We start from the raw sequence: 227,500 nt of genomic DNA, 5'->3' as shown, positions 1-227,500 counted from the left end.
GCAGTGTTGGATGTAACTAGTTACTAAGTAATTAGTTACTCTAATTTAATTACTTTTCCCTTGAAAAAGTAAAGTAAGGTAAAGTAAAGAACAAGAACAGTTACTTCTTATGTAATTGAACTTAATACTATAGACTGTAGAACATTTATACACAATACAGTAGTGGATTTAACGTCTAACCTTAAAATGCATGCGTTTTATGTACCCTTCTCACTTTAAATACTTTGGTGAGTTACTAAGAATATTGGTAACACTTTACTGTCCAGTTCTCACTATTAACTAGTTGGTTATTAGCATGAATATTACTGGGATATTGGCTGTTTATTATTACTTTAAAAAGCACATATTAATGTTTTATTCTGCAAGACCTAAAAATCCTTAACCCTACCCAATTATTAAACTTAACAACTACTTTACTAAGTATTAATGAGCAGTAATTAGGAGTGTTTTGAGGCATAGTTAATAATTAGTTAATAGTGAGAATTGGATTCTAATCTAAAGCGTGTCTAGAATAATTTATGTAGTAACTTGAAAGAATTAAAAGAACCGTTTCATGTCTATCCTTGCATCAATAACTTGTCGAGGTTGATATAGGATTTAGAAAGTAACAAGTAATAAGTAATTAAATACTTTTTGGAGAGAGTAATTTGTACAGTAGTCGAATTACACTGTTGAAGATGTAATTAGCTAAGTAGTAATTAATTACTTTTTTAGTGTAACTTACCCAACACTGATTACATGTTGTATTTTTTGGACCAGTTTTAAAGTTTTATTAAATTTTTGTTCCTGAAATCCATTGTTCTGCTGGGATCAGAATAATACAGTTTTTTTTTTTTTGATCAAAAATCTTACTAAAACAAACCGAGGGTTTAATCCAGATCAAAACCAAGACTGGATTTTGTGATCTAATCTGAATTCAGAACCCTTTTTTCTTTTGAACAACCCATTTTCAAGATTTGATCCAATCCAGATTACTTTTGATCAACTGATCTTTAAGAGTGAACCAGCGGCCCGAGTCTCCTCACAGAAGAAACCAGATCATCTCCACGACACAGAAGGACAGCCTTCAGCTCTCTCCGTAATGACGGAAGTTATCGAGCGTTTCTCCTCAAATGAAAGACATCTGTCACGGATCGAGGGTCTTTCCTCTCTAAAGCAGCGTAATATCAATAATTTTAACTTCAGCACATAATAAACCTGCGGCTCGGACACAAATCAGCCCACACACCCGCACTGATATTTCACTACTGCAAGGAATCGATTTTGCAATATGGGGGTCTATCAAAGGAAAATCTAGATGGTGAATCTCTGCGATTTGCAGATGATTCTGTTGTTTCAGGCTCTTGACCAGAGAAATAGAAAAAAGAAAAAGAAAAGCTTTGGTCTGAAGACTGAGATGCCCTCAAAAGCTCTGACAAGAAGAACAGAAGCAGGAGAGCGATGGTTTCTCTCAGTAGATGACGCTTGGCCTCTTTTCCACTGAAACGGTGCCAAGGCTTGACCGGAGGATCTCTCAGAACCGGCCCATGATTCCACCAACTGATGCATAAAATACATAACCTGCACACAGAGAAACACCTCACATGTTCTCAGAGCAAACAAAAGTGATCTTAAAATATAATATAATATAATATATTTACATTTAGCAGACGCTTTTATCTAAAGCGATTTATGGAAGCAATCAAAATCAACAAAAAAGCAATGATGCACAAGTGCTATAACAAGTCTCGGTTAGCTTAACACAGTACACGAAGCAAGTTTTTAAAAAAATTATATAATACATTTTTAAAAACCCCAGATAGAATAGAAAAAGAATGGAGCAAGCTAGTGTTAGAGGCCTTTTTTGCTTTTGTTAATTGCATAATAAATAAAAAGAAAACAGATAGAATACAAAAAGATTAGAAAAGCTAGTGTTAGTTTATATATATAATTTATTTTTGCCAATATTTTTTAGGGTGACAGATATTTGATTCTATTACATATATATATTTTTTTAATTATTTTTAATATATAATTATAATTATGTACATTTCATTATTATATATTAATATAATATATAGATTTATTATTGGAATTTTTGGCAATTGTATTAGACAGCAGAGACTAATAGAAATTAATAATTTGTAATAATAAATATTGCATATATATATATATATATATATATATATATATATATTAATTTAATAATATGTACTAAGTAGTACGTAGGTATATTGTTAATAATATACTAATATAGATACATATATTTAAAGATTAATTATTTGCATTTTTGGCATTTGTACGAGACAACAGAGACTACTATCAATAATTAAATTTTTAAAATTATATATTTTAATGTCAATAGTTATTAATTCATATTTGACATTTTTGCCTTTGCTTTGTATAGAACAGCAGAAGCTTCATTATTATATTTTAATAATAATTAATGTAATACTAAATTATACATATGCATATATTTAAAGATTAATTTTTGGCATTTTTAATATTATAAGATTTCCTTAAAATAATATTAAAAATAATGACATATATTTATAATAATATAGTATTTATATAGATTATTATATATTTTAATATCCACATTGTTATAAAAATATTTATATTTTCATATTTATTTTGAATGCATACAGTAGAGACTGACAGGAAGCCATGTGGGAGAGAGAGGAACACAGTTATGAGCATGATACGATCAGATGGTTTGCTGTATATTGTTATTGTGTTTGTCTGTGTGCTTCTGCATCAGAACAGACCTGAGGCTCAGTTTTGTCGGGAGCAGAATAGCTCGTCTGATCAAACCAGAAGAGCTGCATAAAACTACAGCAGAGAGGAAAAGAGAAGAGAAGAGAAGAGAGGAGCACAGGAATATTAGTAATTGTTGGTCTGATTGTGCTGCAGGCTGTTGTTTGGCGTCAGCGAGGCCCGTCACGACCGAAGCCACAAACACAGCATCACTCAGAGAGAAAGAGAGACGCAAAGAGACGAATAATTCAGTTTGTAATGACTTCTCCGCACAACACCTTCATGTAATTCCATTATGGATTTTGCCATAAAGTGATAAATTCATTATTCGGGTGGACAGTAAAAAGCAGCAATAACATCCTCTAATATGCACATTATTCACGGCGTTACTCCGAGAGCTGATTTCTGCTGCTCTCCTCTTTCATTTATGAAGCTCTTTCTCAGGCTGTGATGGGAACGGGATGCATTGTTCTAAAAACTGAATTAGCAACGGCGTCCCGTCACTTTAGCGCTGCGGCTAATGTGAACTCGAGGCGCGGAGGCTTTTTGCCATCATCTGTTTAAAAGGCTTTTTTTCTGAAAGACATCGGCTCAGGTTTATGACATTGACACACGTGTGAAAATCAAGAGCTGCTTCCATGCAATCGCTGTAGGATCATATGTCTGGAATCAGATTCGCAAAGTTTCCAGAGCTTCCAACTCTGAATCTGGTTGACAAACAGGTCAAATTTACTGTAAATATGATTTATATTACTGCATATCCTTCAGCATTAAATATTGCATATTATTTTACTAGATAATAATCAGATAATTTTAATATTTTCTGAAAAAAAAGGAGTGGTGCAAAACTCACTGCAAGGAAGGTGTTTGTCAAGTTGTTGCTATGAATTTGTCAACATGTTGCTATGCAGTTGTCAACGGGTTGTTATGTGGTTGTCAGGGTGTTGTGTGGTTGTCAAAGAGATGCTATGTGGTTTTCAAGGTGTTTCTATGCTGTTTTCAGGGTGCTGCTATGCGGTTGGCAGGGTGTCGTTGCTGTGCGGTTGGTGGGGTGTTGCTATGCGGTTGTTAAGGTTTTTCTGTGTGGTTGTCAGTGTGTTGCTGTGTGGTTTTCAAGATGTTGCTATGCAGTTGGGCAGGGTGTTGTTGCTGTGCGGTTGGCAGGCAGGGTGTTGCTATGTGGATGTCAAGATATTGCTATGCAGTTGTCAGGGTGTTGTTATGTTGGTGTCAGGGTGTTGCTATACGGTTGTTAAGGTTTTTCTGTGTGGTTGTCAGTGAGTTGCTATGCAGCTGTCAAGGTGTTGCTGTGCTTTTCCCAGGGTGCAACGCGGTTGTCATGGTGCTGCTATGTGGTTTTCAAAACTAGGGTTAGGGTTAGAATTTAGAACCATGTGTGGGTGTCAAGGTGTTGCTATCCAGTTGTCAAGGTGTTGCTGTGCTGTTTTCAGGATGTTGCTGCTATACGGCTGTCAAGGTGTTGCTATGTGGTTTTCAAGGTTAGGGTTAGAGTTTAGAACCATGTGTGGGTGTCAAGGTGTTGCTATCCTGTTGTCAAAGGTGTTGCTGCACGGTTGTTAGGGTGTTGCTGTGCGGTTGTCAGGGTGTTGCAATCCTGTTGTCAAGGTGTTGCTGTGCGGTCACCAGGGTGTTGCGATGCTGTTGTCAAGGTGTTACTGCGTGGTTGTCAGGGTGTTGCTGTGTGGTCGTCAGGGTGTTGCAATGCTGTTGTCAGGGTGTTGCTGTGTGGTCGCCAGGGTGTTGCAATGCTGTTGTCAAGGTGTTGCTGTGCGGTCACCAGGGTGTTGCGATGCTGTTGTCAAGGTGTTACTGCATGGTTGTCAGGGTGTTGCTGTGCAGTCATCAGGGTGTTGTGATGCTGTTGTCAAGGTGTTCAAATTGAGAAACACTGATGACTGTTAAAGGCTGTGAGGCTGAAGGGTGGCTGTAAAGAGTTTTGCTTTGATTGAACAGTGTGTCTGTAACAGGAAGTGATATTTTGCATCTAGTGCCATTCAGACGTGATTGTGTCAGTAGTGTCTGTTGAGGCTGTGACTCTCAGAACTGTTGCGTGTGGTGTTCCGGTTCAGGACGGTGACTGACAGACTCACACTGATCAGAATCACAGATGGCTTTAGTTCTTCATGCGAGCGTTCACAGCTGCAGACGAGCCGCCCGCTGCTTCACGTCCCCGTTCCTCCGTCTGTCTCCTCCAGAGCCTGAATTACAAATAATTCATTAACAATTTCATTCTTTAGAAAAACATCTTTTTATGCAAATAGATCAGATGTGGTGTTCTGTGAGTTTTAAATCAGAGTCTGACACACACTGGACTTTTGTTGTATAAACTTATCATCTCTTTTTCCTCTTGCTTACCTTCACAAATGAATCTGTAGAACAAGCTCTCCAACACACATCACACACGTTTCTAATCTGTTCAAACATTTATAGCGGCGTTGTGTGAAGTCTAATGTTAACACACATATAGCTGCTTTAAGATTGATGGAGGTGATGTGTGTGAGGTCGTCTGATGTTTGAGATCTCGCAGGTGTGCAACAGGTGTGCACATCCTCAACCGCTGATATCTGATGGAAACATTGATTTTGTTTTGCTAAAGATATAGAAGAGAAATTACCACTAGATTTCATTTATAAATACATTCTGTTTGGTCTTTCTCATGAAGTTTTCTCCTTATTTGCCTTCGGAGAACTTTTTTTTGGAGATAAAAAAACAACTTTTTTTCCAGATTCCAGATTTTCAAATAGTTGCATCTCAGCCAAATATTGTCCGATTGATTTATTCAGCTTTCAGATGATGTATAAATCTCAATTTTGTAAAATTGACACTTAAGACTGGTTTTGTGGTCCAGTGTCACAAATGTCAGTGTTGGGGAGTAACTAGTTACATGTTATGTAATTTAATTAAAAAATAAATGGGTTACACTTTATTTTAAGGTGTCCGTGTTACAGTGTAATCATACATTTATGATTACACTCAAGTACTGAGTAATATTAATGAACTACATGTACTTACTATATGTAACGTGTAACAAGGACACCGTAATATAAAGTGTTACCAATAAATGCAACTGTAATCTGTTACAGTTACTGAGAAAAAATGTGTTATTAAATTACCATTACTTTTGGAAATGTTAATGATTATAAATCTGAATACTTTTGTATTAATATTTACTATTACTTGTTATGATTTTAAGTCTGTACTTAACCTCAGAAAGATCTCAAAGTAAAAGAGGTCTAAAGTCTGATTTTGTGGTGGCTGTGCTTTAAAATTAAATTATTATAATCTGCTATAATCTAGATTCTGAAAGTCTGACGGTAATCAGAGCGCTACTGTAAGGTTAACCCTGCCTGCTTTAAATGTTTCAAAATGATTAGCAGTTGAAAACATTCATTAGAAATTTAGAAAAGTAGTCAAAAAACACTGACAGCTGTTGAAATGTTCCTTTATGCATTCATGCATATTCTCAATAAACCAATTCATGATTAATACATGAATAAACTAAATGTTTTCCCACAGTTCTGATCTGGAAATACTTCAAATTTATTACAATGCCTTTTAGTCAGTTTAATCAACTCAATAATTTTCACAGTAAATGATGTTTCTTCTCATGTCTCTAAAATGAGTTTCCTTCTCGCTTCAAAAGTGTGTTTCCTGAATACACCACAAAAATTATTTTTCAACGTTGAAAATAAAACAAATATTATTGGAGTAGGTTTGACTAGAAAATAATTTGGTTTTCCCACTTTCATGTTTAGTTCAATGAGTTTACTAGCCATTTTCTGACTGAAAATAGTTTTCACACCAATTTCTTTCAATGTAGTTTGACTCTTCACAACCGTATCAAATATCACCCGTAATTCTTTGTTTTGTTTTTACATTTGTTTCTATAGTGCTTTATACAGTGCAGATTGTTTCAAATCAGCTTCACAAAAATAAACAGGAAAATAACAGTGTTAATGATGTACAAATATTCAATAAATTCCATTTCAGCTGTAAAGCAGCTCTTAAAGAAGATCAGTGTCATGATTCAGCTCAATCTCTCATCTAACAGCGTCACACAGTTAAATATTATTGAATAGTCTTCAAGAATCAGCTAAAAACACATCTTTATTTGACCCTCTAACTCTAGCACTCTCTATTCTAATTCTATTCTTTAAAAAAAAAACTTGCCCCTTTTACACTGTAAAAAAAAAAAAAAAAGTTGAGCGAACTTAAAAAAATTATTTTTACCAGCTTCAGCAGATTTTTGAGTTTTTGTGGGAGATTCTCAAATTTTTGTTGTATAAACTTAAAACGACAAGTTGAGAAAACTAAAAAATCTGCTGAAGCTGGTTGCCTTAAAATTGTCTAAAAATTGCCTAAAAAGTTGGCTCAACTTTTTTTTTTTTAGTGTAGACTTGCACTCTATTCATTTACTAACTGCTTGTTTTCTTAAAATACAACAACACTAGCTTCTCTGTTCTTTTTGTATTCTATCTATTTGTTTTCTTTTTATTTATTATACAATCAAAAACAAACAAAAAAAGGCCTCTAACAATAGCTTGCTCTATTCTTTTTCTATTTTATCTGTTTTCTTTTTATTTATTATATAATTTAAAAAATATTTTTCCTACATTTACTGCATTAAGCTAACTGAGACTTGTCATAGCACTTGCATATTTTTTTGCATATCTCTTTTGTTGATTTTGATTGCTTCTATTGTCCTCTTTTGTAAGTCGCTTTGGATAAAAGCGTCTGCTAAATGACTAAATGTAAATGTAATGTAAATGAATATTAGTTGTCTTTTAAGAGGACATGTGAAGATATAAATGATGGATACTTTGAATATCATGACACATAATTCAGACTGGAACAGTGTACACATAAACACTGGACATCATTAAGCATGAGCTTTAATTTCAGAGTAAGATGAGTTAAAAAAAAGTGTTAAAAGTTTTACTGATTCAGCTGCCAAACATCGTCTCATTACACGCGTGTGAATCACATCTCAACAGGTGCTCAGATTCATCAGTGAGAGAACATGTGAACACGTGTGTGTGTGTGTGTGTGTGTGTGTGTCAGACCCAAAGCATCAAAGCAGGAGGAACAGAAATTAAACGCGCTATTCTTCAGTCTGCGTAAAAAAGACAATCAATTCCTCACAAATGTCATTTCTTCACGTCTTGCACCGCCTTCATTTCAAGCATCTTTAACAATGGAAACCCGCAGCTCGATATTCACATGACGAGACGCTCCAGTTCAGCTTGCAATTCTTGTCTTTTCAGAAAAGAGGGAAAACTACAGGGAATAATTAACAGAAAAATACAAATTCTGTCATTTACTGTCCTGTGTGATTTTCTGCTCCCTCCATGATCGGGGTCTGCTGGTTCACAACAAGAGGTCTGTAATATCTGGAGACAGATATGCATTATTATCATTCATATTCATCTCTATAACAGTCTATATATATATATAATTCTTTTCACAATCAACAGATCCATACTAATTCTAAGCAGTTTGAATTAAACGATAAATATGATTATTTAAATAAAATCAATGGATGAAAATAATTAATAATAAACTATTCCATGATTTGTGTGTGTGTGTGTGTGTGTGTGGAGAAATATAGCTTGTTTCATTTATGCGTTTGTTTCAGTGTTATTTAAGTATCACTGAGATCCTATTATAGTTTTTGTTAATATTTTACATTTAATTGAATTTTTATATTTCTCATTTAAGCATTTGTTTTCATTTTAGTCATTTTTAATTTAAGTTTTAGTAATTGTGTTTTTGTCATTTTAGTTACAGTAGTTTTGTTAGTTTTTAGGTAGCTTTGGTTGTTTTAAATGTCTGTATAATTTTTATGAATTTCATTTAAATTTGAGTTATTTTAGTACATCAAGATAACCTAAATAAAAATGAGAAATGTTGCCTTGTGAACCAGCTGAAGTAAAATAAGTTTCAGTTAACATTTATTTTATGGCAAGTAATGAAAATGTTTAGGTTTTAGTTTTAGTTTTACACACAAACAGCAGAAACACACACCAAATCTGCAAAACCATACACTGATTATCAGCCTTTGACTCAGTTTTCAATTTCATAAAACACTTTTTGCGAAACACAACACATAATTAACACACAAAAATCTAATATTAAGGCAAAGGTGTTTGCAAATGTTTGCTTTTGAGATGTTTGTGATATTTTGAATGCAGTGCTTCATTTTGCAAGAGATGCGAGGCATTTTGCATTTTGTGTGCAATTCTTGGATTTGTGTGTAAAGTTTTGAAAAAAAGAGACAAAGTTTTGAAAATGTGTGAAAGCAGCTGAAAAAACCTGTAACCACTGTAAAAAGTGAAAGTTGACTTAACTTAAAAAATTCAATTCAATTAACTTATTTTTTTAATTATCATTTACTTAAAAATTTTAAGGCAACGGGTTTCCTCAATTTTTTTAAGTTAAGTCAACATCACTTTTACAGTGTATGATAATCCTAATGTCATTATTTTAACACTGTGTGATTCAAACGGATGTAAATTTTACATGCAATTTAAATAAATAAATCTCAAGTTTAGGCCTAAATATTGTTTGGGGTGCTCAGTTGGTCTTTTTGTTGTTGTCGAGTCTCCTAAACTCTAAATATCATGTGAGAATCCCGCCAGCACTGATGATAGTGTGTTTTTAGGATCACCTGTAATGAAGTATAAATCACCGCTTTTAATGTCATCAGAGTCTGACAGGGCTGTTTCAGAGCGGCTGACATCAGATTATGGGTTATGGGTTGACTCGAAGCTTTTTACTGTCAGTCTGTCGGTGTGTGATTATTCCCCGAGGTCAAAGGTCAAAGCTCAGGGCAGACTGTTAGTTGGCAGAGACTCTGAAACGTGCCAGAAGACGCCAGACGCCTCGTCCTTCTGTTACAAAGACCTTCCAATGACATTAACTGAAGACATGCAAACTTCAATATACTGGCACAGCAAAACAGTCCATTTAGAGAGCTGGATATTCTTCAATACTATATACCCAGGTGAAAAACAAGCACACTTCCGTAATGCACTTAAAGTGCTCTATTTTCACGCACTAATTTTGAACTTAATATACTAAAAATGACCCTTTAGTACTTCTTAAAGTCAACTTAAGGTCATCTAAGTGTACTCAACTGTGCTATTTTGAGACACCATGAATATGAACTAAAATGCACTTATCTTTGTATTTAAAAAATGTACACTTGAGTGTGCTAGTGTATGAAAGATGGTACTACAAGTGGTAACTAAATACATTTTTTAAATACAAAGATAGTATGTTAAAAGTGCATTTTAGTTCATATTCATGGTGTCTCAAAATAGCACAGTTGAGTAAAAAATGACCTAAAGGGTCATTTTTAGTATATTAAGTACAAAATTAGTGCACGAAATTAGAGCACTTTAAGTGCATTAAGGAAGTGTGCTTGTTTTTTACCTTTTAATCTCACTGAGACTAGATATAATATAAATACATCATTCATTCACTAGGTTTTCGTTTATATTTTGAATTAGCTTTTATTTTTAGAATTTCTGCTTTCATTTTATTTTTAAAGTTTTAGTAATTTAGTTTTTTGTGCAATTTTATTACTTTTTTAATACATCTCTCTCTCTATATATATATATTAAATGAATTTGAGTTATTTTGGTATATCATGTTAAACTAAATGAAAATGAGTAATTGTAATTTTAGTATACTAAACTGGTATACTTAAAGTCTGCTAAATTAAACTAATTTTGTACTTAATGCACTTTAATTGTGCAGAAGTAGTGCTGAAGTCCAATTAGAGATATATTAGTATATTTGAATAATGTGGAACTGTACTTCAGATACACTTTAAATATTTAGCATTTAAAGACCGATATTATTCAAAGATCATACAATCCTCATCAGAAAGTGACATTAAAACACATTTTAGACTTAATATTAGGAAAAGTGCATTGTGCACAAGTAGTACGCCAAATAAAGTTTAATTATAATTTTTATATCAGTAAGTCTCGAGTTATCTGTCAGTAAATATGCTAATAGATTTGAACTATACTTAGTTTGAAATAAATGTATTTTAAATATATGTGACCCTGGAGCACAAAAGCAGTCATAAGCAACACAGGTATATTTATAGCAATAGCCAATATATGGGTCAAGATTATAAATTTTTCTTTTATGCCAAAAATCATTAGGATATTAAGTAAAGATCATGTTCCATGAAGATATTTGTAAATTTCCTACTGTAAATATATTAAAACTTAATTTTTGATTAGTAATATGCATTGCTAAGAACTTCATTTGGACAACTTTAAAGGTGATTTTCTCAATATTTAGATTTTTTTGCACCCTCAGATTCCAGATTTTAAAAATATCATACATCAATGCAAAGCTTATTTATTCAGCTTTCACATGATGTATTAATCTCAATTAAAAAATTGAGCCTTATGACTGGTTTTGTGGTCCAGGGTCACATATAACTTTTTGTTTTACTAGGGGTCTGTCTGTCAGATGATACTGTGTCGTCACTGGGTTAGTGGTCAGTTGATTGGATCACAACTGACCCTCTCACACAACTAACAGTCCACACTTGTTCTCACTTTTAGCCACATTTACTGTTCACTGTCGCTGTGTTGTGGAAGATGAAGATGTTCAGAACGATGTACCAGCAGGCGAGGAAACATCCCGGGGTGAGTTTAACCTCATCTGACATTTACTCCTGACCTTCAGCATCACAATTCCTCCATCAGTAAAAAACGAGAAACCCTTAAATGACTGCAGCGTCACGCTCTCTATTGTGATTCTGCGTTGTAGTAGTTTGTTTTTCTGAGAACAGGTGAGGTTTGTGAAGAGCTTTTATTGACGTTCCATTTAATGTTTATTATAAACACATCTCAAAATGAGTGTCACAGACATTGTTTGCTGAAACAATAGCTCTATTACTGACAATGAGCGTGTGATGACCCAGATTCATGTCGTTTGTTTGGCAGGTTACCAAAACCAAATGAATGGCTGTTACGCAAACACCACCGAACCGTGTTAAACTGCCAGTGTGTTTAACAGTAACAGATATTAAAAGTGATTTTGTAGTATTATGTCTGTATCTTTTACAGGCCTCTGCATCTTCAGCTTATTCTTTCTTTCAGAGGCCTGTAAATAATATGATGTGAAGGGGTTTTCTTTAATGAGCAAAAAAAAAAAAAAACAACAACAACAAACAAAAAACCCCTGCAAAATTAAAAAACAAAACAAAACATATATATATATATATATATATAAGCTTTATTTATTTATTTATTTGTTTGTTTGTTTGTTTGCTTGCTTGCATAAATGCCACAAAATTTTGCTGGATGTAAACTAGTGTGTAACTTTAGGATGTTTAGATATTTTACTGGAAACAGGACAAACATACAGATTGAGAAAGTAATTTTTGCAGTCTTTATTTTAACATTTAGATTTATGGAAATTTGTTCCTGCCACAGAAAATAAATAAATAAATAAAAAGTTTTTGCTACTTTTTCTCTCTCAATTATGACTTTTCAGTATTACAAGATATAAATAAGTCAGAATTCTGATATATTAGTCAGAATTGCAAGGTGCTAACAAGCAATTGTTTGTAACTCAATTGTGAGATTAAAAGTTGTAATTACCTTTTTTATTTTTTTAATCTGTGGTGGACGGAACACACACACGCACACACACGCGTGCACACACACACACACACACACACACACACACACACACACACACACACACATGCACACGCACACACACACACACACATGCACACACACACACACACACACACACACACACACACACACACACACACACACACAAAACAGAATTGCAAGATGTAAACTCACAGTTACAGTCACAGAAATAAAGTCACAGTTGTGAGATATAAACATATAATTAGGAGAAAGTCCATCAGGATTCTGGGTTTATATACTGCACTTTGAATCTTTTCAAAGAGTTTATATCATGCAGTTCCAAAAAAAAGTCAGAAATGTGAGAAAAGTCAAAAATGCAAGATGTAAACTTGAGAAAATAAAAAGTCAGACTCACAAGATATAAAGTTGGAATGGCAAGAGATTGCATCTCGCAATTATGAGTTTTAAAAAAATAAAATTGTTTATTTTTAATTCTGTAGCAGAACCAGGCTTCTAGATTCCATCTACTTTCATAGCAAAGACTCTCTCTTTCTGTGAGCGTACAGTAGGCTGTATTTGACTAAAGGATAGAAAACTCTTAGTTCAGCGGCTGCTGTATAAAGTCTATAATGTCTCTGAGTTGTTGCAGGTCAGGAGCAGATGTTGCAGCAGATGCTGTTAAAGCTGTCTATCTCTCTCTCTCTCGGCCATCACACAGGTGTTACAGTCACTAACTAAGTGTGACTTCACAAATACATAAGAAAGTTGTCGTTTTCCTCACTCAAAAGTGTGATCGCTGAATATGACACTCATGAGAAGAGCAGAGGAGCAAAGCAGATGTGTTCATATTATCACCTTTGCTCATATCCTCAGAGAAAAACACCTGAAATCATCAAAAAATATTATCATTTTAAATAAAGCGCTCAGCAGGAGGGTAAAGAAGGTAATTGTGATAAACAAAAAAGTGCAAAACAATGCAAACAAATTACAGAGAAAATTATTTTCAATCAATGTTCCCATTTATTCATACACTGTATTAAAAGACTGCAGCGCTGTGAAGACTAAAACTAAAAAAGGTCATTTATAAAAAAACAAAACAAGCAAAAACTAATTAAAAATCAAAATATAAACTATAAAGAATAAATAATTCAGTTACACTTTATTTTAAAGAGTCCTAGTTACAGTGTAATTATATAATTACATACTAAACTTAGAAATAGCCCTAATATAAGAAATATTGGATTTTCTTTTTTTTTTAGGAAAAATTTAGTTTTTTTGTCATTACATTGTTTAGAGCATATATATATATATATATATACTGTATATATTTCATTCATATGTTATGCTATGACTCCAAAAAAACAAACAAACAAACAAAAAAAAACAGACATGACCAATACATTTTTAGGTTTCAGGATTTTTTTTTATACCAAACTTTGTATAAAGATTATTCTGAACTGTTGTAACAGAATGATTTGATATACCATTTTTCTTTAAGCAAAATATGTGTGAAATATTTCATAAAGGGTTTTCCCATTATATACAATGTATCCATAAACTGTATCTAATTTGCATATTAATGTGTTTTTGGGGCAACGTAATGAAAAAAGAAGTATAATAATGGGAGAAATAATTGACAAGATTTTCATAATAATATATAATATTTCACAGGAATATTGAAATATATTTTCTATCCCTATTCATTTGTTGTGTCCCCCAGAATGCATAATAAACATTCTTTTAGTGCCGGTGTCCTCAACTGAGGACATGCATGACAATGTCCTGTTTCGTAACAGAAAGTCATATTTTGAGATGTTGATTTATGACAGTTTAAAATTTAGTCAAATTTAAATGACAATTACAAAATATTATCATATTTCCATAAGAGTGTTACATTTGATCACTACATTAATGAAGAAGTCCATGAAGAGACGGTGAAACATCCATATTTGGTCTCTCTGAAGAGCCCTGAATGTGCTCTTTACAGGACATCCAGACTAAAAACTGTGGCATGTTGTCACAGATCCACCCACCACATCATCCACACCAACCACCTACACCCGCTCACAGTCACCTGATTACTGATTACCACCTGATTCCACTTACCTGAGCACTATATCTACATATATATATATATATACATACATATGACTATACACACACACACACACACACAGGCTACATACATGCATGTACTGTACATGCGCACACACACACAAACATATACATACATATGATTATACACACACACAGGCTACATACATACATATGCATACATATACTGTACAGACAGATAGATAGATAGATAGATAGAGCCCACACACACCCCTATTCAGATTGACGGATCGGTTATAACTACAGATGTTTCTGTGTCTGTAAATGCATCTCTCTCACTGACTACATCGTCCCGATCAGATTCAAAATGGTCAAAGCATGATCTACATAGGCTATGATCTATATATGATCTACATTTTCTCTGATCCTTCCATGTATGCCGATCGTCTTCTATTCGCACCCTAAAGACCCGGAAGTCCCGTAACTCATTCAGGACATGCGCTAGGGCTTTCCTTACCGTAATACACCTAGAACACGGATTGCCGTAAAAACTCGTCAATGGCGGGGAAGCGTTGTCTCTTAATTGACGAGATATCTCGTCAATGGCGTTGAAAGAGTTCGAGGATTGTTACCACTTATCCTGTGTTTGTCCCTCAGTCCAGATGTGACAGAAGACCAACCCCCACCCCCCCAAAAAAGGAAATTGTCAAACAGAGCAAAACTATCATGGAGGCTCAAGATCCCACTCCACCGGATCCGTTCGCCGAGCTGGTTCGTACCGTCCGTGAATCTCTTCAACCACCTCCTGTCATACCCTCTACATCTGTATGTCCCATGGCCAAACCTGCGATCTACTCCGGTGAGGCGGCCGCCTGCAGTGGCTTCCTGCTCCAGTGTTCCTTGTATTTTGAGTTCCAGCCTCACCAGTTTGTGAACGATCGGGCGAAGATCACCTTCATCATGTCACTGCTGTCTGGAAGAGCGTTGCAGTGGGCTGAAGCTCTCTGGAATTCGCACAGCCCGATAGTGCGATCCCTGGATGCTTTTATCGACCACTTCCGTGAGGTTTTTAGTCACTCTACTTCTGCCATCTCAGTGCACGACGAGCTCTTCCAGCTACGGCAAGCCGATATGTCCGTTCACAATTACACTGTCCGATTCCGCACTCTGGCAGCGAGCAGTGGATGGAACGAAACTGCTCTATTAGCAGCATTCTGACGGGGTCTCGAGCCATCCATCCAACAACAGATGTCGATAATAGATGATACTGTGGGACTAGAAAGTTTCCTACAGAAGTCACTGCACATTTCCCAACATCTCAATGCTTGCCGCACCGAAAATACCTCTGCCACTGCCTCACCGGGAAATACTCCACCAACACCTGAACCTATGCAACTGGGTCGTTATCATCTGTCGTCGGAGGAACGTGCTCACCGAATCTCCCAAGACCTCTGCATGTACTGTGGGTCTAAGGATCACTCTCTGCCTTCCTGCCCAGCTCGCCCCACACGCTCAGCGGTGAGTACGGTCCATCTCCACCCTGATGTCTCTGATATCCCTCATGGTAATGCTCTAATAATATACCTAAACCGATCTTTTCCAGTCAAAATCCTAATTGACTCCGGTGCCTCGGGAAACTTCATCTCCTCTATCAGTCTCCACCAAATCCAGCTCCCTCGACTCCGTGGCAACACCTCGTATCAAATTTCCACGATTCAAGGCAAACCGCTGAGGAAGGGGTTAGTGCGTCACCACACTCCGGAGGTCACTCTCCGCATTGGCAACAAATCTCTTTCCTGATTCTGGAGGAGGCCATTGTGGACGTGGTCCTAGGACGGCCCTGGCTCTCCAAACACCATCCAGACCTGCACTGGAACTCTGGAGAGATCCTTCGGTGGAGTAGTTCCTGTCTCAAGAAGTGCCTGACAGGCCTCCCGGTTCCTAACCAGACCATTTCCTCCATCACGCTCTGCTCCACGACTCTCGAGAGCCCCGTATCCCATAAGTCCATCCAGATTCCCTCAGCTTACCAAACCTACCCGGACGTATTCAGCAAGGTCGCAGCGACACATCTTCTACCTCATAGGTCAAGGGACTGCGCGATTGACCTGCTGCCTGGGGCCAAACTACCGAAGGGACGTGTCTATCCCCTTTCGATCCCGGAGCGCGCTGCCATGGAGGAGTACGTCAAGGAGGCGTTACAACAGGGGTTCATCTGTCCCTCAGCTTCACCCGCGGCAGAGCGCTCAACTCCCAAACCTTCAAGTTCGCCTATCCACTCCCACCAGTACCTGCTTCCTTAGAATAACTCCGTGGAGCCCGGCTCTTCACTAAACTCTATGTCCGCAGCGCCTATAATTTGATCCGCATTCGTAAGGGAGATGAATGGAAGACGGCCTTTATAACACCCACCGGGCACTATGAATACCGGGTTATGCCGTATGGCCTTTCAAACTCACCATCCATCTTCCAAAACTTCATGAATGAAATCTACCGGGACATGCTTAATCGATTTGTACTCATCTACATAGATGACATCCTCATTTACTCACCCAATCTCGAAGAACATCAAAGACATGTCTCCCAGGTACTCCAGCGCCTCCGTCAACATCACCTGAATCTCAAACTTGAGAAATGCGAGTTTCACCAGACCACAATTCACTTTCTGGGTTACATCATAGACGCTGAGGGAGTGCAGATGGATCCTACCAAAGTGGACGCCGTAAGAAATTGGCCGCTTCCAACCACCATTAAAGAGCTACAAAGATTTCTGGGGTTTGCGAACTTCTATCGTCGCTTCATCGCCCATTACAGTCACCTTTCGGCTCCCCTGACCTCTCTCCTCCAATGCCCTATCCCGCCTTCACCAACCTGATCCATCACCTGAGAACCCTGAACCCATTCTCTCACCCACTGTGTTCGCATGTCCTATTGTATGGAAGGTGAATGATCAAATCCGTGCTGCCACTCTGACAGAACCCGCTCCGCCGGGAGGTCCAGAAGGGAAGCAGTACGTACCTACCACCTTACGTCTCACCCTGCTGGACTCCATCCACATGTCTCCGGGATCAGGTCACCCAGGCAGCCAACGAACCCTCTCGCTTCTCCGGAACAGATACTGGTGGCCCAGCATGGCCCAAGATGTCGCCCGTTACGTCAAGAGCTGTTCGGTCTGTGCCATCACATCCACTCCACGCCGCTTACCGGTCGTCGTGGATAGATTCTCGAAGGCCTGCAAACTAATCCCTCTACGTGGGTTACCCACTGCCTTAGGGACCGCCAAAGCCCTCTTCCAACAGGTCTTTCGAAACTTTGGTCTCCCCTGAAGATATCGTTTCGGATAGAGGGCCTCAATTCATCTCCCGGGTCTGGCATGGCTTCTTCCGCCTGCTAGGAGTGTCTGTCAGCCTTTCCTCAGGTTATCACCCTCAAACCAATGACCAGACCGAACACAGAATCCAGGAGATCGGGCGTTATCGCCGCACTTACTGCCACCGACACCAAGACAGCTGGAGCCAGTATCTGCTCTGGGCCGAGTACGCACAGAACTCGGGCTTACACAATTTCAGTGCGTACTCTGGTTTCAACCGCCACTCTTTTCCTGGACTGGAGAGCCCTCAGAAGTCCCGGCGGTTCCGTGAGAGCGAGAGGGTGTGGGACTCAGCACATGTCCATCTCCAGCGGGCAGTACGGAGACATAAAGACTATGCTGATGCCCATCGTACCACCACACCCGTGTACCAACCAGGTGACCGAGTCTGGCTCTCCACTCGGGATATTCATCTCCGTCTGCCCTGCAGGAAGCTGAGTCCCCGTTACGTAGGTCCATTCCCGGTAACAAGGAGAATCAATGAAGTCACTTACGAACTGCAGCTTCCAGATACCTACCGTATCTCACCGACCTTCCATGTGTCCCTATTAAAACCGTTCACTAATCCCATTCTCCCTCCTTCCACAGAGCCCGAGGTACCACCTCCTCCCGAAGCCAATCCCAACGAGACCATCTACAGAGTCAAAGAGATCCTAGACTCCCGACGGCGGGGTGGCCGACTCCAGTATTTGGTAGATTGGGAGGGGTTTGGCCCTGAGGAAAGGTCATGGGTGGACAGAGAGGATGTTCTGGATCCATCCCTTCTCTCCGACTTTCATCTGTCACACCCGATCGCCCTGCTCCCAGAGGACGTGGTCGTCCTCGCTGTCGGTCCAGGAGACGCCCGTGGGGGAGGGGGTACTGTCACAGATCCACCCACCACACCAACCACCTACACCCGCTCACAGTCACCTGATTACCACCTGATTCCACTTACCTGAGCACTATATCTAGACACTCACCTCAATCCCTCTTCGGTTGGTCTCGAGGTTACACGCCTTACTCACACCACTACCTACCTTCTGGATTGCTGGAACACTCTGCCTCATACCTCCTGCCAAGATCACCTAAAGGAGGACCAAGATAAGATTGATTATTCCTCAGTTTGAAGAGCTTGTGTTATGTGGTCTTTTGAACCCTTTGTGGGAGTGCTATTTCAGTTTGGAATTATTAAAGAGGATTGTTACCACTTATCCTGTGTTTGTCCCTCAGTCCAGACGTGACATGTATAGTTTCAGAGAAATTCACTAAAATATAATGTCCTCATATGAGGACGCAGGGTCTCAGGAGGTTAAGGTGTCCTTGTTACAGTGTAATTATACATTTAAGTATTTATTAACTACTTGTACTTACTATAGGGTTAGAATTAAAGCTAGTTGCTTGTAACTGTTCATAATTTACTCTAATTACTAAAGTAAGTATGTAACATAACAAGGACATTGTAAAATAATAATGCTGCTCTATTATTGAGTAAATGTTGATGTGCAACTTCATCATAATCATCATCATCTACAGAGAGCTTATAACTGCAGGTGTGTATCAGACAAACACTAAAAAACATCACGAGCATCAAATGACCGCAGAACGCCCGTCAGGATCGAGTCGAGCTGAGAGATGAGAGAGGAACCAAAGCAAACACATGTTGCGCTCGGCTTACGACGCTTAAACATATTTGATAAGCTAATTTGAATATCTCCCAGTAACCCCTGGGGGATTATGCAAATCACTGTTACAGGAGGCAGTTTTGACAACATAAGGCTAAGTCTGTGTCTGCCTGTCTCTCACTTTCTCAAACGCAGAAAAAATGTGGCGATTCTGGCATCCAAATTGATGCTTCGCATTTCCTCTTTTAATATGTATTTCTATTCTAATCCCTGTCATCATTTACACACACACACACTGAAGTCTCCTGGTAGGATGTCAGTGTGTGTGTGTGTGTGTGTGATCCTGTCACTCAGTCTGATCGGCAGTGGAGTGAGTGTCTCACACACACACACGCACAGTAGTAGTAGTGTGTGTCTTTGTCCGCTCAACCCAGATTGACACACACAGTGTCTCTCCATGCATATAAAAGAGAGTGTGTGTGTGTTTGTTCATTTAGACCTGAAACCTACTTGACGCAAGTACATGAACACACACACTTCTAACTGCACAAGCTTTATTTCACACGTCGTTGCGTTCTGAAACGTGTCAGACTGCACTGGTAACACGTCTCCTGCACTTTCCTCCCTCTTTCAGCTCAATGATGAAGCAGCAGTACTTGCTGAGTAAGTTAAAGTTACTTAAACCAGATGAGTCATTAATCAGATATTTACATTTATGCATTTGGCAGACACCTTTATCTAAAGCCAACTTACATAGCTTTTTTTTCAGTTCATGCATTCTCTGGGAATTGAACCCATGACTTTGGCGTTGCATGCACCAAGCTCTACTGTTTGAGGAATGCTACAGGAAAGCTAGATCTACATGCATGCATTTGGAAGAAACTTTTATCTTTTATTACACTGCATTCGAGTTGTGCTATTTATCAGTTCATGCTTTCACTGGGAATCGAACCCATGACTTGTATACACAATGTTCTACTGTTTGAGCAATGCAACTAGAAAGCTATATCTACATGTATGCATTTTGCAGACTCTTTTATCGACTTACATTGCATAATACAGTTTATCAGTTGCATTCACTGGGAATCAAACCCATGACCTTGACATTGCTAGTGGGGTTTTTAACTCTTCAAGGAATGTTACAGGAAAGTTATATATCTACATTTACATTTATTCATTTAGCAGACAATTCTGTCCGAAGCCACACACATTGCATTCAAGGTTCAGAAATGCATTCCCTGGGAATTGAACCCATGCTCTATTATTTGAGGAACGCTACAGGAAAGCTAGATATCTGCATTTATGCATTTGGCTGACTCTTTTATCGACTTACATTGCGTTCAATTTATACAGTTTATCAGTTCATGCATTCCCTGGGAATCGAACCCATGACTTTGGCGTTGCATGCACTACGCTCTACTGTTTGAGGAATGCTACTAGAAAGCTATATATCTACATTTATGCATTTGGCAGGCCCTTAAATCAACTTACATTGCATTGCATTTAAGGTAAACATGTTATCAGCTCATGCATTCTCTGGGAATCGAACCTAGGACCTTGCCATTGCAAGCACAGTGTTTTATAGGAATATAGATCTATCTACTGTAGCTATAAACATGTTGACAGTGCAATTAATTTTTAGGTTTAGGGTATAGCATTACTGTTGCTCAAAAAGTGGATCATGGCACGTGCAACACCAATATCATGGGTTCGAATCCCAGAGAAAGAATGAACTGTTAACTTGTACACCTTGAACGCAATGCAAATCTCTTTGCATAAAAGCGTCAGTGTAAATGTTGTTGAGATGTTGCTGCACGATTGTTTATATTGTTAAAAATGTAAGCTATATTATCTCCCAGCTCTGCTAAATGTGGCTATAAGGCCTGAAGACATTAAGATGATATAAAAAGTAACAATGTTTTTCTGTAAATCTGCTTCAACAGTGTATTTTGAAAAGCGCTATACAAATAATAAATCTGACTTGAGTAACACACTTACGCTGATGACTGGTGATCGTCTTGTGCTCTTTCAGCTCATCCCTCAGTTCCTCTTCATGTCTGCGGGAGTGAGCGGAGCTTTTCTCTATCTGATCCGACTGGCTCGTGGACCTTACGTCAGGTGAGATGAGACCAGATCAGACCAGCAGAGAATCACTGAGACGGACAAAAACACCCAGAAAATCATCATTTTATAACACAGTGCTCATGTTATTGAGCACTGACTGTACAATATGGCATAACACTAATAAAATACACACACTTAAGCGATAGTTCACACGAAAATCATTCTGCCATCATTTACTCACCCTCATGCTATTACAAACTTGTTTTCCTATTGGAAGATGTTCCAAAAATAAAAAGTCAGAGTATTTGAATGTTTGTGCTCCTCACTACTAAACCTAAACCTAAAAACCACAAGACAATCAGTCACATGATATCATATTTTGATATTTTTGTGTGCTGCTACTTTAACATTGTAACAGTGCAGTGTAACATGTAACGTGCGCTGGTGAAACACAGACTGTGTTATATTCACACGTGTTACAGACAACACGTTTTTTCTTCACATGTGACATGTGAATGTATTTTTGTTGGACTGAAATATATGGAGGCCAAAATATAATTTTAAATACTTTTATAAATTTATATTTTTTAAATATAATTTAAAAAATCAAAAATTCAAAAAAGAAAAAGAAAAAAGACCACAAATATATTGGTAGAAAATATATTTATATAAATATATTTTGAAACATATCTTGACAAATATTTTTTACCCATTTTTTTTTTTGTATATTTTGATATAATTTTGTATATATAAAAAAAATACACACACGCACATATACATACGTACATATACATACATACATACACACACACACACACACACACACACACACATATATACATATATATATATACATATATATATATATACACATATATATACACACACACACACACACACACACACATATATATATATACACATATATATATATATATATATACACACACACACACACACACACACACACACTATACAACAAGAACAAAAAAAAACCTCCCACACATATAGCTGTATGGGGTTAAACATGATTATTTTAAAAATAAGTTCAAATAATGTAAATGATTGGCTTCAACAAAAGCATAGATAATTAACAATCTTGGAGCTCACAACATGCAGGTCTGTCTTTGATGATTTTTAAGTTACTGTTAAACATCAATTTCTGTATATGGAGAAAATGCACGAACCAGACTGTTTACTGCACAAAAGAATATTTTATACTGATTACTATTAATAAATGTCACAATTTATTGAACATTGAAGGCACACTGCTGTTTTCATGATTTAAAAATGCCACTTGAGGCTGTTCATTAGTGATTTTGCCACAGTAATGGGGCTAAGAACACTTCTAACCCGTGGTAAAATCATAACCATGTGTTTGTTTAGTTTGCTGTGTGTTCATTCTTCTCTGTGAGAAACAAACTTTGCTTAATGAACGTTGGGAGGTTGCCAAATAACTGGCCTCCGTCACCTCCACCTGATAATTACCCTCCTTTACCGCCGCTCCTCCTCCTTCCACTGCTCTGTTTTCACTCGCTCTCTCTTTCTCTCCGGTCTGGCCTTACCCTCATTCTGTCAGCTGGGACAGGAAGAATAACCCTGAACCGTGGAACAATCTCGGCCCGACCTATCAGTACAAGGTAAACAGCCCAGCGACTGCTCTGTGATCAGCTGCAGACTGACAGCGCAGACAGATCCATCACAGACCCGTCACCCCCGCTGTTCCCGGATCAGCCCAGATTCATCTGTCGCATGCGTGACAGGAGCTGCATGCTTGCAAACACGTTTGAGCAAACAGTACGATTGGAGGGTTTCGAAAATGGCGACTATTTAAAGTACCCCTATTATGGGTAATGAAAGATTCATATTTTGGTTTTGGGAGTCCCCAACAACAGCTTGACATGCATGCAAGGTCAAAAAACACTTTCATTGTCTTATAATATGCATTTATTTTTACCTTACTTGCTCAATGTCTCCCAAACGATTCGCTCAACGATTCATTTTTCCAAACCCCTCCTTTGCGTGACGCTAATCTGCAGTGATTGGTCTCATTTTCATCTCATCTAGCCAGTAATGCCTGATAAAGCAGTGTTTGTGAGCGCAGTGCTGCTTTGTGTACAGCGTTACCGAGGAGCGTTAAATTTTTTACTTTTTAAAAGTGGCACCTAGTGGCAAAGAATGAATTTGCATTTTCATTCAAACCAACACGAAAAGACCAACAAGTGGGCAGCAATATGCTAATGTTTCATGTTGATGTCAACATAAAACAGCTTGGGATTCGTTTTAAAAAACGACTCGTTTCAATGATTCAGAGTCGACTCTTTCTTTTGAGAGACAATAACCTTATACACGGTGCACTTTCAGATTTAAAACTTGGCAGGATGTTTTCATTCACTGCATGAAAACTCATTTTCAAAAAGCCATAATAGGGGCACTTTAAAGGGGTTGTAAATGGAGTCAAATGGAATCAAAATGCTTGTGATATTTACACATATGACAGGTTACTCTACAATAAAAACATATGCAAGTTTCAGAACCCTGCCATAATTTGTATGCCTACACATACAAAAGAAGCATGTTCAAAATTGCTGTGTTAACATGGACAAACAGACAAAATTTTTGTGTTCTGTTTAAAGACCCTTTGGCCTTCCATATCTATCAATCATAAGTCAGTATGGAAGGTGGACAGGGTCAAAAGTCTTTAAAAGGAACACATGAAATTTGACTGTCAACATGCACTGTTTGTCCACGTTAATGAGAAAACAAGGACAGCAACAAATAAAATTGCTATTTTTTTTAGACTATATTTATATATGTGACAATGTTATGTTGGTATATACATATACCATTAATGTGGATGAACAGGGCATCCACAAATTCAATGTGTTCCGTTTAAAGACTTTTGGCCCTGTTGGCCTTCCATATCAATCAATTAAAATATCCAAACTGCTTTTGGATAAAGATGTTGAGTAAAGCTATCAAACTCCAACTGAACCTTCGAAAACTCTGCATATCCTTCCTAAAGATTCCAGCATTAGAAATGCATGGCTGAAGTTTAATTTTAATGATGTGCCTGAGAGACTGAAAGATAACGTTTCCATTTGTTCTTCACATTTGACAACACTGTCTTCTGAATTATTCCAAACATGCTGCCGGTTTTTCACAATATCTTTTATTGAAAGATTCAGCAGTGCCAAAGATTTTGTCCTCGGAGGAAACACAGGCAATACATTTATTTTTAATCCTACAGTGTGTTTGTAATAAACTGCCAAATTAAACTATTAAGACTTAAAGCGCATCATTGTTTGAGTGTTGCTATTAAAATCAGTACAAAGCTGGACATTAGAATCACAACAGATTATGATAAATTTCTTCAACTAAGCATAAAAGTTGCAACCAAAATAAATGTTTAACCGCTGGCAAATGAATGAGAAACAATGTTTTCTCGCGAACTTACTTAATGCTGCAGCTTACGCATCTTTTGTAATATGACAAGCAATAACAATACTTTTAAAACTATATACCAAAAATGAAGCAAAAGTAATTCCCATGCTGAAACAGACTTTGAGCTCAAACATATATGGCTCTATCACAGCGCTTGCCATTGAGTATAAAAACACATGGCATGATGTAAAAAAAAGGGCGTGGCTATGTGTGATGAAGTCAGCCAATCACAGCAGTGGGCGTTTACTTCTGTTTTTACCCATTTAAATGGAGTGTCTTTTACATAGAGCAAAAATAAAGATGGAAAATGGCCATTTTTCACGATCCTCTTTAAGGATGCATTTCTAGATGTCTCAAGCAAAAGACAGCGTTCGTTCACGTCTAAAGGAAGAAATAATTCATATCGCAGTGGGAGAATGTTTTGTTCTCATTTGGAACATCTTGATCAACTCCAACGATTAATGAAAGTATTAACAAAAGCAGATGGAGAAAATAAGAGTTTCCTCTCCTTCTTCCGGGAAGTTTGCGTTCAGGCTCATGAAAGGTCACAGCTCGACATGTTTGATTCTCAACAGGAGCCAAAGGTCAGAAATCAAGAATCCAGTGGCGTCTCAACGTTAATCATAATGTGAGAAACAGAAGCAGAGAGAGAGAGAGAGAGAGAGAGAGAGAGAGATCAATGAGAATATGAGAATAAAATAACAGAGGCTGAAGAATGTGTCTCCTGTCACGCATACACAGCAGAAACATGCTTTCTGTCACATAAAAGCTGACGCTCCGAGACCTTTTCACAAAAAACACGAATGCAGGAATTGTGCATCAAAATTGTGGGGTTTTTAGCTGTTTTCTGTCCAGCAGGTGAAAATGGTGCATCTGATCACTGAGGAACGGCAAACTCACCTTAAAGGGGTCATCGGATGCAAAATTCACTTTTACATGTTGTTTGAACATAAATGTGACTCTGGAGCACAGAAGCAGTCATAAGCAGCAGGTATATTTGTAGCAATAGCAAACAATACATTGTATGGGTCAAAATGATCCATTTTTCTTTTATGCCAAAAATCATTAGGATATTAAGTAAAGATCATGTTCTATGAAGATATTTTGTAAATTTCGTACCGTAAATATATCAAAACGTAATTGTTGATTAGTAATATGTATTGCTAAGAACTTTATTTGGACAACTTTAAAGGTGATTTTCTCAATATTTTTTTGCACCCTCAGATTTTCAAATAGTTGTATCTCAGCCAAATATTGTCCGATCCTAACAAACCATACATCAATGGAAAGCTTATTTATACATTTATTTTATTTATTATACTCAATTTCGAAAAACTGACCCTTATGACTGGTCTAAATGTGTGTTGGCAGTGTGTGTACACATCCACCCTAATGATAAAAATCCACCCAGTGCTTTTTATTTATTTTTAATTTTTTTAAATCCCCATAAATCATAAGCAGTGTCTCAGATCAAGCCATTCTCAGATTCTTGGCAGAGTGATGTAATTCTGCACATGCCCCTCCCACGATTGTTGATTGACACTAGCGTTTAACCTAAGCCCCGCCCTGAGTGATCTGTAAACAGTCCACCATTGGTCGGACACTGGAGCAGATGTAGACAAGAATGTCTCCTAAGTGATTGATGTGTTTTGTTGTTGGATGTAATAATGAACATAGCAGTCATCATTTACTCCTGACATCTGAGTCGTTGAAGATGCAGTGGATCACGTTTGTTTTTGAAGGGAATGTGCAAATCCTTCGTGATCCAGCTTCACCTACAGAACCAGCGAGTATAAGGGTTTTTTAGGAATCTTTGCAAATCGCCTTTCCTAAAAACGTGCTAGTTAGCAAGTTCCACGACTAATGCGGTTAAATTTAACAGAAAACTGCTCACCTCACGGAAGAGAGGGGCGGGGTCAGCAGAGCTCATTAGCATTTAAAGGGACATGCACCGAAACGGCTTGCTGTGAACAGAGCTGTTTTTGACAGGGTAAAAAGGGTGTTTTTTACACTACCATTGAGAAATTTTAAGCAAAGTATGTTATAGACTTTCCATTAAGACCCTAAGGAATCAAATCAACTTGTGGAAAATGGGCATCTCCTGACCCCTTAAAAAGCACCCTCAACTTCTTAACATCACAATTGATCAGTAAACATGCACATGCATTGACAAGATGCAAATATTCTGGATTTATTTCCTTTATTAAATCAGTTCACAAACCCTAAAAGTCTCAAATCCACTTCTCTAAAAAAAACCTAAACACCGAGCCGGATCACGTAATGAGGGCCAGCAGAACCTGTCAGACAGTCTGTGTGTGTGTGCTCTTGTTTGTATGCATGTTGTTTTGTCTTTTATGATATTCTGATGATCTTAATTTACGCTAACTACATTTAAATGTATTCTCTCGCTCTCTCTGCACAGTTGGTGGCCGTCACCACAGACTATGAGACTCTGAAGAAGGAAGGACCTGACTTTTAAAAGACCTCAGCGGAACTGCAGGCGTGCACACACACACACACACACACACACACACACACACACACACACTTTACTAAATGCTGTCTCCCTGGATGCTCCTGCTGCCACTGCAAACAAATGATATCAGTTATGTTAATAGCTAGGAACACACACACACACACACACACACAAATACATATTTTTATTTGACATTTTATTTTCACAAGTTATTTAAAACATTGAAGTAGACATTTAATTGGAGACATTAAAAAAAAAAAAAAAAAAGTATATACACATTTAAAAAAAAAAAATAAGGGTCAAATACGGACATGTCTACATCAAATTACAAAAGTGATTTTATATACAAAGAAAGCTTATTAAATGGCAGTTATTATAAGTGTCTTCTTCAATGTTTCAAATAACTAGTGTCAAAATATGGATGAAATAATGTTCCATCATCATTCAGCATTACAGATCTATTAATGTTCAAATGAAAGACCATACTTATTCTGACCTGTAAAAGAATAAGTGATCATGCTAAACTCTATTTTAAATAATTAAATCTTCCTGCTGTCAAATAGGTAAAAACTAGTGGTTTAAAGGATTGAGGCAAAGATTTCAAATGACAATTAATTAGTAAAAATGAATTGTTAGTCACTTTTTCTCATTCTAAACTTTGACATGTTATATATATATATATATATATAGATAGATAGATTGGAGTGGGTGTTTTCTGTAAATTATGTTAAAGATGTATGATAGCCATTATTTTTTGCTCAGAAAAAGTAAAAATTAAACAGGACACATTCTAATGTAAAGACATATATCCCTTAAAACTTAGTTGATGATCATAAAAATACATGGCACACAAAAAAAAAAAAAAAAAATCAAATAGCCCATTTCTACTAGATGATTTCATACCAACACTAGCGTGAATTAAATTTATAATTGACTGTCTTTTAACTCGCATAAATTGTTTGACTGATCTCGCTGTAAGGCATTCTGGGATTGTCTTCTCTAGCCAGAAGAAGAGTACTTTTGGAATATTTGTTTTCTGATGTCTTTATGTCCTGCTTCGTGAAAAGGTCTGTGAATAAAGATATATTCATGCAAACCCCAACACAAGAAAGATGTTTTTTTAAGCCATGAAGGAACCGTTCATTTCTGTTTATTTCTTCAGTAGTAAAAACAAAAGACACACAAAAACACCATAAAATATGGTCCATATGACTTATATGCCATATTCCAAAACGTATAAAGTCACACGATAGATTTGTGTGAGAAACAAAGCCGAATTTACTATGAAAATCGCATCTGTATGCATTCACATATGACGTGTGCCGATGCATCGCGATTTGATTCTCAACTGATCTCACAAAATGTTCATTTCTGGCTGAACTCTTCTCTAAAATAGCATGAGAATGGAATGTGTTTGTGACACGCGTCCCAGTTTGAGTCTTTATTTGTTTGGGAACACAAACGTTCGCCGTCTTTGTCCAGCCATCGAAAACCAAATTCCTGCAGCCCTTTAGAAAAGCCTGTAAGTTTGTTGTGGGCATATTTGTGGGACATTAGGAGGCAGAATTGTGTGCATAGTGAGAATAATGCATGCTATCTAGCAGCAATCACTCCTGTCCTCTGCACAGCTGGGTACCGACACACATCCAGTGCTTCAATAAAGGAGACGCTCCTCGTCTCTCTGCGTTCTCACACACACACACACACACTCTCTCTCTGCTCACCTGCGGCGTGTGTGTGCTGCTTCTGTCAGACCTCCAGCACATGCTGACAGGTAATCAGGCAGGTTGAAGAAGCGCATCAGGCATAATCACACACACACACACACACACACACACACGGGCTGTCATTACCTAAGCGGAAGGCGCGGCGACCCGTCATGATTGCATTGCCTCCATTTGTTATTCTTTGTATCGCTATTCATCTGCAGGCCGAAGGCAATCTACACACACAGTGAGCATGAGACAGCGAAACACCTCAGACCGTCCCACAATACAAGCACAGATAACTACAACAGCAACAATCACAGAAATAAACAAATACATATATGATGTTATGCATATTCTGCTCTGATATACACATGAGCTGAAACGACTATCTATGAAGACTTCAGATGAAAAACCTCCAAGTCTGTCTGAGATTTTTGTATTTTTTATTTAAATGAGCATTTTTATCTGGCTCCTATGTTTAGGTTCAGCACTTTCACTTATAGTCAGTTATTGAATGCCTTTCACAGAAGCCTGATAAAAATGCTCATTTAAAAGAAAATTCTCAGATGGACTTGAGAGGTTTTTGCATCTGAGGTCTTATATACATATATACATACATATACATATATACATATATACATATATATATATACACACACACACACACACACACACACATACACTGTATATATGTATATGTAAAATATATATTTTAAGATGCTCAACTTATATTTATTGCTAAATAATTTATCAATTTGAAAGCTTTATATTTTAACTATGTCTTTTTGTTGCATATCAACAGTGTTGGGTATGTTTGTATATTTTTAGATGTTTGTTTTTAAAGAAAAAATATCTAGGAACCAGAGACGCCAATTAGCTTGTGTTTTGATCTCTAGTGTTTGTGCTGAAATTGTGGCTGTTGTCCCTTTACAATTACAAGTCAAAGTCGAGCATCTTGATGAATTCTGGACCATGTAAGGATGTAGTGAATTAATGTGTGCCATTAACAATTATTCAGTTATCAATTGCAGACAAACTTATGAAAAAAGTCATTTCAAACATTATTTAACTTGCCTGCATTCACCTGTAACTGTGATTGTAATAGCAGCATGAAATCCAATCAATGAAGATGTACAGTCAAAAATAGATGAACATATTTAGAAACTCTGAAATAAAGGAAACTCGCAGTCAGTTTAAAAAAAATAATAACACCGAACAATAATGATTCAGTGAACATTCACTCACCAGCGGTTTTCTTCAGTCAATCACATCATGAGATATTCAGCAGAATGTTCAAGTGACTCTTTTTGCAACGAAATCATTGTCTATGACACTGTTACAGTGTTTTTGTCTGACATATGTTTCATTCTTCATTCAGTGGTGTTCTACAGGGTTCTGTTTAATAAGACTGGGTAGATAACTTACTTACCAATACTGATTACAAATTACATGAAAATTGTAGTTAGGACTATAGTTTGGATTACGCATTAGGTCAGACTACTTTTTGGATTACTTTTAGATTAACTGACAGAGAACAGTGAAGATGCAAATACGCTGTTAAAATATTGTTATATTTTGGATTCAAAGACACATTAATAATCAGTAGATATATAATTCTCAAAATTAAAACTAATTTGAACACACTGATGCAGTCAGTTTGGCACGCATACATGGATATAATGTTTTTAAAACACACTACAATGCAAAGATTCATGTCATTTATAAAGACAAAGTCCAGGTTAAATCACACATTGAGTGTTAATTGAAATAGTAATTAAAATGTGTTGATTTTCTGTAACTGTAGCTGAGAAGTGGAAGGCATGTGCAATTACACAAAAACTGCTGGAAGACCGTCCAAATGTATATAAAAGTGGTAGATTCATTTAGAAAGAACAATTTTGAAGAAACAAAGAGAATTGAGGTGAGTCAATAAATGATGAATAATTTACTGCCATTCCCAGGTGAAAAAAAAGTGCACTTCCATAATGTACTTAAAGCGCTCTATTTTCACGCACTAATTTTGAGATCATCTTAAGAAGAATCATTTTTAGTATATTAAGGACAAAATTAGTGCGTGAAAATAGAGCACTTTAAGTACGTTATGGAGATGCACCTTTATTTTAACCTGGGTAGTGTGAAATGTAATCATGTAATCCATACATATTAACTGTAATCTGTGCGCATTTAAAATGTAATGTAATTACAAGTACATATTTTTTGAAATCTGATTACATAATCCAGATCAGTTACTACCCAGCTCTGAAGACAATACATCTTGAAGCAGCGCAATATGTCAGTTCTGTCCTCCAGCTGCATCACACACACACGTTTGAGTGTTTTGAGTGTGTGTGTGTGTGAGAGGTGAGAACAGCTCCTCGAGCTGCTGGTCACAGCTGAGACTTCAGTGTGAAAATCTGCTGTGTCTGTGTGTGTGTGTGTGTGTGTGTGTGTGTTCAGTGTCTCGGCTCAGGTGTAAACAAACAAAAATGTTTGCTGGGAGTCAAGCGTACACAGAAAATACACTTCAAACATGAGCACTGAGGAAAACCCTCCAGTATCTCGAAAAAAAAAACACACTTGAGTAAAAGCAAAGATGTTCCACATTTAATTTTAAATGATACTAAAAGTAAACTGTCCATTAGCTTTAGATACAAACTGAAGAACTCAAAAGGAGATTTTCATATTAAAGTAGTTCAAGTGCAAACCTTATAAATGAAGCAGCAGTGTAATCACACCTGAAACTCACTGACACACAGCAGCTGCCAAACTGAAACCGGTTACCGGAAAACATCAAACATTCAAAATCCATCAGAAGCTCATTTTAAAGTTTGACATTTGAACGTAGGTGTTTAGAGACATAGAATGAAAATCGTATCCTGCAAAATATGATTATTTATAGTTTCACATTTCCGAATTAATTTCCCGCAATTCTGAATTCTTGTCCCGCAAACCTGAGTTCATATCCCACAATTCCGAGTTTATATCTCACACTTCCGAGCTCATATCCCACAATCCTGAGTTCATATCTCGCAATTCTGAATTCGCATCCTGCAATTCTGAGTTCATATCCCACAATTCCGAGTTCATATCCCACAATCCCGAGTTCATATCCCACAATTCTGAGTTCATATCCCACAATTCCGAGTTCATATCCCACAATCCCGAGTTCATATCCCACAATCCCGAGTTCATATCCCACAATTCCGAGTTTATATCTCACACTTCCGAGCTCATATCCCACAATCCTGAGTTCATATCTCGCAATTCTGAATTCGCATCCTGCAATTCTGAGTTCATATCTCGCAATTCTGAATTCGCATCCTGCAATTCTGAGTTCATATCCCACAATTCCGAGTTCATATCCCACAATCCCGAGTTCATATCCCACAATCCTGAGTTCATATCTCGCAATTCTGAATTCGCATCCTGCAATTCTGAGTTCATATCCCACAATTCCGAGTTCATATCCCACAATCCCGAGTTCATATCCCACAATCCCGAGTTCATATCTCGCAAACCTGAGGTCATATCCCACAATTCGAGTTTATATCTCACACTTCCGAGCTCATATCCCACAATCCCAAATTCATATCTCGCAATTCTGAGTTCATATCCCACAATTCCGAGTTCATATCCCACAATCCTGAGTTCATATCTCGCAATTCTGAATTCGCATCCTGCAATTCTGAGTTCATATCCCACAATCCCGAGTTCATATCCCACAATCCCGAGTTCATATCCCACAATCCCGAGTTCATATCCCACAATCCCGAGTTCATATCCCACAATCCCGAGTTCATATCTCGCAATTCTGAATTCACATCCTGCAATTCTGAGTTAATTTCTTGCAATTCCGAGTTCATATTTTGCAATTCTGAGTTCATATCCCGCGATTCCGAGTTCATATCCCATAATTCCGAGTTCATATCCCACAATTCTGAATTCACATCCTGCAATCCTTGGTTCATATCTCGCAATTCTGAGTTCATATCCCGCAATCCTGAATTCATATCTTGCAATTCCAAATTCATATCCCGCTATTCAGAGTACAGAACAGGCTTCCACACTATAAAAATAAGGTGACTTGACTTAGGCCTATTTGTGTAACTACAGAAATGCTGTTCAATGACTGTGTGTGTGTGTGTGTGTGTGTGTGTGTGTGTGTGTGTGAGGTTCTGCTCTTCATCGCGTCTCCTCAGGATCTGTCAGGCTCTTAATTGATGTGTGAAGCTTCTTCCTCTCTCACAACCCTCCTCCTCGTCTCTCCGCGGGACTGTTATTGCTCTATAAGAGACACTTACACTTTATTATGGGATAATTACGGCACATTAGCCATTGTTTGGAGTTTAAATGGGACTCTAAAACGCCACTTAAGCCATCGACTCCGTAACACCACATCACGGTCCTGCAGGGCTTTAATTATGACACGCGTTCAAACGCCGACGTGCCACTCCAAATAAACGAGCGCAATTAATTGCGGCCGCTGTCGTTAATCCGTCCCTCGCTGAACACCGCTGATTTATTGTCAAATTAACGGCTGTCTGTGCCTGCAGGAGGAGGAGAGAGATTCCCAATCATGTCAGCTCATTCCTGAGATCCCGACACAAACACACACCGACACGGACAAACGATGCGAGCGACTTCTGAACCCACGACACAAACACACCGGGATTCACTCGTCACGAGCTGCTTCAGCGTCCGCTGGGATTTACTCTGACACACACACACACACACACACACACACACAGAGAGAGAAAACACTGACATCTCACTGAAAAACTCACATCCCACCCAAATAACCGAGACATTATATTCTAAAATAAATAAAAATGACCCTTTTTATGGTCATTAAGACTTTTTGCCACGGTGTATAAATATTCTACATAAATAAGTTACTTTTATTCACATCACAGCAATTAATTGGGGGTAAAAATGGGTATAAAGTGTGTACTAAGAGATTGTGTGTGAAATCCGTATTATGGTCAACTAAAACTAAAATAAATACCATTAAAAAAAAAATGGTCATTGCTTGAAATAAAAGAAAAAATTAAATTTCTCAAACTATATATATATATATATATATATATATATATAAAGTATTTTATTTCAGCTGCTAAGGTAATGTTTTTCATTTTAGGTTAAAATGCTGAGGAAAAAAAAAACTATTGAATTATACACACAATTTATTTTTTCTCTCTCGAAGTTGTAAATAAATCAAAGATTATTGGAGTGTTTTTCGCAAATCCATTTAATTTTTTAACTTCAAAATATCATGTAATTATTTGTGACATTTACTAGCAATGTTTGAGTGAAAATTGTTTTTACAATATTTTTTTGTGTACTAAACTAAAATAAATAGATACTATAAACTATTTTAACTATAATAAATAGATTTGATCAGATTTAATAAATACTATGTAGACATATTAAAAAAGTAAACTAAAAATCAATTAAAATCTATTTAATAAACAGATTTTAGTAAATTAATACATTTAATAAAAACTACATAGACATTGAAGAACAAACTAAAAAAAAAAAAGAAAAACAACAAAATGACAAACTAACTAAAGTGTAAGTGAAGACAGAAAATATAAAAAGAAAATCAAAATAACTACACTGAATAAAAAATTGTGTAGAAACAATTTTCACTAATAAATTGCTAGAAAGTTTCAGCAAATAACATTGAATTAAACATGAAATTTTGAAGTAGAAAGATGAAATAGTATTTTCTTGAAAACATACTCCAATAAACCAATAATAATTTTTAACACTAAAATAACACTGGTTGAAATAGGTTTAAAACATCAGTAAACGTACATTAATAAAAATATAACTTCTTATTAGCGTTTCTTGTCATTTTGGGCTTTGATTTGACCTGGAAAGACTCTCCACAGATGCTGCGTTTTAACACTCACTTTAATCCATTGATTAGCAGCATCTCTTTCAGTCTGTCATATTACGCCAAGATGTATTTTTAAATGCACGTTCCTGAATAATCCTCTGACTCAAAACACATTATTCCTCTGAAGACGACGGGCCAGAACGACTGCTGTGATCAGAACGCAGCCGATCGATCATCTCCACCCACAGCACACACACTTGCACAGAAAAAAAAGAGCAGCAAAAAGAGTTGCATTTTCCTACAGCATCATTTTATTGGGATTAGACGTTTTTAGAAAATCATTTGTAAAGATCTGTCCATTTAAAAAGAATCATTTTGTGATAAAAAGGTGTTTTGTCAGGCAAGAATGACGGTGGAGGATTGCAGACGTGTGCAACGTGAAGAAGAGGCTCAAAGTGTTTATCGACATCAGCGTGTTTGCTCACAATCACAGCGCTCAGTAAACGCTCAGAAAGATGAGAAACGACCTATACAAACTCCAACAACAGTTACAGTCTTTACACACACTACTGTACATTTACAAAACAGCTTCGATTATCAAAGGCGGAGAACAACTCAAACTACTCACTCAAGTAGAAAAACGGAAAATGAGAATCAGAGTCTGTAAACATTTAGCATCATTAGTCTGTTAGAAACGTTTGTTCGTCACTCCAAATGGAAGATAAAGACATGAGTCGAGTCCTGAATGTCATAAAGGATCATACATGAGGAATAAATCCCCCACAGAAGGGGAAAACGCTTCTAATGTCACAAAGCATCCAGCGTGTTTGGTTCTTCCTCGTTGTAAACGTTTGTGTTAGTATCTATTAGGGCTGGGAAATTAAATGATTTAGCATCGATTAGCGTGGATTCTGAGCTTAGTTTTGAGCAGCAGGTGGCGCTGCATGCTACAGCCGTACTCTGCTCGTTTCCAAATCCTTACACACAACCTAAAATAATCGTTTATAAGATTCGAAAAGGTTGAAGCGAATCACAAGGGTGTTCACGTTAATCTGGCGTCATAAAAGCATTCTGAGCCGAGGTGAGATTACAGACTCAGCCGAACACACAAGTGCTCTTCAGCGCTCTTCTTCATCAGCGTTTGAGCAGAGCGCCATCTGCTGTTAAAATATAACCATTCCACGAATCGATTCCGCATCGATTTATTATCGCAGCCCTAGTTTCTACACTACCGCTCAAAAGTTTGGGATCAGTAAGTCTCTTCTGCTCATCGAGGCTGTATTTATTCGATCAAAAATACAGAAAAAATAGTAATATTGTGAAATCTTATTGCAATTTCTAATATTCGTTTCCTATTTTAATATACTTTAAAATAGAATTTATTTCTGTGATGCAGTGCTGTATTTTCAGCATCATTACTCCAGTCTTCAGCGTCACATGATCCTTCAGAAATCATTCTAATATGCTGATTTATTATCAGTGTTGTGCTGCTTCATATTGTTTTTTGGAACATGTGATACTTTTTTCTTTGATTCTTTGATGAATACAAAATTAAAAAGAGCAGCAATTGTTCAAAATAGAAATCTTTTCTAACAATATAAGTCTTTACTATGACTTTTTAGGCATCCCTCCTGAATAAAAGTATTAATTTCTTAAAAAATTTACCCCAAACTTGAATAGCATTGTGTATTGTAACACAGCATTTCTTTTTAAAAGAAATGCTGTACTTTTTAACTTTTTATTAATCAGAGAATCCTAAAAAAATCAAATAAAAAAAAAAAAATCAAAAAGGTCCCAAAAAAAATATGAAGTATTTGAACAATATGAACAACGGTTTACAACATTGATTATAAATCAGCATATCAGAATGATTTCTGAAGGATCATGTGACGCTGAAGACTGGAGTAATGATGCTGAAAATTCAGCGCTGCATCACAGAAATAAATTCTATTTTAAAGTATATTAAAATAGAAAACTGTTATTTTAAATTGCATTAATATTTCACAAAATAACATTTTTTTCTGTATTTTTGATCAAATAGATGCAGCCTTGATGAGCAGAAGAAACTTCTTTAAAAATCTTGCTGATCCCAAACTGAGCGGCAGTGTATGTGCACTACTGGTCGTTTTAAGACTTTTAGTTCCAGTAAATGATTAATAATGTAGTGATTGATCGTAAAGCTAAACAAAAAAAAGAAAAAGAAATCGCGCGCGTGTGTTCGCAGGGCTAACGGACGATCTGCTGCTTTAATGGTCGTGGAATCCAGGCATGGGGAACGGACGAGCGAAAGCTTCGACGCGACGCCGCAGATCAGCGATTCGAGACGCCGTCTCCGAGTCCTCCAGCAGGAAACTCTTGAAGTCTGACAGCTTTTCTGAAGGGAAACAAAGAAAAACACAGCATGAGGAGAAAGAACAACATTAAAGCTGCGATAATGTTAATGTTCTGCATTTATTTGATCAAAAATACAGTCAAAATCGTGAAATATTATTACGGTCAACGATTAATCGCATCCAAAATAAAAGTGCTGTGTATATATTTATTATGTATATATGAATACAAAACACATGCATGTACATATTTAAGAAAAATATGTTATTTTGTACTGAGCAATACATAAGTATATCTGACATTTTTAATAATTATGAAAAACTATTATTACTGTATGGCTAAAACTGTATTAATCATCAAATAACAACACATGATATGCAATAACAACAATATTGTTGATATAAAACATGATGTATAATAACAGCCCATGACTGCGCAGAAACACACGTAATCAGATCTCTGAGTCTGTACTCACTGGTCTTCTTCTTGACGTCCAGAGCGATCTTGATGCCCTGATCGATGAAATCCACCACCTGCTGGAAGTCAGACTCCTTGAACTGACGAGACGTGAGAGCAGGGGATCCTGGGAAACCAGAGGAGCAGAGTTACAGCAGCAGTGTGTGTGTGTGTGTGTGTGTGTGTGTGTGTGTGTGTGAGTGTGAGTGTGTGTGTGTGTGAGTGTGTGTGAGAGAGAGTGAGTGTGTGTGTGTGTGTGTGTGTGTGTGTGTGTGAGAGAGTGAGTGAGTGAGGTGTGTGTGTGTGTGTGTGTGTGTGTGTGTGTGAGTGAGTGAGTGAGTGAGTGAGTGAGTGAGTGAGTGTGTGAGTGAGTGTGTGTGTGTGTGTGTGTGTGAGAGTGAGTGAGAGTGTGTGAGAGTGTGTGCGAGTGTGTGAGTGAGTGAGTGAGTGAGTGAGTGAGTGAAAGTGTGTGCGAGTGTGTGAGTGAGTGTGTGAGAGAGTGTGTGAGAGAGTGAGTGAGAGAGTGAGAGTGAGTGAGTGAGAGAGTGAGAGAGTGAGTGAGAGTGTGTGAGTGAGTGTGTGTGTGTGTGTGTGTGTGTGTGTGAGAGAGTGAGTGTGTGACTGAGTGTGTGAGTGTGTGAGAGTGTGTGAGAGAGTGTGTGTGTGTGTGTGCATATGAGTCTCACCGAGTCTCAGGCCGCCGGGGGTCAGTGCGCTCTTGTCTCCAGGGCAGGTGTTCTTGTTGGCTGTGATGGACACCAGCTCCAGAACTCTCTCGGCCCGCGCTCCGTCCATCCCCTGCGGCCTCAGATCCACCAGAACCAGATGATTATCGGTTCCTCCTGAACAAACACACAACACTGATCTTCACTCAAACGAGTCCGTCTGCATGAAGATCAACGGACACTTCGTTCCCTGATATTACAGCTTATGATTATGAGGCTATCAACATGAACAACCCATTCTACTGCCATATTATACAGAACGAGGTCTGAATTCTGAGTTTACATTTCGCCATTCTAAATTTAACTCACATTTATGACTTTTTTTCTCGCAATTGACCTTTTCTGACTTTTTTGTTTCCAAATAGTGAGAAAGTGTCATTAATTTTTTTTTTATTTGTTTATTCAGTTTTAATTCTTACATAATTTCTTTAGAATAAAGTTGTTGATGAAAACTCAAATTAAGAGCAGAAACATGAATGAATCCTGATCACAGACTGTAATGATGCATTTCCACAGTTATTAACATTGTAAATCTATCCAAATATTTTCATAGAAAAAAAATTAAATGTACATTTATAACTAGAATTTATGTCAGTGTTATTTTTATATCTTTGAGATACTATTATAGTTTTCCTTAATATTTTGAATTAGATATTTTTATATTTGCTTTCATGTTAATTTTAGTTAACATTTAGTCATTTTTATTAGTTTTAGTTGTTTTTAAATATGTCTTAGTGCTGTCAAATGATTAAATCGCATCCAAAATAAAAGTTTGTTTACATAATATATATGTGTGTGTGTACTGTGTTTATTTATTATGTATATATAAATACCCACACATTCAGTATATATTTTGAAAATATTTAAATGCATATACATTTATATTATTATATATAAATATAAAATTTTTCTTAAATATATACATGCATGTGTTTGTATTTATATATACACACATAATAAATATACACAGTACACACACATTATGTAAACAAAAACTTTTATTTTTGATGCGATTAATCGCGATTAATAGTTTGAAAGCACTAGTCTATATAGGTTTTATTAATTTTTAGTTTCAGTTTTAGTAATTTTATTACATCTACATCAAGTTAAACTGATGATAGCTGAAATAATTTTTATACATTTTAAAATTTATGGTAACACCTTACAATAAGGTTAATATTAAGTCCAACATTTATTAATCAAAATCAAAAGCTGTATCTGTTAACATCAGTTACGCCTAATGCACTGTGAAATAACACGAACAGTTTTATTAACTAACATTAACAAAGGTTAATAAATGCTGTAAAAATATATTTTTTCATTGTTACTTCATGTTAGTTAATGCATTATCTAATGTTAACAAATGAGACATCATTGTAAAGTGTTGCCAAATTTATTTAACGTAACAAAAATTGTTTTCTTTTTTCTTTCATGGTTTTAGTTTTAGTTAACTATAATAACCCTGCTTTGCGTTACATTATCTTTGCATTGAAAACTAGTTTCTAAATCTTTCTCTCTTCTGACCAGCATCTCTCTGTTTTTTCAGTCATAGAAATACTATCATGAATCATAAATTATATTTACACTTTACATTAAGAGGTTTATCCAACCAATCAAACTTCTGCTTCTAAGAACCCCAGAAATGTGCAAACGGTCCCAGAGTGAGTTTTGCTATCGTCTGCATCATAATCATTCCCTCCTGATCCAGGTGAGACTGAGTCATAAACTGATCTGCATCTGCTTTATTAGACACGATAAGAACAGAACAGAAGCACAACAACAACAACATGAAGCGTGTCCGGCGTGCAGACGTTTAATTAGTTCTGCATATGAGGAAAAACCTTCACTGAAGGGCCGTTTGCACCCAATCAATAATATCCAGCGCACAAAAACATCATTAAAAGTGTTTCAGTGCGATTAAATCATCAAGACTTCAGACGAAGAGACAAACATTCGTTCCGCTGCTGCTTTCTTCAATAAAAGTGATTTGGATTCACCTCGAAGTGGCTGATGGGACATGAGAGCCTTTCTGTACAACTATAATGAAGAAATTAGCAGCATAATAAACATCACAAACTATTATTAAACTGAGGAACAGACGGAATAAATGAACTCCTTTGCTTCAGGCGGAAGAACGGAGTAACGCTGCACTGCAAAAAATGATTTTGTCTTGTTTTCTAGAAAAAAATTAAATGTACATTTATAACTAGAATTTATGTCAGTGTTATTTTTATATCTTTGAGATACTATTATAGTTTTCCTTAATATTTTGAATTAGATATTTTTATATTTGCTTTCATGTTAATTTTTAGTTAACATTTAGTCATTTTATTAGTTTTAGTTGTTTTAAATATGTCTTAGTGCTGTCAAATGATTAAATCGCATCCAAAATAAAAGTTTGTTTACATAATATATATGTGTGTGTACTGTGTTTATTTATTATGTATATATAAATACCCACACATTCAGTATATATTTTGAAAATATTTAAATGCATATACATTTATATTATTATATATAAATATAAAATTTTTCTTAAATATATACATGCATGTGTTTGTATTTATATATACACACATAATAAATATACACAGTACACACACATTATGTAAACAAAAACTTTTATTTTTGATGCGATTAATCGCGATTAATAGTTTGAAAGCACTAGTCTATATAGGTTTTATTAATTTTTAGTTTCAGTTTTAGTAATTTTATTACATCTACATCAAGTTAAACTGATGATAGCTGAAATAATTTTTATACATTTTAAAATTTATGGTAACACCTTACAATAAGGTTAATATTAAGTCCAACATTTATTAATCAAAATCAAAAGCTGTATCTGTTAACATCAGTTACGCCTAATGCACTGTGAAATAACACGAACAGTTTTATTAACTAACATTAACAAAGGTTAATAAATGCTGTAAAAATATATTTTTCATTGTTACTTCATGTTAGTTAATGCATTATCTAATGTTAACAAATGAGACATCATTGTAAAGTGTTGCCAAATTTATTTAACGTAACAAAAATTGTTTTCTTTTTTCTTTCATGGTTTTAGTTTTAGTTAACTATAATAACCCTGCTTTGCGTTACATTATCTTTGCATTGAAAACTAGTTTCTAAATCTTTCTCTCTTCTGACCAGCATCTCTCTGTTTTTTCAGTCATAGAAATACTATCATGAATCATAAAGAGGTTTATCCAACCAATCAAACTTCTGCTTCTAAGAACCCCAGAAATGTGCAAACGGTCCCAGAGTGAGTTTTGCTATCGTCTGCATCATAATCATTCCCTCCTGATCCAGGTGAGACTGAGTCATAAACTGATCTGCATCTGCTTTATTAGACACGATAAGAACAGAACAGAAGCACAACAACAACAACATGAAGCGTGTCCGGCGTGCAGACGTTTAATTAGTTCTGCATATGAGGAAAAACCTTCACTGAAGGGCCGTTTGCACCCAATCAATAATATCCAGCGCACAAAAACATCATTAAAAGTGTTTCAGTGCGATTAAATCATCAAGACTTCAGACGAAGAGACAAACATTCGTTCCGCTGCTGCTTTCTTCAATAAAAGTGATTTGGATTCACCTCGAAGTGGCTGATGGGACATGAGAGCCTTTCTGTACAACTATAATGAAGAAATTAGCAGCATAATAAACATCACAAACTATTATTAAACTGAGGAACAGACGGAATAAATGAACTCCTTTGCTTCAGGCGGAAGAACGGAGTAACGCTGCACTGCAAAAAATGATTTTGTCTTGTTTTCTAGCATAAATATCTAAACATTCTTGAATCGAGATGCATTTATTTTTACAAGTAAAATGATTTAAGATATCTATAATATCTTGTTTTCTGAAAAAGAAAACAAGCAAAAATATCATCTTTGAATTAAGATTATTTTTCTTACCCCATTAGCAGATATTTTTGCTCGTTTTCAGAAAACAAGACATAACATTAAGTCATTTTACTTGTAAAAATAAATGCATCTTGATTCAAGAATGTTTAGATATTTATGCTAGAAAACAAGACAAAAATACTAAGGAAGAAAATCATTTTTTGCAGCAAGTCAGTTTCTCTATTTAAACAATTTTATGTGAGAGTGAAGAACTTGATCAATTTTACTTCAGCAATAAACAATACTTATTTTAATATTCATTTAAATGTGTGTGTTTTCTCCTCGCGGTCAAACAAAGTCATCTCTGAGTCTGCGTCACACACAGTGTTTTACATCAAAGTAGAAACACAAAACCGTCTTAAAATAGTGAACGAAAACAGGACTTCTGCAAGTCTCACCAAGACAAATGTAAGATTTGAAGAGACCTAAAGTAGACTGTTTAAGCAATAAATTGAAGTGAAAATACTTTAATATGTTCTCTAAACACTGCAAAAAATGCTTTTCTTACTTAGATTTTTTTGTCTTGTTTTTAGCCAAAATTTCAAAACAGAAAACTAAATTATTTTGCTTACCCCGTTGGCAGATTATTTAGCTTGTTTCAAGTAAAAACTCACTTAATTTTGACATGTTTGTTTCTGAAAACAAGACAATAATTTTTACTTATCTAGAAAATCCTCGATTTAATAATGTTTTGATATTTTGGCTGAAAACAAGACAAAAAAATCTAAGTAAGAAAAGCATTTTTTTGCAGTGAATGTAAATGTCTAGTGAGCAAAATGAGTTGTATTAGAAACACTTCAATGTTTGAAAATACAACTTCCAATAACTTTTTAATTCATTTTGAAAAATAAATAGCTTGAATAGCTCTGCTAGATTACTGAAATAAATGTTTCTGTTCCTTCTGATGACACTGCAAAAAAAAAAAAAAAAAAAAAAAAGTAGTAATTGTTCCTCAGTATTTCTGTCTTGTTTTCCAGCTAAAATGACTGAAGATTCTTAAATCAAGATACTGGAGAGAAAAAAAAAAAAAAAAAGACTTATGAAGTCTTGTTTTATAATACATCGAAGAAAATGAAGTGAGTTTATAATTGAAACAAGAACGGAGTCAGAAAAATCTACTTAATTCAAAGAGAAAATACGTTTTCATTCCTCATTGACAAATATTTGATCTTGTTTTAAGAAAAACTCACTTCATTTTGACCAATTTGTTAGACTTCATATCTACATTTTGCATTTAAATTAAATGCATCTTGATTCAAGAATGTTTAGATATTTATGCTAGAAAACAAGACAAAAATACTAAGGAAGAAAATCATTTTTGCAGCAAGTCAGTTTCTCTATTTAAACAATTTTATGTGAGAGTGAAGAACTTGATCAATTTTACTTCAGCAATAAACAATACTTATTTTAATATTCATTTAAATGTGTGTGTTTTCTCCTCGCGGTCAAACAAAGTCATCTCTGAGTCTGCGTCACACACAGTGTTTTACATCAAAGTAGAAACACAAAACCGTCTTAAAATAGTGAACGAAAACAGGACTTCTGCAAGTCTCACCAAGACAAATGTAAGATTTGAAGAGACCTAAAGTAGACTGTTTAAGCAATAAATTGAAGTGAAAATACTTTAATATGTTCTCTAAACACTGCAAAAAATGCTTTTCTTACTTAGATTTTTTTTGTCTTGTTTTTAGCCAAAATTTCAAAACAGAAAACTAAATTACGTTGGCAGATTATTTAGCTTGTTTCAAGTAAAAACTCACTTAATTTTGACATGTTTGTTTCTGAAAACAAGACAATAATTTTTACTTATCTAGAAAATCCTCGATTTAATAATGTTTTGATATTTTGGCTGAAAACAAGACAAAAAAATCTAAGTAAGAAAAGCATTTTTTTGCAGTGAATGTAAATGTCTAGTGAGCAAAATGAGTTGTATTAGAAACACTTCAATGTTTGAAAATACAACTTCCAATAACTTTTTAATTCATTTTGAAAAATAAATAGCTTGAATAGCTCTGCTAGATTACTGAAATAAATGTTTCTGTTCCTTCTGATGACACTGCAAAAAAAAAAAAAAAAAAAAATTGTAGTAATTGTTCCTCAGTATTTCGGTCTTGTTTTCCAGCTAAAATGACTGAAGATTCTTAAATCAAGATACTGGAGAGAAAAAAAAAAAAAAAAAGACTTATGAAGTCTTGTTTTATAATACATCGAAGAAAATGAAGTGAGTTTATAATTGAAACAAGAACGGAGTCAGAAAAATCTACTTAATTCAAAGAGAAAATACGTTTTCATTCCTCATTGACAAATATTTGATCTTGTTTTAAGAAAAACTCACTTCATTTTGACCAATTTGTTAGACTTCATATCTACATTTTGCATTTAAATTGAACGCGTTTTGATTTAAGGATGTTTAGATATTTGTATTGGACAACAAAAATACTGAGGAAGAGATTCATTTTTTGCAGTTCATGCAACATTAAATATCATAACTATTTTCAGACGTTCTGCTCTCATTTAAGACCTTTTTAGGCTTTAATATGCTGAAGGGTGAATTAAGACCCACAGAAACCCTGAAAAACATCCTTTAAATGTTTTTAAATGCACTAATGGTTCACCACAAACCTTGCAACTCGTTTTAATGTCATCTGGGTTGTATTTCCTTCTGTTCTTGTTTTTAAGGATGTCTGCATGATTATATGAAAGGATGATATTTAAAGAAGCACCAGAGATCCAGTTAGTAGATCTTCATGCGTCTGAAGGTTTTTCAAGCGTCAGTGTGTTATGAAGATGTTTTCTACCGCTTCAATCCACACAACAAACACTGAATCATTAACACTGTTGATACACTACAATCACCTGATTTAGTTGATTATCATTCGTACACTGCAAAAAAAAGGCTTACCTTACCTAGTATTTTTGTCTTGTTTCTGAAAAAAAATGAAGTAAAAAAAACAACTTGCACTCTATTCATTTACTAACTGCTTGTTTTCTTTAAAAAAAAAAAAAAAAAAAAAAAAACCCTTGAGACTTGTCATAGCACTTGCATATTATTGCTCTTTTGTTGATTTTGATTGCTTCTATTGTCCTCATTTGTAAGATTAATTTGCTAAATGACTAACGTTTCTAGTCAAAATATAAAAAAATTCTTAAATTAAGATGCATTTACTTGTTGAGCGAAATGACACATTAAGTCTTGTTTCCAGGGGAAGAAAACTAAGTGCATTTTGCACTAAAATTCTCTTGTTTTAAGAATATTTCAGTTACCCCACTGGCAGATAATTTTACTTGTTTTAAGCAAAATGCACTTAATTTAGTTTTCTTCTCCTAGAAACAAGACTCGATATCTAATGTCGTTTTGCTTAACAAGTAAATGCATTTTAGTTTAAGAATTTTTAGATATTTTGACTAGAAACAAGACAAAAATACTAAGGAAGATAAGCCTTTTTTTTTTTTTTTTTTTGCAGTGTAGAGGTTTGAGTGCAGCACACAATGAGAAAACTGAGGAAAACTAACTTCATCTTCCAAGAGAATCCAGTGGCATCGTCTCAGTCCCAGACGAACACGTTCTGCTCACCTGAAGAGAAAACCTACAGCGCAGAAACAGAGAGAAACCCACCAGAGACCAGCGTGTAGCCCTTCTCCAGCAGAGCATCGGCCATGGCCTTTGAGTTCTTCAGAACCTGAGTGATGTATTCACGAAACATGGGCGTCATGGCCTGAAGACAGACAGAATGAAGAGCTATCAATTATCAAAAATCATAAATGAGCTCCCAAGTGCACCAGCCATTGTTCAGGAGAAGATGAGAGAGAATAGGTAATGATTCACAGAGAGAGAAGCTCCAGGACTCTGCAGGATATTAATTCAACGTATTTATATATACAGGTGCATCTCAATAAATTAGAATGTCGTGGAAAAGTTCATTTATTTCAGTAATTCAACTCAGATTGTGAAACTCGTGTATTAAATAAATTCAATGCACACAGACTGAAGTAGTTTAAGTCTTTGGTTCTTTTAATTGTGATGATTTTGGCTCACATTTAACAAAAACCCACCAATTCACTCTCAACAAATTAGAATACTTCATAAGACCAATAAAAAAAACATTTTTAGTGAATTGTTGGCCTTCTGGAAAGTATGTTCATTTACTGTATATGTAATCAATACTTGGTAGGGGCTCCTTTTGCTTTAATTACTGCCTCAATTCAGCGTGGCATGGAGGTGATCAGTCTGTGGCACTGCTGAGGTGGTCTGGAAGCCCAGGTTTCTTTGACAGTGGCCTTCAGCTCATCTGCATTGTTGGGTCTCTTGTTTCTCATTTTCCTCTTGACAATACCTCATAGATTCTCTCAGCAATTGTTATACATGTGTTTTTACTAGCTTTAATTAATTATTGTGATATGATATACGCTGGCGTTATATCGGCCATTAATTCAGTGTATGAACCATAAACGGAGTGAATCAATGCAGAAAGTAATGATTGACCGATATATTGACAAGACAAAGTCATGGCCAAAAATATCGGCACCCTTGGTAAATATGATCAAAGAAGGCTGTGAAAATTAATCTGCATTGTTAATCCTTTTGATCTTTTATTTAAAAAAAATATTCACAAAAATCTAACCTTTCATTGGATAATAAGAATTTAAAATGGGGGGGAAATATCATTATGAAATAAATGTTTTTCTCTAATACACATTGGCCACAATTAACGGCACCCTTTTATTCAATAGTTTTTGAAACCTCCATTTGTCAGTTTAACAGCTCTAAATGTTCTCCTGTAATGTCTGATGAGGTTAGAGACACCTGACAAGAGATCAGAGACCATTCCTTCATCCAGAATCACTCCAGACCCTTTAGATTCACAGCTTCTTCTCTTCAGGTCACTCATGTTCTACAGGGTTCAGGTCAGAGGACTGGAATGGCCAGCAGAAGCTTGGTTTTGTGCTCAGTGACCCATTTTTGTGTTGTGTAGTTTCATCTGATCATAGAAGCCAGTCCCATCTGAAGTTCCAGTCGTGTCTGATAACTGAATATGATGGAGTTTGTTTTTGGATGAGCGAGGAGAATTTTTCTTGAAACCCTCCCGAACAACATGTGCTGATGTAGCTGCTGTTTGACCATTTTTTTTTTAAGGTTTTCTGACCCGAGACTCAACTATTTTCTGCAATTCTCCAGCTGTGGTCCTCGGAGAGTCTTTAGCCGCTCAAACTCTCCTCCTCACCGTGCATTAGGACGATATAGACACACGTCCTCTTCCAGGCAGTTTCCTAACATTTTATGTTGATTGTAAATTCTTAATTATTGCCCTGATGCTGTAGATGGGAATTTTCACTGCTCCAGCTCTTTTCTTAAAGCCACTTCACTAATTTGTGAAGCTTTGGGCTTTGTTTGTCCTCCTATTTATATTTCTGTGAAACAGGAAGCCATAGCTGGATAATTATATGTTCATAATCACCCTGGAGTGCTCAAAATTGTGAATATGAATGGGAATATACTTCAGAGATATTTTACTCATAAGAATTTCTAGGGGTGCCAATAATTGTGTCCAACATGTATTTGAGAAAAACATTTATTTCATAATGATATTTCCCCCCATTTTTAAATTCTTATCTAATGAAAGGTTAGATTGTTGTGAATTTTTTAAATAAAAGATCAAAAGGATTAACAATGCAGATTAATTTTCACAGCCGCCTTTGATCATATTTACCAAGGGTGCCAATATTTTTGGCCATGACTGTATATCAGCTGATATTTGGCATTTTTTAATTATTTGGAAAAAATACTATAACAACATTGAAAAATAAATAACTTTTCTTATTTAAATAAATCATTTTTTTCATGCTTACTCATTTTCAAATTATATAATTTACATAAACATAACATTGTTCATAAATATATACATGCATGTGTTTGTATTTATATATACATAAATATACACAGTACACACTTATATATTATGTAAACAAAAACTTTTATTTTGGACGCGATTATTCGCAATTAATCATTTGAGAGTACTATAATTTAGTAAATATTCTGTAAAATAAATATACATTTAATTTCAGCAATCACTATGCCTGTGTGTTTAAATTAAATAGTGTGACATCATATATATCAGTTTAATATCTGCCACCCTGCTCTCTATGATATCAGCATGTGTGTTAGGCACTAGTAGAAAGACTAATAATCTGGAAGCAAAGCAGTACCTGTTTGAGAGCCACAGCGACGCCGGCGATGGCGTGATTGTGCGGGCCGCCTTGAAGCGAAGGGAACACAGAGAAGTTGACCTTATCCTCCAGGTCGTACATGACCTCTTTGCCCTTCTTATCCACCGAGCGAATGCCCTTACGATAGAAGATAAGCCCCGCCCTGAGGGAGGAGCCAGACCAGAGGAGGAGGAGAAACGGTTAATGACGGAAATCACCAGAAAAACAGCTTTACTCTAGTATGCAGTATGTGCACTGTGTATTATGTTCTGCATGCATGCAACATCCAGATCATCTACTACATTTTCTAAAAATGTGCATATTGCATGGGATCCCACAATGCAATGTGCTAAAACTGACCTTCAGCTACTGTACCTTAATTTGCTGTGATTTTTTTTAATGAGTTTTTTTAGTGCTGTCAAATGATTAATCGCATCCAAAATAAAAGTTTTTGTTTATGTAATATGTGTACTGTTTATATTTATTATGTATATATAAATACACACATGCATGTATATATTTAAGAAAAAAGTGTTATGTTCATATATTAAAAATATTTATATATAATATAAATCATATAAATATACACATGTAAACATAAAAAAAAATATATGCATGCATGTGTTTGTACTTATATATACACATAATAAATATGCACAGCATACACACACATATTATGTACACAAAAACGTTTATTTTGGATGCGATTAATCGCGATTAATCGTTTGACAGCACTAGTTTTTTTTTTTTCATTTGATCAGACCGCCAACGTTATGACATTTTTAATACAAAACTGGATATAAAAAACAAAAACAAACAAAACCACCATTTTATTTATTTTAATGTCGCCATTTGACAGTGTAACAATTTAACAACTTACTTACAATATTACTGTAACTTACTGCAAGTTTTGTTAAGCTACCAGTCAAAAGTTTCGGGGCAGTAAGCTTTTTAATGCTTTTTTAAAAATCTGCTTTTGTTCACCAAGGCTGCATTTATTTAATCAAAAATACACTAAAAATGTGAAATATTATTACAGTAACTCTTTTCTATGTGAATATCTGAATTTTCAGCATCATTACTCCAGTCTTCAGTGTTACATGATCCTTCAGAAATCATTCTAATATGCTGATTTGCTGCTCAACAAACATTTCTGATTATTAGCAATATTCAAAAAAGTTCAATATTTTTGTGGAAACCGTGATACATTTTATTTTTCAAGATTCACAGATGAATAGAAAGTTCAAAAGAACAGCATTTATTTGAAACAGAATAAATGTCTTTACTGTCACTTTTAATCAATTTAATGCATCCTTAATGAATAAAAGTATTAATTTCTTTCAAAGAATGAATCGTTTGTGCACTGAACGCTGGCGGTACACGAGTACTCAGTGTTGGGGAGTGACTCGTTACATGTAACGGAATTACGTAATTTAATTACAAAATAAATGTAACTGCAATTTGTTACAGTTACTGAGAAAAAGTGTAATTAAATTACAGTTACTTATGAAAATGTTAGATAAAAATAAAAAAAGGGGTTACATCTAAATATGATCACACACATACAGATTTGATTGTTTTCTTTTCTGAATTGCATTGACTGCTCTAATATATGAGACACCAACTTATTATAGGACACATGCTTATTCGATAACCGTTTTATTTTCTATTTGGGTTTATGTATATGCTTTATTTTTTAAAGATTAACTGTTTTTTTCCAAAGCATTGTTTGCATTTGTTTCCTGTCATAGCTATGCAAAGATAATAGCTATTAAACTACAGCATCTTGTTATGATTTTAAATCTGTATTTAACCTCAGAATGATCTCAAAGTAAAAAGAGGTGCTAAAGTCTGATTTTGTGGTGTCTGTGCTTTAAAATAAAAATGTTATACACTTAAATCAAGTGATGAAGGATTCTGAAAGTCCGAAACACAACACACAGTTCTATGTGACACACAGGAATTAATATTATGGCAAAGGTGTTTGCAAATGTTTGCTTTTGAGACGTGTTTGTGATATTTTGAACGCAGTGCTTCATTTTGCAAGAGATGTGAGGCATTTTGCATTTTGTGTGCAATTCTTGGATTTGTGTGCAAAGTTCTGAAAAAAAGAGGCAAAGTTTTGAAAATGTGTGAAAGCAGCTGAAAAAAACTGTAGCAGTTAAAAACATTTGTTAGAAATGTAGAAAGTAATCAAATGTAATCAGTTACATTACAGTTACATGAAGTAACTGAAATAGCTACACTACTCATTACATTGTAAATAGGGTAACTCGTAATCTGTAACCCATTACATTTCCAAAGTAACCTTTTGCTAGTTCTGTAACCTTCGGCTTTGAGAAATCGATCACAGAAGTGTACCTGGATCCTCGCAGTGATTTGTGGGTGGTTGTGGTGACGAGGTCGGCGTGTTGGAACGGCGAGGGAACGGCTTTGCCTGCCACCAGACCGCTGATGTGAGCCATGTCCGCCAGCATATACGCATTCAGCTCGGTGCACAGCTGCCCAGAGACAGACGAGAGTCAGAAAGAGCTCAGAGTGGATTATGAAAGCGTTTAGAAGCTGAGATCCGCGGCGCTCGCAGCAAACATCACAATCAAAGCGTTCCTGTTATCGGCCCATCGGAGAGTGACCTGATGAGATCCGCGCGCTTCTCCGGGGAACGAGACCCAGATACCGCAGGCGCTTCGCTAACACTTCTGAGCATGACGCCACGCTCTCGGGGGAAACATAATCTCCAGCTGATTATACACTGATAATGTTATGCTCACTGATACTCTTAATCTGTCGTGGAGTGTGTGTGTGTGTGTGTGTGAGTGAGTATGAGTATGTGTGTGTGAGTGAGTATGTGTGTGTGTTTGTGTGAGTATGAGTATGTGTGTGTGAGTGAGTATGTGTGAGAGTGTTTGTTTGTTCAAGGGTGTGAGTGAGAGTGTGTGTGTGTGTGTGTGTGTGAGTGAGAGAGAGTGTGTGTGTGAGTATGTGTGTGTGTGTGTGTGTGTCAGTGAGTGTTTGTTCAAGGGTGTGAGTGAGAGTGTGTGTGTGTGTGTGTGTGAGTGAGTGAGAGAGTGTGTGTGTGTGTGTGTGTGTGTGTGAGAGAGTGAGTGAGTGTGTGTGAGTGAGAGAGTGTGTGTGAGTGAGTGAGTTTGTTCAAGGTGTGAGTGCGTGGGTGCGTGAATGTGTATGTCTGAGTGTGTGTGTGTGTTTAAATTTTTGTGTGTGTGAGAGAGAGAGTGTTTGTTTAAGAGTGTGTGTGTGTGTGTGTGTGTGTGTGTGTGTGTGTGTGTGAGTGAGTGAGTGAGTGAGTGAGTGAGAGAGAGAGAGAGAGTGAGTGTTTGTTTAAGAGTGTGTGTGTGTGTGTGTGAGTGAGTGAGTGAGTGAGTGAGTGAGTGAGTGAGTGAGTGAGTATGTTTAAGAGTGTGTGTGTGTGTGTGTGTGTACATTTGAGAGTGTGCGCGCACGCCGCTGACCTTGTGTTTATCTTGCCATAAAATCAGGTCACAGTGAATTTGATCAACAAACATGAAACACACAATCTCAGCCTGCAGCAGAAAACCTGAAGCACCGCACAAAATACGAGGAAAGAAGCTCTCAGAGATACACACACCAGCTCTGCTCGAATCCTACTGAGTGCCCTACATAAGCAGCACATGACAAAGTGAATAATGCATGCATTTCATTTTGGGAGGCATGATGTTTGAACTTTCACATGCTGTCTATATAGGGCACTCACTAGGAATCAGAGTCATCATGAACTGAGTGAGAGCTCAATGGGATTATGGGTACTTGACTGTCCATCAAACATGTTTAAACATCATTTTGTCAGCATTAATGAGAACAATCATTATTCTTACTGCTGTTTGTGTGTGTGTGTGAGAAAGGAGATGTGATTAAAAGCTGACAGTGACACTGCAGTGAGTGTGTGTGTGTGTGTTCACTGTACTGTGAGCAGAAAGCGTCAGGAGTGAGTGTGTTTGTCGTCTCTGAGGCGTCAGGCTCGAGCAGTTAAACACAAAAGTGTCAGAGAGACAGACGAGTGTGTGTGAATAAAGAGAGCAGTCGAGACGGCAAAAAGAAACTCAGAGAGAAAAATTTTCAATGTTTTTATCTTAATGTACGTTTGCACTGTTTTCATTTTGCATAGTTTTAAAAGCAAATGCTTTATCAAAGTAAAAACACTTTAATACTTAAAACTTTAAAACCAAAAAACAAACAACCCCCCTAAAATCTAATTTAGCTTAGATTAGATACAATAAATGAACTTGTTGGACCGTAGAGGAAGTCTTTTAAATATAGTCATAGAATAAACTCTTAATTAAATATGATCTTTATTTTCTTTAAAGCAATATTTTACCCAAAAATTAAGATTTGCTGTAAATGTGTTCACCCTCAGGTCACCCACGATCAGGATGAGTGTGTTTCTTCATCAGGTTTGTAGAAATGTGTCTCTGCATCAGTGTCTCAGCAATGGATGCTCTGCAGTGAATGGGTGCCGTCAGAATGAGAGTCTGATAAAAACATCACAATAATCCACAGCACTCCAGTCCATCAGTTAACATCTGGAGAAGACAAAACCTTTAAAGTTTAGAGATGTTTTGGACTGTTTTGTCTTGTAAACGCTGCTTGATCTGCAGATTTCTCTCCTGATTCAGACCAGAACACTTTTTCACTCGAGGAAGAGTTATTATGGATTATGGACTTGGACTTGAATGCTGGATGTGTTTCAGCTTTTGTCTTCTCCAGATGTTAACTGATGGACTGGAGTGCTGTGGATTATTGTGATGTTTTTATCAGCTGTTTGGACTCTTATCCTGACGGCACCCATTCACTTTGCTGAGACACTGATGCAGAGACACATTTCTACAAATCTGACGAAGAAACAAACTCATCCTGATCTCAGATGAACTGAGAGTGATTTTTTTTGGGTGAACTGTTCCTTTAATTTAATGCTTTAACTACATCAATTAAAATTAGCAAAATTATTAATCATTCCAATAAAAACAATGGAATAATCTGAAATGAAAGGGAGGTGGATTCAGACCTTCTTGATGCGGCTGTAGTCGATGAGGCGAGCGTAAGCGCTGGTGCCGGCGATGATGAGTTTGGGTCGGAAGAGTCGCGCCGTCAACTCCAGCTGATCATAGTCTATCAGACCAGATTTAGGCTGAGAGAGAGAGAGAGAGAGAGAGAGAGAGAGAGAGAGAGAGAGAGAGAGAGAGAGAGAGAGAGAGAGAGAGAGAGAGAGAGAGAGAGAGAGAGAGAGAAAGAGAGAGAGAAAGAGAGAGAGAAAGAGAGAGAGAGAAAGAGAGAGAGAGAGACTGTTAGTCATTAAGGTGTTTACAACAGAACATTTCTGCATTCAGAAACAGCTGGAACACAGAGTCTCAACACATCTTTAACATTCAGATTTATCATCAACAATTTTTCCCATCCAATTGAATCAATAAATAAATGAATAAATATTTTTAAAATAAAAAATTAAAACTTTTGGGGGAGGGGATAAAAAATAATAAATAAATACACAAATTAGTTAAATAAAAACAGTAATAAATAAACAAGGATAACAAAATACACACACACACACACACACACACACGCACGCATGCACACTCGCACACAAAATAAATAGATATAAAAACATTTCCCCCTAAAAACTAGGGTTCTTGAGTTGATGCAAAGCTAATTATTAATGGAGTCATTAAAATGTAAAAAATAATTCTAAAATAAAAACAAATCAAAATAAAACAACACAACACATAAAATACTTTATTTTTCTGCATGTCATGTGACCATTAACTAATTAAAACTAATTAACTATGAACTAATTAAAAATAAAAAGGTAATACATAAAACTATAAAATAAAGAAAATGCTACAAATAAAAAATAAATAAAAACAAAACATCTAAATAAATAAATCAATGATTTATAACAACTTTCTTTTCTTTAAGACAAGTGTTAAAAAAAAAAAAAGTGTAAGTGTGTGTGTCTGTCTGAGGGCCGCCTGTCGATTTCCTATTATCTCTCCCATAGAGAAGACTGACCACTCATCCATCACACACACACACACACACACACACACACACACACCGGTTGACTCTTTATTAGGCTTTTAATATTTAGTGTCACTATGGCTAGTTCTAAAGCCAGAGGAGGGTCAGGTGTGATGTGAACTTACGTTGAGTTTGTAGGGCATCGACTCGAAGTAGATGGAGGTGGCCGAGATGCGCTTGACGTCAGACATGTATCCGTGAGTGAGACTGACGGAGACACAGGGTTCATTACACGGGCGAGAGAGGCAGAGACTGAATGAGAGAGAGAGAGGGTCACTCACTGTCCGCCGTCGGGAAGGTCCAGACCCATGATGCGCTCGTGAGGGTTCAGGACGGCCGTGTAAGCAGCGAAGTTCGCCGGAGATCCGGAGTACGGCTGAACATTGACACCCCACAGAGACGGGTCGAGGTCAAACGCTTCCAGCGCTCTCCTCTGACACAAGAGCTCGATCTGATCCACCACCTCCGCACCGCCGTAATACCTGCACACACACACACACACACACACACAAAAATAAACTAAAATAAAAATAAAGAACTGCATCAGACTACTGTGATCCAATCAACTTACCAACCATCAGTCTCTTAACCAGCAAAAATAGATAAATAAATAAATTAAAAAAAATAAAAATAATACATACAATAAAGTAGTTAAAATATAAAAACAAATGAGTTATAAGAAATAAATGAAATTATAAAAATAACAATAAATACAAATAGAAATAATACATAGACAAATTAAATAGAAATAAAGTAGTGAACAAAAATATAAAAAAAACAAATAAACTATAAATAAGTAACATAAAATGATAAAAATAACAAACATAAAAATAAATAAAAGATTAATTAAAAAACTAAATGTAATGATTGAACAAAGGAATACATACATAAATAAAATAAATAAAATAAATGAAATAGATCAATTAAAAACAAAAATGTAAATACATAATTATAAAAAGTACAAATAAAACTAAACAAAAATGAACAAAATAATAAATGAATGAATGAATAAATACATAAATAAATAAATAAAGATTTGAAAGATAAATTCTTTTCTTGATGAAAATCCTTTAAAAAATGTGTAAAACATTTGTTTTGGTTCCTGAAAATCTAAATCTTAATCTTCAATCCTCAATCAGGATTCATGATGGTTTCATATAAAAATCACTTCATTTCCAGCAAAAACTGAAGCATGAGGTGCATAATTTTTGGTTCCCAAAAGAACCTTTCAGTGAACGGTTCCTAAAAGAACCATTTGGAAGAACACTTAAAAAAAATCTAAAAAACCTGTTTTGACGATAAAGAACCTTTTGTTTAAAGGATGGTTCAATGGATGTTCAAGGTCCTTCATAGAAGCATTGATGCTAATAAAGAACCTTTATTTTAAAGAGTGTACAGATTCTTCAGCTGGATTTAAAAGTAACTAAAATCCATGGTGTTTTTAAATGTATTTTAAATAAATTAATACACACAAAAAAAAAAAAACACACACAGACCTTTTTCCTGGGTATCCTTCAGAGTATTTGTTGTTAAGACATGAACCCTGAGCCTCGAGAGCCGCACGACTGCAGAAGTTCTGTTGAGAGACACACACACACACACACACACACGTCTCAGGTGTGTTGGTTCCTCACACATCTTTATCATTCATAATCAATCCATTCCAGTTTCTGAATAATTTAGCAGTTTGAATAAATTAAGTGAGTCAGTGATTCAATGACTCATTCATAAAGAGTCACTTGCTTCATTCCTGAATGAATAAGCTGTCTAAATGAATCAAGTGAGTCAATGATTCAGTGACTCATTAATAAAGACAGTCACTTACTCAGTTTCTGAACGATTTAACAGTTTGAAAAAATCTAGTGAGTCAACGACTCATTCATAAAGAAGCACTTGCTTAGTTTCTCAATGAATCAGCCATTTGAACGACTCGAGTGAGTCAGTGTTTCAATGACTCATTCATAAAGACAGTCACTTGCTTCATTTCTGAATAATTCAGCCATTTGAATAAATCGAGTGAGTTAGAGATTCAATGATTCATTAATAAAGACTTCACTTTGAATGAATCAGCCATTTGAGTAAATTAGATGAATGAATGATTCAACGACTCACTCATTAGGACAGTGACTCAACGCCACCTACTGGCCTTCTAAGACTTTTTAAATGATCCTTTTAGGCGGTGATTTCTCAGCCAAAATTGATGTGCGATTAATTTGTGATTAACTCATTAACTAATAAAAAAAAGCACAACAAAAGCACAAACAATTACTAATTTCTAAAACTTAATATGAAATTAAAATGGAAACTGAAAATATAAAATAAACACTAAAAAGTTGTAAATAAATACTACGATAATATATATAAATAATACTAAAACAATAGTGAATGCAACTAATGTAGTTAATATAATGCAGCACAACTATAGCCTTATTTAAGGAAGACAAACACTTATAAAACACCATATAAACTAAAAAGAGCTGTTGATGTCGGAGGCAGAATTAGTAATTTGGTGAAAATTCATTTATTATTTGGTAAAAGCTTGTTAAATTAGATAGATATCGACAAGGATGGGTTGTATGACGCCTCGTCCTCAATAACCATGAATAAATCTACACAGAATAAAATAAAAAGTAACTCAGACTAGGTTAAAATGCACATTAACTTGCAGCGACGATAAACATGGTTTGATTTGAAAACAATGTGCATAGTCAAGTATTGCTTAATGCATAAATAGCACTAATAGTTTGATTTTAAGGCCATTTTTGGGCGATAAATATTTTTGGCACTGTGTTGAAGCAAAACCAGCACTACATAATGTCTACAATGCACAAATGAATTAATGAATGTGATTAATCTGTAGGGCTGCCCTCGACTAAGGATTTTTCTGGTCGACTAGTAGTCTAAGCATTAGTCGACTAATCGCGCGTTCATTAATAAACCATTTAAATCATTATTATAAGCCTTTAATTGCCTACATAGCCTAATAAGCGCTCAAGCACACGCATAAAGCTTGCCACAGTGCACCGGCAAAAGTAATGATTAAGAATATGTCAGGGAAAAACAGTAAGGAGACATCATTAACATATTAATAATTTGATAAACTAGTGCTTTCTTTGTTTTCGGTTTAAGAAATGAAGTCTGCGACACTGACCCATCATCTCCGCAAAGCCTGTATGCATTTTTCATACGGATTACATAATCTGAGAATATCTGTCTTCCATTTGAATTGGTTCATTTGAAAGTAGACATTTCACTTTCTATAGATATATTTTTCATGTCTGTAAGGCAAAGATATACACGGAGTTTCGCACTCAAGTTCACGGAGACCGAGACGGCAGAAAACGCATCATGTTTGCCTTCATTATTTTACAAAAGCACAATGCTTTGTTGTTATTGTGAGTGCACACAAATAATCGTAGAGTCTTTACAGATTTGAAAGATGTATTACTCTTATCTGTATGACCAAAAATGAGGGAGTATTTTAAGAGCAAGTGAGCGCACCGGCACCTGCATCTGTCCTGCAGCAAGCGTGCAGCTCCACACTCCACACAAACACTTGAATAGCGCACATTTCTCTAGGATAACATTAGATTGAGCTGCCATGTAAAGTTGCTAATGCTTACATATTTCATATGACAAGTCATATTTGAGGTCGATGAATGATAGGCGAGCGTTTGGATGTCCTGCCCCATGTACTGTATTACCACAGACTAGAAGGGCTGTCAAATTGGCTGAAAAACTAAATTCGAACTTTGTACTAAAATATGTTTCAATTATATTCTAATTTAAAAGGCATAATTTCTGTTAGGGGGGGAAAAAAGCTTTTGGCTTCTCTCCTGATGCCACAAGAGGGCGCAGAGCAAAATATTACTAATCCACGTTTCTTCAAAGCAATAATAAAACAAGACTATCTTTGAAAAAAGTTCATAATGTTTAAAATAATGTTTATAAACCATATATAATTAATTAAGTTGCTTAAACAATTAGAAACAAAACAGAATCATGTATGTATAGTTTAATACAAAGGACTGAAAACCAATCACAAAGAGTACTTTTTTAATTTAAAAACGAGATGCAGTGGGATGGGAAAAACACAAAGTCTCGAGACATGTTTTTTTAAAAGTTGAACTTACATTAATTTTACATGGGTTTCTAAACATGCGGCGCTCTTGTGCGAGACGCGAGTGCAACGGTGATAGATGTCTCTATAGAAAATGTGATAAATATGCATTCTGTGTGAACGGCTTGGTTTCAGTTTTGCCGTAAACAGCATCTTCTCTGCATTGATGCTCTCTTTTTCTGCATTATTTTTAACCAACAACGCAGCATCTAGTGGGTTCAACTGGATAGACTAAAAAAAAAAAAAAATATTAAAATGCCACGACACCTACATCGTCATCGCATCTCGTGTGCCACTGATAACGCACACCTAAAATTCAATGTGGATTCTTATTTTAAATATAAACATTTTTTGACAGCACTACAGACTAGCAGTTAACTATCTGTTAGTTACGGACTGCGTGACTTCAAATGTGAATTTTTAAAAAACATTTTCTGAGACTAATACAATTTTGGTTGACCAAGCCTCTTCTGGTCGACTAACGATTAGTTGACTATTAGAGGGCAGCCCCATTAATCTGAAAGTGGTGTGGAGTCTCACCTCGGAGGCGATGAGCTCCAGTCCTCGGCACTGTCTGTCCTTCTCCTTCTGCAGAAGCTCCCACATCTCAGGGTCGTCTTGAGACAGACTCTCCTGTCCCGTCCACGAGCGCTCGTCATCAGAGAACGCCGCCGCTGAATGCTGAGATCTGACGGTGGCCGAAACACGGCACACCGGCTGAAACACACACACACACGTTTGTTTCTGTGAATTGTGGGGACTTTCCATAGACTTCCCACAGACCCGAGTTACCGTCTTCAGTTCAGTAGACAGCGCACAAATGCTGAACGTAAACGCCGCTGATTATGTTCTGGGGTACTCTCCAAAATGGTGGAAGATGGTAACTCGGGGAGAAGAAAATTCCGGTTGAACCCCTGATGTCACATGGACTATTTTAACGATGACCTTGCTATGTTTCTGAGCCTTGATCGTGTTAGGATCCTTGCAGTCTATGGAGGGTCAGAGAGCTCTCAGAGTTCATCAAAAATATTTATTTGTGTTCCGAAGATGAACGAAGGTCTTACAGGTTTGGAACGACAGAGGGCGAGTAATTAATGACAGTATTTTCATTTTTGGGTGAACTATCCCTTTAAGTAAACGGCTCACTTTACGAATGGGCCTTTGAATCATTGATTCACTCGATTTGTTCAAAACGTGGATTCATTCAGAAACTAAACACCGCTGCGTAGCTCAGAGATGCACAACAATTCTTCTGTATAGGTAATATTTTTGTTGGCAAAACTGAACAAAAACAGACAATATTGTGTTTAAAATATAAAACAATATTAACTTTTTATTTACTGAACTGTTGTATAAAATCATTTGCACTCGTTATAATAATAGTGCTCTCAAACAATTAATCACGATTAATCGTATCCTAAAAATAAAAGTTTGTTTACATAATATATGTGTGTATACTGTGTATATTTATTATTTATATATGAATACACACACAGTATATATTTTGAAAATATATGTATATACATTTATATTCTTATATTATATATAAATATATTTAATATATAAACATAACATTTTTCTTAAATATATACATGCATGTGTTTGTATTTATTTATACATAATATACACAGTATACACACATTATGTAAACAAAAAACTTATTTTGGATGCAATTAATCGTTTGACAGCACTTATATACATATAAAATTTATAAATATTTTAAATATTTTATTGAAACATTTGCTTCTTCATTAGAGTTTAAATGTGCATCATACTTTATATTAAATATTTGTTAAATATTATTAAATATAATTTTTTTATATAATATAATATAATTAGATGCATATATGAACCATTACTATAAAGAAAGCAAATATTTCGGTAGCATAAAATATTTTATAGCTCTTTGGATTAATATATTATGTAAGAGCAGTATGATTCATATGGATTTATGATGGTGCATTAATAAGCACAATATAAATATATCCTCATGAAGCACAGATCCGATGCATGAAGGCGTGTAAACAGGATCTTGATTGTGAACTTGAGGTTTTAAGATGCAGCATCACGACTGACAAAAACATGAAATATAGAGAGCGACTGAGGCCAGAATATCTGACACACAGACAGAAACAGAGTGAAATGAATTCTACAGTTGTACAGTGTGTGTGTAACGGGCCGTTGGTGAGATACAATAATCAGCATGACGCTTTAATTCTGCTCCAATCAGCAACTCTTAACAGAAACTTTACAGCTGAGTGGAAATTCAGCATAACTGCTTATCTAATCTCTCTAACACACACACACACACACACACACACACTAAGGGTTTATGCGTGTCGTTTCTTTCTTCGCTGCTTCATGCTTGACAAATTTCAAGCGTACTCACTTTCTGAACTTACAGATCCTCCTCTGCATTCAAGAACAAAAAACACCAAAAGTACCATGGTATTACTATGTTTTTGTACATGCACTAAGCTAGTGCCACAGTATTTTTTGAAGTCCATGGGAAAAAGCATGTAAATGTCTGGACGTGGAGTAATGAGCCGTCAGCTGCTCATTCTCACACAATCCCTCTGAAACGGCTTTTTTTTTTTAAAAGAGTTATCAACTGATTCAACACCATCCCGCTGACAACACGACTACATATCACATAAACAAACTAATAAATACATGATTATGCATAGAGCAGATACTTTTATCCAAAGCCACATACAAATGAGGAACATCACATGCAATTCTTTAAAGTCAGCAATTCACAGTACACAAGGCCAGATTATTAGAAAGTAAAATAAATATTTATTTACATATATATACACGTACATACATATAATTTAAATACTTATTTTTTATTTATATTCTTTGAATATTAAATAAGTATATAAGGAAATAAGTAAAAAATTAAGCAAATAAATAAGTACATAAGAAGTATATAATTAAACAAATAAATAAATACACTTATGGAATAATTAAATGTGAATAATAAGTACACAATGAAACCGTTAAATTAATAAGTAAATAAATGATTAAATAATTAAGAAATAAGTATAAAATTGAGTAAAAAATTTTAAGTAAAAATGAAATTATTAATTAAATAAGTAAATAAGTACATAAGGAAATAAACAAAATAATTAAGTGAATAATAATATAAGTATATAATGAAATGGTTAAATAATAAATAATCAAATTAATAATCAAATAATTAATAAGTACACAAATAACAAAGTTAAATCAAATGAAAATTATGATTTTTATAATGCGAGAAGAAAGAGTATGCGTGACATATGATTAACATTTGTGTGTTTTAATGACTTTATTATTATAACTTCAGAGCAACAGTAAAGAATGAAGCTGTCTAAACCTTTGAGTGTCCCATGGTAAAACCGCCTCACATCATTACTGTAGCATGGTGGATTTTCATTATTGATATTATTTAATACTGTCTTTATTGCTCCTCTCACTTTGACCTCTGATCCCGGATTCATCTGAACTGTCGCACTGAACCGAACGCTTCATAATTAACAGTAATAACGCTAATGGAGGCCCTCACAGGGCCCTGACGAATCGCTCACTTAAAATCTGTTATTAAAAAACAATTAGCTCAGCGATGCCGGCGCATTCGTCTGAAAGACGGACTCCAGCATCACAGCAAACGTCCGTCTGTCATTCGGTGCGACTGCAGGGCGTAACGGCCCCCAGGGGTCCCATCAACTAATGACTGCGACACAATCACCAGAAAGAGTTTGAGCGTTAAAACCTGAGCCGATTCTGAGACGCTTGCATGTTCCCATCAGCCCCTCGGACTGAACACACAGATGTTAATTGCATTATGTAGTGAATGCCTTGTTATTGCAAACACGTAGAACGATGTCCTGTTGTATTTCAGGCTCAATTTCCTCTAAACACAAACACACGGTTTGGAGTGAAAGCGTGAACTGATCACACACACCCCTTCAGTGCAATGCAAGCTGCTTTGTATAAGCGTCTGCAAAATGCATTAATGCAAACAGTTAAATAAGTAAAAAATTAAATAAATTAAAAATGTAATTGGGTCATTCAGTGTCAAATCAAACCAAATTTTAAAAAAATTCCCCGGCTCAAATTTTTGATTTTGCTAATATTTTTTCTGAAGAAAGATAAACATGTATAGTGATGAAACAGCACTTTTCAAGTTTTCTCTCCAAAGTTTGCAGGTGCGCAAACTTTAGAAAAATAATATTTATGGCACTCAGACAGGTATGTTCAAAGCAGTTATTTTAACAGAAGTAAAAAAAGATACATCTCTAGTTTCAACATTATTTGTTCTTCAGACATTCCTCTTTAAAAGGAAATTTTTGCAAATTGACCCACATTTAGTTTTTGACCACTGAAAATGTGTACATTTTATCAATTTATTCCTGGAGCCATATTGAAATTCCAGTATCTCTGGAACTGAACCATATAGGGTCTTAAAATGAACATACCAAAAGGACAGTTTGTTAAGACCCAACATCTAAAAGGGCATTAAGATATCTTTAATACTTCTTGAGTTACAGGCATGCAAACTTTGGAGAAAAAACATGAAAAGTGCTGTTTCCCCATTTTGGAATGGTCACCATTGGCACATAATGCAACGAAGATTGCTAGTGTCAACATATTTTACAAACAGACCTACTAATCTCCGTGTAAAAATAACATTGTGATGCTACCATCTTTCTGAAGTCATTTTTACCCTCCTGTAATTTGGCTCTGAATCTCAGGTGAAAATTGCCATTTAGACCCCCCTCTACAAAACAGTGGATTACTCCGTAAATATTCATCCACGACATTTAATATTTTGGCTTTCATCACTATACATGTTTAGATACATGCTTTAGATACATGCTTCAGAAAAAAATATTAGCAAAATCAAAAATTTGAGCCGGGGACCTCTGGTTGAGTTGACACGGAATGACCCAATTAATAAGTAAATAATTCAACAAATAAATAAGTAAATAAATATAAAATAATGAAATAAAGAAATAATTAATAAACAAGTACACAATGAAACAGTTCAATAAGTAAATAAATAACTAATCAAATTAATAAGTAAATAATATATATACGGGTCATTGACGCATAAGGATTTTCGACAGGGCAATTTTAAAATACAAAAAATAATAATATTTACTGTACTTTTCAAACATTAAGACTGTTGTGTACACAAATTCATATTAAAATTAGTTTTTTTTCCCATCTAGATTAATTGGCCATAGCCTTAAATGTCATGTGGTGCAACCATGATTTATATTCAAATTAAATAATTTCCTTAACATGCTTAACATTTTTAAAAAATGTTCTCAGTAATTAAAGTGTCTAGAAAAAGTATTTGCATTTAATTTGAGTTTTTGTAAATAATGATGTTATTTTTGTTCTATAATTTCAGAGTAGCCTTCTTAAATGTAGTTAACAGACTTATTTTTCTTGCAAATTGAATAAAACTGATAAAAATGCTTTAAAAATACCATTCACTTAAGCATACTGTAGCAGTGATTCATATTTCAACCACAGAAATTAGATATTTTATTTTTATTTTAATACAGCTATTGCTATTATTGGTCGCACCACATGATGAGTGGTCGCCCCAAATGACAAAAATACCTTATATCATTAAAAATCTATTTAAAGAGACGTGTGAAAAGTGCAGCACGTGGCATTAACTGCAGGCATTTCTTTAGCCCCAGTTATTTCTGTACTTTGCCCAATATTGGCTGCTCACTTGACACTTTCACTGAGAGTTTGATTAACAGGCAGTCTCACATATTATAACGCCGAAAAACAAACTAGACAGGAGAGTAAATTAACGTTGGTGGACTTGAACTTGAAAAATGGTGTGTATTGACATCTTTACATGGTTGAAACAAGATACCTTCTGATGTTCATTCATGTTTATTTCATGACTAGTAAAGATGACGAGATGATTGGTTCATATGTCGCTTGAACTGAGGCGCTACAGCGATCTGTCACGACATGTTAAGAGCTTTGTTTCATACTAAAAGTAACCAGCTCTGTCTTGTCTGTCAGTGTCCTCTTTGCTCCGTGATGTATTTTTCAATGCGTGAGAACATGATGTGTGGCCGAAAAAGTGCCATGGTTTGTCAGACGTAGCAACAGTAACTAAGGGGGGGTGGGTCTTTGCAAAAGGTCAATTTAGAGTAGGGGGAGGTTGCTGGCTCAGGTTCTGAGATGACAACATGAACATGTTTCTTATAGTAGAAAATGACATCTGGAGTTTGTGCAAGACTGCAGGGTCAGAACTAACATGCTGCCTATGGTGAGTGTTTATTTTACTTTGCTTGGCAGTATAATCTGGTAGAATAGATTAAAATAGTTATTAATAAATAAATAATAAATGACTAATAAATACCTTATTACCAAAACTAAAATTACATGCTCTGAATTATTATTATTTATTTTTATTTTTTTGCAGTTTTTCTCATGTTGTACAAAGATTAAACAAACAGTCTGAAATTAACCAAATTGCACAAAAATATATTCCAAATTATACTAAAAGTATTTTATGTATATAAACATCAACTGAATATAAAAGCAAAAAAAAAAAAAAAAAACTACCAATCTGGGACATATATCTATAATGGAAAACACTCTGCAGTGGTCGCACCACATATATTCAAATTTAATCAAACTTTACAAGCACATAATTTGTCACCTAAACAAAACAAGCTAGCTTCCCTCAAAAGGTCACTATGAAATTTATAATTAAAATAAGTAATTGCAGAAATAAAACTTATTATTCATTATTTTTTTGAGGTCATACCACATGATATTCAAATGTGGTAACTACATACCAGCCATTAAAAAGATAATTTTTTTCCAAATTTGAAAGAGACTTACAAACCTGCCTTATACCAATTTGCCAAGGACCCATGGAAGCATATGATGCAAAGTCTTATCTTTGAATGGATTTCAACATAAAAGTCCCAAAATGGTAGTTTCTTGATGGTCGCACCACATGATATTTCATAAAATGGAAATCATCGGACAAAGTTTGTTTGTATATTATGACGGAAATATAAATACAAATGCTTTGCAATTTTATACAGTATTACAAAACACTTTGGAAATTATGCCAAATAGTGCAGAAAATTAATCTGAATACATTTAGGGTAATTTCAAAGATGTTTACAAAAAAAAAAAAGTTATGGCTGGACGGTTGCACCACATGATATTTTGACACTTTGAATAACAGAAAAAGTACAAATAACTAATCTTTTTTGAAAAGTTAAAGTGAGTTGGATGGGAGAGGCCCTTCATATATATGGCATCTTTTTTATGCATTTGAACCAATTTTAACTGAGAAAATGCAATCGGACAGAAAACTTAGGAGTCACGTCATTGACCCATTATAAATATGTACATAATTAACAAACAAATAAGTAAATAAAATATGGAAATAAATAATTAAATAATGAATAAACAGGTATATAATGAAACAATTAAATAAGTAAACAAGTAAAAATAATTAATTAATAAATAAGTACAAAATGAAACCGCAAATAAATTAGTAAAACATTAGGGAAATAATGAAATTAATCATTAAATAAATAAGTGCATAATTAAACAAATAAATAAATGAGTAAACAATGGAAATAATTAATAAGTATGTATATAATGGAACTTAACGCAAAACATTAGCTAAATAATCAAATCAATAAGCAAATAATTAACTAACTAACTAAGTGCAAGATTGAACAAATAAGTAAATAAATAAAATAAATAATTCATAAGTACATAAGGAAATGGTTGAATAAGTACACAAATTAGTAAAAAATTAAGTCAATAAACAATGAAAATAATAAAGAAGTGAATAATTAATAAATAAGTACATAATTAAATATTAGACTCGGCTTGCTCTAAACACTAACACAGAGTTTGCTGTCTGCTGGCTCTGATTACCAGGGAAAGCATGAACTAATCACACACACACAGTTAATGCAGTGTAGGTCACAAAAACGCCTGACAAATGCATGAATGTAATGAACAGAGTGCAAGACTTCTGTTAGTGTGTTCACCCGTCTCTCTAGGCCACACACACACACACACACACACACACACACACACACACACACACGGGCAGTGTCCTTCACTGTCGCTGCTGCAGGGACACAGACGTGTACGTGTGTGTGTGTGTGTGTGTGTGTGTGTGTGTGTCCCAGGAGTCACTGCAGTGGCCGAGAACCACCCACTTAGACAGGAAGAGACCATCTGACTGACATGTGACGTGACAAACCACTGATCATCATCACACACTCATTCTGAAATAGACATAACAGAGAATAATCATAACTCTACAATAACAGAAGTGGAAGTCTGGGAGTGATGTACTGATCAAAATGTGACACTTAAATATGTTCAAAGACTTTGAAATTAATGCTTTCTAAAAGAAATGAATGCTTTTATTCATCAAGGACACATTAAAGTGATGAAAAGTGACAGTAAAGACATTTATGTTACAAAAGACTTCTGTTTCAAATAAATGCTGTTCTTTTGAACTTTCTGTTCATCTGTGAATACTAAAAAATAAAATGTGCCACGGTTTGAAAACAGCCCAGCTGTGTTCAACATTGATAATAATCAGAAATGTTTGTTGAGCAGCAAATCAGCATATTAGAATGATTTCTGAAGATCATGTGACACTGAAGACTGCAGTAATGATGCTGAAAATACAGCTGCGCATCACAGAAATAAATTACAGTTTAATCGATATTGACAAAAAAAAAATGATATTTTAAACTAATAATATTTCACAATTTTTACTTTATTTTTTAATTAAATAAATGCAGCCATGGTGAGCAGAAGAGATTTCATTAAACACATTAATAAATCTTAATTATTTAAAACTTAAACTTAAAAATGGTTATAAAGCAGCTTTTAAAATCAACACTTTCTCTTATACATTCATATATATTTCATCTGAAATTGTCATGCTGCAATAAAATAAGTTAATAGAACACAATATTTGTCAACCAGCAAAATGCTTCTTGATTCCATAAAAAACAAATATTCGGCACTTTATAATTTTATTATTATAACACACTGAGAGAGAAAACAGGATGAAACAACAAATAAATGAAACAAGGGTCAGATCTGAACTATTTTGGGAGCCACAGATGACAGATCACACTCTCTCTCTCTCTCTCACACACACACACACACACACACACACACACACAAACAACTCTGTATAGCTATCTTTGTGAGGACATACATTGACACAATGCGATCTCCAGCTCCTGACCCTAACCTTCAGAACTAAGTGCCTCACCCAAACCCTCACCCTAAACCTACCCTTTACCCAATTATAACCTGACCCCTAAAACCAAGTCTTGACCCTCAAACAGGCCTTTAAAGGGGTCCCAGAAAGTGAGGACCGGCCAAAATGTCCTCACTTTACAAGATTGTCCTCACTCCGATGGTCTAAAACTCAAACCGGCCCTCACAAAGATAGCTGTACAAGTGCACACACACACACACACACACACACACACACACACTCTCTCTCTCACACACACACACACACACACTCTCTCTCTCTCTCACACACAGCTGATGGATGTATTGTTTCATCATCTCAGATGTCGTCTGCTCATATCTGCTTTTGCAGTTTAGAAAAAAAGAAAGAAAACATTTCATTTTGCTGATTATTTCTGTTACTTCCTTTCTCTTCAGAGCAAAGAGTCAATTTTACAGATGACTGCTGTCCATCACGCCGGCGCTAGACAACAATCAGCAGAGTAGCGCGGGGTCAGGAACATCGCTCGGATGACACGACTAATGGACGAGCCGCCGCCGCAAATTGCCGTCCGATTGGGCGCAGAATGACACGGGCGTCAGGAGGAGCGAGTGTGAGCGCCGGGCCAAAGGGAGTGACACCAACAATCAGGAGTGTGGAGAGCCAATTTCCCCGAGCGGCCCGCGACATTATGGCACTAATCCAGAGAGACGGAGCACGTCTGCACTTCACCGGTGCATGATGGGCAGTAGACCTGTCGCAATAATCACTATATCGACTTATCGCACAATATGTGACCCTGTACCACAAAACCAGTCATAAGGGTCAATTTTGTGAAATTGAGATTTATGCAAGATCTGAAAGCTGAATAAATGATCTTTCCGTTGATGTATGGTTTGTTAGGATCGGACAATATTTGGCTGAGATACAACTATTTGAAAATCTGGAATCTGAGGGTGCAAAAAAATCTAAATATTGAGAAAATCACCTTTAAAGTTGTTCAAAGGCTAAGTAGGGATTGTATTTTTCAGCAATACCATGCACCCTTAATTTACATAGAAAAGAAGACCAGGGAAAAATCTGTAGATGGAAAAATCTCCACACAAGTGCATTTGTGCATTTTTCTACTTGTTACTTTAAACATTTTCTAACAAAAAGTGCATTTACTTTTTATTCACGTTTTTACGGTATCTAATATTTTGATACTTAATTTCCATGATCTAAATATTCTTAAAAATTAAAAGTTGGAAGTGTGTAGGCCTTCTTGCGTTATTATGCCGTTACATTATGATTATATGTTCAGTGGCATAAAATGGTCTTTAAAATGACAATAATATCACTTATCGCAATTATTTCTGGGGCAATATATCACACAACAAAAAGTTGTTATCATGACAGGTCTACTGGGAAGGTTACTTTGGTTACTGTAACCTATGTAATTACAAGTTACACTGTACCAAATGACGGTAAAAGACTGTAAAAATGCTACAGTAAAAAACCTATTCATTGGTAAATGGTAAATTCCCCTACTATATACGGTGAAAACCTGTATCTGTATGTGTACAAACACATCTCTTCCATCTTTATCTGACCCTCTAATTCTAGCACTCTCTATTCTAATTCTATTCTCTTTTTAGACTTGCATTCTATTCATTTACTAACTGCTTGTTTTCTATTAAAAAAACAACTAACACTAGATTTGTTATCCTTTTTGGATTCTATTTGTTTTCTTTTTATTTATTATACAATTAATGAAAAAGCAAAAATTCTATCAGTTTCTATTCTATCAGTTTCCTTTTTATTTATTATATAATTAAGAAAAACCGTGCTACGTGTACTGTGTTAAGCTAACTGAGACTTGTTATAGACTTGCTTCCATTGTCCTCATTTGTAAGTCGCTTTGGATAAAAGTGTCTGTTAAATAACTCAATGTAAATGTAAATATTGGACATTACATGTACTTTTACAGTAGTATCCCGTTTTTGGAAGAGGTACAGATTTCGGTACTTCCATAGGTTGCTATATTAACATTATATCAGTTAACAAAATTACTGTATTTAAATGTAAATTTAAGTTAAATCTGTAAAACCTAAAATGTTGCTACCGTATTTTTTACAGTAAAAATTCTGGCAACCACAGCTGCTGTTTTTTTGTACTGTAAATTAAATTTTTTTCAGTGTACCCTATCTAAAATGTAATAAGTAATGTAACTATTTCAATTTAATCATTTTAAAACATGTAAAGCAGGGTTAATCTTAACAGCAGTACTCAACACTGATTACTGTCATTTTCGAAATCCTTCATCACTTGAATTAAGATTATAATAATTAAATTTTAAAGCACAGCCACCACAAAATCAGACTTACTTTGAGATCATTCTGAGGTTAAATACAGATTTAAAACCACAACAAGAAATAGTTTAATAGCTATGATATTTCTGAAATCATATTTTTATGACAGGAAGCACAGGCATCCAACAATGCCTTGGAAAAAAAGAGTTAATTAAAAATAAATAAATAAATAAAGCATATACATAAACCCAAACAGGAAATAAAACAGTTATGGAATAAGCATGTGTCCTAAACTCCTGAAACATTGGTGTCTCATATTTTAAAGCAGTCAATGCAATTAATGAAATAAATCAATTAAATATGTGAGGGTGTGTGAAAAAAATTAATATCGTTAACATTTTCATAAGTAACTAATTTAATTACAATTACTTTTATTTTGTAATTAGATTATGCAATTTAGTAACATGTAACTAGTGACTCCCCAACACTGATGATGGGACACTTCTGCGCTCGTCGAGGTGAAAGAGCGGGAAACTTTGCGCCATACGCTGGAATATTTCACTATGAGAAAGCAATTTAATATGTATCTAGATTAAGGCGCCGGCGCTGGATTTGAGAGTCGAGATCTGCCAGTGAACCCCGGAAAGCTTCAAACCGGGACTCTAGTGGCTAAAAATAGAGATGAAAGTATTAAAAATATATCCTGATCAATTATTAAGCATGCCTGAATATATAGGCGACAATCTGAATATGAAAATAAGCTTCAGATATGAGAGCCGGTCGCTCAATCATCTGTGTGTGTCGCTTTTATTGTAACTTCAGACTGAGAATCAAGAAGAGGTTCACTGTCCATTTGTTAAAACCTGCTGGAACTAAATGATTCTCATGGATCTTCAGAACACTTGAAATACTGTGATTGTTTCCTGAATCTACAGCAAAATAAAACTGTGTTTCAGTGAGTTTTCTGTGTGATCTGACTGTGATGGAAGATTAAGACTGGACACAAAAACATTAAACACGTCTCTCTATCGTGTTTTTATCGCAAGCAAAAAGCACACAGCGTGAGCAGCGCAGTCTGATTCACACATGACTCTTCAGAATGAATCAGTTAACTCATGAGTTTGAATCAGCTCAGTGAATCATTCAGAGTGATTCTTGACTCAAAGAATCTCAGTCACATCCATCTCCAAATAAGGGTTAGATTAGGTTAAGTGTTAGGATTCATATTCCAGAGTTATTATTTTTAAATAAAATTAAAACCATATTAAATAAAAAAAATTTTGTAACTTGAAATAGTTTTAACCGAAATAAAAATGTAAACTTTTATTTTCACTAGTTGCCAAGGTATTTTTTATTTAGTTTAACTTGATGTACTAAAAAAAAATAAACTATCAAAAAAAAAAAAAAAATACTACAGTACATAAATATATATATTAAAACATTAAAAAAAAAACTAAAAATACACCATACATGGGCATTTTTTGTATTCTTTGTAATGGCATTTTTTCTAACTTTATTAAAAGCACGTCATATGTCAAATTAAAAAATATAAATATTTATAAGCTTTTCCAAAATTTCTAATAAAAGAATAAGAACAGAATTAGTTTCCACTACAAAGGTCGCACAGACGAACATAAAAGTGCCATGTAGGTAAATTTACAGACATTTACAGAGGTGGCATGGATGTATTAAATTCATAATGTTTTGAGATTAATGTTTTAAATATACAATTTTCAATATAGAACTATTGCTCGATTTAAGTGATTTAAATAACTGAAATGATACAAAAACTGCCAGCAGGTGGCAGTAAGTCACTGATTTTAATCGCTGAATCATTCATTCAATTGATTCATTATAATCAACAAAGCTCTCTGCAGCCTCTTTGTTTTGATTGTGTTGTGTTTAAAACACAGTGGTTGCCTCTAATTTCAAAAGGAGCACAGACAAAGCCTTAGTTTGTTTATATGAGATTTCTTTCATTTGTGTTGATTGGGGTTTGTTTTAAAATTTCAATTTAGTTTTGTTGTTTGACATTTATATTTTACAAGAAATGTGCAGCATTTTGTCTGACAATTAATAAACGGACACCTTTTCATTTCTAAGTTTTTCCTTTTCTTTTGAGAAAATCATATGAAAAATATTTCAAAACCGATTTAGCCTCAACTAGCTGAAAGAACTGTTGCTAATAAATAGAACAAAGACTTGAGACGTGACTTGGACCTCAGAGACTTGTGAACATGTCTGCAACAATGCAAAAATATGCAAGCAGAAATCTTTGACGCTCCCCTGAGTGCAAACACAAATGCAACTGAAATGGTCGCACTATAGAGCCCTGCTGCACCTCCATAGTATTTCTGTAAGCTTACTGGATAGCCAACACAAAGGAACACACCAGTCAAAACCTAAACCCACTGCATCAGATGACTGCTTGACTAGTCTCACATCACTTTTTCAACCCATCTGAATAAACCAGAGTGCAGGGGTCTGTTACCATAGTAACTCACCAGCACATGGAAAGCATGCACAACTACACAATAAAGACGACGAGCCGCTGATCCGAGAGCAGTGTGAGACAGTTCCAGACCAGAAGACACAAACTGAACCAGTTCTGATGATGTGCATCACATACATGTGCTTTAAAGCCTTCAAAAACCACTTCTTTGACTTCCTGTGATCAACTGAATTCTTCACCTGCAGGAATGAGAGGTGTGGACTCAAAGCTCGCGTCTGATTGGCTGTTCAGAACATGAGCTTTGGCATATTATGTAAAACAACAGCAGGTTAATTATTGAGTGGTTGGTTACCGCTGCTTATGAAAGACAACTGATAAGATCAAACCCCAATAAATGAAAGTGTGACCCTTCATAAACCTGCGCTGCGTTCAGAACAAGCCGGAATAATTTAAAAAACACCACTATTTCTGTCCTGTTTGGCAGTAACAACAAAACAATGTTTAAACATCCTTAAAACAAGTTACATTTACTCAAGAAGCAAAGCTGTGTAAAGATATGACAGTTTTCAGAGAATATAGCCTACTACGTTTGTTTTTACACTATTCTTTTTACTTGTTTAAAATAGCTTTTTATTTTTAATAGCTACCGTTTTAAGCAACACACCCTTTAACATCACAACAGTTTGTTTATATGCTTATTTATATGCTGTTAAAAGAGATGTTATAATGAAAAAAAAAAAAAAAAGAAATGAAATAACACCATCAGATTCACAGCAGAGTTTTGTTGCAATAAATTATTTATAAAAAAAAATAACCCAAAACAACTTGTGCTGCATTAAATATTTTTATTTTATTGGTTCATGCAGTTCTTAGGAACATGCCAGTACCAACAAAAGAGGTTTAAACTTCCTTAAAATGATTTATACTTAAGAAAAAGTGTGTATGGCTAGTTTTAAGAGAATACTAACCATTTATTCTCACTCCTTTGTTTTCTAACTCAGGTTTAAAAATTGATTTTTTCAACATTTTTAGTAAAGCATTTTGGTAATGTTATGCTTAAAAGCAAGAATTTATAAAAAAAAAAAAAATGTTTACTGGAAAACAAGACAAAAGATCGATAAAGAAAAGGATTCTTTGGTGCAACAACACTTGAACAATCAATATCATACACTTCAGACCTCGATTGTAAAACCCTTTCTACAGAACGGGAGCAGCTACTAACTAATGCCCTTCACTAAATCAAGTTAATTCAGTCATCAGATCACAGACAAAAGATGCATTTGTTTCATATTCAGAAGCACGTTTAACTCATTCCCTCAACAGCAAAAGCATGAAAGCACGTGAATCACAGACGTAATGAGAGACATGCGACTGACGAACCACACACACTTTAACGTGCTACTACGGTATCAGACGGGAATACCATGGTACTCTGTTGCCAGAGGTTTATTAACAAACAATCTACTGTAGTTTAATAAAAGCATGCCGTCACGCATCAAAACAGCAACTCTGAGGTGAATAGCGTCTGTTTAACAGCTTGCAAATGTTAAAACTTTGAAAAATAAAAATGAGCAGGTTTAATCAGTATTATTAGCTGACTGTAAGAGTCAGGGTTATTGTGCTGAACTTTGCACTGAAACACACAAACTCAGCAGAAAAGATCAAACACATTCAGATGCAAAAGACTGTTTATTTCACAATACAGACTTCTGTCTTGCAATTATGAAAAATCTCTCAGAATTGCAAAATATAAATTCAGAATTTCTTTCTTTCTTGCAAATTCATTTTTTCCCCTTTTTGTTCCATCTGATAAATCAAACAAAGAGTTAACAGCGACTTTTTCACTCACAATTCTGACTTTTTTCTCAGAATTAAGAGTTTAGCTGCATCTTGCAATTGTTTTTTCTTCATTTTGTTCCATCTGATAATCAAACATAAAGAGTTAACAGCGACTTTTTTTTATCTCACATTTCTGTTTAAATCTCACGATTCTGAAAAGAACTGAAAAAAAGCAATAAAGTAGCAATTATCTTTTCAAAAAAAAAAAAAAAAAAAAAATTCCAATGGCAGAAACAGGCTTCCATAGATATCAGATGTAAAAACATAGGTTAAAGCATGCAATTTAGTAAATAAAGCACTGCATGCAGATGTGTTAAAATGCATGTGTGTGAGTGTGAGAGGAATCATGCAGAAACACCTCACGAGCGGTTGCATCATCTAACCAGTATAACCAGACTAGTTAACACAGATCTGCTGAAGCACCAAACACTGAAGACATCTCAGAGCTGACAGCTCACAAATCCAAACATTCAAAACTGTCAAAGGTTGTCATGCAACTGGAAAGTTGTAGTTTGTTAAACTTCTGCTGGACTACAAAACTACAGAGACGCTTTTAAACATCAGTTCTTTTAAAAAGCAAGAACACCTGATGTAGAGACTATAATCACGCAGACTCAGATCAGACTCTCGTGCCACGTCAATCGCGACTCAATAACACACTCATGCATGTAACATCTGCATCGACACAAAACGCTTCTGATGCATATTTTATCATGCATGCACACTGATGAATGTTATCGCTGTTTTGATGTGATCAAGCGATCATGACGCGAGCTCTTCGTTCGCTTTCGCGTTATTATGCGCTATACTGCGGCCACGCGTGTATAAACTCACCCTGATTAGTTGCCTCAATGTCAGTGTTAACATGGTAAAGCGACCCAACTTCTCCGGTTCCAGAAGGTTTTTGCGTTCGCACGTTTTTCGTCCGTCGCCTAAATGACAGCAGCGGATTGACGATAAGCGCGAGTGCTCATGGGAAATGTAGTCCTGTCACAGAAGCGGCAGCTGCGCAGTCGACGCTGGCCTACAAACTGACGTCATGACTTACATAAAGCCTGGGAAATGAAGTGTTGCTTACATCTCATTTTATCTGTCATTTTATGCTTTTCAGAAAAACTAGAGCTGATTGGATTAGATTTTATGATTTGAAAGAATTTATTTCAGTATCACTGAGATACTATTAGGCCTATATATATATATATATATATATATTTTTTTTTTATAAATATTTAATTAATTAATTAATTATTATTATTTTAATTATAATTATTATTTTAATTATAGACCAATAATTATTTAATTCTCTCAGAGAGAAATTTACAGTAAATTGTGGAAATGAATGTTTGCAATTGCAGTACGTCATTGCATCATGGCATTAATTAAATATAGTACAGTTTTTTATTTCAAAATTGTAAATAAAACAGATTTTTAAATGATACACCTTTTTTTCCCCCAGTGTAATTGCATTTATTTACATATGTGTTCATAGTAATATATAAGCTATCACAAGTTTAACATGAGAAGAGGAGAGATCGTAATGATGAACTATCATATATAAATATATAGTCACTTTTGTTTTTATCTTTAATTTTGCTACTGAAATGTTCTTATTTCAAAATAATCTCACAGGAAAAAATACCCCAAAAATCCCACTCCATGAACACAAACACAACACATACTTACCGTAAATAACAGTCAGCAATTAACAGTGCTTCTAAAAGAGCTCAGATGTCACTCGACGACCCTGATTGTGTAGAAAATGCACTTTTTACACTATGCACAATAATTTACCATGGTAAAGTGACCTTACAACAGAAGAAGTGTCAGCACATTTCTTAAAGCATCATCATCATAATCATAAATCACTTGATAATAACAGCAGGTCAGACCGGTTAGATTTAATTATTTATTTGTGATACATTATTTACACACAATTTTCCCCATGTATGCTATACACATCATCAAGCAAGACTTTATCATATCTCTGATATTCACAGACTGATCGGTGTCCAAAAATAAAGAAAGACGCTTCCTTTTGGTGCTTGACTTTAAAAACAAGAAAAGGAGAATAAAACGGGAATCATTTCATCTGTGTGTCTCTTCAAGCTTTATTCAGAGCTAGTAAATAGATAAGCTATGTCTTTAATTTCATTATATATATATATATATATAAAGGTAATTCATACGGGGGGTGGATAACATTCTGTTAAATACATTCATTTGGATCTGTTCGTTATTTCCTGCAGGTTTTTGCTCAGTGTTTTGAACATTAAACCTGGTTTTCCATCTATAACGACTCAAATAGTCTGGTTTTCCTCAAAGCTTTGGAGCTTCTGCTGATGAATCTGCACATCTTCAAAATAAAGGTTCTTTATTGGAATCAATGGCTTCATGAAGAGCCTTTAACATCAATGTTCTTTATAGTGGAAAAAGCTTCTTTAAATCATCTTCAAACTAAGAACCGATCACTTAAAAGAACCAAAAATGGTTCTTTACTCCTAAAAATAAAGGTTCGTTATTGGCATTGATGGTTTCATGAAGAACCTTTAACATGCATGAAAGCTTTCTATTTTTTTAATGCTCTTCAATCTAAGAAAAATTGGTTGTTTTAAGATCTGATCGGGTTCTTCGAGGAACCAAAAACGGTTCTTTACTGTTAAAAATAAAGGTTCTTTATTGGAATCAATGGCTCCATTAATGCCTTTAACATCCATGTTCTTTGTAGCTTCCTTAAATCATTAAAAAAAAAAAGAAATGTTCGCTGAAAGCTTCTTTGAGGAACCAAAAATTGTTTTTCTAAGGCATTGCTGCAAAAAAAACCTTTTGGAACCTTTATTTTTACGAGTTTAAGGGAAAAATCTTACAGGTTTTGCTTCACTTCTCAAATTTACCCAGATTTTGTTAATCATAATCATATTTTGTGTATGCATCTTGAAGTCAAAACTAAATCATGTTCCTGAACGATTCATCGTTGCACGTCATTCTAAAGAAAATAAACGTTTGTCATCATCACCTTCCTTCTTGACTGACATCAAAAATCTATATTTTTCATCCATTCAATATTTTCATCATCATCCAAGCTAGTGAAGTCCGATCTGAACTACCGGCCTCGAGTTCGTGAAACCCTGATCAGACCATTAGAGACCAGATCTGAGCTGGTTTTTGTCTCCATTCTGAAAGACATAAGCAGGATCAGTAGAAAAACGACACGTTCCCTGTCAGTCGACGGACGAAAACGGACCAAAGCATAAAGAAACCAATTTTAAGAGCTGAAGGGATTCGGGCGGTTCTTTCTAGATGTGACCCTGGACCACAAAACCAGTCATACGGGTCAGTTTTCTGAAATTGAGATTTATGCATCATCTGAAAGATGAATAAATAAGCTTTCAATTGATTTGTTAGAAAATAACAATATTTGTCTGAGATGCAACTATTTGAAAATCTGGAATCTGAGGGTGCAAAAAAATCTAAATATTGAGAAAATCACCTTTAAAGTTGTTCAAATGAAGTTCTTAGCAATGCATATTACTAATCATATATGATAGGATAGGGTAGGAAATTTACTAAATATCTTCATGGAACGTGATCTTTACTTACAGTTTTTTTTTTTAACTGCTTGCACACATTTTCAAAACTTTGCCTGTTTTTTTTTTCTTTTTCAAAACATTACACACAAATCCAAGAATTGAAATGTAAAATGCCTTTAAATCTCTTGCACTGCATTCAAAATATCACAAACACATCTCAAAAGCAAACATTTGCATATTAAATAATATGAATTCCTGTGTGTTGTGTTTCGCAAAAAGTGTTTTATGAAATTGAAAACTGAGTCAAAGGCTGATAATCAGTGTCTGGTTTTGCAGATTTGGTGTGTGTTTCTGCTGTTTGAGTGACATCTTTCAGAAACTGTGTGACAAAGAAAGATTCTGTGTGTAAGCAGTTGAAAAAAACTGTAATATCCTAATGATTTTTGGCATAAAACAAAAATGGATAATTTTGAGCCATACAATGTATTGTTGGCTATTGCTACAAATAAACATGTGCTACACTGTAAAAAATAAATCTGTAAAATAACAGAAAAAATACTGGCAGCTCATTACACACGACATTATCCACACTGTAAAAAAAAAAATTAATTGAATTTACTAAATTTTGTTTAAGGTAAGTGTTTGCAATCAATTTATTTGAGCTACATTTAAATAAACAAATTTAGTTGACTAACTTTCAGCATTTTTTAAAATTTTTATTAAATGCAGCTAAAATAAATTGTTTGCAACCACTTAACTTAAAAAAAATTGTATCATTTTTTTCAGTGCATTACTGTAATTTTACGGACATTTCTGTTAACTCATGCAATGAAGTGTAAAATTCAAAATACTGGTAAAACACCTGTAAAAAATAAATACGGAAAAATTCCTTCAAATTATACAGTGCCCTATTTTTACACTGCAAAAAATGCTTTTCTTACTTAGATTTTTTTTTGTCTTGTTTCCAGCCAAAATATCTAAAAATTAAATTAAGAAGGATTTTCTAGACAAGTAAAAATTATTGTCGTTTTCAGAAAAAAAAAAAACATGTCAAGTTTTGCTTGAAACAAGCAAAATAATCTGCCAATGGGGTAAAATAATAATAAAATAATCTTGTTTTCTGTTTGAAATAAGATTATAATGCTTGTTCTAAGCAACAAGATAAAAAATCTAAGTAAGAAAAGCATTTTTTGCAGTGTATATACTTATGACTGGTTTTGTGCTCCAGCTACACTCTTAAAAATAAAGGTGCTTGAAAGGTTCTTCACAGCGATGCCACAGAAGAACCAATTTTGGTTCCACAAAGAACCATTCAGTCTAAGAACCATCTCTTTATAATCTGAAGAACCTTCCTTCACCGCACAGAACCAGAAACAGAAAGGTTTTTCAGATGTTTAGACAAAAGTTAAGACAAAAATGGCATCGTGAAGCGCCTTTATTTTTAAGAGCGAGGGTCACATATACAAATAAAACGTAGATGGAAAATGCCTCCTCATCCGAAATACGGATGTTCGCTCTGAAAGTTGTAGTCCGGACAGACCTTCTGCACCAGCTTGTAGTCGATGCTAAAGAAGGAGATGAAGATGCAGATGACTTTGAAGGGTTTAGCGCAGAGCCAGGACGAATGCGACTGGGTGTTTTCAGTGAAGCAGGTCTGGGATGGATCGTAAAGGCAGGGTTTGGGCTTCTTCGAGCGATCCGTCTTCTCGTATTCGACGCGACAGTTGAAGGTTTTGACTTCTTTGGGGTCGATGGTGGACTGATGCGGCTGGTGGATCTGGATCTCCGATTGAAGCGGGTTCTGGAGAACCTCGAACTCCACGATTTTGGACGGAGGAACGATGCTCACCGAAACATTCCCGAGACTGGAGGAGTTGTGGCGGAAGTAGACTGTAAACGTCCCGTTGACGTGGTCCACGATCTTCCCCGTCACCAGAAGACTAAACTTGAGCGTCTTGACGTTGAAGTAGAAGTCGCCCCAGCCGAAGATCTTCTTGGTCTTCATGGAGGTTTTGAGGGAGGGTTTGCGTTTGGGACGGTAGCCCGTCTGGTCCAGGAGCTGAGACTGGTTTCGCACCCATTCGTAGGGGTTCTGGAAGCTGAAGATGGGCGGTTTGGGCTTCGTTGGTGTGTGGTCCAGGGTGGAGAATATCCTGGAGGTCTGGTAGGGAGGTTTAACGCCGCCTGACGGAGCGGGAACGCCGTATGGGAGGCTCTTGAAGACTGAGCCGGATTGTCCTTGCTCCAGGTAATCCAGAGATTTGCCCACCTGTTTCTCCAAGCCATGCACCTGCACACACACACACACACACACACACACACACACACACAGAGAGAGAGAGAGATGTCAGAATTAAAAAACAAACAAAAAAAACACACACAAACATTTGATTTAATTAGGACTGTAATTCAGCATCATTCAATATTTTGTTAAATATTAAACTTTTAAATATTTAAAAGAACACTGAAAAAATATTTAATTATATTTAAACATTCCAATATTTAAATAATTAAATATTTGTTAAAAACTATTAAAATAAACAAATATTTATTTGCAAATATGATAATTAGGACTCATTCAGCTTCATTAGATTTTTAGTTAAATAAAAATATATTTAAAAAAAAAACATGTTTTTTAAAAACGTCTTTAAAAATAATCAGTGCAATTCTTAGTTATTTTACAATTCTGTCTTTTTCTTGCAATTCTGACTTTTTTCTTGCGATACTGAATTTTTCCTTGTGATTCTGAGTTTATATCTCACAATTCTGACTTTTTTCTCACAATTCTGACTTTTTCTCACAATTCTGACTTTTTTCTCACAATTCTGACTTTTTTCTCTTGCGATTCTGAATTTTTTTCTTGCAATTGCAAAATTAAATCTAACACTACAGACTTTTCTTCTAATCGGTGCAAAATTTGAATTTGAAAAAAGAAATATGGTAAAAGTGATGACTGTAAGACTTGATTCAATTTTAGTTAAATAAATAGATTTACATTTACATATCTATATGTAATAATACTAAAAAAATAAAAATACATTTACATTTAGTCATTTATGGAGACACACATGGAGACGTCTGCATTTAAACAAAAACAAACACAAACATTTGATTTAATTAGGACTGTAATTCAGCATCATTCGATATTTTGTTAAATATGACACTTTTAAATATTTAAAAGAAAATAAATGTAAAAAAATTATATTTAAACATTTCAATATTTAAATAATTAAATATTTGTTAAAAAATTGTTTAAAATGATTTTAAAATGGGTAAATGTGATAATTAGGATGCATTCAGCTTCATTTGAGTTTTTAAAAATATATATTTAAACATTTAATTATAATAAATATTTTTAAAAAGTCTTTAAAAATAACCAATGCAAATATTTGAATTTGAAAAAAGAAATATGATAATTGTAAGACTACGTATCTATATTTAACACTAAAAATTACATAAAATATACAAATATTTAATTATATTTAAATATTTAAATACTATAATTCAATATTCTTTAAAAGTCTTTAAAAATAACAAACACAAACATCTGACTTTAAAATAAGAAATATGATGATGATCGCAAGACTAATTAAGCTTGATTTGATTTTCAGTCTAAAAGACATTTAAATATCTAAATATAATACTTAAAACATAAAAATAACTATAACATATTTAATTACATTTAAACATTTCAAAACGTTAAGACAGTAATTAAATATAAAAATCTCTTTAAAAATAACAAACACAAATACTTGACTTTAGTCAGACATTTAAATATATAAATATAATACTTTAAGATGAAACAATAATTATAAATATATTTAATTATATTTAAAATTTATAACAATATTTCATTATATTTAAACATTTAACATATAATAATTAAATATCTGACACATTTTTAAAGTCTTTAAAATGAAAAACAAACATACAGTATGTCTAAGAAATATGATAAAGATGACAACTGTAGTCAGGTTGAGTGCAGTGCATTGTGGGATACAGTGTTCTGGTGGACATTTTCAGCATCCGAACATTTCCTCATGGATAAGATTAAACCATGTGCTACAGTTTTGTTTTATAAGTCTAATATAAATATTTTTCCAAATAACATACAAAAAATATAATGCAATCTTATGGAAAAACACGAATCAATAATAAATCAGCAGTGCATTGATTCTGTGATGTGATTAGTCCTGATGGATTCAATATTAATTGCTGAAGACAGAAACACAGAATAATTAAACACCCAAAACACAATTGGATTTTGCACATGTACTATTAGAGTGAAGAAATGATTATCAATGACTCAAGAAAAGCACATTTACTGTAATCAGCGTGAACACCGGATCAATAACACAAATCTAGAGCGTTCTACAGAGAGCCAATCATTCTAGAGCAATGTTCATAATTCATATGCTGTCTCTCGCCCATCTCTCCGGGACATTTCTATTTTTACAGCTCATTTCATGTTGTTGTCGCTGCTCTATTTACAGTGAAGTGAGCTGCAGATCTGTTCTCGTGTCACTTCTGCTCTGTTCGCTTCTCGTCTTCAGTCCGAGTGTGTGATTATTAATAAAGACTGATTGACTGGAAACATAGACACTTCTACGCTTAAATATCTGACGTCATTCTGTTCTCATCATCAGACACACAGTGGCACATACTAGAAAACAATCAAGAACAGGTCAGGAAAACCTGTGCGCACACACACACACACACACACACACACACACACACACACACACACACACACAGACACAGACACAGACACAGACACAGACACAGACACACACACTCACACACACACACACGCACACACACTCACACACACTCACACACACACACACACACACACAGGAGACTACAGGCATTTTTAGATAAAAAAAACACCATTTAGTATGTTTTTTAAGCCTTTTGAATTACGGGGACATAGGCAGCGTCCTCATAAACCACCTTCACGTTGTAATACCTCTGTCATACCCATGTTATTATACACATTTTGTCCCCGTAAACCACAAAAACCAGTACACACACACACACACACACACACACACACACACACACACTCAATAAACACAGAATAAAAAATGCCATGGAATAAAAAAAATGGTAAGTGTGACTTTTTATCTTCTATTTTTGTTTGTTTCTTATGATTCTGACATTTAATCTTGCAATTCTTAGTTATTTTACAATTCTTTTTTCTTGCAATTCTGACTTTTCTCACAATTTTGACTTTTTCTTGTGATTGTAAATTTATATCACACAATTCTGGCCTTTTTCTTGCAATTCTTAGTTATCTTGTGATTCTTTTTTCTTGCAATTCTGACTTTTTTCTTGCAATTTTGACTATCTCTCAATTCTTAGTTATCTTACAATTGTTTTTTCTTGCAATTCTGTCTTTTTTTCTTGCAATACTTATTTATCTTATCTTGCAAATTCTTTTTTCTTGCAATTCTGACTTTTCTCACAATTCACTTTTTTTTTTTTATCACAATTCTGACTTTTTTCTCTTGCGATTCTGAATTTTTTCTTGCAATTGCAAGATTAAATCTCACACTACAGACTTTTCTTCTCAGAATTGCGAGTTTATATCATGCAATTCAGAGTTTGTATCTTGCATGATTGCAAAAAAAATTATATTTACCTTTTATATATACACTTTTTAAATTCTGTGGCAGAAACACGCGTCCATACTCCTCACTGAAAGGAGCAATCATGCACATCAGTGACAGCAAACATCTTTGGCTCTTGTGTGATTTGTAGCAAAATATCATCACATGGCGAGTTTGAATATGTGCATATGAACTACAGCAGACTGTGAGAGATCTTAAATGAAGACTTCAATGAACAGCTTCAGTGATCGGGTCAAAAGAGCAGCAGAGAATAAACATCCCATCCCACACGAGCCGCTCTCGTCTTCATCTGATTCCCATCCGCATCGGCTCTGGAGACACAAACGTCCATACGCTCGCTCATCAGTCTCCAGCAGCTGAACACAAACGCATGTCGCCGTTTGTTACAACATTAATCAGTGTGGCTGCTAATGTATTCAATCAGTAAATTAATTTAGCTGCGCGTGTCTGCGGGATCGAACCGATCAGAGCCATTGATTAAAGCGCTATAAGTGAGGGAATATCGATCAGTGACAGTACAGATTAAAAAAAGAGCTGATGACGGATGCGTATCGAGCAGATCCTGACTGGAAGTGTGTTTGAACAGTCGTTTCTCACAACTTTCACCGCAGCTGTAATGCAGATTATTATCTCAGAAATGAAACACGAGCAATGAACATGGAAAATCATGGTAACATACGGACTGAAAGATGGGAATAACCGTAAATAAACAAGAGGCCTTCAACTAACAAGTTAAAATTGTATTTTATTGTTCAAATCAGGGCTGCTATAGTTAACTGAAATTAAATTTTTTTTTTAAATAAAATAAAATATAAAAACTTAAACTTAATTTTTAGCTAGCTATGCAACATTTCTATAACTAAAACTGAAATAAAAATTAATAAAATCATATATATTAAAAAAAACAAAAAACTGACAAAAGTGCTAAAACTTTAACTAAAATTAACATGAAACCAGAATATATCAAAATAAAATCTTTAAAATAACAAAAACTATAATAGTATCTCAATTTTACAATATTTTAATTTTATATCCATCCATATTTTTATCTTTGGTCACAACAGAATGTATTTTCACCATGAACTTAACCCAAAAATGTTTAATATTTTAAATAATATTTAAAATAAATTAGTAATTATTTTAAATGTTTTATTTAGTACTTTAATAAGTACTCAAGAACTTAAATAAAAATAATAAAAAATATAATAATATAGATATAATAAAATAAATTACAGTTTTTCTCGATTTTCCACATCATCACTTGTGCACATCATAAAAAGTTTCTCATTCTTTTGATCAAGTTGTGATTGCTTTGGTTCATTCATGCAACTGATTCTGTACATCTGTCTGCGGTTTCCTACATTATCAGCTGCTATTGTCATGTTGCTCAAGATGTATTATACAGTAGTCAAAACCTCAAGTCATTAGTTCATCGTACAAGTCATTACTGTAAATGCAAAATGGTTGATCTAGTTGTCATAAACTGTCAAGCATATTTTCTACACATTTCTATTAGACTTTAATCAATTAGGCATGAATTTTTCAAGTGATTCTTGACTTTCACTAATGAAGAGAATATAGATCAATGACAAACCAGTTCTCTGAAAGAGCTCAAAGAAACATCTCATCAACCTTCAATTGGAAAAAACATATATAGACAGAGCAAATTCCGACAGTGGACTTTCTCATTTTTATTTTCGCACATATTTCTCTTTTCTATTTCACAATGACGTTGAACTTATCTCATCAGTGTGTAAAACTGTGTCGTAGTGTGTGTTTTTGAGGGTTTGTGTGTCATGTCTGAGAGCAAAGTTTGTTTTTTCAGCAAGATTGAGTTGTTTTGAGTGGAGAGCTTCATTTTGACCTGAATATAGGAAGTTTGGGGAATTGAGTTAGAAGTTATGGATCCACAAAAAAAATGTGTTTAAGCAATCGAGAAAAACTGTAATGTCATTTTAGTTTTCTGTTTAATTTGAAACCTGATAGACACAAACAAAAAGATCTGATTATTCATAACAAATGAAAAACAACATTTGTCTCAAAGCATTATGAATAAATGTAAACAGTTAAACTACAACACTGTTCAAAAATGTGGGGTCTTTTATTTAGCAAGGACACATTATATTGTCAGTAAAGACATTTATAATGTTACAGTAGATTTCTGTTTCAAATAAATGCTGTTCTTTTGAACTTTCTATTCATCTGTGAATCCTGAAAAATGAAATGCATCACGGTTTCCACAAAAATATTGAACTGTTTTCAACATTGATAATAATCAGAAATGTTTCTCGAGCAGCAAATCAGCATATTAGAATGATTTCTGAAGATCATGTGACGCTGAAGACTGCAGTAATGATGCTGAAAATACAGCTGCGCATCACAGAAATAAATTACATTTTAACAGATATTCACTTAGAAAACAGCTGTTTTAAATTCTAATAATATTTCACAATTTTTACTGTATCTTTGATCAAATAAATGCAGCCTTGGAGAGCAGAACAGACTTCTTTCAGAAACATTAAAAAATCTTAACGACCCCAAACTTTTAAACAGTACAGTAAATCGCTTCCATTTCAATTAATAAACCCGTAAAGCACTTGTTTTAAGCTCATATACCGTAATTTCTACATTCACACACACTGTAAAAAGTGATAAGTTGACTTAACTTAAAATAATTGAGTAAACCCGTTGCCTTAAAATTTTTAAGTAAATTATAATAAAAAAATTAATTTAAGTGAATTGTCAAGTTCAAAAAAAAAAGATAATTTACTTAATAATTTTAAGGCAATGGATTTCCTCAATTTTTTTTTAAGTTAAGTCAACTAATCACTTTTTACAGTGCACTGTACATACAGTCAAACAGCATATGGTCAGCATCTGCACGTCTCGCTGCATCAGCACCATCTGCTCTGCCGCCTCACCCTCTCTGACCTTTGACCTCTGTGATAGACGCCCTCGGGTCACCCTCACACTGACCGAGCCCAATGCCCATCAATGATGATTTCACATCACGGACCATTGATTTCACTGCTGTCACACAAATGGCAAGTTTATGCCGCACAAGATTAAATATGAGCTTTAAAACACGACCGACGGATTGAATCTGAGGAAACTTCACAGACACAACAGGTCTTAAAGAGACAGTACATCAGTTCACAGACACACAAAAAAACACTGCAAAGTCATTCCTTAAGAGTTAAAAAGAGTCCGATCCTCATAGAGTTGCTGTTAAAACAGGAGGAAATATATCATATAATACATCATGTCAGCTTTCTTGGCTATTTAAAAACTTTCATCAGGATTTTAAAGTTTGCTTTAGATAAAAACTCATTCAGGGATTCAGGGTTTACTCTGTTTGAAGGGTGTTTGCAGAGTAATATAATTAAACCAGCACAATTTTATAAAACACTCTTTTTGTCTGGGGTTGATGACATACAAATATAGTAACAATTTTACAACTATATTAATATTAATCAGTGCTGTCAAATGATTAATTGCGATTAATTGCATCCAAAATAAAAGTTTTTGTTTACATAATATGTGTGTGTGCTGTGTATATTTATTATGTACTGTATATATAAACAAGCACACATGCATGTATATATTTCAGAAAAATATTTTATGTTTATATATTAAATACATTTATGTATAATATAAATATAAATATATAAATACATGTAAATATTTTCAAAATATATACTGCATGTGTGTGTATTTATAAATATACACAGCACACACACACACATATATTATGTAAACAAAAACTTGTATTTTGGATGCGATTAATCGCGATTAATTGCTTGACAGCACTATTATTAATGTTCTTTTTTTAGTGTAGAAATAATGCCTATGTTGGTAATTGCATTTATTTTTCTTGTATAATGAAGAAAATTAGATTACATTTATGCATTTAGCAGGCGATTTCATCCAAAGCGAGGAACAAAAGCAATTCATCATAAAGCTAACAATATTTGTAACATAAAAACTCTCTCATCATTTACTCACTTTCCTCTGATTACAAAACCAGTGTGACTATTTCTTTAAGAAACACAAAAGAAGATGCATCTGTAAGTTCACAGTAACTTGTTTTCCTACAAAAAACACCATAAAAGTAACATAAATGCAGTTCATACGACACATACTCTACACACTACATGCTCAAAACATAACAAATCTACGTTTTTACATTCACATTTGGCTAGGGGTCCAAAAACGTGCACGAGACGAACCTTAATGACGTGCATCCTGAACATTTCTATAGAAATGCCTTTCATTTGATCTTTAAAAGCTTTACGTGTGCGCAGAAGAGATTTGACGATTTTCAGCAAATCAAAATGTGCATCTATTTCTCACACAAAGCTTCATATGACCTCAGAAGAGCTGAAACACAATGCATGCACTATTTAAAAAAAAAAAAAAAAACTTCCAGAATATTCATTTGTTTTAATACAGTACATTGTGCCCTATTCATTTACAGTGTGAGTCATTTGGACGACTACTATTATACTTTAATGTAGAGCTAGGTGATATTGACAAAAATATGATCATAATATTTTTTCCATATCATATCTGATCTATATTTATCACAACATTCATTTAGCATTAATGTGGAAGGAAATGCTTTCCACGTTTGTTAGACCTTCAGAATAATTGTTCATGATTAAACTCCAGAGAGTAAAAAAACTGTAAAAAATAAAATAAAATCAGTTTGACTTTTGCCTAAATTATGCGTTTTCCATTTAACCTTTTCCACATTTGAATCGAATATGGTTTTAAAGTGCCCCTATTATGGGCTATGAAAGTTCATATTTTGGTTTTAGGAGTCCCCAACAACAGGTTGACATGTATGCAAGGTTTTTTTTTTCTTATAATATGCATTTATTTTTAGCTTATTTGCTCAACGACTCCCAAACGATTCGCTCAACGATTCATTTTTCCAAACCCCTCCTTTGCGTGACGCTAATCTGCGGTGATTGGTCGATTTCATTTAAAGCAGTGTTTGTGAGCGCAGTGCTGCATTGTGTGGGAGAAACAGCTATTTTTAACGCTCCAAAACGCTCCACCTAGTGGCAAAGAATGAATTTGCATTTTCATTCAGACCAACATGAAAATCAAGTTTTCCCAGGTCTGCGCGCGCAACAAGTGGGTGGGCAATATGCTAATGTTTAATGCTAAAGCGGCTTGGGATTCGTTTTTAAAAACGACTCGTTTCAATGATTCAGAGTTGACTCTTTCTTCAGAGACAATAACTTTATACATGGTGCACTTTCAGATTTAAAACTTTGCAGGATGTTTTCATTCACTTAGAGCTGTGTTACACACTGCATGAAAGGTACTTTTCAAAAATCCATAATAGGGGCACTTTAATGATAATTAAAATATGAAACGGTAATAGCCTACTAACCGCGGGGAATTTTATCATGATTTATCGTCAAACCGGTAATCGTTCCATCCATAAGTATGATATGAAAGTCTAGTAAGGGCTGTAATTGTTATTTTTGGTTGTCAGTGTAGCGGCTCGTGAGATGTGGGCCGTGGATTCAGTCATAATGAGGTTAACTCGCTCTTGCCCTTCATGTTTGGCCAGCTCAGCACAGATCCTCCAGCTGTTCCTCCTGCGGAAGAAATGATGAAACACTCGGCTGGAGTTTGAGGAGTTCAGCTCTGAAATAAGAGCAGGACGTTCAGTTCCTCCACACTCTTCACTGTCAGCATTATCACCGGCAAAGCAGTGCTAAAACACACCGAAAAAACCTCCGAGAACACAGAGGCTGGACTTTTCTGGGTAAAAATGTCTTTATGTTTGGCTTAAAATGACCACCAAACTGACAAACTAAGAAGATTACAGTCCAGAAACCTCCTGTTTCACCCAAAACTCAAGGAAAGAAATAAAAGATTTTGGTTACACTTTACAATACAGTCCCATTAGTTAATGCCAAAAAATACATTTGTTACAGTATTTATTAAACAAAATCATATTTATCTCCTCCAGATTTCTAATGTGAAAATATAAATGCTATTTACTTATACCTCATGTTATACTGCTTTATTAATGCTGGTTTAAATAATAAAAATACACTGATAATAAAATTAACAATAAAAAAAACGAATGTAAAATTTGGGTGAAAACTTTACATTATTTTGCAAAAAAAAAAAATCTGAATCATGCAAAAATTCATCCTCTTTCAGCAAGATATTATTACTATTTTTTTTTCGACATACATTTGCAAGATTCATTCAATAATGCAAGATAATAAACCATAAAAAAATATTACAGTAGTGAGAATCAGCACTGACCAAAAAAAAACAAAAAACAAATAAGTAAATAAATAAAAAATAAAAAACATGCATTAAATGTACATGCATTAGAGTAATGAGAATTTGGTTAAAAATTGTGTTCACTTAAAAAAAAAAAGAAAAAAAAAAGAATCATGCAAAAATGGGCTTCATTCTCTACCAGCAAAATATTATTTCTTATTTTTATGTAGATTTTGTGCAGAAATGTCACGACTTGGACATGCTGTTGTGAGAGTCACCCAATTATTGTTATTAAAAACATAATAATTTACTACAGTATAGTGAGAATCGGCATTGATAATAAAAAAACATATAAAAAATCTGATGCATCAGAGTAATAAGTATTTATGTAAAAAATGTGACATTATTTTGCAAAAAATCTTTACACATTGTGTAAAAACAGCAAAATATCATTTCTTCTTTTTTAAATTTAGATTTCATGCAGAAATGTGACCTGGACCTCTCATTGTGAGATTCACCCAAATATGCACGATATTAAAAAAGCTGAATTTCAGTCCTGAAAGCAGTTTGGAGGACAGATCAGACGCGGGCGTGAGTTCATAACGCGCTGCAGACGAGCTCAAGGAGGTTGTTAGCAGCATTTCAATTTGAGTGATACATTTACAAGTCTGCAGACAGCAATATCAAGTGGAAAGCTGCTGTCGATTACAACAGCTGGCACCAAAATACAGCATTTTCTCCTGATGTATAACAGGCTCAGGCTTTCCTTCTTCTTTATGCGCCATCTCTGCACCGAGGAGGAATAATAACCCGTCGAGTCGAACGGAAGATGGAGTAATCCAGCCAGACGAACTGTGTATACATATGTATGTCTCTGGGAATTTAATATAAAGAAAATTTGATTACGGTGGCTTGAGATCGTGAGCGGTGGAGGGAAATGGCTTTATTGGTGCAGCGAGAGCAGAAGGAAAGGCTGCTTCGGAGTTCCAGGGCCATTAATAACCACTAACTTCATTTGAGACACTATGAGCAAAAAGCATCTTAAGAAAGTCTTTATGAGCGGCTGGAAGAGGCAGCGGAGCCGGAAACGAGGCGTCGGATCAACCCACCACAATTAAGATGACTCTTCATCGCTCTTCATCGATCCGCATCGCACCGCATCTTCAGATTGCCACTGTAACGACTGGCACTCGTTGGTGTCCACTCGTTAGAGTCCGGCCCACACTGACCGTCCCATAGGACCGATGGGAATATGAGTAACGCCACAGGCTTCTCTCTTCATCTCTAATTGGAGTTTTATTTCATGCAATCAATTTGTTTCTGTCTCAGATGCTGATGCATTGATCCTCTGTCATCACACACACACACGCACAAATGCATGTTTGTTTCTGTGACTTGTGGGGACTTTCCATAGACTTCTATTACTTTTATACTGACCAAACAATATTTTCTATCCTCTAACCCTAAACCTACCCCTTACAGAAACCTGTTTGCATTCTTACACTTTCAGATAAACATCATTTACTATTTTTAATATTTTTTTTCCCCTCATGGGGACCACAGGCCGGTCCCCACAATGTCAAAAATTTCAGGTTTTACTATCCTTGTGAGGACATTTGGACACACACACACACACACACACACACACACATGAATATTCTGATGATCACAGTGATCACATGTTCACATATGCACAAATATAAAACAAACATGAGTAAAGTTACACTAGCAGTCAAAAGTTTGGAATCATTAAGTTTTTTTTAATGTTTTTGAAAGCAGTCTCTTCTGTTCACCAAGGCTGCATTTATTGGTCAAAAGTACAGTAAAAATTGTGAAATATTATTACCATTTAAAATAAGTGATTTCTACATGAATGTATAGCAAACTGTAAATTATTTCTGTGATCAAAGCTGTATTTTCAGCATCGTTACTCCAGTCTTCAGTGTGATCATCAGAAATCATTCGAATCAGTGTTATTTTAGTATAAATGAGAGACTATTTTAAATCAGGTTGTTATTTTTCTGTAATTGTTTCTGTTCTGTTAACATTTTAGTCATTTTGGTAATTTTTATTTCAGTTTTAGTTTTAGTTATTTTGGTACATCAAATTAAAATAAATAAAATATCTGAAAGAAAACATTTTATCTTTTATTTTGTTTCAGCTATAACATCTATTTTATTTCAAGTAAGTTTTTTTTTTTTTTTTTGATTAATAATAACCCTGATTCTAATATACTGATTTGCTGCTTAAGAAACATTTCTGATTATTATCAATGTTGAAAACAGTCGTGCTGCACAATATTTTTGTGGAAACTGTGATATATTTTATTTTTCATGATTCACAGATGAATAGAAAGTTCAAAAGAACAGCATTTATTTCAAATAGAAATCATTTATAGGCTGATAAAAGTCTTTACAGTCACTTTTGATCAATTTAATGCATCCTTGATGAATAAAAATCTTAATTTTTTTTCGAAATCTTACTTACCCCAAACTTTTGAATGGTGAAGTATCACAGTTTCCACAAAAATATTGTGCAGCACGACTGTTTTCAACATTAATAATAATCAGAAATGTTTCTTGAGCAGCAAATCAGCATATTAGAATGATTTCTGAAGATCATGTGACGCTGAAGACTGCAGTAATGATGCTGAAAATACAGCTTTGATCGCAGAAATAAATTACAGTTTAACACATATTCACATAGAAAACAGTTATTTTAAGTTCTAATAATATTTAAATTTTTTTTACTGTATTTGTAATCAAATAAATGCAGCCTTGGTGAGGCCTCTTTCAAAAACATTAAAATGCATAATGAATCCAAACTTCATTTATTCAGGGCAGTGGTGAGTTTAACCTTCTTGTGATTACAGTGTTTAAAGCACCACAGTTTTCACATCTCGCTTCCACTGACAGAGAAATAGTTTGAGAACTCTATATTTTGACAATAATCTCGTAAGAAACTTTTGCCTTCTTTTCCTTTAAAATGAAAATGACATTTAATTATGAGACGAGAAATACAGCCCAGAGGAAAAGAGATAAACCGCTGGGAAGAGAGAGAGAGAGAGAGACGGATTATCATGGAAAGAGAGAGAGTGAGTGAGTTATAAAGTATCAGAGACGAGAGAAATGGAGCCGAGACTGATAACACAGAAATAAAACGTGGAGGAAAAGAAAGTGAGAGACTGAATTACCACAACAGAAGAAGAAGATGATCTTATTAGTGAAAGAAAGAGAAAGTTGAAGGAAGAGTTCAGCCAGGAATGGAGATTCGCTCATCATTTACTCAACGTTTAGCAGAATGTTCAAGCTGCGCTGATGCATTTAATGCTTCAAAAATGACCAGAAATATCATGCAATATATTTAAAATCTTCTGAAATGCACTATTATGGAGCTCGACAGTCACTGATTTCATTGTAAGCTTCAGTGACAACATTGTTTTTAAATTAATCCAGTGATTATAACATTATTTAAAGGCTAAAAAACATTTCTTTAAATGTTTATTTTCGCCTAAAACATAACATTATTTGAATGTTCGTTATAAAGTCCACATAATAATAACATTATTTAAAGGTTACAAAAATGTTTCTTAGAACGTTCATCAAATACAAAAACATCAGAAGGACGTTGTGAGTGTTTTCTCTCAACGTTATAAGAAGGTATATCAAATATTAATAAAGTTGTAAGAGCATTCCATAAATATTACTTTAAGAACGTTTTGTCCTAACATTTATATAACTTATAAAAAACGTTGTGAGAAGGTTCCCTGTTAGCTGCTGATCCTCTGCTGTGTCGTGTTGAGATAGAAACTCAAATGCTGTAAATGATGACAGATCGTTCATATACGGGTCACTATTGCTGCGAGAGGCGAAGATGAGAGTGTGTGTGTGTGTGTGTGTGTGTGTGTGTGTGTGTGTGTGTGTGTGTGTGGTAAATGAGTTCAGGTGTAAAGCGCTTTCTGATTATTGACTCTGAAAGTGAAGAATCTCATTAAAAGCAGACGCACTCGTTGCAGCTCTTGTCATAACAGGAGGATAAAGAGACAAACAGCCGCGAACGCTGCTTTAATCACACTAGCTGTGTAAAGATCCTGTCAAAACCGCTGTTTTCTACACACCCAATCAACTCAGTCAAGCTGATCGAATCAAGAGGAGAATCAACATTCATCTCCAACTGAAACAGAGCTAGAAAAGAGCAGATACACATCCATACGTCCTCCATCTCTATATTGTTAAACATCGAAATCCTGTCATCATTTAGTTTTTCCAAAACCTGTATGAACTTCTTTCGTCTGTTGAACACAAAGCACTTGCTGGTCCCCATTGACTCCCATTATATTATTATTTTTCATTACTTTGGAAGTCAATGGCTACCTGTTAATTGTTTTATTGCCAGAAACAGCCAAGATTGATTTATAAAGCAAAACAGCAGACGCTGTACCAAAATGCTGTACAATAAAGAAAATACAGTAACTATGAAAATAAACAACAGTTGAATTAAGAGATACTAACTAACAAACTAATACATAAATACATACCTATATATCTACATGCATGAATAAAATATTAGTAACATTAATACAAAAATAGTATGCAATAAAATAGTATTCAAATAATAATGGTAAAATATACTATAACGTCCAATATCTTATTTTGCAGCTATTTTCTGTAAATGTGCTAGACTTTCAATTTATTAGCTGCAATATGTGCATAATTAGAAGAATAATAAAATGGCAAAGAATAAAAATATTTGCACCACCAAAACAGTGCGATTGGGATAAAAAATTAAATAAAATCATAGTGTTATTTTGGTATCACTGAGAGATACTATGATAGTTTTTGTTAATATTTTAAATTAGATTTTATTGATCTTTAATTCAGCTTTAGTTTTAGTCATTTTAGTGCATCCAGTTAAACTAAATGAATAAAGAAGAAGAAATGTTTCTTTGGCACCTAGCTAAAATAAAATACATTTGTTTAATATATATATTTGATTTCATTTCATTTATTTTAAGTCTTTTTTTAAAGTCTTAGTTAACCATATTACAAATACCAGTCTGCATTATCAAGCAGCATAACGGACTGTTTTTGTACAGAAAATAACAAAATGTTACAAATGGCTGCACTGCGATTGCATTAAAAATAAGGTGGACAATTCTCTCAGTATTCCTGCGGTAAAGACATACTGTATGATTGCTGAACTTCATCAGCCAAATGTTTTATATTAACACACACAAGTTTCATTCAGCTGAACTGTTAAAATAAGCCGCAGGATCACACACACACACACACACACACACACACACACTTGACTTCACTGCACGAGACACACGAGTCTAACCTCTCATTATGTGTGTGTGACAGCAGCTCAGCAGCAGAGCTCTCTGACCTACACCTGTTCATGATGATCCTCTCAACCACAGACCACCGCAGACCAGCACATACAGCACAGACCAGCACAGACCAGCACAGACCAACACAGACCAACACAGACCAGCACAGACCAACACAGACCAGCACAGACCAGCACAGACCAGCACAGACCAGTGCAGATCAACACAGACAGCACAGACCAACACAGACCACCGCAGACCAGCACAGACCAACACAGACCACCGCAGACCAGCACAGACCAACACAGACCACCGCAGACCAGCACAGACCAACACAGACAGCACAGACCAACACAGACCAGCACAGACCAACACAGACCAACACAGACAGCACAGACCAACACAGACCACCGCAGACCAGCACAGACCAACACAGACCACCGCAGACCAGCACAGACCAACACAGACCACCGCCTCGTCTCCACACGCCTCGACTTTCACTCTCTGAACAAGGTCCATCATTAACAGACGCAATGTCCGTATACAAACATAGGCTACTGTATCAAATAATCAATTCAAGTCTCAAGACAAACTGTTACCAATAAGTTCAAATCAATATCTGTCATAGAACTCATATTTATTGCAATAATGTGACCCAGAACAGCCTCAAACACAGTGTCAGTGATATATACTGGATGCAAGCGTTCTTTCACAGTGGCACAAGTGTTGAAATGTTACACTCAGAGTTAAACTTTGACCCCGTTTGTAGCTAACCTTTAAAACACCGTCAATAATTATTAGACAATCACACGATGTGAGTCTCAGGATGAAAACTAACATTAACTACAACAATAAGTCATATTTGTTACAGTTTTTATTCATTTTTATTAATAAAAATACAACTGTTCATTGTTAGTTCAAGTTTGCTCAGGTTCTTTTTCTAATGTTAACAGATTTTTTTATTTTGACTTTAATAATGTTTTATTCAATTTTAACATTAACTTTAATAAATGTTTCAAGAAGGATGTTTTTTTTTAGTTCATGTTAACTAATGTAGTTAACTAATATTACTAAATTGAGTTTTATTTGAACAAGTATGCCCTCAAAGTTATTTGTTCAAACAAAATTTAATAAAATGAACAGCCATCAAAGCAGACTGGAGTTCTGCTAATCAGAAAAATGTAAAATCTAAATGAACAGCACTGTAAAAAATTAAGGCAACTTTTGAGTTTTCTCAAGTTTTTGTTGCATAAACTAAATACAAGAAGTTCAACAAAAATCTCCTCAAACTGGTTGTATTAAACTTTTAAGTTTTCTCAACTTTTGATTTTTTACAGTGTGCTTTTCATACTTTAGCAACACCAAATCAACCTAAATGCATTAATTTATACATACAAATGTTTTCAGATCTCTTTATAAAAAATAAACTTTGTAAGTGAGATTATTCTAGGATTCTAAAAACATGCCTTTTTAAAATTCTACTTCCTGAAATTTGAATTTCGAAGCTGCATCCTGTTTGCCGCCTCAATTTAAATTCACTTTAAACTGAATTGGAATTGAAAGTCATTCTGAGTTCAGCTGTAAACGACAGCAGCGTATCGTTACACGAGCGTGAAAACAAAAGACAGAAGAGAGACAGATCCTGTAAAACCAGACTCTATCTGCAACACTGTTCACGGAGGTCAATGCAGCACTCGTGGTGCGTTAAAGATTTCATGGCTTCAAACATTATGAACCCAAAAAAGCTCATTTTATTGGTAGGATCAGATTTTTATCCGGAATACAGATTTGGTTCAGCGTGACTCTCTGCATGCAAACCGGGGGAAACGGAGCCGGAGGGCCGTAATTACCACAGCCTACAGGTGAAGTTAAGAAACAGTGACATCATTCACGTCAGGGACGCCCGGGGTCCCACGGCATGATGGGTAACCGGATGAAAGCAATTCATTTTTATCTTGGCTCAGTCATGGCTAAAGAGATTATTTATTACTCATGAAGTATAACGGTCCGGAGGCTTTCTGTCGGGGGTATCGGAGAATTCATAAAAATAAACTGAACGTCACCGAAACGCTTCGAGACGGACTAAAATAACACAGAACTTCAGACGTGCTTAGATCTGAAGAGAAGATCATCACAGCCACAGGAGAAACACAGCTTCACTTTAACATCTCGACCGATGAGACCGTTTCGTCTGATTTTGGTTTTCATGACACACTAGTGTTGTGTGCAGATCAGAGCTGAACTGAGAATGACTTTTTCAATTTGAAGTGAATTTGAATTGAGGCGGGAAAAAAGGTGCAGATTAGCAAAAGTAGTAAAGCAAAAGGTTTTGGTTTTAGACCAGTCTTGCCAATATTTTATTTTTATGAAAAGACATCTGAAAACTGTGTGTTGGACAGAGTAGTAACTGATTGCATGTGATCTAGATTAGATTAGTAACAGATAACAATCTGTAAGTAATCTACAGCATTGGTGTCGGACATGCACTGTCTAAAATTAATTTATCTTAGACAGCAATAAGACTAAATGGAGAACAGAGACGTGAAACTGATCACAGTATGCAAGTTTCAGAAGAGATCACAAAGCTGTTTAGATCTGAAACCATCAAAATCTTAACATGACCTCAAACAATTCTCATCAAATGATCTGAGTTGCTATCCTAAGTCATTTATACTCTAAATGACAATTATTGACTTATTATTTCTCCTGAGGACTATTAGATTCATCTGAGACAACAGACAAAAGCTGAAGTTCAGAGCAAGAGGAAAGTGAAGGAAAGTCTGGTCTCTCTGCGACCTTTCCTGCAGCTGTATTGATTTCCTAAATGGCAAAGATTCCATAGGAAAGTTTACATGGTTCAATTCGATATACAACAGATCTTAATTAGAGCATAACGTTTGAGAAAAGAGATATGTGTATTGACACAGATAGAGGGAACAGAATAACAGTGAAACCACAAGAGAAGAGACAGAGATTTAAGCAATATCACACTCGTAATCTCGCTGCTGTTTTGACTCAGACCGACAGTTCAATAAACAAGATGTTCGTATGAAGGAACTTACATTTTAGACACGATATTCCCAGTCTGACCCGCCAACGATAATACAGCAGTTCCACACAAAGCCACATGAGAATTAACAGCTGCGAGTTACAGAGAAACACACAGTAGCACGTTTACTTCCTGAATAAATCATTATTGTGAATGAATCGTTCAAATGAATGATTCGATGACTCACTCATAAAGACTTCTGAATGAATCAGTGTTTTGAACAAATCATTCGAATGAATGATTCAATGACTTATCTCTTGTTTTGTTCTTGAATAAATCAGTGTTTCTGAATGAATTGGTTGAGTGAATGATTCAATGACTCAGTGAATGAATCAGTGTTTTGAACAAGTCATATGAAAGAATGATTCAGTAATTGACTCATCTCTTGTTTTGTTCCCAAATAAATCCATGTTTTGAACAAATTAGTTGAGTGAATGATTCAATGACTCACTCCTAGAGACTTCTGAATGAATCAGTGTTTTGAACAAATCATACGAAAGAATGATTCAATAACTCACTCGTCTCTTGTTTTGTTTCCTGAATAAATCCATGTTTTGAACAAATTAGTTGAGTGAATGATTCAATGACTCACTCATAGAGACTTATGAATAAATCCATGTTTTGAACAAATTAGTTGAGTGAATGATTCAATGACTCACTCCTAGAGACTTCTGAATGAATCAGTGTTTTGAACAAATCATACGAAAGAATGATTCAATAACTGACTCATCTCTTGTTTTGTTTCCTGAATAAATCCATGTTTTGAACAAATTAGTTGAGTGAATGATTCAATGACTCACTCATAAAGACTTCTGAATGAATCAGTGTTTTGAACAAATCATTCGAATGAATGATTCAATGACTTATCTCTTGTTTTGTTCTTGAATAAATCAGTGTTTCTGAATGAATTGGTTGAGTGAATGATTCAATGACTCAGTGAATGAATCAGTGTTTTGAACAAATCATATGAAAGAATGATTCAATAACTCACTCGTCTGAATACATTTTTCTGAATAAATCCATGTTTTGAACAAATTAGTTGAGTGAATGAGTCAATGACTCACTCATAGAGACTTACGAATGAATCAGTGTTTTGAACAAATCATACGAAAGAATGATTCAATAACGCACTCGTCTCGTCTCTTGTTTTGTTTCCTAAATAAATCCATGTTTTGAACAAATTAGTTGAGTGAATGATTCAATGACTCACTCCCCATCAACTTCGGTCAGAAATCTTGGTGTAATCTTTGATGACCAGCTGACCTTCAAAGACCACATTGCAAAGACTGCTCGATCTTGCAGGTTTGCACTACACAACATCAGAAAGATCAGGCCCTTTCTGACGGAGCATGCTGCACAACTTCTTGTCCAGGCCCTTGTCATTTCTAGGCTGGACTACTGCAATGCTCTTCTGGCTGGACTTCCATCAAACACAGTCAAACCTCTACAAATGATTCAGAATGCGGCGGCACGACTGGTCTTCAAGGAACCCAAAAGAGCCCATGTTACACCTCTCTTTATCTCATTGCACTGGCTACCAATCGCAGCTCGCATCAAGTTCAAGACACTGATGCTTGCTCATAGAACAACCACAGGCTCAGCACCCGCCTACATGCACTCTCTATTAACAAACTACATCCCCTCCAGAAGTCTGAGATCTGCTAGTGAGCGACGCCTCGTGGTACCATCACAAAGAGGCTCAAAATCACTCTCCAGAACATTCTCGTTCACCATTCCTGGCTGGTGGAATGATCTTCCCACCCATATTCGGAGAGCTGGATCCCTGTCAATCTTCAAGCAACAGCTGAAAACTCATCTCTTTCGACACTACTTGACTTCAACCTACACATAAAAAAACAAAAAAAAAAAAAAAAAAAATCTTTCTCCTTACTTATTCCTTCCCTTGCTAGCTTGTACTTATTTAAACAATGCCTGAGACTTGGTGTTACAAGCACTTCCTTTGTCGAATTGCCTCTTCAAGATGAATCGCTTCATGTGTTCCCCAAATTGTAAGTCGCTTTGGATAAAAGCGTCTGCAAAATGACTAAATGTAAATGTCCTAGAGTCTTCTGAATGAATCAGTGTTTTGAACAAATCATACGAAAGAATGATTCAATAACTCACTAATCTCTTGTTTTGTTTCCTGAATAAATCCATGTTTTGAACAAATTAGTTGAGTGAATGATTCAATGACATCTCTTGTTTTGTTCTTGAATAAATCAGTGTTTCTGAATGAACTGGTCGAGTGAATGGTTCAGTGACTCGCTCATAAAGAGTTCTAAATGAATCTGTATTTTGAACAAATCAGTTGAATTATTGATTCGATGACTCATTCATCCCTTGTTTTGTTCCTGAAAAAAATAAAATAAAATAAAATTTCAGAACATATCAGTCCACACATAAAGACGGTCACTTGTTGCTGTAACTATTCAACCTGCCACTGGAAAACCAGAAGCACTCAAATAGCCTAGATATTACATAATATTTGTACACTTAAGTCACACATAAATATATATGCATATGATGTATATAGACTTAAGTCACATAAAAAATGTCTTGAATGTCATTATATCAAAATATCGTATGCGGATTGTGCTTATTTATTTTAACAATAGACATAAATGTAGTCAGAATTGCATTCACACATTTATATGACTGAGTAATGTGTCTGAAGATTTGAAACCAGAGCAATGGTTAAATGCAATTTCCCTTCATAATTTACTGAAACTCTGAAAGTGATTTTTAGCAATAAGCACAATGAAGCACAGTCTTTTCTTCTGGAACCAGAACAAGACTGAAATCTTGCAGACTGCGAGAACTTCGAGTGATCTTAGAATAGCTTTAGCTGGACCAATTTCATTCTTAGCATATGAGCTGGTTTGGAAACTCAGAATTAGATTTAGGAGCTAATAAACAGGTGCACATATCGACAGAGTGAAGTGAGATAATGTGATCTGCGTCTGATTTCCTGTTAACCGCATAGAGAGTCCATAAAGACATCTGCTGAAATACGATCAAGACGCAGAAGAGCTTCACCTTCAAGCTGTTTGTTAGCTAATGCCAAAGGCATCGCTAAAGATGCATTAGATCTGAAATCTGCTCTTACACCTTCTCACATCATAATGGACACGGTTTAGAAGAACCTGATCCCAGACCAGCTATTTATCAGTCTGAAATATGTGACAGCTTTGATCTGTGGCTCCATGAAGGGCTGGGTTAAACATCAGATCATTAAACCAACCAATCAGTTTAGTACTGTATAGAAAAGCTACTCTATGTTCTTCAAAATAAAGGTTTTAAAAGTGAGTTTTACAAAGAAGAACCATTTTTGTTTCCTCAAAGTACCTTTCAGTGATCAGTTCTTAAGAACCACTTTTTCTTAGTTTGAGGAACATTTAAAAAATCTAAATAACCCTTTTCCACTATATATATATATGTGTGTGTGTGTGAAGAGTTTATTTGCAAAAACAGATAACTCCGTTTTTAAAAAAAATTTTTTTTATCATGTTATCATGTTTTTATTGAGTTAGTTAATTGGAATGCACAATGAAAAAACATGATTTTTGAAAATTGTTAAATTGTTATATAAAGTGTTATTGGCATCAGTGGTTACATGAAGAAACTTTAACATCCATGGAACCACTAAAGGTTCTTTATAGTGGAATAAAAGTTATTAAAATGTTCTTAACACTTAGAAAAATATGGAAATAGATCACTGAAAATGGTTCACTGCAAAAAACCCTTTTGGAGACCCTATTTTAAAGACAAAGTAGAAAGATTCAAGTTCTAAAACATGGACAGAAAGACCTGCTGTGCTTTCATCTTGTCTTATATTATAGTGTTAACAGTACAAGAAGATTTGGTGGTTTCTAGGGTGTTGTTCCAAGGCAAAAGTGACTATGTTTGTCTGTTTCAGTATCTATGAGTTGCTTCCTAATGAAAGCTCAAATGACTGATTGCAAGCTCAAAATGAATTTGAATACAGGTGATGTGAGGACTGACACTGTGCTCTAATTAGGTAAAGTTTTGGTGTAAAATGCTGCTAATTAAGTGCAATTTTGTGTCTGAGATTTGAAAATAACACATCTGTTTGAGTGTGACTGGATGAAACACTGACGGGAAAGCAGGAAAGAGAAGAACTGTGTTGTTTATGTCATCGCCTGGTGCTTAAGCTTTGGAGGAGAGCTCTATTTCAGGCTTGATTCGCCTCTCTGGCCCTGAAGGACTCGACAGATAATGCACATTCTCCTCACAGCGCCCCGGAGAATACACCGCCCCGTTACCGACCACCAGGACTGAGAACTTCACGGGCCATAGATCACCGGCACACGCGCACATCCCACAGGAGGAGAGCGAACCATCACACCGACAAAACCCACAGCGATCCATCATTCAGAGAGAGCCAAGAAAGACAGAGAGAGATAGAGAGCCACAGAAAAGAGCGAGAGAAAATCATAACAAAGCGAGCAGTAGCTGGGAGTCACAGCGACCCGAGTGACGCGACAAGACTAGAAAAACACACAGAACTGCAGAGATGCTTAACAAACCAAGATGTGTTCATACTAGCTATGTTTCCATTAAAATTGTGAACAAGTATTTATTTACAAAGTAATATCAGAATTTGAAGATACAATGAACACATAAAAAGCAAGTCATTCATTTTCATTTACACCATGAACATGAGTACATTTTTTTATTGTTTATAAAAGTTGATTGAAAAGTATACAAGATGCATGCAAGATTAAATATATATATATAAATCGTTGCAAAGCAGATTTACAGAAAATTTTAAGTTTCTACATTATATTTAGGAGAAGGTTATTAGTGGCAGTGGTGTATAAAGTACCTGAAAGCCATACTTGAGTAAAAGTACAGATATCTTACCAGAAAATGACTTTGGTAGAAGTTGAAGTCACCATTTAGAATATTACGTGAGTAAAAGTCTTAAAGTATGTGATATTTATTGTACTTAAGTATGAAAAGTTTTTTTTTTTTTTTAAATCTTAAATGTACTTAAGTATTGAAAGTAAAAGTACAAGTAAATGCAAAATGGAAAAGAAGCAAACAAATATAGGCTATATATAAAATGTTCATACACAGCTTGAGTAGCAAGATTGTGTTCAGTCTTAACTCTTTTTGCCATTTTGTATTTTTGGGTATGAATACGAAGCACTTCATCCGGTACTTAGTGTCTTTCATTCCAACATAAGAAAACATTTCTGGAATCTGCATCTGAAATAGCATTTAGATGTATTTACACAGTTAAATGTGTCTCAGACATGGATGCATTTAAACTGCAGTTACAGATGCATAAATAGGCCTAATGTTTTGTTTTTAACATAAAACGTTGAATACTGATATTTGAAATAATTTAAGACATGAAAAAAATAGTTGAAATGTGAAATTAAAACCGCCAGTAGGTGGCAGCAAGTGACTGTTAATGAGTGAGTCATTGAGATTCAACCGATTCATTCAAACGGCTGATTCATTCAGGAACAAAGCATTTGACTCTGTTAATGAGTGAATCACTGAATCATTTTTTAGCAACCGATTCGTTCAAAAAGCTGATTCATTCCGTTGCTCAGAGACGCAAAACAGTGCTGTGATCTTTGTTTGGAAATATTTTCGTTGGTAAAATTGAGCAAAAACAAGCAATGTTATGTCTAAAATGTAAGTCACCTATTGCTTTACTGAACTTGTATAAAATGATTATTAAATGTGTTATCATGCTGATATCTGCAGAAAAACGGTACTCTTTGTGTGATATAGATTAAGTTAACTATATTAAATTATATAAAAAGCATACAGAAGCTTTTTACCGTCTACAATTTAGAATGCCTGGAAGTTTGAGTTATAGCCTACTCGATAATGTCAGATCGCACATCATTATAACAACACTTACCATATTATCTCCCCAGACTCGACTTGAGTGGAAAATGAATTATCTGCGGTATTATTATTACGTCATTACATTACACTGCTGATTAGTGGTGACTATGGCAGAATATACAGCAAAAAAATCATGCAGCTAGTTAAAAATTACATGTAATCCAGATGGTGAACACTATTAACTGAAATGATTATATGTTGATGTTGATTAAAATTCAAGACATTGAGGCAAAAATGCTCCTGTATGAGTTTTTGTCTCATGTTTATATCATGACCCTGGACCACAAAACCAGTCATAAAGGTCAATTTTTTGAAGTTGAGAATTATACATCATCTGAAAGCTGAATATATAAACTTTCCATTGATGTGGATCGAACAATATTTGGCTGAGATACAACTTTTTGAAAATCTGGAATCTGAGGGTGCAAAAAATAAATCTAAATCTCCTTTAAAGTTGTTCAAATGAAATTCTTAGCAATGCATATTACTAATCAAAAATGAAGTTTTGGTATATTTACGGTAGGAAATTTACTAAATATCTTCATGGAACATGATCTTTACTTAATATCCTAATGATTTTTGGCATAAAAGAAAAATTGATCATTTTGAGCCATACAATGTATTGTTGTCTATTGCTACAAATATAGCTGTGCTGTTATGACTGCTTCTGTGCTCCAGAGTCACATATGATAAGCGATATCGCTCACGTTCCTGCACCTCCTAATCATGAACACTAAAAAAAACAGCTTTTGTCTTTGAAAGCGCAGTGACTTCCAGGAATGACGCGGCCTCGTGAACGTGCACGCCTCCTCTTTGCATGCGGGACGCCGGGCGATGCATCAAAAGATGACAGCTCCCCCATTCCTCTTGAAATAAGATTGCTGGGCGGAGAGAGTCCAGGCTGGGCCGTAACTTTAATCATTCATCTAAACAAGAGCTGCGCTAGCGCGAGTCCGCAGGAATCAGAAGTGACGGCGCTCCGGCGCGCTCCTCATTTGTAAACGTGTAAACATACATTTGAGTCAGATTGCTGCCGGGTTCCCGAGCCCTCCGCAGATTTATGTATTGAGTGAGTTTTAAAATTCAGACGGGTGGCGGGGTGAGAGCGAGAAGTATCCCGTCTTTAAGATGAGCGACACTAAGTGACAGTGATTGATGCCCTCTCCACTCCCGCTGCGAGACAAATCAACAGAAAATATACCGAATAAAAAAGGAATATAGCAAACGCAGTCAGCAGGAGCGCGGGAGCGCAGAGACACATCTACATAATGAAAAGAGGAGGGGAGTAAAACACACCCGAGGGAAACATCGAGGAGCGGAGGCTTGGAGGATGACAAACACAGACGGAGAGCGGCGGAGGCCTGTCGTGTGAGGCGGCTTTCATCCGCGTTCATTAGTCTGACGGATCCGGAGAGCTTACTGATTAGTGCTGGGCAACGATTAATCGCGATTAATCACATCCAAAATAAGTTGTCTGATAACTTTACCTAAAATGTGTAATGTAGCTAATGGAATACGTTACTACAGTTACACACATTTTCAAAACTTTACACACAAATCCAAGAATCTGAGAAAAGAAAAATGAAGGGACGAGGTGAAAGGTCATTTGTTGCTGATGAAATATAAAGCACTATAGTTGAGCATGTTCTTCTGCATGGAATGATCATGAGGAAAGCTGCCTGCAGGATCATCTACTCACACATTACAGTTACAGTACATAGCAGCAGTACTTCAGATGAGAGGACTTGTACTGTAAATACTGTACCACACAGCCTCAAACTCGGAACTGTTGAATTGATTTGTAGCAAAGTACTTCTTATATGTATTTGTGCAGAACTGAGAGTCGACTGTCGAGGGGAGGCAGAGAAAGTCTTTTCTCAGAAGACTAAGAAACTGTTATAAAACAACAAATAACGTTATTACCAATACTGTAATGCAACTTGGCAGAGGATGCTGAATTTATTTACTTATTTATTTATGTACAGTAACTGATAATACATTCCAATGTGTGTTTACTGTATATTCAGTTGTTTGGTTTTTGTACTTTTCTCTTCTAGTGCTTTTCATCTACTGTAGGATCACTTTACAGTAGTGTAATGAAAGTGAACTTTTCTTAAAGTTTATTGGTGGATTTCACTGTATCTGCAGCGCTCTATTTATGCTGCATACTGTAACAGTCATTGCAGGATTCTTGTTACATAGTTTTCAGTCAAAGGCTGATAATTAGTGTCTGGTTTTGCAGATTTGGTGTGTGTTTCTGCTGTTTGAGTGACATCTTTCAGAAATTGTGTAACAAGTAAAGATTTTGTGTGGAAGCAGTTGAAAAAAACTGTAAGTACAATTTTCGTCATGTAATTTGTAGTGCTGGGCAACGATTAATCGCATCCAAAACAAAAGTTTTTGTGCACATAATATATGTGTGTGTACTGTGTATAATTATTATGTATATATAAATACACACATACAGTATATATCTTGAAAATATGTACATTTATATATTTAAATTCATATGATTTACACACACACACACACACACGTTTGTTTTTGTGAAAAGTGGGGACTCTCCATAGGCGTAATGGTTTTTATACTGTACTTACTGTATGTGATATTGTCCTACACCAACCCTACACCTAAACCTACCCCTTACAGGAGACTTTCTGCATTTTTACTTTATCAAAAAAAAACTATTCTGTATGATTTATAAGCCTTTTGAAAAATGGAGACATGGGGTAATGTCCTCATAAGTCACCTTCTCCTTGTTATACCTGTCATACCCATGTCATTATACAAATTTGTGTCCTCGTATGTCACAAAAACGCACACACACTCTCACACACACACTTGTTTGCATGTTCCAGGACAGCTATAAGCCCGCGGAGTGAACTTGTCAATATATCTTGATGAATGACGCAGGGGTACGTAAACAAGTGAACTCTGAGCAATAAGAGGACAGCTTTACTCACATGTGACTTGCATGAACAAAATTTGGTACGCTTTGCAATGTTGCCTTGTGAAAGCAAACTGAACCAAGAAGAAAATGCAACATTGTAACAAATTAAGTCCATGTTTCAGAACAAAGCAAATGATCTACAGGTCTGAAAACACCCTTAGATTACGTTTGACCTAACTCCTTGGTTTAAATAGGACAATCTTGTACCATTTTTCCAATTTCCCACCCGAAACATTCACTGCCAAAAGAACGTGATAGAATTCTGTTGCCATGTCAACCGAGGTTGATAAGGACCGATTTTACCTCCTTATAACACAATAGTGATTTCTTATTTATTAATTACAAAAAGGAATCAATTTGCCAGACAAGAGAACAACACAGCTGGAAAATGGATGGCCAAAAAAAAAAAAAAAAAAATTAGCAAATATGATAAAACATATTTCTAACCAAACAGTGTGTCAAATATCCTTAGTGAGTGGGTGAATGGGGTCCAATGTCGTTTGTGTCCCAACATTCTACGAAATATCTTCTTTTGTGTTTCATGCAGATGAAAGAAAGTAAGGTTTGGAACAGACTTATGATAAAATGTTCATTTTTAATGTAGACACACAATCATTGGAACTAAACATTGGATTATTTTGCAACAACATATGAGTTTGGAATGACATGAGCTTCATTTTAGATGATTTTAGATGATGTGTGACTTTCTCAGAAAGCAGATATTTTGAGAAATATCTCAGGGTTTTTTGTTCATACAGTGGAAGTCAATGGAGTCCAGTGTTGTTTTGTTCCCAACATTCTTCAAAATATCTTCTTTTGTGTTCTCTACAGAAGAAAGAAATGTTTGGAACAACAAGATAACCAAATGTTCATTTTTGGGTGGACTGTCCCTTTAAAAGAGCAAAACAGTGGACTATTTCACAACAACATGGAACGGCAAGCTTCATTTTTAGATGTTTGTGATTCTGAAAAGTGTTTTAAAGGAGCCAAACATCCAAAAGTGAAACACTGTTTATGATATTTAACCTCATTCCTTCTGTAGCCTTTGCAAGACAAGCAACTTGGACATTTTATTCCAAAACATTGCAGAATGAATGATGAGATGTGCTAAAAATGACAAAAATGAGTCAAAATGACAGAATTCTTATGCAATGATACATTTCAAGTTTGGATGTTGTTAGCAGACAAATGAAATAAAGAGTGAGAAAATGTTTTAAAGGGATAAATGTCAATTCTGTCATCATTTGCTCACCCTCGTGTCATTGTAAAACTTTCTCAGACGGAAAGTATTGTTAGAAATGTCTCAGTATTTTTGTCCGTACAATGAAGTTCAGTGGGATGCAATGCTGTTTGGTTCCCAACATTCTTCAAATGTGTTTTCTGCAGAACAAAGAAAGCCATGCATGTTTGGAACAAAATGACAAAATTTTAATATTTGGTTAAACTGCACTGTAAAAAAATAAAATAAAATAATAAAAAAGTTTTTCGAGAAAATAAAATGTTTTACGTTTTACAAGAATACTATTTCAGTCGGTCTACTTCTAAATTTTCCATTTAATTCAACGTTACTCGCAATTTTCTTGTAATTAATTGTGAAATTTACTGGCAATTTCTGAGTGAAAGTTGTTTCAAAACTTTTTTCCCCTCCAGTTTACTCCTTTAAATGTGCAAAACATCCAAAAGTGAAAGACTGTCTGTGACCTTTAACCTCATTCCTCTCTCGTGTTCAGGTCACGCTGCTGTTGCTGCATATTAATATGAAATTCAGATTCGTGTTTTGTGTTTGTGAGTTGATATTGTGCTGAACACACTGATGCAGCATCACTGAAATAACTGGAGCGCTGCAGCAGTGTGTGTGTGTGAGAGAGTGTGTGTGTGTGAGATTGTGTGTGTGTGTGTGTGTGTGTGTGTGTTCCTATCAGCAGGGTCGTTCTCTAACTGAGCTCTCGCTCCTCCTCCAAACTCCAGCGGTTGGAAAAAGCAAAACTAGGAAACACAATTTCACTCCAGACAAAGAATCAATAGTCATCTGAAAAGCATTAATCAAAACGCCTCTCCATCGGCGAGCACTTTCCAAGAATATTCATGCTTTCATTACTACAAACTTCCCGGCTCGAGCTGCTGCTGATTTGTGGATGTGAACCTTCTTCAAGGACGAAGCGCTCAGACCCCTGACCGAGCGAAGCACACACACCATCTGCTATCAGCGCACAGTTCTGCTGATCACCAGCACACGGAGAGATGAAGATGATGCTGCGCTCCTCGTCTGGAGACAGATACTCAGAGATGCTTCTCCAGGGCTGAAATGCAGATCGCTGATTGGTGTGGAAAACCTGAATCAGATCTGAACTGGAGTCCATGTGTGTGTTATCAGTCTGAAACTGAAGCTGTGCTGAAATATACATAGCGTGGATTTGTGCATGCAAAAAACTCTTGTTTCCATCCAGATGACCACAACATTCTGGCGTTATTATTTTCTCACGATCACAAGGGTATGCTGGGTATGCATTGCATATATAATGTAAATAAAAAAATAAAAAAATACATATAGTACATACACCTATATAATAATAAAAAAACATCAGTGTGTGTATTTATATATACATAACAAATATACACAGTACACAATCATATATTATGTAAACAAAAACTTTTATTTTGGATGCGATTAATCGTTTGACAGCACTAATACTAATATAGTTTTTTTTGTAATATTTTAAATTAGTTTTTATTTTTATATTCATATTATTCACAATATTTTATATACTTTTTACATATCTACATATATATGCATAACATACTTTACTTTGTTATTTTAGTATAAATTGATAATTGCGATACTAGTTTTAAGTACTATTTTTAATTATCAATCAATCAAACTTTTATTGCAGACTGAAGGTCCAAATTTTAAAAACAACAGGACAACATATACAACCCATAACATCTATCACACACAATAAAGATTAGTTTTTATTTTTGTATTTTTCATTTTAATTGTAGTTGAAGTTTTAGTAATTTTTTGTTTTTGTCATTTTTGTTATTTATTTTATTATTATATCATTCCATCATTATTTTGTCTATGTCTTTTTAGTTTTATTCATTTAAAATAAAACAGTTTTATTAATTAGCATTTTCAAGTGAAACTAAATTAAAATGACTAGCTGACTATAAATTAATTTTAAGTTTTATATTGATATTTTATTTATTTAGTTAATATTTATTTCACTTAACTGAATTTTTAAAAAAATTGTTTCAGTTTTAATTAACTAATAATCCTGGCATATATGACCCTGGACCACAAAGCCAGTCACATAAGGGTCAATTTTTGGAATTTGAGATTTATACATCATGCATTATGCATTATACATTATACATTAAGCTGTATAAATAATCTTTCCATTGATGTATGGTTTGTTAGGATCGGACAATATTTGGTTGAGATGCAACTATTTGAAAATCTGGAATCTGAGGGTGCAAAAAAATCTAAATATTGAGAAAATCGCCTTTAAAGTTGTTCAAATGAAGTTCTTAGCAATGCATATTAAGTTTTTATATATTTACAGTAGGAAATGTACAAAATACCTTCATGGAACATGATCTTAATATCCTAATGATTTTTGGCATAAAAGAAAAAAGGATAATTTTGACCCATACAATGTATTGTTGGCTATTGCTACAAATATAGCTGTGCTGCTTATGACTGCTTTTGTGCTGCAGGGTCACATATATAAAAAAAATGAAAAAGTTGGTTTTAATGCTTTATATAATGTATCTGTTTGAGGAATAGCAAAGAGTTTTCCCAGTAGAAACAGTTTCTGCTCAGTGAAAAGAATAATGTGTGTGTGTGTGTGTGTGTGTGTGCTGGTGCCAGATGGGCGTTTGCTCGGGTCACCTGACCCGTGGGATGGGATGGCAGGGTTTCTGACAGCTGGCAGAACTAGCAACACAAAAACACCTCAAACCCTCAAACAAACACGGCCAAACTCACCCGCTGCTTTCCAATGAGCCTCGGCATTATTCAGTGTGTAAAAAACGTGACGAGTCGCATCTGCGGCTCACTTACTGATGAAATAGTCCGACAGAGCCTGGAGAAGCACCTAATGGATTCCTGATACGAGACGCCTCACATCCACTGATTACAGAGCCGCAGGACGCTACTGCCAATTCTGAGCGATAAAGAGAGAACCAGTGTTTGCAGTGACCTGGACAAATAAAGCCGCTGGAGGAGGACGGCAATGAACGATGAGGGCTTTCTGAGTGACCTCTCGCAGCACAAACACAGCAAATTAAGAATGAGCGATGAGGACGCGCCACTGAAGGACAATCCTGGATCAACACCAGTCTGTTTAAAACAATTAAACTACCAGAAACTACTGTGAGACTGAACTGCATTTCCCATCATTCTCTGTGATGCACTTACGCTTCTAATCCTCATCTTTTCTATGCATTTTGTCGCTCTTACATTAAAATCTCCCTCTGTTTATTGATAAATGAAAAGGAGGGAAAGCAATATGAAATTGCATTCATCTGTCCATGTTTTTCCTGAGCAAAAATCACTTGTGCTAGATGCACATACATAATACATCAGTTCCTGTAGCTCAAAGTGTAGATCATGGTGCTTGCAACAGCGAGGTCATGGGTTCAATTCCCAGAACTGATTAACATGCATAGCACTGAATGCAATGGTAAGTTGCTTTAGATAAAAATATCAGATTTTTCTTTGCATTCAGAGCAACAGTTACAATGAGGATCTCAATTAAGAGTTTCAGTATTAAATATGATTTCAGCAGCTAGATTTACACAAAATCCACCATAAGACAAATGAAAGAGGTAATAGTTAAAAAACAACTAGAGCCATAAACATTTTTGTACCTTGAAATAAAATCAGTTACTGAAATTTAAAAAAAAAAATTGTATTATTAAACAATTATATATATATATATATATATATATATATATATATATATATATATATATATATATATATATATATATATATATATTTTTTTTTTTTTTTTTTTACTTTTCTAAAATAACACTGGAACAGAATCCAACCATATACAGTAATAACTCACAAAAACAGTAACATTATATTATATTATGTAGTAAATATATAAAAATGTGCAGATTCTCTCAAAAACTAAACAAAACAAAAACTGGCAAATTGGTTAATTTACGCTCATGCAATAAAACAGTTGAGTTTCTCCGCGCTGCAGACATTAGTCTCGACTGTGCGTCTGCGACACAATGAACACAAGGCTGAACAGCAGATGTGCTGCAAACAGCTAGTTAGCGGTGAGCGCTGGTTAAGAGTTTGATGGGTCTGAGACGAGACGAGAGCTTTTATTCTCTATCAATGAGTCGTTTCTTGTTCTTCTCGTCCTGATATCCTCTTCTCATCCATTAGCGCTGAATTCAACAAGGCCTGCGCTGAGAGCAGTATTCGATCTGAAACTCGTCTGCCGCTCAATTCTCAATGTTCCTCTGCAGTGAAATGTTTATCTGAGTCATTCAGCTAATTATAAAGAATGAAAATGAGCTGATGCTTCAGCGTTCATTAAGACAAACGGACCAATAGTCTTCATAAACACTGACTAAAGAGACGAGAACATGAGGAACGAAGACTGATGAAGAGGATAATCACATGACACAAACCTTCATCTGTCAATCATATTTTAGTATCACTAACATACTATTAAAGATTTTGATAATATTTAGAATTAGATTTTATTTTCATACTTTGTTTTCATTTTAATTTTAGTTCAAGTCATTTTGTTTTTAGTTATTTAGTTTTTCTTTCTTTAAATGTTTATATAGTTTTTTCAAGTTAACTAAAATATTTTTAAATAATAAAATATTTATTATTTTAATATACATTTTAAAGTGTTTGTTATTTTAATATTGATATGAAAAGATATGGTTTTGGTTTTAGTTAACTATAATAACCCTGATATATTATAGTTTTTATTGAATTACTTTTTATTTTTATATTTTTCATTTTCAGTTGAATTTTAGTTAAAGTTTTTTAGATATATATCTATATATAAATATGTCTGTAGTTTTTTCTTTTTTTTTAGTTTGGTTTTATTTTTAGTAATTTAGTACAAATGTTGTCTTGGTAACTAGATAAAAGTTTATTATTATTATTATTATTTAATGATTTAATTTCAGTTTACTATAATAACACTACAGTTCTGCTCTGATTTTTAGCTGTTTGAATGAAATCTGCCTGAAAATAAGATCATTTTTAATTTTTTGAACAATCATTTCATTTCAGAAGCTCTTCAGTTATCAATGATATTGGCAGCAATGATAGAATTAAATTAAATCTCCAATAACAAAACCAAATCACACAAACAATACAGACATTAGTGATCTGGTGACTGCTGGAGAAACGTCAGAGCAGATGGTTAAGTGTGTGTGTGTGTGTGTGAGTGTGTGTGTGTGTGTGTGTGTGTGTGTGTGTGTGTATTGTACAGGATCTGTCACTGCTAACAAGCTGTGAAGCATTAAAGCAGGACAGGTCAACATCAGGACCGGTTCACACACTCACTCACACACACACACACACACACACACACACACACACACACCCCCCGGTTCTGCACTCCTTCTACCTTCATGAACTTTTACAAAGTCGAAAGAAAGAATACAAGAATGAAGGAAGGAAGGAAAGAGAGCAGATCTTCTTCAGTCAGTGATGAATTCTGGGCCAAAGTCAAAGACAAACCACACATTCATTCTGACTGGGGCGGATTTCCCACAATGCACTGCGGCAGACCGCTGACCTTCAGGAGACACACAAGCATCATTTCTCTGCTCATATTTACACATCACCCATGAACAGAAACATTCTCGGAAACATTTTCATAGACTGTAAACCTGCATCAATCAATGAACTACAATGTACATTAATAAAACTTCATTATCAATATTATCTCATGCATCTAGTTTCAAGATTCAATTGTTTGTATCATTATGATTATGATCAAACACACACTCTCTGATTCATTTGAGTGAGTCAGTTCATTCACAGGCAGCTCATTTGAATAACAAAATGATTCATTTGAATCTTCACATCACTTCCTGGAAGAAAAAATGCAGCATTGTTGTCTTTTTTAAAATAAATAAATCCTCAAACGCTGCTGTTCAGTTTTATTAATGAGTGTGCTGCTTGTTTTATTGGTTTAGTGTGCATTTCTGTGCTGTATTAAACGTGATGCTGTCGCTGTAATTGAGATGCCAGATGAACCATGCTGTTTTTAACTGAATTAAATAATCTGATCTACTGAATACATCTGAAAACAGTCAGCAGTAATATACAGTAAGATTCATTTTAATGCAATTGTAAGTTAAAATGTAAGCATTTCTCTGAGGACAAAACTGGAAGAATCAGTGACAGCCAAGTTCATTCACTTTCTGAAAGAAGTCTCATCTGCCTCTTCGAAACTGCATTAATTTGATCAAAAATACAGTAAAAATTCTCAAATATTATTACAATGTAAAATAACTGTTTTCTATGTGAATATCTGTTAAACTGTAATTTATTTCTGTGATGCGCAGCTGTATTTTCAGCATCATTACTGCAGTCTTCAGCGTCACATGATCTTCAGAAATCATAATAATATGCTGATTTGCTGCTCAACAAACATTTCTGATTATTATCAATGTTGAAAACAGTTGTGCTGCTCAATATTTTTGTGGAAACTGTGATGCATTTTATTTTTCATGATTAGATTTTTTTTTTTTTATTAGATCATGTGACACTGAAGACTGGAGTAATGATGCTGAAAATTCTACTTTGATCACAGAAATAAATTACATTTCAACAGATATTCACATAGAAAACAGCTGTTTTAAATTGTAATAATATTTCACAATTTTTACTGTATTTTTGATCAAACTATTTGGGTCAACTCTAGTACCTGCATGAAAACAGGCATTGTGTTTTATGTTCTGTTGGCTGGAGCAGGAATTATACACACATCATATAAAATATATTCTTCATTTTTCTGACAAGCAGGAGCTTTCATATGAACGGTCTCAGGTCATTTGTTTTCTAAAAGCTCTCGATCAATGACTGAAACATCTCTGTCCTCACAAACACTGCAGACGGATGGAAACTCTGATGTAATGCCTCCATTATCACAATCATTCGCTCTGTTCTAGATGTTAAACATCAGAAGATACTCACACCAAAACACACTTTAAACATAGACATGTGACTACTAGTTACTACAATACTCAAACTCTTTGAAAAGGAGTTTTGGATTTAGGAAACATTCGCATTAAGACCAGAAATGTTCATTAAGAAAATAAAGAACATTTTTATTAATCAAGGGCATGTTAAATTGATTGTGAATAATCGTAAATGTTACAAAAGATTTCTATTTCAAATAAATGCTGTTCTTTTGAACTTTCTATTCATCTGTGAATCCTGAAAAATAAAATGCATCACGGTTTCCATTAAAATATGAAGCAGCGAAATTGTTTGATAAAAATATATGCAGATAAAATGACTATTTAAGACCATTGGGCACTAATAAATACACTTTTACATTTAAAATTAATGAAATATTCTGCCAGTAAAGCAGGGTTTTTACAGTGAACTAAAACTAAAAAAACTAAACTAAACTAAAACTAACCTAAAAAACAAATTGTTAAAGACATTTTCTCATTTTTATTTATTTTAACTTGATGCGCTAAAATAACTAAAACTACTGCAATAAAAATTACTAAAAAGTATATAGGCAAATAAAAAATAAAATAAAAAAATCAACCAAAACACAAAAAATGGCTAAAAATTTAACAAAATTTTTAATGCTGTCAAACGATTAATCGCGATTAATCACATTCAAAATAAAAGTTTTTTACATAATATATGTGTGCATACTGTGTATATCTATTATGTATACATACTGTAAATACACACACATACAGTATATATTTTGAAAATATTTACATGTATATATTTATATTCATATAATTTATATATACATAATAAATATACACAATACGTATATATATATATATATATATATATATATTATACAAACAAATAACTTTTATTTTGGATGCGATTAATCACGATTAATCATTTAACAGCACTAAACATTTAATGAAAATGGAAAATATAAAAATAAATTCAAAATATTAATTAAACCCACATTAGTATCTCAGCTCTACTTAAACATCACTGATCTGCTTTTAAAGCATGTATGAATGTTGCTGCATTACATTACATGTATTTAATCATGAACAGAGCATTATATTGCTCAAACGCTGCTCTTTAATTGCTCTGGAGACTTAATACTCCTAACTTTCCCTAAATGAGGTGCGTTGTTTCTCTGCTCTCGTGTGCATCGGCTCTAATCCAGATGCAGATTAGACAGCAGAAAGTTCAAGTATAGATTCTGGGGCAAAATTTCATTTCTGTCGCTCGTCTCGGTCTCTGATTTATGAAAGCATGCACATTTCTCTCATCTCTCTCTCTCTCTCTCTCTCTCATGGCCCTGTGATCAATATGCTTCACCTGCGAGTGAATCTGCAATAATAAAAGCATTACGGGAGTGGGAAAATAACAGGGAATCTTATTAAAAGCGTGTGTGTGTGTGTGTGTGTGTGTGTGTGTGTGTGAGACAGACGGATCTCAGGACAGATGGTTGAGGTACATCAGCTTAGCATTCACTTTGCCTCCCGTGCCGTATATATATTTCATACTCTGTCTTTTATATTCCGGCGGCTGAGACCCAACACCACACTCATCTTTATTTCATTTTGGGATGTTTTTAATTTTGCCTGAGATTATTATTTTTCTCCTCCTCTCTCTCCGTCTGTATGTCTGTGTTTCTCTAAAGATCAGGGTTCACATGAGGGCTGTTCACCATTGCATTGCATTTGATTCACAAGCTTGTGATTCGATTCAATTTCAGTTTGATTCAGTGTTGATTCATTTGGATTCACAGGCAATCAGCTTCAGCGAATCAATTTTATTCAAGGATAAAATCTCTCTCAACTAATGCTGTAAACTACGGCTATAAAACCTGTCAGTCAACAAATATTTAAATTGCACATAAGACTGTTTCATAAAAATATGAAAAAATATAATAATAGTAAAATATAAAATTTATAACAACTTTTCAATGATATAATTATGTTTCTACTCTGGATTGTTGTTGGAATATAAACATGTAAACAGTGGATTTCATAACTTGTTTTCATGACTGATTTATTCAAACATACATTAAATATTGAGGAACAAGTTCAGTAAAATAGAATGAATATGTAATAAAGCTCATGTATTTTTCAAAATCGATATTTTGAACCCAGCTCCAGGTGTGTCTTCATTTATCATAACAGTTCTGATATCTGCACACATGCTCATTATTATGTCTGTAAACAGCAGCAATAACATACATGTGAAACACACGAGGGTTCATGACACGGTTCAGAAAGACATACAGCACGCTGCTGATTCATTTATAAACTAAGAGTATTGAAACATTACACTTTATTTCACAGTAAATGATCCAAACTGTTGTGTGCTGTACTGTCACATGATCTCATCATCTCAGCCCAGGTTATTATAAAACTGAAACCATACACAACATTTTTTCTAGTTGCCAAAGTTGCTCATTTGCATTTAGTTTAACTTGATGCATGAAAATAGCAAAAAAAAAAAAAACGTAAATAATAACAACAACAACAAAAGAATAAAAACTATATATATATATATATATATATATATACATACATACATACATACATACATATTTTAAAATAATAAATATAAAATAAAAATGACAAAAACAAAAATTACTACAACTTTAACTAAAATTAAAATGAAAATAGAAATTTCAAAATATTCAAAACACTATAATTACACTTGTGTTTATCAGGATTTTTATAGTCAACCAAAACTAAAATCCTAAAAAGTTTTGTATTCATATATATATATATATATATATATATATATATATATATATATATATATATATATATTAGTTAATATTTTTATTTAAATTATGAAAGCTTTTTATTATTTTAGTATATATATATATATAGATAGATAGATAGATAGATAGATAGATAGATAGATAGATAGATAGATAGATAGATAGATATTAGTTAATATTTTTATTTAAATTATGAAAACTTTTTATGATTTTATGATTTTTAGTGTATATATAAAAAAAAATTCAGCTAGTTGCCAAAGCGACATTTTTCATTTAGTTTAACATGATGTACTAAAATAGCTAAAAATAAAAATAAAATAAAAATGCAAATTAATATTTAAAAATATATATACTGATAATAAAAAAGGCGCAAACACAACAACTAAATGACTAAAACGTTAACTTAAAATGAAAAATACAAAAGTGTGTGGCATCCAGTTATTTTCTTATAAATTAAGTGCTATTATGCAATTTTAATTCAATTTAAGTAAAAAAAAAATGTCTGAACTTCCACCAGTTTGATGACACAACAAATCAGAAAAAGGTGTTTTTGCAAATGTAAGGTCACTGCAGCTCATCTGCGGAGTCTGGACAGAAAACTCATATTCTGTGCACAACAGATGCTGCTGTAAACTACAGAGTCCCGATGCTTTATTGCACAGATTCTCTGAGGATGGACTATAACTTCCGGCCCTCCAGATCTCTGTTTACTCATTTGTTTTTAACTCCCTTGTTCTTAGACCTTCTAGAAGTTCTCTAATTAGCGTAAGGCTTTAATCGTTCCCTCTGGATCTACAGCCTTTAAATAATGTTCCTATTACCAAACCTCTGCGTTCCTCTCAACGCAGCGGCTCAGTGAACTACTGAACGCTCAAACATAACCAACATCTCTCATTTACATTCATGAAACGGCACATTTCTATGTTTTTAGATCTCAGTCTGAACACTCGCAGGGAATGAATGAATCTCTCCATGCAGACAGCGTCAGATGAAACACACTCTCTGGTTTAATAACGTTGTTTAACAGCGCCGCTGACGTCTCTCTTCTGTCATCAGCGCTGGAACATGATAATCTGAGATTATGCATGTTCACACACTGATTACACTGACACGCAGCGTTTCTAGGGATTTCACCAATAACTCAATCAACCGAAACATTCATTCTTCTGCTGGAAAACACAAATACTGATTTATGTCACATGTACCAACAATCACAGAACAATCCCAACATGTGTGCATCTGCTGCAGGGTTATCACAGTCAGACAAAACTAAAACTGTGTGCATTTCTGTTCAAATTAAATTAAATTAGTGCTGTCAAACGATTAATCGCAAAGTTTTTGTTTATGTAATATATGTGTGTGTGCTGTGTATATTTATTATGTATATAAAAATACACACACATGCATGCATATATTTAGAAAATATTTACATGCATGTACATATTTATATTGCTATAATTTATATTATATATAAATATATTTACTTAATATTTTTAATATTATTTATGTATAAATATAATTCCCCCCCTAAGATATATACATGCATGTGTGTGTATTTATATATACATAATAAATATACAAAGTACACACATATATATATATTATGTAAATAACTTTTATTTTGGATGCGATTAATCGCGATTAATCGTTTGACAGCGCTAAATAAAATATAAAAATAAATAAACTTTTTTAAAATTTTAGCTAGTTGCCAATGCGGAATTTAGTTTAACTTGACTTACGAAAGTAACTAAAAGAAAGGTTTAAATAAAAATGAATAAAAACTACATAGGCACATTTACAAAAAAAAAAAAAAAAAAACTGTAGCAAAAAAAAGCCAAAATTTCTCATTTTCATTCAGTTTAACTTGATTTACTAAAATAACTAAAAGCAAAACTGAAAAATTATAAAAAAACAAAAAACAAAACAAAAAAACTGACAAAATTGCACAAAAAAACTAAAACTAAATTAAAATTGAAATGAAAACTGAAAATATAAAAATAAAATGAATAAAATCTATATTAGCATCTCAGTTCTATTAAAATGACGCTGATCTGCACTGAAACATGTTGCTGCACTACATTACACTCATAATCGTTAATTCTCTTTAATTATATATTGCTCTTTAATTGCTCAGAAGACTTAATGCTGTTCTCAGTTACGTTTTGTGTAACTATCAACATTTCTCAGATGTTTCTAAAATGATTTAAAAGTAATAAAAACCGATTCAAATCACCCAGTAAGAGTTTAGAGCTGTAAAATGAACATGGATGATTTGATGAGAAATGTCCGAGCTCATATCAATATCTCTGAGATATGAGCAGAGTTTGAGACGTTGTTGAGATCTCGTGAATGAGAGGACACATGAGAGATTTACTGGAGCTAAATCTATATTTGCTCTCTATTAATTCTAGCTGCTGCTTTAAAGCATTAATGATGTATTTCCTGCAGGATGAGCCTCATATATTTTAAATCAGAAATACATCACAATATTTACTGCATCATATAATGTAATATTTTCATTGAAAATATTGAGTTCACTCTGCAGGTATTGATAATTATTGAGTAAAATGATGAGGTTTCAGTTATTTATGATTAAAAAAAAATCAAAGAATCATCCTAAAATACACTGAGCCAGCAAAGTGTGTGTGTTTCTCTGCGTGTGTCAGTGTTATTTTAGTGTAACTGAGATATTATTATAATTGTATTAATATTTTGAATTCATTTTTATTTTTATATTTTCAGTTTTCATTCTAATTTTAGTTAAAGATTTAGTAATTTGTGTTTTTTGTCCGTTTTATTAGTTTTAGTTTTTTGTAAATAGTTTTTATTTGCCTAGTTTTTATTAATTTTATTTCAATTTTAGCTTTAGTTGTTTCAGTAAATCACGTTAAACTTAATGAAAAATACTACTATAGTAAAATAGCTCAAATAAAATGTTCTAAATAAAAGTTCATTAGTTTTATGTGTTTTATATGTTTTGTATTTTAGTTTTATTTCAGTTAACATTTATTTTATTTGTTTATTTGTTTTACCATTAAATTTTATTTCAGTGAACATTTATTTTATTTGATTAGTTTATTTTATTTGATATTTTAAATTAGATTTCAGTTCACATTTCTTATTTTATTAGTTTGTCTTTTATATTTTAATTTTATTTCAGTTAACATTTATTGTTTTATTAGTTTATTTGTTTTATATTTAAATTTAATTTCAGTTAAAATTGATTGTTTTATTAGTTTAGTTCTTTTATATTTTAATTTTATTTCAGTTAACATTTATTGTTTTATTAGTTTATTTGCTTTATATTTTAATTTTAAGTGAACACTTATAGTTTTATTAGTTTATTTGTTTTGTATTTTAATTGTATTTCAGTTAACATTTCTTGTTTTATTAGTTTATTTGCTTTATAATTAAATTTTATTTCAGTTAACATTTATTTTATTAATTTATTTTGTATTTTAATTTGATTTCAGTTAACATTTTATTATTCTATTTGTTTTATATTTTAATTTGATTTCAGTTAACATTTATTGTTTTATTAGTTTATTTGTTTTATATTTTAATTTTATTTCAGTTAATATTTATTTTATTAATTTTTTTGTATTTTAATTTGATTTCAGTTAACATTTTATTATTCTATGTTTTATATTTTAATTTGATTTCAGTTAACATTTATTTTATTAATTTATTTTGTATTTTAATTTGATTTCAGTTAACATTTTATTATTTTATTATTTTATTTGTTTTATATTTTAATTTGATTTCAGTTAACATTTATTGTTCTGTTAGTTTATTAGTATTATTTTTAAATTTGATTTCAGTTAACATTTATTTTATTAATTTTTTTGTATTTTAATTTGATTTCAGTTAACATTTTATTATTCTATGTTTTATATTTTAATTTCATTTCAGTTAACATTTATTTTATTAATTTATTTTGTATTTTAATTTGATTTCAGTTAACATTTATTATTTTATTATTTTATTTGTTTTATATTTTAATTTTATTTCAGTTAACATTTATTGTTCTATTAGTTTATTAGTTTTATTTTTAAATTTTATTGCAGTTAACATTTATTTTATTTCAAGTCTGAAAATACCTAATTAAAAGTAGCTATAATATGCAGCAGAAGTGAATGCTGACGGTCTGCTGTAATGCTGTGTTGGCGAGGCTCGTGCTGAGTGAGTCGCTGGTGAAAGGTTAGGCTGGTTTATGGTTGTCATGATGCCATCAGGCTGTCAGATACTGAAGCGCCGTGAACATGCGTGTTCCTCAGGGACAGCAGAACATATGGAGATCCGTCACAGCAGCAGCGGCTAAACGCCTCTCACACACCAAACCAACATCAACACACACACAGCGCAAACAGCAGCTATAAGAGTCTGTGAGATTATGATGGAGACCTCTGTCCTTCTGCAGGAGAAATCTGCGCATCTTCAGAAATCTGCAGAAGTCAGCGAGAGCTATGTATGTTTGCGCATACAAGGAATCCAAGCTTCCAGTACACAGAGAAAACAGCAACACAGACAATAAAAATAAGATACAAATACACATATGTAAATATAAATAAACAAAAAAAGAAGTTTTTTTTAAGGTAAGTGGTTGCAATCAATTTATTTTAGCTGCATTTAAATAAACAAATGTACTGTAGTTGACTAACTTTCAACATTTTTATTTTTATTTTTTATTTAAATGCAGCTAAAATAAATTGTTTGCAACCACTTACCTTAAATTTTTTTTTTTAGTATAATTTGTTTCAGTGTACAGGTGTGCCATAGACAGAATATAATAGGAATAGAATAGAATAATATATAGGGATGTTTTAGTTGAATAGAGTACAATAAAGAAATGATGCTATTTTTTTAAGGTAAGTGTTTGCAAACAATTTACTTTAGCTACATTTAAATAAGAAAAATGCTGATAGTTAGTCAACTAAATCTGTTTAATTAAATGTAGCTAAAATAAACTGATTGCAACCACTTACCTTAAAAAAAATAGTAAATTCAATGAATTATTTTATTTTATTTACTTTTTCAGTGTAAAAAGTTTTTATTTTGATTTAAAGTGAACTAAAATGTATTTTTAGCTGTGAAATAGTGTCTCAGTCTATGTTACATTCACAATATATTACTAATAATATAAATAATACTACTATTAGTATTACTGTAATACAACTGCAATGTAAAATACACGTAAATGCAAAATTTACTGAAAATTACAGTACTTTTGTTTTAATTTCTTAAGCTTTAATGTTGTTGTAAACTTCAGTTTCTGTCAAAACAGGTTTATAAACGCGTCTCATTACAAATGGGAAATTAAAAAAACTATATGGACATAAGCGTCTGCTAAATGCAGAAATCTAAATGAATCTTCGGACAATTAACAGAAATGTTATCAGGTTTATCAATAATCAATTGATTTCTGTTGGTTTTCTGTGTTTATTTTTCAAACTAACTATTCAAGAACAGCATTTATTCGAAACATTATAAATTATAAACATTATAAATGTATTTACTGTCACTTTTGATCAATTTAATGTGTCCTTGATGAATAAAAGTATAAGGCAGCACAACTTTTTCTGTAAAATTGTGTAAAATATTTACATAATTCGTACATTTGACAGACATTTTCATCAGTTTTCCTGCCGTTAATTTATATTAATTATATCCACTTTCGAGCAATACATCTTTGCTAAATAAAAAATATAAAGTATCGACTTTTTAATGTAAAACATTTACATATTTGTTCAATTTAATGCATCTTTGCTGAATAAAAATATAAAGCATCACAATTTTTTATAAAATTGTGTAAAATATTTACATATTTGCTCAATTTAATGCATCTTTGATGAATAAAAATATAAAGCATCAACTTTTTGTAAAATAGTATAAAATATTTACATATTTGATCAATTTAATGCATCTTTGATGAATAAAAATATAAAGCATCAACTTTTGTAAAATAGTATAAAATATTTACATATTTGATCAATTTAATGCATCTTTGCTGAATAAAAATATAAAGCATCACAACTTTTTGTAAAATAGTATAAAATATTTACATATTTGATCAATTTAATGCATCTTTGCTGAATAAAAATATAAAGCATCACAATTTTTATAAAATTGTGTAAAATATTACATATTTGCTCAATTTAATGCATCTTTGATGAATAAAAATATAAAGCATCAACTTTTTGTAAAATAGTATAAAATATTTACATATTTGATCAATTTAATGCATCTTTGCTGAATAAAAATATAAAGCATCACAATTTTTGTAAAATAGTATAAAATATTTACATATTTGATCAATTTAATGCATCTTTGCTGAATAAAAATATAAAGCATCACAATTTTTATAAAATTGTGTAAAATATTACATATTTGCTCAATTTAATGCATCTTTGATGAATAAAAATATAAAGCATCACAATTTTTGTAAAATAGTATAAAATATTTACATATTTGATCAATTTAATGCATCTTTGCTGAATAAAAATATAAAGCATCACAACTTTTTATAAAATTGTGTAAAATATTTACATATTTGATCAATTTAATGCATCTTTGATGAATAAAAATATAAAGCATCAACTTTTTGTAAAATAGTATAAAATATTTACATATTTGATCAATTTAATGCATCTTTGCTGAATAAAAATATAAAGCATCACAATTTTTATAAAATTGTGTAAAATATTTACATATTTGATCAATTTAATGTGTCCTTGATGAATAAAAATATAAAGCATCAACTTTTTGTAAAATAGTATAAAATATTTACATATTTGTTCAATTTAATGCATCTTTGCTGAATAAAAATATAAAGCATCAACTTTTTGTAAAATAGTATAAAATATTTACATAATTCGTACATTTGACAGACATTTTCATCAGTTTTCCTGCCGTTAATTTATATTAATTATATCCACTTTCGAGCAATACATCTTTGCTAAATAAAAATATAAAGTATCGACTTTTTAATGTAAAATATTTACATATTTGTTCAATTTAATGCATCTTTGCTGAATAAAAATATAAAGCATCACAATTTTTATAAAATTGTGTAAAATATTTACATATTTGATCAATTTAATGCATCTTTGATGAATAAAAATATAAAGCATCAACTTTTTGTAAAATAGTATAAAATATTTACATATTTGATCAATTTAATGCATCTTTGATGAATAAAAATATAAAGCATCAACTTTTTGTAAAATAGTATAAAATATTTACATATTTGATCAATTTAATGCATCTTTGCTGAATAAAAATATAAAGCATCACAATTTTTTATAAAATTGTGTAAAATATTTACATATTTGATCAATTTAATGCATCTTTGCTGAATAAAAATATAAAGCATCACAATTTTTTATAAAATTGTGTAAAATATTTACATATTTGCTCAATTTAATGCATCTTTGATGAATAAAAATATAAAGCATCAACTTTTTGTAAAATAGTATAAAATATTTACATATTTGATCAATTTAATGCATCTTTGCTGAATAAAAATATAAAGCATCACAACTTTTTGTAAAATAGTATAAAATATTTACATATTTGATCAATTTAATGCATCTTTGATGAATAAAAATATAAAGCATCAACTTTTTGTAAAATAGTATAAAATATTTACATATTTGATCAATTTAATGCATCTTTGCTGAATAAAAATATAAAGCATCACAATTTTTTATAAAATTGTGTAAAATATTACATATTTGCTCAATTTAATGCATCTTTGATGAATAAAAATATAAAGCATCAACTTTTTGTAAAATAGTATAAAATATTTACATATTTGATCAATTTAATGCATCTTTGATGAATAAAAATATAAAGCAGCACAACTTTTTGTGTAAATTGTGTAAAATTTTTAAATCATTCATTCATTTGGCAGATACTTTAATCAATCTTCTTGCCATTAATTAATATTAATTATATTCACATTATATGATCCACTCCACAATCAATCCGCACAATGAAACACAACATTATTTACGCAACACTCTGTCCTTGTGGTCCTTGTGTGTTTGTTAAATACTTAAATACTTCAGATAATTAAATGACATTCAGTGACCAATGAGAGTTCTCCGTTTAACACATTTGACCATGTTTACCACAGATTATCCTCCAAACCAGAGCAGAAAAGAGAAATTAAGTGTCTTAAAATGACAGAAATGAAGCACACAAAGTGTCCGTGTGGAAGTAGAGCGCTTGAGACGCGTCACAATGCGAGACGTCCGGAGCGTTTCTGTCTCTCTGGGTGAAGTTGGACACAGTTAAAGGAGTCTGATGCTGCCTTCAGTCTAATTAAGAACAACCCAAGCTGAGCATCTATATTATTCAACACTTCAGGCTGCTGTCTGCCGTCCAAGAACAGCCACCGAAGACCTCCAAACACACACACACACACAGAGCTTCATGCCCAAACACTCACACAAACTTCAGGCCGTAAGACACGGAATCCGTCTCGCATTTATTATTCCGACATGGGCTCCATTTTAATCAGGGGCCGCAGCGAGGCCCGAGGAACGGAGGAGACGCTTCAAAGACGGAGGAGGAAGAGGAAGAGAGACGGGGTGAAGGGAGGATGCTGAGGAGGAAGATGATGGAGATACGAAAAGAGCAGATTCTCCTGGGAAAATCACATCTGGAGATATATAGGATTTGCACTCAGTGAGTATTTTACAGTCAACATCAAACAACATATTTAGAGCAAAACGAGTCAAATGTGAGTGTTTTCTTATGCTGAACTATATGACAAAAAATGTGCAGACAATATATGACTATTTTGTCCATTTTCTGGAAAATTAAAACCTGTCATTTTTTAAATGCACGCACTACCGGTTGAAATTTTAAAATAATTAAGATTTTTTTTAAAGAAGTCTATAATTTATCTGCTTTTATTTGATCAAAAATACAGTAAAAATTATGTGAATACACATCTGTGCGAATATACACTGCTGCTCAAAGTTTGGGATCAGTATGATTTTTAATGTTTTTTAAGGAAGTTTCTTCTGCTCATCAAGGCTGCATCTATTTGATCAAAAATACAGAAAAAAACTGTTATTTTGTGAAATATTATTGCAATTTAAAATAACAGTTTTCTATTTTAATATACTTTAAAATATAATTTATTTCTGTGATGAATTTTCAGCGTCACGATTTATAATCAATGCTGGAAACCGTTGTGCTGCTTCATATTTTTTTGGGACCTGTGATATTTATATATATATTTTTTAGGATTCTGTGATTAATAAAAAGTTAAAAAGAACAGCATTTATTAAAAAAAAAGAAAATAAATGTTGTGTTACAATATACAATGCTATTCAAAAGTCTGGTAATTTTTTCTCTTTTTTTTTTTTGTAAGAAATTAATATTTTTATTCAGGAGGGATGTGTTAAATGAATAAAAAGTCATAGTAAAGATTTATATTGTTAGAAAAGATTTCTATTTTGAACAAATGCTGTTCTTTTTAACTTTGTTTTCATCAAAGAATCAAAGAAAAAAGTATCACATGTTCCAAAAAAACAATATGAAGCAGCGCAACAGTTTCAACACTCATAATAAATCAGAATATTATTATGATTTCTGAAGATCATGTGACACTGAAGACTGCAGTAATGATGCTGAAAATACAGCTGCGCATCACAGAAATAAATGACAGTTTACCAGATATTCACACAGACAACAGCTATTTTAAATTGCAATAATATTTCACAATTTTTACTGTATTTTTGATCAAATAAATGCAGCTCTGCTACTCTCAAATAAGAGCAGAAGAGAGACTTAGTGTCTATCATAGATGAGACAAAACTACAGACAAAATCTGACGTCATGACGTCCTTAAAAGACAAAATGAAACGAATGTGAGTGTTTTTCTTCCTTTTTGACCCGAGTAACCTTTAATATTCCCTGAAAAGGAAAAATCTGCCAGTATGCAGCAGACGTCCAGCTTCACCGAACAAAACTCAAGACGAGACGCCAATTCCATCTCAAATGACACAATGTCAACACTTCTTTTCTTGTGTTCCATTTTATTCATCCTTCTTTCAAATTATAATTTGATTCGGGTGGTACAAGGGCTTTGATATTAAAATTTTTAATAAAAGCCCTGATACTCGTGTACGTCGGCAGGATTTGGGGCCGATTTTCATCCTTCTATTTGTCATTATTATTATACTTCTTTTTTTGTCCAGAGGCACTGCCTACACAGATCATTATTTCAGAAAAAAGACTATTGCCTTTTTTCCCCTCACCCTCTCTCCAATAAATTCAATGCGTGTCTAAATTAATGCATTACAAGCCATGGGAGAGATATTAAAAAAATGATAAAAACTAATCCTTGATGTTGAGCCGGTGCGGCGCTCTGACCCTGGTGTTATAGTGCTGAACATCGCTCGGATTACTCCATAATATTTCATTACATGCACAAAATCCACAGTCATATATCAGCGCAGGTGTATCGTTATTAATCACTGAGGTCCGCTGGAGCTCTACGACTGCAAACAAGGGCGACACGCTCGCATTTAAAACACATACAGATCACACAAACACCAGGAGAGGTCGGAGATACAGACAGACGATGAAATCTGTGCCATAACACAGGACAAAAGAGCAGATTCTCCTGAGAAAACATCTGGAAATATACAATTCACACTCAGTGAACAGAACTCATTCACTGCAGAAATATGGCATGAAACAAGAGTAAAATGTGTGTGTTTTCTTAGGCATAACTCGCCACATTTTCAGTATGGACAAATATTTATGGACAATATGAGTTATGAATAATTTTGTCTATTATCTGGAAACTGTACATTTTGAATGCACATAATGATCGAACTTTTAAAAAAAATGTTTTTGTCTCTTCTGCTCACTGAAAATGCAGTAAAAATTGTGAAATATTATTTAAATTTAATTTAAAATAGCTGTTTTCTATGTGAATATGTGTTAAACTGTAATTTATTTTTTTCAGCATCATTACTGCAGTCTTCAGAGTCACATGATCTTCAGAAATCATTCTAATATGCTGATTTGCCGCTTATTTATGATTATATTGCATAGTGCATGAATGCACATTTAAAATTTGTGCACGCTTGTGGACAATATGAGTCATTAATAATTTTGTCTATTTTCTGGAAAAAGAAAAACCATTTTAAAAACATGTTGTACATTTTAAATGCATGCACTGTACCAGTCAAAAGTTTGGAAGTTTTTTATTGTTTTTGAAAGAAGTCTCACCAAGGCTGCATTTATTTGATCAAAAGTACAGTAAAAATTGTGAAATATTATTACAATGTAAAACAGCTGTTTTCTATGTGAATATGTGTTAAACTGTAATTTATTTCTGTGATGCGCAGCTGTATTTTCAGCATCATTACTGCAGTCTTCAGTGTCACATGATCTTCAGAAATCATTCTAATATGCTGATTTGCTGTTTAATTATGATCATATTGCTTTCTGCGTGTATGCAGGCTGCTGAAGGGGAATCCGCTCGTCCTTCTGTTGACGGCTCGCTGTTTAACGCAGTTTTGGCTCTCTGTCAAACTCTTGGACAAGGACGCATGCATGCAGTTCAGCGCGTCCCTGCTGATGTGAACTATTTTCCTGCTTGCGAGAGTGTGTGCGTGTATGTGTGTGTGTGTGTGTTTAAAAAGGAAAACACATTGATGCCAATCCGCCGTATCTCTGATGACTTGCTAACTAGGGCAGCGATGCAATCTTAATTTAAACTGACCATCAGATCATCTCCATCTCTGCCACCACCTTTCTCTTTCACTTTCTCACTCATCACACGCTTCAGCAAAGACTCACAGGATCACTGTCATGTTTGAAAAAACATTTTTTAAAAGTTCGATCATTATGTTAAATTTAAATCTGTATGACTACACACACACACACACGTTTGTTTTGTGAATTGTAGACTCTCCATAGGTGTAATGGTTTTTATACTGTACAAACTGTATTTTCTATCGCCCTACACCTAAACCTACCCCTTACAGGAAACTTTCTGCATTTTTACTTTCTCAAAAAAAAAAAAAGTATGATTTATAAGCGTTTTTTCTCAATATTTAGATTTTTTTGCACCCTCAGATTCCAGATTTTCAAATAGTTGCATCTCAAGCCAAATATTGTCCGATCCTAACAAACCATACATCAATTTCGAAAAATTGACCCTTATGACTGGTTTTGTGGTCCAGGGTCACACACACACACACACACACACACATATATATATAGATATGATTCCAAAAAAAAAAAAATTAAAATGAACATTCAATATAAGCTCAATATAACTGCAGTAAACCTTTAGTTAGCAATATATGTAATACGCATATTAACTTTATCAGGAAGAGGACAAAGACACCATCACCGCACTGCTATGTGAATATTTGTGCTTCTAAAATAAAGCAAAAAAACATGAAAAATATCATCTTAATGTTGTTTGGCCCAATTTCAACCTCAACACAGACTCTACGCTGGAAAACACATAAAACTATAGCATCACTTTCTATATTGATCTTGTGAAAAACACGTGAAATAACACTTCAACATCTACTTTACTGAGCCTCTAAGTGTTTTCAGCTAACCAGTCTGAACCTGGACTGACCATCTCATCTCTCATCTCTCTCTGTCGTTTTCACGCTCGTCGCACGTCTTCGGACGCATCTATCTACACCTTCTTCTTGGTCGGTGGCCAATCGTCGTCTCACCTCACCTCCGTTCCTCTTTCTTTCTCCCAGTAGCTTCATTATCACATGCAAAGCAGACACAAAGAGCGGAGCGAGCGTCTCAAACGCAGAGCTGCTGCAGTCAAAGCTCTCGTCTCGTCTGTAATTGTGCAGTAATGGGAGGCTTTGTCCTGCTTTATACATCTTGTAACCGTCTTGACAAGACGCCACCTGCTAACAGAGAACGCCTTCGCCTTTTGTTTCTTCACTTCACAGGCTGCTCGTGATAAAACTATAATATAATATCCATAATACAGTCTGTAGATATTCATTTATATTTATATTCACATTTATCTATTTGCTATGATTGTTTTTTATTTTTTATTAAAGGCAGATTTATAGTTAACTAAAAGTATTATATATATATTATATATTTTTATTTTATTTTATTTAATTTTTTTTTTTGAATGTTAACTGAAATAAAAAATATTAAAAAAATTGAAACTAATTTTATTTTAGCTGGTTTCCAAGGCAGCATTTCTTATTTTCATTTAGCTTAACTTGATGTTCTAAAATAAAAAAAAATGATAAAAAACTATATAGTCAGATTTAAACACAAAAAATATAAAAAAGTCTCAAAATAAAATCTAATTTAAAATATTAACAAAAACTACAGTATCTCAATGCAACTAAAATAAAACTGAAATAATAAAAACTTTTTTGTTAACAGAAATAAAATTAAAATATTCATTGAAAAACACAAATGGAAATTAAAAATGTTACTTTGGCAACTAACTGAAATTAGTTTAAGTTGAAGCACTAAATTAACAGAAAATAAACTGGAAAAATGGAATTAAATAAATAGTTGTTAAACCTAAATAGTAATATATATATATATATATATATATATATATATATATACTCTTATTTTGACCATGCATTCATTGTTAAAAAGTAGATTAATATGTCAAATACAAAAAAGGAACAAAACTCTTACACCAAATTAACAAAGAATATTTAAACATTTCATGCATATTCAATAAAATAATAAACCAACAAATTACAATAAAATTGTAATTTAACTATAAAACTTCAACTTTAACTACGTCTTCAACAAACCACTTCTGACCGATGCAAACGAATGAGTGAATCAGAGCTGTGAACCGATTCACTGAAATTAATCAAATGTCCCAAATCTAATGCTGTAAATGGCACTAAAGTAAAAAATCTTGACACGTTTAATATCCAATAGCCAAAAAGCATTCAAAATCTGTGCAATATTCACAATGCATATGAATTGCATTATTTTATTGTCATTCTGATGAGAATGAAGTCCAGAAGTCCTTCAGATTCAGAGCCACAGTGACTCATTTAACAGCCCAATCAATTAACTCAAATAATTTGATTCACTTGAAACATTCAGGTTTAAAAAATATATATACTGTATATATATTTTATTATATATTCTAAAATGTATTTTATATTATTACCTCTTACTGTTACATCATTATACTATAATACTAATTATAAAATAATAAATATATTTTAATATATACATAAAATATTTATTATTTTGTATGTGTGTATGTATATATATATATATATATATAGTTGTTGTTTAATTTAAATCATCTCATTGAAATTAAGCTGTGATAAAATGTTCAAAAATTCAGCTGAATTAGCTCATTTTAATACATTCAAGTCAAAATAAAAAATAAATCTAGCAACTCTATGTAATATTAGTTATTGTGTTTACAGCTTTATTTTATGAAGTACAATGAACTTTCAGTAATACTTCAGTCAGGGTTATTACAGTTAACTAAAACTGAAACTAATATTAAAACCATTAACAAATTGTTAATAAAATAAATGTTAACTCAAATAAAATAAAATATTTAAACAAAAAAATCACTAGTTTCCAAGGAAACATTTCTCATTTTACTTTAGATTAACTTACTAAAATAACTAAAAGTAAAACTGAAATAAAAAAGGCCTACCAAGAAATTACAAAAACACAACAAAATTACTAAAACTTTAAGTAAAATTAAAACGAAAAAAATTAAAACTGATTTAAAATATTATTAAACCCATAATAGTATCTCAGTGATTCTAAAATAACCGTGATTTGAGTGAAATTATCATTTCAGTTACACTGAAAAAAATGATTAATTGAATTTACTAATTTTTTAAGGTAAGTGGTTGCAATCAATTTATTTTAGCTATATTTAAATAAACAAATTTACATGACTAACTTTCAACATTTTTTTTCTTAATTTAAATGTAGCTAAAATAAATTGTTTGCAAACACTTTCCTTAAAAAATTTAGTATGATTTTTTTTTCAGTTAGTAAATGTCACACTGTAGTTTAACTTCTATCTTAACGCTTCCAGAACACAGCAGCATCTGATGCACAGTTCATTAGTAGGCTTGGAGAGCGGCTGGGAATATTTCCAGATTGATTCCCATTTAGACACAATCATCTATTAGCATCTCCTCCTCTTTGTCTGGAAGATGTAAAGCATAAGAGGCTTGAGCCAGCAACCCAACAACCCAACACAACAGGATCATCCGTTTGCCGTGACCTTTGACCTGAACACACACGCACACACACACACACGGTGCAAGACCATCCACAGCTGTGTTCAAAATAATCTGACCGCTGCATGCTGGGAAATCTGGCAGGACGATCCAGAGCAGAAGAGCAGAGGAGCTGCTTTACACTAGTGATGTGTACAGAATAAAAATGTGACCCTGGACTACACAACCAGTCATAAGGGTCAATTTTTTAAAATTGAGATTTATGCATCATCTGAAAGATTAATAAATCATGGTTTGTTATGATAGGACAATATTTGGCTGAGATACAGCTATTTGAAAATCTGAGGGTGCAAAAAAATTTTAATATTGAGAAAATCACCTTTAAAGTTGTTCAAATGAAGTTCTTAGCAATGCATATTACTAATCAAAAAAGTTTCCTACCATAAATATATAAAAACTTGATTATTGAAGTAATATGCATTGCTAAAAACTTAATTTGGACAACTTTAAAGGCGATTTTCTCAATATTTAGCTTTTTTTGCACCTTCAAGTTTCCAGATTTTCAAATAGTTGTATTCAGATTTCAGGTGATGTAAAAATCTCAATTTCAAAAAACTGACCCTCATGACTGGTTTTGTGGTCCAGCGTCACATATTTCAGTCGTTCTGCTCGATATATATCAGCACCGGTCACTGCAAAACCCCTAGCGGTCAACAACTAACTAATTCGACAGAAATCCAAAATATTCCCTCAAATATCGGCACAAGATCCCGGTTTGGAGCGGTTCCTGTGAAGAAAGCATCCTGGAGCTGGACCCGGCCGAGTCTGGTGAGAGCCAGCCCTTCACAGGCGTCTGCTGGACTCGACTCAGAGCGTCCTGGCGCTCTCCAGAAGGTCTGATGTCGAGCCCAGCGAGCGCCGGGGGAGATCTGATCCAGCTCTGTGAAGAACACGCATCTGTTCATCGCCAACGCCTCGATCGGGTCGCTAGCGAGCGTCATATATACATTCAAACTTCTAAACTTACATATACTCAAACAACTTCTGTAGAAGCCCAGAAAGCTCGGATGCATGACTCGGATAAAGTCTGCAATTAATTGATTACTAATTCTGGCCAAATTTACATGCATAAATGTACATTTTCAAAGAAAATTCCTTCTTTTTTTATTTTCAAGAAAGTTATTGAATTGAACATTTGAATTGCATTCGTCAGTATATTTGTCTTTGCATTTATAAATGTTATTTTATCTTCCATAATAATAATAATACTTAAAATACCTGTATATTTGTAAATACTTATTGTTATTGAAAGTTATTGAATTGAATGTTTGAATTGCATTTGTCAGTATTTGTCTTTGTATTTCTAAATGTTATTTTATCTTCCATAATAACAATAATAATAATATTTAAAATACCTGCATAGTTGTAAATATTTATTGTTGTTTAAAGTTATTGAATTGAATGTTTGAACTGCATTTCTAAATGTTATTTCATCTTATATAATAATAATAAAAATAATAATTAATATACCTGTATAGTTGTAAAGATATTGTTCTAAAAAATATTTATTGCACAAATTTTGTAGTAATTTTTTCTGTATAATAAATAACTTCTAATAACTGATTCAGTTTGAGTTCTGCTTAATATAATTAGTTATTTCAGTAATAATTGAATGAAATGAACTTTAATTTCACTGTTGGGTTTTCAATCGATCAACATGTCTACAGCACATTTAAGAACATGACATTTAATTTCTAGCTTCTAACACATTCAGAGCAGCTGAGTTTCGTCATCATTACCGGCAACGAGTCACACAACATTTAGTTCGGAGTCTATTTACGGTTTTGTTGTAACGGTGGAGAGTTAAGGAGACGTAAGCAGAGGTGAGGAGATCTGGAGCCGTTCCTGGAGAGACAGCGTCTGCTTTTCTTGTTCTGCTCCTCGTCATCCGTCACGCTGATGAATAAAGCGCTCGCTGAGAAAGACCTTGGGCAGACGCTGCTGTAAACGCAGCCATCATTATTCATTTCTGTATTTTTAACTCAAACTCACATCTTTAAAAAATGTTTCACCGAGAGCTGCCATTTATATCACTTGTCTTGCTTTTATTTATTGATGAAAGATGTGCGATAAATAATGTAATGAACACAAGGAATCACAGCTACGCTTGTTACTCTGGGCCTTCGCCGCAGCTGAAGTGATGTAGACGAACCGTGCTTAAAATCTCACAGAAATATATATTTAAAACGTCTGTGCGATCAAATCATGAGTACTAACCAGCTGTGACAGCATAAAAGAACAAGACTCTTCTGAACGCTTATGCTTCTCAAATAAAGCAACAAACAGCATATTTATAATCAGGCAAAACTCATCTCCACCTATTTTCATCAACACATACAGTCTGAAGCAAAGCATGCTGGGAACCAGAAATCTGCTGCCCAAATTCAGTTCATGCTGTCAAAAAGACAAATCCATTAATTGCATCTTTCACAAATGTAAATGCATTTCACACAATTGCGATAACACGGTTATGAATTGTGCTGCATTAGCTCATTTTAATTACATTTAATTAATTAAAAAGTGCTCCTTTTGTCATCAGTTTGAAGAAATTATTATCCATTTGTGTTATTTTAGGTTGACTTTTTTAAAAACTTTATTAAAAAAAAATATATATATATTTAAAAGTCTGTATAAGCCAAAAAGAAAAAAATGCATGACTCTGCAATTCTTATTTTAAGTTTACAATTAATTTACTACTAATTCTGGCCAAATTTACATGCATAAATGTAAATTACTTTTTTTATTTTCAAGAAAAATATTGATGTATGTTTGAATTACATTTGTCATCAGTATATTTGTATACTTATCTTTCTAAATGTTATTTTATCTTGCATAATAATAATAATAATATCAACAATAATAATTACTAGTAATTTTTTCTCAAAATATTTATTGTACACATTTTCTAGTAAATTATTCTTATAATAAATGACTTAAAATCAGTAGAAATAACAGAAATTCTGCTGAAGTTCTGCTTAATATAATTTGTTATTTCAGTAAAAATGGAATGAAATTAACTTCTTACATTTAGTAAATTTCGCTGTTGGGTTTTCAATCAATCAATATGTCTACAGCACATTTAAAAACATCAACGTTTGGTTTATGGTGTAGTTTAACTTCTAGCTTCTAACACATTCAAAGCAGCCGAGTTTCGTCATCATTACCTGCAACGAGTCACACAACATTTAGTTTGGAGTCTATTTGTAATACACAAGATTGGCTCCGCCCACAGTCAGCTCTCATTGGTCCAGAATCCTGTTCCACTGACCATATATAGAACACAACAGTGACTGTGAACCACAGCGTTTGACGTCATCGCGTCAACAAACACTGTATAGTTGTAAATATTCAATGTTTTTCAATTGTATAAATTTTGTTATATTTTATTCTTATAATAAACGGCTTAAAATAACTAGTTTCATATTACATCAAATATATGAATTTATTCATGAAAGAATTTAAGCGTACAGTCTTGTATTTGAAATAAGTGGTAACATGCCACTGTCACTGTTGTGCTCTACGACACATTAGTCATTGGCTTTCAGCTTGGACAGATGAATCTAGTCGTGTCGCGCCTGGTTAGGACACGGTTTAAGTGAGACAAATCCACTGCCTCGTCAATATGAAAACCACAGCGCAGGGCTTCCCCAATAATTCACTTTAATTGCAGCCTTCAGTCAACGGAGAGCCATTTATTAACTGTATTCATTAACCTCAAGACACTGACAATCAGCTGACACATCATCATTATAGGGACAAAACATACCACTGACAGATGCTTTAAAATCAATTTCCAACAATGCATCACTGTTTTTAATAAATGCATGTTAAAATGCACACATATGCATATGCAAAATCATGCCACATGATATCTTTAGCATGCATTAACCACATATCTATGATCATCACATCGCATAATCTAATAACACTCAGATTCAATCACCTGTCAATCAGAGCGACAAACCGGGGCAAATATAAAGCCTGCATATGAAAAACATTAAGCACTGCTCTTTAATAGCAACACAATATCCTCTTATCATATCAATCATCAAAGATGAGACATGAAATTCAGAAATAAAGGCACCACTCTGGCTGGAGTCAGTAATACGATTGCTTTTATCATTAATATGATGGATTACACAAGTAAGCGGGTGGGGTTTGAAGGAGAGGGTGAGAAGAACCTCCTGCTGCTGCAACTTTTTTTTTTTTGAATACAGCTTTGTAAATTGGATCCATTTATTAGGAGCGGATAAGACAGCATTCATTTCACAACGCACTAACACACCGTTCCGCTGAGCACACTTATGACATGTGATGGGCCCGGAAAACCAGCTTAAAATACGTGCAATTTCATACGCACAAGTTGCATTGTGGGAACAAACATCAAGAGATGGGCTTAAGAGCAAACCGCTGTAGATCTCAGCCTCTCGACGTGCGCTGCCATAAAAATGTAGGCTAAAGTAAAATATGCTTTAATAATCATTCCACTTATAAAGCGTGAGGTATGGATCTTTGATGCCTAAAAATGAGTCATATTAAAAAATGAGATTATATTGAACAAATGTGGAGAAGAGAATAGAGACATTAATAAAGCGGAGCCGTGCAAGCATAAAAGATTCGACTGTGATACATGACTGCGATTTACTGTTGGGTCATTATGACATGATCACATTTAGAGGGAAGTAATGGGATCATCAATAAGATGCTGCGTGCTTTATATAAAAAAAAAAGCACTCGCACAACCCCAAAACTTGTCTTTTTTCTCTGTTATTTGTTCTTAAAATACACTTGAGTGTGTGTTAAGCAGCTGAATGTGCATTTGATTCCTCAGTGAATAAGTGATGGTTTGAAGAAAAGCGATGATGGACCAGATCATAAACAGGAAAGATAAAAATGCTTTTTAAGTCTCCAGACAAGCTGCAAGTTGCCAGAAAGACTCGTTTTTGTTCACATCTGATGATGAAACTTCATCATAAAATGTTTTATTTCAGGTAAGCCATCAGAAAGCTGTTTTGCTGTCACATTAATGCTCCTCTCTAAAACCTGATGTTACTATCAGTAGCAGGATTTTGTCGTTTCTAAACAGCTGCAAGGAAACTGTTCTCTTAAACATGATGCATAAATGTGAAAATAAAATTCTGTATTCTTCACATCAGGCCGCTGCAAGGCCAGCGTGAAGTGAAGATGAGGGTCAGCGTCTGCCAGCGATATGGGTGTAACTGCTCACATAGATGCCTGTTTATGAGAGACTCTCATATATACTACACTCAGTGTGAACAGACATAATTCTGCATGAGTATAATCAGAGAAATTATATTTTAATTGAATTGTTAAGTAGCATTTTCCAATATGTGCATATGGTATCAATTTAAAATTGCTTCCAAGAGACAGATGCACATCCCAACACCTCTAGCTCTATTTTCTCTAACACACACACACACACACACACAGAGAGAGAGAGAGACAGACACAGACACACACACACACACACATGCATGCACTTTAGATACAGAACGTGAACACATATGTGACTCTGCAGCACAAAAGCAGTCATAAGCAGCACAGGTATATTTGTAGCAATAGCCAACAATACATTACGTGGATCAAAATTATCCATTTTTATTTTATGCCAAAAAATAATTCGAATATTAAGCTTTTTTAACTATTTTTTAAACTTAATTTCTGATTAGTAATATGCATTCCTAAGAACTTAATTTGGGCAACTTTAAAGGTGATTTTCTCAATATTTAGATTTTTTTGCACCCTCAGATTTTCAAATAGTTGTATCTCAGCCAAATATTGTCCGATCCTAACAAACCACCCATCAATGGAAAGCTCATTTATTCTGCTTTCAGATGAATCTCAGTTCACAAAATTAACCCTTATGACTGGTTTTGTGCTCCAGGGTCACATATGTGATACTAGATTTAAATATTTAAAACGCTATGTGAACTTACATCCTCATAATATTAAAAGTAACTTTTAAGAGCATTTCAGCTTTTCGAGCTCACCGCCTGAAATCACACTGTGATTTTTCTGCTTTATGGTTATTTTTTTGTTTTTTAAAGAACAGCGCAAAAACAATCACTTCACGCGCAAGTCGGCTACTTTAACAAGTTCTGATTTGGAACGCAGCCCACAATGATCTGCAAGTTCGCGCTCGTTTCATTGGAGCGCGTTCAGCACGCCGTTATTTGTGTCACATTTCCAGATGCTAAACTCACAGAAACGTGCTTCATACCTTTCTCAGAATCCATTGGATGAACAGCAGAACGCTCCAGCAGAGCAGCCTCATCGTTCGCGAACACTAGTCCCGCTGAGCAAACATAAACCGGACACAAATCACCAAGCAGAAAACATCCGAGAGGAACGAACTCTTGTAACTGACTGCGGGAATAAACCAGTGCTCTCGGAGTTATTAAGGCAGCCAAGGAGGTTCAGCTCTTGAAGTCCTTGTCATTAGTGAAGCGCACATCCATTCGCGCGTTTACGGAGGTGAAAAGTTGGCGTGGGAACGGTGCAAACTTGTGCTGTCAGCTGGCGTTCTCGCCTAATGCCCTCATTACCGCGCCCGTTTGGTGTTTAAAAAAGAAACTGTGTTGCGTTCTCTCTCACTCCGAAGCGCACGCTCAGTGTAGACTTTGCGTCTCTCTCTCTTTCTCGCGCGCGCGCTGAACGTGCGAACATCGATTTTAAACGCCAACAGGTCAAACACGCTCCAGCGCGTCTTTTACGCGCACAGAACGGTGCCAAAAGTTGGCGCACCTACTTCTTATATTCCAAATTAATTTTGCATTCACTAAAAGTTTTCTAGAGTTATTCATCCACACATATACGGTTGTGCTAATACAGACGAGATTCTTCAGAGACGCATAACTTGGCAAGAAAGCGAAATATACAAATAGCATGAAAGAGATGAACAAATCTTCCCAAAGGCGATTTTAATTTTGAATGGCTTTAAAGTGCATCTACTCTCACAGCTGCTCGCTGTGTTAAAATATGAAACGTGCAATCTGTGCCGACAGCGCGAGACATAATTCCGTTCGGAATAAATGCTTTTTTTTTTTTTTTTGTCAATTCAACATATTTTATATAGCATCGCTTACGCGCGCACACACACACACACACACACACACAAGGAAGGAAAGAGAGAGAGAAGGAGATGTGAATAAGAGGCGAGCGGATCTTACTGGCAATTTTTGAGACTACATGTCAGCAGAATGCATAATGCAGGGAATAAAGGCGAGGAAATGTTTAGCAACGAACACTAACGCCTCAAAGTTTACGTCCATCATCGCACCTCTGATTGATCTGCAGATGGAGACCAGTGAAGCCCTTCATCGCCCCCTTGCGAATGACTGACGGAAAACATCTAATGTACACTTGCAATTAAACCACCGACTGACTGTTATGCATTTATATTTACATTACATTTACATTTAGTCATTTAGCAGACGCGTTTATCTAAAGCAGCTTGTGCACAATGGAAGCAATCAAAATCAGCAAAAGAGCAATGATATGCAAGTGCTACAACAAGTCTCAGTTATGTAACGCAGTACACAAGTTTTTTTAATTATATAGTAAATAAAAAGAAAACATAGAATAGAAAAAGAATAGAGCAAGCTAGAGGCCCTCTTTTTTTGCTTTTTGTTAATTGTATAATAAATAAAAAGAAAACAGATAGAATAGAAAAAGAATAGAGAAGCTAGTGTTTTTTTTTTTTAAGAATAGAATTAGAATACAGAGTGCTAGAGTGTTATGCATAATAATTGTGAGATAAAATGATTAATCGAACCGAACGACCTTAAAAACTCAAAGGACAAAATGTAAAAGCAAAGCCTACTACTGACAAGAAGACTAAAAATGTGACTGAAAACCGTCCAAACAACACACCCTGCTGAAAAACAAACAAACAATAGAAAGCATCACATAATTTGCAATGGTTTTACTGGTTTTAATGGAAACAGTAATGTACTGTCTCTACTGGTAATCGGTCACCATGGGACGTGTCCCAAAGCACACTACACAGAAAACCATTTTTAAATGGTTTTAATGTTTAAAAGTTGGTTTGTAATGGTATTTGTAGTGGAAACCATTAGAATTTCTGTGATGGTTTCTATTGTTTTTTTCAGCAGCGTTAAACGACAGAATGGCGGGTTATACATAATTGAGAAAGAAAATGATTAATCGAACCGAACGACCTTAAAAACTCAAAGGACAACATGTAAATATGCAACCTACAGCCTCACTACCGCCGAGAACACAGAAAAGGTGACTGAAAATGCTCCAAACAACACACTTTCAGAATTCTACCACATTTTCTAAGTAAATTGCCTTCATGGATACATATTTTTGGACCATCGAAATAAATGCTCCGCTGGTTTCGTTTCCATTGTGATCCCGCGGCTCGTGCAGTATTGAAGCTGGCAGGTGATTTTGGCGGGCTGCTAAAGCGCGCGCTTTCTATTTCTCAGAGAACCGCGCAAATGAATGAACACGGGCGGGAAAAATGAGCGCAATTTTCTCACGTATCCACTCATCTTTCCACTTCGCCCTCTGCAAATCAACGCACTCATTCTGGAACGACAAGAGGAGAGAGTTCGCCTCTATCACACGGTGTGTATGTGTACTAATGGACAAATTTAACACAAATACTGAAGAGCAGATCGTTTCTGACACAAAAGATCGCGCGTACAATCTACGTCATGCAAAACAATTGTGTGCGCATTTGTTTTATATACCTTTTAGCCAACAATAGAATAACTGTCAAGGAAATAAACATACACTTTTTAATTATAGTTTGTCATCATATCCATCTTTTTCCTAACGAGCCTACTGCGTTTTAAATTATGGGAGGCACTTCCGGTTTGGACGGAAGACTGCAACAAATGTAATATTGTGTTACAATTACAAATAATCCTTATCCGTCATTTTGACTGATTGGGCTGTACATTTTCATTAATTTTCTATTTTCGGAAGTCGAGAGAATAACATTAAGTTTGGTATATTAATGTGACGTCATATAACGATATAGCTCTTTTCAGCCCACTGCATTATTTTCCTTCTGATTATGTTTCCTTTGTATTCCGCTGTAAGTAAATGAAAAAACAACATATACTGTGCATTTGTGGTCTGCTCTCCCGATTTAATTTACTTTATAAAACATAAATAATGGAATTCAATTTATTGTTCTCCCCAAATCCTCATGTCTATTTCCAGGTTTGTTTTCACACGGATGCTGTAAAATGTAATTGTTGCGAAATATAGACATACACAGTTGTGCTCATACATTTACATGCCCCTTGCAGCATATGCAAAATGTTAATAATTTTAACAAAATAAGAGGGATCATGAAAATTGCATGTTTATATACTCTCCACAAGACAAAATTATAACTGAATTTATAAAAATGACCCCGTTCAAAAGTTTACATACCCTTGAATCTTAATACTGTGTGTTGTTTCCTGGATGATCCACGACTGTCTTTCTGTGTCGTGATAGTTGTTCATGAGTCCCTCGTTGGTCCTGAGCAGTTCTGCCTGCTGTTCTTCAGAAAAATCCCCCAGCTCCTGCACATTCTTTGGTTTTCCAACATTTTCTACATATTTGAACCCTTTCCAACAGTGACTGTATGATTTTGAGATCCATTTTTTCACATGGAGGACAATTGCGGGACTCATACATAACTATTATATAAGGTGGAAACATTTACTGATGCTCAAGAAGGCAACACAATGCATTAAGAGCTGGGGGTGTAACCTTTTTGAATTGGATGATCAGGGTAAATTGTACTTATTTTGTCTTCTGGAAAACATTTAAGTATTTATGTAGCTTCTTAAGTGCAGTACCAAATGAAAAAATATGATCTGTAAACAAAATAAGAAAAATGTACACATCATCATCCTGTTCAAAAGTTTACACCCCCCTGGCTCTTAATGCATTGTGTTGCCTTCTTGAGGAGTTATTCATTCATGGTATGTTGAAAGTAATTTGTTAATGCTTTTACACTTTTAAATTTCCTTGTAATGTTCGATGGTTGAAGGGTAAGTAAAATAATGTCACCTCATTGCACCCCAGTGCTTATTATTGCGTTCATAGAGCGAACCTTTTTCTGATTGTATACAGTGTAAACGGAAGTTACTCCCATAATTTGTGCAAAGCGTCATGAGGCGTAGGAAAAAGGTGGATACTGCTATTTGACTAGTATTTGCAAAAATCTTATTTTCTCCTTTGCACAGTGGCAGTCCAAGTGTGTACAAGTCAATGTGTTTACACTAAAACATCTGAAGGAGCTTTAAGATCACAAAGTACAGTTAAGATAAACCTTTAAATTGAATTCTTCCTGAGATTGTTCATCCATGCACTGTTCATTTACATAAGCAATGCACAAACATTACCATACAGTAACTTTGCTAAAGCAACACAGCCTCAAGATATAAACAAACAATAATGCAGCAAGCATAAAAGTGCATTTAATTGAACAACTGAACATCTATGCATGCATTGACTTATTTACCATTAGTACAGTGCTGAAGGTGCTTAGATTCTGTTGTTTGTTAATAGAAAATCACATAGTGGTAAAGATTCTTTGTTTAGACTTCCACTGTCGCCAGCAGAGAGAAAGCCACAAACAGTAAATCACAATGACAAAGCTAAATTGCTAATTACATCAGCACAATTTAAGAACAGAACGAGCCAGATTCACTTTAGAAGAACACAAATCATAGAGAGAGAGAGAGTACAGTGTGCTTAAAATGTACGGACGACCTGTCAGATATCAGAGTTTGCAAGGTTTTTCCATATATAACTCGCTGAGAACTTTACAAAAAGTCAGTATTTTGGTTTGCTAGCGTTGTGAAGGAAATGCAAACAAAAACAGTGTAACTGGAGTCTTATAGGCAAATGCTCAATATACCGTAAGTGAAATAAAACGAATGGTTTTGTGATTCGCTGGCTGCTCAGATTTGATGAGAAACTTACATTAGCATTTTGCTGACCTTTAACTTATGATAATATAAACTATCAGCATTATCGATTAGAAAAGAGAACAACACTGCAAGTTGTTGGGCAGTTCATTTCATTTGTTTGCAGAAAAAAAAAAAGTTTAATATTAAAGGACGTTCCTGTTTTCACTTTCCTCTGGGCTTTTATTGGAAAAAACGTCGAGTTTAGAAACATGTAATCAAGAGTATTTGTTGGGAGCTGATATTTAGGTAAGATATTTTCACCTTTTACAAACATTTTGAGGTAAAAGTAGCGGTATTTCAAAATATAAAAGAAATGAGACAAATTACAAAAGGCTTCATTTCTTAATCAGATCAAAAACAGAGCACTAAATACAGCACTGTAAAAATGAACTTTTTGCACTGACTCAGTTAAGCTGTATTTACAGTACTTAGAATATTAAATATTTTCAACTTGACAAATGTAAAGTTATTTGAATTTATAATAAGTTTAGTTAGAATAACTTTATAAAAGTAGGGTGAAAGTGCTTTAAGTTTTCAGGACCAAAGTTCACTGTAAAATTATGTTTAATTTTACATTTTTAATTTTAATTTTTTTTTTTAAATTTTACATTTAATTTTGTAGAAATGGGAATGCAAAAAGTCAATGTCAACTAAAACATGACTGAAACATTTGAAATAAAATAATTATTTACAATTGAGATAAAATTATTTGTTTGGTTGAATTAAGAAAATTTGCCAAACTAGGTTAAATGAACAAAATTTGGTATTGAAAACTTAAAGTAAGTCAAGGTGAAAATACTTAATGTGTAAATGCAACTGTCAAAATGTTAAAATGCAAAGTCAAAAATTTAAGTAAATTTAATTATTATTTTATTTAGTATTATTACTATTATTTATTTTACAGTGAGATGTAGATGACTGAAAAAATTATTCATTGAATTTACTAAAATTTTTTAAGGTAAGTGATTGCAATCAGTTTATTTTAGCTACATTTAAATAAATACATTTAATTGACTAACCTTCAACATTATTATTATTATTTTTTAAATGTAGCTAAAATAAATAGTTTGCAACCACTTTCCTTAAAAAAAATTAGCATTATTTTTTTTCATTGATTAGATCACAAAACATTTTTGTGATCTAATCACTCAAACTTCACTCAGAAGTGGTCAATAAAACACATGGCAACATCCTATTTATAGTGAACTGTAAAGAAAACAACCATCCGATTGAAGAATCTGTAAAAGCCCAAACACATACATGCAGAAGACATCACAGAACACCTTTACTAGCTCTGTTGTAAAGTCTGGAGAGAACAGTGATGCATGTATAAGCATATATATATATATACTGTATGTATGTGCTTGTGTTTGCTGGAATGTGTGTCTCCAGGCTCAGCAACATTTCCATGATGAGGTGACACAGGCCACACATCTCTAATGAGAGCTTTTGTTTGTGTAAAACCCTCATTTCCCCCGCTGGGTGTGTGTGTGTGTGTGTGTGTGTGTGCATCCTGCAACGGCCGACTAATATGATTGGAGAGCCTGTCGTATAGTTGTGTTTATTCAGATGGATACTGCGGTGCGCATTACTGCAGGACTGGGATGTTTAGAGGAATTATGATTATATCTTTGTCATTTTAATGCGATTCAGTGCGATATTTCACTGGCTGAGAGACAGACATGTAATGGGTGTCAGGTAGAAGTAGAGGAATGAGATTATATTATATCGCGCTGACAGGAGAGAGAAGTGATTTCTGCACAATTTTTTTCTCATTAATCGGTGATACTTCCATGTGTTTCAGAGCGAATCTTCAAGAAAAAGAGATTCACAGACTGGAGACTTATAGCAGGTAGACTACGACCTCATGGATCCTTGGGCAATGGAATGCAATTTCTATGCAAAAACACATGCATACTGTATGCGCACACACACACACACACATAAATGTGTTCAGAGATTTGATGTAACCACTCATATTTTAAAATATATGTATGCATACATAATGTAAATAAATAATTATAAAAAATAAAATTAAATCATATAATATTTAAATTATATATATTATAAAAACACACATATATAATTTTGTTAATTATTCAAATATTTAATTATTTATATATTTAATTTAATTTTATTAATTGTATTTTATTTTTAAAAAATCTTGAATTATGCCATGGTCTGTCTGAATACTGGATTCTGATTGGCTGGCAGGTGTTGATTAAATTCGTTGAACAGCAGGTAGTTCCAGGTCAGTTTAATCACGTTCTATATTAATGCGCTTCTATAAACATTGGTAACCATAGTAACATACAGTTACAGTTAAATATAGTAATACAGACGAAAATAACAGTCATTTTTATCGTTCCAGTCAAATATTGCAGCGCAAATATTATTAACATCTTTAATATGTGAATGCTGGCAAATAATCATGGCATAAACGGGATAATCAACGGCTAGCTGTGCATTAAACGATTTGAATGCACTCCGCTGCGCGTCGGGTGGTTCTTCACCTCCACGTCCTGCATTCAAATCGTTTAATGCACAGCTAGCCGTTGATTATCCCTTTCATATAATATAATAATACACAAAATAATAAAACAAAGAAACATAATGCAAAAAAACAGTCAAAACAAGGCAAAGCATACACACATATATATATATATATATACATACACACACACACACACACACACACACAAGCAGTTAGGCAAAATCTTTATATATATATATCTATATATATATATATATATATGTGACCCTGGATGACAAAACCAGTCTTAAGTGTCAGTTTTTCGAAATTGAGATTTATGCATCATCTGAGAGCTGAATAAATCATCTTTCCATTGATGTAAAGTTTTGATATATTTACGGTAGGAAATTTACAAAATATCTTCATGGAACATGATCTTAATATCCTAATGATTTTTGGCATAAAAGAAAAATCGATAATTTTGACCCATACAATGTATTTTTGGCTATTGCTGCAAATATACCCCAGCGACTTAAGACTGGTTTTGTGGTCCAGGGTCACATATTATACATCTTTTATATTTCATATTATATATTAAGTTAAAACACACACACACACACACACACACACACATATATACTGTATATATTTACATATATTAGTGCTGTCAAACGATTAATTGCATTGTTATGTTTACATTATGTTTATGTTTACATAATATATGTGTGTACTTTGTATATTTATTAAGTATATATAAATACACACATACAGTATATATATAGAAAATATTTACATGTATTTATTTTTCATATATAAACATAACATATTTCTCTGAAATATATAAATGCATGTGTGTGAATGTATACTGTATATACATAAATATACACAGCACACACATATATTATGTAAACAAAATTTGTTATTTTGGATGTGATTAATCGTGATTAATCGTTTGTGTGTGTGTATGTATATATATATATATATATAAGGGTTTTGTGTAGCGTTTAGTTGTTTTTGGTTACAGAATAATGTCATAGTTTTCTGTTTTATTATATAATACAATTGAATTAATGTGCCGTCACAGGTGTTTGAATATCGGCTATTTTAGCACCTTTGAATGTCTCATCCAATCAGAATTCAGAGTCAAAAACTCAGTTCTATACCATATGAATTTGATGGTTTTGATTTTTTTTTGTTTATAATGTGAAGCTATTTTAGTTTAAATGAACTTTTTCCACTGAATTATACAATTAGCGTGAGATAAAAAGATTCATAAGATGACAGTGATATCAGACGAGCGTGTGTCATGAGGTTTTTGACCGCGCTCGAGGCTCTCTTGTTCCTGTGCCGGATTCACAGCACAGTATTTTTAAGTAACTACAGTTATAAATGACCAAAAATAATCTGGCAGCTCAGCGGTACGCTGGCCTGTCAGACCTCCACTCCTCCCCATCTGTCTTGGCTTCCCCCCCACCTCATTAGGATTCATATCCCAGAAAGGTGACTCTTCCAGCGGGCACGGTGACAGCCGGGTTCAGACGCCTGCAGGCAGAAACAGTGACAGGTAACAGCCAGCTCTCTGGGGGGCGAGCGAGGCAGAGAGAGAGAGAGAGAGAGAGAGATGAGCAGGATCATCAAGTCAAAGATGCTTCCTATATAGATAGCAGGCGTGCTGATATTACCACCAGAGACCGTCTGGATATAGTACAAAATATTATTGCATTGTTTTTTAACCTGGTGCAATCTAGAATTTTAATCGATTTTTGCTACTATAAATGTATTGATGATGTGCTTGCTTTTGAAAATACTTGATGCTGTAATGATGGGTTAGTGCATAATTTTTTTTACACTTTATTGATTTGTAACGAGCTGCAGCTTGATACTTGTTACTTGAGTGTAAGTGTAAGTAGGGGCATTTTTGTAAATAAAAGTTTTGGGTGTTTTCATGAAACATTTTCTATGGAAAGTTTTGTCTTGGGTGCTAAATATGTGAAGAAAAAATTTTATGATTGTCAATTACTGAATTTTATCTTGGGTCAAGCTAAATTAGTAGCAAAAACAAGATTGATCAGAAGTTGGACAGAATGTTGTTGTTTTGATTGAATTCAATTTCTACAAGATGATCATTTTTCTTTTGAACTGAAGTGGTGTAGTAAAGGAGCTTTGTGCTCTGTTTTTGAAGGTGAATCACCGTTTACACACTTTTTGTGATTATATTTTATGTGATTTTATATTTTGTGTATTAGTTTTTTGTCCATTTGTAATAAAGAGCTATTCAAATTCTCTCTCTCTGTGTGTGTCTCTCAATTAAATTAAATTAAATTCAGCTTTATTGGCATGACTGTGTAACATTCCACAATGTTGCCATAGCAATAAATATATTATACAAACATACTGCTGAATAAAAAAGGAGGAAAAATGTGACCCTCTCTGTGAAATCAGGACTAAAGTCTCAAAATCTAAATATGAGATAGCAATCAACCATTGATTTCACTGTGATATCGACATGGTCTTACTCAGTAAATATTAAAGATATCAATGTTACATTTTCACAGACTGTTCTCTACCGTATGATTTTATGTAAAAAACAGTATCAAAAAATGACTTGGGTTTTCACTGCAGGGTCACAAATAAACAATTTCTTATCACATTGAAGAAGAAGAAGAAGAAGAAAAAAAGGACAAAGTAAATACAGAGAGCAATTGTATGGAAAAGAGGGATCAGATTTGTCCCTCATTTGATGGCAGGAGGACACACACTGCGCTGCCGGGCGGATACACTTTTCTTTCTCTCCCAAAATATACAAGAGTTTCTCTCTGTCTCTCTCTCTCTCTCTGTCTCTCTCTGTCTCTCTCTCTGTCTCTCTCTCTCTCTGTGTCTCTCTCTCTCTCTGTCTCTCTCTCTCTCTCTGTCTCTCTCTCTCTCCCTGTGGAGAGCTTCCCCATCATCTCCAGCGAATCTCAGTTGGACACTTGACTTGTGCTCCTCGCGCCGCCGTCTCATCCCTGACTCCACACGAGGCCAAAAACACAGTCACAAACACAGGTTTACAACCGCAGACATAAATTGACACAGAATACAGGTTAGGCAGAGCGACACACACACACACACACACACACACAGAGGAGACCTGGAGTCTCGACACTGATTGTAACCTTTGTAAAAGTTTAATGCAGCGGGTGCCGGAGTGTTCTGGATTCTCTCGGGAAGAAGCCAACAGTCCTGCTCCCTCTGTGGACGTTAGTCAGGTCAGACACTACATGTGCTTTGACATTAATGAATGTGAACGCTATTTCTCAATGTGGAATTACGCTATTTTTTGTAAATGTGTGAGACTTCATTCATTAGCTTCTACTGGTAAATAATTAAGAGTAAGAGTAATTGCAGTAAAACTATTGTGTTTATAATTATATAAATAAAATATATTGTTAATATACTATACATTATAAATTACATATTTGATATATATATATATATATATATATACACTGCTGCTCAAAAGTTTGGGATCAGTAAGATTTTTTGTGTTTTTTAAGGGAGTCTCTTCTGCTCATCGAGGCTGTATTTATTCGATCAAAAAAAAAAAAAAAGTAATATTGTGAAATCTTATTGCAATTTCTAATATTGGTTTCTTATTTTAATATACTGACGCAGCGCTGTATTTTCAGCATCATTACTCCAGTCTTCAGTGTCACATGATCCTTCAGAAATCATAATAATATTCTGATTTATTATGAGTGTTGAAACTGTTGCGCTGCTTCATATTGTTTTTTGGAACATGTGATACTTTTTTCTTTGATTCTTTGATGAATACAAAGTTTAAAACAGCAGCATTTGTTCAAAATAGAAATCTTTTCTAACAATATAAGTCTTTACTATGACTTTTTATTCATTTAACACATCCCTCCTGAATAAAAATATTAATTTCTTACAAAAAAAAAGAAAAGAAAGAAAAATGTACTGACCCCAAACTTTTGAATAGCATTGCATATTGTAACACAAAAATGTTTTTTTTAAAATAAATGCTGTTCTTTTTAACTTTTTATTAATCAGAGAATCCTAAAATAAATATCACAGGTCCCAAAAAAATATGAAGCAGCACAACGGTTTCCAACATTGATTATAAATCAGCATATTAGAATGATTTCTGAAGATCATGTGACACTGAAGACTGCAGTAATGATTCTGAAAATACAGCTGCGCATCACAGAAATAAATTACATTTTAAAGTATATTAAAATAGAAAACTATTATTGTAAATTGCAATAATATTTCACAAAATAACAGTTTTTTTCTGTATTTTTGATCAAATAGATGCAACCTTGATGAGCAGAAGAAACTTCTTTAAAAAAACATTAAAAATCTTACTGATCCCAAACTTTTGAGCGGCAGTATATATATATATATATACAGTCAGGTCCATATATATTTGGACACAAGCACAACTTGTATTATTTTAGCTGTTGACCAAAACATATTCAAGTTACAGTTATGTAATGAATATGGGCTTAAAGTGCACACTCTGATCTTTAATTTGATTGTATTCTCATTAAAAACTAGAAAAATAAAGTGCAGTAACCTGTAAAAATATTTGCACTAAAAACATTGTGTACACTGTAAAAAGTGATAAGTTCACTTAACTTAAAAAAATTGAGGAAACCTGTTGCCTTTTTAAGTAAATGATAATTAAAAAGTTAATTGAATTGTCAAGTTCACTTAACTTTTAAAAATAATTATTATGTACTTAAAAATTTTAAGGCAACAGGTTTCCTCAATTTTTTTAAGTTAAGTGAACTTATCACTTTGCAAAGCTGCATTAGAATAACGGCACAAAACAAACACCGGTTTTCAGTATTAAACAGCATTGCAGTACAGATAGAATAACTGAAAGTCTTGCACATTAAGGTTAAAAATGCCTGCGCCTGCTATTACTTAAAAAATACAGATAGATATATGGATGAAAAACCTGGAAAACGCTGATTGTGAAAATGAGATGTCACCTCAAAACCGAACAGACTTTCTGTCCCTCATCGCCTCACTTTCATTCATGTCAAATTAAATCTGTCATCTAGCACTGGACCTCCTGTGTCTGCCGTACAGATAAAATACTAGTGGTTTTTAACCTCCAGAAATCCTCTCACACACTTCTGCTCACCGACGGCCAGAATCTGCGAGAACTCACAGCTCCTTACTCACCATCACGACATCTTTCCCATTCAAAGTCAGACTATTAGCTCCACAAAAGTACAAAAAAGCATCATGACAGCATCCAGACTTAATGACTTCAAGTGATGCATGCGAGAAACAGATCTAAATTTATTGCATTAGTCAATTAAAACATCCTCCTCTGCTGCAGCTACAAAAATGACAAAAGAAGTATCAAAACAATATCCCATGATGCTACTGTATTTAATGTACAGAAAACTCAACTGCTTAATTATTATTTCATCACAAAAAAATTAACTATATTATCATCCAGCTCTGATCTGTTATATGCAACAGTAAGGCATGAAGATATTAAGATATTATAAACATTAACATCATAAGCTGCTTTGAAACAACATTCTTAAAAATAAAGGCTCCAAAAAGGTTTTAGTTTTATTTATTTATTTACTTATTTATTTTGCAGTGATGCCAAAGAAGAACCATTTTTGGTTCCTAAAAGAACATTTTAGTGATCAGTTTTCAAAAGAACAATGGTTTTGTAGTGCAGAATATTTTAATAATTTAAAAAGGCTTTTTTCCATTATAAAGAACCTTTGATGCAATGGAAACTGTTGTTAAAGGTTCTTCATGGAATCATCAATGCCAATAAACAACCTTTATTTTTAAGTTTTAAGAATTAAGAATGTGAACAGTTCTTAAAGGAACCGTTTTTGTTTTACAATTTTTTACAATTTTTATATACAGTAATAACAAAAATGAAACAAATGTATGATTTTTTGATTATTAGTATGGTTGAATTGGATCATTGAAGGTCAGAAGCAAAGACACTGGTTAATAAAATAGGATTAAATACATACAGTAAATGATATTTGTCTTATTTAACATATTTAATTATTGCAGGTTTGTATAATATTCTGAGTTTGCATTTGACTGTTTTTATTGATTTTGAGGAACACCGAATCTGTTTTTGTGCAGGTGAGATGAGTACACATGTTCATATATGTGTCTCTGCAGCACAAAAGCAGTCATAAGCAGCACAGCTATATTTGTAGCAATAGCCAACAATACATTGTATGGCTCAAAATTATACATTTTTCTTTTATGCCAAAAATCATTAGGATATTAAGTAAAGATCATGTCCCATGAAGATATTTTGTAAATTTCTTACCGTAAATAAATCAAAACTTCATTTTTGATTAGTAATATGCATTGCTAAGAACTTCATTTGAACAACTTTAAAGGTGATTTTCTCAATATTTAGATTTTTTTGCACCCTCAGATTCCAGATTTTCAAATAGTTGCATCTCAGACAAATATTGTCCGATCCTAACAAACCATACATCAGATTCAGTATTCTTCAAAATCAATAAAAACAGCAAACTCGGAATATTATACAAACCTGCAATAATTAAATATGTTAAATAAGACAAATATCATTTATGTATTTAATCCCATTTTATTAACCGGTGTCTTTACTACTGACCTCCAATGATCCAATTCAACCACACTAATAATCAAAAATGCGCACACACACACACACACACACACACACACACACACTATGCCTCTGCACTCACTTTCTCTCAACATGGCAACACAAGAGCTGTCAGTCAATACATGAGAAACACAGTAACTGGAGTTACTTATTTGAAAAAGTAACTCAGATATTTCCTTCTAAATTGAAAAGGTAATGCATTACTTTACTAGTTACTTAAAAAAGTAATCTGATTACGTAACTCGCGTTACTTGTAAAGCATTACCCTCAACACTGGTAGGTACAGACCCTGCTTAGTCATCAAGTGAACAGTCTTAATAACAGAGCTCCGGCAGGCAGGCCGTCCTCGACTCTCACACCCGCTTGATTAGTGAGAACAACCCCACCGAGTGACCGCTGCTGACCACCACTCATTATTCACAGAGAAACCAGGGTCACCGGTCCGGCGTGAGGAGACGAGCCTCTGATGAGCGACACGGGACATTACAGTTCATTATTCTCCACTCATTCACAGAAGTACGGATGGTAATGAACGACTTCCGCCGTGAACTTCACAAAGTCTCAGATTAACAACTAAACAACTAACCACTGTCCACACCAGAGGACAAAAAGCAGGCAGAAAGCACAAACTGCACAGAATATATATATACACATATATGTATTTTTTCATGATTTTCACACCCTGAGAGGAGCTGGAGACATCAGCTGGCAGGAGCAATTAAAATGTGAAACTGTGGAGAAACTCGTTAATTACACCGACTGAGTGTTGTAGAGGGAAGACAGAAAGCCCACGTGTGTTTTTATGCTGAAAACATGTTACAATTGCTTGCATGTTGGATATACTGCTCATTTGACATCTAATATTGCACAGTGTAAAGCCTAGAGAAGAGAAAGAAACACAAATTAGATTGTTAAAATATAAATGATTTCTGCTAGAATGAGAAGTAATGGACAGCACGGATACTCATATAACAATAGTTCACCACAAAATGAAAATTCATAGATTATTTGCCATATATCTTTATATGTAAACTGCTGTTTTGTCATCAAACCTGACCTGAGGCATCAGTTGTATTATTAGGAATTAATTTATAGTTAATAATGAAATATGTTAAATTTGGGTTAGTTCCTCAGAAAATAGAGTCACGATGGTCATTTAATTTATTCATTCACTTCTGTCTCAATGTGAGCTATTTTTAACATCTTCATGCTCTTTAATGTATCTCAAAGAAGTCTATTCTGCTCTCCAAGGCTGCATTTATTTAATCAAAAATACATCAAAAATTGTGAAACATTATTGCAATTTAAAACAGCTGTTTTCTATGTGAATATCTGTTAAACTGTAATTTATTTCTGTGATGCGCAGCTGTATTTTCAGCATCATTACTGCAGTCTTCAGTGTCACATGATCTTCAGAAATCATTCTAATATGCTGATTTGCTGCTCGAGAAACATTTCTGATTATTATCAATGTTGAAAACAGTCGTGCTGCACAATATTTTTGTGGAAACCGTCATACATTTCATTTTTCAGGTTCACAGATGAATAAAAAGTTTAAAAGAACAGCAAGTATAGAATAAAAGTATTAATTTCTTTAAAAAAATATTTCTGACCCCAAATATTTGAACAAATTTGATATGTATTGGATTGGGTTGCAATATTAGGGTTAATACTGAGGGTTGACTTGACAAACAGCACTTATTAGTAAAGATGTGAAATAAGTGGGTTATAATAAACTTGATTAAAATGGCAGGGGTTTATCATCTCTGTGTATGTGTGTGTGTACTGGTTTTTGTGGTTTATGGGGACAAAATTTGTATAATAACAGTATTACAATTTGAAGGTGGTTTATGAGGACACTGTCTATGTCCCCGTAACTCAAAAGGCTTAAAAAACATACTAAATGGTGTTTTTTTGAAAATCTAAAAATGCCTGTAGTCTCCTGTAAGGGGTAGGTTTAGGTGTAGGGTTGGTGTAGGACAATAGCACATACAGTAAGTACAGTATAAAAACCATTACGCCTATGGAGAGTCCCCACAAGGATAGCAAACCAGACATGCGTGAGTGTGTGTGTGTGTGTGTGTACAAAGTATGAATGATGATGAAGTGTGTGAGGGCTTTTATAATAATCAGCGGTGAAGGCAGGAGGAGACGCTTTAACCGAAATGTTTCCTAACGAGCTCCCTGGCTGTTTGACACACACACACACACTCACACGCACACACACACACTCACACACACACACACACACTCACACACACACACACACTCACTCACTCACACACACACACACACACACACACACACACACACACACACACACACACACACACACACACGTGTTTGTTTTTGTGAAAAGTGGGGACTCTCCATAGGTGTAATGGTTTTTATACTGTACTTACTGTATGTGCTATTGTCCTACACCAACCCTACACCTAAACCTACCCCTTACAGGAGACTGTGCATTTCAACTTTCCCCAAAACTCACTCTGAGTGATTTATAAGCGTTTTGAAAAGTGGGGACATGGAGTAATGTCCTGAAAAATCACCTTCTCCTTGTAATACCTGACATACCCTTGTCATTATACACATCTATGTCCTGATTTGTCACAAAAACATGCACACACACACACACACACACACACACACACACACACACACACAGAGGCTGTGTTCCAAACCCTAAAGAGCTGCACATATGGGCTGTATTTTAAGGCATCACTCTTGAAACTAAGGCTGTTCCTGAAGGTAGGCTACATAACAATATGCTGCCTTTTAGGAAACCAGACATATTTTCTTTCTGTAATGTGTAGAAAGATTCAGATCAGCCATTTATGAAGTTCCAGGTTCAGTTTCAGGACGCTCCCTTAGAAGACAGCTGCCTATACAGACACACATTTTGTATTTTATTTTATTTATTTTATTTTATTTTATTTTATTTTATTTTATTTTATTTTATTTATTTTATTTTATTTTATTTTATTTTATTTTATTTTATTTTATTTTATTTTATTTTATTTTATTTTATTTTATTTTATTTTATTTTATTTTATTTTATTTTATTTTATTTTATTTATTTTTTATTTTTATTTTTATTTTTATTTTATTTTATTTTATTTTATTTTATTTTATTTTATTTTATTTTATTTTGGGCTATAAGTGACCTGGTTTTGTGAGAATCACCCAGACAGACGTCAGATTTTCATCCATCGTAGCCAGATTTGTTTTTCAAATCACTACACGTGCACATATTTTCTGATTTCTCCTCATGCAACTGTAAACACACACATTTGTGTCTCATTTGCTCGGGTCTGTCTCATTAGTCTCATTTCTCTGTCGTCCCACACTTAATTCTGAACTTCATTCTTTCCCTGCATCCCTTTCTCAATCTTTCCCTTGATTTCCTCCACCTTATTTCCGCTGGGATGGAATTCTGCTCCATCACACATCATTAGGCTTCCAGGATGCAGTGTGTGTGAGTGTGTGAGTGTGTGTGTGAGGGATGTGACTAGTGCTGTCTGCCGTAGTAAAGGTGTATAATGAATAAAAGATGGGTCGGTTCTTGACTGACTGACATATGGTAAAACTACTGCAGACTAGTCCTATAGCATGACAGCAGGCGATTTACAGGCCTACCGTCCATCATTAAGTACAGAGGTGTGTGTTCACACACACACACACACACACACACACACACACGCTCCCCGGCGCTGTCTTGAGCTGCTGTCTTGAATTCTAGAAACTCTGTCTTACATCCTGCAATCCTGGACTGAAGGAGGAAATGATGCGTGTGAAGCTTCATAAGCTCCTGTGTGCTTCTCAAAAAACACACGTCATGCGATCATGTGACTTTTTCTTTTTAACTGGACGTGAAACAACATTCACAACCCATTTTACTTCTGTAAGATTTCACGTTTCCACGTCAAACAGGATTCCCAGACTGGTTTGTGAGCTGATGAAAAGCTAATTAATTAATTGAAAATTATTATAATAATGTTATTTAATAATAAAAATAATTTAATGTATTTTTATAATGTTAAATAATTAAAAAAAACTATTATTGTTATAATAATTATTAATAAAATATTAATAAGTAATTTAAAAATGAAAAACAATCAATATAAATAAAACTTACTAAAAAGATAAAATATTTTATTTGTTAAGCTGCATGTGACCATTCACCAATATTAGACAAAATCCATAAAAAATGTGAAAGGGCATTAAAATATTAAAATACTAATCTTAATATGATTTAATAATATAAATACTGTATAATAGTAAATATTAATATAATAAATGCTACTAGTATAATTTAATAGATCTATATTAAAGGTGAATTTCTAATATAGAAATGATATATTAAAATATATATTCAACAGAAAATTAAATATTCTTTAATTATATAAATAATTTAATATATCTATATAATGTAATTAGTGTACATAATAAATATACACAGTACACATACATATATTATGTAAACAAAAACTTTTATTTTGGATGTATGACAGCGCTAAATATAATATATAATAAATATTATATATAAATGATGTTTTTTTAAATAATGTTTGCAAAAAAGTTATCCACTTGGACTGTGAAAATACCTACTGAAAATTCAAAGTATTGATTCATTTTCTCTCTTGTTACATTTGTATATATATAATATACTACAAAAAATGATTTTGAAAAAGTTTGTGAATCCCTGAACTAGATAGATGTGAGCCAGGAGGGGTTTTATTCATGAGCAACTGATTATATGGTGAAAGTGTGTGGAAATGACAGCTGATGCAGAGAATACAGTCAGTTTGAAGTCATGTTTACTTGAAAGGGCTCCTGCGGTGATTTATTACCAGTGTTTGTATTGTTGTGGGCGTTTCTGATCCTACTCTCTTATTGGTCATTGCTGCATCTCATTACTGCTCTTTTGCATAAAGCAAAACTTTTTTCAGCATTTACAATAATTTGATAAAATGCCTGATTCAGGCCTCTTTTAGCTGTGGATCGCTGTCAGTGTGTTTTGTTCACGTTTGTTAAGTGTCCTTACAGAAACAGTGGAATGAAGTTGATTAAGAGTCCCACGTGACGCGCTAAAAGGACGTGAAATGTGACAGTAAATCAAACGAGTCACTTTATCTTTCTCTTTTAAGCGCTTCTCCCATTCAATCCTGCATTACTGCGGGCGGTCGGCGCGTTTCTATTAAACGTCTGCCTGTCACCAGAAACAGATGAGTGATGCTGAACAACAGATAGAGCACATTAAACTCTGATTAAAGGAGTGTGTGTGTGTGTGTGTGTGTGTGTGTGTGTGTGTGTGTACCTGTTTTTCTATTCAGGTGGGGACTTAAACCTGAATACACACAGACTCATGGGGACTCGTGTCACGGGTAAACAAGCTAATAAATCACACAGAATGAAGTTTTTTGAAAATCTAAAAATGCCTGTAGTCTCCTGTAAGGGGTAGGTTTAGGTGTAGTGTTGGTGTAGAGCGATAGAATATACGGTCTGTACAGTAGAAGAAGCATTACGCCTATGGAGAGTCCCCACAAGGATAGCAAACCAGACGTGTGTGTGTGTGTGTGTGTGTGCATTTGGTCAGTCGCTCAGTAACTTTCTCTCCATCTCACATGTGCATATTCACTACTGTACAAAGGTTTGGGTCAGTACCATTTTTTAATGTTTTTGAAAAGTCTCTTCTGCTCAACAAGGCTGCATTTATTTGATCAAAAATACTCTAAAATTTGTAAAATATTATTAGAATGTAAAATAACTGTTTTCTATGTGAATATCTGTTAAACTGTAATTTATTTCTGTAATCAAAGCTGTATTTTCAGCATCATTACTCCAGTCTTCAGCGTCACATGATCTTCAGAAATCATTCTAATATGCTGATTTGCTGCTCGAGAAACATTTCTGATTATTATCAATGTTGAAAACAGTTGTGCTGCACAATATTTTTGTGGAAACTGTGATGCATTTTATTTTTCAAGATTGACAGATGAATAGAAAGTTCAAAAGAACAGCATTTATTTGAAATAGAAATCTTTTGCAATATTATAAATGTCACTTTTGATCAACTTAATGCATCCTTGATGGATAAAAGTGTTAATTTCTTAAAAAAAAAAAAAAAAAACCTGAATTTTGAACAGTAGTGTGTGTTTAAATTCGGAAATAATAAAAATAGTGATTAAAAAAGTCACTATGAGCTACAGTATAAACACTGTAAAAATGATTTCTGCGATTAGTTATCACATCCTAAAATTAAACGTTAGATTAAGTAATAATGTGTTAATAATGTCAAAGTGTTTGTGCTTGACTATATTTTATAAGTTGCATAGACTATATATCATAAGTGTAGTTAAGTTGGATATTTATCTCAATACATTTCAAGTTATTATAACGAATTGCAGCAGCATTTTTTTTACAGTGAAGAAAATAAACTTAAAGATTGTTAAAAAAACACAAAAAACAAAAACCCTTGTCCATTTAAGATTTTTCTCTTTTCCTGAAGTTGTCCTGTATATGTTTCTCTTGAGAAAATGCAATGTCTAAATAAGTCACTGCAATCAAAAGTCAGATATCTCAATATGAACTGCCACTATCCATATTCATTTTACAGCTCTATATGCTTCAGTGATCAGAAATTCAGCCCACTATAATAATAAATAATGATTATCATTTACATGTATGCATTTGGCAGATGCTTTTATCCAAAAGCAACTTGCATTGCATGCTATACATGAGTTTAATCAGTTCATGCACTCGTTTGGAATCGAACCCATGAGCTTGCCGTTGCTCTTCACTGTTTGTGCAGCATTTCTGCTAATTACATACTTAACCCGTTTAATCCCAAATTTTTCCCAGACATGAAAATATCCAAACGATGTGCCATAAGTAACCCTTTGAAATAATCAATCATTATTTATTTTATTTATTTTTGGAAAAGTGTGTGAAAAATTGTGCTTTATGGACGGTCATAATGTGTATCCTGAATTAATATATTTCTGCAGTCATAAAAATTGTTATATATCTTATCTCAGCTATTTAAAGCTGTTTGATCACATTCTATGGTTACTATTATGCATTAAAAAAAAAAACCTTATACAACACTGAATACTGAGATAAAATACGTATTTCAAAATTGTTACTTTTTTGTAACATGTATCATCAAATTTTTATATGAGTGCTACCAGTATTACAACATCAATATTGTAACTTATTTGAAACATTTGAACTTTTTAATTTTGTGTGATATTTTGTCATTGCAACATTTTAGTGTAATTTTCACTAACGACTGCAATTGGATTTTTATGTAATCCTAAATTCACTGTTATCCCAGCGGTCACTATTGTGACCATCAAGATTCAATGACCACACTCAACAAAACTGAATATATGTGAATTCATATATTAATACTAGACACCTTAAAGAAAATGTGTACCAAAAATCTTTGTCATATCTTTATATTAACATACTTTACTAGCCTTTTGTTTTGGAGCTTTGCTGCAGTCATCATCTTCTCAAGGTGCAAACAGGAAGTAAACTGCTAGTCATGTGACAATTTCCACTAACCATGTGACGCTGCACATATTTAATCGAGACCCTTTATTTTTTCCATTTGTGACCCTGGACCACAAAACCAGTCATAAGAGTCAATTTCTTGAAACTGAGATTTATACATCATCTGAAAGCTGAATAAATAAGATTTCCATTGATGTATGGTTTGTTAGGATCGGACAATATTTGGAAAATCTGGAATCTGAGTGTGCAAAAAAATCTAAATATTGAGAAAATCACCTTTAAAGTTGTCCAAATGAAGTTCTCAGCAATGCATATTACTAATCAAAAATGAAGTTTTGATATATTTACGGTAAGAAATGTACAAAATATCTTCATGGAACATGATCTTAATATCCTAATGATTTTTGGCATAAAAGAAAAATGGATAATTTTGAGCCATACAATGTATTGTTGGCTATTGCTACAAATATAGCTGTGCTGCTTATGACTGCTTCTGTGCTGCAGGGTCATATATTTGCAGAAAGTGCACTAAAACATCAGTCAGTAAGGTTTTTAGAGCTTTATCAATGAAAACTTTTTTTATGGTCACCGGTGGGATTAACAAACTCCATTAGGTCTCGTTAACAGTGAAAGAGCAACACCTGATAATGCTCTTTCTCCAGGAGAAACACACACACACAGGTGACCCACGTGTTGCTGCAGACCCGTCGTCTGATGTCTCATTACATGGGAGGAGAACAGCATCAGCAGTGCTCCTGTGTCTCCGCTGCACTTCAGACGAACAGATGCAACAGAAGCTTGTTAAATATTTAGGCTTGGAAATCCAGTCCAGTATCGTCAAACACGCATGAGATGCTCCAGCAGAGGGTGAGACAACAGACAAACAGCCCAAATATACTGAGAAAAGACAAGTCAATCAGTCTGTGAACAGAAGCGTGTAGATTGCAACACGGCTAATGTGTAAGTGTGTGTGTGTGTGTGCCAGTTATGAGATAAGACGGAATATGTAACTCTAATTAGTGTGTGAGTGTGTGTGTGTGTGTTACTTGTTTATGCTACACCAAATATCCCCACAAGGATAGTAAAACCTGACATTTTTTACATTGTGGGGACCGGCCTGTGGGTTTATTTAATAATAAAAAAATTATTAAAAATAGTAAATGATGTTTATCTGAAGTGTTGGACGCCAAAATGAGAGAAAACACAGTGAAGGCAGAGACATGACATACTCACAAAGAGACTAAACACACACACACACACACACACACACACACACACACCCCACTGTCATGCCATCTCATATTTCACACCAAAATCAAATTTGAGCATAAAAAATTATAGCCTATATAAAAAGAAAGATTTATTTATTTATCCAATGAAAATGTATATTAAAACATATGAAATATATTATTATTATTACTATATTTTATTTACATAATAATATAATTTAAAAAGTAAAGTTTACGCTATTTTAAAGTGAAACTAAATGAAAAAAAATACTGTAAATATTGCTAAATTACAGCAATAAAAATCTGTGCAAGTGAATACAATTTAACCTGACAAGAACACAAAACATAAAAAATTAGGACTATTCTGTAGTAGTATTAAGATTTTTTAAAAATGATTTTGACAATTTAAATAATAAAATGTATGGAAGTTTAAAACAAAACTAAAAAATACTGTGGAAAAACTTTATTTTGGATTGAATGAATGAATGAATGAATAAACGAATGAATGAATGAATGAATTAATTAATTAATTCCAAAACATGTCATGTAAAGTGGTGCAGTTCAGGTGAATCTCATGAAACCTGTCCGAAACCCCAAATCACATTTGACCTCTATTCTATAGGATATTTTACCATTACACACAATTTATATATATATATATAAAAAAATAAAGTAAAATATATTTAATTCAAAAAGTAAAGTATGTATATATTGTGGTAGAATTTGTTTAATTTATTTGAATTAATGTTGGTTTAAAATAAAACTAAAATAATTGTGTAAAACTACTGAAAAAATACTTTATTTTGTAAAAAATAAAAAAATAAATAAAAACAGTTAAAGTTACAGTAATGAAAATCTAATGCAAATTTTTAAAAACAAAATCCAATCTGTATATGTGACTCAGCACAAAAGCAGTCATAAGCAGCACAGCTATATTTGCAGCAATAGCCAACAATACATTGTATGGCTCAAAATTATACATTTTTCTTTTATGTCAAAACTCATTAGGATATTAAGATCATGCTTCATGAAGATATTTAGTAAATGTCCTACCGTAATTATATCAAAACTTCATTTTTGATTAGTAATATGCATTGCTAAGAACTTCATTTGGACAACTTTAAAGGTGATTTTCTCAATATTTAGATTTTTTTTGCACCCTCAGATTCCAGATTTTCAAATAGGTGCATCTCAGCCAAATATTGTCCGATCATAACAAAGAAAAAAAAAAAAAAAAGGACCCTTATGACTGGTTTTGTGGTTCAGGGTCACATATTTGTTCATTTGATTTTGGGATGAAACAGTGAACATGTGTTGTCTTTGTGAGATTCTTAAACCAGGACTGATCAAATCAATACCCAATCGATATGTGTGCAGTCTGTGAGCGTCAGATGAGAGATGGATCTGAATCTCACGCCGGCAGAGCTCTGAAATGGAAAGTCGTATCAGAATAAATGGTCAGCATGGCGCTCGGCTTTCTTTTTACTGAATCGCTCACATGAAACGAAAGACAGATTCCTTCATTCCGCGTCTCGCCGTGAGTGATGAAAGACAAAACACACTCGTCTTTCCACACGGTTCCGCTCGAGCGGCTCAGATTTGTTCTGCGCTGATCAGACGCGCCTCCTCAGATCGACTCTTAAGAAAGCAAGCGGAGAGATGATTTCAGAGCGCTGCTTTCCCACAGCGAGCGTCTCAAACACACACACACTTCACATTCACAATTTTACAGTGACTTGACACGATGTGTCTTGAAATGGACAGAGTCCACTCTGATTCAGAGCATCAGCGCTACTGTAAATCACACTATGACGGCCTGTGATGACATTCACAAAAACGTGTTAACTGATCATACAATCAATAGAGTACAGATCACCTCCAAATTCTGTGTTAAAATGCAATGGGCTTCTTAAAATATGCTGCTTGCACCCTGCGTGAAACTTTGCTGTTGTCATGACAATCAGAACACGTTTGGTTTCCTGCATGAGAATCAGTGAATGTCTGTGTAAATAGACTATTGTGTAAAAAGTTGATGTTTTACAAAGAAATTCTTTTGCAGTTATTTGATCAAAAATACAGTAAAAATTGTGAAATATTTTACAGTTTAAAACAGCTGTTTTCTATGTGAATATCTGTTAAACTGTAATTTATTTCTGTGATGCGCAGCTGTATTTTCAGCATCATTACTGCAGTCTTCAGTGTCACATGATCTTCAGAAATCATTCTAATATGCTGATTTGCTGCTTCTTTATTGCATATGCATTCAAAATTTGTGGACAATATGAGTTATGAATAATTTTGTCTGTTTTTGGAAATAGTTAAAAAAAAAAACATTACAAAATTTTTTGTACATTTAAATTCAATGCACTATACCAGTCAAAAGTTTGGAATAAGATGTTTTATTGTTTTTAAAAGAAGTCTCTTCTGCTCACCAACGCTACTTTTATTTAGTCAAACATACAGTAAAATTTGTTAAATATTATTACGGTTTAAAACAGCTGTTTTCTAAGTGAATATCTGTTAAACTGTAATTTATTTCTGTGATGCGCAGCTGTATTTTCAGCATCATTACTGCAGTCTTCAGTGTCACATGATCTTCAGAAATCATTCTAATATGCTGATTTGCTGCTCAACAAACATTTCTGATTATTATCAATGTTGAACACAGTTGTGCTGCACAATATTTTTGTGGAAACTGTCATACATTTTATTTTTCATGTTCACAGATGAATATAAAGTTCAAAAGAACATCATTTATTTGAAACAGAAATAGTTTGTAACATTATAAATGTCTTTACTGTCACTTTTGAGCAATTTAACGCATCTGCCAAATAAAAATATTAATTTATTACTATATATATATTATATATTATACATATGTGGGTAGTTGACAAATAGGGATTAAAAATCATTTTTGAAAAAGAAATACATATAATTATGTAGTGTGAAGTCTGATATTTGAGAAAATATACAGGGTCACTAACTTCATCAATTCTTTCACTGCCTTTATTTATTTATTTGTTTTAAACATTTTTACTGAACTGTACCATAAATTTGTCATATGGTGTGACATAGCAAAAATTAAGGGGAAAAAAACTCTGAATAATACATATATTAGCAAGAGAAAGATTTATATTCATTGTTAGTCACTTATTTTCATATAGGGTTATTTAATATGAAATTATAATTAACATCATTTTTACCCCATGACTTGTTGGACAATTTCAAGACAAACTTTGCTGCCATTCATTCAAAACTGCTGAAAATTATACCATTGTAAGATGAGTGATATTTGTATCTCCCCTACTGCAATACTCAACCGAGCGTTTAAGATATTTTGAGATAAAAACAAATCTGTGGTTCTTTCATGTGTAGGACATCACGTCACACTAAAGGACAGAAATGGTAGTTATTAAATTATTTGTATTTAATTTTGAACATGTAAAAGGAGAAATAATGTTTAATTTTGATACAAACAATATCATGTATTTTATGTATTTTAAACAAAGCAAAAAATAGTTTTCATCTCCTCCCTTCTGAGTGGATCCCTGTTAATTTTCTGTATATTTCCGTGTCCTCTCTCTTCCACTAATTTCTCTCCCTCAGTTATTTCTGTCTCAAAAACAAAGTATCACATTTTATACTTATTTTCATGACACGTTTTCTGTAAAAACATCAGAAAATAATTTAATGTAATTGTTGCATTTAAGAACACTGAAAATGATCAAAAAAGGAGTTAAACAAATCTTATTTAATTATTTAAAATGCTTTTTAAAGAGATCTTGTCTTGTGGTGTGACAGTACAAGCGTCACACCGGAGGACGTTTCAGCCTTTTTCTGTCAATTAATGACCTTGCTATTCCAAGCTAACCTGTCATTAGCGGTAAGCAAGACACATTTGCATATTTTTCCATGATTATGTAGTTTAACATGCAGTTTTTAATTAAAAAATATAATTTAGGGGTGTCACACCAAAGGACAACAAAACGTAACACTTTTGTAGTGGTTCCAAAAAAGTTAAATATTTGAACAAAATGTACCATGTGCTCATGTCACGGGCTTCACAGGTGGCTTCAGTAACACGATCATGAATGGAGTCCTTCAACTAATTATAGTTTTCTCTGGAATTGGCTGATTTAAAATCAGGATATGGAGTCACACCACAGGACATGGTTTTCAGAGACAAAATGTATCAAGTTCCTACACTTTAAGAAATATATGGATGAAAAAAAAAAGATTGCCATTTACTAAAATAGACACTTGTACAAGAATGCCGGAGGAATTTATTAACATTTTTATGCTTTTCTTTTTCATTTATAAAAGTTGCAACTTATTGAACCATGCTTGAGACAGTTACACCATAGGACTATTTTGAGATTTGGCTAAAAAAAAAAAAAAAAAAAAAAATTTGAATATCACTGCAGCTTTTATAACAACAGGTCCATGTAAGACAAATAAATGTTTAACCATTTACTGCATTTTAAATAACGACAATATTAATTATATTCATTTTTATCTTGTGGGACAGTGAAAATGCCATGTCACGTCAACAACCCATATATATTACTATATATACATATATATATATATATATATATATATATATATATATAAAAGAGTATAATCGTACCTTTTGTGTTGCTGCTTCTTATGCAAATTCTGTGAGTCCTTTGCAGACGATTAATTTGAAATAGTTAAATTGGTTAGACAGTCGTGGTTTTGTATCTTCATCAGGACCAGAATAAATGTTCACCCATAATAAGCACATGCAGAGCATTAAAATCAGTATTTGGCTGCACAAACTCAAACTGTTTTAGCTTCTGAATAACTTACAGAAGTGAATGGCACAGTTGTATTTTACTGGTATTTAAGAAGCAGACGTGCATTTCTACAAAAGAGCAGAAAGAGAAAATGCTTCATTTGCATAGGTCAGTTTGTCAACGACAATATTAAATAACACACACACACACACACACACACACACAGCTGGAGTAATGATGCTGAAAATTCAGCTTTGATCACAGAAATAAATTACAGTTTAACATATAATCACATTGAAAACAGCTATTTTAAATTATAATAATATTTCACAGTTTGTACTGTATTTTTGATCAAATAAATGCAGCCTTGGTGAGCAGAAGAGACTTTGAAAAACATTAAATCATCTTACTGACCAGAAACCTTTGAACGATAGCATGTTTGATTATTCTAGTTCAATCTCGTGCTGGTTTGGTGTGTTTTCAGATACTGTGGCTGTCAAACATTCACAGTCTCACAGCGAGTGTTGTTGACTATGTACAGTAGTGTGAAGTGTTGAAAGTAAAATCAGCTCTGAGAATCTTTAACGCACAGCAAATGCTGCTTAAAACATGACAGAGAAGATGAGGACTGTGAGATCGAACGGGGCGCTGATACGCATGTTATATGCCGTCTACTTCAGAGGCCACACACACATAAACACACACACACACACGCTGTGTTTCAGCATTCGCCTTAAGGAAGGATATTTTTCATTGTCAGATGAAGCGACTGCAGTGGCAGAGGGTGTAGTATGCTGATATCAGCAACACACTGATAAAGAGATCACACACACACACACACACACACACTGCACACCACATCAGAAATATGAATAAATGTTAAATAAGTTCAAAAAGACAACTAGCAAGCAGCACAAAACACTAAACACACTTGTTTCACTGACAAAACAGCTTCAAATGCTTCTTCAGACTACATTTATCATCTGGAAATTCCACCTCCAGAGTTTCAGATTTAATGTATATATGTAAATAAATCTGTGATTGATTACTTTTGGACAAACACAAATTCAGCACTCATTTTCTGTTAATATCTTCAGTTCTGAACATCTGCTGCTGCATTACTGGACTGAGTTTTCCACAGTGTAATGTTTTTGAAAGAAGTCTCTTCTGCTCACCGAGGCTGTATTTTATTTGATCAAAAATACTATAAAATTGTGAAATATTATTAAAATTTAAAATAGCTGTTTTCTATGTGAATATCTGTTAAAATGTAATTTATTTCTGTGATGCGCAGCTGTATTTTCAGCATCATTACTGCAGTCTTCAGTGTCATATGATCTTCAGAAATCATTCTAATATGCTGATTTGCTGCTCAAGAAACATTTTGGATTATTATCAATATTGAACACAGTTGTGCTGCACAATATTTTTGCAGAAACTGATGTACATTTAATTTTTCAGGATTCACAGATTAACAGAAAGTTAAAAAAACAACATTTAGTTGAAATGTCCTTACTGGCACTTTTGGTCAATTTAATGCAGCCTTGCTGAGTAAAAATATGAATTTAATATATTAAGTGCACTCATTTACATGCACTCAAACTGTACACTCTATAAGGTCATGCATTCACTGGGAATCAAACTAATAACCCTGCCGCTGCTCTACTGTTTGAGCTTCAGAAATGCCGTGTATTTCAGATAAACTGCACATAAAACACATGAATTGCGGCTGGTTGCTCTGCATGTCACTCAAACCCTCTCTCACAGACTTTATATCCACAATTAAACATCTGTCTGTGAGAATCTCCTGCAGAAGAGGATTTCTGCTCTCTAACAACAAACCAGCATCGTGTTCATGACTCCGATGAGACATTATTAAACACTAACTGTAAACTTTATCAAAATGCTTGACAAAAAAAAAAAAAAATGCAAAAGTAAAATGTAATTAAAAAAAAAACTCTGTACATCCAAAATTTCTCTCTATTTTCTTCAACTGAAAAGAAAAAATCTAGACCTCCACAAGTTTTCATGCTTGGGTTGCCAGATGTCAAGAGTTTAAAAACCCCCCTCTTTTTATTTTATCATCTCAACCTGGAAACTATACGCACACGTTCTTCTTTACACTGCGCTAACATTTTATATATTCTGTTGTATGAATATCTGGACATGCAATATGTCAAAAGAAAGAATTTGACATATTGTGTGCACAATATAATAATTTGTTCACTTGTTTTACTAAATCGTGACCACCCTTTAGTTGAATCAAATCAAGGGAATGAATTATCATGTGCACAATTTACTTAAAACAAGGGAATGAGTTAGTAATTTGTGCACGATTTAGTAAAACGAGGGAACAAAATTATGATGTTGTGCACGATTTACCTTTTTTTTTTCCCTGCGTGTCATGTGCGTGGCCCAATACATATGTGATCGCTTGTTTCTGCTTCTTTTTCACCTGTGTGTTTTGATCCGGAGAAGATGTGCAATAGCGCCCTCTACAGTATAACAGTGAAAACACGGAAAGTTGGAATATTCTGTCAATGGTGGGGAAAGAGTTAATAGTCTTTTTAGTTTTTTTAACCAGTTCTCATAATGTAAAGAGTGCTTTTACATTTCTAATAATATTTTTAATCTGGCAACTAGATGAGGTCAAATAAATCACATCAAATAAATAATCTAGATTTGTGCTTATAATTCTGACGTCAAGTGCAATAATTCTGATGTCATTTCTCAAATGACAACAATCATGATCAGTAATCGTGATTATAATTTTGAGCAAAATAATTATGCCGTTATGCAGTATGACTAAAATGTGAGTAAATTTTAATTGAGTAAAACTAGACTCAAATTCCCAGACTTTTAATCCACTAAAACTTAAAGGTGTGGTTGATTGTGATTTCACTTTTTTAACTTTAGTTAGTGTGTAACATTGCTGTTTGAGCATAAACAATATCTGCAAAGTTATGACACTGAAAGTTAAATGCAAACGGAGATATCGTATTTTAAACTATGGCAGTTTAATGCCTACAAAAATGGCTGGTAGGGACTACAACGAGCTTCTTCCGGGTTGGTGACATCACGAACCCAGAAATTTACATAAACCCCGCCCCCGGGAACACGCAACAAAAGGGGCGGGGCCATGTTGCGCTGCTTTAGAGAAGAGGAAGAGTTGTTGCCATGCCGTCAAAACTGTATGCCAAACAAAGTGCAGAATAGAAAGAGATGGAATATAAATATAAATATAAACTTTGAATCGCTCTGGATAATCCTCACTGCTTGTTTTGCAAATTTTTTCGCAACAGATTAATTAATACGCATCAGACTCAGTGTGCAAGGTTTCGGTGCTTGACAAATTTTTAGGATGACGAATACGAAAAATGCATACGAAAATTTGTGATTCAGTGTGCAATTCATAATGGATTCTATTTTTCACATAGCTACGAGAAGCGTTAAACATGGACGGTTGCCGTGGTAGCGAGCAATACTTGCTGGCAAACACTTCTTACTGTTACAAAAATGCTACTACGCAATCATGTATTCTGCTGTATTACAGCTTTAATCAGGATAAAACCGTATATTAGAAGCTAACAGAAGCAGCAGCATTTACAAATAACAGCGTATCTAAAAGTATGAGACAACAAATAAAAAAACATACCATTCTGAAACGTCCTGTAAGAGCCGTGTTTGCGTGATCCTCTTCACTAATATTCTCTGGGTCTCAATCGGGCTTAAATTGATAAGCAATATTGACAATGCCATTGTTTACAATACAACTGGAGCACATTCTGAGGTCAGGGGTGGGACGTTTCTGGACTGCACTGGCGGTTTAGCCAATCACAACACACTGGGCCAGCTGACCAATCTGAGCCCATCGCATATTTCTGAGGGAGGGGCTTCATAAAAGCAGGAAATCATCAGCGCGTTTATCAGAGAAGGAGAGGCGGTGTAGAAAAAAGGTAAATTATGTGAAAAATAATGCTTTTTTTAAATGAAACATTAACACATGTTAGACTACACACCATAAACACAATAAATTCTAGAAAAAAAACAAAATAAAAACTGTCAACCACCCCGTTAATTAAACAAAAAACAGGACAGGTTGACTTAATATGATAAAATCTAAAATTCATTGAATTTACTAAGAAGTCAGCTAAATTTGTTTATTTAAATGTAGCTAAAATAAATTGATTGCAACCACTTACCTTAAAAAAATGTAGTAAATTCAATTAATCATTTATTTATTTATTTATTTCCAGTGTAATACAGCAGGAGCATCAGTGCGATTGTAGGATAGAAAGACCGTGCTCATCTTTGTTTGCGTGTGCACGTGCGTTTGATGCACGGCTCGAGGCGCGCGGCAGATATAATAAAGGCTTATCGTTTGGAGGCAATTTCACAGCAGCACGCGCCTAATTGAACAGTCTGTTTCAAACATTCTATTCTCCTCCGCAGGCCGCCGCCGAGCCGCCGGGAACAATCTGAGAAATGACACCTTCCTCGAGTCATTGAGCAGGAGAGCGTGAGAAGACACTCTTATCGTCTGCAGGCGAAGCTCGAGCTGGACGCTCACAGGACGCTTAACTAAGACAGTCATGGTCAGAGAAAGCCATCTCAAGCACAATTAAAACAACTACAGTTGACCAATGTGCTGTAGAATGTTCTAAAAAGACTTATAAAACATGTATACAAACCAAGAAAACAAAAAGAGATAACACAACATCATGACAGAAGTCATAGGCTATAGTGAAGAGATGCGTTTTTAACCTTGATTTAAAAATATGTAATGTTGGTGCAGTTCTTATATGTGACCCTGGACCACAAAGCAGTCATAAGGGTCAGTTTTTTTTAAATTGAGAAGTATGCATCATATTTGTCTGAGATACAACTATTTGAAAATCTGGAATCTGAGGGTGCAAAAAAATCTAAATATTGAGAAAATCTCCTTTAAAGTTGTTCAAATGAAGTTCTCAGCAATGCATATTACTAATCAAAAATGAAGTTTTGATATATTTACGGTAGAAAATGTACAAAATATATTCATGGAACATGATCTTTAATATCCTAATGTTTTTTGGCATAAAAGAAAACTCGATAATTTTGACCCATACAATGTATTTTTGGCTATTGCTACAAATATACTCCAGCGACTTAAGACTGGTTTTGTGCTCCAGGGTCACATTTATTTTATTGAGCTAGTTTCATTCAATACTGAACTTTATTCTAAAGCCTCTGTTTGTTTTTATGTGCAGATGTTTTATTGTAATCACAACACTCACTGGATACAAGACGGATACACAGAGGCAAAACAAGTGGAAAGGTCTCAGAGAAGAGGACAACCCTCGTGTGTATGCTCATCTCAGAAAGTTGATGGACTTTCAGTATGTATTTATTAAATTGTCTTTTGCAGGAATATTCTAAATTTAATAAAACATAAGCTCAAACAACAGAATTTGTGGTATAATGCTGATTCCAGCATTTTATTTTATTCCTTTTTTAACCAAAATTATACAAATTCTGTTGATTGACCTTAATTTTTTATAGAAAGTTAATGTTCTACTCAGAATATGGCTTGTTTTTTGTGATATAACAGGTATTTGTAGTTATTTTATGATGCTATGTTATTTTTATGATAAGATTTTAACTGACATTTTTATTTTTACCAGTAAAAGTCTTGCGATCTCTTTCTGCCAGTTTTAATAAATATTTATTTGCAACATCTTTGACTTGGTTTTTATTCATTTGTAAACGTATTAAGATAGTTCTCATGATAATTGATTAAATTACTGTTAAAATTATTCTTTGCAGCATTTTCATTGTTAAATTATTACAACATCATCTTGGATTTAGGGGTATTTACAGGATTTTATTGGCAACTTTTGTTGCCAGGTAAATACTGTACTTTAGTGAGATTACAAAATATTGCTGTAAAATAAACTACAAGTTTAATTCAATGTTACTGTAAAAATACTACAAATTACTGTATTTCAAATACAGCAATTAACTGCAATTTGCTTTACAGTATTATACTGTAATCCATTTTACAGCAATTAACATCATTTTTACAAGATTTTATTGGCAACTTTTTTGCCAGTAACATCCTGTAAATTCTACGGTACATTTTTTACAGTGTTTCTTCTGGCGGCATTTTTTGCATTCAGACAGCACACAGGAAGAGCTTTACGGTGTACGGAGACAGCAATCACGTCTATTCCTCTCACAAGTCAATCGTTTTGCCTCGAAAGACTTGGAATATTATTATTATTATTTTATTTTTTATTTTTATAAATTATGACGGTAGTTGTATGATTGTATCTGCCTGTTATATCTTTTGTTTTATTGACAAATGGTAGGTTTAGGGGCAGGGGTTGTGTAAATAGTGTAATATAAATAAAACTGTTGTGACACACCCCAACATATATGCAATAATTGCAATATTATTGCCCAATATAATCATGACGATAAGCCTGTTGCGTCAGCATATTGATGCTAAGGGTTTCTTATTTAAAGCAATGGAGGACCCTGCATGTCGAAAAATGACCAAGTGTCAATATGTGACGAGTTGGGAGTGAGACCATGTTGCAGAAATAGTACATTATATAGTGTACATATGGTGTATTTACTGCTGAGGAGGACCTGTTTACCCAGCAATCAACCAATCACATACTTTCCTCAAGTATGCAAACGCAGCACTCAAGGGGGCAGAGTTTCCTTCAAATCTCTGTGAAATTAGACATTAATCAGGAAACTGCAATACATATCAGCAGTTTAACTAATTTAACTAGCTTAGCCACTAAGATTCACTTCAAACCGTTGTTGCTGCACTTTTCCTGCATTATGAATTGCAGTGTGACAATTTTCACAAATATGAAAGCTTTCTTTGCAAAATATAAATGCATATAAATGCATAATTGTGAGAAGAAAATTCTGAATTGTGAGGGAAAAAAGTCTCTTTTTGTTTTTAGCTTTCTTTTTAATTAGTGGAGGAAGAAAATAAACCAAGCAAAATGTAAACATTAAATAGTATTCTGGAGGGAAAATTCAGAATTGTAAAATGTAGATTCAGAATTTTGACTTTATTGAAATTCCTATCTCACATCTGACAGTTCTAAGTTTATATCTTGTAATTCTGAGAAAAATAAATTTTGAGATAAAAACTCAAAATTGAGAAAAAAGTCTGAATTGTGAAATAAGAGGTCACAATTAACTTTATTTTTTATTATTGTGTGGGGGAAACAAAAAACAGAATTGTGATATGACTGCAAGATGTAAACTTAGATTTTCTACAAGGAAAGTCAGAATTTTGAGTTTATATCTCTCAATTCTGAGAGAGAAAAAAAGTCTGAATTGTTAAAAAGTCACAATTACCTTTTCTATTTTTTTTATTTTTTATTTTTAATATATGCGGAAACAAGCTTCAGTACAGAAAATAACAACATGTGGTGGTTAACAATTAGAGATATGACTGCTTGACAAGTGTTGATAAACATTGTCATATTTGTCATTTACACTGTTTTCTTTTGTTCTTAATTTTCAGTACCTTATATTGCTTCGCACTATTTCCATTTTGCACTGTTTTAATTTTACACAGCAACAATGCTCTGGAAATATGCATGTAAAACTATATGCCAATAAAACACCTTAAAACTGAAACTAGTACAGCTAATATGTCATACTCGTCTTTCACAGATCACACACACACACACACACACACACACAGGCATATTAACTTTAAACTCCATGTTCTCTCGCTGTTGTTCTGCATCTTCTCTCGCACATTATCCGAGAGTGAGAAATCTTGGTCTCTCTGTCATCACCCTGTGTTCATCAGCCCTTATTACTGTTGCACTAATTGGAAGATGAGTCCCGATTAATCACGCGCACACACGCGGGTGATGGAGTCACGGAGAGACTTAATTGGGCCACCGATTGGCTGAGACTAATTGAGCATTGATGGGAGTGCATGTGCGTACGTGAGAGCGCGACAGTGACACGCCGCTCCAATTAAAACACACACACACACACACACACACACGTCTCGGCTTTAATTGCCGGTTGAAGGTTTGAACTGTTCTTCTTCTTTATACTAATTGTCCGGTTTCTTTTAGCAAGACACGCAGAGGCCTGAACAACATCTAACTGGAAAAACAAACACATGCTTATTAAAAGACGAGCTCCTCCGAGACGTGTCGCTTTCTGCAGTTTTGCTTTTAATGAAACGAGCGGCATGTCAGAAGCATGATGGGAAGCTCTTAAAAAACAGAGAACACACTTCCTCCCATCTATCAGCTGAAAATGCAAAAAGGACCAACAATAACAGCTAAACAAACGTTGCATTTATTGCTATAGCTATTAATAAGCTAGATGGCTTTATTAATAGATGTATAACTTGCACATTTGAGGCTAATGATCTTACATAGACGTCCGATAATGAGAGTGTAATGAAAAATTTAATGAAGTAAAAAATCCAGCTACTGTAGGAGAACACGTTGCACTCTGGGAAACTCTAACTAGACGTCATCCATCACGGCTTGTGCATGGGCCAAATATTATCTGTGAACAGTATGGAGCTATCCTCATGGAAAATAGAGCCATATTACACATGCAATTCTGAGTCAAGATGTGCTGTGGGAATAAAAATGATTCCTATAAGTGCTTGAGACTAACAAGTTACTCTGAACTTTATGCATCTGCACTTTGCACTTTGCACTTTATCCGGGTACAAATAGTGGAGATAATAATGAGAGAAGAAGAAAGTGAGAAAGCAGAGCCGCTGATAAATGCTAGAAACTCTGAGACAAAATACAACAGTCAAACAGCCAAATGTATTCTTAGATACAATTAACCCGCTGCCGCCTCGTCGCTGATGTGGGGAAAGAGGCTGAAGCGAAGTGAGATACTGAGCCGTTATATCCACTCCGTTATTAGTGGTGTTTGGTGAGTCAAGAATCACTGTTATTATTGCTCAGAGTTACAGTTAACAAACTTCAGCATCCAGCTGCTGCTTCCAGACAGGAAGAACGGAAACCACTCAGAACACCCTAGCAACCTCATAGCAACCATTCGGAACACCATAGCAACTCCTTAGCAACCACCCAAAACACATTAGCAACCCCATAGAAACCACTCAAAACAACCTAGAAACCTTAAAGCTCTAGTAACCTCAAAACAGACTCTCAGAACACCCCAGCGACCCCTTATCAACTACTCAGAACACCCTAGCAACTCCTTAACAACCACTCAGAACACTCTAGCATCCTCAAAGCCTTAGTAACCTCATGATAAAACTCAGAACACCCTAACAACCTCATTGGAACTATTCAGAACACCCTAGCAACCCCATAGTAACCACTCAGAACACCCTAGCGACTCCTTAACAACCACTCAGAACACTCTAGCAACCTCAAAGCCTTAGTAACCTCATGATAAAACTCAGAACACCCTAACAACCTCATAGGAACTACTTGTAACACCCTAGCAACCCCATAGTAACTACTCATAACACCCTAGCAACTCCTTAGCAACCACCCAAAACACACTAGCAACCCCTTATCAACTACTCAGAACACTATAGCAACCTCAAAGCCCTAGTAAACCCATGACAGCACTCAGAACACCTTAGAAACCCCTTATCAACCACTCAGAAAACACTAGCAACCCCTTAGTAACCACCCAAAACGTCCTAGCAACTCAGAAGATTCTGGCACCACAAAGTTGAAGTAACCTCATAACAACCCCTTATCAAACACACAGAACACCCTAGCAACTCCTTAGCAACCTCTTATAAGCCACTCAGAACTTCTTAGCAACCCTTTATAAACCACTCAGAACACCTTTATAACCCCTTAGCAACCACCCAGAACATACTAGCAACCCCTTAGCAACCACCCAAAACACCCTATCAATGTTTATAGCAATCACTCAGAACATCCTAGCAACCACAAAGCTCTAGTAACATCATAGCAACCCCTCATCAACCACTTAGAACACCCTAGAAACCCTTTAGCAACCACTCAGAACACACTAGCAACCCCTTAACAACCAAACAAAACAGCCTAGCAACATTTATAGCAACCACTCAGAACATGCTAGCAAGCATAAAGATCTAGTAACATCATAGCAACCCCTCATCAACCACTCAGAACACCCTAACAAGCATCCACAGCACAGCAGCTTGATCTGTACAGGTGAACAACACTCATGTGTTCTTTAGTTGTAGTTTAAGAATCAAAGAGCATCTCAGTGGGTGATCTGAAATAGAGAAACTCATCAGATTTCATCTCTTCATCATAATTTAGTCTCACTGACAAAACAACTTACTGCAGTGAGTTTATAAAGACAAAACTCAACTCGACACGCTTCATCTTCTTGAGGAGGAAGAAAATAATGATGCTGAATGACACGATGATTTAGAAACTCAGTCCAGTCTCCTGATGTCTAATGCAAACGTGTAAGCAACCTTTAAAAAGCTTGAATATGGTTACAAATATTATCATCTCACTCAATCCTAAACTGCTGTCACTCATATTATACCTCTTACAAGTGTTTATTCCCTAAAATGGCCTCTATTAAGAATATTATAAAGTTTTACCAAAAACTGGAATCGACAGATGAACATTTCCAATGAAACACAAAGAAATCTGAACATTTGTGTTAATAATTCTAATTCTGTTCCATCTAGCAGCATTTAAAGTGGACACTCAAAGTGGACTGCTGGAGCTCTTGGGTCGTGATGGATCTGGATCTGTCTGGATCCGTTCAGTCTGGCTGAAAATGAACATCAGTCGCTGGAACTCTCGGCGGGACTGTCTCTCAGCCGCTCCGCCACCTGCTCCTCACCCAACAGAATGAGCGCATAATGAGAGGAAGAATAACAGAGGCGAGTAGGGGGCGGCAATGTGGCTTTGTGGGGCAGTTGATGTCCTCCAATGGAGAATGAGAAGATCTGTCACTGGCCATTGGCGCTTGGATGTTCCTGTTTATTGCCAAGAGCTGCGGAGGAGCAGAGCCAAACCGAAGAAATATGAACAAAACTCAATCACGATGCTGAAATTTTTTTAAAGGGGTCATATGATGCGATTTCAAGTTTTCCTTTCTCTTTGGAGTGTTACAAGCTGTTTGTGCATAGATGAGATCCCTGAAGTTGCAAAGACTAAAGTCTCAAAACCAAAGAGATATTCTTTATAAAAGTTAAGACTCTGCCACGCCCCCCTAAAATGGCTCATTCAAACACGCTCCCACATGTCTACGTCACAGTGTGGGAAGATTTGCAAAACACCACCTAAATGTATACGCAAAGAAAGAAGGCGTAACTATTATTCTCGCTGTAGTATTGTTGCTGCCGCCGGTGCCATGTCCTGGAGATGCTGTGTTTCGTTGTGAAAGCGAAACTACTTTGTTTGGGCTTCCAAAAGAGGACACAACTAGAAATCAGTGGTTAAGTTGTGATTACAACACTGTTCCAGAACAGTTCAACCCAAATATTCGAGTATGTGCAGCACATTTTACAGAGGACTGTTTCCTGAACCTGCGAGTAGCTGCCAGCTGCTCAAAGACTGTTTCTATAAAGTGGGGCAATTCCAACTTTTCAAGGACAGTCTGGTGCTTCTGACTCACAGCCTTTAAGTATGTTTTCTTATTTAAAGAATTTGCCACTGACTATTCAAATGAGAGTTCTGAGCTGTGTAGAGTAGTGCTTGTTGTTTGTCGTTTCTCCGATCACAAATGCAGACATGGTAATGTTTACGTGGCGCGATGCAATGCAACGCGTCAAAAGACAGTATAAGTCATTATAATCAGTAATTATGTCCCCACTGGAAGCAACAAATGTCTCGCTTGTAATGGGTTTTATTGTTTTTGTGTTGACACGGCATCACAATACAATAAGGGGTGTAACATTTCCGTCATATGCATTAGGTATTCGGCCAATCACAACGCACTGGATAGCTGGCCAATCAGAGCACGCCTCGCTTCTCAGAACGATGAGCTTTGTAAAAATCTGTTTCAGAAAGGCGGGGCATAGAGGAGCAACAATAATGTACAGTATGTGGAAAATAATGTGTTTTTTTAACCTTAAACTGCATAAACATTGCATTACACCAAATACACAAAATAATGTTCTTTTTAGCAACGTCATATGACCCCTTTAAACATGTTGCCATGCGATTACTAGGGTGTTCTGAATAGTCTCTATTGAGTTGCTAGGGTGTTCTGAATGCTATGGGGTTACTAGGATGTTCTGAATGCTATGGCGTTACTAGGGTGTTCTGAATAGTTGCTATGGTGTTGCTAGGGTGTTCTTAATAGTTGCTATGGGGTTACTAGGGTGTTCTTAATAGTTGCTAATGGGGTTACTAGGGTGTTCTGAATGCTGTGGGATTAGTAAGGTCTTCTGAATAGTTGCGATGGGGTTGCTAGGGTGTTCTGAATGCTGTGGGGTTAGTAAGTATTTCTTAATAGTTTCTATGGGGTTGCTAGGGTGTTCTGAATGCTGTGGGGTTAGTAAGTATTTCTTAATAGTTTCTATGGGGTTGCTAGGGTGTTCTGAATGCTATGGGGTTACTAGGGTGTTCTTAATACTTGCATTAGGTTTACTAGGGTATTCTGAATACTGTGGGGTTAGTAAGGTCTTCTTAACAGCTGCTATGGGGTTGCTAGGCTGTTCTGAATAGTTGCTACGGGGTTGCTGAGGTGTTTTGAATGCTGTGGAGTTACTAGGGTGTTCTTAATAGCTGCTATTTAGTTGCTAGGGTGTTGTGAGTGGTTGCTATGGTATTTCTATGCTATGATCGATCCAGAACGATGCTTAACTTTAATACCTAGTGCTAGAGATTTGATCTCATTATCAATATTAGCTAGCACTAGAAGTAGTGATGTTGGCCTGTATAAGAATGTCCTGAAATGCTCCTGACGCTGAGGCTCTATATGCATGTATAATGCAGTGTAAGAATACATCTATAAGTGTGTGCTGGATTTGAAGTGCGGGGGTTACAGCAGGGCCGTTCTCTGCTACTGTAACGGTCTCTTCAGACACACTGGAGCAGTAACTGAACATGATGTCAGGGTGGAAATGCCAGAGCAAGTGTTTAAGTCGATAACAATCCAGAGAACTGCAGCTTTAATAAGAGGACACACACACACACACACAGTCACGCTCACAATGGCCCTAATGAACTACATCTGGTTTTCACACCCTCCCACTCACAGTCAGTTTGCATTGTGTGTGCGCGTGTGTGTGTGTGTGAGCAACTATGTGACAAAAACAAAGCAAACAGCCAGATGAGAATTTTCTCACCACCTCGAAAGCGACGCGAGCGGAAGATCCTCTGCCCTGCTAACGTTAAAAAGAGATTGAATATTTCCACGGATCATTCACTTCCACTAGTCGGGGGAAATCAGAGGTTAGCACCCTGGAACAACTTTATATTTTTGGAATCAGTTTTGGCGTAATTGATCATCAAGACCATCTTTCCATTGAAGTTCAGCTGTGCTGTGCGTCATGAAAAAGAATAAAGATATATTACATTTCAAATCCAGATGAACAGAAACATATTTCATTCGACACGTTCGGGATAAATGACATGACCGAAACGAGAATCTGTCATTATCTGGCCGAGCTGCCAAACCCATTTAAAGCCTTGTGTTTTAGAATGTGACAAAGTACAAAAGAAACAGATGGTTTATAAAAGCAAGAAGCCATTTGAAGCTGTGCGTTAGAGTAATTTTACTGTTCGCTGTGAAAGTACGTCCCCTCGTCATTTATTCTGCTTTAACAAATGCTTGTGTTTTAAATCAGGGAGGAAAATATCTCACATTTGACATATTTTGTTCTGTGGCCTTCAGATGTTTGATTCATGCACAGTTACTTACCTATGATCACGTCTGCAGTTGGTTTCATCCGTTCTGCTTGAGGAATGACTGCAGTAGTAAAGCAGTTTAAGGTCTCTGGACGTCACGTGTCGTTTCTGGAAATGTCACAGTGTCAAGCAGGCGGTCGAGCACGTGAACATCTGCCTTTCCTACAGTTTAAAAACACAAACTAATACAATGAAGTCTGTGTACAAAGACATCTGTTTTGGTAGGGTTTTCTGAGTGGTTGCTATGGGGCTGCTAGGGTGTTCTAAGTGGTTGGTATGGTCTTTTAGGTGGTTGCTAGGGTGTTCTGTGTGGTTGGCATGAGGTTACCAAGGCTATGAGATTGGTAAGGCGTTGCTATGGACATTTGGTTGGTTACTAAGGGGTTGCTAGGGTGTTCTGAGCGGTTGCTTTGAGGTTACTAAGGCCATGAGTTTGGTAGGGTGTTCTGAGTGGTTGCTATGAGGTTACCAAGGCTATGAGTTTGTTAGGGTGTTGTGAGTGGTTGCTAGACTGCTAGGGTTTTCTTAGTGGTTGCTAAGTGGTTGCTAGGGTGTTCTGAGTGGATGCTACAGATTGCCAGGGTGTTTTGGGTGGTTACTAAGGGGTTGTGAGTGGTTGCTAGGGTTTTCTGAGAGGTTGCTATGGGGCTGCTCGGGTGTTCTTAGTGGTTGGTATGGACGTTTGGGTGGTTGCTAAGGGGTTGCTTGGGTGTTCTGAGTGGTTGCTTTGAGGTGACGAAGGCTATGAGTTTGGTAGGTTTTTTTGAGTGGTTGCTATGGGGTTGCTACGGTTTTCTGAGTGGTTCCTATAGTTTGCTAGGGTGTTCTTAGTGGTTGCTATGGTCTTTTTGGTGGTTGCTAGGGTGTTCTGTGTGGTTGGCATGAGGTTACCAAGGCTATGAGATTGGTAAGGGTTTGCTATGGACTTTTGGTTGGTTACTAAGGGGTTGCTAGGGTGTTCTGAGCGGTTGCTATGAGGTTACTAAGGCCATGAGTTTGGTAGGGTGTTCTGAGTGGTTGCTATGAGGTTACCAAGGCTATGAGTTTGGTAGGGTGTTGTGAGTGGTTGCTAGACTGCTAGGGTTTTCTTAGTGGTTGCTAAGTGGTTGCTAGGGTGTTCTGAGTGGTTGCTACAGATTGCTAGGGTGTTTTGGGTGGTTGCTAAGGGGTTGTGAGTGGTTGCTAGGGTTTTCTGAGTGGTTGCTAGATACAGTAGATATCTGCTGAATTGAAAGACAATTTTCCAGACAACAATAAAGAAACAGCACCTCGCTCACTCTTTAATACATGAAAAAGCATTTCTCATTTCTATGTGCTCACTATTTCTTAAATGTTTCTCTGTTCTGGCTTGTTCTATTCTAGATGATGTTTGTAAGTTTGTACTGCTAGCGTTTCTTGTGTTAATGCTTCCATTAGATAAATCGCTTCTTGTATTTCTCATTTGGATCAAAGCCTGATAAATGAATATATGTAAAAAGTAAATGAAAGAAGATGATTTGTGCATTAATTGATTGTACATAATTCATTTATTAAAACATTACTCTCTCGCCTACAGTAATAATTTTCTCATGCAAAGCACAAGAGCAATTTTTGCACAAGCTAATGTAATTTATTGCACATACATCTATAGTTGTTTCATACTCTATTTATCAATATTTCTACTAGTTCTGTCTTTAAGGGCCAGTAGTTTTGTGTCCCTGTTTGATTAGCCAAAATAAACATTTTCTGCCATCATTCACTCACAATCATGTTCCAATCCAAAATTAACACAACAGACTTTCTTCTGTGGAATATAATAGATGATCAGAAGAACATTCAAGCTGGTTTATACAACAAAAGATCATAATGATCATGTTTGTTAAGCAAAAAAGCAAAAACATTTAAAAAACAACAACAACAACAACAACAAAAACAAACAAACAAACAAAAAAAACATCAATGTATCATTAAAGAACAGAAAATACTTTGGTGCTGTAAAAACAAATTCACTCAGATATTGCTAGTAAATTTCACAAATAATTACAAAGAAACTGCAAGTAACAGTTAATTAAACTTTACTTTTTTTTTCTTGTAAAACATACTAACAGGGGAGTATATATATATATATATATATATATATATATATATATATATATATATATATATATAAAAGTTGTAAATAAAGCAAAATACAGTTTAATAATCTTTAGGCTATGAGTCTTGCCAATAATGAGTTTTTTAAAATATATTTTTTTACTCTTTTTTTCTGCAAAACCTTCATTCCTTCCCCTGTTAATTTTATTTATACATTCTTGGTAGTTCATTATATTCCATATTTAATGATGTGATCCTCTTGGTTCTGTTTGTCGTTGCACTTTTGGATGAGCAACTAAGAAAAAAAAAACATTTGACTGCGTTACATCGCATGCATGTAATATGAATGTGACAAATAAAGAACCTTGAACTTCATTTGTCTTCTGAAAGTCTAAATCTACTCGTATGTATCTTTGTGAGTTTTCTTTTTTCTTTTTGAAGCTTGATTAAAATACAAATTTGGGCGAACATGAGGGTGAGTAAATAATGACAGCATTGTAATTTTCAGATGAGCATTGCTGTTAATGCTGTGCGTGCGTGTGTGTGTGTGTGTGTGTGTGTGTGTGTGTGTGTGTGTGGCAGGAGTGAGTTGTGTTTGACCTTTGCTGTGCTGTAGAGGTGGCGGCGTCTCTGACAGTGTGACAGAGAGACCAGCAGCAGCAATATAATGGATGAGCTCTCTCAAGGTTAACACCTCCCTCCCTCTCTCTCTCTCTCTCTCTCTCTCTATCTCTCTCTCTCTCCTCTCCTTCCTTCTTTCTTTCTATCATCCGTTTCTTTTCCTCCTCGCTCAGTGCTGTTGCTTCTGTTCTGGCCTGGTTTTCCTTTCTATTTTTTTTATCTCTTCCTTGTTCTTTCGATCTCAGACATCCCTCCATCCTTGTGGCGTAACCTCTTCCCCTCTCGGCTCCTTCAGCTCCCTTTGACTCACGGATTCACTTTTACATTCGTGCATTTAGCAGATGCTTACATAAAGTACCAGGAACATATCATAATACAGTGACTCTATCAGATAATAATACCAGCATATGACATGATTAACATATTCATTTAGACTACTCATTTAAGACGAGACACTACAGGCTTTTTTATGCACTGGTCATTTCAAGTTTTATTTTGCTTCCATAACATGTCTCTTCTTTCAGACTAGTGGAAAGAAAACATACAAAATACACATTTAAGTGTTTATTTTATTGCATCTGTAGATTTCAATTTCAATCCATATCTTTAAAGAGTTTTTTTCTCCACTTCAGCTGCATTACATACACCAAAACTCAACAGTTTTATTCCTATCTATATTTTTACTGTTTGTTTATATATCAGTCACATTACTTATAACACCTTAAGCCTAAAATCATGGAGAAAATGTATTTGTTTTCTGTCTGTTGACTAATGTAATGTATTGTCTTGCTTTAATTTGACATACATTACATATGGCAGTATGTTGTCATACTCTCTTAAAGGGACAGTTCACCCAAAAATGAAAATTCTGTCATCATTTACACTCCCTCACGTCGTTCCAAAGCTGTATTATTGTTTTTTTTTCTTCTTCTGTTGATCACAAAAGAAGATATTTTGTAGATTATTGGTAACCAAACAGTTGACGGTAGCCATTGACTTTTATAGTATGAAAAAAATACTATGGGAGTCAATGGCTGCAGTTAACTGTTTGGGCCATGGCCTGAATTTTTTTATTGTATAAAGTTTCATGAATACACTTATATTGTTAGTAGGATTTGTACATCAAAACCCAACGGTCCAAACAGTCAAACATCAACCAAACAGCTGACGGTAGCCATTGACTTCCACAGTATTTTTATTTATAAGTCAATATTTAGTTTTTTTGTCTACTGAATATTTATCAAATTAAATCATTCTTGTCTTTTAACATCAATTTATCTACTTTTATTTTATTTATGCAACACTTTTACACAGTAAAACATGGTATGACCAGGGTACATATGCAAAAAGCATCATATTGCATGCTTAAACAGTCTAAAAAAGTCCACAAATGTGCATTTTTGCATGTGAAGAATTGCCAAAAGAAAACAAAAACAGATAGTTAGACACTGTGAACCAGACGGACTCATGTAGGATGAGTGTGAAAGAGACGCTGATGTGTCTGAATGAGCTGTTAACCTGCGGTTTGCCGGATGCTGCAACGATTGCGTGAAACACGTCATTACCGGGAATGTTGCTGTGCAAACACAGTTCATGCTACACGTGCAAATCATTAAAGTGCCCCCATTATGGGTAATATATATATGGGTCATATTTTGGTTTTGGGAGTCCCCAACAACAGCTTGACATGCATGCAAGGTCAAAAAACACTTTCATTGTCTTATAATATGCATTTATTTTTACCTTACTTGCTCATCGATTCTCTCAACGATTCATTTTTCCAAACCCCTCCTTTGCGTGACGCTAATCTGCGGTGATTGGTCGATTTCATTTAAAGCAGTGTTTGTGCAGCAGTGCTGCTTTGTGTACAGCGTTACCGGGGAAAACGCTATTTTTAACGCACTGAAAGCTGCACCTAGTGGCAAAGAATGAATTTGCATTTTCATTCAGACCAACAAGTGGGTGGCAATATGCTAATGCTTCATGTTGATTTAAAATGCTCTTTTTGTGAATATTCCACTGAAACAATTTCTCATTTGTTTTGATCCTGCCAATATACCCAGCATTTTTGGAATAATGTGGAGGTTTTCATTGCTGATAATATTTTTAAAACATTTTCCTTATCTTATAAACCTGTGATTTTGGGTTATTATATCAAGGATCACTCTTTAAAGGGTGTTGGGTTTAGTATAAATTTTATTTTATTTTTATGTAAATTTCACATTCATAAATGCAAGTTCAGCTTTTTATGGTGCTTGAAAAAGAGATTAAAATGTATGTAGATGTGATGTCAAAATCTAAAAATAGTAAAGCAATTTAAACAATTAATATATGCTCCTCCTTTAACATTTTCACATAAAAAAAAAATAAAATAATAATAATGGTGCTGACCTGCAAAGTATATTTTCTGTATTAAAATTGCATTGTAATATCCTATGGAAATGTAAATATATGTATAATATATATTTGTCTGTAAACTGATGCTTATGCACCCTTTTTTATTTTATTTTTTCCTCTCTTTTTCCTTGTTTCTTCTTGTTAAGGCATGTGAAATTTTTGTTATATAGTGGGATATGGCACTGTACATGCTACTTGTTGACAATAAAGCATTATTAAGCAATGGCAACTACAGTAAAAAAAAAATAATAATAAAAATTTAATATGCTAATGTTTCATGTTGACGTAAACATGAAACGGCTTGGGATTCGTTTTAAAAACAACTCGTTTCAATGATTCAGAGTCGACTCTTTCTTTTGAGAGACAATAACTTTATACACGGTGCACTTTCAGATTTAAAACTTTGCAGGATGTTTTCATTCACTTAGAGCTGTGTTACACACTGCATGAAAGCTCATTTTCAATAATAGGGGCACTTTAATGTGAGATATCTGCAGGCTGACTGACAAGAAACGGCAAAAAATCATCACGAACATAGTTCCAACAATGTGCGACTCTGCCGCTGCCGCTTCGCTCATTAACCTCTAATTGCGTGGTTAGCGTCGTCGCTATCCGTGCTAAGCACGCGCTAGGCTAGCTGCAGAAGTCGGCCGCGCGCATCAGTGACAAACAGCATTCGCTGCTCATCCATCATAAGTGCCAAACTCAGACATTCATTACAGAGTTTGCCGATCTTTGCTGTTCTCCTCGCCGCTTTTCACTTAATCTCTCTGGGCGCTTTCTCCGCCGCTGCTGAAGCTGGAAAGATGCTGAACAGCAGTAAAGGAAGCACTACATTAATTAAATGCAGAAATTTGCCCCACTCTATTTTGTTGCTGAGAAAGAACTGCTAAGATTGATGAACTTCTCTGAGAGTCGAGAGCGCTCCGCTAGTCTCAAATCTGAGCTTAATTGAGATGGAGAGTCTATTAGGTGAGCCGCATACATTAAGGTGTCAAAACTCGGTATTCTAATCTCGCCAGCCTTATTTTTCTCGCTTCAGTCTTTGCTGAGGAGACGCGGGGCTTCTTTATATGCGGCGCGGAGGTTAAGGCACGCGGTGTGTGATAAACATGCTCTCGGGCGCCGGGGTCAGGAACACCGAGTCTCCGGAGACGCCTCTGAAGGCCTTTGTCTTTGGGAAGGTTGATTTTAGAGGAACAATTCAGCTCGGGCTGATTCAAACTCATCTGAACACAGACAATTATTTTAACATTCACTAACATAAAAGTGCTGCAGTAAGTACCATGGTACTACTATGTTTTTTTTCTTCACACAGGTCAGGTCATACTAAACACTAAAATTAAAATAAAAAAAAATCATTTGTTTTGCATTGGGGAAATATATATATACATACAGTATATGAAGAGTTTATCTGCAAAAACAGATTTTTTTTAATTTTCAAAAATCATGTTTTTATTGTGTTTTATTGCGTTAGTTAGCTGTTTTTTAAGTTATTTTTTAACCTAATCAAAATAACCCAACTGCAATTTGCTTGAGATTAATTGGAATGCACAATGAAAAAACATGATTTCTGAGAATTGTTAACAACAGAGTTATCTGTTTTTGCAAATGAACTCTTCAAATATATATATATATATATATATATATATACACACACACACACACACACACATATATCTTATACATATTTTTACTAATATATGTATATATATATATATATATATATTCATTTTATATGAATATATATTATAAAATATTTCATAAATAATACATATACATTTTATATTTTAATAATTTATACACACAAATATTACATATGTATGTATTTACATATATTTTCATTTTATCATTTATTTATTTTATTTAGCATTTATTTATTATTTATTAAATGTATTATTTATCAGTTCTTTCTATTTTTCATATTTATTTTATTTTATTTAGTATTTTATTTTGCTTGATCAATGAATATATTACAAAATATTATATATTAATAGCTTATATATTAATTTTAGATCTATATATAATATAATTAAAATATTTTAACAATGAATATACTGTATGTATATATATATATATATATATATATATATGTGTGTGTGTGTGAAATAATTACAAAATTAAGAAGTTATGTATATACACATACATGTATGCTTTATATAAAATATTTTATAAATATATCATATAAATAGTTATTATATATTATATACACATACAGTATACACGATACATAACATAGTACACATTGAAATACATTTTACGTCACACTTTATTTAATCACATTGGTATTGTTGGCCGGTTCATCAGACACTCAGACTAGCAGCAGAAGGGCAAGTGTGTCAGTGTTGAAAACACCTTTGAATCAGATTATTTGTTTTGATTCTGGATGCAAAATATGACCTGTGAGAGCCAAGCAGCTCTTGATGAGAGCAGAGCGATCTGATTCTTCATTCAGTCTCGATAGCAGCTCACAGCTGATCCCTGACATGTCAGGACTCTCATGACACACTTCATATTTAAACATTAATACCACCTACAAAGACAGACACGACCGCAGTCTGCTTAAATATGAAAGCTGAAGGAAAGAGGAGGAAGGAGAAGACATGATCAGAGACTCATTTACACACACGATGAGCCTCATTCACCAAACACGGAAATCAGCCATAAATCCATTCTTATGCACATCGCTGCATTGAACGGAACGAGACGATTTATAAAAGAAACAATTTACACTGACATTTGTTCTGCTCCAATAAGCAGCAGAATACAAAACAACACAATGATTATTTTTAAGTCACACTGTACTGAACATGCAGTCTCACATGTGACATTCAGACATGATTGTGTTTATCTGAACACTGATTGTGTTTATACATTTACCTGAATGCATTTCAGGGGCAAGAAAATACATTTCCAATCTTACAGACTACATTTAGGCTAAATTCATGACTTATTTTTATTCAAAAGTTTTATAGACATGTTTTATAGACAACAAAAACATTTTCTTTAAATGTGACATGAGATATATATATATATATATATACTGTGTGTGTTTGTGTATGTATATATAAAGAAATTGTTTAAAAAATAAATTTTTATTTTTTAATTATATTTTCAAAAACACACAAAAAATTTGCCAAAAATATGCCTTGGCAGAAAATATATTTACATAAATGTATCTTGAGAGACAGTTTATGCTGTATATACTTTTACAAATAGATATTTTTTTTGGCCATTTTTAAAAAAAAATATTTTGAAATCTATTTAAAAAATATACATACATCATATTTTTGCCATATGGGCACTAATCCTTAAGAAATAAACACATATTATTGTTTAAAAGGATATTAAATGCAATAAGCTAAACTTCAGATTGCTTTGTGTGCATGCAATTTCTTTACTTGTATTTTTTTGTAAAAAAATGTAGTGACACGCATTCATGGTAAACTAAAACATACTTTTATGTCATTTCAGTTGAAACCTGTATGCTATGTATTTAAATTTATTTGTAATAATTACATATTACACTGAAAAAAAAAAAGGGTAAGCTAAATGGTAACATCTAAATCAACTGCTTTAACTGAATGTTAATATACATTAATTTATAGTTTTTTAATATATATATATATATATATATATTATAATGTTGATTTATAATGACGTTGCAAGGGTCAGCATTTAAAATATATCAACTTTAAGGCTCCTGCTGTTTGACCCACACACTGAAAAAAATTATTCATTGAATTTACAAAAAAAAAAAAAATTAAGGTAAATGGTTGCAATCAATTTATTTTAGCTACATTTAAATAAACAAATTTAGTTGACTAACTTTCAAAATATTTATTTAGCTAAAATAAATTGTTTGCAACCACTTACCTTAAAAAATGTTGTATCTCTTTTTTTTTTTTTTCTTCAGTGCACTTGAAATACAGGTTAAACTATTTATTTCTTCTTGAAATTCTAAAAATGATTGTAAATTGCAAATCTCACAAAGATTTCACATAACGAGGGTTCCCACACTACTGTACATTTTACGAGCAGCTTGATGATCTACAGTTTGAAAGCACACACACATTAATGGCTGCAATTTTCCTCCTTGAGATGAGATTCACACAATACGTCAAAAACAAGAGTAAAATAAAGGCATGTTTGAAGGCCGAGCGTAATGACTGCGATTATGATAGTAGAACTCAAAACACACCTGTCTGTGTGAAAATAAAGAGGACGAGCTGTAAAGCACATCAGTGCTGTGGGAACAACTCCAGCCATTGATTTTTTTTTTTTTTTGTTATTTTTTTTTTTTGCAAGTGCATCAGTGATAAAGGTCCGTAAATGGAAGAGAGTCTCTGAATGAGCAGGAACGTGATGCAGCTCTGGTCGATATGAAGTGATCGTTGTTTCTTTGCACTGATGGCGCCTGGATGAGCAGAGAACGCTTCGAGGAGAACCGGACGAATCTCTGGGTTATATTCCAGTAATAATTATGAGCATTAGTGTCTGCTTGGGAAGAGCCGTGTGCAACCGATCTGACGCCTGAGAATTTGGTCACACGAGGGAGAAATGCTGAAATGTGTCTAAAAGATTCGATTTTAATAGAATCTCGATCTCAACGAGAGAGAGAATTGTGTGTTTAACCCTCATAATGCATTCTAAATCTGTAGACCTGTTTTCCAAGGCTGAATCATTATTTCATTAAACAGTCATAACTTAAATTTTCAAATAAAAGCATATAGTATCTAATCAGCAATTTGAAAAAAAATAAGTGTTAAATGTTGTTATTACTGCATTTACCCCTTTTTATTAATGAAAAATTAAGAAATTCTTTGAAATGTTAAATTATACATGAACCACGTGAAAAACCACAAAAATAAATAAATAAAAATAAAAATGTTGAATATATCAATGTATGAAATTTATAAGATTATTTAATCTGAGAATTACCAGTATGAACCCCATTGGAATCAATGGAATTTAATATAATTCCTTAAAATTTATAAATCATAATAGCTCAAAAACTTTTTAATTTATGAAGATTATGTTTTTATTTCCATCAAAACAACATAAATATTAGTCTGACAAGTTTTCAAACAAAATAATTTATTTTTACTCATACAAACAAAAAATTTATACATTTTTCATGCTGCAATGGTTCGTCAATAGGTGACATATTCATGTTTATCATAAAAAATTGAGTCCATTTAGTGATATGGAGGAAAAGCTAAATATATTTTACAAATTTTTTTACAATTAATGTTTATTTATATAAAAAAAAAAAATTAAAAAACATTTGACACATAATGGGACCCCATATGTACCTGGGTCAAAAAACTATTTCAAATGGTCGTAAAAAATCTGAAAAAATAAATGATGTGTATTTTAAGGCTCTTAAAGCATTTGCAAAGTTTTTTTCCGTTACTAAAAACTATGTTTTGTTTTTTTCAGAAATTGTTATGTATTTCTTCTGGGTCAAAACAGACCTAAATGCATTATGAGGGTGAAGTCTTACAACAAACATTTGTATTGTGAAAATATATTAATTCATTTATAATTATACATTACTTCATTTTTTTTTAAATATTATTATTATATTTGTATTATTTATTTTATGTTCACACGTGCTATTAAAATATTATATTATATATATATATATATATATATATATATATATATATTTTTTTTTTTTTTTTTTTATACACAAAAACTTCAAATATATTGGTAGAAAAATATTTACGTAAATATATTTAACTTTTTTTGGCATTTTTTGTATATTGTGAAATATATTTAAAAATATATTTGAAAATAAATTAATTTCTAATGGGTTATGAGGGTAAAGTCTTGGGTAAAGACCTCCAGCTGATGTCCAATATAACATCTGGCTCCTGAAGCAGAAGCAGCGATACGGAGGAACTGAAGGTGATTAGACACTCCTGGGAATCATCTGTACAGCTTCACAGAGCAGATCTGGGAACAGTTCTCTCACACACACTAAATATAGATGCCTCTGGCCGTCATCCAGACACTTCTGGACCAGGAGGGCTTCCATCTAATTATTAGACAGAAGCCTTTCCAAGAACAAACCGAAGCGCGTCTGGATACACCACGGACAGCCGGATCTTCACGAGTCCATAATGTGTTCCTCAGATGAATCAGAAAAGCAATACTGAAGCCATTAGTGTTAACAAGCCATCAAACACTGACCTATCTGTGACTCGCAGCCGTCAGTCCGGATTGATCACGCTTTATTACCTTAAAGGTGCTTAAGAGAGACTTCTTATCAATTTAATTACGGACACTCGTTCATTAATGAGGAGATGTACAACACAGCACTGTTCCTTTAAGAAGAACTGCTTGTTATTTAAATCAAATCCCTAAAGTTGACAACACATCGAATCATGACCTTAACTCCCCCTATAATTTACTCGCCCTTATGTCGTTCCAAACCTGCACACTGTATAAAAATAAAAAAAAAAAAAAAATATATATATATATATATATATTTACAACTATTACAAAAGGTGGAAACATTTACTGATGCTCAAGAAGGCAACACAATGCATTAAGAGCCGGGGGGTGTAAACTTTTGAACAGGATGATGCTGTGTACATTCTTCTCATTTTGTTTAACGATCGTATTTTTAAATTAGTACTGGACTTCAAAAGCTACATAAATACTTAAATGTTAAAATCATCCATTTCAGAAAGCTTACACCCCCATTGTGTTGCCTTCTTGAGCATCAGTAAATGTTTCCACCTTTTGTAATAGTTATGCATGAGTCCCTCAATTGTCCTCAGTGGATGAATTTCAAAATCATACAGTCAATGTTGGAAAGGGTTCAAATACGCAGATGATGTTGGAAAACCAAAGAATGTGCAGGAGCTGGGGGATTTTTCTGAAGAACAGCAGGAAGTTGAATTGCTCAGGACCAACGAGGGACTCATGAACAACCATCACAAAATATAAAAACAGTCGTGGATCATTCAACAACACACAGTATTAAGATTCAAAGGTATGTAAACTTTTGAATGGGTTCATTTTTATAAATTCAGTTATTATTTTGTCTTGTGGAGTATAGGTAAACATCTGTTATGTGAAATAGCTTGTTCAGGACAGTACATACCGATAATAAAAAATTTCATGGTGCCTCTTATTTTGTTTCAATTATTAACATTTTGCACATTCTGCAAGGGGTATGTAAACTTATGAGCACAACACTTTCTCTCTCTCTCTCTCTATATATAGACACACACACACACACACACACATATATATATATATATATATATATATATATACATATCAAAATTTTGCAAGTAATTCAATGTTTTATTTGCCATTTCTTTGTAATTATTTGTAAAAACTACAAGCGATTTCTGAGTGAAAATAGTTTCAAAGTAAATCCTACGGTATTTTTTCTGGTAAGATATTAAATAAAGGGGTCATGAATTAAGAATTAACTGAAATCATATTTTCCCTGATCTGATACTGAACTGAAATGAATCAACATTCAACTGAATTAATCTGAATAATGACTCCATTGTTTTCTGTAAAACTGCTTTACAGCACATAATTGATTAATTTAACAGTTATTTTCCTGTTTATTACTGTAAATCTCTGATCTTTGCATTATAAAAAACATTATTAATTTCAGAACTCAAAACGTCCTCATTAGTCCAAAAATAGCTTTTATTGAAACTTTGAATCATTTTCTACTTCTACGCTTTTTTCAATTAATTAATCTCAGCATCTGCAATAGTAAAAACTTATTAAAAGCTTCAAAAGTGTTCCACGTGTAATGCTTATTTCATATACAAAAAGTTATCCAATCACAGCAGAGGGCGTTTACATTTAAGTCTTGAAGGGACACGCCCATTTAGACAGCGTGTTTAAATCAGGGCCTTTTATTTCTAAATCCTACTAACTTTATAAGTGCACCTCAGGAAACTTTATATTATAATAAATAGAAGAAACAATGCAGTTCATGGCCAAACAGTCAAACATCAATTGTAGCCATTGACTTCCATAGTATTTTTTTCCATACTATGGAAGTCAATGGCTTCCGTCAACTTTTTGGTTACCAACATTCTTCAAAATATCTTCTTCTGTGTTCGACAAGAGAAAGACACTCATACAGGTTTGGAATAACATGAGGATGACTAAATTCATTTTTGGGTGAACTGTCCCTTTAAGAGAGCTTACAAAGTAAAATTGTCACCTGCTTGCATTAAAAGCAGAGCACGATCATGTTTGCATGAAGTTTAGATTAATTTAAGCCTGATAATTGTTCCATTGGTTCTCACGTGTCATGTGACTGATTGCAATGCAACAAGATTGAATATTTGACAAAAATGCACTGCAAATATGTGACCCTAGACCACAAAACCAGTCATAAGGGTCAATTTTTTGAAATTGAGATTTATGCATCATCTGAAAGCTGAATAGGACAATATTTGGCTGAGATACAACTATTTGAAAATCTGGAATCTGAGGGTGCAAAAATATTACTAATCAAAAATTAAGCTTTGATATATTTAAGGTAGGAAATTCACAAAATATCTTCATGGAACATGATCTTTACTTAATATCCTAATGATTTTTGGCATAAAAGAAAAATTGATAATTTTGACCCATACAGTGTATTGTTGGCTATTTCTACAAATATAGCTGTGCTGCTTATGACTGCTTTTGTGCTCCAGGGTCACATATGAGTTAGGATGACTGAATGTTAATGTTTGCATAGAATTAACTCTTGAACGTGCCGTTGAAGAATATCTGGACTGAGATGAGTTTTCTCAGGAGGACGAAGGGTCTTTAACAAAACTGCAAGTAAATGACGCCAAATGAGTGTGTTTCTACCTCTCTGCATGTTCGCATCGTTTCTGCTCATCTGTGCTGGCGCTGTTCAATGGAGCAACATCTCCACATCTGCTGAAATCCACTTTATTGAAGAGCTTCCCTGCAAATGCATCAGAGCAATCAGTGTCCTGCGGTTTAGTGCAGATTACAACCTTTATCTGCCTGTAGGTCACAACAGCGTCTATATTTGACCAGCACTCGGATTCTGTATCTATAATAAAAGTCACACACCTGACAAGCAGACGCTTTATCAGTGATCTCCACTTGAAAAGGTCCTCGTCTCGCTCTCGCTCTGGAAGAACCAGCAGAAAGACAAATGGCTAAAACGGTGCGGTGACAATATTGGGCGTGATTCTTCTTTTTCTGTGTGTGTGTGGTGGCGTTTGGTTAATAATGCCCTGACCGTTTCATTATAGTAATCAGAGAGCGATCGGCCGGCGCTGGCAGAATGAGTGAGAGCTCACACACTCGCCTCATTAACTCACACACACACTCTCTCTCTCACACACACACACACGGCGCTCGCGACAAATTGGAATTGCCTTTTGCGGTCGGTGGCCCCTACAAAACACACACCCTCTTCTCTCTCTCTCTCTGTGTGTCTCTCTCTTTGTGTGTGTGTCTCTCTCTCTCTCTGTGTCTCTCTCTCGTACCCTTTCTCGTACGCTCTCGTGAAGAGCCGTATCTCTTGTGCCATCGTGTCTTGTGCGCTCACATTACTCCTAGAGCTCCGACGGGTCGGCAAGAGAGAGAAAACACAAAGAGAGACGGGACATTCCTGTTATCCAGCACTAAAACATTAGTAACTTTAAAAATTAATATGCTTGCGTTGTAATTTGTACTCAATAATCACTTACTCACTTACATTGCATTCAAGATCAGATCATGCATATTTAATTTCTTGTTTTAGAGAGACACAAATCAAAAAACAGAATCACAGAATTCATCAAAATGGAATTTAATTAAATTTTTTTGAATTTATAACTCCAATTTTAAGTGCAAATTTATGAAAATTACATATTTATTTCTAACAAAACAGCATCAAAACAACATAAATATTACTGAAATGCTTTCTAACAAAATTAATTAATTTTACTTGCATAAGTGTTCACTTGCAGATGAAAAAAGTGATCAATTTTCATGCTGCAATGGTTTGTCAATAGGCAACATGTTCATATTTATCATAAAAATTTAGTCCCAAAAGTGTGTGAGATATGCAGAAAAAGCTAAATATATTTTACAGTTTTTTTTGACACTAATATAACTTAATAGATAATTTTATAAAAGAAATATATATTTTTGACACATAATGGGACTCCATAAATAACCAGCTCAAAATTACATTTTAAATGGTCATATCTCTTTAAAAAAAAAAAAAAATTGTGTGTATTTTTTATTTTTTTATTTTTTTTTTTTTAAAAGGTTTATTTTTGGCATTTTTGCCTTTTTAAATGGTGTGTATTTTAAGGCTCTTACAGCATTGGCAAAGTTTTATTCCCTTACTAAAAACAGCATTTAAAAAAAAAAAACCTTTATTCCATGTCAAAACAAACCCAAATGCATTATAAAATAAATAAAAAACAAGATGTATAGACAAAAAAAAGAAATCATATTATATGATATCATATTTGCTCCATCAGGCTTTTATGGCTCATACAGTGAAAATATGGAGAAAAAAACAGCTCATTTTTATTCAGAGACTGAATTTGCTGCTGATGCTGATATTTCAATGATGAAATTCTGCTGCTTGTGATGTAAATCAATGAGCTGTTTATAACAGTTCAGCAGATACTGATATTAAATGATATAAATATCAGCCGTCACTCGATATATGCAATAACATGTCTTAGTAAGATGATATTGAAATGATCCAAACATATAATGCAATGCTGATGGAGAGATGAAGAAATAAACGCTCCTCAGAAGATCATTCCTCCGCTGAGGAACAGTGAAAGTAAAGCTCCTCAAAAGATCCTGATGATCAGATTTGAGACGCACTGATTTTACCAAAAAATTATTGATGGAGAATCAAGTAAAGCTGAGCTGCTTCAGTCCAGCAAGTGTTCATCTGGAAATATGACTGCAGTTATTCTGACGCTTACTTGATCAAAATCAGTCAAGATTTGACACGAGAAGCAGCAGCTGAAGCTGGACGCTTCTACAATTACACTAAAAGAGCTTTTACTGGATAAAACACTCTAAACTCTCAATCAGACGCCAGAAGACACGAGGAGATTGAGAGAAACAGGTTTAACAGCAAAGTTTGATGATTGAGTGAATGATTTCCATATTTAAAAATGAGTGAGTTTTATTTCAATTGCAGTAAATTAAGGCATGTATAATGAGGACATGAACACATGATGCATAATAAAAGAGACCCACCTTCATCAGAGCATCATATAAACCGATTCTCCATCTGCAGTCGTGAGTTTTGACTTATTATCATATTCTGGTTCCTCAAGCGCTTCATAAACACGATCTCTATCGCTTCATTAGTACAAACGTGTTCTCTGTGCAGAAACTCCAGACTGTTTTTGGCCTGTGGGAAAATAAAAACACACAGAAACGTTCAACAGCTTGTTTTAGAAACAGCGACGACATGTTTTAAATGCAAGTTTGTCTAGGCAAATGTCAGAGTTTCCAGCCTGAGAGCAGATGAAGCGCTCCAGCAGACGTCACTTTGATGAAGCGTGCTCCATTTACACGTGATTGACAGCCGTGACTTACAGTACAGGCCCACGATAACCATAGAGTTCTGCAAAACACACTACAGCAAGAAGAACAACCAGCTTTCATAGTTAGATTCACTAAATGCTGTTTTTAGTCTGGAGAGGAAGATATTTTATACATTACACACACACACACACGTGTGTATATATGTATGTATTAGGAAGATACTATTATATATATATATATATATACAGTATACACACACACTTTATACATTATATATATTATATTTTCAATATATTTCAAAAAATGGCCAAAACAATATATTCGCTAAAACATGTTTCAAAATATATCTTCTTCTTTTTTTTTGCCATTTTTGTACAATTTTAAATATATTTGCAAAAATATGAATATATATTTTAAAAAGCATTTACAAATATTTGCCCTTCAGATATTTCAATCCAAGTAAATACATTCACATATGTTATTTGAAGAAAACTTAGTCTACAATGTGTGAATATATAACACATGTAAATAAAAATAAGTAATAAAATGTTATTAAGTAAAATTTTAAAATTGTATTTAATACAATTTAAAAAAATTATGTAATCAAATATTGTATTACAACATACATGAATGTATTTTCTTGGGTTTTCTTGGGTATAATGATTTATTTTAAATGCTTTTAAAATATTTTTATTAGATTATATATATATATATATATATATATATTTTTATATATATATATATATATATATATATATATATATTTTTATATATATATATATATATATATATATATATATACATATACATAAATATATACAGTCATGGCCAAAAATATCGGCACCCTTGGTAAATATGATCAAAGAAGGCTGTGAAAATTTATCTGCATTGTTAATCCTTTTGATCTTTTATTTTAAAAATTCACAAAAATCTAACCTTTCATTGGATAATAAGAATTTAAAATGGGGGGAAATATCATTATGAAATAAATGTTTTTCTCAAATACACGTTGGATACAATTATTCTTATGAGTAAAATATCTCTGAAGTATATTCCCATTCATATTCACAATTTTGAGCACTCCAGGGTGATTATGAACATGAAATTATCCAGCCATGGCTTCCTGTTTCACAGAAATATAAATAGGAGGGGAAACAAAGCCCAAATTCCCTTAATCATCCATCACAATGAGAAAAACCAAAGAATATATTTCTGATGTGCAGCAAAAGATGATTGAGCTTCACAAATTAGTGAAGTGGCTTTAAGAAAAGAGCTGGAGCAGTGAAAATTCCCATTTCCACCATCAGGGCAATAATTAAGAATTTACAATCAACATAAGATGTTAGGAAACTGCCTGGAAGAGGACGTGTGTCTATATCGTCCTAATGCACGGTGAGGAGGAGAGTTTGAGCGGCTAAAGACTCTCCGAGGACCACAGCTGGAGAATTGCAGAAAATAGTTGAGTCTCGGGTCAGAAAACCTTAAAAAAAAATGGTCAAACAGCAGCTACATCAGCACATGTTGTTCGGGAGGGTTTCAAGAAAAATTCTCCTCGCTCATCCAAAACAAACTCCAGCATATTCAGTTATCAGACACGACTGGAACTTCAAATGGTCGGCTTCTATGATCAGATGAAACTAAAAAATGAGCTTTTTAGCAGCAAGCACTCAAGATGGGTTTAAAAAGTACCCCATGTGTACAATGAAATATACTGCTGTATTTCTGATGTTGTGAGCCTATATTTCTGCTGGAGATCCTGGACATCTTGTTTAGACGCATGGCATCATGGATTCTATCAAATACCAACAGATAAAACATCAATAAGTGACTGACTCTGTTAGAAATCTTATAATGGGCCATGTTTAGATCTTCCAACCGTACAATAATCCAAACACAAACCTCAAAAACAACACAAAAATGGGTCACTGAGCACAAAACCAAGCTTCTGCTGGCCATTCCAGTCCTCTGACCTGAACCCTGTAGAACATGAGTGAACTGAAGAGAAGAAGCTGTGAATCTAAAGGGTCTGGAGTGATTCTGGATGAAGGAATGGTCTCTGATCTCTCGTCAGGTGTCTCTAACCTCATCAGACATTATAGGAGAACATTTAGAGCTGTTAAACTGGCAAATGGAGGTTTCAAAAACTATTGAATAAAAGGGTGCCGTTAATTGTGGCCAGTGTGTATTAGAGAAAAACATTTATTTCATAATGATATTTCCCCCCATTTTAATTTCTTATTATCCAATGAAAGGTTAGATTTTTGTGAATTTTTTAAATAAAAGATCAAAAGGATTAACAATGCAGATTAATTTTCAGAGCCTTCTTTGATCATATTTACCAAGGGTGCCGATATTTTTGGCCATGACTGTATATATATATATATATATATATATATATATATATATTTACAAATATATTAGTAGAAAATGTATGTACATAAATTTTATTAAATACATTTTTAAAAAAGCCTTTAAAGAACCCAGAAACTAACTCGCTGATTTCCAAAAAGCATATCCTGAAGAAGCTCTGCATTAGGAAGCTTTAGTGTTCAGCTCCAGCTCGTAAAGCTCAGGCACCTTTTGACATATAATACATCTCTGGAGCCCAAAACAGTCACTGCTTTAATAACCTACACACCTTCCCCTTCAGTGACACTAATGTTAGGCTGATCGGCCTGAACACACACCTCTCTCTCTCTCTCTCTCTCTCTGCACCGGCCGATGTGACTTATAGCAGGAGACTTCAATAAGCCAGCGGCTAATGCAATTAGAAACAAAGAACACTATTTATTATAGCGGCGGTGTCGGCGCTGGAGCCGCGGGCCAGAGGATGCTGCGTGTGTGTGGAGATCAGGAGAACTGGACACATTTCATTAGGAGAACACATATTCACAGATGATTGAAGGAGAATCGTATTCCTCTCAGGATGAGCTCCAGAGTCCAGAGTCTCTCGTGAGGGAATATATCCGGTCGAGAGATTAAAAACATCTGACTACAGATAAAACCCTATGATCAGAGCAACCAGCATCACCAGCGATGAATCAATCAATCATGAATCAATCGATGCAAGGTCACAAGTTTGACAAACATACTGACACAAAGACATACATGTAAATACCACAGTTATTACAGCAGTATTTACATAAACATATTTACTAAAAAAACAATTTAATAATAAAATGTCACATGGAGACTTTAATATTTCTGAATGATGATACAAATGGATCATTGAATCACATGTTTGAATCAATTCATTGAAATGGACAAAACTAAAACTAAACTAAAAAAAAATTATAATAATACTTAAATAAATTAAAATATAAATATTATATAAATAATTTTACTTCAACTAAAATTGCAAATGTTGCCCTGGCAACTTGAACTAATAGTTTAATATAATATAAATTTAATATAAGTTTAATATAAATTACTAATAAATTATATATATAAAATACAACTGACTAAAGCACATGAAACTATTTTATATTTAAAAGTAAATAATAAACAAGTGAAATAAAAATAAAACTGAAATAAAAAACTGAACATATACATTTTATTTTAAAATAACATTCACTCTCATAAACTAAACTAGTGTAATGATGCTCTATTCAGGACACCTCAAAGCCAAATAAAAAGTGCATTAATATCATTGTGATATTCATGATGCTGATACATTTTAACTAGCTTATATATATATATACACACATAGATAGATAGATATTAAAAAAAGAATACATCTGTGCTTATATTTTATCGTGTTCCATTTTTAGGAGCAACAGATCATTTTAATTGCTTTATATTGAACTTATCTTTTGTAGCTGATATTTTCAGTGCAGGGACATTGTGTGTTATGCAGCGGCACACACTGATGGTAGAAGGTGACCCTGACTGTGTGTGTGATGGTAACAGGGCAAAGGCTTCGACAGCAGCCACCTGGGACGAGAGACAGAGACAGAGACAGAGAGAGAGAGAGAGAGAGAGAGCTGTGCTGTCTGATGCATTTATATCTGCTGATTACAGTCAGTAGCTCTGATATCAGCCCAGAGAACTCTGTCTGTGTGTGTGTGTGTGTGTGTATGTAACAGGATGGTCAAACACACCTCAGACCTGAAAAGCATCCGCACCAGAGGTCACTGACACCAACACACACTCACATTTATCTAAATGAGGCCACACCTAGAGATCTATAGTTTTAAATAAAATAAATGACTTGGCACTGACTAACCCTAACCAAAGCCCTAAAGGAATCACACACACACGGAGTGTCCTGAAATGTGAACCTCTCATTACTCATGCAATTAAAGAGTTGAACGACCACATAAATAACCATCGGGCTTCATTCCCGGAGGATCTGTGGACAGACGGAGGAGGAACTCTCACACACAGGTAAAGGTGAGACACGTCAGCACAAATCCAGCGTTCAGCTGATTCCAGGATTCTGGAGACGATCAGAGACTAAAGTACAGATTCAGCTGTCAAGAAATGTTTTCAAACTTCAAAACGCTTTCAAATTCTACAACGCATGAAACATGAAGCTGCATCCAAGATCACATACTTCATACTAGTAAGCAAAAAGTCCAAATTTACAGTGTTCATAAAACAGTAAGTGAAAAGTACCCAGTTTGCACTGATTCCGTTTATTACTGCGAAGCTGCTTTGAAACAATCTTTATTGTATAAAGCACTACAGAAATACAGATGACTTGATTACTGACGGTTCTGCTGGCTCCGCCCACCACTTTGCCCAATGCCCCGCCCACCCCAGCACACCTGTCAATCATCACAGGCCTCACACCCTCAATGAATATGCCTGATTTTTCCAGTTGTTTGTGATTTTCTGGATAAAGATGTTTTTAATATTTATTTTTAATTTTTAATTTCTATACCCAATCCAATATTTTAAAGTTTGAAATAGCTAAAAACCATATTCTTTATAAAAATGGTCATATGGAGTTTGAAGATTTTATTAATTTGCAATACTTTTCCACATCTCGACATCACACCTTTAAAAAAGGATACTTCATATATCCAAGTTTTCCAAGAATCCTGTTTTTTTTTTCAAAAACAAGCAAACATAAATAAATAAATACTTTTAAAAATAATAATAAAACTTTTTTTTTTTAAATAATAAAAATAAAATAATAATAATAATAATTATAATGTTTAAGGGGTGAATTTTAAATTAAATTAAATTAAAGAAATAACTAGATTTTTATCTAATTTTAATGCTTGTTTTGTCTTATTTGAAATAATTTTAAGTCATCTTGCGGCCCCTCATTGGACCCCCTGGTTGTGAAACAATGTCCAAATAAAGCAAAAATCTGAAACCACAGTTCTGTTTAATATTATAAAATGATGTTAATATCACCAAAACATCTTTGTTTTACCAAAAAGATACAAGAATACAGCTCCAGATCTGCTCAGATGTTTCCTGACGGCTGCTTTCTAAACACACAGATGTACAGTAAACGCTGTGTTTCAAACACACACACACACACACACACACACTGTGATTCTGGCCAAAATCAGCATTCGAGCAGCGGTTCATCTTCTTTCATTATCGGACCCTTGCGAACGCTCGTCCTGACAGTCCAATTCCTCAGCGCTGCCACAGCGTCATCCCTAATTCATTTTCCTCTTCCGCAATTTATTTCCCCTCCTGACCCCGCGCATAAAGAGCGAGTGACTCTGATCTCAGATCCTCAGTACATACATCTTCATCTTCATCCTCACGTGTCTCCAGATCGGAGCGCTTTAACAAAAGCAGCGGATGAAATACAATTAGCGTCGCTCACTGGCGTTTCCAAACGTTACGCTCGCGCTCCATCAAACTCAAAGCCATTATAAAGCTCTGTACAGCACTGCACTGCAAAAACTCATCTTCTTCACATATTCCTGTCTCGTTTTCCAATACAAATATCTAAATTATTAAATCGAGATGCATTTGCTGGAGTTGGAAAGTGACAGAAGATAAGAAGTGTTTAAGTGAAAATAAAGGGAGTTTATGCTTAAAACGAGAAGAAATCTCTGCCAATGTGGTCAGAAAATCAACTTGATTTTCTTTTGTATTAACATGATTTTTTCAGGACTCCACTTGTTTTAATCATAAACTCGTTCATTTTGATGAGACACACTTGATTCTGAAGAACTCAATGAAAATGAAAAACCAGAAATCAATGAGTCAGAAAAAAATCAGCTTAATTAAAAAGGAAAACAAGCTGTTTTTCTGACTCCGTTGGCAGTTATTTGTTCTTCTTTTAATCAGAAACTAAATTTTGATATGATGAGAAGTTTTGTTTTCTAAAAAAAAAAAATGTATGTCATTATCCATCTCAATTTTTGATATTTGCACTGGAAAATAAGACAAATACACTGAGAAAGAACAGTGTTCGAGCTCATTCCGATATTATTTAACATTTTACACAAATATTATTTGCATTATCTGACCTATAAACACTTCTACACTGAGTTCTAACCAAGATGTGTTCATTTGAGTTTCTGTCCAAAACATGCTGCTTATTTTTTTTTTATTTATGCAGTGTTGATCTGGATAGCTCCGCCCACCTGACGCCTGATTGGATCAAAGTCACGCTCCTCATGAATATTAAACTTCATTTACTCAAAACGTCCTTCCAATGTGACTTTCTTTGATTTGTGGAACATTAAGATAATTTAAAGAATTTGTTGTTTGGTTCTTCAAAATATCTTTATTCGTGTTTTACAGAAGAAAGAAAGTCATACTAGTTTAAATGTCATGACACAATGATCATTTTTTGACTAAACTATTCCTTAAACTGCTCCTAAACAGCATGCATAAATGTGACCCTGCAGCACAAAAGCAGTCATAAGCAGCACAGGTATATTTATAGCAATAGCCAACAATACATTGTATGGGTCAAAATTATCCATTTTCCTTTTATGCCAAAAATCATTAGGATATTAAGTAAAGATCATGTTCCATGAAGATATTTTGTAAATTTCCAACCGTAAATATATCAAAACTTCTTGATTAGTAATATGCATTGCGAGAACTGTTGCTAGATGATGTATAAATCTCAATTTCAAAACATTGACCCTTATGACTGCTTTTGTGATCCAGGGTTGTGTTTGTTCACTTTACATTCAGTCTGTCTGTCTCTTCTCGTCTGTAAATGGCCAGAGTGTGGCTCTGTGTGATGCAATGACATCTAATCAGGTCAAAACACTTTCAACGTGCAAACCTCATGAGTCGACACTGAATTACATCTCACTTCACTTATGTTTTCCTCCTCATCACCTCATCTTGCCTCAGACGTGTAATGTGTAACACACACACACACACACACACACACACACACACACTTACGCTGTAAAATGTGTCACAGGAGATGACTTTGAGCTTCTGGCACGTTTTACATTTGAAAGCGAGGGTAAAAAAAATCTATATTTAACATTTATTTAATGTTTGCGGCAGACAAACAAGCTGAAATGTGCAGGCGTGCAGCATGAGCACCCACGAGGACGATTTGAAAAAGCACTCACAAATCACAATTATGAGCAGAATACAGATGTTTACCGACTTCAAGCAGATGAATATCGCTCACTGAGACTCTGAATACATTTACAACATGATGAAAATCACTCCTGTTGAATCTCATCATATTCCCTGACTCTCTTTGCTCCATTTATCAGATCTTTATTTGTTATTATTTCATTTCCAGAAAGGCAAGAGTGGAAGCAGGATACAATACACACGATACAATGTATCAGTTTCATGTTCAGAGCAATGTTATTTTATTATCATGGATATGCTATTTTTATACAATTTTATATGTCATTATTAATATTTCAAATTAGATTTTATTTGTATACGTTTTGTTTTCATTTAAGTTTTAGTTAAAGGTTTAGTAATTTTGTATGCTTTTGTTAATATTTTAAATTAAATGTCATTTTTTCTGTAATTTTGTTGCTTTTATTCATATTATTTTGAAATTTATTCTATTTTAATATTTTCTGTTTTCTTTTTAATTTTAGTTAAAATTGTAATATTGTTGCACTTTCAAGTTAATATTTAGAATTTGATTTGATATTTTATACTTTTTGTTTTCATTTTAGTTTTACTTAAAGTTTTAGTAACTTTGTTGTGTTTTTTCAAATTTAGAATTTTATTTTATTTTAATATTTTGTCTTGTTTGTTTTAATATGGTGTTTTTGTTCATATTTTGAATTTGATTTTATTTGTATATATTTTTACATTTATATTTAATTTATATAATTTTTTAAAATAATTTTGTGTTTGTCATTGTTATTAGTTTTTTTTTTTTTTTTTTTAAATGTTTATAGTTTTCATTTAGTTTTAGTTCATTTAGTTTCAGTTATTTTAGCATTTCAACTCAAACTAAACGAAAATGAGAAATGTTGCCTTGGCAACTAACTGAAATAAAACAAGTTTACCTTTTTACATATTTTATTTAAGTTAATGTTTATTTTATTAAGAGTACTTGTGTTTTTTAATAGTTTTAGTGTGCTGTTAATATCCATAATTCAGAGTCACTATAATCAGTCATTATTCAGCGACACGATCTGTTTGTGATACTGACACAGAAAAGACACACTGCAGCTTTAATTAAAGAAATAAATCAGACAAATATTAAGATTCTGTAATCATTTACTCACATTCATGTTGTTCCAAACCAGTTTCTTTCTTCTTATTTGTGTGAGGAACAGACTGAGATCTGCAGCTCACAAACATCATTTGCAATTCGATCATGTGACGCTCAAGAACCAATGAGCTGCTCACCTTCACTGTATGGCAAAGAGCAGCGTGAACATTCTGCTAAACATCTTCAAAAAAAGAAAAAGTTTGAAATCATCATTCCTGGATACACAAACTCTTTAATTTCCTACATGCATCTCACAAACATTACATTCACACCCACAACTCTGCACCTGACACCCTGATGCATTATGGGTGACGAGGCTACCAGACAACGTCGCCCCAATTTTCCCCACAGGTAAGAGAACTGCTTACTTATCGACATTCTTTTAATATCGGCCGAGAAATTCTGCAAACGCGTCACTTTCGACCTCTATCAGGCCGTTTGGTGCACGGCGGGAGATAAGAGCGGATGGGTGACATTATTCTCACTGAGGCCGGGATCAATGTAAAGAGCGGTAAAGGTGAAAGATCACCAGGAGAGTAGCCATAGCTAGTTAACGTAATGGGGCTTTGGACGGGCGACTGCACGGAAGCAGATTGAGCCGGACGGGTCGGCTGAGACGCATTTAGAGAGAAAACAGGACAGAAGTTACCAATTCAGAGAGGAGCCGTGCAGGAGGATACCGAGCTGAAAAATATCACACACACACACACACACACACACACATCACTTCAGTCTAACGCAGCAGCGTGTGTCCGAACCATCTGCCGCGCTACGCAGGAAAACAACTTCATGCTAAATGAGAGAAGAGGGAGAAAACGGGAAGGCGAGGATGTGACGGGGTCCGTGTCTGTTGAGCTGACAGTCAGAAAACAACAAACACACGGCTGAATTTCACCACAAAACCAGCATTTCACCTCAAAATCAACAGAATCAAATGTATAAACAGTGCATAAAAAACTAAATCAATTAACTACTATACATTATGAGTTATCCTATTTTTTATGACACATTTTATCTGACAAATCAATTACCATAATGCATCTGTTGTTCTTGTTTTTATTTTTTGTAATTTTCATTATTATAATTATTCTGAATAGTAATTTGCATTGACATTACATTGCATTCCATGCATTTGGCAGCACTTTTATCCAAAGTGACTTTAAATTGCATTTGAGGTATACACATTTTAGGAAATTTTCCGTAATAGTCATTCCTCAGTGAGATATGCATTCCAGTAATGACAACTTTTCTTAATTGCTATGAAAATAACATCACATTGCAAAACACCTTAAGTATTACATTTATGCATTTGGCAGATGCTTATATCCAGAATGACTTGCATTGCATTCAAGGTACACATTATAGAAAATCTGCTGTATTTCTGTAATTCTGAATTAGAATTATATGCATTACTGTAATGACAACTTTTGAAAATGTTCTTAATTTTTATTAGAAATTTATGTCACAGTGCAAACCACCTTTAAAAATATTAAATATTTATACTTATGCATTTCTAGACTCTTACCCAAAGCAACACGTGCTGCATTTAAGGCACACATTATATAAGATTCGCTGTATTTTTATAGTACAGTAAATGAGAGATTTTATGCATTACATTAACGACAACTTAAAATCACAATGCAAACTACCTTAAGAAATGCATTTGAAGACCAAAGCGACTTTTGTTGCTTTCAATGTCATATTATATATTTACTTGCCATTTCTGTGATACAATAATTCCTGAATAAGATGTTTATGCATTTCAATAAGGACAACTTATGAATATGTTCATAATTGCCATAAAAATACTGTAATGCAATGCAAACCACTTTAAGCATTACATTTTATGCATTTGGTAGATGCTTCAACCCAAAGCAACTTGCATTGCATTCAAGATAAACATTTCAGAAAATTGGCTGTATTTCTGTAATGCAATAATTCTTGAATGTGATTTATATGCATTGCAGTAACGACAACTTGTGAAAATGTTCTTAATTGACATGAAACCGCCTTTAACTCAAAGTGGCTTACTTTCCCATGTATATATTTTAGAAAATCTGCTGTATTACTGTAATGAGATTTATATGCATTGCAGTACAGTTTATGCATTTGCACCTGTAATGTTACTAGATTAATGCTCTTCTGCCTCAAATCATTCATTTTCTTCATGCAAAACAATTTCTCATGTTAATTTTGATTTTGGGGTCAAATATGATCAAATTACCCACCTAATGAGAGCATGCAGGCTGTGCGTCACATCAGGGAGGCAGCAGTCACTCAACAACAATCACTTCCATCGCTGTGATCAGGAAACAGCAAAACAAACAGTGTTATAATTAACGGTATAAAGGCAAGAGACGGCCGAGCTACTAAAGGGCCCGATATCAATTAGCACTCAAGTCAAGGGCCAATGTTTCTGCTCTAAACTCATTACAAGAGGCTTGATTTCAGCTTTAATTAAAATAGATTCGTGTTAAAAGCATTATGTGCTTCACACGCTTTACTCACAGCTTCACAAACACGATCCATATGCAATCTGTGCAAACAGACAGACGCGGTTCCATCTTACTGACAGCAGAGGAACAAACACATGATCAATGTCCATAAACATCTACAAAAATAAATCTGATTCCATCTCACCTGATCAGACGGACACGTAAAGTTACGATAGTTGGATGATATCAGCCTGCAGACAAGAAAAAGGACATGATATCACTTTAATATCACAGCTGTAATAGTTAGTAATAGGTAAGAGATCTCTGTAATGTCTCAAACTGTGCTCAGATTGGCCAAAATCCCAAACTCAGCAATCAAAAGTCAGAGATCAAAATGATCTGAACTACTCTCCACATTCATTAGGGGTTAAAGCGCATAGCACTAAAACCCTATTGTCAGGCCCGGTTCCAGAATCAAATCACTGAGGGTGCTTCTTAAATTAGTGAGGGTGCTCTAACATATGAAGACTATATATATATATATATATATATGAAGAGTTTATTTGCAAAAACAGATAACTCTTAAAATTTTCAAAAATCATGTTTTTTATTATGTTATCATGTTTTTATTGTGTTTTATTGTGTTAGTTAGCTGTATTTTTTTAGTTATTTTTTAACCTAATCAAAATAATAAGTTACACAGTCTGATTGAGATTAATTGAAATGCACAATGAAAAAAACATGATTTCTGAGAATTGTTAAAAACGGATTTATATGTTTTTGCAAATGAACTATTCATATACAGTGTATATATACAGTGGGGCAAAAAAGTATTTAGTCAGCCACCAATTGTGCAAGTTCTCCCACTTAAAAAGATGAGAGAGGCCTGTAATTTTCATCATAGGTATACCTCAACTATGAGAGACAAAATGAGAAAAAAAAAATCCAGAAAATCACATTGTAGGATTTTTAAAGAATTAATTGGTAAATTCCTCGGTAAAATAAGTATTTGGTCACCTACAAACAAGCAAGATTTCTGGCTCTCACAGACCTGTAACTTCTTCTTTAAGAGGCTCCTCTGTCCTCCACTCGTTACCTGTATTAATGGCATCTGTTTGAACTCGTTATCAGTATAAAAGACACCTGTCCACAACCTCAAACAGTCCAACTCCAAACTCCACCATGGCCAAGACCAAAGAGCTGTCAAAGGACACCAGAAACACAATTGTAGACCTGCACCAGGCTGGGAAGACTGAATCTGCAATAGGTAAGCAGCTTGGTGTGAAGAAATCAACTGTGGGAGCAATTATTAGACATACAAGACCACTGATAATCTCCCTCGATCTGGGGCTCCACGCAAGATCTCACCCCGTGGGGTCAAAATGATCACAAGAACTGTGAGCAAAAATCCCAGAACCACACGAGGGACCTAGTGAATGACCTGCAGAGAGCTGGGACCAAAGTAACAAAGACTACCATCAGTAACACACTGCGCCGCCAGGGACTCAAATCCTGCAGCGCCAGACGTGTCCCCCTGCTTAAGCCAGTACATGTCCGGCCCGTCTGAAGTCTGCTAGAGAGCATTTGGATGATCCAGAAGAGGATTGGGAGAATGTCATATGGTAAGATGAAACCAAAATATAACTTTTTGGTAAAAACTCAACTTGTCGTGTTTGGAGGAGAAAGAACACCATACCTACTGTGAAGCATGGGGGTGGAAACATCATGCTTTGGGGCTGTTTTTCTGCAAAGGGACCAGGACGACTGATCCGTGTAAACGAAAGAATGAATGGGGCCATGTATCGTGAGATTTTGAGTGAAAACCTCCTTCCATCAGCAAGGGCATTGAAGATGAAACGTGGCTGGGTCTTTCAGCATGACAATGATCCCAAACACACTGCCCGGGCAACGAAGGAGTGGCTTCGTAAGAAGCATTTCAAGGTCCTGGAGTGGCCCAGCCAGTCTCCAGATCTCAACCCCATCGAAAATCTGTGTTGCCCAGCGACAGCCCCAAAACATTACTGCTCTAGAGGAGATCTGCATGGAGGAATGGGCCAAAATACCAGCAACAGTGTGTGAAAACCTTGTGAAGACTTACAGAAAACGTTTGACCTCTGTCATTGCCAACAAAGGGTATATAACAAAGTATTGAGATGAAATTTTGTTACTGACCAAATACTTATTTTCCACCATAATTTGCAAATAAATTCTTTCTGGATTTTTTTCTTCTTCTCATTTTGTCTCTCATAGTTGAGGTATACCTATGATGAAAATTACAGGCCTCTCTCATCTTTTTAAGTGGGAGAACTTGCACAATTGGTGGCTGACTAAATACTTTTTTGTCCCACTGTATATACTGTATATACATATACACAACCTGGTCTCATAAAAATACGTACCTCTGCGCACTTTTTGTGCGACACCGTTTTACGTACCTTGCTGCATGTTTCGCCGCAGTTTCAAATAGAAATGTCCACTGAGTGGCGCTAAAACACAGGTTCAATATGTGAACCCTGGCACGTTTTTATTACGTAGATATTGTACTTATTGCTGCTTTTTTATTACGTTGCTTCAGATACGTATTGCGGCGGTTCAGAATTCAAATATCCGGGGACTGTTGCTAAAGGTTAATGCTCTATCGTGTTGGAAATATGCCCTACACCAAATCCAGCCCTAAACCTACCCGATAGTGTTAACAAATGCAAAACTGATATAAAAACGTATTAGATGATGCAACTGTGCCATTTGAACTTCCTTTTACGCAGATTTTAACTGCTTTGTCGAACCATAGTTACACGGGATTTGAACCGGTGCTTACTTCTGAAGTCCGTCTCCGTACTCCGTGAGCTACCGAACAAACTTGCCATCTATGAAAACCCATAGATATGAAGCTGGATGTGTGCGATGCTAACGTTCAAAAGTATCAGTTTTCAAATCTCCCAGCATATTAATATTGTTTTGAAGTCATAGCATGATATTCTTCAAGTAATTGTGCGAAAATTACGCTTTATTAATCGCAACTCTGTAAATTTGTGTGAAAGTGTTCATTTATTTTGGAAACTGCAGTGATATGTACTTATTGGTATGCATTTCATGTCACGCTAAAAAGTGCACCCAGGTACGTAAATGCCATGAGACCAGGTAGTATATATATTAGCGGCGTCCATTGCTATGGCGCAAAGAGCGCTTCGTTCATAATCACTAAAAAGCTGTCACTAATCTTAGTTCACGAATCTCTTATTTACATTGAATCAGCACTTTGTTATAATGAGATGATTCGTGCAGAACACAATACCTGAACAAAAACTCCAGCGATTTGAGCGGTGAGTGGATTCTACTGTAACTTAAACGCCTCTGATTCAAGAGATCAACTGTGAGATATGTCTGTGATTGGCTACATTGCTCAACGCTGCAAAAACACATTGAAATAGAAATCAATCTCCAGAGCCATAATGCACTGGATAGTTTGCCAAATCTGCAAAAAAAATGCCATTAATACAGCTGCAACTGAGGCTGCTTTTGATTTCATTCCCCCGTAGAACCGGGCCTGCCTATTGTAATTGTTAGAATGGCCAAGGATCAGCTATCTCAGGTAAAACTGATCAGGCAGACCAATCCGTAAGTCATAGAGACTTGAAACTAAGAGGGATGGTAGTACTCACACCGCCTACAACGACACCAAGGCTCGCCCCAATTGGCCCGACAGAGGCGCTACAGCGATCAAAAGTACAAAATCGTTTTTGGGTATTTTGAAAAACCTACTTTTGCGAACTAGTCCTAGGTTTTTCGCTCGATCGGAACCAAATAAGTGCAGGAAGATTCTCCGGGGAGTGAATATCAATAATTTTCAAAAAAATTTGACCTTTCGACTCACCGTCACAAAGTGATGAAAATCGGTGCGCACGGTCTTGGTCCAAAGTGCCACAAGTGTCTATAAGGACATTTGTTTTTTGTTCTCAAAAAACATGGCTGCCAATGAACTGGTTCAACTGTAATTTTACGAAGCTACAAGAATACTTTTTTTTTTTTTTTTCGCAAAGAAAACAATAATAACTTCCGCCATTTTGGAGAGTACTCCAGAATTTAATCAATGTAAACAACGCTGAATTCTCGTAGCTGTAGCTTCTAAAAATTACAGATGAACCACCGATGTCACATGGACTATTTTACCGATGTCCTTACTACGTTTCTGGACCTGGGAACATTGCAGCTGCATTGCTGTCTATGGAGGATCCGAGAGCTCTCAGATTTCATCCAAAAATATCTCAATTTGTGTTTCGAAGATGAACGAAGTTCTTACGGGTTTGGAACGACATGAGGGTGAGTAATTAATGACAGAATTTTCATTTTTGGGTGAACTAACCCTTTAACGGAGATCGATCAGAAGGAAACTTGGTGGGCCTGTTTGACTTGTGGCCCTAAAGGTATGTGAGAAATTTTAAAGAAATCAGCCACTGGGGGGCGATAAAGCATATTTCTTTTTTATATTGCTCGGTTTTTTACACACACACACACAATATTCCTATCATACGATAGACCTCCTCATTCTGAAAAACTTTGCCTCTAGAACCACTGCTGTCAATCAAACCATTTGTTAAATGAATGAAAAGATGTTAAAAAGAAAAAAAAAAACTTTTGCGAACTAGTCCTAGGTTTTTTGCTCAGTCTGGGAAAAAATCGCTGCAGTACAATTCTCTGGACTCTCTAGGTCAATAATTATCAAAAAAAAAAAAAAGTTGAAATTTACAGTTTGGGAAGCTATAATGGGATCATTTAGAAAACTGGACTGTCCAAATTTACCCAAAAGCCTATACGAAATCTCAAAACTTTACGAAACCTGCTGAGCACATGCAACAGGTGATTATAAACAAGCATGCAAAGTTTTAGGGAGATCGGACCACAGCTGGCGCAACAACAGTCATAAACGTTAAAAAACATCATATATCTATGGTAAATTACCTGGATTTGCCAAAAATGCTTTTTAAATCATTGATTTAGGTGGATACAGGCTTGTTAAATAATATGTAACATCTTTTTTCATATGTGCTTAAATGACTTAAAGCGCCTGAACCCCGGTAAACGCTGCAGCTCTGTTTTTCTCTTTTTCTGGATGACACTCTTGACTCTGATTGATTACTATGATGTCACGTTCACATCGTGTAACATGTTCAACATGACCGGGACACTGGATTGGCCAATCAGAAGACAGAACTGGAACTGTAGGTTTCATAAATGTGATTTTCCAGTGATGACTGCAATATAAAATAACTTCTGCACGCAGAGCCGTGATTATGCTAATATGTCATTCAACATAAATCATTTCTAATGTGTGTGTGACATTTCAATAATGCACTCGTGCTAATGGAAGCAGCGATGAGACGGGACGCAAAATGAGAAGATACGGTGCTGAGATGAAGAGGGTGGAAGCAAATGGATTTCTTTACTTTGGTAAAAGGTAAGCGACATCACTTACACCCCTGCCCTGAAGAACAGAGAGAGACAGACAGTGAGAGAGAGAGACAGTGAATATAGATGGGCTCCGGTGAACGGGTCTCCTCCAGGCCAGCTATTAAAGACAAGAGCCAATCAGCATTTCATCAGGCTGTCCTCTTTATCTCTCTATCATCTCTACTTTCTCTCTTCTCCATCTTCCCTTCACTGACTGTCTGTCTCTCTATTTCACTCCTGCTGCATTCGTCTTCTGAATCTGCTGCAGTAAAAGCGCTAAGAGAGCTTCGGTTCAGAACTGTTACGGGCCACCATCATTAAAGTCAACAAGAAACACTGTTCACGACCAAGAGCTCAAGGTTTAGCTGGTTAGAATGGTACGGTTAGCACCTGCTATTATATTTAGATAGTAATTATGATACTGTAATATAAGTTGGAAAATTATAAAATTATTAATTTGATAAATTATTGTAATATAATAAATATGAAAATAAACAAATATAATACACTATATACAATATATAAATACTCTTTACTTTACTATAATGAACAAATATTAAAATAAGTAAATTATAAATATATATATATTTTTTTTTAATAAATATTAATACATTTTATATGAAAAATACTATAAACAATAAACATATACAGTACATATCTAGTATTTACTTAACTACTATTACTACAATTTATAAATATAAAAAATAAATAAATGTATATATAATATGACATTTATACAATTTATAATTATATATTCTGTGGCCAATACTATATATACTAGTAAAGATTGCGTGTGTTCTAGTGGTCATCAGCGAATGTAAAGAGACAGATCTTATGTGTATCTTGACATCTTAGAGTGCGCACACACACACACACACACACACACACACTTGAGTCGTGCCCTAAAGCAAGTCTGACAGCGGCGGCCCGTCTCACTCACACCTCGGCCTCAGGGGCCGGCCACATTATGAAACAATTACCCTGTTAATTGACACTTAATTAATCTAAAGTCAATTTAACCTTGACAGCGTAACCTTGAGATCCACGTCCACAGCAGACATGACAGACTGAGAACAAGAGAGAGAAAGAAAGAGAGAGAGAGAGGATGAAGATCTGGCTCCTCAGCTCTTCGTGTGTGTGTGTGTGTGTGTGTGTGTGTGTGTGTGTGTGTGTTTCTCACAGTGTGTTGGTGTTTTGCTGAGTTGATCATTTAGATAATTATCACCTGACTGTCACCTCACTGCATCACTCACTGCAGACACTCGCCCCTCATCTGCGTCTGTGTGTGTGTGTGTGTGTGTGTTTTCACTGAGGTAAGCATTACTAGTACTAGAACTCACGGTGATCAAACCTCTAGCACTATTAGTATTACAGTTCAGAAAATCACAGACACTTAATGGTGGACTCTTTCCATGCCAGATAGGAAGAAAACACCATGCAAGCACTCAGAACACCATAGCAACCACAATGCCCTCGTAACCTCATAGCAACCTCTTTTCAACCACTAAGAACAACCTAACAACCCCTAAGCAACTACTTAAAACACCCTAGCTCCCCAATAGCAACCACCTCAAACACTCTAGCAACCACTCAAAACACCCTAGCAAACAATAAGAACACCCTAACAACCCCTAAGCAACCAACCAAAAACACACAAGCAACCCCATAGCAACCACTCTGAACACCTAACAACAAAGCCCTAGTAACCTCATCGACCCTTTTCAACTACTCAGAACACTCTAAAAACCCTAAGCAACCAACCAAAACACCCAAGCAACCCCTTAACAACCACCCAAAACATCCTAGCTATGACACAGCAACCACTCAGAACACCACAGCAACCACAAAACCCTACCAACCTCATAGTACCCTTTCAATTACTCAGAACAATCTAACAACCCCTAAGCAACCATACAAAACACCCTAGCAACCACTAAGAACAGCCTAAGAACCCCTAAGCGACCACCACAAACACCCTAGCAACCCCATAGTAACCACTCAAAACAACATAGCAACCCTTTAGCAACAAACCAAAACACCCAAACAACCTCATAGCAACCACCAAAAACACAACAGCAACCACAAATCCCTAGTAACCTCATAGTAACCCTTTTAAATTACTCAGAACACCCTAAGCAACCACACAAAACACCCTAGCTACCCATAAGCAACCACCCAAGCTACCCCATAACAACCGCTAAGAACACCCTACCAACCACAAATCCCTAGTAAGCTCATAGTAACCCTTTTAAATTACTCAGAACACCCTAACAACCAACCAAACACCCTAGCTACCCCATAGCATGATCTGTGCAGGTGAACTCCACTCATGTGTTCTTTAGCTGTATTTTGAGAATCAAAGAGCAGCTCTGTCAGTGAAGTGAATTGGAGAAACTCGTCAGATTTCATCTCTTCATCATAATTTACTTGCCTCCCTGACAGAAACAATTTACTGCAGTGAGTTTATAAAGACAAAACTCAACTCAATGCTTTATCTTCATGAGGAACAAAATAATGCTGAATGGCACGATGATATAGAAACTCTATAAATGCTGAATCTTTAAATTCTCAAATCTCACATGGATGCTGATCTTTCTGCAGTTTTGCTTTTTTGAACACATATTTGCTTGATAACACTCACTCTCTCTTTCTTACACTTAGCCAAAAACACCAGCCGTGAGGAAGGGTGCGGGAAAGAATTGTGGGTAAATTTGTCTCCTGTTTGTTGCCATGACGAGACAAAGCTCTGCCTTCACGCCCAGCTGAGTCTGTGTGATTAAAGAGACGACAAGCAAAACCATCTGCCTGTCACACTCATCCGTCATCACACTCATTCTCCATCAGCAGCCCCTCCATCACTCATACTTTCACTCTGACACACACACACACACACACACACACACACACACACACATGCACACTCACACATGAATGTCGCTGGTTGGAGGTTTTAGGGAAGGATCAAATGGAATGAGTGATTTGAAGGAAACACTGAGGGTTGTGTCTTTTACAGGTATGGAACACTCCCGACACACACAGCGTGAATCTGTGGAAATACACACATTTGATATCATGCATTGTGAAATGTATCAGAACACTATTCAGAACCGGTGCACTCTGCATCACGTCAAAATTACAATGATAATGCGATTGTTAATGACTGAACTGTACATGTTCATCAAACACATTAACAGGTGGAAAACGTCAGGATCTGCGAGGGAGGATCCAAATGCAGATTGAACAGTGACAGATTTTATTACCTCAACTCTCAACTGGTTGCTAGGGTGTTTTTAGTGGTTGCTAAGGGGTTGCTAGGGTATTTTGGGTGGTTGCTATAGGGTAGCTAGGGTGTTTTGGGTGGTTGCATAGGGGGTTATTAGGGTGTTTTTAGTGGTTTCTATGGTAGGGTGTTTGGGTTGGTTGATAAGGGGTAGTGAGGGTGTTTTGGGTGGTTGCTTAGGGGTTGTTAGGGCATTCTTAATGGTTGCTAAGGTGTTGTTAGGGTGTTTGGGGTGTTTGCTATGGGGTAGCTAGGGTGTTTTGGGTGGTTGCTTAGGGGGTTGTTAGGGGGTTCTTAGTGGTTGCAAGCGTAGGGTGTTTGGGGGGGTTGCTAAGGGATAGGTAGTGTGTTTTGGGTGGTTGTTTAGGAGTTGTTAGGGTGTTCTTAGTGGTTGCTAAGGGGTTGCTAGGGTGTTTGGGTGGTTGCTATGGGGTAGCTAGGGTGTTCTTAGTGGTTGCTAAGGGAGTTGTTAGGGTGTTATTAAGGGGTTGCTAGGGTGGTTGCTTAGGTGGTTGTTAGGGTGTTTGGGGTGGTTGCTACTGGGTAGCTAGTGTGTTTTGGCTGGTTGCTCAGGGGGTTGTTAGGGTGTTATAAAATGCTCAAACTTTAGAACGTCATTTAACATCAGTAAAGAGGCACTGACAGTAAACCAGTTAATGCCAATAATTACCATGATTCTGACATGAGGTGAACACAGTATTACATGCACTTCAAGTGGAACCAGGAAAAAACACCTAACAACCCCATAACAACCATACTGAACACCCTAGCTATCCTATAGAAACCACACAGAACAAAGAACAATATTTGCAAGAGGGAAACTCAGAATTCCAGAAGATACAAAAGTTGCAAAGAGGGGGAAAAGTGGGAAACTTGGAATTCTGGATGACACAAAATTTCAACAAGACAGAACTCTTTTTACGCCAAACACACGAAAACATCCTAACAACTCCTAACTACTCAGAATGCCCTAGCAACCTCATAGCAACCACTCAGAACACAGAAAAATATTTACAAATCAAAAACTCAGAATTCTAGAAGATATGAAAGTTGCAATTAAGGGGGAACTCTTATCACGCCAGACACACCTTGGCAACTCCATAGCAACCATGCAGAACTCCTTAGCAACCCTCTAGCAACCACTCACAACAGAACAATATTTACAAGAGGGAATAGTGGAATTCTATGAGTTGTGACATTGGATAGGGTTGTGTCAATTTAAAACAAAGCGTAAAACAAGTCTGTAGAATTTGTAAGTTATTTTACATGCTGTATTTTAATTATTTTAAAATCATGATGTCCAAAATGCTTATAGACTTTGCAAACTTTTACAATTTGCTTTATGTAATAAAAACATTAATATAATATTCAAATGTAGTTTAGTGAACAGTATAATTCTTTTCTTTTTCCATGTTCTGTGTCTGACTTGCATGAGATGTCGTAATAAACGCCTGTACGAGTTTCCCAAGTGCACTTGAAGCAAGTGTAAGTGTAAACTATTCCTGTGGTCAGTTTTCCCCTGCAGGCCACATACTGTCAGCAAGAAAACCTCTATTGCCCCCTTGAGTTCTGAAGTGTGTAACCAGCCTGATGAAGCGAGTTAAGTGCATGTTAAGATCTGATGGCACCTGGAGAACTGAGATCATCTGATTTGATCTCAAGCTGAACCTCCATCGGGATGCTCCAGAGGGAAAGCGTCAGATGGATAAATAAAGGCAGTGCTGGAGTTCACCCGGCGTCAGCCAAATGCACAGAAACATCATCCGAGAGCAGAAAGAGCTTATGCTATAGGAGCGTCTCTCTCTAGTGGTCTAACACAGCTAGTTTTTTTTTTCTCCTGGACTCTATTATCGGCCTCTTTCTCTCCGTATCGTGTAAAAAACACAGTCAGCAGCGATGCAGCGCGGCCCTGAGAGACGCAGAAGAGCTCGCGCTCATCCCTCATCCTGCGATTCCTCCGTCTCTCCTCATGCAGCCCATCTGGGCCTGAATATCGATTATGCGTAAAGAGAGATTGAATCTCTCGGTCGGCGGTCGGGCCCCTGAGGGCCTCCAGTACAAAGAGTCATGACTTTAACACTCTGACCGTCATCCCTTCAGCTCCACTGCACTAGTATACTTAGTTTAATGCTCTAACTAACCTCGACTGTAATCCATTAGCGGATTTAAGGTCATTGCACACTGAGTCCGAAATTCTTTTCCGAAATTTTCACACTAATACGACCTCACGTTATGTCAATCACGTTTACACACTGCCTCCAAAACTTTCTTCCATCATAAAAAAGTTTGGATTGGGTTAAATTTTCTGCATTTTTCGCATCCATAGCAAGCATTTTGAGAGGTGTTTTGACAATTCAGAGCCACCATACAAGCAAACGGCAAAATCCAGAATGACATCAGACAAGTTGATCCACTTCGTTTCGCAGCACAAAGCACTGTATGACAAACAAAGTGTGGAATAGAAATAGATAAACTTTGAATCACTCAGGATAATCCCACAGCTCCTTGATAAGGAGGTGGAACTCTCCTTCCTCTCTACACAATCTCAGGACTGGATGGGCCCAATATTTATCTTTTTAAAAGAGGAGAAAAAGAAAGAGGAAATATTGGGTCCATTGGGTCCAACAAAATCATCCTCACTACTTGTTTTGCTAACGGATTAATTAATACGCATCGGACTCAGTGCGCAAGATTTCTGTGCGTGACGGATATTTAGGATGACGAATACGAAAAAACGCATATGAAAATTTTGGACTCAGTGTGCAATGACCTTGACTGTGACGGTAATGTACTACATTTGATGTCACTAACCTGACAAACTTCAGCGAATCCAGTGATCTGTTCTTTTTCGAGAACTTGTTTTGTTCCTGTTCAGAGACACACAGGGTTGGAAATCTTGGAGAAAACACCTAGAAACCACTCAGAACACCCTAGCAACTCCATAGCAACCACTAAGAACATATTTACAAGTGGGAGACTCAATTCTTGAAGATACTTAAGTTGCAGTAAAGGGGGAACTATTTTCACACTAGACAGGAGAAAACACCTACCAAACCCATAGCAACCACTGAGAACACCCTAGCAACTCCATAGCAACCACTCAGAACACAGAACATTATTTACAAATAGGAAACTTGGAACTCTAAAGGATCCGTAAGTTGCATTAAAGGGGAACTTGTCATGCCAGACAGGAGAAAAACAAAACAAAAAAAACCTCCATAGTAACTACGTAAAGCACCCTAGCGACCCCATAGCAACCATTCAGAACACCAACCAATATTTATAAGTGGGAATCTGAGAATTCTAGAAGATATGCAAGTTGCAGTAATGGAGAACTCTTGTCACAAAAACCGGTGAAAACCCCTAGCAACTCCATAGCAACTACTCAAAACACCCTAGCAACCCCATAGCAGCCACTCAGAAAACAGAATATTTACAAGTGGGAAACTCAATACTTGAAGATACTTAAGTTGCAGTAGAGGGGGAACTATTTTCAATCTAGACTGGAGAAAACACCTAGACACCAATGAGAACACCCTAGCAACTCTATAGAAACCACTCAGAACACAAAACAATAATTACAAGTAGAAAGCTCAGAATTCTAGAAGATATGCAAGTTGCATTGAGGGGGAACTCATCATGCCAGAAAGGAGAAAAACAAACATCTCCATAGCAACCCCATAGCAACAACGCAGAACACCATAGCAACCACTCAGAACACAGGCCAATATTTACATCTGAGAATTCGAGAAAATATGCAAGTTGCAGTGAGGGGGAACTCTTGACACGCCAAACTCCATAGCAACTACTCAGAACACCCTAGCAGCCATTCAGAACACCCTAACAACCCCATAGCAACCACTCAGAACACAGAACAATATTTACAAGTGGGAATCCGAGAATTCTAGAAGATCCTCAAGTTGCTGTGAAGGGGGACTCTTTTACACCAAACAGGATACATAATGTAGCAACTCCATAGCAACCAGGCAGAACACCCTAGCAATTCCATAGCAACCAAGCAGAACACCCTAGCAACCCTATAGTAACCACTCAGAACATAAAACAATACTCTGAATTTTTGATGATACTTTGTTCATCTTTAGTCTAGTCGAGTTCAGCGTCCAACTTTACCTGCCAAACAGTAAAGAAATGATTTATAATGCCTGACAGTGTGTGTGTGTGTGTGTGTGTGGCTGCAGGTTTAGACGACTTCATCAGGAGGAAGGTCTCTGTAAAAAATGCTTACTGCCTTGATTTATGAGATGATATTTTTCAGCCTCCTCTTATTCTGATGACTGGACAGTGTAAAAGCAAACGCTCTCAAGCGCACAGATAGTCAAGGTAAGAACCACACTGAATGCTCACACATCCAGACCCTGAAGTGCCATGATGAGCTACAACTGGACAGAGACACTCATATTAACACAAACACACACACACACACAGATGAAGAGCTGGCGTCTCATTTAATAAGAGAAACGCAGAATCAAAGCATACAAGAACACAAACACTTCTAGCTGCACGAGCTTGATTTCATGTGCTGTTGTGTCCGTCAGGGATCCAAACTCATCAGAAAAAGACAACAAGCATGCAAACGCCCTGAAGGAGGTTCAGGGCATTTAAAAAAAACAAAACAAAAAACAGTCATCTTTAAAATGTGCATTTACAGTTAAATTGAGGATATAGGGAAGCTTACCTTAGACAATAAAATAAAATAAAATAAAATAAAATAAAATAAAATAAAATAAAATAAAATAAAATAAAATAAAATAAAATAAAATAAAATAAAATAAAATAAAATAAAATAAAGCTCTCTTCACAGTTGTCTCAGTCCACATCCACACTGTTGTTATATGGAACTCATTCAATATGACTATGCATTCAATAATAATTATAATAATAATAATTATAATAATAATTATTATTATTATTAGTCAGGTCAAGGCAGTTTTATTTGTATAGCTCTTTTCACAATGCATGGTTTCAAAGCATCTTTACAGAAAATCATGATGCTAATGTTTATAATCTCTTAATATCTTCATTTCAGTCATATTTAGAAGCGGGTGATAATATAGTTACAATTTGTGACAATATAAACAATCATGGAGTTGAGAATTATTACATAATATATAGCTTTACATGAGTGTATTGTGTGTATGCGGATAAAGTTGGATAGGCTTACATATCAAAATATTGAATATACTCACTAAATTATAATGTATAGTAATAATTTCATTACATTACTATATTAATAATACTATTGTACTGCAAAATAGGTAGTAAAAAAAAAAAGATTCATAAATTATTCTCACTACAAATTTGGGAAGAGATTTGGTGCATGTTGCATTTTCAAATGCCACGCTTTTTACTTTTTTAAACTTATTTTGCATTCAAAATGGCCATTTTTGCCAAAAGGTAACCAGTTTAAATCCTTGTTCCGTGAAATCAAGCCAAACACAATTAATAACACGACTGTTGTATCTTCAGCATTAGACATTAAACATCTTCTATGGTCAGTTTTCTCCTTCAGCTCAACTACTGTCATGGTATTCTTGAGGATTTGTTTAATTAGTTAAGCTAGATAACCTGTTAACCTATTTATAGCAGCTGACTGAATTATAAACATATACAGTAAATGATCAGCCTTTGCACTGAGGTTTGTTACTGTCGTTGTAACACAAAAACTCAAGTGTGTGAAGCAGATCAGTGTGTTTCTGACCAGAGACAAAGATCTCAGCCTCAGAAACGCTCTGGAACTGAATCCTGGAGGTTTGACGGGCCAAATGAAATTCTGTGACCTTACATACAGACAGATACAAGACGCCTCACAACACTGACGCAAAATAAAGATCAGCTCAGCATGGTGGATGTGGAGAGTGTGTTGACGGGTTGTGAGGCGTGTGTGAGACTCACACACACACACACACACACACACTCGCATGCAGGCGCTCATTGTAATTCGTGAATTCTATTAGTGCGGCCCTGCAGTGAGCCTGTGCTTAGAGAATAAATAATGCTAATGACGATGATCGCTCACGCTGTCACACACACTCTCACTGGTGTCCCCAGAGGCCACGGGCCCCCAACACGCAAGGGTGTGTGTGTGTGTGTGTGTGTGTGAGTGTTTGGGAGTCTGACACTCTAATTGCTCCCAACCCTGAAGCTTCCTCTCCAGCCCTGCGTCCCTAAAGGCCATCTGAGCTCCGTCTGCGAGTGTGTGTGTTTGTGTTTAGAGCTTCTCAAGTGCTTGTCTTCCTCTCAGTCGACTGTACACTCGATTACTTTGTTTAATTATATAGCGCTGTAATAGCTTAAATAATCTTGGAGCATCACAGCACGAGTTTGTCACTCACACACACTGATCTGCAGTCATTGTCTTCGCATTCATCACACTGATTCTCAACAGCTTCTGCTTCTGCTACACTGGACATTGAGCCGTGAAATAACACAATATCACAAATTATTTACTGAATAAAGTAACAAGAGTAACACGAAAAACCAAACAAATGACCTTTGACATTCAAGAACAGAAGATGGAGAGAGTTTCTCTTCACATACACATCCCTGTCTCATCTGACACCATAAAGGTGAGCTTTTCTTGTATCTTAAGGTGGTAATACGTACCTTTAATTTACTAATATGCACCTTTTAGGGTTAGATGAGACTCAGATGTGTGCTACACAAGCTGTTGTGCCCCTAACAAGACATTTTTCTTGCGCATATTTTCTGAAAGAACTGATAGTTGCCAAAGACAATGCTTGATATTTATTTTTATTTATTGCTAGTGGTGTTTAGCATTGATTGTTCCCCCAAACACACACACTACTGCTCAAAAGTTTTTTTTTGTTTTGTTTTTTTAAGAAATCAATATTTTTCAGCAAGGATGCATCAAATTGTTTGGCATTTAAGTGACAAAGTAAAGGCATTAATAATGTTCTAAATTACGATTGCTATATTGCAAATAAATGCTGTTCTTTTGAACTTTCTATTCATCTGTGAATCCTGAAAAATAAAATGTATGACAGTTTCCACAAAAATATTGTGCAGCACGACTGTTTTCAACATTGATAATAATCAGAAATGTTTCTTGAGCAGCAAATCAGCATATTAGAATGATTTCTGAAGATCATGTGACGCTGAAGACTGCAGTAATGATGCTGAAAATACAGCTGCGCATCACAGAAATAAATTACAGTTTAATAGATATTCACTTAGAAAACAGCTATTTTAAGTTGTAATAATATTTCATAATTTTTACTGTACTTTTGATTAAATAAAAGCAGCCTCGGCAAGCACTGACGAACTGACTCCAAACCTCTGAATGGTAATATAATAATACATTATATTATATTATATTATATTATATTATATTATATTATATTATATTATATTATATTATATTATATTATATTATATTATATTATATTATATTATATTATATTATATATAATTTATTATGTATTTTATTGCATACATAAATTAATAATAATTAGTGCTGTCAAACGATTAATCGCGATTTGTTTTGCTGAATATTGCTAAAGATTCAATAAACACACTTACAAAGCACACATACATAAAATATATATATACTGTATATATATATATATATATATATATATATATATATATATATTAGTGCGATTAATCGCATCCAAAATAAACGTTTTTGTTTACATAATATACGTGTGTGTACTGTGTATATTTATTATGTATATATATATATATAAATACACACACATACAGCATATATTTTGAAAATATATCATATATAAATATATTTAATATATAAACGTAACATATTTTTCTACATGCATATGTGTCTATTTATATATACATAATAAATGTACACAGTACACACACACACATATATATATATATATATATATATATATATATATTATGTAAACAAAAACTTTTATTTTGGATGCAATTAATCTTTTGACAGCACTAAATATATCATTTTTATGTATGTGTGTTTTGCGTGTAAGTGTGTGTTTATTGAATCTTTAGTCATATCCAGCAAAACAACAATGCCAATGGAGCAGGGCTACTTTGAAAGAGACACCCAGAGACAGAGAGAGGTTGGAGAACAGAAGGAAGCTTCTCTTTGTCTCAGACCGGTTCTCGTCCTTGACGAGCGTGACAGCGTGTCATCATCACATTGTTCTGAGTGTCAGTTTGGACTTCAGGTGAGTCCCATCACTGACAGACGGACCAGACACCGAACAACAACAACCCTGTCAGCTAATCAAACTCAATTTCATTACCTCACTACATAAAACCCACGGAAATATCGTTAACTCGCCCCAGCCGCAAAACCATTGAGAATCTATGAATAATGAAGATTAATAAGCATACAAATCATATTAGATAATTGAATTCAGCGCTGGTGAAAAATGAGACAGAATAAGAATAGTTATTCTTCCACGATTTCCCAAAGAGCCTTGTCAGAGATTCAATATTATGCCTCATAGATTAAACCATTACAGACGGCCTTCGCCAAACAGACACAGACAGACGGAGGGATTGAAACAAAGAGCAAAATGGAAGGAAACAGACAAATACACACGCGCTCTTGTACAAAGAGCAGTGATAACGCCACGGCCTCGAAGACACGTGACGGTCTCTCATTTCCGGCCCTAATGTTATAATGTATTTGCACGTCTTTGAGAAGCGAAAGCCAGGAAGGAAAGAAGAAAGCAGTGACCATAATGGCGCAGATGAGAGGCAGAAACAATGTGTCCAATCAATATCAGCTCGATCGGGCACGCGGCCACTGAAACACACTTTTAATCCATTATTTTTTAACCACATTTGCAGCATTTCTCAAAGTCTAAAGGTGGAGATGGATGAGTCGACTTGTGAAGCGTAATGTGATTTGGAGCATCAAAGGACAGATGAGCTCTGAATGCAATCAGGTGGCTGATTGCTATAAAAATCTTACCCATCATGCACTGGGGTAAATTTGTGTTACACAAATAAGATGAAACACAGGGCTTTGAGTCAATAAATAGTCAGTCGGAGGAGAGGAGAAAGCTTTTAACCCATCAGAAACACGTTTTGTGCAAAATATTTGAAGTTAGATGTGCAGTTTGTTATCTAGCGTCAGCAAACGCAAGTGCAAAAATGATGGTTTTCAAATCAGTTAAAATGATCAATCTTCTGACCATGTTTTTCAATGACTCTGTCCTTTGTGTGTGCAAAACCGGTTTTAATCAATGTTGGGGAAAGTTACTTTTAAATGCATTACAATATTGCATTACTCCATACAAAAATGCATTATTTGGTTACTTTTCATGGAAAGTAATGCTACTTTTGCGTTACATTTTGTCACCTGAGCTGGGCTTGCTTATTTGTTTTTTCAACATGGGGATTTCAGTGAGTAAATGAGAAAACAAAGTAATTTAAAAGTAATGCATTACTTAAAAAAGTAATCTGATTACATTACTCACATTACACCCAACGCTGGTTTGTAATGCATCCTTCACAAGCTCATTATATGAAAGCAAGCTTGTAAATAAAGCAAAATGACAGTTCTGAGCACAAATTCACATCACAATCATCTACAACGCTGAACATTAGCAGTCAAACAGTGCAGATGTGACTCCACATTCACTCCAGTAACATACAGATACAGGTGGAGATTCACACACACACAGAGAAATCTCTGCACTGCATGATGGGAGATGTTACTGTCAGAATCCAAACAAAAGACAGTGTTAAAGTATTGATGCAGAGAGAGAGAGAGCGAGCGAGCAGAGGTCAGACTGGAGAAACGAGGGGCATCACTGACATCTGCTGGCAGACGAGTGCATCACTGCTGCTGGAATGGACACAAATACTGGAGAAAACTGAGAAATAATACTGAAAAATACTTGAAATGGAGCTTCAGTTTAGAAAGAAAGAAAAAAACATTTATTTGCTCCATAAAGAAACTGCCAATAAGATTAAGAAATGATCTATCTATCCACCTGTCTATGTATCTGTCTATTCACCTACAGTCAGGTCCATATATATTTGGACACTGACACAATTTTCATAATTTCGGCTCTGTATGCCACCAGAATAGAATTAAAACGAAACAATCAAGATGTGATTTAAGTGCAGACTTTAAGCTTTAATTCAAGGGGTTGA

At 34.6% G+C, this 227,500-nt stretch overlaps 3 protein-coding genes and 1 long non-coding RNA gene across 4 annotated transcripts; 2 read left to right on the top strand and 2 right to left on the bottom strand.

Annotated features, from left to right (window-relative positions):
- Positions 1-11,315: 11,315 nt before the first annotated feature.
- Positions 11,316-27,827, top strand: LOC131542776 (cytochrome c oxidase subunit NDUFA4). Its single transcript, XM_058779769.1, has 4 exons — positions 11,316-11,429; positions 21,454-21,539; positions 23,065-23,125; positions 27,352-27,827. Exons 1-4 carry the CDS (start codon positions 11,382-11,384, stop codon positions 27,406-27,408), a joined length of 252 nt encoding a protein of 83 aa, XP_058635752.1. The 5' UTR covers positions 11,316-11,381; the 3' UTR covers positions 27,409-27,827.
- A 9,096-nt stretch (positions 27,828-36,923) lies between these two features.
- shmt2 (serine hydroxymethyltransferase 2 (mitochondrial)) lies at positions 36,924-75,571 on the bottom strand. The gene is made up of 12 exons (XM_058779464.1): positions 75,439-75,571; positions 59,292-59,468; positions 56,128-56,207; positions 54,913-55,113; positions 54,757-54,838; positions 53,622-53,744; positions 50,942-51,081; positions 48,581-48,743; positions 45,993-46,092; positions 38,430-38,585; positions 37,763-37,870; positions 36,924-37,330 (listed from the first exon to the last, which is right to left on the bottom strand). The coding sequence occupies exons 1-12, from the start codon at positions 75,469-75,471 to the stop codon at positions 37,203-37,205; spliced, it is 1,491 nt and encodes a 496-aa protein (XP_058635447.1). The 5' UTR covers positions 75,472-75,571; the 3' UTR covers positions 36,924-37,202.
- A 3,675-nt stretch (positions 75,572-79,246) lies between these two features.
- Positions 79,247-140,276, bottom strand: LOC131542594 (neurexophilin-2). The gene is made up of 2 exons (XM_058779437.1): positions 139,723-140,276; positions 79,247-80,421 (listed from the first exon to the last, which is right to left on the bottom strand). Exons 1-2 carry the CDS (start codon positions 139,774-139,776, stop codon positions 79,624-79,626), a joined length of 852 nt encoding a protein of 283 aa, XP_058635420.1. The 5' UTR covers positions 139,777-140,276; the 3' UTR covers positions 79,247-79,623.
- Positions 140,277-141,714: 1,438 nt separating this feature from the next.
- LOC131542849 (uncharacterized) lies at positions 141,715-149,061 on the top strand. Its single transcript, XR_009271799.1, has 3 exons — positions 141,715-142,097; positions 146,253-146,300; positions 148,404-149,061. It is a non-coding gene; the product is annotated as an uncharacterized LOC131542849 (long non-coding RNA).
- Positions 149,062-227,500: the final 78,439 nt, after the last annotated feature.

Source organism: Onychostoma macrolepis, chromosome 06 (genome assembly GCF_012432095.1).
Source record: "Onychostoma macrolepis isolate SWU-2019 chromosome 06, ASM1243209v1, whole genome shotgun sequence".
In the NCBI taxonomy this organism is placed as follows: domain Eukaryota; kingdom Metazoa; phylum Chordata; class Actinopteri; order Cypriniformes; family Cyprinidae; genus Onychostoma; species Onychostoma macrolepis.
This window is presented reverse-complemented; position numbering and strand designations above follow the sequence as displayed.

Bases quoted from the DNA above. Each gene is read 5' to 3' on its own strand.
- LOC131542594 (XM_058779437.1), bottom strand. From the start codon at position 139,776: ATGAGGCTGCTCTGCTGGAGCGTTCTGCTGTTCATCCAATGGATTCTG. The intron at 80,422-139,722 runs GTATGAAGCACG...GTGTGTGTGCAG, and splicing joins TCCAATGGATTCTGAGAAAG to GTGCATGGCTTGGAGAAACA.
- shmt2 (XM_058779464.1), bottom strand. From the start codon at position 75,471: ATGTTAACACTGACATTGAGGCAACTAATCAGG. The intron at 53,745-54,756 runs GTAAGTTCACAT...TCTCTCTCTCAG, and splicing joins CGATGCCCTACAAACTCAAC to CCTAAATCTGGTCTGATAGA. The intron at 48,744-50,941 runs GTACACTTCTGT...CTCCTCCCTCAG, and splicing joins AAATCACTGCGAGGATCCAG to GGCGGGGCTTATCTTCTATC.
- LOC131542776 (XM_058779769.1), top strand. From the start codon at position 11,382: ATGAAGATGTTCAGAACGATGTACCAGCAGGCGAGGAAACATCCCGGG. The intron at 11,430-21,453 runs GTGAGTTTAACC...GTGCTCTTTCAG, and splicing joins AGGCGAGGAAACATCCCGGG to CTCATCCCTCAGTTCCTCTT. The intron at 23,126-27,351 runs GTAAACAGCCCA...CTCTCTGCACAG, and splicing joins GCCCGACCTATCAGTACAAG to TTGGTGGCCGTCACCACAGA.